Below are 288,358 nucleotides of genomic sequence, written 5' to 3' on the forward strand. Positions count from 1 at the left end.
TTGCTGCAGGCTTTTTAAAAGAAATTATCAGCAGAATCTTACCAGGCTCTGAATAGCATGGGTTAGAATCTCTACAGTGTGGAAACAGGCCCTTCAGCCCAAGAACCCTCTGCAGAGTAACCCACCCAGACTCATTCCCCTACCTTATATTTACCCCTGACTAATGCACCTAACCTACACATCCCTGAACGCAATGGGCAATTTAGCATGGCCAATTCACCTAACCTGCGCATCGTTGGATTGTGGGAGGAAACTGGAGCACCCGGAGGAAACCAATGCATTCACAGGGAGAATGTGCAAACTCCACACAGACAGTAGCCCGAGGCAGGAATCGAACCCGAGTCCCCGGATTGTGGTGCGATGATTGGTAGAATCAGGTGAGATGTTTGTTGAGGCCCGTCTTGACATCGAGATCATCTCACCATACCTTGTTCACTTCTCTCAAGCAACCTCGTAAGATTCTCACTAGCCAGTCGTGAGTTCCCAATTAAAATCCTAACTGCTTATTAAACGAGTTGCAATCTTATAAAATAGACTTGCCATACAAACTAGCCATTGGGAAAATTCAGCATGGAAACTGGAGCAGGTTCTAGTGAGTTTGACTTGCCCAGGAGATGCATGTTGTCCATGGACAAACTGGATGGCAGAGCTCTATCCACTAGTACCAGCTGCACATTCCATCAGCACCCACTCATTGTTAAGGCAATGATGTCTGCATTCACTCACTGACATTACTTGGACAAATAAAACTAAAAGAACTATGGATGCTGGAAATCAGAAACAAAAGCAGAAGAACAAAGAAAATTTACAGCCCAGGAACAGGCCCTTCGGCCCTCCAAGCCTGAGCTGATCCAAATGTGGAGAAATTGCTGGAAAAGCTCAAAAGCATCTCAGAAATCCACATAATATTTTAGAACATAGATTGCTGGACTGCTGTGAGATTATCTAAAGTCTGGTATCTGTAGCCATGATGGGAGCAATCTGAGTCTGCATTGCACTAAGCTGGGTTTTCATGGCAAGATCCCATACAATTGATCTCAGGACCTCAGTATGATCTTTCACTGCAGTTTACAGATATGGAGTGGCTTCTGCCTGTGCTGCAATGGAAGCCAAGAAATAAGTCATCTAATTCCCTGGGCAGAATCCTCCAGGTCTGGAAGGGGGCAAGGAAACTTAATTATGGATTGGAGTAAACAAGAATCCCTTCCTATTCCTGGTTCTGCCCAAATATTGTTCAGGGTGGGAAAACACAAGCTCCATCTTCATTCTGCCAAATGAGGCCCTGACCGATTAAAGACAATTTAAGGGGAGTCATTCCACCAGTGCTTCAGTTCATTGTATGAGAGATGAGAGAAAGAGTCAACTTGCCTGCTGAGATGGGGAATGCTCCCTCAAACTGTATAAATCTGCACACAATTGAGGGAATGGACATAAGGGAAAGGGATCAACCATTGAGGACCTATTTATTGGCTTGCAAACCCCTCAGCGTTCATTCTAAATTGCTCCATTATCTGTACTCTCTGCTGCCAAACTCATCTGTAGGGAGTAACCACATGAACTATCTTTTCCCACTAACTTTGTTTTGGCCAAGTCATGTCTGTGAATTCTCTAAGATACTGGGTACTATCTGTATCTGAACAAATGACTTTGAGTGTCTGATCAAGGAAAAAACACTTCCTTATGGGGTCTGGTTTTGTTTTTGACATTTTTGCTGAGGCTGCAACATCAGACAGCAGTTCTTGAGCAACTGAAAGTGGAAACGCAGAGAGAAACCTTGTGGTGTGGAAGGAAGGTGAAATGGAAACCAAGGTATCTCTGGCCATACCATGTGAACCGTGCACTTCATGCCAGAAAGCCAGACACGAGTGAGATGGGATTTTAACAGGGCCTTGGTGCCAGGAGGTATCATCGTCCTCAATGGTCTCAGTGATGCTGCATGGAATATCCTCAGACAGTCACCCCCGTGAGGCAGAGGACCATCTGCTCTTGTGGACTCAGTTAGATACTGGCAGGCCTATCTCAAACCAACTCTCTGCTGCCCTTCTGGTCGTGTGCTATCATGTCAATGTTATGCCACTTGAATATGTTGACCTGCATTCAACATCCACCATCACTTCTGACAGGAATTAGTAGCAGGCTGCAAGGTGCAATCGAGTCAATTCCAAGTCAGAATTTTCTGTCCATCTGACATTTGAAAGCAGATGGTATTGCTGAGAAAAACTACCCTCACTGATTTTGCACCAATGCTATTTCAGAGTTTGCAAGTTTGTAACATACTCTTGGTGAACCTACACTGGTGCACTCTGTTGGGAACAGGATTGAAGACAGAATTCCTGGTTAAAAGGCAAGTACCTAATCACTGGAGTGTATGACTCATCAGTAACAGATTTGGCCTGCAGAAAACCTGATGAAAATATAGAAACCAAGAGGTAGATTTATGTTTCTGCAAAACAGATTAATTAATTTTTGCATTTTTTTCTGAAACCAACAATTATAACAACAGAAACTCAGAGTTACTCTGACCAGTAAATAAGAACAACAGAACCAGGAGCAGCATTAGGTAATGAGCCTGCTCTACTGTTTAATATTAAAAAGGTGAGTTCAGCTCTTTACTTTCTCTTAGGCTGTTTGGAACTCAGGTTTCTTTGTCGAAGTGCTTATTTATGCATGCAAGGCAAATGTACACTTCAGAAAATAGTGTAAAGCTCGAAGTTTACAGCAAGAACAAAGGCTTTCCAGGTAACAAGCTTCCAATCACAGGCTACACATTTACTTGCCCCTATCTCCACCCAATCATGTTGCACAGCTCACATTCCAAATTAGTACACCTGACCATATCATCCAATCACATTGAAATGAATACATGTGACTATATTATCCAATCATATTCAAACTAATATATGTGACTATATTATCCAATCATATTCAAACTAATATATGTGACTATATTATCCAATCATATTCAAACTAATATATGTGACTATATTGTCAAATCAATTCATACCATGTTCATATCTCAAAATGTTAACAGGTACTTTTTAATTGCCAGTAGACCTACACTGTTTTCCCCCTACAGTCCCTCCTGTTGCCTGTATCGTCTACTTTCCATTTCAATGAAATCATGACTGATCTCATCTCAGCCTCAATTTCACTTTCCTGTCCACTCCCCATAGCCTTTGGCCTATTGCTAGTTAAAAATCTGATGATCTCCTCCTTAAATTTACTCAGTGTCTGGCATCCACTGCTCCCTGAGGTAGTGACATTGACAGACTTACAAGCCTTTGAAAGATGTAATGCCTCCTCATTTCTGTTTCAAATGTGCTGTCCCTTGGCCTAAAACTGTGGCCATTGGCTCTAGATTGCTCCACAAGGGGAAATACCTGATCTACTTTGATATTCAGGTGAACAAAGTTCAAACAAAGGTGTATTTTGCATTCTCTGCTTTTTTTGTGCCTGTTGCCCTGATTTCCTCTTGGCACTTGTTCTGGTGCGGCCCTGCCCCACACCTCAAATGAGAGTGCAATATGGATGCTCTACACTAGGCTATTACCATTGCGGCAATTAGTTTTATAGCTCTCTCAGCACAAATGCTACAAGATTGTTGAGTATTCCCAGCATATTTTGTTTTTATTTCAGATTTGCATTATCTACAGTACTCTTTGCTGTATGATTTGATGTTCACTCTAATGTAATATGGCATGATAGCTGATGATCTTCAACTATCATGATATAATTCTTAGCTCCTGTAAGATGCAAATGAGATGTGGGTTACATAGAACTGAAGAAACCAAGTAAGTTTTATTATAGCACCTGGCATCTGCATATGTACACTTCAATCACGAGCACTTTAGTGTCTGATTTCAGGCGGAGCAATTTGGATGTACTGTAGCGCGCTTCCCTCAGCATGTTATGCTCCAAGAGCATTCATCGCCACATGGAACTATGGTGGCAGCTTGTGTAAATTTAAGACTGAGAGAGATAGATTTTTGATCAGTAGGAGAATCAAGGGTGATGGAAAATAGATGTGAGGAACTTCGGATAAGCTATGATCTTACTAAATGGTGGGCCACGCTCAAGAGACTAAATAATCTATTCCTGCTCTAATTCTTATGGTCTTATTAGGTTACATGCCATTATACAATGATGACAATATGAGCATGTACTTTAAAGGTATATTGTCGAAGAGTGTGGTGCTGGAAAAGCACAACTGTTCAGGCATCCGAGGACCAGGTGAATTGACGTTTTGGGCATAAGCCCTTCATTCGGGCTTCTCCTGCTTCTCGGATGCTGCCTGACCGGCTGTGCTTTTCCAGCACCACACTCTTCGACTCTGATCTCCAACATCTACAATTTTCACTTGCTCCTTTAAAGGTATACTGTACATTTCCTGCAGTCACAAACAGCACCCTCTTCCAGGGATGCAGTTGTAGTCTATTTGTCTTGCTGGAATGTAGCTAAATTCAGAGACTCAACTGAGAAGGGGTCCGTCAAATTACTATCCTCCCCCTTGTGGTTCTCTTCTCTTGATTTTTCCACAGCCTGTGATAAAGAGAAGCAAATTATTCAAATATTTTCCTTGACTTAGCTCTGTAACTGAGCGCAATACAAGTGAAAAGTCATGCTTGGTTTTCTTAACTCATGGTGTTGTCCTCAGTCTAAATTAGATTAATCCATGACCATTTTTCAATTGATGTATCAGGATGAATTTCAGAATATTAAATGAATCTTGTGAACTTCAACAATCAATTATAGTCACAGGCCCACAGGTTAAGAACAGTCCGTTCTCTCAGAGCAAGGCAATTATAGTTTGGTCCTTCCACATTTTTTTATAGATTTATTTCTGTACCATTATTGTAATGCCATACTGCTAAAGATAAAATAAAATGATTAATCAGACTGCTCTGCACAACAATGCCAGAACTCAGTTTGAGTGTTCTACAGCTTAGAATAGCAACATGCTGGTGCCTGGCAAACCAAAATAAAGTGAATCAATTTCTTTGGTCCTGAATTTAGACACATTACCTCATTTTATCCTTTGAAAGCTGCAAAACTTTGCTGTCATCTAAAATTAGGCAATACAAACACTATCAAGATATGCGGGCCAATGCTGCCTGAAATACGTTCTAATAACGATAAATGAGGAAGCCTGGTTGATGTAATCGTCAGTTTAAACTTGTACTCCCTTGCTCCAGATGATATTGGTGCATGTGTTTAACTTCAGGTACATTTTGAAAAGTGATTATTTTACATGCAAAAGAGATTTTTTCATGGCATACCTGGTGGGCTAGGAACTGGTCTAGACACAATTTCAAATTGATCAGATGAATTAAGTGTGAATCAGGAACCTGAGTGCAAGGTTCACTAAAACAGGGCCTTCCAAAGGTACAAACAAGAGCAGGAGAAGGTCATTCAGACCTCGAGCCTGCTCTGTCATTCAATAGGATTATGGCTGATCTGGTTTGAACCTCAAGTCCACATTCTTGCAAAATGCATGAGAGCCTCTCAAACCCTTTCTAATCAGGCATCTATCTATCTCATCCTCAAAAATATTCACGGACTGTGCTTCCACCAGCCTTTCAGGAAGAGAGTTCCAAAAATTCATGAACCACTGAAAGAAAAATATTCACCTCATTTCTGTTTTAAATCAGTAATTCCTAATTTTTCAACTGCCTCCTAGTTCTTGATCCTCTTGTAAGAGCAAACAACCTCCCCAGACATATCAAGAACACTTATGATCTTATATATTTCAGACATATGCTATCATGAACCCCTATGATCTTATATATTTCAATTAAGTCACCTCTTTCTCTTCTAAAATGGTGTGGATTCTCTTCAGTTCAAAACTTGCTCATTCCAGCTGTTAGCCTAGTAAACCTTCTCTGAATTATTTCAAATACATCTGCATTCTTCTTTAAACAGAATTTTGTGCATGGTAAGCTAGGTGTGGTCTCATCAGTTCCCTCTATAACTGAAGATTAACCTCACTATTTTTGCAATAAAAACAAAAATTGTGCTAGAGAAACTCAGCAGGTCTGGTAGCATCTTTGGAGAATGAAATAGTTACTATTAGCTTTCCTAATTACTTACTGTACATCATACTAACCTTTTATGATTCAGGTACTAGGTCACCCAAATCCCTCTGCAATTCAGAGCTCTGCAATATCTCACCACTTAGATATGATAATGCTTTTTCCTTCTGACCAAAATGGACTATTTCACATTTTCACACATAACATGCCATTTATCGTATCTTTGCCAACTTGCCTAACCTATCTATGTCATTCTTTGGCATCTTTATGTCTTCTTTACAACTTACTTTCTTATTTATCCTTGTGTCATCAGCAAATTTGGCAACCATACTTTCTGGATAAAAGCACATTACTGTGGATGCTGGAATCTGAAAGCTTTGACAAAGGGTCAGTTAGTCTCGAAACTTCAGCTCTTTTCTCTCCTTACAGATGCTGCCAGACCTGCTGAGATTTTCCAGCATTTTCTCTTTTGGAACAATACTTTCTGCACCTTTATCCAAGTTATTCGTATTAGTTGTAAACAGTTGTCCTTGAACCGATTCCTGTGGCACACAACTCATTATCTCTTGAATCTGTAAAAACCCCACTAATTTATGCTTATTCTCTCTTTCCTGTTAGCCATCCAATGGTGCATCCATGCCAATATGCTACCTCCTATACAATGAGCTTTATCTTATGTAATAACCTTTGATGTGACACCTTATCAGGCTTCTGTCAACCGAGGTACAGTACATCCACTGGTTTTCCTTTATTCATGGTTAGAGACAAAAAAAACTGCAGATGCTGGAATCCGAGGTAGACAAGTATGAGCCTGAAAGAACACAACAAGCCAGGCAGCATCAGGAGGTGGAGAAGTCAACAGAACTGGCAGAAGGGTTACACCTGAAACATTGACTTCTCCACCTCCTGATGCTGCCTGGCTTGTCGTGTTCTTCCAGCCTCCTGCTTGTCTACCTTTCCTTTATCCATTGCATGGGACTGTAATAGATTGATTTAACATGATTACTTTTTCATAAAACTTATCGAAGTTGCCTTCATTAATTTTAGCTTCTTTCATTTTCTCTGACAAATTTTAATCTAACTGACCTGTCGTCTTCTGCTTCCTGTCTCCTTCTCTTAGTGAATAAAGCAATTACATTTACTACCTTCCAATCTAAAGATACCTTCTCCACATCAAAGGAGTTTCTTAAGTCTAAAATCAATGCATTATTTATCTCACCAGCTGTTTCTTCATGACCCTGGGTTGAAGCCCACCAGAACCCATGCGCTTGCCAACCCACTGCTCCAACAATTTACTCAATACTACTTTTCTGGTGATTGTGATTTTCCTGAGTTCCTCTCTCCCTTCTATTTCCTGGTTTCTGCAACAGTAACACTCCATGAATGAATAAAAAAATTACAGGCTAGTTTTAAGTAGTACTAACCAATCTTCCCCTGCTCTTGATGAGACCAGCTGAATAATACCACAGGTCGCACTGGCTGACATGCATTAATCCTGAATTGTGACCTGTGTCTGTTTACAGGATCTGTCTATCTTAGCTCCCATAATATTTATTTTCATTTTGTTCGCTGCATTTTTTCTTTCTCTTTTGTTCTCAGTTTTGCTGAGGGGGTACATTCAGAAAGATTTAAAGTTTAAACAATTGGTGGAAATTCTCTCGCCTGTGCTTATATCTCCTTCACAAATGAGTCAGTCCCTTTGCAGTAAAGTAAACTGTACAGTGTTTACGTTATAGGCCCTGGTTAACAAAAACAAGCAGTGGCACCCAGTCTTGCTAAAGCAGCCTGTGAACTTTAATCTTGGAGCTGAGACCGCAGTTAGTTCGGAAACATTAAAATCAGACCTCAACTCATTGTGGCATGGCCTCAAATCAATTCAAATGAAACATTCTCAAGAACTGAGGAGTTAAATCCTAATATCTCCATGTCAAACAATCTTGTTTAAACACTAGATGACAAGTTCTGATGGATTCTGTTAGTTCCTGATAAATAGTTCTCATGAAATCACCCCCATGTGAATTCACCAGAGTGTGAACCTGACCAGCTCTAATTTGTTTTATCTGCTCCAGAGTTAAACTGGGTGATTAATTACTGTAACATTCAAAGGATCATTTATATAGTTTGTTTTAGAGAAGTTACTGTTCATTTCTACTGCATTTGGATTAGTGTAAATGAAAGGCCAGAGCAGTATGATTAGAAAGTTCGACTTTGAGCCTTTGTAACCAACAAAAAATGGGAAATATTGATCACCAGACTAGGAGAACATATCACTAGTTCAAAATCTTTCAAAAAAGACACAGGCCAAAAAAATGAATGGCTGTAATTCTGTGAAGATCCAGGTAAGAAGCACACAGTCATTGTGAGACAGAGAGGTGCTATGGTCCAAACTGGCAGAGCATTAGGCATTTAGACGCCAGGCCTGAAAGAGGTATTAGGGCTCATGAATATTCACATCAGCTATCTAGCACACCTGTTTGGAAGTCTTTTCTGTAATACTACATTGGCCTAAACATAGCTGGCTTAAATCCAGTTCAACATTTTGTAATGACTGTTATAATGGTAGGCCTCATCTGGAGAATTGTGTGCTGTCCAGATCACCACATTACAGGAAGGATGTGATTGCACTCAAAAGGTGCAGAAGAGATTCGCCAGAATGTTGTCTGGGGCTGAAGCAGTTTAGCTATGAACCAAATAGGCTGCTGTTATTTTCCTTCGAGCAGAAAGGGTTTAGAGGGAGATCTGACTGAGGTGCACAAGTTCTGAGGGACATATGATAAGGAGGTATCGGTGTTGGACTGGGGTGGACAAAGTTAAAAATCACACAACTCCGGAGGGGGGCTCCAAGATGGCGACAATCTCGGAAGGTCGGGTTGCAGAGCTCTGCAACGCAGCACAAGTGGGGCAAACTTTTAATCTGCCCAACCTGGACAACCCCAATATCCTGGGACTCTGGAAAAGTCATGGAGTCCCAGGAAACCGTTGAACATCAACTTACCTGCGTTTTCGCCGAAGAAGGGAGGAGGTGCGTCCGAAGCCAGGCCCATGGCCAGCCTGCAGGATCCTCAGAATCGATTTCTTATCAGGCCCTGATGAAGGAGCTCACACGGTCACACGAGATGTTGGGGAAGCAGATAGAGGAGAAGCTGGCCCTGATCTCTATCATGCTGCAGAAGCATGAACCGCAGCTGGGAGACCTGGGGAAAAGGATGGATGAGTTGGAACACAGAGTCTCAGTGGTGGAATCTTATACTGACTCCTCCAAGAAGAGAATCCAGACTCTGGAGATGCAGGTCCACAATTTGCTTGACCAGGTGGATGACCTTGAGAATAGGGGCAGGAGAAAAGATATTCGGATTGTCGGTCTGCCGGAGGGTAAGGAGGGTGAGCGGCTGGAGGAATTTACTGAGGACTGGTTGCCTAAATTCCTTAACTTGGAGGCTGGGATGAGAAGCTTGAAGATTAAGAGGGCTCACCAGGTCATGGCACAGAGGTCAGGTCTGGGTCAATGTCCTCCTCCTATCTTGGTGGGGTTTCATCATTATAGTGATAAGAATTATGGAAACTTCCAGAATCCAGGGGAAGGATATGAAGGCTGTAGTTTACGAGAGCTCTAAGATCATGTTCTTCCAGGACTTCTCAGCGGCGGTGATCCAGAAAAGAAAATCCTTTGATGGCGTCAAGAGAAGACTGAGGAAGCTCGGGATCCAATACTCTCTGAGGTGTCCAGCGGTGCTTTGGATCACCTCAGATGGATCTGGACATCTCTTTGACACATCAGAGAAGGCAAAAGGCTTTGTGGACAAATTCATCTCATCTGAAAAATTTAGTATGAATAAGTGGTAATATTGCTTGGGTATATCTTTGTTTTTTTCTTTAAAAAACAAAGAAAGTCCAGTTGGGGCTTTCCTTTCCTGTTTTTTGTTAGTAATAATCTGGTCTAAATTATGCTCGGAGGTAGTTGAGATGTGTACTTTCAATTTCAAAATTAATTTACACCAAAGGATGGGTGGGGTACGTACACTTTTTTTCAAAGTTTCTTTATTCACATTGTTATTTCATGGTGTATTTTCTTTCTTTTCTGCTTGTGTTTGCATGCAGCTCTAGCTAGGAGGCAGCAAAATGGTTGGGATGGCTAGATGCCGACTTGTGGGCAGTTTATACTCTTCAGGTATTTAAATGCCCTGGCTGCAGTGTTGGCAGCGGGAAGGGAAGTTGGTTTTGGGATGGGTAGTTGCCCCCTTTGGACAGGAGGTGAGTTACGTATTCGCATCGTTGGCGCTTTATATGTTGGTTCGGTTTTTGTTGTATATAATCTTGAAAGCTCTGTAGGTTTGTTAACTGTAGTGGGTTTAGTTTCTGTTCAATGGATCTTGCAACACGAAGGCTCGACAATTTGTGGTTCGAGTGGAATCTAAACATTACTGCAGAAGGTTATGGCTAATGACATGATTAAATGGTGTACCTGGAACATCAATGGTTGTCACTCACCAATTAAGAGGAAGAGGTACTTTCGAGTCTTTGAAATGAAAAGATGTTTATTACTTTGTTACAGGAGACACACTTGGATGTTTGGGAGCATTTGAAACTACGGCAGAATGGCTTTGATCGGGTTTACTTTTCATCTTTTAATACCAGAAGTAGGGGAGTAGCTATATTGGTGAGGATGAATCTCCCATTTAAGTTACCAGAGTGTGTTAAAGAAACACACAGGAGGTTTATAATTCTGATAAACAGGGAAGAATATGATGTTTTAAATGTTTATTGCACTCCAGCCCGTCCCTCAAATTTCTGGTAGATGCATTCTCTAAATTGATCAGTCTCGAGTCCCGGCATATCATTACAGGGGAAGATTTTAATTGTCTTATGAATCCCACAGTAGACAGGTTGCCCAAAGGCCTCCCGATACCCTCTGTACAAACTAAACAATTAGTGGATCTGTGTGTGGAGTTGGGTTGGTGGATATCTGCAGGCGTCTCCACCCTACAGGCAGGGATTTTACGGTTTTTTACCAATCCAAACAGATCTCACACCAGGATTGATTTTTTTCTGACCCGTATGGCAACTCTGGACTTGGTGGTATCTTGTACAATTGGTAATATTACCATCTCCAATCACGCTCCAGTTGGTTAAAATTAAGGACATTACAGTGGATCCGAGACACTGGCAAATGGTTCCCTTTATCCTTAAGGATAATAAGTTTGTAGAGTACTTCTCTAAGGAATTTAGGGCATTCCTCAACATTAACTCAGGCTTGGTTAGTAGCCCGTCCGTCCTTTGGGAAACTGCCAAAGCCTATGCTGGGGGGTTAGTTATTTCCTACTCTGCCAATAGGTATGGATAATAAAGAACATGAAAGCATGGGAAGGGTTAAAGCACAAAGACCACTGGCAATCTGTGGTCTGTGGAAGGCAGGATGGGATAAGAATAGTGGAATGCTCTTACACCAAGCGGCAGAGTAAGGTTAAGGCTGAAAGGTCACTATAGCGAGATGAGATAACACAAGTAATAAAGCAAGTTTCTCTGTTAAGTGTTATTATGACAGGATTGGGACCATAAATATTTGGGAAATGACATTAAAATATCTAATTAATAGTTAGTAGAGTCAGTTTGAGACAGGAGACTATTATAATAGAGGGAATAGCTAAATATCTATCATGACAGGTTAGTCTGGAATGGAAGATCACTGTAGCAGTGTTAGCAATATATATCTAACTGTGACATTAGAATAACATTAAGTAGAATGTACAATTAAAGAGATAATGGGAACTAACATCACTGACTTATTGTGTAGCTAGAGTGAGGTACTTTGATTAATATAGTTGGACATGCTGATAAGCTAGCAGAAACATGATAAAAAAAAATAAAAATCCATGGACCCTGAGGTTCGGGGGCATCCGAGAATCTGCTTTCTCAGTGTCACAGTTTTTTGTTTGCAAATAAAAGACCTACTTCGTGAAGAACTCTCTGCGTCTCCTGGTGATTCTTTATATTTTCTCCACAACATAGGAAGTGGCAGAGGGTGAGCAGCAGTGTCTCTTCGAAGGACGGTTGAAGGCAGCGAGAAGGCTTACTTTAACAGGGCCTTGTTGGCAAAGCTACGGAGGAATACGGTGCTGCAGTCTGCATTGAATTCCGTGCTCATGCAGACTGCAAAGAAGGAGCATACATTCACAAAACAAAGGTTATATGAGCACAGTGACAAGCCAGCCAAGTAGCTAGCATATCTCGCCAGGAAAAGGAATGCCCCTCAAGCCATTACATCGATAGGGAAGGGTCTAGGAACCTAAAATGTGACTCCAAAAAGATTACTGTGACGTTCCAGAGATTTTACTCTGAATTATACCAGTCTGAGGGTTGTGAGGAGAGGCAGGCCAAGATGGAGTCCTCTTTCAAGGATCTGGTGCTCCTCGGTGTGACTTCCGAACAAGAGTCTTTTCCGAATGCCCCCTTATCAGAACAAGAGGTGCAAGAGGCTGTGAAGCAGCTTCAGAGTGGAAAGGCGCCCGGTCCTGACGGAATTCCCAGTGAATTTATAAGCATATTATCAGGCCCGATGCTCAACATATTCAATGACTCATACAGTCATGATCGTCTCCCGCCATCTCTGAGAGGGGCCAATATTTCACTTATTCTTAAGAAAGGGAAGGTCCCGGAGGACTGTGCTTTGTACAGGCCCATCTCGCTCTTAAATATGGACTTTAAAATCCTCTCTAAGACTCTCGCATTAAGGCTGGAGACTGTGTTACCTTTTATTATTAAAGAGGACCAGACGGGCTTCATAAAGGGCCGCACACCCTCCAATAATGTTAGGAGGCTGCTTAATTAATTCAGGCATGTCAACAAAATGCAGGGATTGATGATTTCTCTAGATGCAGAGAAGGCATTTGACCGAGTTGAATGGCCATACCTCTTTTATACTCCGGAGCGGTTTGGCTTGTGCGAAGTCTTTATCAGATGGGTAAAGGTTCTCTGCAGTGACCCTCTCACTGCGGTCATCACCAATGGGGTATGATCAATTGTAGTATTTTTAGGGGCAGCCAGCAGGGCTGTCCCCTTTCACCATTGCCTTTTACGTTGGTGATTGAACAATTGGCGGAGGCCATTCGTAGGAATCCTAATATATTAGCTCCAGAAGTGGGGTCAAAATTACATAAGATTTTGTTGTATGCAGACGAAGTCCTTACTTTTTTGTCAAATCCAGCAGCTTCAGTGCCTCGCCTGATACAATGCATCAATGCATTTGGTGCTTTTTCAGGGTACAAGATTAATTTTGCAAAATAAGAGGCTGCCTATGGGTGGACTTACAACGGTGCTAGCAGTTGAAGGTGAATATCAATTCCCACTTAAGAGGACACAAGGGGTCTTTGTGTATTTGGGCATATTCATTACTCCAGTTCTTGATCGGTTGTTCAAAGCTAATTTTGTTCAATTATTTGATAAAATCAAACAAGATCTTCAAAGATGGGAGGTGCTTCTGATTTCCTGGTTAGGTCGGGTAGCGCTTATTGAGATGAATATTCTCCCCAGTTTGTTGTACCCCATACGGACGCTCCCCCTGATTTTGATGAGCAAACATTCAGTAGACTGAACGGCTGGTGCAGCTCTTTTATTTGGCATCGTAAGTAGCCCCTTTTTAAATTAGCTAAACTGCAATTGCCTCACATATTGGGGGGAGTGGATCTCCCAGACATTCGCAAACTATCAACTAAACTCGCTTTTATCTTACGTGAGTGATTAGGCTTGTGGGGACCATCTTTCAATATGGTTAGATATCGAAACCTCTCAGATCAAGTGCCCCCTTACCAGTTTGCTGTTTTTGAACAAAATGAGGACAGTTAGGGAATATTGCCATATAACCCAATAGTTATCAATACTGTTAAAGCATGGAGGGCAATTCGGCAGAGGAAGGCAGGATTCAAACATTGAGCAGCTAGGGGGGTATCTTGCATGGGTGATTTATTTGAGGAAGGCATCCCCTCAGATGAGTTTGATCGACTCTGCAGAGTGTAGGAGAGAGAGCTAGGCATTGAGGTCTCCTCAGAGGCATGGGAAGATATTTGGGAAAACACAAGAAAGATATCAATTTGCAACAATACCCATGCTTTACAGTTAAAGATTCTCCACAGGGTCCACTTGGCTCCAGGTTGTTTGTCAAAATTTAAACCAGGGGTATCTTCAACGTGCCCCAGGTGTAAAGTTGGTAGAGGCATTCTTACACATTGTCTCTGGTCCTGTGGTAGGCTTCTAACATACTGGAGTTCTGTGGTGGGTGCAATGGAGGGGTTTTTGAGTGTCAGGGTGGAAAAGGACCAGATCTCCTTCTGGGCCTGCCCAGTGTGTTCCCTGTGGATGCACATAAGAAAAAACTTTGCAATATCTCTTTCTGAGTAAGAAAGAATATCTTGTTAGGTTGGGTATCCGAAAACCCCTGGGCCTGTTGGGTTGGAGTAAGATTGTTACAGACCATCTCCCCTTGGATTTTCTTACAAGTATGGTACACCACAAGACTGAGACTTCCTAGAAGTCACAGCAGCCCTTTTTGGATTACCTGGGCACAGATTTGTTTGCCACATTAATAAGTTCTTTTATATAGCCGCAACGGTTGTATTTTACGAGTCCAATACCCAGGGAAGGGGAGCTACGAACATATGAGGGTTTTGTTTGGCTGAGCTGAGTTATTATTATTTATTAGTTTTTGTTGGTTATTATTTTTTCAGTTAAGTAGTTGGTTGGGTTTTTTAATAAATATTTTTCTATATATGTTTATAAATTTGTACATGAGGGCAGTTTAGGTTTTTAAAACTTTTTTTGGTGTTCTTTCTTTGTGTTGTTTTGAATTGTATTGTTATGTATTTGTTGCAATATTACAAAAACCTATTTTTCAATAAAAATATATTTTAAACAAATCACACAACACCAGGGTATAGTCCAACAAGCTTATTTGGAAATATTAGCTTTCAGGGTGTTGCTCCTTTGTCAGGCAACTAGTCAGGTGACTAGCTACCTGATGAAGGAGCAACATTCCAAAAGCTAGTACTACCAAATAAACCTGTTGGACTATAACCTGGTGTTGTGTGATTTTTAACTGAGGGACATAGACAGGGTAGTTAAGGAGAAACCTCTTCCCTTAGTAAAGGGGTCAATAACAAGGGGGCACCATTTTAAGGTAAGGAGCAGCAGATTTAAAGAGAATTTGAGGATGTTTACTTTATTTAGAAGCTTGTAGATAACTGTAACTTGCTGTCTAAAGACATTAAGACATTTAAGAACTATTTAGATGAGCATTTGAAACACCATTGTACACAATGCTATATGCTGAAAATGTGTTGCTGGAAAAGTGCAGCAGGTCAGGCAGCATCCAAGGAGTCGGAGAATCGACATTTCAGGCATGAGCCCTTTTTCAGGAATGCTATACAATGCTATATGTCAAGTGCTAGAACATGGAATTAGAATAGATAACTGTTTTGCAGCTCTCTGATTGCATATTTTTATTGAATGTGAAATGGGAAAATGGAAATTTGGATAAAGAATATTTATTAATTTATTTTAAACAATGCAAAGTAAGCATGACACTGTGTGGCATTTACTTATCAGTTACACAAGATCATGCAACTTTTGGAGAAACTGGAATTACACTTTTGGGAGACTAGCTGACGCAAGGCGCCTTTGAGTTGAAAAAGAATACCGCCCAGCAAAAGTTTTTGGATTTATTTTAAGTTGCAGTTCACTACAGCCCTGCTCATTCAAGTGAATAGATTGTTGTTGAATGGATGTTGGCACAGATACAATGCGATAAAGAGCCTCTTTCTGTGCTATAGCAGTTTTATGATTCTCACTATGACAGCCCTGCAGCAGTCTCATTCAGATCCCATCCCACTCTTTCCCACTAAAAGTGAAAAAAGCAGCACTAATATTCTGAAAGGATATACCTCTAATTCAAGCAAAGACCTAGGTCTAACTGACAGACTAGCAAATTGGGGATTGGCAGTGGTTGACTACAATATGATCTAATTTGCCAGAAACTAAAGGACTTGTGTAAAAATCACATCATACCACTCTTCTGATTTGGAAACTTCAGCATGGCATTTATTCCTTGTGTTGTAATGTTGATGCAGGCAGCTGCCTGTCTTCCAGTTTAGATTAGATTAGATCACATTACAGTGTGGAAACAGGCCCTTCGGCCCAACAAGTCCACACCAACCCGCCGAAGCACAACGCACCCATACCCCTATATTTACCCCTTACCTAACACTACGGGAAATTTAGCATGGCCAATTCACCTAACCTGCACATCTTTGGACTGTGGGAGGAAACCGGAGCACCTGGAGGAAACCCACGCAGACACGGGGAGAACGTGCAAACTCCACACAGTCAGTCGCCTGAGGTGGGAATTGAACCCGGATCTCAGGCGCTGTGAGGCAGCAGTGCTAACTGCTGTGCCACCGTGCCGCCCACACTGTCTTCTCTGTCCTTTTTATGAATGAATATGCATGTGTGTTGGGATTTAAAGGGGGTATAGTTTAAATTTGCATATTAATAATTAACTATCTATTTTGCCATTTTGTGAAAGGATCAGCTTGTTACAATAATTTTATTTTTGTTTTCTTGTTCATTGGTGAACCTGGTGTGAGTTCATTTTGTCAGAGAGCAAACAACATCTGATTCAAGCAAGGAGTTTCAGGTGTTTGATTGCTAATTGCCACTATCAGGTAGCTACATCTTTAACTAGAGTATTTGAACTTGCTTAAAGACTATCAATTCCAGGACTAAATCTAATTTTTACCTGAAAATTGAACTTGAGAAAAGATCTACCAGTTAAATTCCCGTATTGAATCAAATTCCTCGATATACTCACTCCAGCTTCGTCTCGCTCAGGCAAAGTTTACCTCACATTTACCATGCTCATTACTGACTCATAGCCTGCTCAAGATGAGACTTGGCAAGTGTGCTATATCTCTCCACTGTATCTGTGCAAGGTATCCTCTTGGACACAAGTAGTCAGTTTTGTTATTAGATAGTCTTATTACACTGATAACTGTCCATTCCTGAAAGTGCAAAAGCTGTAGCACCAAGGACTGCCAGAACATGTGAGCATCATGGCTGCTTTGCAGATACTATAGCTGAAAATGTGTTGCTGGAAAAGCGCACATCCAAGGCAGCATCCAAGGAGCAGGAGAATCGACGTTTCGGACATGAACCCTCCGTGACTCCCTCGTCAGGTCCACACGCCCCACCAACCCAACCTCCCTCCTGGCACCTTCCCCTGCAACCGCAAGAAATGCAAAACTTGCTCCCACATCTCCCCCCTTACTTCCCTCCAAGGCCCCAAGGGATACTTCCATATCTGCCACAAATTCACCTGCACCTCCACACACATCATTTACTGCATCCGCTGCACCCGATGTGGCCTCCTCTATATTGGGGAGACAGGCCGCCTACTTGCAGAACATTTCAGAGAACACCTCTGGGACACCCGGACCAACCAACCCAACCGCCCCGTGGCTCAACACTTCAACTCCCCCTACCACTCCACCAAGGACATAAAGGTCCTTGGACTCCTCCATCGCCAGACCATAGCAACACGACGGCTGGAGGAAGAGCACCACATCTTCCACCTAGGAACCCTCCAACTACAAGGGATGAACTCAGACTTCTCCAGTTTCCTCATTTCCCCTCCCCCCACCTTGTCTCAGTCCCACCCCTTGAACTCAGCACCACCTTCCTAACCTGCAATCTTCTTCCTGACCTCTCCGCCCCCACCCCTACTCCGGCCTATCACCCTCACCTTATCACCCTCAACTTAACCTCCTTCTACCTATCGCATTTCCAACGCCCCTCCCCCAAGTCCCTCCTCCCTACCTTTTATCTTAGCCTGCTTGGCACACTTTCCTCATTCCTGAAGAAGGGCTCATGCTCGAAACGTCGATTCTCCTGCTCCTTGGATGCTGCTGACCTGCTGTGCTTTTCCAGCAACACATTTTCAGCTCTGATCTCCAGCATCTGCAGTCCTCACTTTCTCCTTGCAGGTACTATACACATACCTGAAGGATCTTTCTCAATGATCTCAAACCAGATGGATTTTAATAGAATATAAATCTCTCCTATCACTGACAGCTACTAGCTGCTCTGTTGGAACCTTGATCACCACGTGTATAGTCAATGACATCCTGAATATGGGGAGCCAGTGACTACAGTTTGAAGCCAATTGACATCTCCATTTGACTGTCACAATCGATGACGTATTGCATACAGTTGCTGATCCTCTTCAATGTAGCATTCTCTACCTTCATGCTGCACTGAATGGTCTGCAGATTGGCAGATACCACATGTGTCTGAAAGAGCCTGAGGTGTAGAAATTGAGAGCCACAGTGACCTACGACACCACTGGCCACTTGGTGTCCACTATTTCCAATTCTCTTGCAACATCGTGCTGAGGTCAGTGGCTACCTCACTGGACAGGTGCAGCCTCTTGATTGGCACTTGGGGGAAGTTCAGCCTCCTGAAGTACATTGTTTCTGGGGAAAGATATTTCTGTACACATGTCAGTATTGGGATGCCTTTTTCTGCCTTTCTTTGGTGTGCTGACCCTGAGGCAGACCATCAAGCTGGTCATACAGTTGACAGATGATTCCCCACCAACCCCACCCAACCTCAGTCTGTGTCAGTATTTTTCTTCTGCTGAGATGTATCTCCTGAAGGAGCCAAAAGGCCTGGATGAATTGATCACATAGCAGGTGTCCCCTCTGTTTCCTAAATTTACTATCAGGGTGCCCTTCATCCCATAAACCAGCTGCTGAGAGTTCCTCTTCCAGCCTCTTCCTTTTCTGTCCCTATGTGATTTTGGTTACATGCCCCCCATTTCTGACTCCTTCTATGCCTTACTGTCAACATTTAGCATTGTCCTTTGCAAACCACTCATCCTGACACTCCTGATGGCTTCATTGGAGACCCAGCAAGTTTCCTCTATTTCCTCAGCATTTCCTGCTCATTTCACTGGATACATCTCATGTAAATGATAGCACAATGTTTTCCTTATTCATTCATGGGATGAGGGCATTGGTGGGTAGGTCAGCATTTATTGCCTTTTCCTAATTTGACCAGAGAGCTATTAAGAGTCAACCACATTGCTGTGGGTCTAGAGTGTCATGTAGGCCAGACCAGGTAAGGATGGCAGTTTCCTCCCCTAAAGGACATTAGTTAACCAGATGGGGTTTCCAACAAGCGGCAATAGATTCATGGTCATCATGAGACTCTTAATTCCAGATTTTTAAAAATTGAATTTAAATTTCACCATCTGCTGTGGCAGGATTTGAACCCAGATTATTTTCTAGGTCTCTAGATTAACAGTCCAGCAGTAATACCACGAGACCATCACTACCCCATGGATTGAATATAGTATTTTTAGTGTATGGAATTTAATGGTAATGGAGCTTTAGTGAAGCACAGTGAATCATGAAAAAAAGGTAAAAGGTTAATATTAAAGATGGCTTATCTGAGTGCACATAACATTTGTAACTAGGTAGATAAGTTAATAGCACAAACAGAGATAAATGGGTCTGATATAATAGCCAGTACTGATTTGTCCTCATGGAGGGAAGGTTGAAGAACAAGTGGGCACCCGAGGTAAGGGTAAGAGAGAAAAGAACCAATGGCTTTGTGAAGAAAAGCTTTCTCATGCAGTGAGTGATTCGGAACTGGAATGCTCTGCATGGGGAAAAGGCAAGATTACCAACAATTAGGGCCAAAACTGTATTTAAGTATTAATTTTAGAAATCAGCACACAAAGTTAGCAACTTTTTCATTCTTTGACTAAAATTAATTCATGTTTAACTTCATTGTGCTCGCCATTATCTTCTATTAATCATTAGAGTTTATTATAATAATAAAATATATTTTTTATATCATGAGAATACATTTTCAAGAGCTTTGATTTCCCTTTTATTTTGATGAAGCAGTGGAGGCTTCAGCAAATTATAATATGTTTAATTCTTTTTCTTTTATCTTATTAGTGAATATCACCATAAAAATTCGTCAGGGTGGTATCCTAAGGCCATCCCTCTTCAGTTGCTTAGCAGATCAGGCAGCAATTGTTAAGAGAAGCAAAGTTAACTTTTCATCAGTACAATCTTCCTTTTATAGCATCTCCCAAACTTATGACCTCTACCACCTGTATGAACAAGAGCAGCAGATGCCTGGGAATGCTACCATTGCAAGCCTCTCCAAACCTCATGTCATCTTGATGTGAAACTATATCAATCTTTCTTCATTGTGGCTGGGTCAAAATCCTGGAACTTCCTCCCTAACAGCACCATGAGTCTACTGTTAGAACCTTTGTGGGCGGCACGGTGGCACAGTGGTTAGCACTACTGCCTCACAGCGCCAGAGACCTGGGTTCAATTCCCGCCTCAGGCGACTGACTGTGTGGAGTTTGCACGTTTCCCCGTGTCTGCGTGGGTTTCCTCCGGGTGCTCCGGTTTCCTCCCACATCACAAAGATGTGCAGGGTCAGGTGAATTGGCCATACTAAATTGCCTGTAGTGTTAGGTAAGGGGTAAATGTAGGGGTATGGGTGGGTTTCGCTTCGGCGGGTCGGTGTGGACTTGTTGGGCCGAAGGGCCTGTTTCCACACTGTAATCTAATCTTCACTTATTTATCATTATTTTTATTCTATTCTTTATCATTTTTTGTTTGAAGCTGGGAACTGTGAGCTAAAGATAACTCCTGAATGGTAACGGCCTGTGTTAAAAGGAAACAGATGAAATAAGCTTTTGTTTATTCATGGTACTCCAGGCATGGAAATTAATTGCAAATTGGTTCCTGATCAATGTTTTAATGATGCTTATTCAACTTGGAAGAGCTTTATGTTTAAACAGATAACACAAGTTGACTATTAACGAAGTGCTCTGGCAGAGACTTTATGCTCAAGCAGATGGCAGATGATGAATTATAAGTGGGACCGTATGAAGGAGATGGTGAGTCTGTCAGGGAACGGTCAGAGTTTAAACTGGGGTTTAGACTCTGTTTCCTCGGGAAAAGGAATCTGGCTGTTGATGTTACAGCATGAAGATTCGAAAGTTTCCTGCCTAACCTCCCATGAGTAGCTCTTGGAAGCTCAGTGAATAGAAATCTAAGTTATGCGTATCACTACCTTTATCTGATTGAACTATAAAGTTGATCTGGATCGATATCTTCAAAAAATTAACAAGAAACCATCATCTATGACTGTGAAACAACACGTCATGAAAATCAGTTCAGTAATCTAGCAAGTTTGTTTTTTTAAATTTAATTTCTCCTTTAACTATGTTTGTTTATCTGTCTGTCTTTGAACAAGGCTGAAAACAAAAGCTTTCTGGGTTTGTAGCATAGACCAATTAAGTTAACTTTGTTGTTTAATGTTACTGTAATAAAGTTACTAAATTGTTAATAAATTGCTTTTTTTGTTTAAGATAGCATCTTGTGTCTGGACTTGATTATTCACAGAGTCTGGGATTGCAATTTCAAAAGTCTTGTTAGGAACCATTAGGGTCAATTTTGAGGGCCATTGAAGATTTTAATTTTACTGTGTCATGAATACAGAGGTAGGAAGGCTGATTTTGTTCAGCTGTCTGTCTCTGAATCTTAATACGACTGACAACACATGGATTATAAGGGTTCAAGAAGGAAAGGCAATGAATATTTACCCAGCCAGCGATACTCGCACCCAAAGGCAAATATATATATATCAATATCAATGCTTATAATTTGCAAACTGTGATATTTTGCTGTCCCTTGTGTAAATGTTTCAGTGTATTTTAAAATATCTTGTAGTTCACCATTTAAAATTCATGAACAATCATTTCCAAGTTTTAAAACATAAGAACACTTCATTAAATTAAAATTTATTGTGGGAATTCTTACCAAGTTGCTTAGAAACAAGTCTTTCTTCTAAAAAAAATTACAAATAATTGCAAAGCTGTTTCCATGACTGTACTGATGATTGTAAAAGTTATTCAAATTGCAATGACCTACAGAGCATCGTAATTGATATTTAAACACAGACTAATGTGTTTAAGTATAGAACATATCTATACTCGCAGTTTTCTGCTAATTTCAATGTGCATTCATTCAACATGACCTTTCATTACTGAGGTGAACTACGGAATTCAGCTACAATGTGGTAGCAGAGATAATTCCTTATTTGTGGCAGCAGATACAAGAAGGGAAAATGAATTATGCAACATCTATTACTTATGAGATAGACTCTTAAGTTAAAAGAACGTGTCCTGAAAATGCTTGCTAAACTTACAATGAAGAAATATCAGCAGGGCAGGATTTTGTCAGATTGGAGAGTTGAGCTGCTAACCCTTCTAGAACTTACAGAGTCAGCCTCATACCAAACTGAATGGCAAACCAGTAACACAGTACCAGTGTAACACAGGATTAAATCTATGGGGAGGAAATCCTTTTGCTGAAGTTTATAAAAACTGACAAGGATTGTAACAGTTTTACAACTGCGTAAAGAGCAGCTTAATCAAAATGATTTTCTTCTAAATAGAATGAACCATTTTACTGAAGTATCTTTCTTGTTTGAGCACAGATGGAATTGAGTGGCTTTATGTAGACATGATTGCAAAGTGACCAAGGTTGGGAACAACATACTTCAGAGATAAACAAAATAGAAATGGAAAGTAGACCTGATAGTAAAAGTAAAAAGAAGAACTCTTATCTCAGAGTATTGGTAACTGGAGTCAGTTTGGATAGAGAGGACATCAAAAAAAAATAAATGGGGGCAAAGTTATTTTGGAATGGGTACTGTGTAGGTAGCAAGGGGTAGTTAATAATCTTATAGAAGGAATCTTTAGTGAGGTGGGATCATAATATAATTAGAATTTTACAGTGAGTTTGCATATGATTTAGTTAATTATGAAACAAGTGCTTAAATATAAACACGTTGAAGTTGAGGTGTAAATTGACTAAAGCAGATTGGAAAAAGTGTAAGCTGTGTGTAAACTCTTGGAGAAAGTTCCACTTAGGACAACACAATAAAGGAGACAGAAGAAATAAATTGGTGGGAAGAGCTCTGCTGAAGCAAGTAGGAAGATCTCAATTCTAAATAATCTAGAGTCATCTCAGGTTGACCAGTTGAGTGGTAGTGGTAGGATTAAAATTAGGCTATTTTGTTTAAATGTGTCAATAAAGGTTTTGAATTTTGTGTCAATTGTAATTCTGTGTCTCTAAACTTAATAAAAGAAGTAGTATCATTGACAGTCACTGCAGTATAACAGTTAGGAATAGTGCTGAGGTTGACAGGCACAGACAGAGCTGTTTTGTTCCTTGAAGATGTAGGTTATCATGAATATGGTGATATATCTTTAATGCTTATGTGCACATTATGTGGATTGATGTTGTCCATCCTTCATGCTGCTTTTCTTCCTTAGCTTTCCTTGGTACGTCTCCTTTGTGATGAAATCATTATGAAAGGACCAGTCCATTGGGAAATCTAAACATCTCTTTGGTGTCCTTCACCATGGATGAAGATCATAATTATATTAATCACCAGAGTCTCCTACATTGGCAGTTTTAAGTGCAGCTCAATACTTCTCAAGGCAGGTAAGTAGATAGACCTGCAAAATGGGTGGTTTTATTCATGTTTAAATGGATCACTTTCATTTAACACACAGTCTCATGAGAAGGCTAGCTGTTTATTAGTTAAATTGATATCAGGGCTTAAGAGGGCATAACTGATGAATATTCTGATGTCTTGCACTGTGTAACTGATTAGGATGTGCATAGCAAAGTAGTAGCTGCAGAAAATGGCCACTTTCATCCTGGTGCAAAGAGAAATGTGTGCAAAGTTGATGTTAAAATGCCTTGTTGAGAAACCTGCCCTTCAAAACATCGTTGCCTTAACTTTACTCTCATAATCTTAACAAAATCAGCACTCAGGTTTTAAGTTCTGGATTTCATTCCTTTTTCCCCTTATTCTCCTGAGGAATTAATGCTGGGGTACAATCCAGTTGGATTGACAAGCTTCCAGTGCCTGCCCCAAAGGGCACATCTCAAAATACTACATTATGAGCATTTTTCAGCCTTGGAAAAAGTGTCATAGCTGAACTGTTTTCTCAACTGGTGCCTACATACAAATAATTTCTCAGTAATAATTTCACAAAATGACTGTAAAGAGGGAGAATTCTGGCTGAGTATTTCTTTTTCTTTAGCTTAGCAACACAAAAGCTAAGGGTAGCTACTATTCACCAACTAAATTGCAGTCAGTTGATTTCACAGAGGTTATGAATCAAATCTTCAATCTTCCTAGTCTGCTTTACTCTGACTATGTCAGGCAATGTGCTTATACCTGGTAACTGGGAAAATGATCTAACATTCACTCAGAGAAAATCTAACAAGCTGGCATTGTGATATTTTATATATTTTTTAACCTTTTTAAAGGTTAGCTGAGTTTTCAACTGTTCTTCATTGCAAATCGTTTTCCTAATTCCTGTTGCACTGATTAGAATTTACAAATAGAGATGTTTATAATGAAAAGAATCATGCCTTGGCAAGAAAACAATGCAGATAAGAATAGTTACATAACTGTCTTGTGTTTAATTTCCTGGCCTCGGGCTTTGTGTATACGGAAGGCTATTCAGCTTTTTACAGAAGTTAATTCTGTTTGTTACTCATAAACTATTTGCTTATATCCACAACCAAGTATAGAGAAAAATATCTGGATCTTTGGAGATTCTGAAGTGTGAACAATATTGTCTGGTAGTTCTCACACTCAATATTATTAAACTTCTGTATCAAAACCTGCTGAAAAAAATCGCAACATAATTTAAAACAAAATCCAATTTAAACGTGGTTGACCTGAAGAAAGAATAGTCGACATTTCGGGCAAAAGCCTTTCATCAGGAATTCTTGACTCTAATCTCCAACATCTGCAGTCCTCACTTTCGGCCTGAAGAAAGAATACGCTGTTTTGCATGCTGAGAATAAGCACAGTTTCACATTTTAAGGTGCATCAAACTTCCATCTCCTAAATGTACCAAGATTGAAAACAACATCTTCCAAATGGAGTTAGTCAGTTATTCCTACCTTCACTTGTCACCATCGAGGCAGAGACTTGATTATTAAAAAAAGACTTAATATCTTGAGTTAGCTTCCAGTGATTAAAATCAGGGCCAATCGCTCATGTATAAATTGATTTTAAAAATGGAGAATGATAGGGGCCTGAATTTCCTTGTTCCACATTGAAACAATGTAGGTTCTGCTAAATAACTCACAAAATCTTCTGACTTGCTATGTACAAGTAGCAATGTAATGCATAAAGGTATTGCATTGCTTCCTAGTTTAATATTTGATATAATCCAGTTGGTTCTTTCGACAGAAGGAAATTATTCATATGTTTATAATATTTTTGAAGAATTGCATGCATGTACAGAATCCATCATAACAGTTGTTTAAATCAAATTTAACTTAACAAAATACCTTTCATGGTCTTTAATTCCTATTGAGCACAATGCATAAAATAGATTACAGCACAGATGCTCAAATGTTTCACATCAATATTATTTTATTCATTAATAACTATTTAAGGACATAATGATTGAGAGCTCCCCTGTTAATGATACCCTTCACCCATTTTCCCAAAAATCTATACAAAATAAGGTCAACACTCAAAGATCAATTACGATTGAAGTTCAACATCTGAATACACGATTTGGAATTCATGTCTTTCAGGCCAATGGAGTTCTCTGACCAATACATAAAAATATGCTGTGACAAAGACCATCACTATAAGTTCATGCTACCACAACTAGCTGACAGAATACCACTATCCCAATGAAAATACTCCAAAAAGCTTGGACCAACCTAAAGATTCCATCTGAAGGTACGAATACAAAGTGGATTCAAGGCAATTCATTTATCATCCATCATTGACTCAACTGCAGATATAGGCAAACCTAATAAGCAAAGTGGGTGGTTTGCTCTCATACATACACTTAGAAATTGCCCAGCCTTTAATTCGGTATGCAAGGCATGTGGCACTAGAAGCACCAATGCAAAAAGCAAAAACCAAAAGAGAATTCATGACCTGAAAGCTTACAAGTACAGAGTCCAACCCAACAAGAGCTGCTATCGAACAGTGTCAAGAGAAGTCCACAAAATGTCTAGGCAAACTATACACCCAGATAATGAGACCATGACCATGACTACACAGAGTGAGCTGACATTTAGCAAAGTGAACATCAAAGCACCTTTGTGGTTTGACTGGCACCTGCTGTAGGGACAGTATGCAGCAGTAAAGTGATCTCCTGTCTGTGAGGTTTTCTTAAAGAGAGCTATCACTAGAAAGTCAATTTCATTTCTTTTCCTGTTTAAACTTCACAGCAGGTAGATGCATCCATATTAAGCTCTCCCAGATTAGAACTGTCTTACTTTAACATGGCATCTGCTAGTTGTAGCAAGGTGTGACAATATCCAATCATAATGGTAGGATAGGAGTAGGATTCCTATACCATACTAGAATCACAAACACATGGTATGGCTTGATAGTTATTTGACTTCCACACTAATTCATTTGTTACATGTGAAAAATTGAGGCTATATATTAACACCATTGTCATCTTAATACCAACAGAATACTTTGCCACCATCCAGATTTTACACCATAGATAACTGACACACAAAACTGGATTTGGTGAAAATGTGAAATTCCTTGTAGTTTATACACGAGTGAAATAGCAAACAATGATTCAATCACCTACTATCAAACCCACCACGTGCAATGATTTGGGAGATTTTATCAAGTGTTACTACAAAAACACAGGTTGGTCATCCCAGATATTTTGTGTTGAAGGCACAGTGACCACAGGCTTACTGGCATACAAGAAAATATGCTTGCTCACCATTCATAGAATAGCCAAGACAAAATAAAGACCATAGTTCATAAGGAGCACCACTGGAAATCCTGTGCTCACAATACGATGAAATCACATAACTCAGCAAAGCAGGTTGCCAGCCAACAGGCTCAGTGGCACAATTGAAACCAAGAACGTATGCCCACGCAAGCTTATACATTTCATTGCATTATGGAATCAATGCAAAATTGCTGTCCAGCAGACAACTGTGCACAATATTCCCCAGTCACCACATACTTCAAGAGGATGTAATGCATTACTCAATAAGGAGAAAATGACACATGGGTAATGAATTAGTTAACCTGAACATTGGATAGAAATAACACCCACAGTTGACACATGGAATTCAAAAGAAATCATCAACAGATGCCCAGAATTGTGTTAAGAGCACGACAGTGCAATGAAACAGATGTCAAATAATAACAACCACAGCCAGAAACATTGAGTAATCCTATTGTGAACAGATCTGTGACTCAGACAGGTGGTGGTGAGCTGACTTTCCAAACAATGCAGTACATTTGGTGCAGGTACATCCAAAGACCCTTAGAGAGGGAGTTCCAGCCTGGTGCATAAACAGTGAGCAGGGTGAGAAAATGGCATTGTACATATGAAGAAGTGTCAATCGTAGAAGCTATTTGCCATGTGACTGCTAGTGCTTGTCTGGTGCATAGTGGTCTTTCAAAGATGGTGTGGTGCTGGTCTTTCGGCAGAGTGGCAAGTTGTTCTGGGAATGGTTAATTGGGGCCAACATCAGATGTGATGGATGCCATTGCAGCAGGCAGGGAATTAGTGAGGCAAGTTTCGTAAGATACAAGAAACCTTGTTGGGCCTCACAACTGAAATTTCTCAAAAAACCTAAATTAAACTTGGATTTAGACAGTAAAACATAAGGTTCAGCCTATGCATCAAACTTGTATTTCACCTTGGTTAGACCACATATAGAGTACAGTGAATAGTTCTGATCCAGCCAGACCTCCTCAAATCATTTCCAGAAAGTAGACTGGACCCTAACTTTGCTAGTTGTTTTAAGCAGGTGTAGTGCTGATATTCCAGGAGGGATGCAATTGGCCCAACCATTTAGTTTTAAACAAAACAGAATTTATTTACAAGATTACTGAATGAAACACAAACTAAAGAGAACAGAATACAGAAAAATTTAAGCTATCTGAAAACCCAACATATTATCTTAAATTAATGATGTTGTTCCAAATACTTGCAACAATCCCCATAAATACGTCTTTGGGTCTTACAGGAGAGATGTCAGAGAGGGAGAGGATCAGCATAGGCCTGCTTTTTTAGATCCAGCAGCTTCACAACTGACTGCCCACTAAAAAGAAACCAAATCCAAACCAGAGAAAAGCTGAGCTGGGAGAACTGGCCACTCCCCTTTCATTGGGGTACAAGTGTGCTTTTTAACTTGAAAGCCTTTTGTTAGTATCTGTTAGTTATAATCAAACTGGCCCTAAAACCTAGACCTCTCAGAGTCTCTGTGGTTATGACCGCTCTGAAAAAGAAATCAAGGACAACATAACTTTGTTAAAGGAGCAGCGTCACCATATCTTCATATCCTAAAAAACATATAGAAGGAGCAGAGAAGTTACAAAATAGAATTACCAAAATAGCAGAACTGAATCTATAAGGAAACATTTAACAGATTGGGACAGATTCTTCTGGAGAAGAGAAACCTGATAAGAGATCATTAAGATTATGAAAGGTTTAATAAAGTAGGCAAAAATGAAATGTTTCTTCATGGGGAATCCAAAGGTAGGATTAAAAGTACAAGATAGTGACTAAAATTGTAACAGGCAATTCAGGATAGTTAAAGGTGAAACCCATTGTTTCAAGGAGTGGTGATAGTGGAAGTTAAATATATTAGTGAGAAAAGAGCAAAAGCTTATCTCAAAAGGATCAGAGGGTAGAAAGTATTTCATAAGCAGCATAAACACTAGCAAGAACATGTTGGATTGAATGATCTGTTTCTACGTTATACATATTGTGATGTTATAATTTTAACATTTTAAATTGTATCACTTGTAGTTCTGCAATTAGTAGCCACAATATGGTGGCTCAGTGATTAACACTGCTGCCTCACAGTGCCAGGGACCCAGGTTCGATTCCCGTCTTGGGCGACTGTGTGGAGTTTGCACATTCTTCCCATGTCTGTGCAGGTTTCCTCCGGATGCTCCAGTTTCTTCCCAAAGTCCAAAGATGTGCGGGTCAGGTGAATTGGCCATGTTAAATTGTCCATAGTATTAGGTGCATTAGTCAGAGGGAAATGGGTCTGGGTGGGTTACTCTTCGGAGGGTTGGTGTGAGCTTGTTGGGCTAAATGGCCTGTTTCTGCACTGTAGAAAATCTAATCTAAATGTGATAGACTCCAACACACTTAGTTAGCATGTTGAGTTCAGAAATATTATTAATTGAATGAGTTTTTTGAGGATGTGACCAAAAATATGGATGAGGACAGAGTGTTAGTTGTTGTTTACATCATCTTTGGTAAAGCCTTTGACAAGGTTCTGCCAAGAAGACAGGTTAGTAAAGTTAGATCACTTGGGATTTAGGGAGAGTTTGCCAATTGGATACAAAATTGGCTCTTCCTACTGAGGAGACAGAGGGTAGTGGTGGAGGGTATTTTCTCAGACTGGAGGCCTGCAACCAGTGGTGTTGGGTCCACTTTTGTTTGTCATTTATACTTGGATAAGAATTTGGGAGGCATGATTAGTAAGTTTCAGGATGACACCAAAATTGCTGGTTTTGTGAGCAATGAAGAAGCTTACTGAAGATTACAAAGGGATCTTAAACAATTAGGTCAATGGGCTGAGGAGTTGTAGATGGAGCTTCATTTGGATAAATGCGAGGTATTGCATTTTGGTAAAACAAACAAGGGGCAGGACTTTACAATTAAAGGCAGGACCCTGGGGAGGGTTTTAGAACAGAGACCTAGGGCTTCAGGTATATAGTTCTTTGAATGTTGCTTCACAGGTAGACAGGGGGATTAAGAAGCCATTTTACATGCTTGCCTTCATTGCTCAGACCATTAAGTATAAGGGTTGATATGTCATGTTGAGGTTGTACAGGATGTTGGTGAGTCCCTTTTTGGAGTACTGTGCACAGTTCTGGTCGGTCTGCGACAGGAAGGATATTGTTAAATTGTAGAGATTGCAGAAAAGGTTTACAAGGTTGTTGCTGGGACTGGAAGGTTTGACTGGAAGGAGAGGATGGATAGTTGGGACTTTTTTTCACTGGAGTGTAGGAGGTTGAGGGGTGACCTTAGGAGGAGCAATAGATTAGGTGAATAGCAAAGGCCTTTTCCCTAGGTTAGAGAAATTCAAAACTAGAAAGCATCAATTTAAGGTGAGAGGAAGAAAATGTAAAAGTAACCTAAGGGCCAACGTCTTCACACAGAAGGTGGTTCACATGTGGAATGAACTATGTGAGGAACTGTACCTGTGTGGATTCAGTACAGTTACAACATTTAAAAGATATTTGGACAGGCTAATGAATGCAACAAGTTTAAAAGAGTATGGGCCAAACACAGATAAGTGGGACTAGTTTAGTTGGGAAATTTGCTTGGCATGGACAAGTTGGACCAAAGGGTCTGTTTTTGTGCTGTTTGACTCCAAGACTCAATGACTGTTGAAGAGGTGTTTTAGCACATTAGGTATTGCCCCTGTCTCTAGGCCAGTAATTCTGGGTTCAAATCTTTTTGTTTGCCATGGATAGAAAATTCCTGATACAGTTCAAACAGTTGGTCATCATTCTTCCAATAGTTCCCTGAAGGGAAAAGAAAGTGTAGATGCAAAATAATTGTGCACCATTTACGTCTCCATCTCACAGTTTTACTACAGATGTAAAAATTTACAATACAACTCTGCAGAATGTTTAATTGGAGCTTTAGTCCCAATTGTCTTTCCTGCTAGGTCTATCTGGTTTTCTTTTGAGCTATAAAATTTTGACCCTCTACATTTATAACAAGTTACATTAAAACATTATTAACTGCATAATTTTTATTTCTAGATATATATGAATGACAATATTTAAATACATAGACACAACTGGCACTGATTTTCATTGAATGGCTCCCATTGTTCTATATAATTCCAAGATATGTGGAATGAATCCCAGTGATTCATTTGCAGATTGTTTCTGAATAGCACCCCAGTTTGAGCTTTTAACATAACATGTGACACATACACATCAACACTCAGTCATTTCAAATTGCACTCGCCTTGTACTAGCTTCATGGAAGTAACTTTCCAAGTTCATGCTGCTAGCAGAGAATCTTAGTTATAGAGTTATGGAGTCATACAGCTTGGTAACAGATCCTTTGGTCCTGCCAGTCCATGCCAAACATATTTCTAAACTAAACGAGTCCTACCTGCCTACCTTGGCCCATACCCCTCCAAACATTTCTTATTCATGCACTTATCTAACGTCTTTTAAATGGTGTAACTGTATCAACATCCACCACTTCCTCTGAAAGTTCATTCCATACTCAGTTACCAGCATTCAGCTCATAATCATCTAATATCTGTCACAAGTGAGTAAGATCCCTTGATGAATATTACCCCTTTATATACCAGTTATTTTTGGTACATTATCTTTGTTGTCCAGAGGAGGTCTTCGTGACCTCCCAGTAGTCTGCTGGGATATCTTATTGAATTTAAGGTGGGTGATCAGACAGTTCCAACAAAAATGCTGATACATTTCTTGAAGTACTTTCATATTTAGCTCTTCTTGGGAATTGGTCATCACTAGCATTGTGGGCCACTCAAACAAATGGATTCAGTGCAAGAATCTTTAGCCCCTCATGCCTGATCCACCAATCAACGGAACCATGACCTATCTGAATGTGGCCTCAGGTCTACATTCCCATCTACTACCAAAAATTGTTAAGAACCTATCTGTTTCTGCCGTAAAAATATTCAGTGACACGGCTTCCATCACCTTCTAGGGAAGAAATTCCAAAGACTCAAACACTCGGATAAAGAAAAAGAAAATCTCATCTCCATCTTAAATACAAGACTCATATCATTAAACTAACCTTTTGACCTAAATCTTTCTCACAGAGGAAAACATTCTTTCAGTGTCAACGCAGTCAAGCTCCTCACCATCTTACATGATTCACTCAAATCATCTCTCATTCGTCTAAACTCCAGTGGATCCAAACCCAGTCTGTCCTTATAAGATAACATCATCATATTGGGCATCAACCAAGTGAACTTTCTCTGTATTGTCTTGGATGGTGTTAAGCTTCTTGATTGTTATTGGAGGACTATTACTTCATACCCCTGGCTTGTACCTTGCAAATTAGTGGATAGAATGTGGGGAGTCAGGTAGTGAGTTACTCGCCAACAGAATTCTTGGTTTCTTACCCACTTTTGTAGCCACAGTTTGTGTGTACCTGTTCCAGTTCGTTTTCTGGTCAATATTAACTTCCAGTATGTTGCTAGGAGGAATTCAGTGATGGAATGTGACCGTAAATCAGTGGGTGATGGTAGATTCTCTCATATTGGAAATGGTCATTGTCTGGGCACTGGTGTATATTAGTTGCCAATTGTCAGCCCTGAATATTATGCAGATCTTGCAGCATTTCAACATAGAATCATGGAGTCATAGAGCTGTACCATGTAGAAACAGACGCTTCAGTCCAACTCGTCCATGTCAACCAGATATCCTAAATCAATATAGACCCATTTGCCAGCATTTGGCCCATATCCATCTAACTCCTTCATTACTCATTACCCAACCAGATGTCTTTTAAATGTTGTAATTGTACTAGTCTCCACCACTTCCTTCGGCAGTTCATTCCATGCACGCACCACATCCTGCATGAAAACATTACCCCTTGGTTCCTTTTCATATCTTTTCCCACTCACCTTAAACCTATGCCCTCTAGTTTTGGATTCCCCTACCCTGAGAAAAAGACCTTGGCTGTTCAGCATATCTATGCATTTCATGATTTTATAAACCTCTATAAGGTAACCTCTCAACCTCTGACATTCCATGGATAATAGCCTCACCCTATTGAGCCTCTCCCGAGAGCTCAAGCCCTCCAACCCTCGCAACACCCTTGTAAATTTTTTTTACAGATGAACTGCTTCAGTAGCTGAGATGTTGTAAATGGTACTGACCATAATGAAAATATCATCAAACATCTCCACTTCTAATCTTATGGTAGTGAGAAGGTCATTGGTGAAGCAAACTGAAAATGGTTGGGCCTAGGACATTGTATTGAGAAATTCCTGCAATGATGACCTGGGTCTGAAACAATTGACCTCCAACAACTACCATCTTCATTTGTGCTGGGTATGACTTCAACCAATGGAGAGCTTTCACTTTGATTGCCATTGACTCCAATTTTGCAAGTGCTCATTCATGTCACATTCAATCAAATAATATCAAGGACAGTCATTTTTATCTCACCTCTTAAGTCTTCAATCTCATCATTCCAGCAATATGCTGCTTTGGTATCCTGCAATTCCGCACTTTGTCACATCACAACACATTTGCCATTTTTTTGCCTACTTACTTAAACCACCTATGTTCCTATCTGCCTTGCAAGCAGTCAAGGCTTAGAAGTCAATGGGAAGGGAACTCCAGAAGCAGAAGGCAATGGAGATGTCAGAAAGTAAACCATCCTTTAAGGCTGTTGATGATGTGAGCTGAGATAGCAGTTGTATTGGGGAGAGATCAATAACTTAAAATAATAATGGTTGAATGCACAGAAATTTGCCAAAAGGAAAGTAGTTACTTGTACCAGCTGAGCAAGAGGCTTTAGAAGATAGAGATGATATTCCACCGAAGTTTGAATGTCTAGAAGGATATTGTTGAGGAGAAAATGAATATTTCTTGCTCACATTTCTACTGAGCTCATTCCAATAGTTCTTATTTAACGTGGTGAAGAATTGAACATTTCAAATAGAATGTTATGCTTCAGTTATATAGGGCATTGATGAAACCAAGTTGTGAATACTGTGTGTAGTTTTGGTCTCCTTAAGTTAAGAAAGCATTGGAGCCAGGTCAGAGGAGGTTTGCTGCATTGATATCTGGAATGAGCAAGCTTTCTCCTCAGAACCACTTGGACAGGTTGGCTTTGTTTCCCTCGGAGTTTAGAAGAGTGAAGAGAGAATTGGTTGAAGTGTGTAAGATCCTTAATGGTCTTGGCATGATGAACATGGAAAGGAAGTTTTCCTTTTGTAGGTCAGTCCAGAACTAAAGGGGACACTGTTTTAAAATTACGGTTATCTTTCAGGTCAGAGATGAGATTCTTTTTCACTCAGGGTTAGGTGACTTTTGGAACTCTCTGTTTCAGAAGACAGTGGAGGCGGAATCGTTGGATATTTTTAAGACAGAAGTGGATAGATTTGTGTTAAGCCTGGGAATCAAGATGTGTCAAGATACTTGGGAATGTGAAATTTGGAACACAAACAGATCCGCCATGATTTTATTAAATAGCAGAGCAGGTTCAAGTGAACGAATGCTCTACTACATTTCCTATTTCATATGTTTGTCTGTTTATCTGTCCTTGTCTTTCTTTAGTGTGAAAAGCATTTTTTGTTAAAATTGCATAGGCAGCCTCTTGTGAATATATTCAAAGACTGTTCACCATGGTAAATAAAAGGAAAATGAATTTTATAGTTCATCAAAACACAATTCACTCAGGGTGTGACTTTCCAAGTATTACCATCAGGTGGAATCATAACAACAATCCTTAGCTAGACATGAATGGTATGGCTTTTCCTTAGAGTCTTTATTTCTGGATTATACCTTTTTGTTTATTCTGAAACCATAGAATCCCACAGTATGGACACAAACCACTCAGACCATTAAGTCCACACCAACCCTCCAAAGAGCATCCCATCCAGAATGACCCTCTCGCCCTATCCATATAGTCCTGCATTTTCAGTGGTTAATCCACCTGGCCTGCACATCTTTCGACTGTGGGAGGAAACTGGAGCACTCGGAGAAAACCCACACAGACACAGGGAGAATTTGCAAACTTCACACAAACAGTCACTCAACGATGGAATCGAACCTTGATCCCTCTCATTCTGAAACAGCAGTGCTAATCACTGAGCCAAAATGCCACCCTTCCATTCCACAATGTCCCCATAAATGTGCCACTGCATCTCTACTGCTCTGTCCCTTATCTAATTTCCCACTTCATTTTCAGCAGCTCCATCATCATGCCTTCATAATTGTCTTTATTTGTATTCAGTCCCCTCTCCCTCAAACAGGATGTGAAATTCAATCATGTTATCAAGCTTACAGTGCAATGCTACTCAAGGGTACCTCCATTGTGAAGTTTCATTGCACAATTATATGTTTACTATAACCTGTTATCTGGCTAGCTCTAGACCTGCTGCCCTGGGAAATTGTCTCAAAAATGCCCTATGAACTCCTCATGCATTCAGATGCAGATCCTTTAGTTCTGTCTTTTTACTATTTATGTCACATCTAGCCTTATCTACTGGTGTATTCTTAGTTTGCACACTCTGCCCCTTATTTACAACCTCTGATTATCATTTCCCTTATTGTTAACTTACTCTCTTGCTGTGACGTCATTAATCCCTTAGCCCCTACTACTTAATTTAAAGCGATCTTAATTGCTCTAGTTGTGCAGTTCACTAGTTCTCTGTTTCCAGTGTCGTTCAGGAGAAAACTTTCCTAATGGTACAGCTTCCACTTTCCCTAACAATGGGGCAAGGCCACATAAATCAAAATTCATTTGTCCCACAACAATCTCTGAGCTCAGCATTTAACTCTCTGATTTTTTTTACCCTGTGCCAGTTATTATTATTTCTTAGAGCCAAGCACTATTCCAGAGATTGTAACATAGAACGCACAACATAGAACAATACAGCACAGAACAGGCCCTTCGGCCCACGATGTTGTGCCGAACATTTGTCCTAGCTTAAGCACCCATCCATGTACCTATCCAATTGCCACTTAAAGGTCACCAATGATTCTGACTCCACCACTCCCACAGGCAGCGCATCCAATGCCCCCACCACTCTCTGGGTAAAGAACCCACCCCTAACCTTTGAGATTCTGCTTGTAATGTAGCCCCTTTGCTGCTTATTCTCTCTCAGCAAATCTTGTTCACTAGTTTTACAATGTTCCTAACTTATGGATGATTGACTCCTGCTCCCACAGCAAACTCCTCTCTAGCCCAGAGCAGAAGTCCCAAATCCTGACACCAGACAACCAAAGCAACTTTCAAGACTCTCATTCTGATTACACAGGAAAGATGATGATGGGCATCTGATGATTCTTTTGTTTTAATTGTGAGAAAGTACAACTGAATAGTTTGCTGCTTCATTTCAAAAGGTAACTGGACGTCAACATGATTGGAGGATTGAAGTCACGTATGGGGCAAACCAGACAAAGGCAACAATAACTATTTCCTTGCCTAAAGAACAATTACTTCCAGATTATTTTAAATTGAACTCGAATTTGTGAACTGCCATGTGGCAATTTGAACTGACATTGCCTGGATTGTAGTCATAAATCACTGTGCTTGTTAATCTAGGAAACTAAAATATTGAAACAGTGATTACATTTCAGAAGGACTTCATTAACTTTAGAACAATGTAGGCAATCCCATCGTGAAAGGTGCTGGTTAAATGCAAAGTCCCATTTTTTTTTCTTTTCAGCCAATAATTTGAAAACAGTAAAGTTGCCTGATGAACTCAGAATGTGAGGCTAGACGAGGCAATACAATCTAACAACTGTTCAATCTTCATTGCTTCTAAATGGAACTGTTTGTCACAATAATCATTCAAACAGCTGACTTCCTATTCATTCTTTTATAAGAATTAAAGAATGACAGGAACTCATGGGTGTTTCTTAGAATTTCACTAAAAGTGATTCACCAAAGAAATTGCCAGCAAATCACGTTTGGACTGAAACTTGGAGCTCTATCTTGTTCACTCCCCTGTGGCTAGTTTGGTTGTTGGGGGAGGGGGAGTTTAGTTAACAACTGATATCAACATGACCATCCTCTCACTACCCTAAATAAATACATTGCAACAGGCCCACAGACAACCTTGCCACACTTACCAATTAAGGGCCTCATTCCACCAGCACTGGTATTAACCCAGCAAGAACATGGGATTCACAATGCAGGGAGTATGACAAGCCAAAGGAACCCAATTTCAAAGGTACTCAATGCCTGCATAAGAGATTCAGCTTTGGGAAGAAAATTGCCCTTTGACAGGTGACCCCCTACCCTTGGTGTTGACCATCTCTCCTCATCCATAGTGAACCCTTCCCACCAACTCCGTCATGCCATCATTCACTTGTACCCCTAATTCTCTCCTCAATCCAAAGCCTCAGGTAGGTATAGTACCAGCAGCACTCATCACTTCCCCAGAGGTGCTGTTTAGTACTGAAGAGCTGCTGACATTTAATGGTCAGGTATTTACTGGCTGGCAGAATTTCTGCCTTAGAGTCCTCCACATACATGTAAGGTTTCTGAATGCCACAATATAGTAGATCATCCTGAAAACAGGCAACATTGGAGTTTGGTCTGCATTCATGCTTGTAGCCAAGATCTCCATTGTATTCACAAGATTCCACCTGAAAAAGCTCCATAAAGGCCAATATCCTGACACCAAATCACCTTTTATTTGCATGTGCATAGAACATGACACTGAACCAGCTAGCACAGAGCTGGCTGCTAGAGTGAATTGAACACCTGACGTTCTTCTTTATATCTGTCAGCTAGGACTCCCTGAGTGGACCAGGTTAACAGCCCCACTCAGGAAACTCATATTCCATAAAATTCACCTGGCTGATATCATTGCAATCATTACAACATCTTTCGTTATTTTGGCAGACTTTACAACAGTGCAATTCACAATCAAATTTTCTTAAATGTTGGCTATTCTGATACATTATGTTGTAGTAGTTAACATGCAAAGAATATTCAGAAATTGAAAAAAGACCATAGGAAACAAGACCTGAAATCATTAATTGCCGATCACATCCACTCTATATTATCATGTTGAGCATGAAGTTATAATTGCACTGATCGAATACTGTAAAGACAATACTACTCAGGTCTTAACCTCCTTTTAGCCTTGGTCCAACGTAGTCAAAAGAGCTGATCCCAAACTGTGAGGTAAAAGTGACTGTCTTTGATATCTCACTAGTATCCTTATAAACAGATGAGGAAGAAGACCACTTCAACTGGGACATCACAGAAACAGAAACACACACATGGCATTTCAACTGGAACTCTATCAACAAACACATTGTCATGGATTCCATTTACCATTTTGACTGGGACAACACATTTATCTGAGGACAAGCCAAACGGAAACATGTACGAGAATTCCTAGAAGCATGGCATTCCAACCGCAATGCTATCAACAAACACATTGACATGGATCCCATTTACCATGCCCTGAGGAAATGAACAGGAAATGACATCACCACAGGAAATGGCATCACACACTCAAGGAAACCTGAACACATAAATAGAAAGCGCCATACCACCAGTGCTTCATCTGGAGGCTCACTGATGACGTTACCTAATATGCTGACAAAACGTCTGAAAATGAACCTTCCAGCTCAGCGAGCAAACCTACATCCAGAATCTCAACCTGAGCTACAAATCTTCTCAAAACTCACTAATGTTGAAATCATATCATACTTAAAGAAAATATATTAAATTCTGCAAGACAGAGGTAAGTGAGAAGATTGGACAGAATATGGAAATAGCACAAAATGACCAAAAAATTATTGGGAGGGTGAAACTAAAGCAGGAAAGAACATTGACCAGAAGCAAAGAAGGCATAGTAAGACGTTCTATAGAAATGAGCATTGGTCCCATAAATAGTGAGACTAGAGAATTAATAATGGAAAGTTAGCAGATGACAGATGAGTTGAATAGGTTATTTTGCATCAAATTGCCCATAGTGTTAGGTGCTTTTGTAAATGTAAGGTAGGGGAGTGGGTCTGAATGGGTTACTATTTGGAGGGTCGGTGTAGACTTGTTGGGCCGAAGGGCCTGTTTCCATACAGTAGGGAATCTAATCTAATCTTTACTAGAGAGGATACAAGTGGTATTCTAAAAGCAGCTTTAAATCAGAAAATGGAAGGGAGTGAATCTCAGCAAAACCTGTGAGTTGATAATTGCCCAGATCTTGATGGACTACACTGTATAGTCTTAGAAGAAGTGGCTAATGAGAGAGTTGATGCATTGTTTTTAATTTTCCAAACTTCCCGGGAAGGTTCTATTATGAACAAACAAAGAACAAGAACAAATAACAATACAGCACAGGATCAGGCCTCCAAGCCTGTGTCTACACATTTTGCCCTTCCATATTAAAACTGCCTTCACTTATAGGATAATATCCCTCTATTTGCTTCTTGTTCATGTATTCATCCAGGTGCTTCTTGAATGTGTAAAAAAACAGAGTGGTGAGTGCCATTAGAATGGAAGAAAGCAAATCCTTTATTCAAAATGGAGAAACATACAAAGCAAGAGGACTACAGATTAGTTTAATGTGTGTCGCAGGGAAAATGTTTGAAGCTATTTTTAAAGAACATTTCAGAATGCACTTAGATAATTTCAATTCAATCCCTTTTGCGAACGGCAAATCATGCTTTAACCAATCTATTCAAGTACTCTGAGGAAGTAACATGTGCTTTGAACAAAGTAGAACTGATGGATGTACTGTGCATAAATTTACAGAAGGCATTTGATAACATGCCATATCAAAGGATGTTGAAGTAAATAAGTATGGGGTTGACATATAGACATGATTAAAAGATAATCTAACTAATAGGAAACAGAAAGTAGGCATAATGGGTCCTTCTCAGATTGGCAAGATGTGATGAGTAGCATGCCACAAGGCTTAGTGTTGAGACATCAACTTTGCTTAATTTATATAAAGTGGATGAAGGCACAGTTGCCAAATTTGCTTATAACACAATGAAAGGTTGGAAAATAAATTGTGTAGTGGAAATAAAAAGGCTACAAAACAATTTAAATTAAAACTATGAATAGCAGATGCTGTACAACTGAAACTTACAAAAATATAAATTCTATTCAGACGCATAACAGGTGACATATTTGAAACCTAAGGGATAGAATGTGTACAGAATGTTTCTTCTTATGGGAGAATTTGGAACATGAAATCACTGTTTAAAAATAAGAGCGTGCCCATTTCAAACACAGAGGAGGCAAAAGATTCCCCAATTGTTATTTGGAATGCTAAATGACAATAGGATGGAGGAGCAGAAGTAAGCCACTCCGGTCATCAGGTCTGCTTCACCATTTAACGAGATTACCGTTGATCTGATAATCCTCAATCCCTATAACATTTTGATTCCACAACTAACTAAAAATCTGTCTGTACCACCCTTGAATATATCTAATAACCCAGCCTCTACAGTCATCTGGTAAAGAATTTCACAAGCTTCTGACAGACAAATTCCTCACCTCTGTCTTAAATGTGCAACTTCTTATTCTAAGATGATGCCCTCTGGTTCAAAATTCTCCCACAAAGGAAAATAACTTCTCAGCTTCTATGTTGTCAAGAACACTGAGCATCTTATATGGTTCATTAAGGTTGATTCTCATCCTTCTAAATTCCAATGAGTACAGGAGCAACCTGTTCAACCCACGCTTCATAAAATAATCTCTTCATGACTGGGATCAACTTAGTAAACCTTCTCTGGACTGTATCCAATACCAATATATCTTTCCTTAGACTAGGAGACCAAACTGTTCACAGTATTCTAGGTGTAGTCTAAATAGTGCCTTGTACAGTGAGCAAGAGTTTCCTGTTTTTATATTCCATTTCCTTTGAAATGAAGGCAAAAAATACATTTGCCTTACCCGCTATCTTCTGAACTTGCAATGCTAGCTTATTGTAATTTATGCACAGGACTTTGCTTGTTTTTAAATGTTCTGCTCTTATATCCTTTATAATAGACTCTCATATTTTCCCAATGTCAGGCATTAAGCTCACTGACCTCTGTTACCTGTGTTTTGTCTCCTTTCCTTTTTAAATTAAGGTGCTACATTGACAGTTTTTCAGAAACTGTGACTTTAACACGATGTAAGGATTCTTGGAAGATTGCTACCATTATATCCACTATCTTTTTTCTCATCCTAGGATGTTTCCCATCATTGCCAGGAATATTTGATTCTGAGCTCCGTTAGTTTCCCTAGTACTTTTTGTCCAGTAATAGTTTTGCACTAATTTTTTTCTCCTCCTTTTGCCCCTTGATTATTTAGTAATTTTGAAATCCTGTTAGTGTCTCCTATCATGAAGCTTGTGTAAAGTATGTATTAAACTCTTCTGCCCAAAATGCAATTCTAATAATATGAAGCTATAAAGTTTGACAACCAAGAAATAAGGAATTATAGTCAGTTTGTGCATTATATCGCATCACAACCAGAACTGAAATATTCCTGGCAAGAAGGCAATGTGGGCACATGGCATGCCAACATTCTTTGTATAACCATCATTCTTCACTACAGAAATGATTAGACCTTATAGGAATGTTGGCAAGTGCTAGCAAAAAAGATGTAGAGAAGGTTAGAAACATCTCTTCAAAATAATTCAATTGGTATGAAGTTCTGTTTCATTGCAGCATAATCCAATTGTTTTACTTTGTAATCTTTAGAATTTGGATTCATTATATATCATTAAAATGTAGCTTTTGAAAAAAAAAATTAATCATCCTTCCCGTCTCTTCCTATTGTAGTGCTGTTACTAAAGTTGGTACTCCTCTGAACATTCCTCTTTTGTTATAACTAAATTCCAGTTATATATTGAAACCCTCTTCTTGCTCCTGCCAGGCCCAATACTCTCCCGACCTCACTATTCTTTACCTGGATCTGAAAATTATGGACCTCTTTCCTTGAAGGTCTTCGACCTTCATATACTTTTCTCTAGATCTTCTTTTAAATTGAGAAACTAAGAACAAAGTCAAGGTTCCTAGTGTATGGCACACCAGCAAGGTTAAATAGAATAAAAGTTCAGACAAGGTAAAGGATGATGGATTGAATGGGGAAATGGAGGGAGTTTGCAAAGGAGCAAAGGGCAAAATGTGAAAGATGGGGATTAACCAGGGGAGAGGGGTGACATCTGGAGAAGAGGTTTCAAACAGCTGTATGAGACTGCAGGGGAGAGGCCAATGGGGTTGATTAGGGCTCATTTGGGAGTAGGTGGCTTTCATGAGGGATGGATTCCAACCAGAAGTGGGATAGAACTGGGCGGAGTGGATTCAAATTGATGAAGGAGAATAATCTAAGGAAATTATGTGTGGAATAAGAAGGCGATTGATCAAAGGAGAGGGGATCAATTAGTGTGTTGAGGATACTCATTCAATGGCAGACTGGTGGTCTAATAGTGAAGTCAATTAGTGGAGGTTGGGGAGATTGGGAGGAGGAGTATGGGGGCCTGAGAGGCGTAAAGGGCACAAAACCCTTATAATTAGAATAAATTATCAACAGTTTCTTCAAATAGGTTGATTTTAAGGTATATCTTAAAGGCGAAAAGCGAGGTACAGAGGTGGCGAGGTAAGAAATTTGAGAGCTTAGGCTACTGGACAAATAGTCCTCAATGAAGTAACTATTAAAATCAGAAATGCTAAGAAGGCCAGAATTGCAGGAACAATGATATCTCAGTATGTTGTATGGCTGCAAGAGCTTCCTGAGATAGGAAAGGCCAAGGCTTAGAAGAGTGTTAAAGCAAAGATGAGAAATTTGGATCTGGGGTGTTCTTTATCTGGAAATAAGTGTTGAATAACAAGCACAGTGGTGAAGGGTGAACAGGTTTGTCACAGGTTAGGATGTATGCAACAGTGTTATAGATGTTCTTGGATAGTATATGAAGGGTGGAATATAGACCTGAAGCGCATTACATTAATCAAGTTTGGAAGTAACAATGATTTTGACAGGGTTTCAGCAGAGCTGAGGCAGGGAAGAACATAGAACAGTACAGCACAGTCTAGCTCTTCGGTCTACAATGTTGTGCCAAGCACTTATCTTCATTTACAATCCACCTAACTTACACACTCCTCAATTTACTTCTATGTGTTTGTCCAACATCGCTTAAATGTCCCTAATGTCTCTGACTCTACTACCACTGCTGGCAGTGCATTCCATGCACCCACCATTCTCTGTGTAAAGAACCTCCCTCTGATATCTTCCCCATACCTTCCTCCAATTACCTTAAAATTGTGACCCCTTGTGACAGCCATTTCTGCCCTGGGGAAAACTCTTTGACTACCTACTCTATCTCATATGCATCTCATTACCTTGTTCATCCTTATCAAGTCATCTCTCTTCCTTCTTCTGTCCCGTGTGAAAAGCCTTAGTTTACTAGGTCTTCATAAGACATGCCCTCCAATCCAGGCAGCATCCTGGTAAATCTCCTTTACATCCTCTCTAAAGCATCTACATTCTTCCTATAATGAGTCGACTAAAACTGGACACAATATTCCAAGTGTGGTCTAACCAGGCTTTTCTAGAGCTGCAGCAAAACCTTGCAGCTCTTAAACTCAATCTACACACGTGGACCCCAAGATCCCACTGTTCCTCCACACTGCCAAGAATCCTATCTTTAATCCTGTATTCAGCATTCCAATTCGACCTTCCAAAATCAATCACTTTGCATTTATCCAGGTTGAACTCCAAGAAGATGGGCAATTTTCCAGAGAATTTTTAAAAATTCACTCATTGACTGGGCCAGCCTTTCTTGCCCATCCTCAGTTGCCCAGAGGTACTTAAGAGTCAACCAAATTTCTGGATTTGCATATAGTCCAGATCAGGTAAAGCAGATTTCCTTCCCCAAAGGGTATTAGTGAACCAGATGGGCTTTTTCCCCCCAAACAACAATGGTCGTATGGTCATCATTAGACGTTATCATTTTTAATATATCGGGTTCAAATTCTACAATGCTGCGATTCAAACCCAGGTCCCCAGAATCTCTGAATTTATAGTCTCATGATAATGCCAGTAAGTCAGTGATTCCCTAGAAATAGTGTGCCTCCTTGGAAATATTGATTTTAGTAGTGACATGGAAATGTGATTGAAAGCTTATACCAGGGTCAAATATGATTTGTGAACAATCTGGTTCAGCTTCAGACTGTTGTCAGGGAAAGGAATGAATTCAGTGGCTGGGCAGCAGAGTTTCTGGCAGAGATTGAAAGCAATTGCACTAGTCTGCCCAATATTTAGTTGAAGAAAAGTTCTCCTCATCCTCTACTGGATGAGACAAATAGCTTCACTATTTAGAAGCACTGGAGAGATTGAGAGAGATAGCAATGAGGTAAATCTGGGTAATGTTAACAGATAAGTACTTGGGGGATACCAAAGATAACTGTATTGGAGCAGGAAGAGAAACCCATTCATAGTGATTCTCTGGCTAAGATTAAATATGTAAGTGAGAAGATTTGTAGTTCGGGTGCTCGTTGTTGTGGTTCTGTTCACCGAGCTGGGAATTTGTGTTGCAGACGTTTCGTCTCCTGTCTAGGTGACATCCTCAGTGCTTGGGAGCTTCCTGTGAAGCGCTTCTGTGATGTTTTCTCCGGCATTTATAGTGGCCTGTCTCTGCCGCTTCCGGTTGTCAGTTCCAGCTGTCCGCTGCAGTGGCCGGTATATTGGGTCCAGGTCGATGTGCTTATTGGTTGAATCTGTGGCTGAGTGCCATGCCTCTAGGAATTCCCTGGCTGTTCTGTTTGGCTTGTCCTATAATAGTAGTGTTGTCCCAGTCAAACTCATGTTGCTTGTCATCTGCATGTGTGGCTACTAAGGATAGCTGGTCGTGTCGTTTCATGGCTAGTTGGTGTTCATGGATACGGATCATTAGCTGTCTTCCTGTTAGTCCTATGTAGTATTTTGTGCAGTCCTTGCATGGGATTTTGTACACTACGTTGGTTTTGCTCATGCTGGGTATCGGGTCCTTTGTCCTGGTGAGTTGTTGTCTGAGAGTGACTGTTGGTTTGTGTGCTGTTATGAGTCCTAGTGGTCGTAGTAGTCTGGCTGTCAGTTCAGAAACATTTTTGATTTATGGTAATATGGCTAGCCCTTTGGGTTGTGGCATGTCCTCATTCCGTTGTCTTTCCCTTAGGCATCTGTTGATGAAATTGCGGGGTTATCCGTTTTTGGCTAATACATTGTATATGTGTTCCTCTTCCTCTTTTTGCATTTCTGGTGTACTGCAGTGTGTTGTGGCCCTTTTGAACAGTGGTCTTTTTGCAACTTCTTTTGTATGTGTTGGGGTGGTTGCTTTCATAGTTCAGTACTTGGTCTGTGTGTGTGTCTTTCCTGTATACCTTTGTGGTGAATTCTCTGTTCGGTGTTCTCTGTACCATCACGTCTAAGAATGGGAGTTGGTTGGCCTTTTCTTCCTCTCTAGTGAATCGGATTCCTGTGAGTGTGGCGTTGATGATCTGGTGTGTGTTCTCTATTTCTGTGTTTTTAATTATTACAAAGGTGTCATCCACATATCTGACCCAGAGTTTGGGTTGAATTTGCGGTAAGACTGTTTGTTCTAATCTTTACATTACCGCTTCTGCTATGAGTCCAGAGATGGGTGAGCCCATGGTTGTGCCGTTGATTTGTTCATATATTTGGTTGTTGAATGTTAAGTGTGTTGTGAGGCACAGGTCCAGTAGAACACCAACTAGCCACGAAACGACATGACCAGCTATCCTTAGTAGCCACACAAGCAGATGACAAGCAACATGAGTTCGACTGGGACAACACTACTATTATAGGACAAGCCAAACAGAGAACAGCCAGGGAATTCCTAGAGGCATGGCACTCATCCACAGATTCTATCAACAAACACATCGATCTGGACCCAATATACCGGCCACTGCAGCGGACAGCTGGAACTGACAACCGGAAGTGGCAGATACAAACCACTATAAATGCCGTGGGCGGCACGGTGGCACAGTGGTTAGCACTGCTGCCTCACAGCACCTGAGACCTGGGTTCAATTCCCGCCTCAGGCGACTCTCTGTGTGGAGTTTGCACATTCTCCCCGTGTCTGCGTGGGTTTCCTCCGGGTGCTCCGGTTTCCTCCCACAATCCAAAAATGTGCAGGTTAGGTGAATTGGCCATGCTAAATTGCCCGTAGTGTTAGGTGAAGGGGTAAATGTAGGTGAATGGGTCTGGGTGGGTTACGCTTCGGCGGGTCGGTGTGGACTTGTTGGGCCGAAGGGCCTGTTCCACACTGTAATTAATCTAATCTAATCTAAACATCACAGAAGCGCTTCACAGGAGGCTCCCAAGCACTGAGGATGTCACCTAGACAGGGGACGAAACGTCTGCAACACAAATTTCCAGCTTGGCGAACTGAACCACAACATTAAATATGCAAGAATGAAACCAGACAAGTGTGCTCCCATCCATTTGGACACTGGCATTGAGCCACTGGAGGGAGTTGGTATGATTACTTGGGTCATAACTGTAGACAGGTTGACAAGGATAACGAGGGATAGTTCACAGGCATGCACATCTCCCTTATGACTTTGGTAAGAGCCATTATGTTGCTGTGGTAGGCAGTCAATCTGATTGATGGGAATCAAATTTGGAGTTATGAAAATGATGGTCACAAATGTGAGAGGTGACAATATGTTCCAAGGAAAATGGAAGTCACTGGTAAGGTCACAATTGTTGCTTATTCTTAATTGGTTGGTTGATTCTGGATTAGTGGTGCTGGAAGAGCACAGCAGTTCAGGCAGCATCCGAGGAGCAGTAAAATCGACGTTTCGGGCAAAAGCCTTTCATCAGGGTTGATGATGAGCTGCCTGCTTGAACCACCACATGTTCTGAAGGTATTGCAACAGTGATGTTCAATAGGGAGTGATAAAGGAGCAGTGATATGTCTAAGACATAAAGTTGCGTAACTTAGATGGGAACTTAGAAGTGTTTATGTTCACAGGAACTTGCTATCCTCGTCCAAGGTGATAGGGGTCATGTGTATGAGAGGTGAAAAAAACTGCAACAAATTCCTGCAGTGCAACGAACAGCACTATTGAATTAATGGTTAAGGTGATGGATTGGGCAATGATCAGGTGAATTGATCAGATAAATGAAAAGTAAGTTCTTATTTGTGCCTTGTAGAAGGTGGATAGTCTTTGAGAGTTAAGTGATTTATTCACCACAAAACACAAACCCAGAAGGACATGTGGCCACGGATGTTATGTGGTTGTTTCAGTTATATGGGTGTTCATGACTGCAATGTTAAAGAATGCTAAAGGGACATGGTGAGATTCTCTCTTATTGGAGATGGTCATTACCTAGCACTTGTGTGGTCTGAATGTTAGTTGGCTGAATCAATTATCCAGGTTTTGCTGCAAATGGGTGGGCACTGTTTCATTAGCTGAGGAATTATGAATATTTACAGGTAATGCACGATGCCCTCTGTCTGAACTTCATGTCCACAAAGAGTGTGTTGGGGCCATTCATATCAATAGCTTTGTTCTGACACAGTTGCTCACCAAACACTGAAGAGCCAATTACTTTGGTATGAATGTATAGTTACGTATAAGCCAAATTTGCTACAGCCCTTGTGGGATTTGAACGTGTTTCCAAGCATTGTTAGTTTAGATTTCTAGTCCAATAACATGATCACATTGCTATTAGCTCCAGATGGCTACAATCCCTTTATTTTTAAATTGACTGTTCAAGTCAACATCTACTTCCCAATCATATTCTAATTGAGTAGCTAAAGAGTTTCCACTTGTGTTGTTCAAACAACAATTTAAAGACAATTTTGCAGCTTTACCTTGGAATATTTAAAAGGTGACAGTAATCAATACCAATATTCTTCTCTGAGCAGCATTATTCTTTTGAGGGTGAATCTTGAAGAGAAAAAAGTTGTGAAAATGCAACTTCATGTTTAGAAGTGAACATTTCCTCCCTACAGACAACAGCAATTACTGACTAATAAAAGATTTACCAGCTAGTGATGAGATTTAAGTTTTAAAACATACCAATTCTGTCAGACTCAACATTATTTACACACCTCTGTAATTTTGATTTGAAAGTTCTGATGTGCTGATTGTCCTTGAACTTCTATTGCACAAGCTTTGATGAGTTGCAGTAAAATCTCTTTTGGGTGCTTCAGTACACAAGGAGAAAGGGAGCGAATGTTTAAACTGATGGATAGGATACCACTTAAACAGGCAGCTTTGCCTTGGAAGTGTTTGGCAGTGTATTGAAAATTACAATGTGCATTTAGTCCTCTTAACACATATACTTGAGCCGGCAGATGGAGTAAAGAGGAAGAATAAAGGAAATCCTTAATTTTATAACTCCACATGCAGCTTCTGCTTCTTTCTGAATTAGATTCCTTACAGTGTGGAAACAGGCCCTTCAGCCCAACTAGTCCCCACTGACCCTCCGAAGAGCAACCCACCCAGACACATTCCCCTCTTCCACCTAACACTATGAGCAATTTTAGCATGGCCAATTCACCTAACAAGCACATTTTTTTGTGCTTGTGGGAGGAAACCAGAGCACCCGGAGAAAACCCACGCAGACATGGGGAGTATGTGCAAACTCCACACAGACAGTTGCCTGAGGTGGGAATTGAACCCAAGTCTCTGGTGCTGTGAGGCTGCAGTGCTTACCATTGTGCCACCATGCCACCCATTAATCTTCCTATTTTATTTGTCCCAAGTGATTCACAGTGAGAGAAATAGGAAATATTGCTTTCAGGTATGAACGGTTTGGAAGATCTTTCTGATGACAGCATTTTGGTTGGATATTTAGGAGGAAACATGTTGAGGATAAAGCCTGGTGTTAACATACAAGAGGTACTCCAGTGCAAGTTTTAGCAAATAGAAAGTCTGCACTGTGGACACACCCACTAACATTGCAATGAAAATAGCATATAGACATGAAAAAATGATTTATAAAGAAGATTTTCTTTCAAAGAAATGTGATGTCAGACCCTTGATCAACAACCATTCCTGCATTACTGATTAAGATGGCATTGTCAATGACCAATCTACCATATTTTGATGTGCATTTGATGTAAGCATCAATATTCCTAGATTTGGTAGTTACAATAAAGAAGCACTATACTTCTCCAATATGGAGGTGGAGAATTGGAAGATAAGTTTGATGCAGCTAAGCTTATGCAAGATGAAATAAACCAGCAAAAACAAATGCTCCAAAAATCTATTTCATGCCCAATAAAAACAACAGATGAAACAATTTTTTTTCTGATTGTTGAGACAACCATTAATGTTCTCATTATTTTGGTTTGAACTGTAAATTAAAGTTAAGAATTGAATCTGGGAAAGCAGCTTGTTTTAAAACAGAAGGAAAAAAGTCAGATCTTTGTTGTTGGAAACTGGCCTGGAAACTACCACAACTTAATTACTGATCTAAGAACATTGTAGATGAACCAGCAACAAGCTGTTGGTATGCTCAAGGCTGGCACTGATTGGATGTCGAATTGGTCAATTAAGGGAGGATCGTAGCTAATGAGCCAATGACAGAGAATGTTGATTGAAAAGATAAAAGAGAGAACCAGTTCTGACTGGTCTTTGTGGGACAGACAGGAGAAGATATTAGAGTCTGTCTTTCTTTTGTTTTGCTCTCTCTAGTTTATCTCCAGTTATCAAATTGTTGGGAATGTTCTGAGAAACTAATCCTAGCCTGTAAGAAAGAAGTAAATATTTCTCCATGTCTGATGAAACTGTCTGAATTACCAGTGACTTTGCAATTCAAATAAGATACACAGTTCTATTTGTCTGTGAACAATCCGTTATTCAAGGGTGAGGCTATCAAAACAGAACAGTAAGGAAAATTTACAAAATATGTAAATCTTCCTTACTCATCTCTTCTGACACCATCACCTTGATAACTTGTTATGCTCGCTTTACTATAATTAGTTTGTACACTTTTGGATTATGTGTTACCTTAGTTAGACCCCTGTCATGTGACTCTTACACCTATTATGTTATTCCAGCCATTTGGTTTGTCTTTAGCACCATCTTATTTTTAATATTCTGTAATTATCTCTCTGCCTCAATTAATCGGCTCATAGGTCAACCCTTCGCTTGCTATTCAGCTGTTGACACTTTACTCACACTGTTTGACGCTTTTGATCACTTGTAAAGACTTGTTATTTAGCCTGTTGACACTCCAATTACACCATTTGTATTATCTTTTGACATTCTTAATTGTCTGGAATTATCTTACAATGATCTCTCCACCCACAAATTCTGTGCCTGTGCATTTCCTTCCACTTCATCCAATGGAGCAGCGCCCTAACATCTTGCGATTTCAAATAAACCTGTTAGAACTATAAACTGATTTCGTGTGACTTCTGACTTTGTCCATCCCAGTCCAACACCAGTACCTCTACACATTTTGGGTCATTCTGCCTAAATCTGGTTGGCGTTCTGGGGACAAAGTTCAGCCTCTGTTGGCTTTGTTTCTGTTCCCTTCTATGTTCTCTTCAATAACAGCTTGTTCTGTTCATTGCTTTCTCTTCAAACAGCAATTACAAACTAGGGTGTAGGTTTGCTCACTGAGCTGCAGGTTCGATATCCAGACGTTTCATCATCTGGCTAGGTAACATCATCAGTGGCAACCTCCAAGTGAAGCGAAGCTGTTGTCTCCTGCTTTCTAGAAAGGTCTTTGGGCAGCTATCCACTGAATGACTAATTGTTCAGGGAATAAGGGGTAAGGTGGAGTGGAAACTGAGACACACCATAGGAGCATGGTAGGTGATTAATGAAGTAAGTTTGATAAAATAGGGTGAGAAAACTTGCTGGGCCTAATGGTGAAAATCCCTTAGAAAAAGACTTGACTTAATTCAGACTTCGATGAAAATGTAAAGTTCAGGCCAACATTTATTCTGCATGAGAGTTTATTGCTGACTGGTTGGCATGTGAAATCTGATTAATGTAGACTGGGATGGAGAATGCACCATTTAGATGATGACTTGGAAGATAACTGACAAATTTTGTTTAAATTTTAAACCAAGAAGTTTGATTCTGATTGATCAAGATATTGTCATGAGTAATGAACCATAAAATGGTTGTCATCAGTTTTGTTGAATTGAAACAGAGGTGTACTGTGTACATGTTCTCTCAGTCCGTGAAGAACGGGGTCTATGTAAAATATGTAGCTTCCAGTATATCACACCGTGGGAATAACTGACAATCCTAAATGTGTTCAAAAAGAATGGTGCTGGAAAAGCACAGCCAGTCAGGCAGCATCTGAGGAGCAGCAGAGTTGATGTTTCGAGCATAAGCTCTTCATCACATTCCTGATGAAGGGCTTATGCTTGAAACAACGACTCTCCTGCTCCTTAGATGCTGCCTGACCGGCTGTGCTTTTCCAGTGCCACACTTTTTGACTCTGATCTCCAGCACTTGTAGTCCTCACTCCAACCCCTCTACACCTCCACCGCCATGACCAGGGCCTTCATTTTTTTCCTCTCCGTTTTTTCCTCTCCAGATGTCCCCAACAGTACCCTTCCACCGACACTCTCATTTGTTTGGCCGAACTGGTCCTCACCCTTAACAATTTCTCCTTTGAATCCTCCCACTTCGTCCAGACCAAAGGGGTAGCCATGGGCACACGTATGGGCCCCAGCTATGCCTGTCTCTTTGTTGGCTACGTAGACCAGTTGATCTTCCGTAATTACACTGGCACCACTCCCCACCTCTTCCTCCGCTACATTGATGACTGCATTGGCACCACCTCGTGCTCCCGCAAGAAGGTTGAGCAATTCATCAACTTCACCAACACATTCCACCCTGACCTTAAATTTACCTGGACCATCTCTGACACCTCCCTCCCCTTCCTGGACCTCTCCATCTCCATTAATGACGACCGACTTGACACTGACATTTTTTACAAACCCACCGACTCCCACAGCTACCTGGATTACACCTCTTCCCACTCTACCTCTTGCAAAAATGCCATCCCGTATTCCCAATTCCTCCGCCTCTGCCGGACCTGCTCCCAGGAGGACGAGTTCCACCACAGAACACACCAGATGGACCCCTTCTTTAGAGACCGCAATTTCCCTTCCCACATGGTTAAAGATGCCCTCCAATGCATCTCGTCTACATCCCGCACCTCCGCCCTCAGACCCCACCCCTCCAACCGTAACAAGGACAGAACGCCCCTGGTGCTCACCTTCCACCCTACCAACCTTCGCATAAACCAAATCATCCGCCAACATTTCCGCCACCTCCAAACAGACCCCACCACCAGGAATATATTTCCCTCCCCACCCCTTTCCGCCTTCCTCAAAGACCGTTCCCTCCGTGACTACCTGGTCAGGTCCACGCCCCCTCTACAACCCACAATCCCATCCTGGCACTTTCCCCTGCCGCCACAGGAACTGTAAAACCTGCGCTCATACCTCCTCTCTCACCTCTATCCAAGGCCCTAAAGGAGCCTTCCACATCCATCAAAGTGTTACTTGCACATCCACTAATATCATTTATTGTATCCGTTGCTCCCGATGTGGTCTCCTCTACATTGGGGAGACTGGGCGCCTCCTAACAGAGCGCTTTAGGGAACATCTCCGGGACACCCGCACCAATCAACCGCACCGCCCCGTGGCCCAACATTTCAACTCCCCCTCCCACTCTGCCGAGGACATGGAGGTCCTGGGCCTCCTTCACCGCCGCTCCCTCACCACCAGATGCCTGGAGGAAGAACGCCCTCATCTTCCACCTCAGAACACTTCAACCCCAGGGCATCAATGTGGACTTCAACAGTTTCCTCATTTCCCCTTCCCCCACCTCACCCTAGTTCCAAACTTCCAGCTCAGCACTGTCCCCATGACTTGTCCGGACTTGTCCTACCTGCCTATCTCCTTTTCCACCTATCCACTCCACCCTCTCCTCCCTGATCTATCACCTTCATATCCTCCCCCACTCACCCATTGTACTCTATGCTACTTTCTCCCCACCCCCACCCTCCTCTAGCTTATTTCTCCACACTTCAGGCTCACTGCCTTTCTTCCTGATGAAGAGCTTTTGCCCGAAACATTGATTTCGAAGCTCCTCGGATGCTGCCTGAACTGCTGTGCTCTTCCAGCATCACTGATCCAGAATCTCACTTTCTCCTAGTTGATGAATTCTAAATTTGTTGTCAGCATAAATCTTTGTGCAGTTGGGATTATTAAATAAATGCTGTCCAACACAGATTCACATCTAATGCTGAATTTTGGCATGAATAGGCATGATTGGTACCTTGATTGTTCTAAAAAGACAAAGAGGCATGCTGTTTGATACACCCATCAGTCTTTGGGAAGCCCCAGGCTAACATGCTTAGCATCACGCCAACACAAAAATTCATATGGGTCTAAGGTTGTCACTTCTGGTCTTGAAAAATGCCCACTGACGAAAAGGTATCTCAAAACGTTGAGAAACAGGTGACACTCACTGTATCTCGCTGCACAAGAGGTATTCACCACCAACAGGGTGCAGCTATTGAGGCAATAAGATGTTCTGCTTATCATACCAAAGAAAAATGTAGGCCTGATCAGTGCAAGACAAAATGCCTCTTTTTCAACAAAACCCAAGTTCTGTACTACCTGAAGACCAAACGACATATTATTTGGTGAAAGCCAAAAATAAATATGCCAAAATACTGTGTATAAATTACTTTAATTTTTCGTGGAGCATATAGTTTAAATGTGAAAAGACATGTAACATGTTATAATCAAATCCTGAAATCCAAAATGTCAATGTAAGTTCTTAAATATAACCTATACATTCATTATACACTTGTATTAGTTCAAAATAATAATATTTTATCATATCGTTGGTCAGTGCCTATCCCGAAGTAAGTTTATCCATATGTATTCGGACCTCCATTTGCTGTCCCTGCAGACAAAGGTTTTGTGTACAATGTTCATGGTTCGTATTAATGCGTCATATCAGTTGACAGCAAATGTTTCTCTGCAGATTGACAAGGGCCAAATCAGTTTGTGGCCTCTGAGTTGGAATTGTCCTGCTACCATGCTGCATAATCTAAAAGTTGGCAAAGTCTTGCCCAGTGACAGAATACATTATTTATGTCACATTACAAAATACCATCCTTTTAAAATATCTGGTGAATCACATGAAGTTTGTGGGCTGTTTGAAATGATAAATAAAGATTTATGATCTTCAATATCCTCAAATAGGCTTCTTCTAATGTCCAATCCAAAAGTTTCTCCCATTGTGATGAGACCTTTATTGGTCAGACCATTGAGTATCAGAGTTGGGAGATCATGTTGCCGCTGTACAGAACGTTGGTTAGGCCACTTTTGGAATATTGTATGTAATTCTGGCCTCCTTCCTATCGGAAGGATGTTATGAAACTTGAAAGGATTCAGCAAAGATTTTGCCAGTGTTGGAGGATTTGAGCTATAGACAGAGGCTGAATAGGCTGCGCCAGTTTTCCCTGGAGCGTCGGAGGCTGAGGGGTGACCTTATAGAGGTTCATAAAATCATGAGGGGCATGCACAGGGAAAACAGACAAGGTATTTTCCTGGGGTGGGGGAGTCCAGAACTAGAGGGCATAGGTTTAGGGTGACAGGGGAAAGATATAAAAGAGACCTAAGAGGCAACTTTTTCACGAAGAGGGTGGTGCCTGTATGAATGAGCTGCCAGAGGAAGTGGTGGAGGCTAGTAAATTTAAAAGGCATCTGGGTGGGTGAATAAATAGGAAGGGTTTAGAAGGATATGGTCAAAGTGCTGGCAAATGGGAGTAGATTAGGTTCGGGTATCTGGGCGGCATGGCCAAGTTGGACCGAAGGGTCTGTTTCCATGCTGTATATCTCTATGATTCTATAGCATTCTTTCATAATGGCTGGTACCTCTGTTGTTTGGGTCTAGTGGTGTATTGACTTGCAATCATTGCTGTATTGTTATTTTCGGTAGGAACTTAATTACTCATTAATAAATTGTGATACTATTGCTTCATACATTCATTCCCAAATGTCTATCATTTCTCAATTTTTCAACCACAGTAATATATACATTTACTTTGAAAGAATTGTATAATTTGCATGTATTATTGAGGTTTATTTGCATGTTAGAAAGAAGTCCAATTTAAATTAATGTGTATTTTTGTTTTGTCTTTGAGCTGAAGCCAGAATTGGGGTTTACAACATATTTTTCAAACTGTAACTTCCATGAATTGTTAGTACACTTTATTGACATAGGATGGAATTTTTAATTAAAATTCAGTGAATTGATAATGGTTTCCTGGTGCTTTAATTATGTTGATTTTGTTCTGTGTTTAATAGCAAAATAATATGTTAAATTTGGGAAATCTCAAATGTGATCCTATAATTCTTACCTTAAGCAGTAAAGGATTAAATTGCTCAAATATGCTACCAAGTCCAGGAGGGCATACTTGAGAGTATTTCCAATATCTGTGATGGAGAAAAGTAGACTAATCTTTTAAGAATGTAAGAACTAGGAGAAGGTGTAGGTAATTCAGCCCCTCAAGCCTAAACCACCATTTGATGTAATCATGGCTGATTTCATAGAACATAGAACATAGAAGAATACAGCGCAGTACAGGCCCTTCGGCCCTCGATGTTGCGCCGATCCAAGCCCACCTAACCTACACTAGCCCACTATCCTCCATATGCCTATCTAATGCCCGCTTAAATGCCCATAAAGAGGGTGAGTCCACCACTGCTACTGGCAGGGCATTCCATGAACTCACGACTCGCTGAGTAAAGAAACTACCCCTAACATCTGCCCTATACCTATCCCCCCTTAATTTAAAGCTATGCCCCCTTGTAATAGCTGACTCCATACGTGGAAAAAGGTTCTCACGGTCAACCCTATCTAAACCCCTAATCATCTCGTACACCTCTATCAAGTCATCCCAAACCTTCTTTTCTCCAATGAAAACAACCTCAAGTGCCTCAGCCTTTCCTCATACGATCTTCCTACCATACCAGGCAACATCCTGGTAAACCTCCTCTGCACCCGTTCCAGTGCCTCCACATCCTTCCTATAGTATGGTGACCAAAACTGCACACAATACTCCAGATGCGGCCGCACCAGAGTCTTATACAACTGCAACATGATCTCAGGACTCCGGAACTCAATTCCTCTACCAATAAAAGCCAGTACGCCATTTGCCTTCTTCACCGCACTATCTACCTGGGTGGCAACTTTCAAAGATCTGTGTACATGGACACCAAGATCCCTCTGCTCATCCACACTACCAAGTATCCGACCATTAGCCCAGTACCCCATCTTTTTGTTACTCTTACCAAAGTGAATCACTTCACACTTAGCTACATTGAACTCCATTTGCCACCTTTCTGCCCAGTTCTGCAGCTTATCTATATCCCGCTGTAACCTGCCACATCCTTCCTCACTGTCAACAACTCCTCCGACTTTCGTATCATCCGCAAACTTGCTCACCCAACCTTCTAGCCCCTCCTCCAGGTCATTTATAAAAATGACAAACAGCAATGGTCCCAAAACAGATCCTTGCGGAACACCGCTAGTAACGGCACTCCAAGATGAACCTTTACCATCAACTACTACCCTCTGTCTTCTTCCAGCCAGCCAACTCCTAATCCAAACCTCCAACTCATCCTCAATGCCATACCTCCATGGGGAACCTTATCAAACGCCTTACTAAAATCCATATACACCACATCTACCGCTTTCCCCTCGTCCACCTCCTTAGTCACCTTCTCAAAGAATTCAATAAGGTTTGTGAGGCACGACCTGCCCTTCACAAAACCATGCTGACTATCCTTGATCACATTATTCCTATCCAGATGTTCATAAATCCTATCCCTTACAATTCTCTCTAAGACTTTGCCCACAACAGAAGTGAGACTCACCGGCCTATAATTACTAGGGTTATCCCTACTCCCCTTCTTGAACAAGGGAACCACATTTGCTAGCCTCCAGTCTTCTGGCACTACTCCTGTAGACAACGAGGACATAAAAATCAAGGCCAATGTCTCTGCAATCTCCTCCCTTGCTTCCCAGAGAATCCTAGGATAAATGCCATCAGGCCCAGGGGACTTATCTATTTTCACCCTTTCCAGAATTTCCAACACCTCTTCCCTACATACCTCAAAGCCATTCATTCTACTTAATTGTGACTCAGTATTCACATCGGCAACAATGTCCTGTTCCTGAGTGAATACTGACAAAATGTATTCATTCAGTGTCTCCCCAATCTCTTCAGCCTCCACACGCAACTTCCCACTACTATCCTTGACTGGACCTATTCCTACCCTAGTCATTCTTTTATTCCTGACATACCTATAGAAAGCCTTAGGGGTTTCCCTAATCCTACCAACTAAGGATCTTTCATGTCCCCTCCTTGCTGCTCTTAGCTCTCTCTTCAGGTCCTTCCTGGCTACCTTAAAACTCTCAATCGCCCCAATTGAACCTTCACGCCTCATCTTTACATAGGCCGCCCTCTTCCATTTAACAAGGGATTCCAATTCCTTATTAAACCACGGCTCCCTCACACGACCCTTTCCTCCCTGCCTGACAGGTACATACTTATCAAGGATACTCAATAGTTGCTCCTTGAACAAACTCCACATATCAATTACGCCCTTGCCTTGAAGCCTACTTTTCCAAGCCACGCATCCTAAGTCATGCCTCACCGCATCATAATTTCCCTGCCCCCAGCTATAACTCTTGCCCTGCAGTGCACACTTATCCCTCTCCATCACTAGAGTAAAAGTCACCGAATTGTGGTCACTGTCCCCAAAGTGCTCACCTACTTCTAATTCTAACACCTGGCCCCTGGTTCGTTACCCAGAACCAAATCCAGTATGGCCTCACCTCTTGTTGGCCTATCTACATATTGTGTCAAGAAACCCTCCTGCACACATTGGACAAACACCGACCCATCTAACGAACTAGAGCTATAGCTTTCCCAATCAATATCAGGAAAGTTAAAGTCCCCCATAACAACCACCCTATTACTTTCACTCTTCTCCTGAATCATCCTCGCAATCCTTTCTTGTATGTTTCTAGGACTATTAGGAGGCCTGTAAAAAACTCCTAACAGGGTGACCTCACCTTTCCTATTCCTAACCTCAGCCCAAACTACCTCAGATGGCGAGTCTTCATCCATCGTCCTTTCCACAGCTGTAATACGATCTTTGACAAGCAATGCCACACCTCCCCCTCTTTTACCCCCACCTCTGACCCTACTAAAACATTTAACCCCTGGAACCTGCAACAGCCAATCCTGTCCCTGTTCTACCCATGTCTCCGTAATAGCCACAACATCGAAGTCCCAGGTACCAACCCACACTGCAAGTTCACCTACCTTATTTCGTATACTTTCATCTCAGCCTCAACTCCACTTTCCTGCCTACTGCCCATTACCCTTAAATCCATGACTAATTTAAAAAATCTGTCTAACTCCTCCTTAGATTTACCCAAAAGAAACAAACATCAGTTTGAGTTAAACATGCTGGGAACATGCTGCAGGTGGTTGATAAAAAGATTTACGATTATACAGTGCCTATTGCATACAATTTATTGTTCTCTCCTCGGATACTGACTGATCTACTGTGTTGCTAGCATTTCCTGCTCTTATTTCAGTTAGGCAACATTTGTATGTTCTTGATTCTTTACCTATATCCAAATTCTAAATCTAACAGTAGCGCAAGAGCTCAGGTCTGCTTGTCTACCATAGATGACTAATGAGGAGTATCTGTGCATTCTTTAAAGGAGGTGTAATCTCAGAGCCCCCTGCAAGCAATCACTAGTCACATACCTCTCTGGTAAACTAACTGATTGAGACGTTGTTGTGGAAAAAGCCAATTAATTCAGGCCTGAACATCACATCACCTCGTCAGGCAAGAAAACCCAACTTCATAAAGATTAAGCATACTTTGATAAATTTATTTCTTCAGTATTTAGTGTTTGAAAACACTTTCCTAGAGTTACTTTCCTCCTTAGGCAGTTTTGCTGGTAAATAATTTATGAGTTGCTTCAACTCATGTTGTCTCTTAAACATCAGTCATACCATTTGATGACTGTAAGTACTTCTGTCATATAAAGTTTGTGTTTGATGAAATTAATAGAGAAAATTCGTAACAGCAAGAAAGCACCAAGATTGAGGCATGAACCTATATTGTAACTGATACTTGATATCAATTGTTATAATTGATAACTGATATTAATCAATAGTGCAGACAATTACTCATTCATCGGGAGCACCTTGAATCCATGTGCATTAATATAAGTAAGAAAAATCATTGCTCTCCTTTCAATCACATCAATCAGTTTCTCAATTCCTCTGCGGCCTCCTTGACTTTCCCAATAAAGTTTGTCAAGGAACAAAGACTGAAGAAGCCTTTCTCGAAGATGTCCATTCTTTAGGACGGATACAGCAGATTCTGGAAATCTATGGAAAAAAACAAAATCTATTTTATATACTGTTCATTATTGTTTTATTTAGTTAAATAATCAAAATATAAGCAGTATTATGTATCCATTGCAGGATGAGCTAAGCTGGCTGGAAGTCACCTATATGAAGTGAAATTCCATGATCACATTTTCATTTTGTCTCAAAAGTATTGGACTAGCCTGAAATATTTTTCAAAGTATAGCTGTGATTGTTTGAGTAAATAAACCACCCGAAAATTTATCAAAGCTACACCTCATAGATAGGAATGAGGTAAATGATTAGGATTCTGTAATTGATAACGTGGGCGGCACGGTGGCTCAGTGATCAGCACTGCTGCCTCACAGCACTAGCTATCCAGGTTCAATTCCCACCTCAGGCAACTATCTGTGTGGAGTTTGCACATTCTCCCCGTGTCTGTGTGGGTTTCCTCCGGGTGCTCCAGTTTCCTCCCATAATCCAAAGATCTGCAGGCCAGGTGAATTGGCTGTGCAAAATTAGTGTTAGGTGCATTAGTCAGGGGTAAATATAGGGTAGGGGAATGGGTAGGTTACTCTTCAGAGGGTCGATGTGGACTTGTTGGGCCAAAGAGTCTTTGTCCATACAGTAGGGAATCTAATCTGATCTGATCTAATTTCTCAAGTATTAAACAGCCTGAGTATTCTTGAATATGTAGGTAATTCCCATATATCTCTCCTCAACCTCCACTCTGACCTTAGAGTCTGATACCTGTACATATGTCTGTACTTTAGAACTTCCACAGGGTCCAACATGCATACCACATCCAATGACCCAAGGATTTGGGCCAGTGTTGGTCTGTTTTTCAGTAAATATGAGTCTCGATTATGGGCTCAAATCTTGGAATAGGAATCTGAACCCTCAATTTCCTGAGTACTAGTAGCTGACCCAAAGTAACTTGTACTCAAAATATGATGAAGATAGTACCAAACATTACGCAGGAGTACATATACTTATATAGCTTCCAATTTTCAGCAAAACCACGGTTTTATTATTAATGTTGATGGAATTAATGTTCATGTTACATTGAGCTCCAGCCAATCTATTGATGTCATACACAACCTGTGGGTGAATATAGTGAGTTCTACACTTGTCATAGTAGGGAGCTGATGAATTTGTCATACTTTTGAGAATCCTAGTAATTATGCCTGACCAGTAATATAACTGTTCTTGTTGCTGTCATACCATGAACCATATTGAAAAGTGCTTTTTTGTAAGGACACCTCTACAATTGATCATGAGGTAGGTTCTAGGCAAAGTATAGTCAAAGGAGGATTGGTGGCAGTGAATACTTCCAACAATCCTTTCTCTGAACCATATACTGGCAGAGGTGGCAGATACCATGAGGGGCCAGTAGCAGCAATCAGGGTTTCGCAAAAGCTAAATTGTGGTTATATTGTGCACTTGGTTTCAGTTAAGGATTGAGAATGGCTTCTCTTATTTTGCTTCTATTTATCAATGTATTTCATGCATTCTCCATAAATCTGTCCTTGTAGTAAACTCAGTACATGCCTTGAAAATCCTTCCAAAATATTTAGTAAAATATTTAACATCGCATATTTTAATTGTCTCTAAAAACATCGGTAACATTTTAGTTTTAGAGCTTTCATGGACATTGGACATCTGATCATGAAATGGCCCAACTTTAGAAAAGAAAACATAATTTAGCTTTTCCAAAAGAGATACCATCGCAATCTGAGAAACTATTTCCAGTGTTTTTTGTTTTCAGTTGCTGGCTTCCTACATATTCAGGATGTGCCTTTGCTGCTCAGAAGACCAGATGTTTGGTCACCTTTAACCTAGATTACGTGACATCAGACACAGGAAGTATTTTAAAACACACTAAAATCTGGATGCTACAGCACCCATTTTTTTGAGGATAGAGGGGGAGACAGTAGAGACAGGTGAATCAGTATGGCTTTCCACACACAAGAATGCTTTATTTGAAACTATTCTTCTAGGCTTCACAGTGAACATACAGACCAGTACTTGGCACTTCATAATCAGACTGACTGTTGGCCCAGTGCAGTGTCCTCACCTGGCTATCTTTATCCTCTAAGGACAAAGAACAGGAAGTGTACAATGTGTCGTACATCTGGACCCTCCACAGCAGCCAGCATTGACCCTTCCAAATCGACAATTTCAGTTGCTGATCTCAGCAACCAGCCCACTCAGCTTAGTTCCTAAGAAGTAACACTCATTTTCCCATTCCACCTCCTCCAGCTTCAATCCCAAGTTTCACTGATGAGTCACCAACCACTATTTTGCTCCCAGCATATTCACCCCCTCTTTATTCCACAACGTGTCATGAATTATCACTTAGTTGTTTGGTATGTATGAGATCTTGGCTTTTGGATTATTATTCAAAGACTTCCCTACATACAACATACTCGGCATATTCTGAACATTCACCAGGTATATAGACTTCCGTGAAGGCAATATAGCTCTCAGCACCAAGTCGATTTTGCCCTCTCCCTACTCTTCAAACCATTCTGAGACTACTATTATTGATATGAAAAGCTTTGCTTGCTTCTTACATTTCTGTTATGATCTACCTTGTTCTATCAATCATCATCGGCAGTCCCTCAGAGACAAGGATGCCTCTCTTCCACTCTCAGGATGAGTCTCTAGGTGGCTGTACAGACCAATACAGCTACTGCAGGCTTTGTTACCCTTGGGGCAGGTGATGGTCATGGGAAGGGATGAGTGGGATATTGGTGTAGCAGCACGCTCCTTTCACTGTTTTCGCCTGGCTTCCATTTTTTTCCCGATGGCAAGTCTCAAGGTGCTCAATGCCTTCCCGATGTTATGATTTGGAGATGCCGGTGTTGGACTGGGGTGTACAAAGTTAAAAATCACACACTCTCACATACACACCGACACAGGTACACACAGACGCGTACACAGACACACCGACACACCCTTATAGACACACACACTCCCACACTCACACATGCACCCCCTCACAGACTTAAGACACTCTGCACTCACTACACACACAGACACACACACACAGACACACACATACTCTCACACTCACAACCCCCACCCCAGACAGACACACACACACACAGACAGACAGACAAAGACCCACATGCACACATATATTTTGTGTGGTGAATTTGTACTTGCAGAGTTACATTGCACTTTGCTCAAAAACTGCATACATTCATGTAGAACTCTGAGCTCAAAAACTGCATGAAATTATGTAAAACTCTGTTATCTCACTTTTTAGATTAGAATGAATCTAATCATCAGGTCATAGACAGAGAACACAGGGGGCTAACACCTTCAACATATTGTCTAGCTATCACCATTGTTAACAGCTAACCCGAGAATGCAACTTTAAAAAAAAGGATTTTGTGATTTACACATGAAAGAAGTGAAACTATCACCGTATTCTAACAGATGAAAGGCTTAACAGACAATCAATTCTTCAATGTATAATTTCAGTTACATCACACTGCAAATTTTTGCTATAAATTCTGTGTTACGATCGAGCCCTCCACAATCACCTGATGAAGGAGCGTCGCTCCGAAAGCTAGTGCTTCCAATTAAACCTGTTGGACTATAATCTGGTGTTGTGTGATTTTTAACTTTGTACTTCCTGATGTTACTCCTCCAGTTTGGACAGTCTTGAACCAGTGATTCCCAGGTGTTTGTGAGAATGTCGTGCTTTGCCAGTGAGGCCTTCCTGAATGTTCAGCTGTGTCTTTGCTGCTCAGAAAACAGATGGTTGGTCATCTTTAACCTGATTACGCATCATGAGATCACTACAAGAGAAGTTTCACTGGAAATATTTTAAAACATATTAAAATCCAGATGCAACAGCACCCATTTTACAGGGTAGAGAGGGAGACAGTAGAGATAGGGGATTCAGTGTGGCTTTCCACACCTAAAATCACTGAAGTGCTTCTTCTTACACTTGGGGCTCACCTGCCATTTCAAAGCTGCGAGTAGAGCATTTCCATCCTTATTCTTCTTCCCTCGGAAAGATGTCCCATATGAACATATGATATTGGAGCAAAAGTAAACCTTGCAATCCTCTCATGTCTGCTCCACTGTTCAATAAGCTCATAGCTGATCTGTCTGTGTTTCAAATCCCAGATTTCTGTTTACCCCGATAACACTCTACCCCTCTACCTAACAAGAACAATCTATCCCCGCCTAAAACTATTTGATGATTCCATCTCTACTACCTTCAGAGGAAGAAAATTATAAATTCACACAACCTCAAGGAAAAATATATTCTCATCTCTGTCCTCAAATGGCAACCTCTGATTTTAGAACAGTGCCCTCGAGTTCTGGACTGACTCACAAGAGACAATATCCTTTCCGTGTCCACCTTGACAATGCCATTTTGGATCTTATACATTTCAATCAATTATACATCACCCCTCACTCTTCCAAACTCCGATGGAAATTAGGAGGAGAAAGTGAGGGCTGCAGATGCTGGAGATCAGAGCTGAAAATGTGTTGCTGGAAAAGCGCAGCAGATCAGGCAGCATCCAAGGAACAGGAGAATCGACGTTTCGGGAATAAGCCTGAAGAAGGGCTTATGCCCGAAACGTCGATTCTCCTGTTCCTTGGATGCTGACTGACCTGCTGCGCTTTTCCAGCAACACATTTTCAGCTCCGATGGAAATGAGCCCAACTTGTCCAAAATACCCACAAAAGACAACCCACTCATTCTGGGTATCAACTTATTAAACCTCCTCTGAAATGCCTTCAATGCATTTATAAACTTCCTAAAATAGGGACACTAAACTTGCACAAAGTGGTCTTACAAATGTCCTGTCCAACTGAAGCATGATATGTTTATTTTAATGTTAAATTTATCTTGTATTAAAAATTAGAATCCCCTTTTAGCCTTCCTGACCATGCACTGTACCTGCACAGATATTAACTTTTTGTGATGCATATATCAGAACATCCATCTTCAAAAAAGAAGACAGAAGGGTCATATGCAAAACTACAGAAGGGTCCTGTGTTCACCTCAGGGAATGTCATTGCAAAAATCTTCCTTACTAACCCCCTCCCAGTGGATAAAGAGCTCTTCCCAAAGTCTCATGAAGATTCCATCCATCAGCAGGCATGATCTTCATGGCAAGAGGAGCCCAAGAAAGGTGAACACAGTAACCTCTATATGTGGCATTCTTCAACTCTGTCAACCAGAAGGGACCTTGAAGCATCCTCTACAAATTTGGTTGCCCACAAAAGTTCATCACTAAACTCTACCTGTTGCATGGCAACATGCAAACCGTCATCTTCACCAACATATCCACTACAAACTCAGTAAGTGCAAACTGGTGTCAAGAAAGACCATATCGTTGCATCAATACCTTTCACCATTTGCTCACTGCAACCCACATCCATGAAGCTTCAAGCTGGAGTGGAGCAAACCTGCAGGACAAGCAGGAAACTGTTCGATCTCCAGTCACTGCCAGTCCAGGATCAAAGCCACTCCAGACTCTCTCATCAAACTGCAATATGCAAACATTTACATTCAGCTCTATACTGACAATGATGCATTCACAAAGGCATTTGTACCTTTGGCAATAATCCATGGACCAGCTCCTCTGCCAGCCTGTGCTCCAAATGGAGCACTGCCCCCATACTATCAAGGCCTACAAGGAGCCGCTGGACAATGTGAGTGACTTCTTATTACTTGGGAGTCTCCTTCCATGGAGAGCAGATGAGGAAAGATTAAATTCAACATCACTTCCATGTGCAACTGCAGCCTTCCATTGTCTGAGAAAATTAGTGCTCGATCACAAGACCTCAAACTAGACATCAAACTCAAGGTCTACAGGACTACAGTATTACCCATCTTTCTGCATGTGTAATCTGGAAATGTACAAGCAGACAACTTAAATCCAGAGAGAAATATACGAGCAATGCTTCTACATACGCTTGCAAATCCATTGGTAAAATCAGTGTTCTCGCTCAAAGTTACTGTCAATCAGCTGGATTGGGAACTTTTTTTTAGATTTGATTCTCTACAATGTGGAAACAGGCCCTTTGGCCCAACAAGTCCACACCGACCCTCCGAAGAGAAACTCACCCAAACTCATTCTCCTACCTTATATTTGCACCTGACTAATGCACCTAACACTGTGGCCAATTTAGCATGGCCAATCCACCTGTACATCTTTGGATTGTGGGAGGAAACCGGAGCAAACCTATGCAGACACAGGGAGAATGTGCAAACTCTACACAGACAGGTGGGAATCAAACCCATGACCCTGGTATTGTGAGGCAGCAGTGCTAACCACTGAGCCACCGTGCCACCCAATCATCATTTGCATTCAAGATCACATCATTTGTATTCCTGACACAAGTCTTTAAAAATGAACTCTCCACTCTCAGCTTTGTCATGACAAGTTGAGGCAAACAGTTGAAGCAGCGTATGAAAACTCGACCCAAGTATCAAACAGCTCCCTTCCCCCAGCCTTGGCATGCTATGTCCAATGCCCAACTTTGAACTGTTTAGTCACCTCAAAACTAAAATTCCTGGGTGAAAGAAAGTCATCCTTGATCCTAAAGGTGGGTAAGAAAACTATGCCAGCACCATCCCAGTTGTGAGGAGTGACAGCGATGGAGCTTAAAATTTCACAACACCACAGAGAACAAAAGCAGCCCTATTAAAGATTCCAACTTGGCACTTTGCGGTTCCTATGCCACAGTCACTGTCTCGGGAGTGACTCTAACCCACTTCCACCCCAGAGAGAACAAGTACTACTCAGGGTGCATATTCCCAAGTTATGGGCGACAAGCCAGGAAATTCAGGAATTAAGCTATCTGATGTGGGAATAGAAATCTGGTCCTTCCACTTAGATTTTCTTCCACCTTCACCGTCACAGATTATTTTCTCCAGATTCCCCCTTCATCCTCACTGTTACTGATTATTCCACTCAGATTCCCCCTTCACTCATTGTGTCTGATTATTCTGCTCAGTTTCCCAACCAAGGACCAAATATTTTAACGTCACATCTTATGTAATTCTTTTAAGTTAGTCAACAGGAATTTAAGGTATTCATTTCTATTGGAATTATAACAAGTTGAGCAAGTACATCAGTGAGACAGAGGTTATTCTTCAGATTTGTATTACTGCAAGGAACTGATATAATGGGTGCTGTACAGCAAGCTTACTAAATTAAAAAGACATTGAACTGGAATCTCTATTTTTTGGCATTAAAATATTTTAAGGAGCATATTGAACTATGTACAGTATATCACATATTCCTTTACTTACAGTTTATCAATTGATGTATTTCTATTCATTAACAACTTTTATGCTGAAATATTCTGTTCATTTACTCCATATGTTAAACAACATACCAACCAAATATATTATTCATTGACACATTTACATTCAGTAGAAGAGGCTGCAAGTACTGAGTTGGAATTGAAGAAGTCTAATTGCTTTAGGTGATGATACAACAATGACACAGTTATTTATCAGTGTTAAATTAGTAGTCTTGCTCAGTGTCACCAATATAGCCAGTTGGAAACATCATTGGAATTTCCAACATTTGATGTTGAATTTCCAGAAGAATATGAGAATCATTTCTCTTAATAGAAACAATTAGAACATGTAAAATAACTTGTATTTGAATACTTAACTGGATGGTGATCAAGAAGAAAGGGATGGAAAGGACTTCAATTTTGTATATTTTCGCTACTATAATAAATATTATGTTCCAACAGGCAATATGATTTTGGAAATTCCAGTTTTTGAATATATTGGGTAGTATACCAAGTTAGAATAGCATTGCTGATCCTTGTGAAAACAACCTGGATGATCAGAATCTAGCTGCCTGGACTGCGAATGAACATTGACAGTTAATGGTTCTTGCTGCATCTCCATGCTAGTTGTGGCACAACTAATCAGTAGCCTCTTCTCATTCTGCATAAAATGGTGCATCTCTTTTCCAAGTCTGTTTCTTGCATTATAGTTCTGATTATTCAACTTCTAGTCTCTTTTCAGCAATATTTAAAGAATGACAATGTTCCCTGGCGATGATAAATGAACTGGAATAAAATCCTAAGTTTTGAATTCAACCATTTGAATAAAAGTATTATTTGCTCAAAAAAACTTTCACGATTGAATTTTCTCATATTTTGGTTGTGTCATTTTCATTGAGTTTTATGATGGATTTCTCTCCATGAGGCCTAGCAAGTTTTCTCAAGCAACTGTCTCATTAACTACCATGCCTCTGTGGTGTTCTGATGGTTATCTGCTTCTTCCACTCACTGCAAGTACTCACCACTGCCAGGATATTCCGGGATTCCTGGTGCCAGGACCACTATAAATAGTCATTGCCAATATTAGGCGTTGACTGACAAAGTACACAATATTTGCCCCAGACATACAAATAAAAGGAAATTGAAGCCAAACAATTGCAAGCAGATGTCTGGAGGTCTCAGTGGATGAAGTGGTACAAAAGAGGATCATTGTCCTCTGCCAGAACCAGCAGAGGACACCATGATCAGACCATGCCAACCTGATTCAAGGTTGCCAGCTGGATCAGTGGGATCTCAACTATCCAGAGGAATGTGTAGCAATGAAGTTGAATGTCACTGGCTTTCTCTGATCTGCCAGGGTGGATGGCACTGTTTCTCTCTGCTATCTCATACTGTTTCTCTGCTACTGCATCCACCTCTTGCCAAGGCTCATTGCTCTACTCTCATTATTGCATCAATACCTTCCCTCCCTCACTCACTTACCAAATCCCCCATACTGTTAACCCTTCATGGCCTTTGTGCCTTCTGCTCACTCACCAGGACACTTTTCCATCTTCAGCTATCATTTCCCCAGCAACCTACATCTCACTGAATCCCTCCTTTTGTATCATTGCAGGTGCAAGTGGCCCACAGTGGGTCAGAAAGAGGCTGAGATGGGTGGTGGCATATCCACTGCCCATGAAGTGTGCCCTGGGGGATTGACAGGAGCTAGTGGCAAGCTGGAGTTGTCAGATACCACTCAGAAATCTCAGTGTTCGGTTTCTATCCAGCTCATAGAAAAATTGCAGCCTGCAAACGAATGAGGTGAGATTAGGTAGCAGTGAGGGTCACGTTGAGCAATATTGTAAATGTCATCTCCACATTTAGGATTTAGTTAGAAAATGCAACTTTTGCGTCTTGACAATGAGTATGGCCTCGTCTGACATCTCACCGCATCTCACCTGACAATTTCCCAAAATTCTTTACCATAGACCACATTGTTCAGGGCCTGGGAAGATTCTGCCCTCAGAATATAGCAATAGTATTGATTTAAAATAATTTAAAATGGCTCCAAAAATTATTGGTGAGGGATTTTGATGAGAAAAATTGCTTTTATCAAATGAAAATACTTTGTTTCTCTTTTCCCTATGTCAATATTAACATTTCATATTATTCACTGTGTCAAAATAAGTTCCAGAAGAGCTTCGCTGCATTTATCAATGTTGAGATTTCACTTTTGGCAATAGTTTATATGACAGGAAAACTCATATGTTCTGACATATCCAGAACAAGGGACCTATTCTCAACCAGCTCAGTACAAGGCACAATTGCATTCAGCAATCTGTGCTTGTAAGGATATGAAAGTCGGGCATTTGTCAGACCCATTTGTCTGCTATCATGTGATTCCTGTTGAAATCCAAGTGTGAGGATATTCATCAGGCAATCATGGCAGCAAGGTCTCCTATGAATCTGCTTTCCATCATCTATATAAGTGATTTGGATGTGAACATCTGAGATATAGGTAGTAAGTTTGCAGATGACACCAAAATTGGAGGTGTAGTGGACAGCGAAGAAGGTTACCTCAGAATACAACTGCACCTTGATCAGATGGGGCCAATGGGCTGTGGAGTGGCCGATGAAGTATAATTTTGATAAGTGTGAGGTGCTGTATTTTGGAAAAGCAAATCAGGGCAGGACTTATACACTTAATGCATAAAAACACTTTGGAGTCATAGTTCCTTGAAAGTGGAGTCGCAGATAGATAGAATAGTGAAGAAGGCATTTGGTATGCTTTCCTTTATTGATCAGTGTATTGAGTTATAGGAGTTGGGAGGTCATGTAGCAGCTGCGCAGGACATTGCTTAGACCACTTTTGGAATACTGTGTTCAATTCTGGTCTCCCTGCTATAGGAAGGATGTTGTGAAACTTGAAAGTGTTCAGAAAAGATTTATAAGGATGTTGCCAGGGTTGGAGGATTTGAGCTACAGGGAGAGGCTGAATAGGCTAGGGCTATTGTCCCTGAGGGGTGACCTTATAGAGATTTAAAAGAGACCTAATGGGCAACTTTTTCACACAGAGGGTGGTGCATGTATAGAATGAGCTGCCAAAGGAAGTAGTCGAGGCGAGTACAATTGCAACATTTAAAAAGCATCTAGATGGGAATATGAATAGGCAGGGTTTAGAGGGATATGTGCCATATGCTGGCAAATGGGACTAGATTAATTTAGGATATCAGGTTGGCAGGGACGAGTCGGACCGAAGGATCTGTTTCCAAGCTGTACAGCTCAATGACTCTATGAATGAAAAGCCTGTATCAATTTCAGTCAAGGTTAACACATGATGAAGAAGAACCAATGAACTCACTCCACCACTGACGCTCAGTAGCAGCACTAATGCATTATCTACGAGATGCACTGCAGAAATTAGACACCACCATGCTGATTATTCTCATCACAAATATCATACTCACTCAGTTATTCCTTCTAAAACTTTAAAATTTAAATTATCTTCATTTCTGTCAAAGTAGCCTTTATTGTCTATGAATACTAAATGCCGATGATCATCTTCTCTGGATATGATATGAACTAAATTGATGTTGTCCTGATTGTCACAGTTCACGTTCCAGCCATTTCGAACACAAGTATCCTCTTTTCTGGGTCTGAATCCACAGCAATTTCTGTCAAGGCGATTATAAACCTGAAAGAACAAAGTCTCTACAATGATATTGAAACTACAATCAATTAATTATTTAGATTTCAATATCAATTGACAAACACAGAACGAGGTACAGAATATTATAAGTCTATACATAATTAGGCCACACAGTAATCATTCCAAGTAAATAAGTTGTCTTTGATTTTGAAATTGTACTTGAGAAGAAATTTAGCTGTCTTATGATTACCTCAATACTGTGCATACTCAACAGTATTCATTCCATATTTGACAAATAAAATATCTATTAATAGTCTGAATTCTGGTGCTTCTTTCTCCAACTTATTACCTGCTTATTTGTCTACAGTTCCTATCAGTAAAAATACATTTGAAATTATTGATTTCAGACCATGAAAGTTTGATTCAGGTGCTTTTTAAAGATTTAAATAGACTTTGGGTAGTTAATTTTGCATGTGTTTCTGTTTTAATGAAAATGCCATTCATAGGATTAAGAAGTTGACCTAATCTTTCTTTAATTCATTTTGTAATACTAAATTTGAGACATTTTCGAAAACATTTAAATTAAATTTTCTGCTGAAAACTAGAATGTTATTTCTCTTACAATCAAAATTTCTTTGCAATTTACAAACATTCAATTGATGCCAAATGCACTGTCAGAGATTGGCACTCTGCTTATTTTTGACATAGAAGGAAACATTGTAGGTACTTTGATGTGCAGTACTTATTGTACCAACACTATTGGGTAGATTGTGCACATTGAAACAGGCTTTCCTGTTTATACATTAGGTCAAATTCTCCAAGGAACTGCAATCTCATGCATATTGCTATTCATCTTTTTTTTAATGAAAGAAGGGGCTTTTCTGAGAGTGGATTGTGATCGGACCTCCCTCAGAAATGTGCAGCCAGTCTGACAGTTCTTTCATGACACAGAACTGTTGGAGGAAGGCAAGTCATGTCTCCTTACCACAGCAGTCAGTTGCCATATTCTGAAATTAACAAATCCTGACACCCACTTTGACAGATATTATCAAATGATAAGGATATAAAGTAAGCGTGATATTGGGGTGCTGGGAGGGTAGAGTCCCAGATGGGTAAGGGGGCAGCGTGCCAGGTAAGCAGGTTGCCAGAGATAGCAAGCCAGATGAGTAGGGTACTGGGATAAATAGGGTGCTAGCTGGATAGAATGCTAACTGAGAAGGGATTAGGATGTCAAATGGGTAGGGGACCAGGGTGCAGGGAGGTGAGGGAAGTGATACAATGTTTTGGTAGGTTGGCAGTTAGGGATGGGGGGTGGGGCGCGTTATTTTTGGATCAGGTTTGGCAGTTAGGTTTTGGGTCAGAGTATGATGGAGTTGTCAAGTCAGGTCTGCCAAGGGAAAGGTGGTGTCAGTCGACTCCAGTGGAGAGATAGTTGAGTCTGGCAGGGGTGAAAGAGGGCTCGAGTCCCAGGAACAGTGATGCCAGTTCAGTGTCTGGGGCCTGTAAAGGATCAAAGGGAGGTTTTGTTGTGGGTATGTGAGGTAACAATAATGTCTGTTCAATAGTTGCTCAATAGTTGCACTTAATAGTCTTGTTTTTCCTGGGAAACTAATTTACTTAATTTCATTATCATCAAAGTCTCTAGTTTAATTGGACACTTTGGAAGGTTTCAGACATCAAGAACTTGCCTAGTGGAATCTTCAATTTCCTGGGCAATTCCTGTGGAGTATGGTATCACAAGGTCCTCATCTATGCTGGAGGAATTAGTCTTAAATCCAGACCATAATAAATGTATGAGTGGAACTGGTGCCAAAACCTACACTTTCAGGGTTTGGTGTGAAATGATCTTCATGTGGTTATCAGGGAGCTCAGGAACTCATTTAACCTTAGTTTGAATTTTTATACTTAAAGTAAATGTCTCAATAATATGTCTTAATATGACTGAAAATAAAATAGGAGAGGATCTTACCAATTTTTGGAAATCATAGATGGTCAGAGTGATCTCTAATAATAATTTAGAAAAATTGAAAAGAGATTTGTAGGTCTCTGTACTTGGTTAAAACCTTTGCATTTCTTGACTTCTTTTTGTTCTGATGAAAAATCAATGGCCTGAAATACTAAATCTACTTGTCCCTGCAGGGATGCGGCAATTCCTGATGAGGTGCAATAATAATTACAGTTACTGTCATCTGACCTTGGTAGTCAAGGCCATAGTCTCAAACCAGAAACTACTGCACAAGTACCACCACCAGAGGCCTGTCTTAGAACAGAATCCCGACAGTGTGGAAGCAGGTCATCGATTCATCAAGTCCACACCGAGCCTCCAAAGAGCATTCCAGTCAGACCCAACCCCTACCTTATCCCTGAAAACCTGCATTTCCCAGGGCTAATCCATCTAGCTTGCACATCATGGACACTATGGGACAAGTTAGCATGACCAATTCACCTGACCTGCACATCTTTGGACTGTGGGAGGAAATCGGAGCACCCGGAGGAAACCCACGCAGACACAGGGAGAACGCCACAGACAGTCGAACAAGGGTGGAATTGAATGTTGCTCCTTGCTGCTGTGAGGCAGAAGTGGTAATCACTGAGCCACCATACTGCTCCCCATGCCATCAATTGGCAAAAGGGGTAACTCTTAAACCAACAGTTTCCAGAAGCATTACTTAGTGCTTACATGTAAAAAAAAACATGCTCTTTTCAATGGTATAGAGGGTGTGCATCTGTTGTGGAGCTTCCAGATCTCTAACAGGTCAAAACACATCAGCTGAATGCATTTTTCAGTAGCTCATGTTGAAGAATTAAACATTATAATGGTTTTCTGAGTTTGCTAGGCATCTACATGAACTAAAATAATTGTTTTGGACACTTAGCCTTTTAATTTCAGTTGCTTTTATGTACTCTTCTTCCTGTCATTCCCATTGTCACATTTCCTATCCGGGAACATTTTTTCCACTGTTGCAACTCCTCTGTTAATCTTTCAGAACATGTATATATAAGAAACTGACTGGTATACCAGCATTGCTGGCACTGCCACAAGATTTCATTCAATGTGAGATTTACTTGGGAATTAAATAATTTCTATTCCAAAAAAAAAGTTGAAAGCTAGTTGTTTCATACATGAATTACGCAGGAAAGAACTGGGAAAGGAAATGACTAACTAACTGTTATCTATCCAAGAAATCATTGACATTTCACTCAAAAGTGCACAAAGGAGTATCACCACTCTGCTTTTCATTTAATTTAATTTCAGATTCTGTCTCCTCAGAAAATAGTTTTGTAAAAGCTCAGAGAAAAGACTTTAAAGCAAATACAAAAAGACTGTTTAGATTCTTGGCTTTGAAAAGAAAAAATGCAGAGCCCCTGAAATGTTGGAAGTGCCAGTTATTACGTCTTTTCCACAGACATTTCAGTCTGGATATCTTTGAAACAGCCATGAAACCATTGTTGCTGAAGTACAAGATGTCAAATAACTGACATTCCTCTGTTACAGGGAAATACTAGTTAGTGCAGAAAGGGGCAAGGAGTGCAGATGAATGCAAGTTAAATACAACATGTTGCATCTTGGTAACCTAAACAAGGGCAGGGCTTATACAGCTAGTGGTCGGGCCCTGGGGACTCTTGTTGAACAGAGAGACCTCAGGGCTCAGGTGCAGACTTCCTTCAAAGTGGCGTCACAGGTACACAAATGGTGAAGAAGGCATTTGGCACATTTGCCTTCGTTGGTCAGAACACTGAGTATAGGAATTGGGACATCATATTGCGGATGTACAGGACATTGGTAAGATCATACTTGGAGTACTGTGTTCATTTCTGGTCACCCTGCTACAGGAAGGATATTATTAAATTAGAGAGATGCAGAACAAATTTACAAGAATGTTGCTGGGACTGGAGGGTTTGAGTTATAAGGAGAGGCTGGATAGGTTGGGATATTTATCACTGGAGTGTAGGAGGTTGAGGTGTGACCTTATTGTGATTTATAAAATCATGAAGGGCATGGATAAGGTGAATAGTCAAGTTCTTTTCCCCACAGTAGAGCAGTTGAAAACTAGAGGGCATAATTTTAAGGTGAGAGGGGAAAGATTTAAAACTGACAATGAGGGGTAACATTTTCACACAGAGGATGGCTCATATGTGGAATGAATTGTCAGAGGAAGTGATAGATACAGGATACAGTTACATGATTTAAAAGACATTTGGACAGGTATATGAATAGGAAAGATTGAGAGGGATATGTGCCAAAGCAGGCAAATAGGATTAGTTTAGTTTGGGAAAACCAGGTCGGCATGGATGAGTTGGGCCGAATGGTCTGTTTCCATGCTGCATGACTCTAAATGGTTTATTTAAAAAATTCACTCCACAGTTTTAATCATTTTTATCCTATTTTCCATCCCCCTGTAATCACACTATGCCATCTGCCAATACAAGGTCCAGACATTTCAGTCGGTATCCATCACATTAACTTATGGGACTTTAAATCTTCTGTTTTTGTTTTTATTCTTTATAAGATTTCAAGAGGCATCTCTGGAAAGTTCAACATTTGTTGCTCATCCCGAATTGCTCTTAAACTAAATGGCTTGCTTTTCAATTTGGTTTTCATGTTCAGTTAATAGTTAATTGCATTGCTGTGGGTCTGGAGTCACACACAGACCTGAACAAGCAAGGACAGAAGATTTCTTTCCCAAATGGACACTGGTGAAGCAAATGGATTTATACAATAACCAATCATAGTTGCCACAGTCACCATTATTGAGGCAAGTTTTATATTTCAGATTTATTAATTGAATTTAAATTCCACCAGCTGCCACGGTGGGATTTGAACTCTTGTCCGCAGAACAGAACTTTGAAATAAAACTTGACATCCAGGTAATTCTCATAGACTCTATAACAATGTCTATCATATAAATATTCCCTGTAACTAGTCGCTGCAATAAAATTCTTGTTCAGTACAGGAGTCTATTTCTTGTTAGACCAGCAAGTGTCACCAGAATATTAGTCTGCATTGTAGATGCAGATAAACCAAGTCTGCACCTCACCATGGGGAAGATTTGACGGCATCATCTCCATCTGTATAAGGATTTACAGGGTGTGCTGGGTCTAGTGTGATAGAGGAAAAAACAACACTTATTGATATAGAGTTATTGATATGATGTGAAGTTTTACTTCAAGGTTCTAAGCTGTTCTGTTGACAGGTCCTTTCATAAAGAATGATACTTAAAACACTCCTCAAATTTCACCCTTTCAGACCGTGACACCTTTGGCTTCTGGATTACTCATCCAGTGATATTACATGTCTCAGGATGATTTTAACCGATCTGTTCCAGGCAGTTAAAATGAGCCAGATAACTTACCTGTCCTGAATAACCTGTCATATTTTAACCAGTTCCACGAAGCCAGGGCAATGACAAATTATTAAAGCTAGCTGGGGGCTCCTTAACATTAAGACGTTGAGATCCAATTAGGACTGAACTGCAATTGTTACAAGGAGTTCGAGTGGAAAGTGAAGTGGACCTGCTGCCAAGTTAATGCAGTGAAGCGGGAGTTCAAAGTCAGAAAAAGATCAAAGAAAACATTATTTTTATATTCTTCAGGAGGCCAAAAGAAAAAGATGTTTCCTCTAAGCCACACAGGAACACAAATGAAATCTCAGGAAATTTCAAGTCTCTTCCTGTCAGGATCTACTATGCACTGCCACTCAATCACATGGACCCACACAGGGCGCCCCAGTAACTGATAAAACCACTTAACTGGTGTGAGGAAATAGCCCCTTGGCTATGTGAATGTTACTGCTGACCCAAATGGGTAGGAAGTGAGTGGGCAGCATTTAAATGAAGCTCAGGAGTTAAAATATCCCAGTCCTCTTCATTGTTGAAATGGATGAGTTTTGAACTGATGTAATAACTCACCTCTGAAATACTGAGCTGTAGTTATAATTGAGATTTCAGTCTAAAAGACGCAAGATTAATGTACTAACTCATTGGTTCTCTAATTGTGTTGCTGAGCCAACAATTAGGTATTCAGATTTACCTGGTCTTTGATCCTTTCTCTATCGTAATACTGAGAGAGTTCACTGCTATTAAGTGGAATAATATTATGTAAATTGAACAATATATAATGGCTAACCAAATTAATCTCTCCTGATTTTACTTCAGATCTGAAATCTATATAAGTAGAAATTAGGTACAGTATGTAATGGAGGACTGAACATACATATAGTCTATTTTATGTTATCACCTGATGTCCAGACTAACCCCATGGCTTTCTCATATGGGAATGCACAAAACAGAAACTCAACCTGTAGGAAACCTAGAGCCCAACAACCTTCAATGTTTTTAATCAACCTGTTATGACACAACTTTGTGGCAGGAGGGACTTGAACTCAGATCTTCTGGCCTAGACATAAGGATAGCACCACAGCATCACAAGAGCTCTCAAGACCAAACTCTTACTTCGCCGTTTTTGTGATAGCATTTTGTATGCTAGTGATAAGGGTAATCATTCACATATAATGAAGATATATACCAAATCAGGGTGGAATGAATGGAGTTGAAAAAGTTATGCTTGTACAAAAAAAATATAGTTGGCAGACCAGAGGTAGATGAAATTGACAACAGAGAAGTGTGAAATGACAAACTTTGCTGGGAAGGAAGAACAGAACAATATAAAACAAGCAGCATAATTCTAAAGTGTTTGCAGGATCGGAGATCTGGGGACGTATGCATACAAATTTACAAAGTTGGTAGAGATGATTGAGAATGTACAAATAAGGAACAAGAATGGACCACTCGGTCCTTTCAGCCTGTTCCACCATTCGATCAGAGCTGAAGAGCGTGGTGCTGGAAAAGCACAGCCAGTCAGGCAGCATCCAAGGAGCAGCAGAATAGATGTTTCAGGTGTCAGCCCTTTGTCAGGATGAAGGACTTATGCCTGAAATGTCGATTCTCCTGCTCCTCGAATGCTGCCTGGCCGGCTGTGCTTTTCCAGCACCACTCTGGGAATACCTGATGTTGGTCACTGATGTATTTCATTCCAGCAGGCCTTCACAGTGGCTGCTCCAAAGAGTTTTTGCTGGTTCTCCTGCTGGTGACTAAGATTGTCTTTGGAAACAACACATTTTGTTACATTCAGTGAGCCAATAAGTCAATCCGCAGTCTTTTATGCCAACAGGATCAAATTTTGTATCCATCTAAGCTAATGGATTTAAGTTCTTCCTCTTCATTGTAAAGATACAAAATATTATTGGAAACACTGATCCCTATTCCTGGTGAATGTGGCATACAATGGCTAAATGTTTGCCATTTTATTCAGGGAAATTGGAAAAAAGGAATATTTAACTAAGAATTAAGTTGCATTGAGAGGGCTGCCATAAATGTGTAGAACTTTCCCCACAGGTTCCCCAATCACATTCTTTGGCAAAACACTAGAAAAATGGTCAATGCCTGTTTCTCTGAGTTTTATTTGCTTTCCAATTGAAGTTATAATGAATTGTTGTTGAAGCTCATAGGAGAACTCCTGCAGATTTTATGATTTGTTATATTTAATGCAGAGGGAAATCTTCACTCCATTGTGTTGGTCTAAAACACCCGACTCAACTCCCAGAAAAGCATCATATCCGTTTAAAAATAACTTCTTCTCTTGGAGACCAACTGGTGTTCTATCACAGTTACAACACAAGACAGGAAGAACCAACTGCAAAATCTAAAGAGCTGAAAATGTGTTGCTGGAAAAGCGCAGCAGGTCAGGCAGCATCCAGGGAACAGGAGAATCGACGTTTCGGGCATAAGCCCTTCTTCAGGATGCTGCCTGACCTGCTGCGCTTTTCCAGCAACACATTTTCAGCTCTGATCTCCAGCATCTGCAGTCCTCACTTTCTCCTGCAAAATCTAAAGACCCAAGAAACCAACCTCTTCAATTCTGTCATTAATATTCCTCATTTTATACAATAAAATGTTTACAAAATATATATTTAACAAAGTATCAACGTAACTGTAGGAAGAAGTTGATACATTGGACAAAGTATCACCAACAGGTGTGAAATATTTTTAAATTATTTTTTGTCTATTTTGGAAGAGGCCTGCATGAAATTACAAATATACAGATATACTGTCAAATTGTTCCTTACCTGCAGTAGAAAATCAAAAAGAGCTAGTTTGCACCATTCATAGTGATGAATATCAGTACAACTCCAGGCTGGTTTAGGTACTTTACCATGAACCCAACACTTCCATTTTAGTGATTGCTGATAAGACATCCAATTCAATTTGACTGTTGACTGGATATCATTACTGGCGATTGACAAGGAATCATGCCAAAGGATAACAGGACGAGGTAGACCATCTTTGAAAAAGGAAAAAGATATTAGGTGTGTCTGATCTAGTTTACCAAATATGCACCATCAATCACAGATAAAACATTATATCACCTCTGATATGGAATAACACAAAGCCTATTTGATATGAATGTGGGAGCCTTACATCTGTTGTAGGAAAAGTTTTGGAAAGGATTATAAGTCATAGGATTTATAATCATCTAGCAAGCAACAATTTGATTGCAGATAGTCAACATGGTTTCGTCAAGGGCAGGTCATGTCTCACAAACCTCATTGAGTTTTTTGAGAAGGTGACCAAGTATGTGGACGAGGGTAGGGCAGTTGATAAGGTTCCACACGGTAGGCTATTGAAGAAAATGCAGAGGACAGGGATTGAGGGTGATTTAACAGTTTGGATTAGAAACTGGCTTTCTGTAAGAAGGCAACGAGTGGTCATTGACGGAAAATGTTCAGCCTGGTTACCTGTGGTGTGCCACAAGGATCTGTTTTGGGACCACTGTTGTTTGTCATTTTTATAAATGTCTTAGACGCAGGCATTGGTGGATGGGTTAGTAAGTTTGTAGATGACACTAAAGTTGGTAGAGTAGTGGGCAGTGTGGAAGAATGTTGCAGGTTGCAGGGAGACTTGGATAAGCTGCAGAATTGGGCTGAGAGGTGGCAAATGGAGTTCAATGCAACTAAATGTGAGATGATGCACTTTGGGAAGAATAACAGGAAGGCAGAGTACTGGTTCAATGGAAAGATTCTTGATAGTGTGGATGTGCTGAGGGATCTTGGAGTCCATGTACATAGATCCCTGAAAGTCGCCACCCAGGTTGATACTGCTGTTAAGAAGGCATACGGTGTGTTAGATTTTATTGATAGAGGGATTGAGTTCCAGAGCCGCAATATCATGCTGCAACTATACAAAACGCTAGTGCGGCCACACTTGGAATATTGTGTAGAGTTCAAAGTTTATGCGAAGATTTGTAGCTCGGGTGCTTGTTGTTGTGGTTCTGTTCGCCGAGCTGGAAGTTTTTGTTGCAAACGTTTCGTCCCCTGGCTAGGCGACATCATCAGTGCTTGGGAGCCTCCTGCGAAGCGCTTCTTTGATGTTTCCTCCGGTGTTTATAGTGGTCTGTCCCTACCGCTTCCGGTTGTCAGTTTCAGCTGTCCGCTGTAGTGGTTGGTATATTGGGTCCAGGTCGATGTGTTTGTTGATGGAGTTTGTGGATGAATGCCATGCCTCTAGGAATTCCCTGGCTGTTCTCTGTCTGGCTTGCCCTATGATAGTAGTGTTGTCCCAGTCGAATTCCGAGACCACGGAACGAGGACATACCACAACCAAAAGGACTACCATACATCAGGAGCATCTCAGAACTGACAGCCAGACTACTGCGACCCCTAGGACTCATAACGGCACACAAACCAACAGCCACGCTCAGACAACAACTCACTAGAACAAAGGACCCGATACCCAACATGAGCAAAACTAATGTAGTGTACAAAATACCATGCAAGGACTGCACAAAACACTATATAGGACAAGCAGGAAGACAGCTAACAATCCGCATACATGAACATCAACTAGCCACGAAACAACACGACCAACTACCTCTAGTAGCCACACACGCAGACAACAAGCAACATGAATTCGACTGAGACAACACTACTATCATAGGGCAAGCCAGACAGAGAACAGCCAGGGAATTCCTAGAGGCATGGCATTCATCTACAAACTCCATCAACAAACACATCGACCTGGACCCAATATACCAACCACTACAGCGGACAGCTGAAACTGACAACCGGAAGCAGCAGGGACAGATCACTATAAACACCGGAGGAAACATCAAAGAAGCGCTTCGCAGGAGGCTCCCAAGCACTGATGATGTCGCCTAGCCAGGGGACGAAACGTTTGCAACAAAAACTTCCAGCTCGGCGAACAGAACCACAACATTGTGTACAGTTCTGGTCACCCCATTACAGGAAGGATGTGGAAGCATTGGAAAAGGTACAGAGAAGATTTACCAGGATGTAAGGTCTTTACCTGGAGGGAAGGTCTTATGAGGAAATACTGACATACTTGGGTCTGTTCTCATTGGAAAGAAGAAGGCTAAGAGGGGATTTGATAGAGACATACAAGATGATCAGAGGATTAGATAGGGTAGACAGTGGAAGTCTTTTTCCTCAGATAACGATGTTAGGTTATATGAGGGGGCATAGCTACAAATTGAGGGAAGATAGATTTAAGACAGATGTCAAAGGCAGGTTCTTTACTTAGAGAATGGTAAGGATGTGGAATGCCCTGCCTGCCACTGTAGTTATCTCAGCCACATTAGGGAGATTGTAAACAATCCTTGGAAAAGCACATGGAAGATGATGGGATAGTGTAGGGGACGGGCTTTGATTAGTTCACGGGTCGGCGCAACATCAAGGGCTGAAGGGCCTGTTCTGCGCTGTATTGTTCTTTGTTCTATGTTCTAAGTTTGTGAAAGTTTCATGAAGAAAGATCCTCATTTATATAGCGCCTTTGAGGCTCAAGATCCCAAAGTACCTCATGAAAAGAGAACAGAATGTAGAATAACCCAAACAGATTATCCTAACTTAATGAAGCTGTTCCAATGCTTGCAACAACCCCCATAAATACCTCTTTGCAAAAAAAGGAAAAATCCAATACAGTTTCTTACAGGAGAAATGTCAGAGAGAGGGAGGATCAGCATGGACCTGTTTGTTTGGGTCCAGCAGTTTCACAACAGAGTGCGTGCTAAAATGAAACCAATCAGAGAAAAGCTGAGCTGGGAGAACTGGCCACTCCCCTTTCATTGTACAAGTGTTTTTTAAAACTTTAAAGCATTCTCAAGTAGTAAAACCCAGGCTTTCAGAATCACTGCCTTTATAACCTCTCTGAAAAAAATGTGTGCAAACTTAGAGTAAAAGGAAGATCTTGCAGAATACAGATAAGGAGAAACATCTTCAACCAGAGAGTGTTGAATCTATGGAAATCACTGCCATAGAAGGCTTGAAGGGCTGTTTATTGAGTATATTTAAGACTGAGATAGATAGATTCTTGAGTATCAAGGAGATCAAGGGTTATGGGGAGAAAGCAGGAGAATGGGGTTAAGAAATGGGGTTAAGATTGGAGTGAAATTTGGGAAGTCACTGTTTAACCTCCTGCTAAATGAGAGAGTATACTCTTCAGGCAAGCACGTAGAATTCCTCTGGGGTGAGAGAGTCCAGAACTAGAGGGCATAGTTTTAAGGTGAGGGGGGAAGATATACAAGAGACCTAAGGGGCAACATTTTCACACAGAAGGTGGTACGTGTATGGAATGCGCTGCCAGAGCAAGTCATGGAAACAAGTACAATTGCAACATTCAAAAGGCATCTGGATGGGTATATGAATACGAAGGGTTTGGAGGGATATGGGCCGGGTGCTGGCAGGTGGGACTAGATTGGGTTGGGGTATCTGGTCGGCATGGACAAATTGGACTGAAGGGTCTGTTTCCATGCTGTACATCTCTATGATCACTTAATTATCTCTTTATTTAAGGGTATTTTTGTTATTCTGTTCTGGTTACTGTAATATTCCACATACAGGAGTGCTATGAATGGCCAGTTAATCATTGGCAGCACTAGTTGTAAGTTGAGCGTTGGCCAGGACACTCGAAGATCTCCCTTCTCTTTCAAAAGTGCCAAGGGATGTTGCACATGCATGATATCCTGTAGACTGAAAGATAATGCTTCTGACAAAGCAACATTCTCAGTGTCCTATTGAAGTATCAGCCTAGATTATATACAAAATTCTGCAACTGGAGTTGGGGCCCGATATTTCCTGGGAGATGTGCAATGTGTAAGGGAGCACAGGAACAGGATGCCACAGCCATGGACACATGGAGAAATCCTCAGTAATTGGGAGGAAGAAAACAACAGATCAAACCATTATGAGATGATTAGATTAGTTTACTTACAGTGTGGAAACAGGCCCTTCGGCCCAACAAGTCCACACCGACCTGCTGAAACGCAACCCACCCAGACCCATTCCCCTACACTTACCCCTTCACCTAACACTACGAGCAATTTAGCATGGCCAATTCACCTACCCTGCACATTTTTGGACTGTGGGAGGAAACCGAAGCACCCGGAGGAAACCCGCGCAGATACTGGGAGAATGTTCAAACGCCTGAGGTGGGAATTGAACCCGGGTCTCTGGCGCTGTGAGGTAGCAGTGCTAACCACTGTCCACTGTGCCGCCCACAATGGAAGGACACAATCAACAGAGGTGATCTTGGAATGTTCCTACTCCCCCTAACCCACAAAGGGAGCCAGAGTAAAACTTAACATCTTAAACTGGCATCTCCCACCTCTATTTCACTTCCAGGTTTCCCAGCCCTTAGAACCTTCATCAGCAATTCTAAGAGTTAAATATAAAACCCAATTCAAACTCTGTGAGTCTAATTTAAAATGATTTATGGAGTGAAGCTGAGCAAGCAGGGCACTGGCATAAAAAAATGGTAATCTGCATGTATACCAGTAGGGGAGGTGTGGATGGAGATACATTCTGAACTGATCCTCTCCTGCCTCTTGTGGGGAGTGATGAACGTCAATACCTTGAACTCATTGCTTCCTGCCTCAGACACAATAGCAGCACTCAAGAAGCACCTGAATTAATACAAGAATAGGAAGGGATAGAGGGCAATGTATCCTGTAAGTGAAGACAGTTTTGAATGGAAGAGCAAAATGTGTCAGCACAGGCTTGGCGGTCCAAAAGGGTCAATTCATGTGCTGTATTGTTCTTCATTCTAAAGGTGAAAGTGTTGTCAAATGACTGGAAATGGTAGTCAGAAGGATGTTATCTCAGGGAAATTATAATACTATGCTACAACAGCACGGATTAAACTTGCTCAGAATAACATCAATGTTGCAATAACATTGCAATGGAAATCTATTCTGTGTGAGAATATCCATGAAGGTAAAGTGCCTTTCAAAAACTACACAATAATCAGTATTAATTGGAAAAAAAAGTAAAATTGCAGGTTAGGAGTGTACAAGCAGAGAGTGAATGAGTGATCAGCAAGCAGTTCAAGTGAACCAAGCAAGCAATGCAGAAGTCCCCCAAGTCTGCCTTGCTAATTGGTTTTCCATTTTCAATGTTGATGAAGGCAATGGGAATGCAGTCACACCCAAGTCAATGGCATTGCAGAAGACTCAGTTATACAGGGGGATGGGGAGGGAGAGTAAAAGGATCAATTCTAAAACGGTTGCAAAACAAAAGAGACATAGTATGTTTGTGCACAAGTCATTGAAGTGTCAGGAAAGATAAATGGTTTGATAAAACAAATGGCAACTTGGCACAGAGCACACAAACAAGGAAGGCACATGAAAACTCTAGTCTGGCCTCATTGCGTCCAGTTCTCTGGAACACATTTTAGCAAGGACACAAAAATAATTCACAAGATTCCAGGCATGTGGAATTTCAGTACCATAAATAATTTGGGGATGTTGTGATGATGTTCCTTGAAGAGAAGAACAAGAGGAGATTTGCAAAAGGTATTCAAAAACATCAAAGGGCTAAACATAGCACCTTGGGAGAAACGGTTTCCATTGGTGAAAGGATTGAGACCAGATTAAAGGTAACTGGCAAAAGATGCGAAAGTGACGTATGGGAAACTCTCCTGCAGGGAATAGTTAGAACAGTTGGAATGCGCTGCTGAACGTGTGGTGGAGGCAGGGTCAATTGAGGCTTTCAAAAGAGATTATTATTTGAAATGGAAAAATTTGCAGGATTTTGGTGACAGGCAGGGAAGTGACACTGAATGAATTACTCTTTCAAAGGGCCAGCACAGATACAGGAGACCAAAAAGCCTTCTTATGTGCTGTAACCAGTCTATTATTCATTCGACTTGATTTAACAAATGCATGATATTTCTAAACTCTTGATTGAATAAACACAGTAAGGACGGAAGGGTAGATACAGCAGTAGATTGTGGGAGCTTGGTGATACTAGTGACCCATGGTAACCACCATCAATGGTAAGAACTTTTGGCTTAGGGTACTTTGGCTCACAGTTGAAGAGCTGAAACCTAAGCTTTGCATTAGGGAAGGGGAATGTTAACTAAACATTTTGTTTCAAAAGGCAGTCACAGCTTTTTGGGTAGTTATTTCAGATTTTGTTTGTGATATAGAACAGGATAATGTGACAGTAAATAAGGCAGGTATGGGGTATCATAAGATAGCAATGTAATGCAATGTAATTGTGGGCAGCACGGTGGCACAGTGGTTAGCACTGCTGCCTCACAGCGCCAGAGACCCGGGTTCAATTCCCAACTCAGGCGACTGACTGTGTGGAGTTTGCACGTTCTCCCCATGTCTGCGTGGGTTTCCTCCGGGTGCTCCGGTTTCCTCCCACAGTCCAAAGATGTGCAGGTCAGGTGAATTGGCCATACTAAATTGCCCGTAGTGTTAGGTAAGGGGTAAATGTAGGGGTATGGGTGGGTTGCGCTTCGGCGGGGCGGTGTGGACTTGTTGGGCCGAAGGGCCTGTTTCCACACTGTAAGTAATCTAATCTAATCATCTAATCAGCAATAGTCCTCATACTATTGATACGAATTAGCTCTTACTTGAACCTTAAGCAGCAAATAACATTAACATTGCCAATAACTGACCATCTCCAACAAGACAGAATCCAATCCTTTGAAGTTCAATGACATTATCATCACTGAATCCTTCACCAATCTCCTGTGGGTTACCATCAACTAGAAACTGAAGTGGACCAATTATATAAATATTGTGGCTAAAAACGCCAGTCAAAGTTGGGAGTTCTGTAGCATGTAACTCACCATCTGACTCTCCAAAGTCTGTTCATTACCTACAAAGCACAAGTCAAGAATGTTACAGAATACTCTCAAATTTGTCTGGAAGTGCAATTTGATCAACTCTTAAGAAGCTTGACACCATCCAGGTTCAAAGCAGCTCATTTGACTGGCACAACATCCAGCACCTTCTACATTCATTGATTCTACCATCGACACACACTAGCAGCAGTGTGTACCATCTATCAAATGCATTGCAATAACTCACCAAAGCTCCATAAACAAAAACTTCTAAACCAATCACCTCTATATTCTAAAAGCCTAAGGGCAGCAGACACATGGGAATACCACCACCTTCAAGTTCTCTTCCAAATCATTCACTATCCTGACTTGGAAAGATAATTTTGTTCCTTTACCATCCCTGTGTCAAAATCCTGAAAGTTCCTTCCTGACAATTCTGCGTGTGTGCATGTATATCACATAGGCAAAGGCAGTTCATGAAGATGTCTCCACATGACCTTCTGTTGGAGACAGGCAATAAATGCTGACCCAGTCAGTGTTACCTGCATCCCAAGAACAAGTAAAACAAAAATGTAATATATATCAGCAGTCCAGACTTGCCAGAATCTCCCAAGGAGTTCAACTTGCTGTGGTAACAGGTATTATGGTAGATAGTTATGCATTACAGAAACAGAGCCTTTGGTCCAATTCATCCATGCCAACCAGATATTCTAAACTGATCTAATCCCATTTTCCAGCATTAGGCCCATGTCCCTCTAAATGCTTCCTGTTCATGTACCCATCCAGATGTCTTTTAAATGTCTTAATTATACCTGTCCCCATCACTTCTGCTAGCAGTTCGTCCCATATAATCACCACCCTCTGCATGGGAAAGTTGCCCCTCAGGTCACTTTTAAATCCTTCCCGTTTCAACTTAAACCTAGGCCCTCTAGTTTTGGATTTCGATACCCTGGGGAAAAGATCTTCGTTATTCACTGTGTTGATGCCACTCATGATTTTATAAACGTCTAATAAGATCACCCATCAACTTCCACTGCTCCAAGGAAAATAGCTCCAGCCTATTCAGCTTCTTCCTATAGCTCAAAATCTCCATTTCCAGCAACATCCCTGTAATTTTTTTCTGAACCATTTGAGTTTAACAACATCTTTCCTATGGCTGGGAGACCAGAATTGAATGCATTAATCTAAAAGTGGCCTCACCAATGTCCTATGCAGTCACACCACGACATCAAGACTCCTATACTCAATGCACTGACCAATGAGGGCAAGTGTGCCAAATGCCATCTTCACCACCCTGTCTATCTGCAACTCCACTTCAAGGAGCTTTGCACCAGCACCCCTAGATCTCTTTGTTCAGCAACATTCCCCAGGGCTGTACCATTAACTGTATAAGTCCTTCCTTGATTTACCTGACCAAAATGTAACACCTCACATTTATCGAAATTAAACTCCATCTTGCATTCCTTGGCCCATTGGCTCATCTGATCAACATCTTGTTAAACTTTGAGATAACCTTCTTCACTGTCCACTACACCACCAAATTTTGGTCTCATCTGCAAACTTACTAACAATTCCTCCTATATTCACATCCAAATCATTTATATAAATGACAGAAAGTAATGGATCCTGCACGAATGTTCCATTTTTTTCAATAGGATGGATCTAAACAGGAATCTCACCTGCTCTGACTATCTGCCATTTGTATTTGTTCGAAAGACTTGCAGACGGATAGGCAATCTATTTGAAATGTACCTTTCTTGACCATTAGATCTTAGCGTGGGACTTGAAGAGCTTCTTGTTTAGAAGCAAGGTTGCTATATTCTATACTTCAAAACCTTCCAGCATTCAACATAAATAATTAATTTTTTATTCTAGTTTTATTCCTACTTTTGACATGCTTACCTCAAGATCTCAATATTGTGGTGAGGTGAAACTTTGGCATAATGTATAACCATAAAATGACAAAAGTACAAATCAAACCAATTAAAAAGGCATAACTGATTTAAATAACCTAAAGTATAATTCTGCACATTTTGTTGTGTGTTAAGTATTTGCTCAACAGGAAAACATTTAAATTGACTATTACAAGCTACATAACTAGTGCTGGTTTATCTTTATCATTATTAAAAATTGATTTATCAAATTCTGAAGTCTTTTTTATTGGAAGGACTTATCTGACCTGTTAGGGAGAATTTCTGTGGGGCCTCTTTAACTCCCACAATAACTAGAATGGACGACAAGGGAAATTGTATTAACAGTGATTCAGAATGAAGGTTCTCCAAAATGATAGCCAAGGTTATATTAGACTAGAAGAACTCCTGTAGACAATACATGTGCATTACACTTAATAATGAACTGAAAAGATTGGAATGACTGAAGTTTTATATTTTTATATAAAATAATTGGATTGATTGATTAATTGCCTAAACATTTTACTATTGAAATTATTCATTTAAATGGATTTGATTTGATTTGATTTATTATTGTTAAGTGTACCTTGGTACAGTAAGAAGTTTTGTTTTGCGTGCTGTACAGGCAGATCATGCCATTCAAAATGCATAGGGTAATAGAACAGAGCAAAGAATACAATGTTATGGCTGCAGAAAAGGTTCACAAAGAGCGAGACCAACATTAAATTTGACATGTGAGTGATCCATTCAGAAGTCTAAGTCTAAATAACAACGGGCAAGTATTTTTATTACTTATTTGCACAAAATAGATTGAGCATTTTGTGGTATTATCCTGATTCCCACTATTAGCATCTCCCAATTCTCCCTTAGAGTCTTAGAGTCTTAGAGACATACAGCACGGAAACAGACCCTTCAGTCCAACTCGTCCATGCCGACCAAGTTTCCTAAACCAAACAAGTCCCACTTACTTATGTTTGGCTCATATTCCTCTAAAACTTTTCCTCTTCATACATCTATCCAAATGTCTTTTGAATGTTGTAACTATCTGCATCTCCCTTGTCTCGACACGGTTTAGGACCCATCCAATATCAGTAGATATTAGCATAGTCTTTACATATACTGTCCTTAATTAACAAGTTAGTTTATTTCATGACAGCAATAAGCACAACTGCACTCCAAGCCAGGCATGATTACTCAAACCCTGAAACATTTTTCAAAAGGCAATGAATTAACAGTTAATAGCTGGCCCTGGGCTATGCAACTTAAGACATGCACTGATAGCTCTGAAAGGGCGCAGCCTGACAAAGGGAAGTCTAGTGAAACTGTTGACAGGGAAACAATGATTAGAAAAATCTACCTGTAACAAAAACATTCTACCTCCACTCTAACCAAATGTTCTGCCTTACACATTTCTTGAATTAACATTGCTTGGGATATATTGTCAAAGAAATGTTAAGATCCACAACAGAACAGTTTCACAAACTAACTTTGATGAATATTTTATATAATTTATTTACAGGGATAAGAACCTCATTTAATATAAAGAGATGTTACACTGCATTGATCTGATACAAGGTAAGTGACTCCATAGATGGATTAGAAAAAAACTAAGATGCAAGAAAATGAAGGTGCACACTGTCACCAAACCATGCATAAAATAATATGTAGAAAACCAACATGCGAACTAGAGGTTAAAATACAGCAGTATAAAAATTGTGTTCTGTAACGCTGTGATCATACAGATCAGAATGTTAATTTTTTTTCTCTCAGATCAATATTTCACAAGTTTAACAGACAAGTTTGAACCAATCTTGGCTGAATAATGATCATAATTTATACTCTTAATGGAAAATGAGCTCTCAAATGTTTTCAAAACATATTTTTTAAAACAGTTGATGTGCTAAACAGGAATTTTGTTGACAGTCCCAGAAATAGATTAGAAAGGTGCATTTTCCTAATGAAATTCTCAGTGCAGTTGTCCTAAGTACAGTAATATTTGACTCTGGCACAGAGAAAATCCACAAAGAAAAAATAAGTCTGGGGGATTTGTCACAAGTTTGCACAAGTCCACATAAGGCAGCAATTGGTTAAGAAATGAATAATTTACACCAAGAGGTAAGCCAAAGAAAAGCTAACTTTCAATGAGGTATCCAAAATACCAATTCTCAAGAAATAGAGAACAGCATAGGGAAAGAAAGTATAAAGGGCATCTCTCATGGATAAGCACATGGGGCGAAACAGCACATGGCCAAGATACAAACAGAAGAAATAGTAACAGAAGCTGCCCATTCAGCCCTGAGCCTTCTCCACCATTCAATAACAACATGGCTGATCTGATCCTGAAGTCCACTACACTTTCCTGCTGTTCCCCTATAATCCTTACCTACCTTCTGGATGAAAAATGTATCTAACACGTCCTTGAATGAATTCATCGTCTCCACTGCTTGGTGTAGTCATCAATCACGAAGATTAATGTGCGTGAGGAAATTCCTCCTCCTTTTGATCTTAAGTGCAAAGATTCTTATTCTGAAACTGTGCCCCTAGTTCTAGATTTCCCTGAGATAGGAAATATCCTCTCAGCATCTCCCCTGACAAACACTCTCAGATTCTTATATGTTTCCATCAGATAATCTCTAGTTCTTCTCAACTTACATGCATTTGGATCCAACCTGATTTTCCTTCATAATACAACCCCTTCTTTCCAAGAAATAATCCAGGCCTTCCCTAACCTATCTCAGATATAAGTATATTCATCCTTTAAAAAAGGCTATATCAAGTCATTTTGTTAAAGGAAAACCCCCAACTCCATGAGCCCTTATCTTCTTTATTAACCATTTGTCTATCATCTTACTGAATGCATTTTGGAAATCCAAGTATTCTACAACTACTGATTTCCTCTTACCTGCCCTACCAGTAACATTCAAAAAACGTTATTATAAAGTGGTAATATGCTTCTGCCTTGACTTTTCAGCTTCAATTTCTAAATTTTCCATCCCCTGAAACCTTTCCTTGTTATTTTAGACTAAAGCCCTGTCCAGAACCCTAATACTGTAATAAGATTTCCCAGGTCAGTGATCCCAATCTAGTTTAACTGGAGTCCATCCCAATGCAACAACTCCCTTTTTCCCCAGAACTGCTACAAGCACCGCACAAATTAAAAGCCCTTCTTTCAAATCACTTTTTAAGACATGCATTGAATTCCATGTTCTGCTTGACCAGGTGTTAACTGGCCCAGAGTTCAGGTGACAATGCAGACATTATTGCCTTTGAGGTTCAGCACGTTAATTTGGATACAGCTCCTTGAACTCTCTCAGCAGAATATCAATTTTCCATGTCTGCCATTGCTTCCTTCATGGACCATGACAATGGAATCTTACTCCTCCTATTTCATGTTTGTCTCTTTGCACTAAGCAAGCATCTACCTACATCCCCACTGTTCTGTTTACTGCGACTAACACATTGCTTTTCACCAGCTGACTTGAAATGGAATGGTGCTTTGGTCAATTTGTACATCCAAACTTCATTATTTGTTTTCATCCATCCAGGCGGTAAACACTTTGTATCCTTTCGTCAAAGCCAAAGACTGAGACGCCTCCATTGCTACATACTGGATCTATGCTCATTCCGAGCTTAAGTCAGTTCCTCCTGTCCCTAACCATTCATCAGCTCCAAAGTTATCTTTAACTTAAGGAATATGACTGTCTACTGTAGCAAAGTATCCAGGGTACTCGTGCCTTCCTGATGCCCTGAAACGTCTGCCTTGCACTAGCACTTAAATTCATATACCACATCATTTATTGTACAGTATGTAGGTATAACTTGGCCACTGCATACCACAAGTTCACCTTCACTGGTCAATATGTGCTTTTGGATTCCGACAATTCCACCTGCTATAAAATTGGCCTTGTTGCCAAGGCATACACGGGCCAAGTGCTGTTAAATGGGATTAGAATAGTTAGGTGCTTGTCTAACTGGTGCAGACTTGATGGACTGAAGGGCCTTTTTTGTGAGCTGTAGACCTTTATGATTCTATTGGCAATATCACCGTGCAAGCTTGATACAAAGATAAAGTGCATCAAAGCTATCTGGAAGGATAATAGTTATTCCAACTTGGACATTGCTCACTGTGAATATTCAAGAATGAACCCAAGACTACTACTTTCAAGCGTAAAAAGTTCCTAGTGTACTTTAAATTGCCCTGCAAGGGTAAGGTACCTCAAACGTTTGAGGAATAAGTGAAGATATCATTACTCACTAGCAACAGGAGCAATTGGATCCACAGAGGATTCTGTCTTTAAGCCAAAACATCTCTACCTATGACATATATGCCAGCATTTATTGCATGTTCCTAGTTTCTCTTGAGAAGGTGGTGGTGAGCCACAATGGCCTTAGGCACGGAATTCCAAGGTCTTGGCCAGTGACAGTGAAGGAACAGTGATATATTTCCAAGTCAGGATGGTGAGTGACTTGGAGGGGAACGTGCATGTGGTAGGGTTCCCAGGTCTCTGCTGTCCTTGTCCTTCTAGATGGCAAACTTCTTGGATTTGGAAGTTGTTGTCTAAGGATCTTTGGTGCAGTTGTGTAATGCGTCTTGTAGATAGTGCACAATGCTGTTACTGAGCGTTAGTGCTGGAGGGTGTGAATACTTGTGGTTGTGGTGCTAGTCAAGCATGCTGCTTTGTCCTGGATGGTGTCAAGCTTCCTTAGTGTTGTTGGGGCTCATCCATCCAAGCATCCATCCATTGCACTTCTGATTTGTGCCTTGTAGGTGGCCAACAGGTTTTGGGGAGTCAAGAGTGAGTTAGTTGCTGCAGTATTCCTGGCTTCTGACCTGCTTTTGCAGCCACTGTGTTTATGTGGCAAGTCCAGTTGAGTTTCTGATAAAGGGTAACCATAGGATGTCAATAGCACGAGATTCAGTGATGTTAAGACCATTTTGCAAGGGGTGGTGATTAGATTGGGGATGATCTCTTATTGGAGATGGTCATTGCCTGGCATTTGTATGGCATTAGTCTTAATTGCCACTTGTCAGCCCAAGTCTGAATATTGTTCAGGTCATTGATGACACAGCTGGGCCCTCGAACACTACCCTCAGGAACTCCTGCAGAGATATCCTTGTGCTGAGATGACTAACCACCTCAACTATCTTCCTTTCTGCCAGGTAAGACTCCAACCAATTTAAGAAAACTCCACTATTTTTGAGTCAATAAGTGTGGCATTGGAAAAGCACCGCCGGTCAGGCAGCATCCGAGGAGCAGAAGAGTCAACATTTTGAATATTAGGAATGGGCGGGGGTGGCTCAGAGATAACTTGGAGGGGGGTGGGGCTGGGGGAAGGTAGCTAGGAATGTGATAAGTGGATGAAGATGGGGGGGTGATGGTGATAGGTCAGAGTAGGGGGTGGAGTGGATAGTTGGGAAGAAAGTTGGACATGTCGGACAGTTCAAGAGGGTGGTGCCGAGTTGGAGGGGTGGATCTGGGAAAAAGGTGGGAGGAGGAGAGATGAGGAAGCTGGTGAAATCAATATTGATGCCATGTGGTTGGAGAGTCCCAATCCGGAAGATGAGGCATTCTTCCTCCAGTCATCCAGTGGCTAGGATTTGGCAGTGAAGGAGGCCCAGAACTTGCATGTCCTTGGCGGAGTGGGAGGGAAAGTTGAAGTGATCGGCCACAGGGCAGTGGGGTTGTTTACTGCATGTGTCCCAGCAATATTTTATGAAAGGTCCTGCAAGTAGGTGTCCTTGAGAATAACGGACACAGTAGATGAGGTGTTTGGAGGTGCAGGAAAATCTCTGCTAGATGTGGAAGGATCCTTTGGGGCCTTGGATGGAGGTGAGGGGGGAGGTGTGGGCGCAGGTGGTACACCTCTTGCAGTGGCAAAGGAAGGTGCCAGGAGTGGACCAGATACAACTCCGCCATTTCTGCCACCTACAGTCAGACCCCACCACCAGGGATATATTTCCTTCCCCAACCTTTTCAGCATTCCACAGAGCTCCTCCACTTGGTTGGAGGCGTGGACCTAACAAGGAAGTCGCGGAGGGAATGGTCTCTGCGAAACGCAAATAGGGGTATGGAGGGAAATATATCTCTGATGGTGGGGTCTGACTGTAGGTGGCAGGAATGGCAGTGGATGATGCGTTGTACCCAGAGGTTGGCGGGTTGGAAGGTGAGGACCAGGGGGTTCTGTCCTTGTTGCGGTTGGAGGGGTGCTGTTCAAGAGCGGAGGTGCGGGAAGTGGAGGAGATGCGCTGGAGCTCCACAGAATGCTGAAAGGGGTGGGGAGGGAAATATCTCTCTGCTGATGGGGTCTGTGTTTAGATAGCGGAAATGACAGAGGATGATGAGTTGTATCCGGTCCACTCCTGGCACCATCCCTTACCACCACAAAAGATATACCACCTGTGCCGACACCTCCCCCCCTCACCTCCATCCTCGGCTCCAAAGAGTCCTTCCACATCCAGCAGAGATGTTCCTGCACCTCCAAATACCTCATCTACTGTATCCATTCCTTTCGGTGTGGTCTCCTCTACAAGTCCTGGGCCTCCTCCACTGGCAAAAATCCTAGCCACCCAATGACTGGAGGAAGAACACCTCATCTTCCGTCTTGGGATCCTCCAACCACATGGAATCAATGTCAATTTCATCAGTTTCCTCATCTCCCCTCACGAGGAGAAAGTGAGGTCTGCAGATGCTGGAGATCAAAGTTGAAACTTTATTGCTGGAACAGCACAGCAGGTCAGGCAGCATCCAGGGAACAGGAGATTCGACGTTTCGGGCACAGGCCCTTCTTCAGGAATGAGCAGAGAGTGTTCAGCAGGAGCCTGACCTGCTGTGCTGTTCCAGCAATAAAGTTTCAACTTTGATCTCCAGCATCTGCAGACCTCACTTTCTCCTCGAAGATTTCAACCTACTGCGAATCCTCTTACAAGGATGCCTTCCTTGAAGAAGCTCTCTGCCTCTCTCTACAAAGATTTCAGTGAGTCCCTCTCTCACTGCACACCCCAGGTCATCTCCTCTGCACAGAAGCTCTTCAGCCACATTCTGAAGCAGACTCGTTACCACAGCCATATCTCCTTTCTCAGCACCTGTCTACGGAACCGACTGATCCCCCATGGACTCCAGATCACCTTCCGACCAACACAATTTGGACCCAACCAGGACTACCAGTACCTGCAACAAATCCGCAGCCTCCAGCAACGGACCTCCCTCCGGATCCTCCACTCCACGCTTGCAGCCATGCGCCGGTACCTACATTCCCTGCAACTCGACCTCCCCAGCTCAGGACCTCTCCGCCTCCATCCTACTCCGACCTATCACCCTCACCTTGACCTCTTTCCACCTATCACATTTCCAACGCCCCTCCTCCAAGTCCCTCCTCCCTACCTTTTATCTTCTCCTGCTGAACACTCTCTGCTCATTCCTGAAGAAGGGCCTGTGCCCGAAACGTCGAATCTCCTGTTCCCTGGATGCTGCCTGACCTGCTGTGCTGTTCCAGCAATAAAGTTTCAACTTTCATCTCCCCTCACCCCACCTTATCCCAGATCCAACCTTCCAATTCAGCACCACCCTCCTGACCTATCCTACCTGTCCACCTTCCTTCATACCTGTCCGCTCCACTCTCCTCTTTGACCTTTCACCTTCACCTCCATGTGGGAGAAAAATTTGGTCCGCTGCCCACCCAGAAATGGATGACCACATAAGAAACACAGAGTCAGGTCTGCAAAACACAGAGATCAAGCCTGCCAACACACACAGAACATAGCCATAATGCCCCACTCTTGGCCAAACAGGCTAACAGAGAAACCGCGATGGCCAAGCTACTCCCAGACCAGAGAATATCCTTCCCAAACAGCCTTCCCAGCAAAGCTCTCATCCCCGATTAGCACTGCGGTCCCAATACCTAAGGGCAGGCTCATTTCCCATTGAAACCGATACCACATAAACAAAGAGGTAGACTAAAAGGACCCGGAAGACTTCGCTCGCAGGAGGAACACAATGGACACACCTGGATGCCAGGAGAAGGGAAATTTACACATATTCGCGCAGACAGGAAATACAATGAGAATCCTCCAGAAGACCCCCTCAAGGAGACAGATTGCTGCCACCGGATGCTTGATTAATTTCCATTGAGTTTATTCTTGTTTTAATAGCTTTACAATTTTCACCATTGTACTGTAACTGTTTTACAAATATCACCTTTGTGTTGTACCCCTATAAAACCTACCAGCACCTTCCGCTCGGGGAAGAGCATTCTGGCCATCTGTGCAGAGAATCAGTTCTGTGTCAGCCTGGTCAATTTCTCTTCCATGATATTGCTTTGTTTAATAAACCGTTTGTCAATTTCATCGCGATCCTCGTTTGTGGTCTCTGATTCATTGAGCTGAATTTCTCCATCACCTCACCTTCATCCACCTATCGCATTCCTAGCTACCTTCCCCCTAGTCCCATTACCACTCCCCTCCCATTTATCTCTCAGCCCTCTTGGAACCTCCCCCAACATTCCTGATGAAGAGCTTATGATCGAAATGTTGACTCTCCTGCTCCTCGGATGCTGCCTGATCAGCTGTGCTTTTCCAGCGCCACACTTTTTGACTCTCATCTCCAGCATCTGCGGTCCTCACTTTCTCCATTATTTTTGAGGACTTGCATTTTGAAAGATTATGGAAAAAAGTTGATTTATTTCAAGTTTTATAGAGAAACCTGTATTTTTTTCAAAGGTATCAAGGAGAGGACGCATTTGACTTTTTTCTTAATCTATTGGGAAATCAAATTATTTCACCTAATTGCTTGGATTCACTTCTTTGAAACCACCTGCTGGGATTTATAGATATCTTGTTTTATGGGTGTGTATTGGTGTACCTATGCTTTGGATTATTTAAAGGCATAAACATTTATATTTCATATTACAAATAATGTGTTAAGTAATTTTTTATCTTTGTTGAGTAAGTGTTATTTTATAATAAATCAATAACTTTGCATCAATTAAAGAAATATTCTTGCTGAATCTCTTTATTTTAAGTCTAATATAAAGAAAGCATACAATTGGCTACATCAGGAACTGGGTAAAACAGTTATGTGCTGTTCTGACCTGTGAAGTAGAGAGAGAGAGAGCATTCATCCCCTGCCCAATATTAGAGCACAACACATTCTGTCTCTTTCATTTCAACTCACTTCACCTGACCAAGGAGCAGCACTTCAAAAGCTTGTGATTTCAAATAAAACTGTTGGACTATAACCTGGTGTTGTGTGACTGCTGACTGCCCACCCCAGTCTAACACTGGCAACATCATTCTCTGTCACTGACATCGTATTGTTCCTCTTGGCCATAATCCAAATAAAAGCTTCTACAAAATAAACATTCCATCCAACTTTACAAATTGAATCATTTCATTTTGCTTATAACCTTAAAATAATAAACCTTGTGCTGTCCCTTAGTGCAATGCTTCCCAAACATTATCACCCCATTTTGAAGCTTCTCAGTGAGAATTTCGAAGCTGAGAATGGGGAGCAGAAACAGATCTGTGAGAGCCTATGCCTGTTCGAGCAGACGTAAAGTTGCCATAACTCAGTCAGAAACCCACAGCAAGCCATTTCTGCCTCGACACCAAAATTTCAGCTTGTGACCCTCAACATCCACTTTGGGAAACCCTGCCTTTCTCATGCTCCTGTGTGTTGTGCTTTACTATTTGGGTGCTGTGTTTGCCACAGTGGAATAGCTTCCAGTGTATGCCAGCTGTGAGACGTGAATGTGAAATTTACAAAAATGCTATGCACATGAGGGTGCAGTGAAACACATATATTTAACGTATGCATTGAGTTGGTTGGTAGGTTTATAAATAGGCTTATGAAATTATAAATTCATGAGGGGTGTAGATAAGATGAATAGCAGGTATCTTTTCCCTAGGGTGGGGGATTTCAAGACAAGGGTGCATATTTTTAAGGTGAGAGGAGAAAACGTTTTAAAAAGACTTGAGGGGTAATCTTTTTACACAGAGTTCATGTGTAGAATGAACGTGCAGAAGAAATGGTAGGTGCAAGTACAATTACTACACTTAAATGACATTTGGATAAGTACACGAATAAGAAATGTTTGGAGGGATATGGGCCAAGCGCATATAGTCATAGAGTCATAGAGTCACAGAAATGTACAGTATGGCTATTCAGCCTCTCCCTATAGCTCAAATCCTCCAACCCTGGCAATTTCCTTGTAAATCTTTTCTGAACCCTTTCAAGTTTCACAACACCTTTGCGATAGGATGAGTGGGACTACTTTAGTTTGGGATTATGGTTGGCATGGACTCTTGGACCTTTCCATGCTGTATGACTCTCTGACTCCTGGTGAGTGCTGGCATGTGTGATCTGAACAGAAGCCAGTTGGACAGCTATTGGGATAAGGCACTGAAAGGTACATTCCTTCGGCACATGTGAGATCACTAAACTTCCAGTGTCAGTGCAACCAGATCATTGCTATCATGGCTATCTGCTTCCATTGCCAATTCACTATATCACTGCAAGAACCTCCTCACCAGCTGTGAATACAGACTTTCTCCTCCTTTCTACCACCACCAGCAATGCCACCAAAGTAGCACAACAAAACCAGTGTTTGCAGCAAATGTTCCCCTGTGACGTCTGCAATTTGAGAAGCTCTGGGCCAAATGACATCACGATACAAAGATAAAGACTCTATTGTCTTCAGTCAAAATTTGCAGCCTGCCCCCAATCGCACTTTTACTCTCAATTTCTAATCCAGTGTCTACTTCAATCTCACTGTCAGCCCAGTCTTAATCTCAAATCCACTGCACATCTTGCATTGATACAAACTAATATTTAAATTGGCAAATGGAAGATGGTTCATGTGCCTGTCTTTGAAGTTCACCCAAATGATTTAAATCACAGGTAAATTGCACTTACTGCTCTAAAACCAGTTAATCTTCAATTCACAAAGTTTGCATAGCCTGAACAGATTCTGCTTCTCACATTTCTCAAATTGCTCAAGGATAAGTATACCTCAGGGTAGGATCATAATCTGAACAGCAGTTTGATGATAAGGGCATGTTCTTACACACACCATATGAATAGAAAGCACCGGAAGTAAAATCTTAAATGAATGAGCTACAGAAAAGACCTCAATAATGTCATCATGATGTGTACTGAACTGCAATCAAGCACAGCAAGGCAATCAGAGCCACTGATCCAGCAAAAGGATATCTGTTCAATAGCACTAACTGATTCCTTAGCATTTTATATTCTTCTCACTGTCAAGTGTAACTAGGGATGAGCAATAAATGCTGGGCCAGCCGTCAATGCCCGTGTCCCACGAGATTTTTTTTAAATCCTCTGCTCCTTCTCCACAGATGCTGGTGATCCAGTATTTCCAGACTCTATTTTAGTTCCTATTTCCAGTGTCTAGTGACATTTTGTTTTAATTAATTCAGTTATACTTTTTGAAGTTCAGTAAGTGCTTCAATTTCAGTGTGTGCCAACATCTATTTACATATCATTTATAAAAGGTCAACCAGAGAGAAATGATAAGATCTGCAATCTTTAACAAAAAGGGCTACAGAATGCACATAATATACGTTATAATGTCTTAGCTGTGGCACTATTGGTAAGATTGTTGGCACTGATTAATTAGGTGTTGGGTACATTATTGTTATTTGTGAAATCTTGCTGGACACAAGTTAGCCACTGTATTTACTAAGTTAGAACAGTGATTACAGTTCATTGGCTATAAACTGCTTGGGAAACCCGTAAGGTTTTGAAAGATGTTACATAATCTTTTTAGCATTTTTGATTTCTGGTGTCATCCTCATTAATTTATTCCATCCAGTTTATTAGTTCCGATACTCAAGGGGAGGCAGGAACGGTCTGGGAGTGACTTTTTTTAAGAGTTGTTTCCTGCCAACTGCTAGCCAAATCGACAGCCTGTCTGGCAGCTGGGATGAAAATCCCATGATAACAATCTGCAGCTAAAGCCTATTGGAAACAATTTCCCAGCAAATGGAAAGTCAGTGATTGAGGCTCGGCGGGCAAAGGTCATGATTAAGACAGTGAGAATGTGGTGAGTGCACATCATTACATGGTGCAGAAGTGAGAAAGAGTGAACACCACATGGATCACAAAGACTTCTGGAAAAGTCACTTGTCTGGTAGAGTTGCCAAGTGAAAGTGAGGACTGCAGATGCTGGAGATCAGAGTGAAGATTAGAGTGGTACTGGAAAAGCACAGCAGGTCAGGCAGCATCCAAGGAGCAGAAAACTTGACGTTTCAGGGAAAAGCCCTTCATTAGGAATGAGCCTTGGGGGGTGGAGAGATAAATGGGAGGGGGGTGGGACTGAGGGGAAGGTAGCTGAGAGTGCAATAGGTGGACGGAGGTGGGGGTAAAGGTGATAGGTCAGAGAGGAGGGTGGAGCTGATAGGTGGGAAAGAAGATTGACAGATGGGACAGGTCATGAGGATGGTGCTGAGCTGGAACTGGGGTAAGGGGGGGAGTGAAGGGAAATGAGAAAACTGGTGAAGTCCACATTGATGCCCTAGGATTGAAGGGTCCTTAGACGGAAGATGAGGCATTCTTCCTCCAAGCATCAGGTGGTAACAGAGTGGAATTGGAGGTAGAGTTGCCACCTCTCTCTTCCCATTTATTCTAGTGTTTCCCAAGGGATAGTGGGGATACTGCAATGCTAAGGGCTATAATAGAGGGTATGGAGACTTATAAAAGTTCTTTGATAAAAAAAAATGACCACACAATAAGTTGAATCTCATGGAATAGAAAGGTTATGGCAGTATGGATGTCAAGTTCTGTCATGATTCATTGAATAATGGGAAGAAGTCCAAGGGTCAAAATGTTTCCATGTTGGTACTAAAATAAATGTAATGTTTACATAACAATTACTGTTAGTTTAAAGTAGATTCCACAACTAAATATGTTGTGTGAGCTGGATAAGGGGTCAAATTCAAAACGTGGACTCAAGAAGTGCGAGGGTCAGTTAGCCTCACAATATTTTTTTGGGGGGGGGGGGTCTCATGGTTTGGGTGGACACCATAGGGAAAATTTTGTAAACCTACTGGAGCTGATGAAAGCGCTGGGGCAATGGAGTCAAGCGTTGACTGGGGCCCTGGAAGGGATGGTGTGGATAGTGAAGCTACCTGGTGGGTGGGTGGGTGATGGGGGGGGGGGGGGTGCGCGGACTCAGTGGGGGTGGTCGCTGTCTTTTTAAAGACAGTTTCAAACAACGCACCTTGAATCCTTCGAACCACGGCGGGGAGACTCCTGTTGAGACCCAGAATCCGATCGAGATGGAAGGCGAAGACTTCGCTGCTGTCCGCCGGGGTCTTCAGGAGACCGCACGGCGTTCGGCCCGCTTTGCCTGTGCTCGCCCTTGGGGAGCGCTGGCGGTGCTCACCCGCCCCTTGGAAGAGGAGGGCGGTCCGGCGGCCCGGGAGGTTTCGCCTCTGGAGGCGGTCGATGCTGGAATCGGCCAGGAAGCGCATGGCGGCGATATCCCCCGGGCTGAACCACAACGGGGTACTGTCACTGTAAATCCGGATGTTGCTGCTTCTCTCCCTCCCAGCGGCTGCCCCTCGGGAAGGTGGGGACGGCTCACCCCTGGGTTTGCCCCCAGCTGGGACCACACTGTCCCTGCTCTGCAGCACAGCCGAGCGCTTCTTCCTGGTCTTTGGCCTCACGGTGCCCCTGATTTTTAGCGGCTTCCTCCTTTTCGAGCGGAGAGTGATGTACACCACTTTGGGGTTGGAGGTGAAGTTGCCCGGTCCGCTGCCTCCTGTTGGTGGAGTGCTGGCCAGCACCAGCAGCCGGCTGGGCTGCCTGGGATTTTCGCCCGCGGCTCGCTGCAGCCCCTCTCGGGGTAAGACATCCCCCTGCAGCACCACAAAGCAGGCGTACAGCAGAGCCCCCGTGGCGATCAGCAAGTTCCTCCTGCTCCTGGGGCGCCTCCCGCTCGCCACCCAGCCGCACAGGGCGAGCAGACACAACCGCAGCTTGCCAACTCTCCGGCAAGTCATCCTCGTGGTGATCCAACATGATGGAGTGAGGGGTAGGTGCCAGGCCGGCTCTCCAGAGCCCAGAGGCAGAGCATCACTCCCAAATCCTCTCCCATCCGCCCTGCACCTACCTGCCTCACACTGACCAATACCCACACACACCTCTTCTCTCTCTCTAACCACTGTCATCCAGTTGCAGGGAATGAATGGAGAAGCACTGAGAACTGCCCTCACTCAGCTGTGTGTGTGTGTGTGTGTGGGAGAGAGAGACATGCACTGGAGGCAGACAGCAATTGCACAACCCTGGCTTAAAGATAGCTGTCATCCTTCACATTGGAGGGCGGGAGCGCTGGGCGAAACTGTCAACTTGCTCTTCCATGTAACAGCTTGCTCTCTGGATTGTAGGAAAATATCGCCTCCACTCCCTTTCTGAATGAATTGGGCATCTTTCTAGAGACAAAAAAAAAACTGCAGATGCAGGAATCCAAAGTAGACAAGCAGAAGAACACAGCGAGCCAGGCAGCTTCAAGAAATGAAGAAGTCAACATTTCGGGTATTAACCCTTCTTCACGACTCGATATGGGGGTAGGGGGAGAAAAAGAAAGTGGGGCTGAGGAGAGTAGTGGAATGTTAAGGTAGTGATAGATGGACACAGATAGTGGGTATGACGTGGTTGGGCAATGGGAGGGATGAATCCGGTTGGTAGCTGGAAGGAAGAGGGTCAAGAGTGTGGTGCTGGAAAAGCACAGCAGGTCAGGCAACATCCAAAGAGCAGAAGAATCCTCACTTTCGCCTAGCTGGAAGGAAGTGGAATGGAAGGGAGGAGGATTGTTAGCTGTCTTCCTGTTTGTCCTATATAGTGTTTAGTGCAGTCCTTGCATGGTATTTTGTACACTACATTCGTCTTGCTCATGTTGGGTATCGGGTCCTTCGTTCTGGTGAGTTGTTGTCTGAGCGTGGCTGTTGGTTTGTGTGCTGTTATGAGTCCTAGGGGTCGCAGTAGTCTGGCTGTCAGTTCCGAGATGCTCCTGATGTATGGTAGTGTGGCTAGTCCTTTTGGTTGTGGTATGTCCTCGTTCCGTGGTCTTTCTCTTAGGCATCTGTTGATGAAGTTGCGCGGGTATCCGTTTTTGGCGAATACCTTGTATAGGTGTTCCTCTTCTTCTTTTTGTAGTTCTGGTGTACTGCAGTGTGTTGTGGCCCTTTTGAATAGTGTCCTGATGCAGCTTCGTTTGTGTGTATTGGGGTGGTTACTTCCATGGTTTAGGACTTGGTCTGTGTGTGTGTGGCTTTCCTGTATACCCTTGTACTGCGACCCCTAGGACTCATAACAGCACACAAACCAACAGCCACGCTCAGACAACAACTCACCAGAACGAAGGACCCGATACCCAACACTAGCAAGACGAATGTAGTGTACAAAATACCATGCAAGGACTGCACTAATCACTATATAGGACAAACAGGAAGACAGCTAGCAATCTGCATACATGAACATCAACTAGCCACGAAACGACACGACCAGCTATCCTTGGTAGCCACACACGCAGACAACAAGCAACCACTACAGCGGACAGCTGAAACTGACAACCGGAAGCGGCAGGGACAGACCACTATAAACACCGGAGGAAACATCAAAGGAGCGCTTCGCAGGAGGCTCCCAAGCACTGATGATGTCGCCTAGCCAGGGGACGAAACGTTTGCAACAAAAACTTCCAGCTCGGCGAACAGAACCACAGTCCCATTTGCTAGCACTTAGCCCAAATCCGTCTAAACCTTTCCTATTCATAGACCAATCCAGATGTTCTTTAAGTGTTGTAATTGTTCCAACCTCCACCATTTCTTCTGGCAACTCATTCCACCATGCAGCACACGTTGCTTGAAAAAGTTGCCCCTTAGGTCCCTTAGAAATCTTTCATCTCTCACCCTAAACTGACCTTATAAATCCTATACCCGATGCTCTGACCAATAAAGGAAAGCATACTAAATGCCTTCTTCACTGTCATATTTACCTGTGACTCTACTTTCAAGGAACTTTGAAACTGCACTCCAAGGTCTCTTTGTTCAGCAACACTACCCATGACCTTGCCGTTAAGTGTATAAGTCCTGCACTATTTGCCTTTCCAAAATGCAGCACCTCACATTTATCTTAATTAAACACCATCTGCCACTCCTCAGCACATTGGCACATCTGATCAAGATCCAGTCGTACTCTGAGGTAACCCTCTTCACTGTCAACTACACTTCCAATTTTGGTGTCATCTGCAAACTTATTAACTATACCTCTTATGTTCACATCCAAATTGTTTATATAAATGAGGAAAAGCAGTGGACCCAGCATTGATCATTGTGGCAAACCACTGGTCATAGGCCTCCAGTCTGAAAAGAAACTCTCCACCACCACCCTCTGTCTTCTACCTTCAAGTCAGTTCTGTATCTAAATAGTTAGTTCCCCCTGTATTCCATGAGATCTAACCTTGCTAACCAGTCCCCCATGAGGAACCTTGTTGAACACCTTACTGAAGTCCATATAGATCACATCCACCACTCTGCCCTCATTAATCCTCTTCATTACTTCTTCAAAAACCCAATCAAGTTTGTGAGACATGACTTCCCATGCACAAAGCCATGTTGACTATCGCTAATCAGTCCTTGCCTTTCCAAATACATTGTTAATCCTGTCCCTCAGGATACCCTCCAACACCTTGCCCACTACTGATGTCAGGCTGACCAGTCTATAGTTCCCTGGCTTTTCCTTATCACCTTTCTTAAATAGTAGCACCACCTTAGCCAACTTCCAATCTTCTGGCACCTCACCTGTAACTAACAATGATCCAAACATCTCAGCAAGGGGCCCAGCAATCACTTTTCTAACTTCCCACAGAGTCCCAGAGTACACCTGATGAGGTCCCGGGGATTTATCCACTTTAATGTATTTTAAGATATCCAGCACCTACTTCCCTGTAATATGGATATTTTTCAAGATGTAACCATCTATTTCCCCACATTCTGTATCTTCCATGTCCTTCTCCACAGTAAACACTGATGCTTTCTTACAAGATCTCTTACAACATACATTCAATGGTATTGCCATCGTTGAATCCTCAACTATCAACAGCTTGGGGGGGGTTACTATTGACCAGAAACTAAACTAGACCTGCCAAATCAATACTGGGGCTACAACAGCAAGTCAATGGTTGAAAAGTTTATGGTAAAACTCACATCTGTATTCATCAAAGCTCACCTATAAGGCACAAGTCAAGACTATGATGGAATATTCTACATTTACTTGGAATGAGTGCAATTCCAAAAATGCTCAAGTTGTTTAGCATCGTCCACGACAAAGTGTCACTTTATTGACACCCTCTGTCATACCTTTGATATTCAACCCCTCATCACCGACATTTCCCAACTACAAGAAGTATTGCTACATCTCACCAGGGGTCCTCCTGCAGCATCTTCTCAAACCTGTGACCTCTACCGCCGAGAAGCAAAATGACAGCAGACGAAAGGGAACGCCACCAATCCTCAAATCCCACGCCATCCTGACCGGGAAATATATCCCCACTTCTTGGGATTCGCACCCTCACAACATGAGGTGTACCTCCCTACACGGATTATAAGAGCTCACCACCACTTTCTCCAGGACAATTATTGATAGGCAATAAATGCTGGTCAGTAATGCCCAAGAAATTAAAATCAGTTCAAATTTTTAGGACAAGTTGTCTAGCTTAATATTTCGTCCTCACATTTCCTGTATAATTAAAAAAAATCTGATATAGTTTCAGTAATCCAGATGCACACATATCGGTAGCGGGTGTATGGAGATAAACTGAGGAAGGAGAGTATGAAAAATTGCTTTAAATTATTTTAAAAGAAAGAGATAAATATTGGAAAATAATTCCTAGCATGTTTTAATTTGATGGACAGAGTGGCTTCAACCTCTCGTCAAGGTTCTGTGTAATTATCTATCAAGGGCTTTTCTCTTGGTCTTCAGCCGCATTCCCGTGCGTCAGGTTAATTCATCTCCTCCGAATGTTGAACTCAGCTGTCTGTTTTCTTTCCTTCCTAAAACCATTGCATTTATACTGCTCAGAAGGACCAGGATTGTTATACAGGACAGTTTTAGAAAGATTCTGCAGCGATTGAGAAAGTCTGGATATCTGGATACATGAACAGCTGTTTGTCTCATCAGCTCCGCCCCTTCCAAGACACGTGACCCCTACAGGGTTATAAAAAAAACTCGTTTCAAGGCCCTGTTTTCTTGTGAAGAACAAACCTATTTGAGGCAATATATTTCCTACACTAAAGATACGTGCTACATTAAAGAAACGTCGTTGTGTTAATGAATTTTGCAAAATAAAGACTAAAAACAGTGAATGTCGCCTTCAGTGTTTGGAATTAAAAGCAGATCCTCCCCGGCGGGGAATTGAACCCCGGTCTCCCGCGTGACAGGCGGGGATACTAACCACTATACTACCGAGGACCTCTGTACCAGCGCCCTGCAGATACTCTTTTCAGACGTTCTATTACCTACGTCACTGCAATTCTTTTATGATTTTCTGGGAAGTCTCACATCATCTCAGACTTTCAGCATCCAAAGTATTTTGCCATTATATCACACTCGTCTTTTCACTCTACTACCAAGTATAGTCTATTGAACGTGTCTTTCTCAAATAGCTCCTTACAAAGACATTCATTCATCAGACAGACAGCACAGGTTGAGTTTAAGGCAAGAAATCAGCACCATATGGACACTATTGTGAGTTCAGCCAATCCAAACAGAAACAGGCATTTTCTACATTTTACATGCATTTTTTAATTTCACATATATTTAGCATATTGCTCCATTCAGATTGTGGCTAAACTGTATCTCGCCCATGTATACTCTTTGGCCATATCCTTTACTTAACATCCCACTTTTATAATATTCCGATTAATTTAGCCTCAACAATCTCTTGCGGTAATTAGATCCAAATTTCCATTTTCCTTTCTACCACAAACTGCTTTGTGACCACCTCTGAACGGCCTGTAATTTCACCTTTAAAGTTGTCCTGTTTCTGTGTGTATTCCCCCAACTGAAGAAATAGTTTCCCCAATCTTTTATCATTCAACACACTTCAATTAGATCACTGACTAATATTCAATACACAAGGGATTAAAAGCCTTGTGTATGCCCATAATTAAGCCATTTAGACCAGTATCATTCTGAAATATCTGCATGACCACCTCAAAATAGATATATTCTATCTGCTGTGAGGCATTTAATTAAATGTAGTCTCGATTAGAGTGGTGCTGGAAAAGCACAGCAGGTCAGGCAGCATCCGAGGAGCAAGAAAATCTATGTTTCGGGCAAAAGCCTTTCATCAGGATCCCTTCATCAGGATTAAACGTGCTCCATAGACAGTGTACAGTACAACAAGTATACGCAAGATAGAGGCTTTTGGATGTTTGAGCATTAATTTCAACATGTTAAAAGCATCAATGGAAACAGGAAAAAGGTGCTGAAGTAAAAGATCATCTCAAATGATCAGTTTGAAGAGTTGAATGGCTTACTCCTGCTCCTATTAGCTAAGTTCTAAAATACGTATGTTTTAAGACAATTACTGTGTATGTGGATGGTGCAGGAAGGTTGAACTGAGGTGGAGGATTAAATGATTAATGTCAAAAAGTCTTTCAAAGTGTCTTCCTGAGGTCTCCAGCATTACGAATAACAATCTTCAGCCAATTTGTTTCAGCAAAATAGTTACAGCACAAAAGAATGCCATTCAATTCAACAAATCTGCATTGGCCCTACTAAGGAACAATTTACATACTGCCACACCCATAGCCTGCCTCTCCCCACATCCTGGCATATTCCTTCTCTTCAGATATTTGGTATATTTTGAAATTGTAGAAAAACATATGGCATAGAAGGAGGTCATTCTGCCTGTCATCTCTGCATGACAAAGAACCATGCCACCCACCTTAATCCAATTTTCCAGCATTTGTTTTATATTCCTGGAGATTACAAGACTTCAGGTGCACATCCAGACACCTTTTAAATGAGTTAAGATTTTCTGCCTTTATTGCAGTTTCAAGCAACTTAGTCCAGATCCCTATCACTATTTGGGTGAAAACTTACTTTCTCATCTTCCTGTAATTCTTATACTACTCACTTTAAATCCATACCCTCCAATCACTAGCACTCCTGGTAAGGGAAATAGGTCCTTCCCATCCATTCTATCCACACCCCCCACAAAGTTATACATCTCAACTAAATCTCCCTTTAGTCTCCTTTCTCCAAGAAAAATAACATAGCTTATTCAATTTTTTCCTCATAGTTTAAAATTCCAGACTTGGTGACATCCTAGTAAATCTCCTTTGTGCCCTTTCAAGTGCAATTACATCCTTTCCATAATGGATTGATCATAGTGCTATAGAGTCATAGCACAGAAACAGACTATTCAGTCTAAACAGTCCATGTTGACTATAATCCCAAATTAAACTAGTCCCACTGCCTTTGCTTGGCTCATATTCATCCAAACATTTCTTCATTGTGTACTTATCCAAGGACATATGTACTTTTAAACATTGTAACTGTACCTTTATCTACCACTTCCTCTGGAAGCACTTGGCCATAGTTCATATGCTATGGTGTTTTAGTAACTCATCTAAACTCATTAAATGTCTTTGAATTTACCTGTCTCTACCATGCTTTTAGGCGGTGAACTCCAGATACCCACAATGGATGAAGAAAAAAATCCTCAAACCCCCTCTGGTTCTTTAACTCAAAAATACATTACCTGGTTATTGACCCCTCTACTTTCTCCCTATCTGCACTATTGATGCCTCTCACAAATTTGTTCAACTCAATCAAGTCTCCATCAGCCTCTCTGTTGGAAGTAAAACAACCCCAGCCTACCTCATTTCTCTTCACAGCTGAATCACTCCAGCCTAGGCAACATTCTGGTGAATCTCTTCTTCACCCTCGAGTGCAATCACGTCTTTTATGTAATGTGGTGACCAGAACTGCACATAATAGTCCAGCTGTGACCTAACTAACATTATTTCCTGCTCCATCATAACCTCCTTGCTCTTGGATTCAATGCCTTGACAAATAAATCCCATATGCCTTCATAAACATTTTATCTACCCGTCCTGCTGCCTTTAAAGATGTATGAATATGCACACTAAGATCTCTCAGGTCCTCCGTAGCTCCTCAGACCTTAACATTCAATGTGTGATCCTTTGCCTTGTTAGTCCTCCTAAAATGCATCAGCTCACACTTTTCAGAATTAAATTCTATTTGTCATTGATCATCTGATCAACCCTTCTATATTGTCTTGTAGTTGAAGGATTTCCTTCTCATTATTTATTACGTCATGAGTTTTCATCTATAACTTATTGCTCTTGCCACCTATATCCATAAATTGATAATTAATGTAAATTATAAACAGTGAGGGACCCAGCTCCAAACCCTGTATTACGGTACTGGATTCAATCCTCCAGCCATAAAAGCCCATTGACCAGCAACATTTAAAAGACATCTGGATAGGTATATGAATAGGAAGGGTTTAGAGGGACATGGGTCAAATGCTGGCAAATGAGACTAGATTGTCTTGGGATATCTGGTCAGCATAGATGAGTTGGGCTGAAAGGTCTGTTTCCATGGTGTACAGCTCTATGATTCTATGACTTGGGAGACCCAGTCCAGGATTCACTTTGAGGTAAACTTGCAGGTTGAGTCGGTAGTTAGGAAGGCAAATACACTGTTGGCATTCATCCAGTCATAGAGTCATAGAGTTGTACAGCACGGAAACAGACCTTTCGATCCAACTCATACATGCTGACCAGATATCCCAATCTAATCTAGTCCCATTTGCCAGCACTTGGCCGATATCCCTCTAAACCTTTCCTATTCATATACCCATCCAGATGCCTTTTAAATGTTGCAATTGTACCAGCCTCCATCACTTCCTCTGGCAGCTCATTCCATACACACAACACCCTCTGTGTGAAAAATTTGGCCCTTAAGGTCCCTATTATATTTTTCCCCTCTCACCCTCAACCTATGCCTTCTAGTCTGAACTCCCCCACCATAGGGAAAAGACTTTGTCTATTTACCCTATCCAAGCCCCTCACGATTTTATAAACTTCTATAAGGTCACCCCTCCAACGCTCCAGGGGAAACAACCCAAGCTTATTCAACTTCTCCCTATAGCTCAAATCCTCCAACCCTGACAACATTCTTCTCAACCTTTTCTGAACCCTTTCACGTTTCACAACATCTTTGCGATAGGTCTTGAGAAGACTAGAATATAACAGCAGGGATGGACTTCGGCTCTGGCCATACCACCTTTACAATATTGTGGCAATTTGGGCCCTATACCTCAGGAAAGATGTATTGGTCCTTTCGGGTCCAAAGGAGGTTCACGAGAATAATTCCAAGAATGAATAGTTTAACATATGATGAATGTTTGAGCACTCTGGGACTATACTCAATGGAGTTTAGAAGGATGAGGGGGATCTGATTGAAAGTTACAGAATACTGAACGGCCTGGACAGAGTGGACGTTGGAAAGATATTTCCATTGGCAAAATCCTTCCATCTTAACCCTTATCCATTAACATACGATTGTGAAGAATACAATAAGCAGTTCCTGTATACCATTCACTATTTGTAAAATTGTAATTACCTATCTTAAACAATGTACAGCAATCAGTCATGTGACCTGTATTATTCCTCTAAAATATACTGCTTTTGTGTGTGAGACAGAGATTCATCGAGGGGTGCCACCATAAGAAGGCTATGAGACTCCTTTGTTGTCACCTAGAATCTCTCGCCAGCTATCCAGAAATAAAGAATCTACTTTTGAACTGAAATTTGTGTCGTCCAGAGTCGAGAACCAAACTTCTACAGGAGAGACGAAGACCCAAGGGCACAGCTTTAGAGTAAAGGGAAGACCTTTTCAAACAGAGATAAGGAGAAACTTCTTCAGCCAGAGAGTGGTGAATCTGTGGAATTCATTACCACAGAAATCTGTGGAGGCCAACTTATTGAGTATATTTAAAACAGCGATAGATCAGTTCTTGATTGCCAAGAGATCAAAGGTTATGTGGAGAAAGTGAGAAAATGGGGTTGAAAAACCTATCAGCCATTCCTCTCATTGACCACAGGTCATGCCCTCTACCTGTCTTCCCCTATTCCCACTTCACCACCCTGCCCCAGCCAGGTCCCCCTGTACCCACCCCTAGTCCTGAAGAAGGGTTACACCTGAAATGCTGACTTCTCCACTTCCTGATACTGCCTGGCTTGCTGTATTCTTTCAGCCTCCTACCAGTCTGTGATTGAATAATAAAGCAGACTTGATGGGCTGAATGGCCTAATTTCTGCTCCTATGTCTTATGGCCTTATGGACTCTATTACTCATTGCTTCCTGCCACTGAGCCAATTTGGGTCCAATTTGCCGAATTGCCTTGGATTCCATGGACTCTTAGCTTCTAAACAGTGTGCTGTACAATACTTTGTCAAAAGTCTTACTGATGACCATTGTGTCTGATTGTAGATGTTGGACATTGTTGAGACAAGTCGCTGTGTAGTAGAAAATGAGGACTGCATATGCTAGAACACTACATTCTTGACACAAGTCTCTGTGTAGAAGTAACACAGATCGAACACTGTGTATAGAAATAATCCAATAGTACTCAAGTTTCTTAGTCAAAAAGTGTGGCGCTGGAAAAGCACAGCAGCTCAGGCAGCATCCGAGGAGGAGGAGAATTGACATTTCGGGCATAAACCCGACATTAGGAATGTGGACGGGAGGGGGAGGGGTCTGAGAGCTAAATAGGAGGGTGGGCCTGGGGTGGGGTTGGGGGAGGGAAGGCAGCTGGGAAGGTAGATGCAGGTGGGTGGTGATGGTGATTGGTCGGAGGGGAGGGTGAAGCGGATAGGTGGGAAGGAAGATAGACAGGTCGGGCAGTTCAAGATGGTGGTGCCAAGTTGGAGGGTTGGATCTGGGATGAGGTGGGGGGAGGGGAGTTGAGGAAACTGGTGAAGTCGATGTTAATGTCATTTGTTTGGAGGGTCCTAAGACAGAAAATGAGGCATTCTTCCTCCAGGCAGTGGAGGAGGCCCAGGACTTGCATGCCCTTGGCGCCGGGGGAGTTGACTGGTCAGCCACAGGGCGCCGTAAAACCTGCACACACGCCTCCCTCCTCACCTCCATCGAAGGCCCCAAAGAATCCATCCACAACTAACAGAGATTTTCCTGCACATCCAAACACCTCATCTACTGTGCTGAAAATGTTTTGCTGGAAAAGCGCAGCAGGTCAGGCAGCATCCAAGGAACAGGAGAATCGACGTTTCGGGCATAAGCCCTTCTTCAGGAATGAGGAAAGTGTGTCCAGCAGACTAAGATAAAAGGTAGGGAGGAGGGACTTGGGGGAGGGGCGTTGGAAATGCGATAGGTGGAAGGAGGTCAAGGTGAGGGTGATAGGCTGGAGTGGGGTGGGGACGGAGAGGTCAGGAAGAAGATTGCAGGTTAGGAAGGCGGTGCTGAGTTCGAGGGATTTGACTGAGACAAGGTGGGGGGAGGGGAAATGAGGAAACTGGAGAAAGCTGAGTTCATCCCTTGTAGTTGGAGGGTTCCTAGGCGGAAGATGAGGCGCTCTTCCTCCAACCGTCGTGTTGCTGTGGTCTGGCGATGGAGGAGTCCAAGGACCTGCATGTCCTTGGTGGAGTGGGAGGGGGAGTTGAAGTATTGAGCCACGGGGTGGTTGGGTTGGTTGGTCCGGTTGTCCCAGAGGTGTTCTCTGAAACGTTCCACAAGTAGGCGGCCTATCTCCCCAATACAGAGGAGGCCACATCAGGTGCAGCGGATGCAATAAATGATGTGTGTGGAGGTGCAGGTGAATTTGTGGCGGATATGGAAGTATCCCTTGGGGCCTTGGAGGGAAGTAAGGGGGGACCTCCTTCCACCTATCGCATTTCCAACGCCCCTCCCCCAAGTCCCTCCTCCCTACCTTTTATCTTAGTCTGCTGGACACACTTTCCTCATTCCTGAAGAAGGGCTTATGCCCGAAACGTTGATTCTCCTGTTCCTTGGATGCTGCCTGACCTGCTGTGCTTTTCCAGCAACACATTTTCAGCTCTGATCTCCAGCATCTGCAGTCCTCACTTTCACCTCATCTACTGTGTCCATTGCTCTCGATGTGGTCTCCACGAGATTGGAGAGATAGGATGCCAACTCGTGGAATGTTTCAGGAAACATCTCTGGAACACGCACCAAACAACCCCACCATCCTGTCACCGATCACTTTAACCCTCCCTCCCTTCAACTCTGCCAAGGACATGGGCTTCCTCCACTCCCAAATTCAAGCCACCTGACACTTTGAGGAAGAACACCTCATTTTCTGCCCTGGGACCCTTCAACCACACGGCATCAACATCAACGTCACCAGTTTCGTCAAAGAGTCGTAGAGATGTACAGCACAGAAACAGATCCTATGGTCCAACTTGTCCATGCCAACCAGATATCCTAACCTAATCTAGTCCTATTTGCCAGCACTTGGCCCATATCTCTGTAACCCTTCTTATTTGTATACCCATCCAGATGCTTTCTAATGAGGTCATTTGGTCTATTGTTTCTGTGCTAGCCTCCCAATCATCATGATAGTAAAAGAAATAGGATTTAATTTTGTTTCTATATATGGAAATGAGTTTTATAATGGAGTGTTTTGCACTCTTCTACAGCAAAATGTTCGTTCAATTCGGCTGTCGAACTAAAATGTTGCATTGGCCGGGAATCGAACCCGGGCCTCCCGCGTGGCAGGCGAGAATTCTACCACTGAACCACCAATGCACAGAGAGCGCAGACCGATTACACATAGTGAATGCTGGGAAAGGGTGAGTAACACTGATTTTTACAGAGTGTCGTTGCTGTGACGTGTAGTGAGGTCCGAGACCGGAATGGACCGTGTCTTCGCGCCGCTGAACGTCACTTTCACGCGGCTCCTCCCCCGTCACGTGAGCAGCTGGCAACTGAGCGAAGGACGAGAGTGAGTGTCAAAGAGATGTCCGGCCTCGGGTGGAGGCAGTGGCGAGGGGGAAGTAAAGAGGTAGAGGACAAGGAGCTGAGTGGGAAAGAAGGGAGAGAGAAAGAATGAGTATGAGTATGAGTGAGTGACGAGGGTTGGCACTGGACAGTAGGTGACATGTTCCACTCGGGCCCCAGGTCACGGTGAGGTCACGAGCCTTTGGTCTGGAGCAGACCTTCCCGGGAAGGCAGCTGCCTGTTTTCTAAACCATATTTGGACCCTATATTTCGGTTACAGCCTCCATCATGTATCTCCCATATCCCACGGCCCTGCATCTGCGCAGAGCGAAAGTGACTTTCTTGATTCAGTGCTACCTTTGTTTCTCTCTCCACTGATGCTGCCAGACCTGCAGAGTTTCTCGAAGTGTTTGTTTCAGGTTTCCAGTATTTTCCTTTTATCGCCATCAAAATTCATTGTGTTCACTTTATGTATTTGTACCAGAGACATGAACAAATCTTGCCACAGTAAGGAAAATCCAAGTGCCTTGATAAAGTTGTGACAAGTGTTTGTTATTGCTAATCAATATCTGCTACTGAAAATTAACTATAACAACTCTGAAGTCTCATTCACCTATTCAGAAGTAAGACTTCTAAAATGAAATTTAACATTTTCGTCTTATACATCTTTCACCCACTATAATGAATTTATTCTTCCTTACTTTTTGGACTATTTATTTCAGTCCTTCATCTGATTGTGAGGGGAATAACAGAAAGTTGCCCCATTTGTGCACATCCCAGCTGCTACATTTCCCTCCTGCTTTCAGCAGCTTGCTTCACTAAAAACTGAAAACATAAATATGAAAGAGTAAGTCTGATTAATGACAGATTTTGTTTAAAGACCTTGTTAGTGAATCTGTCACACTTAAAAATTATCTTTCTTGCTCATGTACAACTACAGTTTTACAAACAGTGCCATTTGTATCCTATCCCACATTTTTCCTACTCATATCGACAGTTTAGATGTCTTCAATTTTAGTATCTCATCTTCATATGTAAGTTTTCTCATGACCACTTCTCTCCCTAGCTTTTTGACTTTCTCTAACCCTACGATTCTGTATTGCTATGGCTTTTTCTGCAATCTTACACGGTCTTCACCTGGCCTTTAGTGGTCTCGCCTTCAGCTGTCTTGGCATCAGAGTCTGGAACTCCCTAAACGTGATCCATTTCTCCACCTCTCTCTCCTTTTAAGCCCCCTGCCCTTACAACTCGCCATCTTGATAGGCAAGTTTTCAGTTACCTGTTGTAACAAACAACATAAAAGCAAAATATTGCAAGTACTGGAAATTTGAAATAAAAACCAAGTGCTGAGAAGAAAACCTCAGGTTGGCAGAATTTGTAGAGAGAGAAAGAGTTAAAGTTTCAAATCTAACATAATTATTTGGAACTGAATACAAGTAGAAATGTTTTCAGACATCTCCTATCTCCCCCAGACCGTGACCCCACCATTGAGCATCAAGCCATTGTATCCAAGACTGTCTTTAACCTCATCTGGGGATCTCCGTGCAATAGCCTCCTCGCTCACAGGTTCCCTCAACCCTGTACAGCCCGCTTCTACCTTTTCCCCAAAGTCCACAAACAGGACTGCCTCGAGAGATCCATTGTTTCTGCCTGCTCCTCCCTCCACAGAACTTGGTTCTTCTTACCTCTAGTCTATTTTCTTCTTCCTATGTTCAGACCCTGTCCACTTACTTCTACAATTCTTCTGACACTTTATGTTGGTTTCAGAATTTCCAGTTCATGGGCTACAGTCACCTCTTGTTCACCATGGATAAGCCCCAGCAGGATGGTCTCAGGGCCCTCCACTTCCTGGAAAGCAGGTTAAACTGTCTGCATTCACCAACACCCTCCTTCATCTGGCTGAGCTCATACTCACTTTGAACAACTTCTCCTTTAACTCCTGTCACTTTCCTCAGGTCAGAGCTGTGGCAATAAATGCCTGCTATGGCCCCAGTTATGTCCGTCTCTTTGTTGGGTACATGGAACATTCCTTGTTCCAATCCTACTCAGGTCACTCCCCACAACTCTTTCTACAGTACATCAATGACATTATTGCTATTGCTTCTGGAAAAATTTCACTTCCAATTTCCACCCTGCCCTCACCTTCCCCTGGTCTGTTTCTGACTCCTCCCTTCACTCCCTCAATATCTCTATCCATTTCTAGGGATAGACTAGCTGCCCATTTGCACTATAAGCTCACCATATCCCACAGTTGCCTTGAATATACATCATTACACCCTGCTTCCTGTAAGGACTTCATTCCATTCTCCCAGTTTTCCCATCACAACTGTTCTGTAAATGCCACCTTTCACAGTGGGGCGTCTCAGAAATGTTCACTTTTTCCTCAACCGTAGATTTCCCATTATCCTGGTCAACAGGGACCCCGAGTTGTGTTCAATCTATCTCCCCCAATTCTGCCCTCACCCCTTGCCTTCCTATTCACAACAATGCTAGGGTCCCCATGGTCCTCACTTATCACCCTACCAGTCTTGGCATCCAAAGGATTGTAAGCCGCCATTTCTGTCGCTCCTATCATGTCACATATTCTCCTCTGCTCACTTGTCAACATTCCACAGGGACAGTTCCTATCGGAAAACTCTGGTTCACTCCTTTTCCATTCCCAACACCACCACAGCACCTTCCCAATCAATCACAGAAGGTGTAACTCCTGCCCATTTACTTCCTTCCCCCTCTCAACATTCAAGGCCCCTGACATAGCTTTCAGGTGAAGCAGTGATTGACCTGCATTTCATCAGAATTGAGGAAGGGTTACCCAACCTGACACATTAACTCTGATTTCTCTCCAAAGATGCAGCCTGACCTGCTGAGCTTTTCCAGCAATTTATGTTTTTGTTCAAGAGTAATTGAAGATGGGCAAAAAATGCTGAGCTCGCCATTGATGCTTGCATCCTACAAAAGAATACAGAAGGAAGCTCAGGAACTGTAAAGAGTTATGTGTTTCCCAGTACAATCGGTTCTGATATAATGCGATAGTACTGTTCTCATGTGATCTCTCATTATAAGAAAATCATGCAATAGCTATGCCATTTCAACTAATGGGGCCAAATCACGTTAGAGCCAATATAGGTAAGGAAAGTTCACGCTCTACAAATACCGACCTAAATTCTTCAATCGTGTTGAAGCCATTTCGCGGTGAAGAAACATGCGTCATAGCAGAATTGTCTTGTAGTGACCAAACTCTGAAACTGGAGTGTAATTGGTAGGTCAGTTGAATAGCGACACCAACAGGACTGTTGGGATATGTGAGAGAAAGTGATCAAGAGAATGATAATTGTGTCCATGAAAGTGATTTTAGCCTGGATCACCTCACAAATTCCATAGTACTTGACTGTAAGTCTGATGTGTCATTCCCTCTTCCTCCTGGAATATTTTGAATGATCGTGACATCATCCGTTATTATTTTTGATGTCATCCCCATGGGATTATTTTGTATTGTTATAATCATAGAATCTCTATAGTGTGGAAAGAGGCCATTCATCCATTAAGTCTGCACTGACCCTCCGAAGATCATCCAATCCAGACCAACCCCATATTTACCATGTTTATCCTCCTAACCAACACATCTTTGGACTGTGGGAGGAAACCAGAGCACCTGGTGGAAACCTAAGCAGACGTGGGTGTATGTGCAAACTACACATCTTTTCTGAATATGTAATGACTGTGGAACAGAGGAATAAGAGTATGCTATTCAGCCATTGATCCTGTTCTACCATTCAGTTAGGCCTTGGCTGATCTGAACCTCAACCTCTGATGACATCCTTTGATGCCCTTGAGTAACCAAAAAGAAAGTCTGCTTTGTAGACTCTGCAAATGTTGTTAGCTGATAGTTGAGAAGTACTAACCTTGGATAATTCAAAATGCGATTTTTGTCTGTCCGTACTGTTCACAGTCAAAGTTATTGCTTGTCAACAGTGATGATAGTTGTAAAGTACTTTAGGATGCCTGAAAGTGAAAGGTGCTCTACAAATACAAATCTTTTTAGCTCACTGGTGAGAGCAAATAACACAGTTAATTATCATCTGAAGAAGTTTTATTGTATCGTGAATGTGCAAAGTACTTTGCATTTACCCAGCACTATTCATAGATACATACAATGGCACCTTTGGCCCCTCGAATCTGCACCAACGTAACTGCCACTAAAAGTGTGTTAATCCCTATTTCCTTCTATAAAGAAATTACAAATCTAACTTCCAGTTCCAGGGCAGACTTCCAGTACAGGTTATTTACAGACTTCCTGAACTACCCGGATTGGAAGTAATCACCCTAATTCTATAATTATTTGAAACAAATTATGTCATAATTGTCAATGATTATATGTTTTCTTCCATAAAGACTTTTTACACGCACTGATTCTTTAAAATGCTTCCTTTGGTTTCAGGGAATAATTTCTGTTTTGTACAGCACATCAACCTGACCAAATGAGCAGCTGGGCATTTTGGGGAGTGCTGTATTGGTTTAGTGTCATCTTTGGAGTGCCTGCCGTCAGCTGTCATGAAGAGGCAGTTTTCCATTCAGGTAGGAGTACTGAACACAATTGGTTTCTCTGCTGTTGGGTGTGGTAATTATATTACAAATTTATGTCAATGGCAGCCCTGCTGTGAATTAAAGGCAGTGCTATAGGCTCGGGTGGCACAGAGAAAATTCAGATGAATTTATTTTCCTTCCATGATCCTGTTTGTGCTGACACAGCCTTGTTTATGTTGATGGTCTGTTCAGACCAGTTCACTGCACCCTGCCCCTAATCACCCCAGTGTCCCAGTATTGGAAAAATGATTCATGGAAAAAATAGAATGAGAAGTTTTATTCAGGTATTTATAATTATGACCTGTGAATTTGAGCCTGAGCTGAAAAACTGATTTGTGTGTCAGTCACCTAATTATGCTCGGGTTTCTTGCAGAAAATAGAGGGAATTGGAAGTTCCATCACTTTTACTTGGTTTAAATCTGAACTAAAGTATTCAAGTTGAAAGTTCAGATTGCTGCACCAACCTGTCATCAAGTGTGTCTACTTAATTGTGTTTTTAATATTTGTTAGTTTTGACTACAAAAATTAATTGAGTAATAGGTAACATCAGGTGCTTGCCAGAATAGTCTGTACATTACATCAAACCAGTATGTGTCAGAACAGTCTGTAGAAGTGACTCGGAAATTATGGGTGAGCACATTTAATTTCCTTGATGCTTCATTTCACTTCCGATAAATGGTTTTAGTTCCATTTCCTCCATGATATTGAGCTACACAGATTAGGCCAAGGCATTTAGAAGAGCAGAAGGACAGAGTGAAATAAAAAGTGAGAAATTATTTCTTGTTGAGGAATCTGGGATTATAAAGATCCAGCATCAAAAAATGAAAATTGGGCTTTTCAGGAATAAAATTGGGAATTACTTTTTCATACAAAGAGTGTTAAAAGTTTCTCTTTGGCAAATGGCATTTGGTGACATATTAAATGTTACTTTTAGATTTGAGTTTTTTTCTTAATTGACCAAGTAGTAAGGGATATGTAGAGAAACAGCTGTATAAAGTTATATCAGGGATTAGCCATGATCTTATGGAATATTGGAATCAGAGCCAAATGGCCTACTCTTGTTCCTATATTCTCAGCATGGTCCAAGTTACCATTTCTGGTCTGTTGCTAAACCCCACAGAAAAGACTGGGCCTAGATTCCAATCAGACCCGGTAGAGAGTTATACAGTAGGCTGGGCCCTTCAGTATTGGTTTTGGCCCACAGAGTGGAAGTGCTCAGTTCCAGTCTACAACCTGCACTGAAGCACATAGGAGCCTGTGTGTTCCGTGTCTGTGGTTTCCATACTCTCCCCTTTGTCTGGCCCTGGTTTATATTTGATTAAGTAATCAAAATGTCTGGTGTAACAAATTTTGAAGTTGCTGACTCTGCAAGTGGCAAATCCAGACTAAATTCTATCAAGCAGTGAATTTGAGACCAAATCTTGGGCTCTGGGGAAATAGAAGAAAGTGGAACCAAGTTGTTCCAGCTGCAACATTGGCAGCTGCCCAATAATATGGAAAATTGGATGTAGGTTTGCTCGCTGAGCTGCAAGGTTCGTTTTCAGAAAAAAATCACTAAAGAGGAGGAAAACAACAACAAACGGCCATTCCTAGATGTCACAATAGAGCGAACAGCCAATTGAGAACTTCAAACCAGCGTCAACAGGAAAACAACACATACAGACCAAATACTGAACTACAGAAGCAATCATCCCAACACCCTCAAATGAAGCTGCATTAAAAACATTATTTCAATGAACCACCACACACTGCAGCACAGAGGAACTGCAAGGAGCGAAGGAAAATCACCTATACAATGTATTCAAAAAGAACAGTATCCAACGAACACAGTCTGACGATTTCTCAGCAACAAACCCCAACAATTGGACAAAACACGTCCAGAAATCCTAGCCACTCTCCCCTACATCAAAGATATCTCAGAAATTACTGCTAGTTCTCTTGGCATCATGGTAGCCCATAAATCCACGAACATACTAAAATAACAACTATTGAACTTGAAAGACCCTATACAGACAACAAGCAAATCTAATGTAATTTACAAAATACCTTGCAAGAACTGTAACAAACACTACATTAGACAAACAGACAGAAAACTAACCACCAGAATACATGAACATTAACTAGCCACAAAAAGACATTTTCACTACTGTGCTTACATACTGATGAGGAAGGGCACACTTTGACTGGGACAACACATCCATCCTCAGACAAGCCAAACACAGACACACACAATGAATTCCTAGAAGCATAACATTCCAACTAGAACTCTATCAACATACACATTGAGTTGGATCCCATTTACCACCCCCTGAGAAAAAGAATAATAAATGACATCACCACAGGAAATGACATCATCAACCCAAGAAAACCTAAACAAATACAGAGGAACTGCAATTATCGGAATACCAATTATCCGAAAATTGGATTATCCAAAGGAGATCTCGAGGTCCCAATAGAAACATTACATCAAAGAGGTGTTTCCAACAGTGATCACATCTTTTGTTTACAGTGATTAAACAGGCACCGTCTCCAAATGACTGACTGTCCGCCCTCTCTCTCTCCCCCTACACTTTCGCTGGAGTTCTACATCGGGGTGTTCCCTAAACCCTCCTTCCCCACATAATCTCTCCAACATTGTCCTTTACAGGGCAAAGGTAGAAACCATCAAAAAGTTGCAGTAAAAAGTTGTGCGCGTGGATGTGGCTGTGTGTGTGTGTGTCTGTGTGTGATATTTGGAGACGCACCCCACAAAGGCAGCTGCAGCAGTCTTTCTGTTAGTGTCCAGTCCAGCTGCCCCGGAGAGGAGGGCATTGGAGGGCGGGGGGGTGTTGCACTGGGGCAGTGTTGAGGGCGGGGGGTGGTGTTGGACGGGTTTGGGGGTGGGGGTGTTGCATGGGGGCGGGGGGGCGGTACTGGACAGGGTTGGGGTGGGGGTGGTGTTGGACGGGGTGGGGGCGGGGCTTCACATGCTGTGTGTTTCTGCAGTCTCTTGACTTTAAAAACTCCGAGCCCCAGAGGAAAGGCATTAAATCGATTAACCGAATAATCGATTATCTGAATGAAATAGTGCCCGTCCATCTTGTTCGGATAATCGAGGTTCCCCTGTAATTAGAAAGCGGGCCATGCCACCAGTGCTTCATCTGGAGGCTCTCTGATGACGTTACCTGGTAAAGTGATGAAATGTCTGAAAACAAACCTTCCAGCTCAGCGAGCAAACCTACATCCAGAACCTCAACCTGAGCTACAAATATTCTCAAAACTCACTAGTGTGGAAAATTATACAGACTCATCCTGTACACAAAAGTCATGACAAATCCAAGCCTAGCCAATTAATACATCAGTCTGCGCTTGCTCATTGGTAAAGTGATAGAAGGGGTCATAAACAGTGCTATCAGGCAGCACTTGTTGCACATCCCTAGTTTCCTTTGTAACAACCTACTCATTGATGCTCAATTGGATTGTGCCAGTACCTCTTGGCTCCTGACCTCATTATAGTCTTGGTACAAACACTCCCACCTGCAAGTTGCCCTTCAAGCCATACACATCCTGACTTCAAACTGTATCATTGTCCTTTTGTAGCTGTTTACTCAAAAATCTGCAAGTGCCTTCCTGGCGGCATTATAAGTCACCCTGCACTATACTGCAACAGTTCAAGAAGGCAGTTCATGACCACTTTCTCAAAAGGAACGAGAGATGTGCAAGAAGTGCTAGCTCAATCAGCAATGCCTACATGTCAGGAGTGAATGAAATAAAGAGCTAGAAAGATCTTTTGAAGAACTGTGTTGCCACTGATTACCCCATTTATTGAATATTACATTACATTTATTGAATATAAAATTCCCAAAACCATTTTGTCATAACTCTAATGAAATTGATATTTATGTTTTCCCCCAAGTTTTACTATTGCTGACTTTTGAACGAAGGAAATATGCCATATATTTGTCGCTAATTCTATTATGCACACAGATTGTAAATGAAGGGAGGAGCTATCTACACTGATAGCTACTATAAATGTTATTTAATCAACCTGTGTAGAGATGTTTTTACATATCCTGGAGGGGTTAGACATGAACCTTGGCTTCCTGGCTCAGGTAGCAACACACCATTCTGCCACAACAGCCCTTTTATCCTATAAACTGACCTGAATTGAAAAGACAAAAAGACTGTAGCTAAAATGGTAGATCCTGAGGAATAGTTTCAGAATTATACAATTGAATGACGGTTAAAGGTGTTAAATGTCTCATTCTAATGGTTAAATGTAATAATCTCTTACAGGTAGTTCTCCTTTAATGTGGTGGTTGTGTTCCTGTGCAACACCGTGTTATAGAAAATCGCGCAATATAGGTAATGGGGCCTATGGGAAAAACAAGGTTGGGCAAACAGCCAAAAATATCAGTAAAAATCAAAATAAAAATAACAGTTAGCCTAACACAAACCATAGCACAGCCTAAGTAAATCTTTAAATCATATATTTTAATGAAATAATACAGTAAACATAACCCTTTAACACTAAAATCACTGACTACAGCACTGTACCTTCCATGAAGCACTTCACCAGAAAGCATGTGAGCTAACTTAACCAAGTGATGCTGATGCAGAAGTTTAGTCCTCCTTAAGATCCCCCCCTCCCGGTTTGAAATAAACTTCCTTCTAAATGTAGACTATAATTCCCAGTTTCAAGCTAAGTTTCAAGGCTCATAGAGCTGATTGCATTCCTGTTTTAGCTGAACACACTGAATTTGCATTTTACAGACAGAGTCCTGAGGCTGGGTTTTGCTGTTCAGATAGTGACCGGGATAGAATTGTGTAACAGCGAATGGGAGTTTGCTTTATTTAAAAAGTCTGCAATTCACTAATCGCATTACAGCCAAATTGTGTTTAATTAATGTGCATTACAGGAGAACTACCTGTATTTAAAATAGTTTACTACCCATTTGAAATCTTTTTCCACGTTCACATCCCTTTGACTTCAGGGCAATTTTGTACCTCTTAACCTGACTTAAACTCTTGACAGGTGACAAAAAGGAGTATAATCCAAGAGCAAGGAACCTCCTCCACTTCAATGCAGAAGCTATTTTAACTTTTACAAGTTTAAGTCTTGAAATCCTATATGCGTCTGTTGAACTTGTCTCATTCTCTAAACTACATGTAAGGAGGTCAAGTAAACGTGGTTGTGCTGTTCCAAGAACATACATCTGCCACAAACCACTGAGCATCCCATCCTACGACAAACTGTTGCTGCTTATTATAGTTAGTTTTCTCCATGTAGCAAACTGGCCAGCTACTAGGCAAGACGCTGAGGAAGAAATTGTTAAAGACGTCTTGCCTCAAAAGAGGAGGACTTTCACAGCCTTGGGTTTTCTGGATTTTAGATGCGCTATACATTTCCCAACTATTGCTAACTTGTCTTGAATATTGGGAATATAACATTCCCAAGTAAGAGAGGTAAGCTGTGTTTAGGTATAGATGGAGTGTCATGTCCAGTTCTTGGCATAGCAATTTAGGAAGAATGTCAAAACCTGAGAGTGTGGGGCAGGTTTACTTGGAAGTCCAGGGGTGTTTAGATTCAGCTACATGAAGACACTAGGGAAACTGGTTTGTTCCCCTTTACAGCAGAGATGCTTAAACTAGGAATGATTTCAGTGACATCAATAAATAAAACTGTTTCCAGTAGCTGAAGGATAAAAACCAAAAGGCACTGATATAAGTTAATTCGCAAAAGAAGCAGAGGAAATATGCAATCTGTTTGAGCAGTGAGTTATGATTTAAGAATGCATTGCTTGAAAGATGGTTGAAATCGATTAATTATTAACTTTCAAAAGTAAATTGAATAAAATGCTTCCAATTTGCAAATTCTAGCCTTGCCTACAGCCATACTTGTCTGAAAATGTCTGACCTCAGAAACTAAGCAGACTCCTGTCTGGTTTGTACTTGTGGTGTAGTGTTGATGTCCCACCTCTAGCCCAGGAGGCTTAAGCTGAAGTCCTGCCTGCTCCAGAGGTGTGTAATAACATCTCTGAAGATTGATTTTTAAATACAAAAGCTTCTAGCCTTTTATGGGAATAGTGGAAAATAATAGTGTTGAGGTAAATGGTCAGATATTATCTGTTTGAATTGTAGAGAAGACTTACTCACTACACTCCAACCAAATTGTCCATTTGGCCTGCTGCCAGGCAAAAGGTTCCTGTACAATTTACTTGAGGCTGTGCTATTACATTTGGAAGGACCTCTTTAGCTCCTCAGTGGAGTATAGATTTCAAACAGAATGAATTTGGTGTATTGTTGAGTGTCTATATCTTTCTAAAAAGGTATTCTACAGCTAACGTTTAACTATATTTTGTTAAACTGTGTTAAGAAGTATGAAAATGAAGCAAGTTTCTTCCAGCCTTTGGTAGGGTAAACAACATCTGCTGGAAAGTAGCTTAACAGTTAATTCAGTAAATTAATTTGGTCTGGTGTTCTTGCAATGTGGCTCCCAAGAATATTCGTACAGGTGTAGCTTGCAAGTGGAATACAGAATGAGTTTGGGAGAATGTTTCTTTCGCCCTTTTTTATTTACTTCACTGTCCAGTGTTTGACTCATGCTTTGGTGTACGGAATGGAGCTTGTTGGTGATTAATGGCTGAGCTATTCTGATTGTAATCGTACAATATGACATTAGTAAAATATGACAGGACAGTTTGACCAAATGAAATGTATAGTTTGCGGAAAATGGGAAGTCATGGGCACACCATGTGTCTGAGTTGAACATATGAGCAGCAAGTAACCTCTAACTTTCAGAACTTGAGCAATGGCTTGACTCAGTGCATCGGTGAAGCAGATGACTACATGAATAGCATGTTTAGGGAGATGGTCAGATCAAAAATAGATAAGAAATGGGTCATCGTCAGGCAATCCAAGAGAACCTTCCTCAAATTGGTTTTCTGCTTTGAAAATTGGTGAAGGTGATGGTTCCTGAATGGAATCAAACAGAGTCAAGTCAGTGGCACCACATTTCAGCATCTGTAAACATTATTCCAGGATGGTGTGTTGCTTCCCTGGTGCCAGGATCAAAAATGTCACAATCCCTGCAGGATATTCTTCTCTGGAAAAATGAATGTCTAGAGGCTGTGGCCCATTTCTGTACCAATGACTTGGGTAGAAAGGGAAGTGGGAGCTGGTTTGAGGTCCTGAAAGCAGATTTCAGAGAGTTAGGAAGGAGATTGAAAAGCAGGACCTCCAAAGCAGTATTCTCAGGATTTCTCATTGATCTAGTAATGTATTGCAGTCATTTCGGTAATTATTGCACGGTGGCTCAGTGGTTAGCCCTGCTGCCTTACAGGGACCTAGGTTCAATTTCAGCTTCAGATGACTGTCTGTGTGGAGTTTGCACATTCTCCCGTGTCTCCGTGGGTTTCCTCCGGATGCTACAGTTTCCTCCCACAGTCCAAAGATGTGCAGGTTAGGTGAATTGGCCATGCTAAATTGCCCGTAGTGTTCAAGGATGTGTGGGTTAGGTGCATTAGTTAGGGTTAAATGTAGAGTAATACGGTAGGGGAATGGGTTTGGGTGGGATACTCTTCAGAGGGTCAGTGTGGATTAGTTGGGCCAAAGAGCCTGTTCCAAACTCTAGGGATTCTATTCCACTCTTTTCTATAATCGGAGTTGCAGGTTCATGCTTAGAATGAATAGGACTCTGTGTCTATACCTGCAAAATCTACCAATTGGCACATATTCTACAAACATATCTCAAAGTTGTCGTTCTATTGTGTTTAAAATTTGGTCATTCAAACTTAACAAAGCTTGGTTTATTTATCAATAAATCATTTTGAATTTTTTTTATCAAACAGTTTTTATTCTCTGAAATGGAGAATACAATTTTTCCAATAGTAGATTAGGTTAGATTCCCTACTGTGTGGAAACAAGCCCTTTGGCCCAACATCGACTCTCCAAAGAGGAACCCACCCAGACCCATTTTCCTCTGAATGATGCACCTAACACTGTGGGCAATTTAACATGGCCAATTCACCTGACCTGCACATCTTTAGATTGTGAAAGGAAACAGGAGCACCCGGAGGAAACCCACGTAGACACAGGGAGAATGTGCAAACTCCACACAGTCGCCTGAAGCTGGAGTAAGGTCCCTTTTATTTAGTTGATATTTAATTTTTCCAATCTGAGGATCATCTGTCAGTAAGTTCAATGTACCATATGTAGTTACAAAACTTTGAAAGGTTGAGAGTTCTTTCAGAGCCTTTTTAAAGCAAAATCATCGTCAGAAAATTGATATTGTTCATAACAACAGGAAATATAATTGGAATGAAGCAAAGCTGTATTAGACGAGTGAAATACACCATGAGGCCTATGGGATGAATTGTGTATGTTATCATTTTGTCACCTAACTACAGTCTTCAATCTTTTATTCAAACTAGCCTGCTGGGGCTTTTCATTGACCACTGCATGGTCACCCTAAATTTAATTAGTTAGTGCTGTGTGCATAGCCATCTGTCAACATTAACTGACCAGTAATTTCGAAACTACATGCCAACTATTTACTTCTAACCAAATACCTGGAGCTTTCATCTTAAAAACACTGTGGATTTACCTGCACCACGTGGACTGCAGAACTCACCGTCACCACCTCCGGGCAGTGGAGGATGGGTAATAAATGCTGACAGAGCCAGCAAATTCCACATACTGTGGAAAGGATAAAAGATTAGTACTTTCTAAAATGTTCTCAGTTGCTACTGAAAGACTAATAAAATTGAGAGCTTATCCCTTTAAGTTAAAGAAAAACAAACTTGTTTTTCATAACCAATCCCAGAGAGAGCATTTCACAATCAATGGAGTACTTTTGAAATGTTGAGTAACTTTCTTAATGCCCATTCTGATTACTGTTTTACTGAACAATCCAAATATTCCCCTTGCCACTACATAGCCATCATTCCCCACCTCCCCAGTTCCTACATCATCCTGCCACAGTTTAAAAACTGTTTCCACGTTTTATACTTACACTTCTTCCCCATTTCTCTGAGAACACAGCCCTCACCAAATATTAAAGTCCGTCTCATTTTTGTGATGTAGGAAACATGTCAGTCAATTTTTGCATGGTAAGACTTCACAGTCAGGGTGTTAGCAGAACTCTCCAATTTTACTGCAAAAAGTGTAATGGAAATTTGAATATCCACAAACTTAATGTCTCATCTGTTAAGTGGAACAGTCCCTCAGTACTGTTCTGAATCTGTCTGATTTCCTGTATGGCATAACTTTAGGATATTAAGCTTCACCTAGTTGCAAGTCAGTGCTGACTATTGTTTGATATTCCCTGTTTCATGTTTGGAATTCCATTCAAAGTAATGTGACTCTTGAAATTACGTGTTGAATTTGTTTAATTTTTTCCCAAGATAATCCTCCTTTTTATTTAAAAAGGAAAAGGAGCAGTGCTGGTATTGTAAAATAATTTTGATGGCACATGCAGCAGGAATTGCATCTTGGGACTAATTGGACAGAGGTAACTTTGCATTTGCTATCAGACCTGAAAGTCAGTTTTGAATACTGGCACAAAGTGGTTTGAATCCAGATTCCATATTTTCTAATGTGAAAAGAATGTGATAATGCAATTTAAAGAAATAACTTCTTTTAGATGTGTGAGGTGGCTACGAAACATCAGGGTAAATCAACAATTGACCCGGCATCATGGGCAAAGCTAGATAGAGGGGTAGAGAAAGGCTCAGTGTAGACTAGCACTTTTTTAGAATGAAAGATATTTGCAATCAAACTAGCGTTATTGTTTTGATTTTTTTTAACCAACCTCTAAAGTCTGGTTGCACTTTGAAATGTGCCAGTTACAATAATCACATAGCAAACATTGGATGTCCACTTCCCATTGCCTTGCAGATTATAAAGCAAATGATGTATTGCATATGTTTCATCATCCTATAAAATTTACAATTTCTTTCAGATGATTGGAAAGCACCCAATACCACAGCTGTTCTTCCATGGGATCAATCCACAGTTATCGTGGGAAAGGATTCCAGTGCAAGACAAGCATCTGGGAAGAGTGAAAGTCATTTGGCACTTGGATTCATTGCCTGTGCTGTTGCAGTTGTGTTCTTTGGAAGTAATTTTGTTCCTGTGAAGAAATTTGATACCGGTGATGGTAACTATGCTGTTTTCATGAAAATTTTTATGAACTAAACAGGCATGCCACTACACAAATTTTGCTAAATGTTTGATCAATTAGGTGGAAAAGAAAATCTGAAAGCACAAAGCACCCACTCCTCCCAGTGGTAATATAGACATTTTGTAACTTAGTTTTAAATGTATTTTAAATAACTTATTAATTTTCCATTGCATTTGGTAATTCATAAAAGATACCTGTCTTCATCTTAGAGTCATAGAGATGTACAGCATGTCCTCTCTCTTAGCTGTTTTTGCATTTGTTTTTTTTTCCCTTTGGTGTATTACCATTGACAGGATTAAGGAAATCAAAACTAAGAGAAATGTGTTGATTCTTCCATGCTTGCTTTGTGCTTTGCAGACAAATGGAGGGGAACTTACAGGTGGTGCTGCTCCCAAGTCATACACCAGTTCCATTGTCTAACAGCTCTATGGGTGACTGTAAACCACGAGGTTAACTGCTTCAGGATGGTGGTAGTTCACCACCAACTTAAGGGCAATTAGACAACTTATAAATCTTGACCTTGCCTGTTACATTCATGTCTCCAGAATGAATAAAAATGATAAAGACCACATTTGCCATTCAAAGTTTCTATACCCGTGTGAACAGATTCAAGAACAGCTTCGACCTTGCTGTTATCAGATTTTGAATGGATCTCTTAAACGTTAATTTTGATATCTCTTTGTGCCATCTCAGCAACTGTAACATTGGATCCTGCACTCTGTTCTGTTACAGTGATGCACTTGTATAGTAAACCATGTAAGGCAATATTTTTCATTGTACCTTGGCACATATAACAGTGATAAATTAATACAAATCAAATCAATCTTCCATCCCAAAATCAGTTGTCAGCTTCTCCATATTATGCTATACCATACCATGCATTAGTTCTCATTGTTGCCATTAGACCAGTTTTTAATTCTAGATTTTATTAAATTGAAATTTCAGAATCTGCTAACATGAGATTCAGTTCCCAAGGGTTCTGAATTACTGGTCAAGTGACATTGCCACTTCGCCACAAATTTCTCTTGCAGTAGTTTTGTGGATCATCTAATATTTTATTTTGTTGTGGAGTCAATAGCACTGAAACAAACTTTTGGGTTCAACTTCTCCATGCCGACCAAAGAAAGCTGGTCCCGCTTGCCTGCAATTAACCTATATGCAGCTAAATCTTTCCTATTCATGTACTTGTCCAAATGCTTTTTATATGTTGTATCTGCACCTACTACTTCCTCTGGCAGTCCATTCCATATGTATGAAAACATTGCCACTCAGGTCCCTTCTAAATTTTTCTCCTCTCACTTTAAAAATATGCTCACTAGTTTTCACATCCCCCAACCTAGGGAAAAGACCTTTGTGTTCACCTCATCTATGACCCTCATGATTTTATAAATCTGTCTCCTACACTCCAGTGAAAAAAAACGTCCCAGCTTCCTCAGCCTTTCCTTATAACTCAGATCCTCTAATCCCAGCAACATAGAATATTACAGCGCAGCACAGGCCTTTCAGTCATCAATGTTGCGCCAACCTGTGAAATTAATCTGAGGCCCATCTAACCTACACTGTTCCATTATTATCCATATGTATGTCCAGTGCCCATTTAAATGCCCTTAATGTGAGTCTACTACTGTTGCAGACAGGTCATTCCTGCCTGTACCTTCGTATTCTCACTAACATTGCCCGTTTCCAATGTGAATACTGGCGAAAAGTATTAATTAAGCGCTTCCCCTATGTCCTCAGATTCCACACACAACTTTTTATTGCTATCTTTGATTGGCCCTAATCTTACTCTAATCGTTCTTTTAATCCTAATATACCTATATAAGGCCTTAGGTTTTTCCTTAATCCTATCCACAAACAACAACTTATGTCCTCTCCTGGCTGTTTGCCCTCTCTTTACGTCAACCTGGTAAATGTTTTCTGAACCCTCTCCAGCTTAATAATATCCTCCCTCTAACAGGGCAATCAGAACTGCACACCATACTCCAGAAGAGGCCTCACCAATGTCCTGTACAACCTCAACATGATGTCACAACCGCCATACTCAACGGTCTGTGCAATGAAGTCAAGCTGTTAAACGCCTTCTTAACCATCCTGTCTGCCTGCAACACAACTTTCAAAGAACTATATCCCTGAGCCCCTAGGTCTCTCTGTTCGACAACATTCCCCAAGACCTTACCATTAACTGTGTATTGCCCTTGTATTTTGCTAAAATGAACAATACCTTGAATTTATCCAAATTAAACTCCATCTACCACTCCTCAGCCCTTTGGCCCAATTGATCAAGATCCCTTTGTAACCTTATATAACCTTCTTCACTGTCACCTATACCATCAATTTTGGTGTCATCCACAAATTTATTGACCATGCCTCCAAAATTCTTATCCAAGTGGTTTATATAACTGAGAAATAACAGTGGACCCAACGGCGATCTCTGCGGAATACTGCTGGTCGCAGGCCTCCAATGCCAAAAACAATCCTCCGCCACCACCCTCTGTTCCCTGATGTATACCTCAGTGGATAAAGAACAGTATCCCGTTTGTCATCTTGATTATTTTATTTACCTGGAAAATTGCGATGGAGTGTTTTTTCCACAAAAAGCAGGACCACCCTATCAATCCATTTGCAAACATGAGCAAATATCAGAAAGTGTCATTAATAGTGTCATCAGGCAAAAACTAATTTTGCTCAGCATTTCTTGGTTTGGATTTTGTCAGGACCATTTAGCTTTGGATCTTAGTCCACCCCTACTCCAAGCATGGCCAAAAGAGATAAGTAGAAGATGTAACAGGAGAATAACTAATCTTGAAATCAAGGCAGCATTTGATTAAGTGTGTTGCCATTTTAAATTATTCTTTGTGTTTTTCAAATTTAGAGTACTCTTTTACACATCTGAACGTTCTTATCCCATCAGCAAATCATTCAAGTTTTTTTAAAATTTATTAACCACTACCAATAAATTACCCATGTATTCCATTTAATTAATTTGCATGCAATGCCTGTTAAGGACAATGCAGACTACCAAAGGTGAGGGAGATGTAGAGTTTACTTTGTTGAGTCCTAGACTTATGTAAGTTACTCTGGTAGTTGTGTAGTTAACTTAGTGTTGTAATACATGCCCGGGATCATATTACAGGGCTCCAGTAACAGATAATGGTAGTGCACTATGATAGGCTAGTTAAATCTCTGGTAGATGAGCTAATGGTGAAGATGATGGTGTTGTAATATAGGGAACCAGTGTGGCAGACGATGATTAGTTTAGAAAGACAAAGCAAGCCAGTATGATTGGTTATGCTAATGTATCCGATAAGCGCGGGAACAATAACTGTATAAACTGCAGTGAGACAAAGGCTTGGTGTGCAATCGGGAAGCCATTAGCTGATTGCCACCGCTTTTGCAAATTAAAGTTTAACTTCGTGAGGGATTTTCTACATCTCCTGGTAATTTTTACAGATTATTGAGTGATTCTTCCACAACAGACTCAATTATTGTCAGCTGATTCTTCAACAAACTTCCCTCCACCTTAACTCAGAAGTGGAGGTTTTCATAGGTTATTGCAGCGTTCAGTCTCATTCACAATTTTTCAGATACTGAAACAGTCAATGCCCATATGCAGCAATTTCTGGGCAAAAATCAAACTTGGGACAAGGGGATTTGCATCACCCAAGTGCCCAACAATAACTATCTACCTCAAAAGAGAAGCTGGCCATCTCCCCATGATGTTCAAATGTATTGCCATCTCTGACTACCCCAAAATCGATGTCCTGTGGTTAGTTATCCAGAAATGCAATTGGAGCAGCCATATTAATATTCTGGCTGCAAGAGCAAAGTTTGGAGATTCTGTGGTGAGTCATTCACCACCCGAGTCCCTAAAGCTTGTACAATGTATCAGAGACAAATCAGAAGTGTGATGGAATACTGAATAAGTACCTGAATGAAGGTTGCCACTACTTGAGATAAAGCACCCCACTCGATCACCAGTGCAAGCCATCTGCAAATGCATTGCAACAACCAAATCTCCTTCAAAAGCATCTTCTAAACTGATGACATCTATCACCTAGAAGACCAAGAGCAACCTATTCAAAGGAATGCGAGTGCCTACAAGTTCCCTCCCAAGTCACACACCATCCAATGTTAGCTCTCCCTTTTATACTGCTGCTTCAAAATTCTGAAACAAACTCCTTAACACTGTGTGTCCGTACACCATATAGAATCCTTTAATCTTAAATATTAATAATGTGTTTTTCTTTGTTTTTTCCTTGGTCTTTATTCACATTCACCATAATTAGTTTGCTGCTTTTTGTCTTCCATTGGAAAGCACATCCCTTGAACTCTTTACACTTTTAGAGATTTCTCAGTATTTTTCTGATTCTTTATTTGTCACATTTGCTCCCAGCTTATCTTCCTTAGTTCCACCAAAATCATAATGTGTTCCTTTCCATACTATTGCACCACACTTTGCCTAATTGTACAATATTCTGTTCACTGCTACTCAGATGATCTCCTACTTTTGCTTCTCCTATTTGTTGTAGAGTCATAGAGATGTACAGCACAGAAACAGACCCTTTGGTCCAACTTGTCCATGCCGACCAGATATCCCAACCCAATCTAGTCCCACCTGCTAGCACTTGGCCCATATCCCTCTAAACTCTTCCTATTCATATAACCATCCAGATGCCTTTTAAAGCTTGCTACTGTACTAACCTCCACCACTTCCTCTGGTAGCTCATTACATACACATACCATCCTTTGTGTGAAAACCTTGCTCCTTAAGTCTCTTTTACATCTTTCCCTTCTCACCCTATACCTAAACCCTCCAGTTCTGAATTCACCCACCCCAGGCAAACGACTTTGTCTGTTTACCCTATCCATGCCCCTCATGATTTTATAAACCTCTATAAAAGCCTCCGACACTCCAAGGAATTCATCAATGTTAGACATTGGAACATTCCAAAAGAAAATCTGCACCTCGAGCAAGGTACAGCAAAGAATTTTTAACTGTGGTATATCCAACTTTATAATTCGTATCTACCCACATTGCAAAACAGAGTAGTTAATGGAAGAGATAGGCAACAGGACCTGAAATCTTTGTGACTCCCTAAACTTTATTCCACTCTATGACACCATTGGGATGTTAAATTGTCATGACTTTTCAATAACACTGCCTGTGTAGGCAGTGGTGGCAAGAGGAACAGAAGCCTGCTGAGTGAGACTGCAGTTATTGTAACACAGTAAAAGTTCTGCAGTGGTCATTGCTGCCTACGAACCTGCAAGTGGGAGGATTCTCTGCATAACTTGACACCGTCCTGTCCCTCTTGATCCAGGAACTCCCCACCTACGTTCAGTACACCACCCACGCCCTCCACCACCTACAGGACTTTCGTTTCCCCGGCTCCCAATGCCTCACCTTCATCATGGATATCCAATCCCTGTACACTTCCATCCGTCATGACTAAGGCCTCCAAGTTTCTTCCTCTCGCATCGACCCAACCAGTACCCTTCCACTGACACACTCATTTCATTGGCTGAACTGGTTCTCACCCTCAACAATTTCTGGTTTAATTTTGTTGCACAGTCCACTAGTAATCCTTCTTAGAATTCCGATGTACTGGGTGAACAGTCCTATATATGCAGTAAAACCTTAAATACTGTTTGTCCTTTCACCATTTCTTCCTGTCTGTCAATGTCTCTTATGATTATTCTTATTATTTTCTATCTCCAGTTCCCTAGATGATTCCCTACAGGGTGGCATGGTGGCTCGTTGGTTCGCACTGCTGCCTCACAGCGCCAGGGACCCGGGTTCAATTCCAACCTCGAGTGACTGTCTGTTTGCACTTTCCCCGTGTCAGCGTGGGTTTCCTCTGGGTGCTCTGATTTCGTCCCACAGTCCAAAAATATGCAGGTCAGGTGAATTGGCCGTACTAAATTGCCCATAGTATTAGGTGCATTAGTCAGTGGGAAATTAGAATTAGAAACCCTACAGTGTGGAAACAGGCCCTTCGGCCCAACAAGTCCACACCAACCCTCCGAAGAGTAACCCACACAGACCCGTTCCCCTACCCTATATTTACCCCTGACTAATAACCTACACTATGGGCAATTGAGTCAGTTCACCTGACCTGCACATCTTTGGATTGTGCGAGGAAACCGGAGCATCCAGAGGTTGAGCTACCGTGCCGCCCTCGGTGGGTTCCCCTTTTTTATGGGCAGCACGGTGGCACAGTGGTTAGCACTGCTGCCTCACAGAGCCAGAGACCCGGGTTCAATTCCCGCCTCGGGCGACTGACTGTGTGGAGTTTGCACATTCTCCCCGTGTCTGCGTGGGTTTCCTCCGGGTGCTCCGGTTTCCTCCCACAGTCCAAAGATGTGCAGGTTAGGTGAATTGGCCATGCTAAATTGCCCGTAGTGTTAGGTAAGGGGTAGATGTAGGGGTATGGGTGGGTTGCGCTTCGGCGGGGCAGTGTGGACTTGTTGGGCCGAAGGGCCTGTTTCCACACTGGAAGTAATCTAATCTAATCTAAGTAATCTAATCTAATCATGATTAGAATCTAATCTAATCATGATTAGAATCTAATCTAATCATGTCTATTGTGTGCTCCTATTAGAGTGATGAAACCTTTTAAATGAATTTAAATGAACCTTTTAAATTAGCTTTTAAATGAATTTTCATGTCTTTCTATATCTGTTACATCTTATTTTGCCACCAGTCTGTCATCTTTAATGGATAAAGTTGCTTTGCCTCTACTTTCCTTTCCTATCTTTTCTGTAAGTGTTACGCCAGCAATTTTGTCTCTTTAGCCATCATCACCATGTCCAGGCCTTCTGTACGAATTATGTGTTGAGATCATTTTAAAATATGTTGCATATATTATGCATCATTGATTTAATCTTTTTAATGGTATTTCTCCCTCTTTGCATGATCAATTTAATCTTTTTAATGATATTTCTCCCTTGCTGTCATTAGTAGTTATTATACCCTTGTGCTCTAAGACTTTATCTGATCTCTGACCATTACAGTTTACTTTCCACAGCAATTCCTGTATTGTAAGCAATCTAAATAGTCATTGTTGCAGCTGTGCAGGGAACATGGTGAAAGCACTCTTGAAACTGTTGTCATTCTCCCATTTACAATGTAACTACCCCAGTCTGTATTTGGATAGTCAAAGTTTCCCCTTATGATTACTCATAATATGTGCACCTTTGTAATTTTCTTCTAATTCTGCATCTTTCCAATGAGTTATAGGGCTGTAGATTGTACCAAGCAATGTAGTTAACCTTTTTTTGTTCCTTGGATTTCTTAAGTCAGTGTTGGTCCTTGACACCTCTGGGACATATCACTCTCATACTCTTCCCAGCACTTGCAATTAGTACTGTCACCCTTGCCACGTTTCCTCTTTTTCTGTCTTTACGGAACAGCTTGTTTCCAGAGATATTTAGCACCCAGACCTTTCCTTCATTTAGCATATCTTTGTTATAACCACAATATTATATTTCCACATGGCAATCTGTGCCTGTAGCTCACCAACCCTATTTAGCCACATTGCGCGTTCATTCACAGGCTTATAGTAATGTATTACTTCCAATGTACAGTGTGAACCTACCTAATAACTTACTATTTTTTCTTTATTACCTTTATCCAAAGCGGAAATATTCCCTTCCATCTCACTGCCTAGCATTCTAACTCCTTACTCTTCTCTTCTACTTGCATATGCTAGTCTCCCTGTGAATGTACTTTTAACACTCTTCAACCACAATAGTGGACCTCTTTGCAAGGTGAGGTGCAACCTGTCCCTTTTGTGCTGCTGGGACTGATGAGTACTACACCTTCTGGCTTGTTCCCCTCCTCCTGCAGAATATTCTGTATCCTTTCTGTGATATCCTTTTATTCTGGCACCAAACAAAGCAATGCACCGCGTAGGACTCATTGTGACAGTTATGAAATTATCTATCTGAAATCTCCACAACAGTTCCATTTCTCAACTTTGCTGTTCTCATCTGTTCGGTCTCTTTGCCAATAGTGTTATGGTCTGCACTGAATTCCTGCAAACCACTGTCACTCCTAGCAATATCCAAAGTTTAGCATCTGTTTCAGAGTGGTGCACACCCTGGAGATTGATAAGCATCCGACCTCTTCCTGATGGTCAAGCACAAGATAATTGAAATTTCATGAAGTTCCCATATTGTGCAGGAATTACAAGCAATAAATCATGGATGCCCATCCAAGATGAAAACTATCTTTTTTAACATTCAACCCTGTTTGAAGTATTAATTTAAATGGTAACCTCTGTAGCTGTTTTGAGCTTGTAACCTTGTTAATTTGCATGCTATTTGCAGTATTGTAATTTCATTTCCCATTTATTTAAAAAAAAACTTGAGTTTTACTAGAAAGGAGAAAAACAAGCAGCAACCAGTCACCTGCCCTGTTTTCCTTTCAATTTTCTGTGGAAGTTACTGCCTCACTCATTCTCTCCACTGTTGCAGTGATCACCATGATACTCCCCCTTTCCTGTTAGCGTCTCCCATTTCTCCATTGCTCCTTTCATCTCCACAGTGCTTCCCCTCTCTCACTGTCTATACCACTGTTTTCATTCCACAGCGCTTGCACGCGCTCGCTCTCTCTGTCTCTCTTGCTGTCTCTCTCCCTCTCGCTTGCTTTCCCTCCCTTTCACTCGCTCTCCCTCCCTTTCACTCGCTCTCCCTCCCTTTCACTCGCTCTCCTTCCCTTTCACTCGCGCTCCCTCCCTTTCACTCACGCTCCCTCCCTCTCACACACACACCCTCTTGCTCATTCGCACTCTTTCTCTCACGTTCTCTATCACACACTCGTGCGCTCTCCCTCACGCTTGCTGTCCCTCCCTCGCGCGCACTCCCTCCCTCGCGCGCACTCCCTCCCTCGCGCGCTCTCCCTCCCTCGCGCGCTCTCCCTCCCTCGCGCGCTCTCCCTCCCTCGCGCGCTCTCCCTCCCTCGCGCTCTCTCCCTCCCTCGCGCTCTCTCCCTCCCTCACGCTCTCTCCCTCCCTCGCGCGCACTCCCTCCCTCGCGCGCACTCCCTCCCTCGCACTCCCTCCATCGCGCGCACTCCCTCCCTCGTGCGCTCTCCCTCGAGCTCTCCCTTCCTCGTGCGCTCTCCATCTTGTGCTCTTTCCCTCCCTCGCACGCTCTCTCCCTACCTTGCGCTCTCTCCCTACCTTGCGCTCTCTCCCTACCTTGCGCTCTCTCCCTCCCATGCGCACACTCCCTCCCTCGTGCGCTCCCCCTCCCTCGTGCGCTCCCCCTCCCTCGTGCGCTCCCCCTCCCTCGTGCGCTCCCCCTCCCTCGTGCGCTCCCCCTCCCTCGTGCGCTCCCCCTCCCTCGTGCGCTCTCCCTCCCTCGTGCGCTCTCCCTCCCTCGTGCGCTCTCCCTCCCTTGCGTGCACTCCCTCTTGTGCTCGCTCCCTCACGCTCTCTCCCTCCCTCACGCGCTTCCTCAGGCGCTCTCTCCCTCCCCCACGCAGTCTCCCTCCCCCGCGCAGTCTCCCTCCCCCGCGCAGTCTCCCTCCCCCGCGCAGTCTCCCTCCCCCGCGCAGTCTCCCTCCCTCGCGCAGTCTCCCTCCCTCGCGCAGTCTCCCTCCCTCGCGCAGTCTCCCTCCCTCGCGCAGTCTCCCTCCCTCGCGCAGTCTCCCTCCCTCGCGCAGTCTCCCTCCCTCGCGCAGTCTCCCTCCCTCGCGCAGTCTCCCTCCCTCGCGCAGTCTCCCTCCCTCGCGCAGTCTCCCTCCCTCGCGCAGTCTCCCTCCCTCGCGCAGTCTCCCTCCCTCGCGCAGTCTCCCTCCCTCGCGCAGTCTCCCTCCCTCGCGCAGTCTCCCTCCCTCGCGCAGTCTCCCTCCCTCGCGCAGTCTCCCTCCCTCGCGCAGTCTCCCTCCCTCGCGCAGTCTCCCTCCCTCGCGCAGTCTCCCTCCCTCGCGCAGTCTCCCTCCCTCGCGCAGTCTCCCTCCCTCGCGCAGTCTCCCTCCCTCGCGCAGTCTCCCTCCCTCGCGCAGTCTCCCTCCCTCGCGCAGTCTCCCTCCCTCGCGCAGTCTCCCTCCCTCGCGCAGTCTCCCTCCCTCGCGCAGTCTCCCTCCCTCGCGCAGTCTCCCTCCCTCGCGCAGTCTCCCTCCCTCGCGCAGTCTCCCTCCCTCGTGCAGTCACCCTTCCCCTCGCGCACACTCCCTCTTGTCCTCTCTCCCTCTCTCGCGCCCTCTCCCTCCCTCGCGCCCTCTCCCTCCCTCGCCCACTCTCCCTCCCTCGCCCACTCTCCCTCCCTCGCCCACTCTCCCTCACACGCGCACACTCCCTCACTCGCGCACACTCCCTCCCTCGCCCACGCTCCCTCCCTCGCCCACGCTCCCTCCCAGGCGCAGTCTCCCTCCCAGGCGCAGTCTCCCTCCCTCGTGCACTCTCCCTCCCTTGCGCTCTCTCTCTCACTCCCTCGTGCACTCTCCCTGTTGTGCTATCTCCCTCCCCTGCACTCTCTCCCTCCCTCGCACACTCACTTATGCACTCTTCCTGCCTCACGCATTTCCCTCGCGCATTCTCCCTCGCACACCCTCCCTCACACCCCCTCCCTCGCGCTCTCTCCCTCCCTCGCGCAGTCACCCTCCCTCGCGCGCTCTCCCTCTTGTCCTCTCTCCCTCCCTCGCGTCCTCACACTCCTTCGCGCTCTCTCCCTCCCTTGCGCAGTCTCCCTCCCTTGCGCACTCTCCCTCTTGTGATTTCTCGCTCTCTCGCGCACTCTCCCTCTCTAGCGCACAGTCCCTCCCTCGCACACACTCCCTCGCGCACTCCTCCTCCCTCGCATTCTTTCCATCCCTCGCGCACTCTTCCTCTTCTGCTCTCTCTCCCTCGCGCTCTCTCCCTCCCTCGCGCTCTCCCTCCCTCGCGCTCTCCCTCCCTCGCGCTCTCTCTCTCCCTCGCGCTCTTTCTCTCCCTCGCGCTCTCTCTCTCCCTCGCGCTCTCTCTCTCCCGCGCGCTCTCTCCTTCCCGCGCGCTCTCTCCCTCCCGCGCGCTCTCTCCCTCCCGCGCGCTCTCTCCCTCCCGCGCGCTCTCTCCCTCCCGCGCGCTCTCTCCCTCCCGCGCGCTCTCTCCCTCCCGCGCGCTCTCTCCCTCCCGCGCGCTCTCTCCCTCCCGCGCGCTCTCTCCCTCCCGCGCGCTCTCTCCCTCCCGCGCGCTCTCTCCCTCCCGCGCGCTCTCTCCCTCCCGCGCGCTCTCTCCCTCCCGCGCGCTCTCTCCCTCCCGCGCGCTCTCTCCCTCCCGCGCGCTCTCTCCCTCCCGCGCGCTCTCTCCCTCCCGCGCGCTCTCTCCCTCCCGCGCGCTCTCTCCCTCCCGCGCGCTCTCTCCCTCCCGCGCGCTCTCTCCCTCCCGCGCGCTCTCTCCCTCCCGCGCGCTCTCTCCCTCCCGCGCGCTCTCTCCCTCCCGCGCGCTCTCTCCCTCCCGCGCGCTCTCTCCCTCCCGCGCGCTCTCTCCCTCCCGCGCGCGCTCTCCCTCCCGCGCGCGCTCTCCCTCCCGCGCGCTCTCCCCCTCCCGCGCGCTCTCCCCCTCCCGCGCGCTCTCCCCCTCCCGCGCGCTCTCCCCCTCCCGCGCGCTCTCCCCGTCCCGCGCGCTCTCCCCCTCCCGCGCGCTCTCCCCCTCCCGCGCGCTCTCCCCCTCCCGCGCGCTCTCCCCCTCCCGCGCGCTCTCCCCCTCCCGCGCGCTCTCCCCCTCCCGCGCGCTCTCCCCCTCCCGCGCTCTCTCCCCCTCCCGCGCTCTCTCTCCCTCCCGCGCGCTCTCTCCCTCCCGCGCGCTCTCTCCCTCCCGCGCGCTCTCTCCCTCCCGCGCGCTCTCTCCCTCCCGCGCGCTCTCTCCCTCCCGCGCGCTCTCTCCCTCCCGCGCGCTCTCTCCCTCCCGCGCGCTCTCTCCCTCCCGCGCGCTCTCTCCCTCCCGCGCGCTCTCTCCCTCCCGCGCGCTCTCTCCCTCCCGCGCGCTCTCTCCCTCCCGCGCGCTCTCTCCCTCCCGCGCGCTCTCTCCCTCCCGCGCGCTCTCTCCCTCCCGCGCTCTCCTCCTCCCGCGCTCTCCTCCTCCCTCGCGCTCTCCTCCTCCCTCGCGCTCTCCTCCTCCCTCGCGCTCTCCTCCTCCCTCGTGCTCTCCTCCTCCCTCGCGCTCTCCTCCTCCCTCGCGCTCTCCTCCTCCCTCGCGCTCTCCTCCTCCCTCGCGCTCCCACCCTCCCTCGCGCTCCCACCCTCCCTCGCGCTCTCACCCTCCCTTGTGTGCACTACCTCTTGTGCTCGCTCCCTCGCGCTCTCTCCCTCCCTCACGCGCTTCCTCAGGAGCTCTCACCCTCCCCCACGCAGTCTCCCTCCCCCGCGCAGTTTCCCTCCCTCGCGCAGTCACCCTCCCTCGCGCAGTCACCCTCCCTCGCGCAGTCACCCTCCCTCGCGCAGTCTCCCTCCCTCGCGCAGTCACCCTCCCTCGCGCAGTCACCCTCCCTCGCCCAGTCACCCTCCCTCGCCCAGTCACCCTCCCTCGCCCAGTCACCCTCCCTCGCCCAGTCACCCTCCCTCGCCCAGTCACCCTCCCTCGCCCAGTCACCCTCCCTCGCGCAGTCACCCTCCCTCGCGCCGTCACCCTCCCTCGCGCCGTCACCCTCCCTCGCGCCGTCACCCTCCCTCGCGCCGTCACCCTCCCTCGCGCCGTCACCCTCCCTCGCGCCGTCACCCTCCCTCGCGCCGTCACCCTCCCTCGCGCCGTCACCCTCCCTCGCGCCGTCACCCTCCCTCGCGCCGTCACCCTCCCTCGCGCCGTCACCCTCCCTCGCGCCGTCACCCTCCCTCGCGCCGTCACCCTCCCTCGCGCCGTCACCCTCCCTCGCGCCGTCACCCTCCCTCGCGCCCTCTCCCTCCCTCGCGCCCTCTCCCTCCCTCGCGCCCTCTCCCTCCCTCGCGCCCTCTCCCTCCCTCGCGCCCTCTCCCTCCCTCGCGCCCTCTCCCTCCCTCGCGCCCTCTCCCTCCCTCGCGCCCTCTCCCTCCCGCGCTCTCTCCCTCCCTCGCGCACTCTCCCTCCCTCGCGCTCTCTCCCTCCCGCGCGCTCTCCCCCTCCCGCGCGCTCTCCCCCTCCCGCGCGCTCTCCCCCTCCCGCGCGCTCTCCCCCTCCCGCGCGCTCTCCCCCTCCCGCGCGCTCTCCCCCTCCCGCGCGCTCTCCCCCTCCCGCGCGCTCTCCCCCTCCCGCGCGCTCTCCCCCTCCCGCGCGCTCTCCCCCTCCCGCGCGCTCTCCCCCTCCCGCGCGCTCTCCCCCTCCCGCGCGCTCTCCCCCTCCCGCGCGCTCTCCCCCTCCCGCGCTCTCTCACCCTCCCGCGCGCTCTCCCCCTCCCGGGCGCTCTCCCCCTCCCGGGCGCTCTCCCCCTCCCGGGCGCTCTCCCCCTCCCGGGAGCTCTCCCCCTCCCTCGCGCCCTCCCCCTCCCTCGCGCCCTCCCCCTCCCTCGCGCCCTCTCCCTCCCTCGCGCCCTCTCCCTCCCTCGCGCCCTCTCCCTCCCTCGCGCCCTCTCCCTCCCTCGCGCCCTCACCCTCCCTCGCGCCCTCTCCCTCCCTCGCGCCCTCTCCCTCCCTCGCGCCCTCTCCCTCCCTCGCGCCCTCTCCCTCCCTCGCGCCCTCTCCCTCCCTCGCGCCCTGTCCCTCCCTCGCGCCCTCTCCCTCCCTCGCGCCCTCTCCCTCCCTCGCGCCCTCTCCCTCCCTCGCGCCCTCTCCCTCCCTCGCGCCCTCTCCCTCTTGTGCTCTCTCCCTCCCTCGCGCACTCTCCCTCCCTCGCGCACTCTCCCTCGTGCTCTCTCCCTCCCTCGCGCCCTCTCCCTCTTGTGCTCTCTCCCTCCCTCGCGCACTCTCCCTCCCTCGCGCACTCTCCCTCCCGCGCGCTCTCCCCCTCCCGCGCGCTCTCCCCCTCCCGCGCGCTCTCCCCCTCCCGCGCGCTCTCCCCCTCCCGCGCGCTCTCCCCCTCCCGGGCGCTCTCCCCCTCCCGGGCGCTCTCCCCCTCCCGGGCGCTCTCCCCCTCCCGGGCGCTCTCCCCCTCCCGGGCGCTCTCCCCCTCCCGGGCGCTCTCCCCCTCCCGGGCGCTCTCCCCCTCCCTCGCGCCCTCCCCCTCCCTCGCGCCCTCCCCCTCCCTCGCGCCCTCCCCCTCCCTCGCGCCCTCCCCCTCCCTCGCGCCCTCCCCCTCCCTCGCGCCCTCCCCCTCCCCCGCGCCCTCCCCCTCCCTCGCGCCCTCCCCCTCCCTCGCGCCCTCCCCCTCCCTCGCGCCCTCCCCCTCCCTCGCGCCCTCCCCCTCCCTCGCGCCCTCCCCCTCCCTCGTGCTCCCCCCTCCCTCGTGCTCCCCCCTCCCTCGCGCTCTCCCTTGCCCTTACGCTCTCACCCTCCCTCGCGTACACTCCCTCCCTCACGCGCTTTCTCCCTACCTCAGGCGCTCTCTCCCTCCCCCGCGCAGTCTCCCTCCCTGCACAGCCTCCCTCCCTCGCACAGTCACCCTCCCTCGCGCACTCTTCCTCTTGTCCTCTCTCTCTCCCTCCTGCTCTCTGTCCCTGAATCGTGCCCTCTCCCTCCCTCGCGCCCTCACCTTCCTTTGCGCTCTCTCCCTCCCTTGAGCACTCTCCCTCCCTCGCGCACTCACTCTCTTGTGCTCTCTCCCTCTCTCGCGCACTCTCCCTCTCTCGCGCACTCTCCCTCTCTCGCGCACTCTCCCTCTCTCGCGCACTCTCCCTCTCTCGCGCACTCTCCCTCTCTCGCGCACTCTCCCTCTCTCGCGCACTCTCCCTCTCTCGCGCACTCTCCCTCTCTCGCGCACTCTCCCTCTCTCGCGCACTCTCCCTCTCTCGCGCACTCTCCCTCGCGCACTCTCCCTCTCTCGAGCACTCTCCCTCTCTCGCGCACTCTCCCTCTCTCGCGCACTCTCCCTCTCTCGCGCACTCTCCCTCTTTCGCGCACTCTCCCCCTCTCGCGCACTCTCCCTACCGCGCGCACTCCTCCGCCCTCGCATTCTTTCCCTCCCTCGTACACTCTTCCTCTTGTGCTCTCTCCCACCCTCGCGCTCTCTCCCTCGGTGCTCTCTCCCTCCCTCGCGCTCTCTCCCTCCCTCGCGCTCTCTCCCTCCCTCGCGCTCTCTCCTTCCCTCGCGCTCTCTCCTTCCCTCGCGCTCTCTCCTTCCCTCGCGCTCTCTCCTTCCCTCGAGCTCTCTCCTTCCCTCGCGCTCTCTCCTTCCCTCGCGCTCTCTCCTTCCCTCGCGCTCTCTCCTTCCCTCGCGCTCTCTCCTTCCCTCGCGCTCTCTCCTTCCCTCGCGCTCTCTCCTTCCCTCGCGCTCTCTCCTTCCCTCGCGCTCTCTCCTTCCCTCGCGCTCTCTCCTTCCCTCGCGCTCTCTCCTTCCCTCGCGCTCTCTCCTTCCCTCGCGCTCTCTCCTTCCCTCGCGCTCTCTCCTTCCCTCGCGCTCTCTCCTTCCCTCGCGCTCTCTCCTTCCCTCGCGCTCTCTCCTTCCCTCGCGCTCTCTCCTTCCCTCGCGCTCTCTCCTTCCCTCGCGCTCTCTCCTTCCCTCGCGCATTCTCACCCTCCCTCGTGCTCTCTCCCTCCCTCGTGCTCTCTCCCTCCCTCGCGCTCTCTCCCTCCCTCGCGCTCTCTCCCTCCCTCGCGCTCTCTCCCTCCCTCCCGCTCTCACCCTCCCTCCCGCTCTCACCCTCCCTCCCGCTCTCACCCTCCCTCCCGCGCTCTCCCTCCCTCGCGCTCTCTCCCTTCCTCGCGCGCTCTCCCTCCCTCGCGTGCACTCACTCTTGTGCTAACTCCCTCGTGCTCTCTCCTTCCCTCTTGTGCTCTCTATCTCCCTCCCCCGCGCAGTCTCCCTCCCCCGCGCAGTCTCCCTCCCCCGCGCAGTCTCCCTCCCCCGCGCAGTCTCCCTCCCCCGCGCCGTCTCCCTCCCCCGCGCCGTCTCCCTCCCCCGCGCCGTCTCCCTCCCCCGCGCCGTCTCCCTCCCCCGCGCCGTCTCCCTCCCCCGCGCCGTCTCCCTCCCCCGCGCCGTCTCCCTCCCCCGCGCCGTCTCCCTCCCCCGCGCCGTCTCCCTCCCCCGCGCCGTCTCCCTCCCCCGCGCCGTCTCCCTCCCCCGCGCCGTCTCCCTCCCCCGCGCCGTCTCCCTCCCTCGCACACTGTCCCTCTTGTCCTCTCTCCCACCCCCGCTCTCCCACCCTCCCTCGTGCTCTCTCTTCCTCCCTCGCTCTTTCTCTTCCTCCCTCGCGCTTTCTCCCCCGCCCTCCAGCCCCCTCCCTCCCTCGAGCCCATCTCCCTCCCTCACGTCCTCTCCCTCACTGGCGTTCTCCCCCTCACTCGCTTTCTCCCCCTCACTCGCTTTCTCCCCCTCACTCGCTTTCTCCCCCTCACTCTCTTTCTCCGCTTCACTCGCGCTCTTCCCCTACCTCGCGCAGTCTCCCTCCCTCGCGCCCTCTCCCTCCCTCGCGCCCTCTCCCTCCCTCGCGCCCTCTCCCTCCCTCGCGCCCTCTCCCTCCCTCGAGCCCTCTCCCTCCCTCGCGCCCTCTCCCTTTCTCGCGCCCTCTCCCTTTCTCGCGCCCTCTCCCTCCCTCGCGCCCTCTCCCTCCCTCGCGCCCTCTCCCTCCCTCGCGCCCTCTCCCTCCCTCGCGCCCTCTCCCTCTCTCGCGCCCTCTCCCTCCCTCGCGCCCTCTCCCTCCCTCGCGCCCTCTCCCTCCCTCGCGCCCTCTCCCTCCCTCGCGCCCTCTCCCTCCCTCGCGCCCTCTCCCTCCCTCGCGCCCTCTCCCTCCCTCGCGCCCTCTCCCTCTCGCGCACTCTCCCTCCCTCGCGCACTCTCCCTCCCTCGCGCACTCTCCCTCCCTCGCGCTCTCCCCCTCCCGCGCGCTCTCCCCCTCCCGCGCGCTCTCCCCCTCCCGCGCGCTCTCCCCCTCCCGCGCGCTCTCCCCCTCCCGCGCGCTCTCCCCCTCCCGCGCGCTCTCCCCCTCCCGCGCGCTCTCCCCCTCCCGCGCGCTCTCCCCCTCCCGCGCGCTCTCCCCCTCCCGCGCGCTCTCCCCCTCCCGCGCGCTCTCCCCCTCCCGGGCGCTCTCCCCCTCCCGGGCGCTCTCCCCCTCCCGGGCGCTCTCCCCCTCCCTGGCGCTCTCCCCCTCCCGGGCGCTCTCCCCCTCCCGGGCGCTCTCCCCCTCCCTCGCGCCCTCCCCCTCCCTCGCGCCCTCCCCCTCCCTCGCGCCCTCCCCCTCCCTCGCGCCCTCCCCCTCCCTCGTGCTCCCCCCTCCCTCGCGCTCTCCCTTTCCCTTACGCTCTCACCCTCCCTCGCATGCACTCCCTCCCTCACGCGCTTTCTCCCTCCCTCAGGCGCTCTCTCCCTCCCCCGCGCAGTCTCCCTCCCTGCACAGCCTCCCTCCCTCGCACAGTCACCCTCCCTCGCGCACTCTTCCTCTTGTCCTCTCTCTCTCCCTCCTGCTCTCTCTCCCTGAATCGTGCCCTCTCCCTCCCTCGCGCCCTCACCTTCCTTTGCGCTCTCTGCCTCCCTTGAGCACTCTCCCTCCCTCGCGCACTCACTCTCTTGTGCTCTCTCCCTCTCTCGCGCACTCTCCCTCTCTCGCGCACTCTCCCTCTCTCGCGCACTCTCCCTCTCTCGCGCACTCTCCCTCTCTCGCGCACTCTCCCTCTCTCGCGCACTCTCCCTCTCTCGCGCACTCTCCCTCTCTCGCGCACTCTCCCTCTCTCGCGCACTCTCCCTCTCTCGCGCACTCTCCCTCTCTCGCGCACTCTCCGTCTCTCGCGCACTCTCCCTCTCTCGCGCACTCTCCCTCTCTCGCGCACTCTCCCTCTCTCGCGCACTCTCCCTCTCTCGCGCACTCTCCCTCTCTCGCGCACTCTCCCTCTCTCGCGCACTCTCCCTCTCTCGCGCACTCTCCCTCTCTCGCGCACTCTCCCTCTCTCGCGCACTCTCCCTCTCTCGCGCACTCTCCCTCTCTCGCGCACTCTCCCTCTCTCGCGCACTCTCCCTCTCTCGCGCACTCTCCCTCTCTCGCGCACTCTCCCTCTCTCGCGCACTCTCCCTCTCTCGCGCACTCTCCCTCTTTCGCGCACTCTCCCCCTCTCGCGCACTCTCCCTACCGCGCGCACTCTCCCTACCGCGCGCACTCTCCCTACCGCGCGCACTCTCCCTACCGCGCGCACTCTCCCTACCGCGCGCACTCTCCCTACCGCGCACTCTCCCTACCGCGCGCACTCTCCCTACCGCGCGCACTCTCCCTACCGCGCGCACTCTCCCTACCGCGCGCACTCTCCCTACCGCGCGCACTCTCCCTACCGCGCGCACTCTCCCTACCGCGCGCACTCTCCCTACCGCGCGCACTCTCCCTCCCACGCGCACTCTCCCTCCCACGCGCACTCCTCCGCCCTCGCATTCTTTCCCTCCCTCGTACACTCTTCCTCTTGTGCTCTCTCCCACCCTCGCGCTCTCTCCCTCGTGCTCTCTCCCTCCCTCGCGCTCTCTCCCTCCCTCGCGCTCTCTCCCTCCCTCGCGCTCTCTCCCTCCCTCGCGCTCTCTCCCTCCCTCGCGCTCTCTCCCTCCCTCGCGCTCTCTCCCTCCCTCGCGCTCTCTCCCTCCCTCGCGCTCTCTCCCTCCCTCGCGCTCTCTCCCTCCCTCGCGCTCTCTCCCTCCCTCGCGCTCTCTCCTTCCCTCGCGCTCTCTCCTTCCCTCGCGCTCTCTCCTTCCCTCGCGCTCTCTCCTTCCCTCGCGCTCTCTCCTTCCCTCGCGCTCTCTCCTTCCCTCGCGCTCTCTCCTTCCCTCGCGCTCTCTCCTTCCCTCGCGCTCTCTCCTTCCCTCGCGCTCTCTCCTTCCCTCGCGCTCTCTCCTTCCCTCGCGCTCTCTCCTTCCCTCGCGCTCTCTCCTTCCCTCGCGCTCTCTCCTTCCCTCGCGCTCTCTCCTTCCCTCGCGCTCTCTCCCGCCCTCGCGCATTCTCACCCTCCCTCGTGCTCTCTCCCTCCCTCGTGCTCTCTCCCTCCCTCGCGCTCTCTCCCTCCCTCGCGCTCTCTCCCTCCCTCGCGCTCTCTCCCTCCCTCGCGCTCTCTCCCTCCCTCGCGCTCTCTCCCTCCCTCGCGCTCTCTCCCTCCCTCCCGCTCTCACCCTCCCTCCCGCTCTCACCCTCCCTCCCGCTCTCACCCTCCCTCCCGCGCTCTCCCTCCCTCGCGCTCTCTCCCTCCCTCGCGTGCACTCACTCTTGTGCTAACTCCCTCGTGCTCTCTCCTTCCCTCTTGTGCTCTCTATCTCCCTCCCCCGCGCAGTCTCCCTCCCCCGCGCAGTCTCCCTCTCCCGCGCTGTCTCCCTCCCCCGCGCTGTCTCCCTCCCCCGCGCTGTCTCCCTCCCCCGCGCAGTCTCCCTCCCCCGCGCAGTCTCCCTCCCCCGCGCAGTCTCCCTCCCCCGCGCAGTCTCCCTCCCCCGCGCAGTCTCCCTCCCCCGCGCAGTCTCCCTCCCCCGCGCAGTCTCCCTCCCCCGCGCACTCTCCCTCCCCCGCGCACTCTCCCTCCCCCGCGCACTCTCCCTCCCCCGCGCCGTCTCCCTCCCCCGCGCCGTCTCCCTCCCCCGCGCCGTCTCCCTCCCCCGCGCCGTCTCCCTCCCCCGCGCCGTCTCCCTCCCCCGCGCCGTCTCCCTCCCCCGCGCCGTCTCCCTCCCCCGCGCCGTCTCCCTCCCCCGCGCCGTCTCCCTCCCCCGCGCCGTCTCCCTCCCCCGCGCCGTCTCCCTCCCCCGCGCCGTCTCCCTCCCCCGCGCCGTCTCCCTCCCCCGCGCCGTCTCCCTCCCCCGCGCCGTCTCCCTCCCCCGCGCCGTCTCCCTCCCCCGCGCCGTCTCCCTCCCCCGCGCCGTCTCCCTCCCCCGCGCCGTCTCCCTCCCCCGCGCCGTCTCCCTCCCCCGCGCCGTCTCCCTCCCCCGCGCCGTCTCCCTCCCCCGCGCCGTCTCCCTCCCCCGCGCCGTCTCCCTCCCCCGCGCCGTCTCCCTCCCCCGCGCCGTCTCCCTCCCCCGCGCCGTCTCCCTCCCCCGCGCCGTCTCCCTCCCCCGCGCCGTCTCCCTCCCCCGCGCCGTCTCCCTCCCCCGCGCCGTCTCCCTCCCCCGCGCCGTCTCCCTCCCCCGCGCCGTCTCCCTCCCCCGCGCCGTCTCCCTCCCCCGCGCCGTCTCCCTCCCCCGCGCCGTCTCCCTCCCCCGCGCAGTCTCCCTCCCCCGCGCAGTCACCCTCCCCCGCGCAGTCTCCCTCCCTCGCACACTGTCCCTCTTGTCCTCTCTCCCACCCCCGCTCTCCCACCCTCCCTCGTGCTCTCTCTTCCTCCCTCGCTCTTTCTCTTCCTCCCTCGCGCTTTCTCCCCCACCCTCCAGCCCCCTCCCTCCCTCGAGCCCATCTCCCTCCCTCACGTCCTCTCCCTCAGTGGCGTTCTCCCCCTCACTCGCTTTCTCCCCCTCACTCGCTTTCTCCCCCTCACTCGCTTTCTCCCCCTCACTCTCTTTCTCCGCTTCACTCGCGCTCTTCCCCTACCTCGCGCAGTCTCCCTCCCTCGCGCGCTCTCCCTCCCTCGCGCGCTCTCCCTCCCTCGCGCGCTCTCCCTCCCTCGCGCGCTCTCCCTCCCTCGCGCGCTCTCCCTCCCTCGCGCGCTCTCCCTCCCTCGCGCGCTCTCCCTCCCTCGCGCGCTCTCCCTCCCTCGCGCGCTCTCCCTCCCTCGCGCGCTCTCCCTCCCTCGCGCGCTCTCCCTCCCTCGCGCGCTCTCCCTCCCTCGCTCTCCCTCCCTCGCGCGCTCTCCCTCTCTCACGCGCTCTCTCCCTCCCTTGCGCACTCTCCCTCTTGTGCTCACTCCCTGTCTCACGCGCAGTCTCCCTCCCCCGCGCGCTCTCCCTCTCCCCCTCCCTCGCACGCTCTCTCCCTCACACACTCTTCCTCCCTCGCACACACTTGCTCCCTCGCACACTCTTCCTCCCTCGCACACTCTCTCTCCCTCGCACACTCTCTTGTGCTCTCTCCCTCCCTCGGCACTCTCCCTTTTGTGCTCTCTCCCTCCCTCGCGCTCTCTCCCTCCCTCGCACACTCTCTTGTGCACTCTCCCTCCCTCGCGCACTCTCCCTCGCGCACCCTCCCTCCCACTCCCTCCCTCCTGCAGTCTCCCTCCCTCCTGCAGTCTCCCTCCTTCGCGTAGTCTCCCTCCCTCGCGTAGTCTCCCTCCCTCGCGTAGTCTCCCTCCCTCGCGTAGTCTCCCTCCCTCGCGTAGTCTCCCTCCCTCGCGTATTCTCCCTCCCTCGCGTAGTCTCCCTCCCTCGCGTAGTCTCCCTCCCTCGCGTAGTCTCCCTCCCTCGCGTAGTCTCCCTCCCTCGCGTAGTCACTCTCCCTCGCGTAGTCACTCTCCCTCGCGCAGTCACCCTCCCTCGCGCACTCTCCCTCTTGTCCTCTCTCCCTCTCTCCCGCTCTCACTCCCTCAGTCGCGCTCTCTCCCTCTCTCGAGCGCTCTCCCTCCCTCGCGCCCTCACCCTCCTTCGCACTCTCTCCCTCCCTCGAGCACTCTCTTGTGCTCTCTCCCTCCCTCGCGCTCTCTCCCTCCCTCGCGCAGTCTCCCTTACACCCTCTTCCTCCTTCTTGCTCACCATCCCTCGCGCTCTCTCCTTCCCTCGCACACTCTCTTGTGCACTCTCCCTCCCTCGCGCACCCTCCCTCGCGCACCCTCCCTCGCGCACCCTCCCTCGCGCACCCTCCCTCGCGCACCCTCCCTCGCGCACCCTCCCTCGCGCACCCTCCCTCGCGCACCCTCCCTCGCACACCCTACCTCGCACACCCTCACTCGCATTTCCTCCTTCGCGTTCTTTCCCTCACTCGCGTTCTCTCCCCCCATTGCGTTCTCTCGCTCCCTCGCGCTCTCTCCATTCCTCGCGCTCTCTCCATTCCTCGCGCTCTCTCCATTCCTCGCGCTCTCTCCCTCCCTCGCGCTCTCTCCCTTCCTCGCGCGCTCTCCCTCCCTCGCGTGCACTCACTCTTGTGCTAACTCCCTCGCGCTCTCTCCTTCCCTCTTGTGCTCTCTACCTCCCTCACGCGCTCTCTCCCTCCCACGCGCTCTCTCCCTCCCACGCGCAGTCTCCCTCCCCCACACACTCTTCCTCCCTCGCACACACTTGCTCCCTCGCACACTCTTCCTCCCTCGCACACTCTTCCTCCCTCGCACACTCTCTCTCCCTCGCACACTCTCTTGTGCACTCTCCCTCCCTCGCGCACCCTCCCACGCGCACCCTCCCACGCGCACCCTCCCACGCGCACCCTCCCACGCGCACCCTCCCTCGCGCACCCTCCCTCGCGCACCCTCCCTCGCGCACCCTCCCTCGCACACCCTCCCTCGCGTTCTTTCCCTCCCTCGCGTTCTCTCCCTCCCTCGCGCTCTCTCCCTCCATCGCGCTCTCTCCATTCCTCGCGCAGTCTCCCTCCCTCGCGCAGTCTCCCTCCCTCGCGCAGTCTCCCTCTTGTGCTCACTCCCTGTCTCACGCGCAGTCTCCCTCCCCCGCCCACTCTCCCTCGCGCACTCTCCCTCGCGCACTCTCCCTCGCGCACTCTCCCTCGCGCACTCTCCCTCGCGCACTCTCCCTCGCGCTCCCTCCCTCGCACTTCCTCCCTCACTCGCGTTCTCTCCCCTTATTGCGTTCTCTCCCTCCCTCGCGCTCTCTCCCTCGCGCAGTCTCCCTCCCTCGCGCAGTCTCCCTCCCCCCCGCAGTCTCCCTCCCCCCGCAGTCTCCCTCCCCCCCGCAGTCTCCCTCCCCCCCGCAGTCTCCCTCCCCCCCGCAGTCTCCCTCCCCCCCGCAGTCTCCCTCCCCCCCGCAGTCTCCCTCCCCCGCGCTCTCTCCCTCCCCCGCGCTCTCTCCCTCCCCCGCGCTCTCTCCCTCCCCCGCGCTCTCTCCCTCCCCCGCGCTCTCTCCCTCCCCCGCGCTCTCTCCCTCCCCCGCGCTCTCTCCCTCCCCCGCGCTCTCTCCCTCCCCCACGCTCTCTCCCTCCCCCGCGCAGTCACCCTCCCCCGCGCAGTCACCCTCCCTCGCGCAGTCTCCCCCCCTCGCACACTGTCCCTCTTGTCCTCTCTCCCATCCCCACTCTCCCACCCTCCCTCGTGCTCTCTCTTCCTCCCTCGCTCTTTCTCTTCCTCCCTCGCGCTCTCTCCCCCTCCCTCCAGCCCCCTCCCTCCCTCGAGCCCATCTCCCTCCCTCACTGGCGTTCTCCCCCTCACTGGCGTTCTCCCCCTCACTGGCGTTCTCCCCCTCACTGGCGTTCTCCCCCTCACTGGCGTTCTCCCCCTCACTGGCTTTCTCCCCCTCACTCGCGCTCTTCCCCTCCCTCGCGCGCTCTCCCTCCCTCGCGCGCTCTCCCTCCCTCGCGCGCTCTCCCTCCCTCGCGCGCTCTCTCCCTCCCTTGCGCACTCTCCCTCTTGTGCTCACTCCCTGTCTCACGCGCAGTCTCCCTCCCCTGCGCGCTCTCCCTCTCCCCCTCCCTCGCACGCTCTCTCCCTCACACACTCTTCCTCCCTCGCACACTCTTCCTCCCTCGCACACTCTTCCTCCCTCGCGCACACTTGCTCCCTCGCACACTCTTCCTCCCTCGCACACTCTTCCTCCCTCGCACACTCTCTCTCCCTCGCACACTCTCTTGTGCTCTCTCCCTCCCTCGGCACTCTCCCTTTTGTGCTCTCTCCCTCCCTCGCGCTCTCTCCCTCCCTCGCACACTCTCTTGTGCACTCTCCCTCCCTCGCGCACCCTCCCTCGCACTCCCTCCCTCCTGCAGTCTCACTCCCTCCTGCAGTCTCCCTCCTTCGCGTAGTCTCCCTCCTTCGCGTAGTCTCCCTCCTGCGCGTAGTCTCCCTCCTTCGCGAAGTCTCCCTCCCTCGCGTAGTCTCCCTCCCTCGCGTAGTCTCCCTCCCTCGCGTAGTCTCCCTCCCTCGCGTAGTCACTCTCCCCCGCGCCGTCTCCCTCCCCCGCGCCGTCTCCCTCCCCCGCGCCGTCTCCCTCCCCCGCGCCGTCTCCCTCCCCCGCGCCGTCTCCCTCCCCCGCGCCGTCTCCCTCCCCCGCGCCGTCTCCCTCCCCCGCGCCGTCTCCCTCCCCCGCGCCGTCTCCCTCCCCCGCGCCGTCTCCCTCCCCCGCGCCGTCTCCCTCCCCCGCGCCGTCTCCCTCCCCCGCGCCGTCTCCCTCCCCCGCGCCGTCTCCCTCCCCCGCGCCGTCTCCCTCCCCCGCGCCGTCTCCCTCCCCCGCGCCGTCTCCCTCCCCCGCGCCGTCTCCCTCCCCCGCGCCGTCTCCCTCCCCCGCGCTCTCTCCCTCCTTCATACTCTCACTCCCTCAGTCGCACTCTCTCCCTCTCTCGAGCGCTCTCCCTCCCTCGCGCCCTCACCCTCCTTCGCACTCTCTCCCTCCCTCGAGCACTCTCTTGTGCTCTCTCCCTCCCTCGCGCTCTCTCCCTCCCTCGCGCAGTCTCCCTTACACCCTCTTCCTCCTTCGTGCTCTCCCTCCCTCGCGCTCTCTCCTTCCCTCGCACACTCTCTTGTGCACTCTCCCTCCCTCGCGCACCCTCCCTCGCGCACCCTCCCTCGCGCACCCTCCCTCGCGCACCCTCCCTCGCGCACCCTCCCTCGCGCACCCTCCCTCGCACACCCTCCCTCGCATTTCCTCCCTCGCGTTCTTTCCCTCACTCGCGTTCTCTCCCCCCATTGCGTTCTCTCGCTCCCTCGCGCTCCCTCCCTCCCTCGCGCTCTCTCCCTTCCTCGCGCGCTCTCCCTCCCTCGCGTGCACTCACTCTTGTGCTAACTCCCTCGCGCTCTCTCCCTCCCTCTTGTGCTCTCTACCTTCCTCACGCGCTCTCTCCCTCCCATGCGCTCTCTCCCTCCCACGCGCTCTCTCCCTCCCACGCGCAGTCTCCCTCCCTCGCATACACTTGCTCCCTCGCACACACTTGCTCCCTCGCACACTCTTCCTCCCTCGCACACTCTCTCGCCCTCGCACACTCTCTTGTGCACTCTCCCTCCCTCGCGCACCCTCCCTCGCGCACCCTCCCTCGCGCACCCTCCCTCGCGCACCCTCCCTCGCGCACCCTCCCTCGCGCACCCTCCCTCGCGCACCCTCCCACGCGCACCCTCCCACGCGCACCCTCCCTCGCGCACCCTCCCACGCGCACCCTCCCTCGCGCACCCTCCCTCGCGCACCCTCCCTCGCGTTCTTTCCCTCACTCGCGTTCTCTCCCCCCATTGCGTTCTCTCGCTCCCTCGCGCTCTCTCCCTCCATCGCGCTGTCTCCCTCCCCCGCGCTGTCTCCCTCCCCCGCGCTGTCTCCCTCCCCCGCGCTGTCTCCCTCCCCCGCGCTGTCTCCCTCCCCCGCGCTGTCTCCCTCCCCCGCGCTGTCTCCCTCCCCCGCGCTGTCTCCCTCCCCCGCGCCGTCTCCCTCCCCCGCGCCGTCTCCCTCCCCCGCGCCGTCTCCCTCACCCGCGCCGTCTCCATCCCCCGCGCCGCCTCCCTCCCCCGCGCAGCCTCCCTCCCCCGCGCCGCCTCCCTCCCCCGCGCCGCTTCCCTCCCCCGCGCAGCCTCCCTCCCCCGCGCAGCCTCCCTCCCCCGCGCAGCCTCCCTCCCCCGCGCAGCCTCCCTCCCCCGCGCCGCCTCCCTCCCCCGCGCCGCCTCCCTCCCCCGCGCCGCCTCCCTCCCCCGCGCCGCCTCCCTCCCCCGCGCCGCCTCCCTCCCCCGCGCAGTCTCCCTCCCCCGCGCCGCCTCCCTCCCCCGCGCCGCCTCCCTCCCCCGCGCAGCCTCCCTCCCCCGCGCAGCCTCCCTCCCCCGCGCAGCCTCCCTCCCCCGCGCCGCCTCCCTCCCCCGCGCCGCCTCCCTCCCCCGCGCCGCCTCCCTCCCCCGCGCCGCCTCCCTCCCCCGCGCCGCCTCCCTCCCCCGCGCCGCCTCCCTCCCCCGCGCCGCCTCCCTCCCCCGCGCCGCCTCCCTCCCTCGCGCAGTCTCCCTCCCTCGCACACTGTCCCTCTTGTCCTCTCTCCCACCCCCGCTCTCCCACCCTCTCCCACCCATTTCCTCCTTCGCGTTCTTTCCCTCACTCGCGTTCTCTCCCCCCATTGCGTTCTCTCCCTCCCTCGCGCTCCCTCCCTCCCTCGCGCTCTCTCCCTTCCTCGCGCGCTCTCCCTCCCTCGCGTGCACTCACTCTTGTGCTAACTCCCTCGCGCTCTCTCCCTCCCTCTTGTGCTCTCTACCTTCCTCACGCGCTCTCTCCCTCCCATGCGCTCTCTCCCTCCCACGCGCTCTCTCCCTCCCACGCGCAGTCTCCCTCCCTCGCATACACTTGCTCCCTCGCACACACTTGCTCCCTCGCACACTCTTCCTCCCTCGCACACTCTCTCGCCCTCGCACACTCTCTTGTGCACTCTCCCTCCCTCGCGCACCCTCCCTCGCGCACCCTCCCTCGCGCACCCTCCCTCGCGCACCCTCCCTCGCGCACCCTCCCTCGCGCACCCTCCCTCGCGCACCCTCCCTCGCGCACCCTCCCTCGCGCTCTCTCCCCCCATTGCGTTCTCTCGCTCCCTCGCGCTCTCTCCCTCCCTCGCGCTCTTTCCCTCACTCGCGTTCTCTCGCTCCCTCGCGCTCTCTCCCTCCCTCGCGCTCTCTCCTCCCTCGCGCAGTCTCCCTCCCTCGCGCAGTCTCCCTCCCTCGCGCAGTCTCCCTCCCTCGCGCAGTCTCCCTCCCTCGCGCAGTCTCCCTCCCTCGCGCGGTCTCCCTCCCTCGCGCGGTCTCCCTCCCTCGCGCGGTCTCCCTCCCTCGCGCAGTCTCCCTCCCCCGCGCTGTCTCCCTCCCCCGCGCTGTCTCCCTCGCACACACTTGCTCCCTCGCACACTCTTCCTCCCTCGCACACTCTTCCTCCCTCGCACACACTCTCGCCCTCGCACACTCTCTTGTGCACTCTCCCTCCCTCGCGCACCCTCCCTCGCGCACCCTCCCTCGCGCACCCTCCCTCGCGCACCCTCCCTCGCGCACCCTCCCTCGCGCACCCTCCCTCGCGCACCCTCCCTCGCGCACCCTCCCTCGCGCACCCTCCCTCGCGCACCCTGCCACGCGCACCCTCCCTCGCGCACCCTCCCTCGCGCACCCTCACTCGCGTTCTCTCGCTCCCTCGCGCTCTCTCCCTCCCTCGCGCTCTTTCCCTCACTCGCGTTCTCTCGCTCCCTCGCGCTCTCTCCCTCCCTCGCGCTCTCTCCTCCCTCGCGCAGTCTCCCTCCCTCGCGCAGTCTCCCTCCCTCGCGCAGTCTCCCTCCCTCGCGCAGTCTCCCTCCCTCGCGCAGTCTCCCTCCCTCGCGCAGTCTCCCTCCCTCGCGCAGTCTCCCTCCCTCGCGCAGTCTCCCTCCCTCGCGCAGTCTCCCTCCCTCGCGCAGTCTCCCTCCCTCGCGCAGTCTCCCTCCCTCGCGCAGTCTCCCTCCCTCGCGCAGTCTCCCTCCCCCGCGCCGTCTCCCTCCCCCGCGCCGTCTCCCTCCCCCGCGCCGTCTCCCTCCCCCGCGCCGTCTCCCTCCCCCGCGCCGTCTCCCTCCCCCGCGCCGTCTCCCTCCCCCGCGCCGTCTCCCTCCCCCGCGCCGTCTCCCTCCCCCGCGCCGTCTCCCTCCCCCGCGCCGTCTCCCTCCCCCGCGCCGTCTCCCTCCCCCGCGCCGTCTCCCTCCCCCGCGCCGTCTCCCTCCCCCGCGCCGTCTCCCTCCCCCGCGCCGTCTCCCTCCCCCGCGCCGTCTCCCTCCCCCGCGCCGTCTCCCTCCCCCGCGCCGTCTCCCTCCCCCGCGCCGTCTCCCTCCCCCGCGCCGTCTCCCTCCCCCGCGCCGTCTCCCTCCCCCGCGCAGACTCCCTCCCCCGCGCACTCTCCCTCCCCCGCGCACTCTCCCTCCCCCGCGCACTCTCCCTCCCCCGCGCACTCTCCCTCCCCCGCGCACTCTCCCTCCCCCGCGCACTCTCCCTCCCCCGCGCACTCTCCCTCCCCCGCGCACTCTCCCTCCCCCGCGCACTCTCCCTCCCCCGCGCAGTCTCCCTCCCCCGCGCAGTCTCCCTCCCCCGCGCAGTCTCCCTCCCCCGCGCAGTCTCCCTCCCCCGCGCAGTCTCCCTCCCCCGCGCAGTCTCCCTCCCCCGCGCAGTCTCCCTCCCCCGCGCAGTCTCCCTCCCCCGCGCAGTCTCCCTCCCCCGCGCAGTCTCCCTCCCCCGCGCAGTCTCCCTCCCCCGCGCAGTCTCCCTCCCCCGCTCACTCTCCCTACCCCGCTCACTCTCCCTCCCCCGCGCAGTCTCCCTCCCTCGCGCAGTAACCCTCCCCCCCCGCGCAGTCTCCCTCCCCCGCGCAGTCTCCCTCTCCCACGCAGTCACCCTCCCTCGCACACTGTCCCTCTTGTCCTCTCTCCCACAGCCGCTCTCCCACCCTCCCTCGGGCTCTCTCTTCCTCCCTCGCGCTCTCTCCCCCTCCCTCGCGCTCTTTCCCCCTCCCTCGAGCCCTCTCCCTCCCTCGAGCCCTCTCCCTCCCTCGAGCCCTCTCCCTCCCTCGAGCCCTCTCCCTCCCTCGAGCCCTCTCCCTCCCTCACGTCCTCTCCCTCGAGCACTCTCCCTCCCTCACGCAGTCACCCTCCCTTGCACTCTCTCGCGCACCCTCCCTCTCTCGTGCACTCTCCCTCGCTCGCGCAATCTCCCTGCCTCGCGCTCTCTCCCTCCCTCGTACACTCCCTTGTGCACTCTCCCTCCCTCGCGCACTCTCCCTCCCTCGCGCACTCTCCCTCCCTCGCGCACTCTCCCTCCCTCGCGCACTCTCCCTCGCGCACTCTCCCTCGCGCACTCTCCCTCGCGCACTCTCCCTCGCGCACTCTCCCTCGCGCACTCTCCCTCGCGCACTCTCCCTCGCGCACTCTCCCTCGCGCACTCTCCCTCGCGCACTCTCCCTCGCGCACTCTCCCTCGCGCACTCTCCCTCGCGCACTCTCCCTCGCGCACTCTCCCTCGCGCACTCTCCCTCGCGCACTCTCCCTCGCGCTCCCTCCCTCGCACTTCCTCCCTCACTTGCGTTCTCTCCCCTTATTGCGTTCTCTCCCTCCCTCGCGCTCTTTCCCTCCCTCGCGCTCTCTCCCTCCCTCGCGCTCTCTCCCTCCCTCGCGCTCTCTCCCTCCCTCGCGCTCTCTCCCTCCCTCGCGCAGTCTCCCTCCCTCGCGCAGTCTCCCTCCCTCGCGCAGTCTCCCTCCCTCGCGCAGTCTCCCTCCCTCGCGCAGTCTCCCTCCCTCGCGCAGTCTCCCTCCCTCGCGCAGTCTCCCTCCCTCGCGCAGTCTCCCTCCCTCGCGCAGTCTCCCTCCCTCGCGCAGTCTCCCTCCCTCGCGCAGTCTCCCTCCCTCGCGCAGTCTCCCTCCCTCGCGCAGTCTCCCTCCCTCGCGCAGTCTCCCTCCCTCGCGCAGTCTCCCTCCCTCGCGCAGTCTCCCTCCCTCGCGCAGTCTCCCTCCCTCGCGCAGTCTCCCTCCCTCGCGCAGTCTCCCTCCCTCGCGCAGTCTCCCTCCCTCGCGCAGTCTCCCTCCCTCGCGCAGTCTCCCTCCCTCGCGCAGTCTCCCTCCCTCGCGCAGTCTCCCTCCCTCGCGCAGTCTCCCTCCCTCGCGCAGTCTCCCTCCCTCGCGCAGTCTCCCTCCCTCGCGCACTCTCCCTCCCTCGCGCTCTCTCCCTCCCTCGCGCTCTCTCCCTCCCTCGCGCTCTCTCCCTCCCTCGCGCTCTCTCCCTCCCTCGCGCTCTCTCCCTCCCTCGCGCTCTCTCCCTCCCTCGCGCTCTCTCCCTCCCTCGCGCTCTCTCCCTCCCTCGCGCTCTCTCCCTCCCTCGCGCTCTCTCCCTCCCTCGCGCTCTCTCCCTCCCTCGCGCTCTCTCCCTCCCTCGCGCTCTCTCCCTCCCTCGCGCAGTCTCCCTCCCTCGCGCAGTCTCCCTCCCTCGCGCAGTCTCCCTCCCTCGCGCAGTCTCCCTCCCTCGCGCAGTCTCCCTCCCTCGCGCAGTCTCCCTCCCTCGCGCAGTCTCCCTCCCTCGCGCAGTCTCCCTCCCTCGCGCAGTCTCCCTCCCTCGCGCAGTCTCCCTCCCTCGCGCAGTCTCCCTCCCTCGCGCAGTCTCCCTCCCTCGCGCAGTCTCCCTCCCTCGCGCAGTCTCCCTCCCTCGCGCAGTCTCCCTCCCTCGCGCAGTCTCCCTCCCTCGCGCAGTCTCCCTCCCTCGCGCAGTCTCCCTCCCTCGCGCAGTCTCCCTCCCTCGCGCAGTCTCCCTCCCTCGCGCAGTCTCCCTCCCTCGCGCAGTCTCCCTCCCTCGCGCAGTCTCCCTCCCTCGCGCAGTCTCCCTCCCTCGCGCAGTCTCCCTCCCTCGCGCAGTCTCCCTCCCTCGCGCAGTCTCCCTCCCTCGCGCAGTCTCCCTCCCTCGCGCAGTCTCCCTCCCTCGCGCAGTCTCCCTCCCTCGCGCAGTCTCCCTCCCTCGCGCAGTCTCCCTCCCTCGCGCAGTCTCCCTCCCTCGCGCAGTCTCCCTCCCTCGCGCAGTCTCCCTCCCTCGCGCAGTCTCCCTCCCTCGCGCAGTCTCCCTCCCTCGCGCAGTCTCCCTCCCTCGCGCAGTCTCCCTCCCTCGCGCAGTCTCCCTCCCTCGCGCAGTCTCCCTCCCTCGCGCAGTCTCCCTCCCTCGCGCAGTCTCCCTCCCTCGCGCAGTCTCCCTCCCTCGCGCAGTCTCCCTCCCTCGCGCAGTCTCCCTCCCTCGCGCAGTCTCCCTCCCTCGCGCAGTCTCCCTCCCTCGCGCAGTCTCCCTCCCTCGCGCAGTCTCCCTCCCCCGCGCAGTCTCCCTCCCCCGCGCAGTCTCCCTCCCCCGCGCAGTCTCCCTCCCCCGCGCAGTCTCCCTCCCCCGCGCAGTCTCCCTCCCCCGCGCAGTCTCCCTCCCCCGCGCAGTCTCCCTCCCCCGCGCAGTCGCCCTCCCCCGCGCAGTCGCCCTCCCCCGCGCAGTCGCCCTCCCCCGCGCAGTCGCCCTCCCCCGCGCAGTCGCCCTCCCCCGCGCAGTCGCCCTCCCCCGCGCAGTCGCCCTCCCCCGCGCAGTCGCCCTCCCCCGCGCAGTCGCCCTCCCCCGCGCAGTCTCCCTCCCCCGCGCAGTCTCCCTCCCCCGCGCAGTCTCCCTCCCCCGCGCAGTCTCCCTCCCCCGCGCAGTCTCCCTCCCCCGCGCAGTCTCCCTCCCCCGCGCAGTCGCCCTCCCCCGCGCAGTCGCCCTCCCCCGCGCAGTCGCCCTCCCCCGCGCAGTCGCCCTCCCCCGCGCAGTCGCCCTCCCCCGCGCAGTCGCCCTCCCCCGCGCAGTCGCCCTCCCCCGCGCAGTCGCCCTCCCCCGCGCAGTCGCCCTCCCCCGCGCAGTCGCCCTCCCCCGCGCAGTCGCCCTCCCCCGCGCAGTCGCCCTCCCCCGCGCAGTCGCCCTCCCCCGCGCAGTCGCCCTCCCCCGCGCCGCCGCCCTCCCCCGCGCCGCCGCCCTCCCCCGCGCCGCCGCCCTCCCCCGCGCCGCCGCCCTCCCCCGCGCCGCCTCCCTCCCCCGCGCCGCCTCCCTCCCCCGCGCCGCCTCCCTCCCCCGCGCCGCCTCCCTCCCCCGCGCCGCCTCCCTCCCCCGCGCCGCCTCCCTCCCCCGCGCCGCCTCCCTCCCCCGCGCCGCCTCCCTCCCCCGCGCCGCCTCCCTCCCCCGCGCCGCCTCCCTCCCCCGCGCCGCCTCCCTCCCCCGCGCCGCCTCCCTCCCCCGCGCACACTTGCTCCCTCGCACACACTTGCTCCCTCGCACACTCTTCCTCCCTCGCACACTCTTCCTCCCTCGCACACTCTTCCTCCCTCGCACACACTCTCGCCCTCGCACACTCTCTTGTGCACTCTCCCTCCCTCGCGCACCCTCCCTCGCGCACCCTCCCTCGCGCACCCTCCCTCGCGCACCCTCCCTCGCGCACCCTCCCTCGCGCACCCTCCCTCGCGCACCCTGCCACGCGCACCCTGCCACGCGCACCCTCCCTCGCGCACCCTCCCTCGCGCACCCTCCCTCGCGCACCCTCACTCGCGTTCTCTCGCTCCCTCGCGCTCTCTCCCTCCCTCGCGCTCTTTCCCTCACTCGCGTTCTCTCGCTCCCTCGCGCTCTCTCCCTCCCTCGCGCTCTCTCCTCCCTCGCGCAGTCTCCCTCCCCCGCGCCGCCTCCCTCCCCCGCGCCGCCTCCCTCCCCCGCGCCGCCTCCCTCCCCCGCGCCGCCTCCCTCCCCCGCGCCGTCTCCCTCCCCCGCGCCGTCTCCTTCCCCCGCGCCGTCTCCTTCCCCCGCGCCGTCTCCCTCCCCCGCGCCGTCTCCCTCCCCCGCGCCGTCTCCCTCCCCCGCGCCGTCTCCCTCCCCCGCGCCGTCTCCCTCCCCCGCGCCGTCTCCCTCCCCCGCGCCGTCTCCCTCCCCCGCGCCGTCTCCCTCCCCCGCGCCGTCTCCCTCCCCCGCGCCGTCTCCCTCCCCCGCGCCGTCTCCCTCCCCCGCGCCGTCTCCCTCCCCCGCGCCGTCTCCCTCCCCCGCGCCGTCTCCCTCCCCCGCGCCGTCTCCCTCCCCCGCGCCGTCTCCCTCCCCCGCGACGTCTCCCTCCCCCGCGCCGTCTCCCTCCCCCGCGCAGTCTCCCTCCCCCGCGCAGTCTCCCTCCCCCGCGCAGTCTCCCTCCCTCGCGCAGTCTCCCTCCCTCGCGCAGTCTCCCTCCCTCGCGCAGTCTCCCTCCCTCGCGCAGTCTCCCTCCCTCGCGCAGTCTCCCTCCCTCGCGCAGTCTCCCTCCCTCGCGCAGTCTCCCTCCCTCGCGCAGTCTCCCTCCCTCGCGCAGTCTCCCTCCCTCGCGCAGTCTCCCTCCCCCGCGCAGTCTCCCTCCCCCGCGCAGTCTCCCTCCCTCGCGCAGTCTCCCTCCCTCGCGCAGTCTCCCTCCCTCGCGCAGTCTCCCTCCCTCGCGCAGTCTCCCTCCCCCGCGCAGTCTCCCTCCCCCGCGCAGTCTCCCTCCCCCGCGCAGTCTCCCTCCCCCGCGCCGTCTCCCTCCCCCGCGCCGTCTCCCTCCCCCGCGCCGTCTCCCTCCCCCGCGCCGTCTCCCTCCCCCGCGCCGTCTCCCTCCCCCGCGCCGTCTCCCTCCCCCGCGCCGTCTCCCTCCCCCGCGCCGTCTCCCTCCCCCGCGCCGTCTCCCTCCCCCGCGCCGTCTCCCTCCCCCGCGCCGTCTCCCTCCCCCGCGCCGTCTCCCTCCCCCGCGCCGTCTCCCTCCCCCGCGCCGTCTCCCTCCCCCGCGCCGTCTCCCTCCCCCGCGCCGTCTCCCTCCCCCGCGCCGTCTCCCTCCCCCGCGCCGTCTCCCTCCCCCGCGCCGTCTCCCTCCCCCGCGCCGTCTCCCTCCCCCGCGACGTCTCCCTCCCCCGCGACGTCTCCCTCCCCCGCGACGTCTCCCTCCCCCGCGACGTCTCCCTCCCCCGCGCCGTCTCCCTCCCCCGCGCCGTCTCCCTCCCCCGCGCCGTCTCCCTCCCCCGCGCCGTCTCCCTCCCCCGCGCCGTCTCCCTCCCCCGCGCCGTCTCCCTCCCCCGCGCCGTCTCCCTCCCCCGCGCCGTCTCCCTCCCCCGCGCCGTCTCCCTCCCCCGCGCCGTCTCCCTCCCCCGCGCCGTCTCCCTCCCCCGCGCCGTCTCCCTCCCCCGCGCCGTCTCCCTCCCCCGCGCCGTCTCCCTCCCCCGCGCCGTCTCCCTCCCCCGCGCCGTCTCCCTCCCCCGCGCCGTCTCCCTCCCCCGCGCCGTCTCCCTCCCCCGCGCCGTCTCCCTCCCCCGCGCCGTCTCCCTCCCCCGCGCCGTCTCCCTCCCCCGCGCCGTCTCCCTCCCCCGCGCCGTCTCCCTCCCCCGCGCCGTCTCCCTCCCCCGCGCCGTCTCCCTCCCCCGCGCCGTCTCCCTCCCCCGCGCCGTCTCCCTCCCCCGCGCCGTCTCCCTCCCCCGCGCCGTCTCCCTCCCCCGCGCCGTCTCCCTCCCCCGCGCCGTCTCCCTCCCCCGCGCCGTCTCCCTCCCCCGCGCCGTCTCCCTCCCCCGCGCCGTCTCCCTCCCCCGCGCCGTCTCCCTCCCCCGCGCCGTCTCCCTCCCCCGCGCCGTCTCCCTCCCCCGCGCCGTCTCCCTCCCCCGCGCCGTCTCCCTCCCCCGCGCCGTCTCCCTCCCCCGCGCAGTCTCCCTCCCCCGCGCAGTCTCCCTCCCCCGCGCAGTCTCCCTCCCCCGCGCAGTCTCCCTCCCCCGCGCAGTCTCCCTCCCCCGCGCAGTCTCCCTCCCCCGCGCAGTCTCCCTCCCCCGCGCAGTCTCCCTCCCCCGCGCAGTCTCCCTCCCCCGCGCAGTCTCCCTCCCCCGCGCAGTCTCCCTCCCCCGCGCAGTCTCCCTCCCCCGCGCAGTCTCCCTCCCCCGCGCAGTCTCCCTCCCCCGCGCAGTCTCCCTCCCCCGCGCAGTCTCCCTCCCCCGCGCAGTCTCCCTCCCCCGCGCAGTCTCCCTCCCCCGCGCAGTCTCCCTCCCCCGCGCAGTCTCCCTCCCCCGCGCAGTCTCCCTCCCCCGCGCAGACTCCCTGCCCCGCGCACTCTCCCTCCCCCGCGCACTCTCCCTCCCCCGCGCACTCTCCCTCCCCCGCGCACTCTCCCTCCCCCGCGCACTCTCCCTCCCCTCGCACTCTCCCTCCCCCGCGCAGTCTCCCTCCCCCGCGCAGTCTCCCTCCCCCGCGCAGTCTCCCTCCCCCGCGCAGTCTCCCTCCCCCGCGCAGTCTCCCTCCCCCGCGCAGTCTCCCTCCCCCGCGCAGTCTCCCTCCCCCGCGCAGTCTCCCTCCCCCGCGCAGTCTCCCTCCCCCGCGCAGTCTCCCTCCCCCGCGCAGTCTCCCTCCCCCGCGCAGTCTCCCTCCCCCGCGCAGTCTCCCTCCCCCGCGCAGTCTCCCTCCCCCGCGCAGTCTCCCTCCCCCGCGCAGTCTCCCTCCCCCGCGCAGTCTCCCTCCCCCGCGCAGTCTCCCTCCCCCGCGCAGTCTCCCTCCCCCGCGCAGTCTCCCTCCCCCGCGCAGTCTCCCTCCTCCGCGCAGTCTCCCTCCCCCGCGCAGTCTCCCTCCCCCGCGCAGTCACCCTCCCTCGCACACTGTCCCTCTTGTCCTCTCTCCCACAGCCGCTCTTCCACCCTCCCTCGGGCTCTCTCTTCCTCCCTCGCGCTCTCTCCCCCTCCCTCGCGCTCTTTCCCCCTCCCTCGAGCCCTCTCCCTCCCTCGAGCCCTCTCCCTCCCTCGAGCCCTCTCCCTCCCTCGAGCCCTCTCCCTCCCTCGAGCCCTCTCCCTCCCTCGAGCCCTCTCCCTCCCTCACGTCCTCTCCCTCGAGCACTCTCCCTCCCTCACGCAGTCACCCTCCCTTGCACTCTCTCGCGCACCCTCCCTCTCTCGTGCACTCTCCCTCGCTCGCGCAATCTCCCTGCCTCGCGCTCTCTCCCTCCCTCGTACACTCCCTTGTGCACTCTCCCTCCCTCGCGCACTCTCCCTCCCTCGCGCACTCTCCCTCCCTCGCGCACTCTCCCTCCCTCGCGCACTCTCCCTCGCGCACTCTCCCTCGCGCACTCTCCCTCGCGCACTCTCCCTCGCGCACTCTCCCTCGCGCACTCTCCCTCGCGCACTCTCCCTCGCGCACTCTCCCTCGCGCACTCTCCCTCGCGCACTCTCCCTCGCGCAATCTCCCTCGCGCACTCTCCCTCGCGCACTCTCCCTCGCGCTCCCTCCCTCGCGCTTCCTCCCTCACTTGCGTTCTCTCCCCTTATTGCGTTCTCTCCCTCCCTCGCGCTCTCTCCCTCCCTCGCGCTCTCTCCCTCCCTCGCGCTCTCTCCCTCCCTCGCGCTCTCTCCCTCCCTCGCGCTCTCTCCCTCCCTCGCGCAGTCTCCCTCCCTCGCGCACTCTCCCTCCCTCGCGCACTCTCCCTCTTTCGCCAACTCTCCCTCCCTTGTGCACTTTCCCTCTCACGCGCCCTCCTCCTCCCTCGCAATCTTTCCCTCCCTCGTGCACTCTTCCTCTTGTGCTCTCTCCCTCCCTCGCGCCCTCTCCCTCTTGTGCTCTCTCCCTCCCTCGCGCTCTCTCCCTCCCTCGCGCTTTCTCCCTCCCTCGCGCTTTCTCCCTCCCTCGCGCTCTCTCCCTCCCTCGCGCTCTCTCCCTCCCTCGCGCTCTCTCCCTCCCTCGCGCTCTCTACCTCCCTCGCGCTCTCTCCCTCCCTCGCGCTCTCTCCCTCCCTCGCGCACTCTCCCTCCCTCGCGCTCTCTCCCTCCCTCGCGCTCTCTCCCTCCCTCGCGCTCTCTCCCTCCCTCGCGCTCTCTCCCTCCCTCGCGCTCTCTCCCTCCCTCGCGCTCTCTCCCTCCCTCGCGCTCTCTCCCTCCCTCGCGCTCTCTCCCTCCCTCGCGCTCTCTCCCTCCCTCGCGCTCTCTCCCTCCCTCGCGCTCTCTCCCTCCCTCGCGCTCTCTCCCTCCCTCGCGCAGTCTCCCTCCCTCGCGCAGTCTCCCTCCCTCGCGCAGTCTCCCTCCCTCGCGCAGTCTCCCTCCCTCGCGCAGTCTCCCTCCCTCGCGCAGTCTCCCTCCCTCGCGCAGTCTCCCTCCCTCGCGCAGTCTCCCTCCCTCGCGCAGTCTCCCTCCCTCGCGCAGTCTCCCTCCCTCGCGCGCACTCCCTCCCTCGCGCGCTCTCCCTCCCTCGCGCGCTCTCCCTCTTTCGCCAACTCTCCCTCCCTTGTGCACTTTCCCTCTCACGCGCCCTCCTCCTCCCTCGCAATCTTTCCCTCCCTCGTGCACTCTTCCTCTTGTGCTCTCTCCCTCCCTCGCGCCCTCTCCCTCTTGTGCTCTCTCCCTCCCTCGCGCTCTCTCCCTCCCTCGCGCTTTCTCCCTCCCTCGCGCTCTCTCCCTCCCTCGCGCTCTCTCCCTCCCTCGCGCTCTCTCCCTCCCTCGCGCTCTCTCCCTCCCTCGCGCTCTCTCCCTCCCTCGCGCTCTCTCCCTCCCTCGCGCTCTCTCCCTCCCTCGCGCTCTCTCCCTCCCTCGCGCTCTCTCCCTCCCTCGCGCTTTCTCCCTCCCTCGCGCTCTCTCCCTCCCTCGCGCTCTCTCCCTCCCTCGCGCTCTCTCCCTCCCTCGCGCTCTCTCCCTCCCTCGCGCTCTCTCCCTCCCTCGCGCTCTCTCCCTCCCTCGCGCTCTCTCCCTCCCTCGCGCTCTCTCCCTCCCTCGCGCTCTCTCCCTCCCTCGCGCTCTCTCCCTCCCTCGCGCTCTCTCCCTCCCTCGCGCTCTCTCCCTCCCTCGCGCTCTCTCCCTCCCTCGCGCAGTCTCCCTCCCTCGCGCAGTCTCCCTCCCTCGCGCAGTCTCCCTCCCTCGCGCAGTCTCCCTCCCTCGCGCGCACTCCCTCGCGCGCACTCCCTCCCTCGCGCGCACTCCCTCCCTCGCGCACTCTCCCTCCCTCGCGCACTCTCCCTCCCTCGCGCACTCTCCCTCCCTCGCGCACTCTCCCTCCCTCGCGCACTCTCCCTCTCTCGCGCACTCTCCCTCTCTCGCGGACCCTCCCTCTCTCGCGGACCCTCCCTCTCTCGCGGACCCTCCCTCTCTCGCGGACCCTCCCTCTCTCGCGCACTCTCCCTCTCTCGCGCACTCTCCCTCTCTCGCGCACTCTCCCTCTCTCGCGCACTCTCCCTCTCTCGCGCGTTCTCCCTCCCTCGCGCGTTCTCCCTCCCTCGCGCTCTCTCCCTCCCTCGCGCTCTCTCCCTCCCTCGCGCAGTCTCCCTCCCTCGCGCAGTCTCCCTCCCTCGCGCAGTCTCCCTCCCTCGCGCAGTCTCCCTCCCTCGCGCAGTCTCCCTCCCTCGCGCAGTCTCCCTCCCTCGCGCAGTCTCCCTCCCTCGCGCAGTCTCCCTCCCTCGCGCAGTCTCCCTCCCTCGCGCAGTCTCCCTCCCTCGCGCAGTCTCCCTCCCTCGCGCAGTCTCCCTCCCTCGCGCAGTCTCCCTCCCTCGCGCAGTCTCCCTCCCTCGCGCAGTCTCCCTCCCTCGCGCAGTCTCCCTCCCTCGCGCAGTCTCCCTCCCTCGCGCAGTCTCCCTCCCTCGCGCAGTCTCCCTCCCTCGCGCAGTCTCCCTCCCTCGCGCAGTCTCCCTCCCTCGCGCAGTCTCCCTCCCTCGCGCAGTCTCCCTCCCTCGCGCAGTCTCCCTCCCTCGCGCAGTCTCCCTCCCTCGCGCAGTCTCCCTCCCTCGCGCAGTCTCCCTCCCTCGCGCAGTCTCCCTCCCTCGCGCAGTCTCCCTCCCTCGCGCAGTCTCCCTCCCTCGCGCAGTCTCCCTCCCTCGCGCAGTCTCCCTCCCTCGCGCAGTCTCCCTCCCTCGCGCAGTCTCCCTCCCTCGCGCAGTCTCCCTCCCTCGCGCAGTCTCCCTCCCTCGCGCAGTCTCCCTCCCTCGCGCAGTCTCCCTCCCTCGCGCAGTCTCCCTCCCTCGCGCAGTCTCCCTCCCTCGCGCAGTCTCCCTCCCTCGCGCAGTCTCCCTCCCTCGCGCAGTCTCCCTCCCTCGCGCAGTCTCCCTCCCTCGCGCAGTCTCCCTCCCTCGCGCAGTCTCCCTCCCTCGCGCAGTCTCCCTCGCGCAGTCTCCCTCGCGCGCACTCCCTCCCTCGCGCACTCTCCCTCCCTCGCGCACTCTCCCTCCCTCGCGCACTCTCCCTCCCTCGCGCACTCTCCCTCCCTCGCGCACTCTCCCTCCCTCGCGCACTCTCCCTCTTTCGCCAACTCTCCCTCCCACGCGCCCTCCTCCTCCCTCGCAATCTTTCCCTCCCTCGTGCACTCTTCCTCTTGTGCTCTCTCCCTCCCTCGCGCCCTCTCCCTCTTGTGCTCTCTCCCTCCCTCGCGCTCTCTCCCTCCCTCGCGCTCTCTCCCTCCCTCGCGCTCTCTCCCTCCCTCGCGCTCTCTCCCTCCCTCGCGCTCTCTCCCTCCCTCGCGCTCTCTCCCTCCCTCGCGCTCTCTCCCTCCCTCGCGCACTCTCCCTCCCTCGCGCTCTCTCCCTCCCTCGCGCTCTCTCCCTCCCTCGCGCTCTCTCCCTCCCTCGCGCTCTCTCCCTCCCTCGCGCTCTCTCCCTCCCTGGCGCTCTCTCCCTCCCTGGCGCTCTCTCCCTCCCTCGCGCTCTCTCCCTCCCTCGCGCTCTCTCCCTCCCTCGCGCTCTCTCCCTCCCTCGCGCTCTCTCCCTCCCTCGCGCTCTCACCCTCCCTCGCGCTCTCACCCTCCCTCGCGCTCTCACCCTCCCTCGCGCTCTCACCCTCCCTCGCGCTCTCACCCTCCCTCCCGCTCTCACCCTCCCTCCCGCTCTCACCCTCCCTCCCGCTCTCACCCTCCCTCGCGCTCTCACCCTCCCTCGCGCTCTCACCCTCCCTCGCGCTCTCACCCTTCCTCGCGCGCTCTCCCTCCCTCGCGTGCACTCACTCTTGTGCTCACTCCCTCGTGCTCTCTCCTTCCCTCTTGTGCTCTCTCCCTCCCTCACGTGCTCTCTCCCTCCCTCACGTGCTCTCTCCCTCCCTCACGTGCTCTCTCCCTCCCCCGCCCAGTCTCCCTCCGCCGCCCAGTCTCCCTCCCCCGCCCAGTCTCCCTCCCCCGCCCAGTCTCCCTCCCCCGCCCAGTCTCCCTCCCCCGCCCAGTCTCCCTCCCCCGCCCAGTCTCCCTCCCCCGCCCAGTCTCCCTCCCCCGCGCAGTCTCCCTCCCTCGCGCAGTCTCCCTCCCTCGCACACTGTCCCTCTTGTCCTCTCTCCCACCCCCGCTCTCCCACCCTCCCTCGTGCTCTCTCTTCCTCCCTCGCGCTTTCTCTTCCTCCCTCGCGCTCTCTCCCCCTCCCTCGAGCCCCCTCCCTCCCTCGAACCCATCTCCCTCCCTCACGTCCTCTCCCTCCCTCACGTCCTCTCCCTCGAGCACTCTCCCTCCTTCGCGCAGTCACCCTCCCTTGCACTCTCTCGAGCACTCTCCCTCTCTCGCGCACTCTCCCTCTCTCGCGCACTCTCCCTCTCTCGCGCACTCTCCCTCTCTCGCGCACTCTCCCTCTCTCGCGCACTCTCCCTCTCTCGCGCACTCTCCCTCCCTCGCGCGTTCTCCCTCCCTCGCGCGTTCTCCCTCCCTCGCGCACTCTCCCTCTCTCGCGCACTCTCCCTCTCTAGCGCACTCTCCCTCCCTCGCGCGTTCTCCCTCCCTCGCGCGTTCTCCCTCCCTCGCGCGTTCTCCCTCCCTCGCGCGTTCTCCCTCCCTCGCGCGTTCTCCCTCCCTCGCGCGTTCTCCCTCCCTCGCGCGTTCTCCCTCCCTCGCGCGTTCTCCCTCCCTCGCGCGTTCTCCCTCCCTCGCGCGTTCTCCCTCCCTCGCGCGTTCTCCCTCCCTCGCGCGTTCTCCCTCCCTCGCGCGCGCTCCCTCCCTCGCGCGCGCTCCCTCCCTCGCGCGCGCTCCCTCCCTCGCGCGCGCTCCCTCCCTCGCGCGCTCTCCCTCCCTCGCGCGCTCTCCCTCCCTCGCGCGCTCTCCCTCCCTCGCGCGCGCACCCTCCCTCGCGCGCGCTCCCTCCCTCGCGCGCGCTCCCTCCCTCGCGCGCGCTCCCTCCCTCGCGCGCGCTCCCTCCCTCGCGCGCTCTCCCTCCCTCGCGCGCTCTCCCTCCCTCGCGCGCTCTCCCTCCCTCGCGCGCTCTCCCTCCCTCGCGCGCTCTCCCTCCCTCGCGCGCTCTCCCTCCCTCGCGCGCTCTCCCTCCTTCGCGCGCTCTCCCTCCTTCGCGCGCTCTCCCTCCTTCGCGCGCTCTCCCTCCTTCGCGCGCTCTCCCTCCTTCGCGCGCTCTCCCTCCTTCGCGCGCTCTCCCTCCCTCGCGCGCTCTCCCTCCCTCGCGCGCTCTCCCTCCCTCGCGCGCTCTCCCTCCCTCGCGCGCTCTCCCTCCCTCGCGCGCTCTCCCTCCCTCGCGCGCTCTCCCTCCCTCGCGCGCTCTCCCTCACTCGCGCGCTCTCCCTCTCTCGCGCGCTCTCCCTCTCTCTCTTCCTCTCTGTCTCACTCCTCTCCCCTCCTCCACTCCTGCTCTCTCTGTCTCTAGTTTGTATCCCAGTCTCTCTCACTCTGTTACCACTTCTTTTTTCCCATAGTGTCCTGTCAGTCTCTCTCTCTCTCCCTCTCTCTCTGTCTGTCTGTCTTTACTACTCCTTTCATCCCCACAATGTTCCCCTACTCCTATTGATTTCTGTTTCTCCTTCTCTCGATTGCTGCAAATTAGATTAGATTAGATTACTTTAGATTAGATTACTTACAGTGTGGAAACAGGCCCTTCGGCCCAACAAGTCCACACTGCCCCGCCGAAGCACAACCCACCCATACCCCTACATTTACCCCTTACCTAACACTATGGGCAATTTAGTATGGCCAATTCACCTGACCTGCACATCTTTGGACTGTGGGAGGAAACCGGAGCACCCGGAGGAAACCCACGCAGACACGGGGAGAACGTGCAAACTCCACACAGTCAGTCGCCTGAGGCGGGAATTGAACCCAGGTCTCAGGCGCTGTGAGGCAGCAGTGCTAACCACTGTGCCACCGTGCCGCCCAAATGTGCCCACAGTCTTTCCCTTTCCTGCTAATGTCTAAAAGCCCTCTCATTATCTCCACCATTCCTTTCATTCCCACAGTGTTCATTCTGTTCCACTAGGGCTCAGTGCTTTTCTCACTCTGCTGTTCTTTTTATCTCTACGGTTCTCCCCATCTCCTGCTTGTCTCTCACTGTCCACTCTCCTTTTCACCCTATATTGATCTCACCTTAGTCTCTCAATCTGTCTTACTTTTTCTGCATTTCGTTTACCTCCACAGTGTTCTTTCTTCAGTGCTGGTCTTGCCATGTGATAAAATTAGTAAAAAAACAATTTGGACATTTCACAAGATAAAGACACTAAGCATCAGAAGGCTTTACTAGGAGGACTGATTGGAACCTGAGACAAAGAAGTGGGTCTTATACAGCTTTTTGAATGAAGAGATGGTAATGTAGTGGCAGATAGTTTTCAGGATGTACTTCTAGGTCATGTGCCTACAGCGATGGTGTAAAGAGAGGTAGATACACATAGCTGGAGAAAGGTGCAAGTGGATCAACATGGGAAAGGGGTTAGATAGTCAAGGTTTTAATAATAAAGGGCAAGACTTTTGAATATGAGAGTGGGAATTTTGAAATTTTTGGGGGCACTATGCTAATGTAGATCAAAAAGATAGGTGAAATCTAATGTTGGTTTGTTATCTGGCAGAGCTTTTCATGACAAGTGTGCAAAGTAGAACATGGGAAGAGACAGGAAACAAGTGCCATCACTGTAATAAGTATATTAATACAAATCTCATTGCATTTTGTTTTAGGGATGTTTTTCCAGTGGATTCTTTGTGCAGCAATATGGATTGTATCTCTGGTTGTGAATTTAATGTTGAAGTGCCCAGAGTTTTGGCCCCTTGCTATGATAGGTGGCTTTTTATGGGCTACTGGTAAGTGCATGATCCACATTGTATTCTACTCATTGTAAAAGCACGTGCAATTGCACTTGCTAGCTAATGCTGGTCTTTATAATTAGACCATTTTGCACTATTGAATTTGGATGTTCTATTATTAATCAATAAATGGTGCCAAAACTTCAGGTGTGCAGCCCATATATGATTATATGCAGATATTACAGTCTGAATTACTTCCGACTTTGTGAAAATAGTACCTTTCTGCCTGGGTCAAATGGAAAAAGCAGCCTTTCCACAGTTGGTGAATTAAACTTTTGGGCGGCACAGTGGCACAGTGGTTAGCACTGCTGCCTCACAGCGCCAGAGACCCGGGTTCAATTCCCGCCTCAGGTGACTGACAGTGTGGAGTTTGCACATTCTCCCCGTGTCTGCGTGGGTTTCCTCCGGGTGCTCCGGTTTCCTCCCACAGTCCAAAGATGTGCAGGTCAGGTGAATTGGCCATGCTAAATTGTCCGTAGTGTTAGGTAAGGGTAAATGTGGGGTATGAGTGGGTTGCGCTTCGGCGGGTCGGTGTGGACTTGTTGGGCCGAAGGGCCTGTTTCCACACTGTAAGTAATCTAATCTAATCTAAACTTGCCACAAAAGTGAAATCTTATCAGTTCATCGAATCAGGAATTTTACAGCTCCAAGTACACAACACAATTGTTATTTGACAAATTTGTGCTGGCTTTTACTTATTAGCCCATATTTTTCTTAATGTATTCTTTCAACAATCATTGCTAAACATTGTCCAGCAGCTTGTCTCCTTAAGTGTGCTTTGATCCTGAAAGGGTTGGAAACTACTGGTGTAGCTTTATTCGCTTGATCTATTTTTAGAGAGAAAATTTAATTCAGCACCTTCTGCTTGACCTTGTTTCTTTTTAAAACACATTCAGAGGACGAGCTACCAGTCTGCAGGAACTTGATAGATGTAAATATCTCGAGTCCACTATAACTACTACAAAACTAAAAGGAAGAGTCATTGCACACAAAGCATTAACCCTCTTTATCTCTCCACCGATATTGCCAGATGTACTGTGTTCTCCAGCACTTATTTGTTTTCACATCTTCAGCTGCAGTACTTAATTTTGATTTGCTTTAATAATTTGTTAAAATGCTTTCATGAAAAGATTTAACAAAATAGCACAGCATCCAGATAAACTCGTAAATTATTTCATTCATGATCTACGCAGGCCTGTGGAGAGATAATACTATGGTGATTTAAAGTCAGGCTTCTTAAAAGACTGGACTGCTGCAGGCATTTTTGCTTTTTAATTCATTCATATGATGTGAGCAATTACAGATGGTTACCAGACCCTTAAAAAGGTGGTTATGAGGTGCCTTTTTAAACTTCTGCTGTTCTTGGTGGTACGTCCACAGTGCTATTAAGGAGAGAGTTCCTGGGCTTTGATTCAATGAAGGAATAGTGATATATTTGCAAGGTAGATGGTATGTGACTTGAACACAAATTTTGAGGTGATGGTTTTCCCATATATCTACTGCCCTTGTCCTTCCAGACAGTGGAGCTCCTGGGTTAGAAGTAGAAGTCTGAGAAGCTTGGCTGCAATGCCTCTTGTGATGATACATATTGTTACTTTGGTTGTAGGAATTGAAGGGTGTGCAAGTGGAAAGGGGACTATTTTGTTTTAAGATTATGTCGAGCTTCTTGAGTGTTCTTGGAGCTGCATCCATCCAGGCAAATGCATGACATTACACTCCTCACTCATGTCTTGTAGGTATTGAACAGGCAGTGAGTACTGTTACATAATCCCCAGACTCTGACCTGCTCTTTTAGCCAAAATACTCACATAACTGATCTAGTTTAATTTCTGGTTGATGATAATATCCAGACATTCAGCAATAACAATGCCATTAGCTGTCAAGGGGCAATGGTTAGATTCCTTTTTGTTGGAGATGGTCATTGCTGGGTTCTTATGTGAAAAGTAACATTCATGTCACACTAAGATCAAACCTGTATGTTGTCCAGATCTTGTTGCATACGAATTGCTTCGGTGTCTGAACATTATACAATCATAAATAAATATCCCCCAGTTCTGACCACATAAAGGAGCAAAGGTCCTTGATGAACCAACTGAAGTAAATCGAAGTGAGAGAGACTAAGATGATTGACTTCCAACAACCAAGACTATCATCCTTTGTGCTAAGTATGATTCCATTAATCAGGAAGTTTTCTCCCTGATTCTGGTTTTGCTAGGACTTTTGACATACATTGCAAAATGTCACCTCTCTACTGTAGTTCACATATTTTAATCATGTTTGGATCAAGGCTGTAAATAGGTCATTATATTGTCATTTGGTGAGCCTTGGTTGACAAAACACTGCTTACAGAAGTTTATCTGATCTAAAGGGCATTGCACATAATGCTGAAAACATACAACAAGCAATGTAGGGGACACCAAATATTAGAAAACCCCCATCTACTTCCCAGCCAAGAGTTTTCATTTCTGAGTAGAAAAGCATGTAGTGACTCAATCTCATTGAAAGCACAGAACAGATTAAATAACAAAAGGCCCAAGGAACAAAACTGGCAGAAAGTTATTCTGGATTTCATAAACTCATGATGTGATCTAAACAAAAAGCAGAATTTCCTGAGTTTAGTTGTATTGAAATGAAGAAAGGGCTTCATACCATAAATGAAATAGAAATTTGGCTGAAATATAATTATTTGGCTGAAATGTATTCCACTGAACTTCCTTCAACTTTCAAAGCAATTCAATGGCAACAAAGTTAAGGAGAAATGCAAGCAAAGCAGCAGAAATTGAATTGTCTACACCATGTAAGAGAATGTACAATAATAGACAGTGAAAGCATCGACAATTAAATTGAAGCAGTTTGCCACACAGTACAGTGAACAGTTATCTCCTTCAAATTCAGGTTAGTATGTATGGACTGAAGTGATTCAGAAGGTATGGGTTTAAGCAAAATATCCGACCTCCCCAGTTTCTAAAAAATGAAGCCCAAACAACAATAAATGATATAACAGCTGGCAAGAATGCACATCCCAGAGACATGATTGAGGAAATTCCATCAATAACTAAATTACTGAAAGGAAGGAGAATGCCTAAAATCTCAAGGGGTTGAAGTAATAGGTCCACCTACCTGACACAGATCTACAGGTGGAATGAAAATCCAATTTCTTTTATATAAACTGTAGATGTTTTGCATACAATATGACACAAAATACTACAAAGAAGAGACAATGTGCGAAGATCCAAGATATTGCAAAGAAAAAAAAAATCACCTGCTATAGTAGGGATGGCACAAACAGGTATAAACAATAGATGTATGTCATCAAGAATCTCTGCAAAACAAATACATTAAAGACCTCCATTTCAAAACAGAACAGACCTTGGACTGTCAGGAAGATAGTCCAAAGCAACTGACTTCAATCGAAGAAAATACCATTCCTTCGAGACCACAGGGAGAATTGTACCAAGTCCAGATCATCTGAATTCTGAACTTGGGCTTAGGGGGTCAGGGATTTTGGAGGTGGGATTGGGGGAGCAGGATGGTAAAGAGTGGAATACATGTATAAACAAATATATGACCCTCATAAAATAAAATGAGGGAGCAAAGATTTTGGGAGTCTGTTATGGAGGATATATATGGGTCTGAAACAGTTCATTCTTGATTTTGCATATTAGACACCATTGTTATGTCATGGGGACTTTGAGCAGAGGAGAGAGGCAAAGACAGATCTGAGGCTATTGTGCTCTTAAAAGTCTCTAATAATGTAAGTCCTATTTGTGTAATCTGTTAGTAGTCTCAGTAATGCAATGGACCGCCTTTCATTTAGTCAATTATGCTTTTCTAGTTAGACCAGAAAGCTGGCTATCTTCCCCCACGCTATGTTAGTTAGGGATACACTCAACAGTGGGTAGTCAGAAGCACATACACAAATATAGAATGTGCTGATAAGAGCATAGCGTATAAAAGAGAAATAAATAGGTACACGAGGAATTATCCAATTTTCCTTTGGCTTTTAACAGTTAGTCTGATGAAGTTGGAAACAAATAGTTGTAATATTGTTTTGGATATATTAAGGCACATCATTTAACATGATTATATACAATGATCAAGTTGTAGTTTTATGGCATGAAAAACTCATCAGGTCTGGCTGCATCTGTGGAGAGAGAAGAACAGTGATAACATTTTGAGCCCAGTATGACTTCACTGGACATGAAACATTACCTGTTTTTCTGTGTCCACAAATGGTGAGTTTGTTTCAGATTTACAGTATGAGAAGTATTTGCTTTTGTTGGGTCTCTTTATTAGGTCTTGTGGCTAAACTAATTAAAGGATATGGGGAAAAAGTGGGAAGAGGGTACCAATTTGCATGATCAGCCATTATTATGTAGAATGATGGAGCAGGCTCAAAGGGCTGAATTGCCTACTCCATTTTTTTAGTTTAAAGAAATAAAAGATTTGTCTGGAGAAGAGATGATGAGCATTGTCAGAAAACAAAAATGAAAGTAAAACTGATACCTATAAAGAGAAACAGTGGGGACAGAGTACAGTCTGAAATTCTTCAACTCAACAATGTGTTGTCTCGATGGCTTTAAGTGTGTAATCAAAAGACAAGGTGCTGTGCCTATCCTTCAAATATCATTAAGCTTTATTGTCCTTGGCTTCCTATAGTGTTCCAGAGTGATCGGTATGAGGTGGGGAATTGAAATAAGCCTCTTGAAGATCTGAGTCACACTTGTGGACTGTAAAGGGCATTCTGCAAAGTGGGAAAGCAGTCTGCACTTGATCTCTCCAAGGTAGAATAAACTGCAACGTGAACACTGACAACAATATACTAAATTGAAAAAGTAGAGTAAATCTGTGTCATCTGGAAGGAGTGTTCGACAGTGAGGAAGGAGGTGGTCAAACGCAGGTGTTGCCCTGAGCCTGCATTGTTAAGGTGCCAAGGGAAGGAGTGTTAGTTGTGATTAAGGAGATTTCTAGGCTCTTAGGGAGGGAGCATTCCCTGCACAATGCTGAAAAAGGAAGAGGAGTGAAGATGTGTTTGGTGACATTGTGCATGGTTAGCCAAAATGACATTGATAATCTGTTGAATATGGAGTCTAGAGAGATGAAAGCTGATGACATTCTGAGGCAAGAACTAATCATTTTGGTTTCTTCTTTATTTTGCTTTCAGGAAATATTACTGTTGTTCCAATTGTAAAAACCATTGGCTTAGGCCTTGGTGTTCTAATCTGGGCTGCATTTAATCTCCTGATGGGATGGGCAAGTTCAAGGTAAGTCTTGATAGCTAACTGCGCACAGCTGATGTTACCATTACTGGTCACTTTGATTTAAAGACTAGAACTCTAGCTGAACCATTTTTATTATGAGAGGATAGATGTATTCCAATAATGCAGGCCGCCTACTCTGGTGGTCATGCTGTAGCTTTTAATAATGCTGTTTGTTGCTTCAATCGGAGTAGAAAAAACTTGCATGAAGTATCTGATTGTAATTTGTATTTTATGCAATGAATAGTCATAATTATCATTTAAGGGAAAGTATTGAGAAAACATTTGGTAATATCTATGATTGATTAGTACATGAAAATGATTTTCTAAGGGTGTTGTTACAATCTAGTTGGGGACCATTAACCTTTTTGTTTGAAGTAGACAAAGTTTGAAATCCCAGGGATTTGCTAAAAAAGTAAAGATTTCATAGTTTGCATAAACAATACATTTACTATGCCAGGTTAGAAAAGTCAAATGAACTATATTGTATACACAACTTAGTCTTACACCCAGAATTAACACAAAGTGGGTTGACAGACTACCTGTGGTCAGTGGAGAAAGTGAGGTCTGCAGATGCTGGAGATCAAAGTTGAAACTTTATTGCTGGAACAGCACAGCAGGTCAGGCAGCATCCAGGGAACAGGAGATTCGACGTTTCAGGCACAGGCCCTTCAGGCCCCCGGACGACCCATCGTCTCAGCCTGCTCCTGCCCAACCGAACTCATCTCGGCATACCTCGACACGGTCCTGTCCCCATTAGTCCAAGAACTCCCCACCTACGTTCGTGACACCACCCACGCCCTCCACCTCCTCCAGGATTTCCGCTTCCCCGGTCCCCAACGCCTGATCTTCACCATGGACATCCAGTCCCTGTACACCTCCATCCCCCATCACGAAGGACTCAAAGCACTCCGCTTCTTCCTTTCCCGCCGTACCACCCAGTACCCTTCCACCGACACCCTCCTTCGACTGACCGAACTGGTCCTCACCCTGAACAACTTTTCTTTCCAATCCTCCCACTTTCTCCAAACAAAAGGAGTAGCCATGGGCACCCGCATGGGCCCCAGCTATGCCTGCCTCTTCGTAGGGTATGTGGAACAATCCATCTTCCGCAACTACACTGGCCCCACCCCCCATCTTTTTCTTCGCTACATTGATGACTGTATCGGCGCTACCTCGTGCTCCCACGAGGAGGTTGAACAGTTCATCCACTACACCAACACCTTCCACCCCGACCTCAAATTCACCTGGACAGTCTCGGACTCCTCCCTCCCCTTCCTAGACCTTTCTGTTTCTATCTCAGGCGACCGAATCAACACGGACATCTACTACAAACCTACCGACTCCCACAGCTACCTGGACTACACCTCCTCCCATCCTGCCCCCTGTAAAAACGCCATCCCATTCTCCCAATTCCTTCGTCTCCGCCGCATCTGCTCCCAGGAGGACCAGTTCAAAATACGTACAACACAGATGGCCTCCTTCTTCAAGGACCGCAATTTCCCCCCCGACGTGGTCGACGGTGCCCTCCACCGCATCTCCTCCACTTCCCGCTCCTCCGCCCTTGAGCCCCGCCCCTCCAACCGCCACCAGGACAGAACCCCACTGGTCCTCACCTACCACCCCACCAATCTCCATGTACAGCGCATCATCCGCCGTCACTTCCGCCACCTCCAAACAGACCCCAGCACCAAGGATATATTTCCCTCCCCTCCCCTATCAGCTTTCCGTAGAGACCACTCCCTCCGCGACTCCCTTGTCAGATCCACACCCCCCACCGACCCAACCACCACTCCCGGCACCTTCCCTTGCAACCGCAGGAGGTGCAACACTTGCGCCCACACCTCCCCCCTCACTTCTCTCCAAGGCCCCAAGGGAAACTTCCATATCCGCCACAGATTCACCTGCACCTCCACCCACATCATCTACTGCATCCGCTGCAGCCGGTGTGGCCTTCTCTATATTGGGGAGACAGGCCGCCTACTTGCGGAGCGATTCAGGGAGCACCTCCGGGCCACCCGGACGAACCAACCCAACCAACCTGTGGCACAGCATTTCAACTCCCCCTCCCACTCCACCGAGGATATGCAGGTCATTGGACTCATCCACCGCCAAACCACAACAACCCGACGGTCGGAGGAGGAGCGTCTTATCTTCCGACTGGGAACCCTCCAACCGCAGGGGATGAACTTGGACTTCACCAGTTTCTTCATCCCCCCTCCCCCCACCTTGTCTCAGCCGGATCCTTCCAGCCCGGCACCGCCTTCCTGACCTGCAGTCTTCTTCTTGACCTCTCCGCCTCCACCCTACTCCGACCTATCACCCTCACCTTGACCTCTTTCCACCTATCACATTTCCAACTCCCCTCCTCCAAGTCCCTCCTCCCTTTTATCTTCTCCTGCTGAACACTCTCTGCTCATTCCTGAAGAAGGGCCTGTGCCCGAAACGTCGAATCTCCTGTTCCCTGGATGCTGCCTGACCTGCTGTGCTGTTCCAGCAATAAAGTTTCAACTACCTGTGGTCAGTACCCCACAGAGAACATAAAACATCACATGCAATCAAGATTGATCCCATTGATTTCACAGCAACCTACCCAGACATTAGTGAGATTGCATTATGAAATCTTATTTAGAAGCTCTTGTCTCCTTCACAGGGATACGAAAACTTAACGTTCAAAGATCTACCCTCTTGAGTTTACTTAAACCTCGTAGTGCCCCAATGACTGCTCATGTTCTGCTAGTTCCATCTCTTTTCCCAAGACTGAGTTTCCCCAGGATTCCAAGGACTGCTTGCGTGCATGTAATTACAGGCACAATATCATTCTTTTTTCCAAAACAAAATACATTAAGTTGCTGATGCCTCTGAATTTCTGTCTTGGCTCTCCTAAGCATATACTGTAACATGCATGCAAACACACACACCAAGTAGGATCGCAAATGGACTCCCACTTTGCACTCTCTCAGGTCCTTTGATCATTTTCTTGTGCCAGTCTCCACCACACAGATGGATTAGTATTAGAATGGCCGAATCATATTTACATCACCATACCGTCCGGACTTGTGCATCGAAAATGATGGACAGGTTTTGAGAATCAGGAGATGAGTTAGCTACAAGATTCATAGCCTCTGACCCCTCTTGTAGACACAATATTGATATAGAGTCATAGAGATGTACAGCACAGAAACAGTCCCTTTGGTTCAACTCGTCCATGCCGACCAAGTTACCCAACCCAATATAGTCACACTTGCCAGCACCCAGCCCATATCCTTCCAAACCCTTCCTATTCATATACCCATCCAGATGCCTTTTAAATGTTGCAATTGTACTAGACTCAGCCACTTCCTCTGGCAGCTCATTCCATACACGTACCACCGTCTGCGTCAAAACGTTGCCCTTTAGGTCTCTTTTATATCTTTCCTATCTCACCCTATGCCCTCTAGTTCTGGACTCCCACACCCCAGGGAAAAGACTTTGTCTATTTACCTTTTCCATGCCCTAAAGATTTTATAAACCTCTATAAGGTCATCCCTCAGCCTGCAACGCTCCAGGAAAAACAGCCTATTCAACCTCTTCCTATAGCTCAAATCCTCCAACCCTGGCAACATCCTTGTAAATCCTTTCTTAACCTTTTGAAGTTTACAACGTCCTTCCAATAGGAAGGAGACCAGAATTGTACGCAATATTCCAAAAGTGGCCTAACCAATGTCCTGTATGCCCGCAACATGACCTCCCAACGCCTGTACTCAATACTCTGACCAATAAAGGAAAGCATACCAAATGCCTTCTCCATTATCCTATCTACCTGCAACTCTACTTTAAAGAAGCTGTGAACCTGCACTCCAAGGTCTCTTTGTTCAGCAACATTTCCTAGGACCTTACCATTCAGTGTATAAGTCCCGCTAAGATTTGCTTTCCCAAAATGCAGCACCTCGCATTTATCTAAATTAAACTCCATCTGCCACTCCTCAACCCATTGGTTCATCTGATCAAGATCCCATTGTAATCTGAGGTAACCCTCTTCACTGTCCACTCCACCTTCAATTTTGGTGTCATCAGCAAACTTACTAACTATACCCCTTATGCTCACATTCAAATCATTTATATAAATAATGAAAAGTAGTGGACCCAGCACCGATCCTTGTGGCATTCCACTGGTTACAGGCCTCCATTCTGAAAAGCAACCCTCCACCATCACCCTCTGTCTTCTACCTTTGAGCCACTTCTGTATCCAAATGGCTAGTTCTTCCTTTATTCCATGAAATCTAACCTTGCTAACCAGTCTCCCATGGGGAATCTTGTCACATGTCTTACTGAAATCAATACAGTCAACCACTCTGTCCTCATCTATCCTCTTTGTTTCTTCTTCAAAGCACTCAATCAAGTTTATGAGACATGATTTCCCACGCACAAAGCCACGTTGACTGTCCATAATCAGTCCTTGCCTTTCCAAATGCATGTACATCCTGTTCCTCAGGGTTCCCTCCATCAAATTGCCCACCACCAACGTCAGGCTCACCGGTTGATTAATCTGCTTTAGTTTCTAGTCAATGGTAAATTCCAGGATGTTGTTAGTGGGAGATTTGGTAATAGCAATGCCATTGACTATCAAGGGGTAATAATAGGTTCTGTCTTGTTGGAGATTGTCATTGTTGGCACTTGTTGTCATCAGTGAACATCCTGATTTCTGAGCCTATGATGGAGGGAAGGTCATTAATAAAGCAGCAGGTGATGGTTGGACCTAGGACACTACCCTGAGGAACTCCTGCTGAAATATTCTGGAGCTGAGATGAAAGACTACCAAGCACAACCACCTTTTGTCATGCTAGGTATGACTTCAACAGAATTCAGCTTTGAGGAACATGGCATTCCAACCAGAACTCAATCAACAAACATATTGGTTTTGACCCCATCTACCACCCTCTGAGAAAAAGAACAGGAAATCACATCACCACAGGAACTGACATCACCAACCCAAAGAAACCTAAACACATAAATAGAAAGTGGTTCACTAACACCAGTGCTTCACCAGAGGTTCACTGATGATGTTGCCTAGTATGGTGACGAAACATCTGAAAATGAACCTTCCAGCTTCAGTGATTCCTGAAGAAGGGCTTATGCCCGAAACGTCGATACTCCTGTTCCTTGGATGCTACCTGACCAGCACCACATTTTTAAGCTCTGATCTCTAGCAACTGTAATCCTCACTTTCTCCTAGCTCAGTAAGCAAACTTACATCCACAACAATCTCTCCCTCAAAGTTAGCAAAACGGAGGAGGTGGTCATCAACTTCAGGAAGCAGAGTGGAGGACATCTGTATTAGTGGTGCTAAAGTGGAGGTGGTTGAGAGCTTCAAGTTTCTAGGAGTAAATATTACCAAAGGTCTATCCCGTTCTATCCACGTCAACACTACTGTCAAGAAAGCACACCAACACCACTATTTCCTCAGAAGGTTAACGAAATTCGGCTTGTCCACAATGGCTGTTAGCAATTTTTATAGATGCACCATAGAAAGCATCCTATCTGGATGTGTCACAGCTTGGTATGGCAATTGTTCTGCCCAAGAGCACAATAAATTGGAGTTGTGAATGTAGCCCAGTCCAACATGAAAACCAGCCTTCCTTCTATTGACTCCATCTACACTTCTTGTTGCCTCAGAAAAGCAGCTAACATAATCAAAACTCCTACCACCCAGCTATACTATTTTCCATCAGGCAGAAGATACAAACATTTAAAAACACAGACCAACAAATATAAGAACAGCTATTCCCTGCTCTTATCAGATTTATGAATGGACCTCTTGTAAATTAGGGTTGATCTTTCTATGTAGTTCTTTGCTGACGTAACACTATATTCTGCATACTGTTCCATTACCCTGATGTACTTATGTAAGGTATAATTTGTCTGGTTAGCACACAAGACAATACTTTCCACTGTATCTTGGTACATGTGACAATAAGAAATCAAATCTGCTTCTGTTCGTATTTCTAATGGTCTTAATGATAAGATCATAGCTGATCGGCTTGTCTTTTGAGGAAGAAAAGGTCCTTATCTATGTGCTCAAAGGTGGCCCCTAATGTTTAAACAATTCTCCCAGTTCTGGAATAATGACAATAGGAATCATCCTTTTAATATCCACCTCATCAAGACAGTTCAGAATTTAATATACTTAATCAAGTTGATCATCACTCTGCCAAACTCCAATTGTTGAGTTTCTCAAGCAATTTCTGTTATTGTTTGTTTCAGATCTCTGAAATCTGCAGTTCATTGTTTTATGCAAGATCCCTTTTAGGTTTGGATGCTCAGTAATTATTGGGGGAGTTGCAGAAAGTGAGGAAGATTGTCAAAGGATACAGCTGGATATAGCTAGAATGCAGATTTGGGCAGAGAAATGGCAGATGGTGTTTAATCCAAACAAATGGAAAATTAACAAAGCAGGTCACTAGACTCACATTATTAACTCTGTTTTCTTTTCACAGATACTGCCCAACCTGTTCAGTTTCTCCAGCAATTTCTGTTCTTGTTTGTTTTAGATCTTCAGTATCCGCTGTTCATTGTTTTATATGAAAGCCATTTTAGTTTGAATGCTTAGTCAATATCGGCAGAGTTGCAGTAATGAGGAGGATTGTCAAAAGATACAGTGGGATATAGCTTGCAGATTTGGGCAGAGAAATGGCAGATGGAGTTTAATTGGGACAAATGCAAAGTGCTGCAATTTGGAAGATCAAATTCAGGTGTGAATTATTCAATGAAAGACCAAATTTTTGGGAACATTGACGTACAAAGAGATCTGGACAGAGGTCCACAGATCCCTGAAAGTAGCAACATAATTGGATAAGGTGGTCAAGAAGGCATACAGCCTTCATTGGCTGAGGCATCAAATTTAAAAGTTGGCAAGTTACGTTACAGCTGTACAAAATTTTAGTTAGGCCACATTTAGAATATTCTGTGCAGTTCTGGTCACCAAACTACCAGAAGTACATGGATACATTGGAGAGGGTGCCGAGAAGGTTTACCAGGATATTGCCAGGTTTGGAGGGTTTTAGTTATGACAAGAACTTGGATTGTTTTTGCTGGGAAGACAGAGGCTGAGAGCTGAGATGTCTACAAAATTGAGGAGCAATTGAAAACTCATTGCAGGTGTAGTAATGTTGAGGCGACAAACCATTGGCCGTGGCATCTCTGGGATCCAGAGTTAAGGAGCACAATCATCCAGGGTCATAATTCTGATTTGCTGTTCAGTGAACCCAGATGTTTACACATGTCAAATGTGGATATGGTTCTGGACCAAGGTTAACAATGAAGAATAATCTTTCAGTGAGATGCTGAAACATACTAGTGCCTGTAGCATTCTTCCTGATAATTTCTGTAGAAGCAAAAGAAAATCGGAAATTAGAGGATTGAATGTCTGCTTGTATAAGATGGCAACTGTTTCTCCTATCACTTTTGCTTATAAATAAAATTCATGGTACCTCCATAAATCGGGATATCCTTTTATTTATTTTCAGTTGGCCTGGCTCTTCAACCATTCCTGGCTCTTTGCCAGAAATCCACCTAGTGAATATATTTATTATTCTTCTCCAAATTGTCTTTCATCCTAATAGTATGGTTGTTATTTGTGTTAATATTTTGTGACTAGATTCTCCTCATAACCAAAATTCCACGTTTCTGGAGCCAGTTTTACGAATCTCCTTCGCATTTTCTCTAGGGCCTCCACATTCTTCCAAAAGTGCAGTGGCAAAACTGGATGCAGTACTCCAACTGAAGCCAAACTAGTTTCTTATATACATTCAACATAACCTCCTTACTCTTGGACTCTATGTATTCTTAGCTTAATGATGTTGACAATGAATTTCTTTCTTCTGCTGAATTCTGCACCTCATTGTAATGATCCTCTATTTTTATCGGCAATGGTTCTGTTGCAGCTCCTGTTTCTTGGATACAATAGCATACTGATCTTGATACTAATCCTTATAATATCAACTGATTCTGCTTGTGGCAAATGTTTCTTTGCTTGTTCATCCCAGTTACTTTTTTTCCTTCTATTTGAAAACATTATCGTGTTCATCCTGTCTCTACCTGCTTCCAGCAGTTGTTTCTAGTATTGTCTTGTGTTTGAACATACAATGCTAAATTATCAGACAGTTTCTCATTCCTCCTGTGATTGGTGGTTGAATTTCTCTATCCCAATACATACGCATTTGTTAATTGTTGTTATCACCATAGCACTGTTGACTTTGAGTCAAGAATAAAAGCAGGCATAATTCTTACAGATATTATTAATTATCTGAGAACTGTTTCTCTTATGGTGATACAAAGGCTACAGAAGACTCTGGGTTGTAGTTGTTGAGCCAGTTGTTGAGTACAGGGTAGTCATCTCTTGTTCTTCAGAACTCCCTTAGCAATCTTTCCTTATAAACTCAGCTAAAACAACACTTGTATTACCTCTTCTATGACCATTGCTCTTAGTTTTATAATGAATTCCAATAACTCAGTATTCCACAAAGCCGCTATAGTAATTACACCTTCTCAAATTTTAGACAAGAAATGTTGGCTTTGCCTGTGTCACACACATCCCATTAGTGAACAAAACTAAAGCTGCCCTAATTGGTACAGAAAAATTGAACAAATAGATGTATTTGTTAGAAGTTTCAAGCTATCATCTATGAAGACAATTATAGTCATTTACTGACAACGCCTGCATAAATGTCATTCCATGAAACTGACTTAACTATAAAATGGAATCTTGAGCATGGATTCTTTCATAAAATCTTTTCTTTAGCATCTAGATAGGAGGTAACAAGAGGAAGAAGTCTCTAGCAGGAGTGATTTATGGGCCCTCCAGTGGTAGCCTCAGTGTGGGACAGATTATAAATAAAAAAATGAGAGCTTTAAAGGATTTGAAAATAGCATATGCAAATTTAGTCTTCATGTTGATTGGATGAAGTATGTTGGGCAAAGGAAACCTAGAATAATAATTGATAGTCTATTTTGAACAGTTTCTTAGAACAACATATTCTGGAATCACCTTTTTATTTTAGCCTTGATAATATGTAATGAAATAGGATTCATGAATAATCCTCTTGGAAAGAGTGGTCACAACATGATGAAATTTCATATTCAGTTGGTGACAGTGGACTGTACATTAAAAGGCAAGATGATAGATATGAAGTGTGACAGACACTTGACATATTTCATAGCTCTCATCAAAGATATTTTCCATTGTAAAAAGAAAGGACAATACAAGGAGGATGTGGTATTGTTGGGAAATTCAGATAGTAGCACAATTAAAGGATGAACACACTGCAGCAAAGACTAATTGTGAGCCTGAATGTTGAGAAAATTTGAAAAGAAAACAAAGATGATGGAAATGAAGAGGCAGAAATCAGAATATGGCAGTAAGCTAGCAAGAAATATAAAAATAGTAAGATATTCCACAAATAGATAAAAAGGAAGCAAGTAATCAAAGTAGATATTGGTTCCTGAGAGAATGAGACTTTGAAAAATTATTTTTTAAATTGTCTATACAGTAGAAGAGATACAGTGCATCCCAAGAATGGCAGAAAATCAAGCTGCAAAAGGGAGGGAAGAACTAACAATAGAGATAAAGTGCTAGAAAAACGATGGGCTAAAGGCTGGCAAGATCCCTGGACCTGACAGCACGCTTCCTAGTCCCTTAAGAGAGCTGGTTGCAGAATTCCTTACTTCTGGAAAGGTTCAAGCAGATTAGAAGATTGCAAATCTAAACCCCTCTTTTCTCAAAAGGAGGGAGACAGAAACAAAGGAACTATTGACCAGGGTTAATTTAATATCAGTCACCAGAAATATACTGAAATCCATGATTAAGGAAAATCATAATACAGTCAAACCGAATCAACATGGTCTTGTGAAAGAGAAATCATGTTTGCCATTCCTGTGTTTGACACTGCAATCCAGTTTAACATTAATTGTAAGATTCTGACTCTGGTCGAATATGAAACCACTTCAGGTACAAGTATGATTAGATGATGTTCATAAATTTATTGAATATACATAAATTTATTGAATAGTCATAACGAGTACAACAAAACTAGTACTTAAGGCAGTGGACTCAATCGACCGGCAGTAGAATATGGTCCTTGGTTGGCTGGGGTGCTGGCTCCTGTCTTCTTCATACACATGGTACTACTGAGTAGCAGGCCTTTTTGTGTTAACCCTTTACCACAACCTGCGTAATGGTATGGCGCAGGCAGTGCATAATTAAGTTTTGATTGGTGAGGGGAACATAAGTAGTGCATGATCACCTGATGTCCATTCTCCCAAGGTAAGAACCAAGATTAGCTCATTGACTGCAGTTTTGCTTATTTAGTGTGAATTTGTAATTAAATCACCACTTGTCTTACTGCATCTGTGTGTATTTGATCAGATCAGTTACTTCTAAATGACTATCTGTTTTCTTGCGGCTGCATGATGAGTTTTATTGAGGTGGTTGGATTGGCTATTTTACTTTTAAACAGAGATTGCGTACTTGAAACTTTAACAACCCATATCTATTTAATATTTAATGATATCTAAACCATATCTACTTAAAAGGCTATCCAAAGTGTGTGTAAAATATGTGGATAGCAATCATCGGTATTTACAAGATGGACTGATAAAATATTCTGACGCGTATCGTTGTTTTGTCATGAATGATAAAAGTTTAAAGGGATTGGACAGTTCCAAAACTAATCACTCACTGACATAAGTTAAATCTTGCATAAAAAGAATATTTAGATACTTTGATTCTGTATTATAACGAAACAAAACCCCCTAACTCTTACACCTGCAAACACTTGCTATACCTTTCTTATCCTATTTTTCTTCCTGTCTGTCGTCATATGTTTGAGTTTTTTTGTTGGTTTCTTCCATTTACATAAGTTTAGTCCAACCCAGTTTTGTTTAGCCCTACATGTGACATTCCAGATGCATATTCTTTCTGACAACTTCCTTCATCCCTTTACAGTCTCCAACTTGATGGGTGATGGAATGCTTCATTTTATTAATTATTTTGAAAAATAATAAGGAATTTCCATTGGAGCACTATGGGGTAATGATGCAAAGCTCAGTTTTGATTGTGTTGTGATTCATTTAATTAAAGTTTTGAACATGCAGATCAATGGAAAATGATTATAATACTCAGCAGCTCGAGCAGCATTTGTGAAGTGAAAAAAATAATGTTTCAGGTTAAAAACAGTTCATCAGAATTGTATTACATCATTTATTTCAGATTTGGTTGGTTTGGCATCGACCCTGAAGAAGTGGCAAAACCTTGGTTAAACTATCTTGGAGCAGCTCTATCTTTCTTAAGGTAAACCTGTCCAGCCAAGTTGAATTAAGAATAGTTGATACAGTTGCTTTTCGTCAACTGCATTTATAACATGAATTGATCTGGAAACATATATTGATTTATATTTAAGCTAATTTTATGTAATAGCAATTTTTTTAGCATTTTTTAAGTGTTATCATTTTAGTCAATCAATAATTCATACTCCAGACCTAACAAAATAATGATGAAAGGAATTTGTGGGGTAACAAAAATTTCAGTTCATCTGAAATCTTAACTGTTCTAATGAAATACAATGTATTTAGTCTAAAGCTTCATTGAACTTATAGTCTGACATTTAATATGTTGATTTTGATATTTTTCGTTTTAGTGCCATCATATTTTTCTTTGTCAAGAGTGATGTAAATACTAGAAATCATTCTGAATCATCACTTCCATTACTAATTGATAGTGTAAGTAGCACCTCCCTGTGGAGTTTTGGAAAGTTTCTTTCACTGGAGCAAACTCTTCTGCCTAAAAGTTGAATAAATTCCTTGTTTTGTATTGCCTTTAGATTTTGACTATGCTGTGAATTTTGTATTCAAATAATATTCCATAATGATGGATCACATAAAACTTGAACAGTAAGGTGCTTTTTGTTTTCTTCTATTTCTGCCTCCATTGGTCACTTTGTTATTACTTCAAATCTGAAAATTATGGCTGCTGTATTTAAATGTATAATCTAGGCTGAAAAAGTATTGAAGGAGTGTTGTTGTTTAGATTGTCTATTTCAGTTAAGATTTTTACTGAGACCTTAACGACTTGCTCGGATAGAATGGAGAGACCCACATGGGACACTTCAAATACAAATAGAAAGTTCTTCTGATGGTCTGACCAACACTCTTCTTGCAATAAATCAGTATTTTTCACTTACTTTTTATAAAACTTGCTGTTTGCAAGTCATCTCATACTTTTGGAAAATATCTATCATAATTGCACAACAAATGTAAAAACTAAAAATGCTAGAAATATTCAATAGGTCAGTGATGAGAGAAAGAAAGCAATCGGTAATTCACGTCTCCATAGCTATTGCCTGACTTGTTTGATGATTTTAGATTTTCAAAATCTGCAGTATTTCACTTCTGTTTGCTTCAAAATTCGATTAACTCTGAAATGCTTATAGGATGTCCTACAAATGTGAAAAGTGCAATTTACATACAAGTTATTTTTATTGTGGAAAAATAGTTTTGTGCTTGTCAAGGTAGATGAAGAGGACTTATTCTGAGGAGCAAGACTTTTCTTTACCCTATTTGGCATGATACAGAGTAAGAATTACCCACAATGCATTTTACCATGGCCAGTGCTGAATTCAGGTGTGTTCAAGGTCTGGGCCTAGCTTTGGGGGGAAATAATGAAGGAAGTAGGGACCCGACTTCAGATTTGAGGGAATGTATTGCAGATTTCACACCTGTTGGCAATTGGCCCTTCTCACTGCAGTCTGATGGGATGAAATTTCATTGGGACAGTTTATAAAATTATGCAGTTACTTTTCTGGGGTATATGGGGTATATTTCAACTTTTGACTGAACAGTAGGAATCACAGAAAATTTGTGGCAAAGGTTTGGGGTTTTGAGTGGGGGCATGGTAATTTCTGCAATTCCAACAGTAGCTCTTTGAAATGCCCATGACTGCACCATCTATTTGCAAACACAGTGAAGAAACCTGGGCATATAAGTCTAATTCTCTCGACCTTCCTCCCCGCTTTGGAGATACCTGGGTACTATAAATGAGTTGGAAATTATATCCTTTCTATCGTTTTAGAATTAATGGTCATAGGAGAAGCAATTGATCCCATAAACTTTGTGAAGTTGCATCACTAACTGCATGATAAATCTAAAATCTTTTGTTATGCAGTTTAAACATGTAAAATATATCAAAATTCCAAAATACACTCGTACTGTTTGATCAGCAATACATGGGGCAATTATATAATTAAGATCTGTTAAAGTCACAATAGAACTATATTTCCCCTGGGGTTTTAATATTTTATAGTTTGTCAATTTTAGAATTGATCATAAGACATTTAACAACAGCTGCCAACATTGCTGCATTTACCTTGGTTGAATCTATGTTGAGATGAATAACATTTATTATGCAGAGAAAGAAGGTAAAATAATGGATAAATTTAAGGATAGGTAATGTTTGAATAAACAACTGCAACATCTATGAAAAGAGACAGAGATAACTGGTGGAATCTAATGTCTAAGATGAGTTGCAAATGGTGATCCTGCCACCTACCTGCCATTGCCCTGATTAAGTCAATGGTGAGAAGATCAATATGAGGGTACTCAATGCCTGATTAAGGAAGCCTGCATTAGGAAAGTGCTAGCCCATTAACAGCCAGTCACTTGCCATTGTTGCTGACTGACTCAACGCTGTGATTCACCCCTCCTGCCATCACTCACCCAAGTCTGCATCCATGAACAATCTTAAGCCTCATGTGAGTTAGTACCAACAGCAACCATTGCCTCCACAGAGCAAGGAAAGCTACCAGCCTCTGATTGTCAACTCATATCAGTTGGCACTTCTGCCCTTGTGGTCAGGGAAAGCCAACCACTGCCCAGTCAAGTTCCTGATTGATGGTTGATGCCTCCATGGCTGTCATTAAACATCTTCTGATATTTTTATTTAAAGATCTTTTATCAGAATGGTTCATCAGCTTTAAATGTTAGGTCTGTTTCCTCTTCACTGATGGTGCTGGACTTGCTGAGTATCTCTAGCATTTTCTGTTTTTATTCAACAAAACATTGGTAACATAAGTAATTACATTTCTCCCTACAGTTTCAGTGACATTTTACCGAATACAGCAAACAACGTTCCCCCTAAACTGTACAAGCAGAGCCGCACAATCTGCTGTCCACACTAGACCATTATTCTGATGAAGAAACACATCTGCACAGCCTTGTGTTGTCATCATTACCACAAGCTACCTTTAATTTGGTGATTCATTAAGAAATCCACTCAAATGCTGAAACAATTGTTTAAACTTTATTGCACGTAGCAACCAAAATAGAACCTCTCAAGTAGGCAAGTTAAGCCTCACAACCCTACTTAGCCAATTAACAGTAGAGTTTAATTGTGAATCCAACCAACAGAATCTGTCTCTAGATATATCATCCAGGGTTAGATTTTTGTGCAGTGTTGTTCTCCAGAGTTCAGCTGATGATGATTCCAGCAGTTTAATTCTTATAGGATTTTCTTCTTGTTAAGCTTGTGGTGTGACATTATTCATGACACTTGTGAAGTCACTAACTCTGCAACTGATTTTCTTATCGGGGTAGCTTCTCTGTTCTTTGTTTCATTCATGTTAGCTGTCTGTTCAAAATAAAGTCTACCCTGCCATTAACTCCTTAAATTCTTCTCTAGGCAATCTTATTTGCCCATTTATCACAAGGCAACTAGTTACCAAGCAGTTGTTACCTCCTCTCTCTTAGGAAACAGCTTGTTTGTGAGGCTTTGATTCTGTTTTTCCCAAGTGATTGTTAATTGCTTTCAATTCCTTTATTACGGTTTGCCTTTCCTTTTATCTCAGGAAACAGCTTATTCCTGGACAAGTTATTGCTGATTCTTTCAGTCCTTGAACAGTTTTTCAAGTTCTGAAGTTTACATTGTGTGACGATGCTGCTCCTTTAACAACGTTATGGTGTCCTTGGAATTTTTTTCAGAGAGGTCGTAATAGACACAAACTCCGAAAAGTCTAAGTTGAAGGACTTCAGGGCCAGTTTGATCATAGCTAATAATTACTGCCTCAGACAACAGGCTTTCAGGTTTTTGGAAAAAAAACACTTGTAAAAGTGGCCAGTTCTCCCAGCTTAGCTTTTCTCTGGTTTGGTTTTTAGCAGTAGTTTTTTAAAGCTGCTGGATCCAAGAGAAGCACATCCAAGCCTCCTCTCTCTCTCTCTCTCTGATGTCCCTTCAATAAGACCTTGTGTTTGATTTTTCCTTTTGTACCAAGGAGTGTTTATGGGGATTGTTGTAAGTATTGGGAACAGCACCATTAAGTTGGGATAATCTGTTGGCTTTTCGGATAAATTCGGTTATTCTGTTCACTTTTGTTTGTGTTTCATTTGGTAATCTTGTAAATAAATTCTGTACTGTTTAAAACTAAGTGGTTTGATCAGCAGCTCCTCTCTTGGAATATCCACTTTAGACCTGTTTAAAACAACTAGCAAAGTTAGGGTCTGAGCTACTTTCTTGAAACGTTTTGAGGGGGTCTAGCCTGGTCCGTAACACATTGTCACACTTCGGACCACAGGACAATAAGTAAATGGCATGTTGTAAGTCAATATTAAAGGGAATATTCATTGGGAATCTGAACACCATCCGTGTTATGTGAGACAATTTGAGTTCTGTCCCTTGACATTCTTTCCCCTCTAAAAGTATTAGTTTTTTTAAAATCTCAACACAAACAACTGGCATCCACTGCTAATGGACAAGGACCAAACGAATGGGGGCAATGGGAAAGAAAACGAGAGAGACAGTCATTGAGGACAAATCAAGTCTTCAAAAGCAGGCTTGATTTATTAAGATTTAACTTTGGCAGATCATTCCATTAGAAAAATGATTAAATAAAGATGTAGAGAGTAAATGTGTTTGTACATTTAATGATTTAAGTAAGTGTCAAATTAATTCTGGGGGACAAAAACAGAATTTTAGTCATGATACGTAGCATCGATTGTGGTTCTATCCTGATTAGCATTTTCTGTTGCTTTTGAGCTAATTGTTTAATTAGTGCAAAGTTCTTTGAAATCAGTTTTCAAAATGCAATTCATCATTGTTAGATTTTGAATTGTGTTAGTTTTTTGTAGCTTTCCAAATATAATATTCCTTTATTAGGTAGACTGTTATTGCATTAATATTGACATGCTTTGTTGCGGAGTGTTTTTGATGCATTTAGAGATTATTTGAATGATGTAGATTTTATGTGCAAGTTGCAATCTGGATGGAATTATAGTGGTGTGTTCTTGTTCATTATTATTTTGTGTTCTTATTCTTTTGGAATGAAAACAATATTGGGAAAGTTTCTTTTTTGAATCTTTAAAAATCTGTTTAGTTATGAATCTCATGCAATCCAAACTCCATGCCATGAATTTTATTACATCATAATATCCTACAAGCAAGAATTGCTAAAGATGCACAAGTTTCTTTAAAAAAAGTTTCTGGCTTTACTTTGATTTATGGATCTTTGAATTTTCTGAGACTATTTATTCCCCTTAAAGATGTAAGCTGTTATAACTGGAAGTTTGATACTGTTTTGGAAGTGCCTAACAGCATTTATTTTTAAATATAGAATATAAATACTAGTGAAGAAATTATCTTGACAGATGAATCCTGGGTAGACAAGCTTAGTCCACTAAAGAAAAGACTTGTGTAAGTAGTGTGCATTTCATTGAAAATGATGTAAAGGTCTTTTAACCAATGATGAATGTTTGTGGTCTTTGAGATCAAAAAAGCTTTGTGTTATTGGCGTTCAGGCTGTGCATCAATGCTGAGTATAATCCTGTGCTGAAGCACACTTGCCTCAATGAGAGCATGAACTTGTTCAAACTGCACACCTCACTGTGGCCCCAAATTTTATTCAGAGCAGAGGCCTCCCCAAAATAGAGCTTGGAGTGTTTACGTAACACTCCAGATGTACACTTTCAGTTTCAAAGGGAGACCTTGCCAAAAGAAAATGCACCTCTTGGTAATAATCTTTTCAAAATAAAATAGTTCCATCATTCATCAAAACATTTCACTTAATTTAACCTTCAAACAGCCAAGTCCTCAAACCAGACCTCGTGTTCACTAGGCATTTGTTTGTTAAAGATAATCTCCTGAAGTGTAACTTTGCATGAGTGCAACATGAACAATACACTGGACAGGCACTAAATACTGAATTGCATAAACCTTGTCTGGTCATGTGAACTCAGTTAATTTGCAAGTGAATTAAAAGTGGTATAAAGCTACACTGGCCTCTGAACGTACAATCTTTAATGACAATTGATTCAAACGGCATCCAAAATGATATAAGTAATAACGAGACAGTTATGTTATTTATTCATTTATTTCTTGCTTAGGTAGCCTTCAACATTTTGTGCAGTCTGCTGGTGGGTCTTGGAGTGCTCAGATGTTCCTTTTGTGTGTGGCTGTGATAAAGTTTGACCCCCCGATTGTTTTTTTGAGTTTAGTTGCATTATTTGCTCCAAAAGCAATTTGAATGCCTCACTCTTAAGAAATTTGATGTCCAATGAACTGTCTCTACTTGTACGATAGTGTAATGTAACAGTAGGGCCCTCTTGCAATCTTAGATATTCATGTTTCTTTGTATGTGCACCAATCATTATAAAGGCAGACCAAAACAAATGGTGGGGTAAATTAAGAAAAATATTCGAGTCAGTTATTGAGGATGTAATAGCGGCATATTTGGAAAGCTGTAATCTGATCAAGCAGAATCAGTATGATTTCATGAAAGAGAAATTGTGTCTGACTAATTTATTAGAGTTTTTAAAGAAATTCTCAACCAGAGTGAATAGAGAGGAAGCCATACATGTGTTGTATTTGGACTTTCAGAAGGCAATCGACCAAGAACCTCACAAAAGATAATACGACAAGAGCCTATGGTGCTGGAAATGTGTTGCTGGAAAAGCGCAGCAGGTCAGGCAGCATCCAGGGAACAGGAGAATCGACGTTTCGGGCATAAGCCCTTCTTCAGGAATTCCTGAAGAAGGGCTTATGCCCGAAACGTCGATTCTCCTGTTCCCTGGATGCTGCCTGACCTGCTGCGCTTTTCCAGCAACACATTTCCAGCTCTGATCTCCAGCATCTGCAGACCTCACTTTCTCCTCAAAGAGCCTATGGTGTTAGAGGCAGTATATTGGCATGAATAGAGAATTGGCTAATGGGTAGGAAACAGCGAGTGGGGATAAGGGTTTCTTTTTCAATTTGCAACCTGTAATCAGCTGGGGTTCCACAGGGATCAGCACTGGTAATGCAACTGTTTACAATCTATATTAATGACTTGTTCGAAGGAAGTGAATGTACCATAGTCAAATCTGCAGACAATGCAAAAACAGACAAGTTGCAAAGAGAATACAAACAATTTACAGAGAGAAATTGTTTAACTAAGTGGGCAAAAGGTTGGCAAATGGAATATAACGTGGGATAAAGTGAAGTTGTTTATTTAAGAAGGGAGCACAAAAGACCAGTATTATTTAAATGGAGAAAAGCTGAACATAAAGAGACTTAGATGTTCTTGTACATGAATCACAAAGCTCACACACAGATCCAGCAGGTAAACAGTGTCGAGAGGGTGTTGCTGGAAAAGCACAGCAAGTCAGGCAGCAACCGAGGAGCAGAAGAATTGACGTTTCGGGCATAAGCTCTTCCTGATGAAGGGCTTATATCCGAAGCTTCGATTCTACTGCTCCTCAGATGCTGCCTGACCTGCTGTGCTTTTCCAGCAACACACTTTCAACTCTGATCTCCAGTACCTGCAGTCCTCACTTTCTCCGCGGTAGACAACCAGGAAGGCTTACGGAAGATGGGTTCTTATTTCAAGTCAGTTGAAGTATAAGAGTAAGGGAGTCTTACTGAAACTGTACAAGGTGCTGGTAAGGTCTTATCTGGAGTACTGAGAGAAGTTTTGGTCACCTTATTGAAGGAGAGATATTATTTTATTGGAGGCAGTTCAGAGAAGGTTTACTAGTAACATCCCCATCATGGAGTGATCCTCTTATGAACAGAGGCTTAAACAGGTTGGGACCCTACTTACTGAAGTTGAGAAAAATGCAAGTTGGTCTCATGGAAACATATGGGATTCTTAAGTGGCTTAACAAAGTAAATGCTGATGGGATAGTCTCAGAATAAAGCATTGCCAATTTAAGATGCAGATGAGGAGGTATTTCGTCTCTTGCAAGATTGTGTCCTTGCCGCAGAGAGCTGGGGAGCAGAGTCCTTGTGTATATTTACAACTGATATTGATTCTTGATCAGTGGGGGAATCAAGGGTTATGGGGAATAGGCAGGCAAATAGATGTGAAGAATGTTGGATCAACCATGATCCTATTGAATGATGGATCAGGCTGAATGGCCTACTCCTGTTCCTGTTTCTTATGATCATAATGCATGCGAGAATGAAAGAATCGCATTTGAGGTAATTATGTTACACTGCTAAAAGAAGATTGCTTCTGACAGAAGCACAACTATTTTCTGATACAATTTGAGGAAACCAACAATCCTCCGAGGAAACAAACAATCAACAGCAACTCTGACACCAGAATATCCCCTGCAAAGGCCTCTGTAAAGAACATCACCATAATGTTACATTGAGCCTGGTGCAATGGTAGTGAGCTAGCCACCCAATCTATGTTAAGTGCCCCATGCCAAAAAAACACCCAGTGGCAGAATATGCCATCTAGCCAGCGCTATGACTAAAACAGAAGTTGCCAGGACCTGATGGCTTAAATCCAAGGGCTTTAAAGGAATAACAGGGGAGGCAATGTTTGAAATATTCCAGAACTCAACTGGATTCTGGGAAGGTTCCAGCAGATTGGAATTTGCTTTTTTGACATCTTGTGTAAGAGGGAAGAAAACAGAAAGTAAGAATCTATAGCCAAGTTAAGCTGACACCTGTCAATAGGAAAAATGTCAAGGGTCCATTTTTAATGAAGAAACAGCAGGACATTTAGAAATGCTTAACACAGTCCACTAGAGTCGATGTGGTTTTGTGAAAGGGAAATCATGCTTGACAAATTTGCTTTGAGGGTCATTTGAGGATATAACAAACAGAGTTGATAAGGAAGAATTTGAGAAGGCGTACCACATAAAAGATTACACGAAATAAGAGCTTGAGGTATTGAAGGGAATGTATTAATATGGATTGAGGATTAGTTAACAGGATTTAATATTTAATTATTATTTTTTAAAGTAGAAAATGTTTGGAATGCTTGGGTCAAATCAGGAAAAATGGGAAGAAAAATATAGCTGGAGATCTTTTGACTGAACATAACTTTACATTTAATGTCTTGCAAAACATCCAATATTTATTCCCAATGGGAAACTTCAGTCGTCAAGTACATTGTACAGATCTGAGAATTTGCAGGTATTGAGGAATTTTGTAACCATTGTATCCAACTATCCATTGTGTGCTCAAGATGGCCGAGGCTCCTTATCAGAGATGTCAATTCAAAATGATTTCCCCCATCGAAACAAGATTCTAATAAAGGAACTCGGTCCCAAATATTGGAACAAACTTAACAAAATGTGGAACATGTAATATGTTGTATTCTTCTTGAACTGATTCTTGTTCCCTTCTTCTCACTTACTTTAGAGGCTCGTTCCTTGCAGTGACGGCAGGGTTATTGTATGGTTCTAGCTTTGTGCCTGTAATTTATATCAAGAACCAAGCTCTGAAGAACGAAACAGAATATAAAAATGCAAGCCAGTTCGGTAAGAATATTTGTAGATGCTTTTTCCTGTCAATTCTCTGCTGAGGCAATGGCAGAAGAGCAGAGCAATTCTCACATAAGTTTGGCACTGCTACTTTTAATACAGGCATTAATGATAGGGGACTTCCAGTTTACACAACGGTTAAACTAAATATGCACCATATCTTCAGAAGAAAGTACATGAGGGTTATTTTAAGGTCTTAAAAGAAATTGAGTCCAGATGAAGGGCTCTTGCCCAAAACGTCAATTCTCCTGCTCGTCAGATGCTGCCTGACCTGCTGTGCTTTTCCAGCACCACACTCTCAACTCTGATCTCCAGCATCTGCAGTCCTGACTTTCACCTTTATAGCAGTCAATCCGTACAATACTTTTGACCTTTCTTTGCAAGGTCATCTGATCTCCTTTGCTTGGTCTAAAATGGTAAGGATGTTAGGCTGAAAACTCCAAGAAGGCGAAAGTGAAGACTGCAGATGCTGGAGATCAGAGTCGAGAATGTGGTGCTGGAAAAGCCTAGCCGGTCAGGCAGCATCCGAAGAGCAGGAGAATTGAAGTTTTGGCTAAAAGCCCTTCATCAGGACTCAATTTCTTTTAAAACCTTAAAATAGCCATTTTCCAGCACCACACTCTCAACTGAAATCTCCCAAGTGCCATTCTGTATTGTTTCCTCAAATAAATTTACATCTGCACTTTATCTAAATATCACCCGGAGAGCATGTACATTTTACTCAAATATAATCCTCCTTAAAAGCTTATGAACATTGAGAGATAGAAATAAAAAAGAATGTTGTGGTTCTGTTCGCCGAGCTGGGAATTTGTGTTGCAGACGTTTCGTCCCCTGTCTAGGTGACATCCTCAGTGCTTGGGAGCCTCCTGTGAAGCGCTTCTGTGATCTTTCCTCCGGCATTTGTAGTGGTTTGAATCTGCCACTTCCGGTTGTCAGTTCCAGCTGTCCACTGCAGTGGTCAGTATATTGGGTCCAGGTCGATGTGCTTATTGATTGAATCTGTGGATAAGTGCCATGCCTCTAGGAATTCCCTGGCTGTTCTCTGTTTGGCTTGTCCTATAATAGTAGTGTTGTCCCAGTCGAATTCATGTTGCTTGTCATCTGCGTGTGTGGCTACTAAGGATAGCTGGTCGTTTCGTTTCGTGGCTAGTTGGTGTTCATGGATGCGGATCGTTAGCTGTCTTCCTGTTTGTCCTATATAGTGATTAGTGCAGTCCTTGCATGGGATTTTGTACACTATATTGGTTTTGCTCATGCTGGGTATCGGGTTCTTCGTTCTGGTGAGTTGTTGTCTGAGAGTGGCGGTTGGTTTGTGTGCTGTTATGAGTCCTAGTGGTCGCAGTAGTCTGGCTGTCAGTTCGGAAATGCTCTTGATGTATGGTAACGTGGCTAGTCCTTTGGGTTGCGGCATGTCCTCATTCCGTTGTCTTTCCCTTAGGCATCTGTTGATGAAATTGCGCGGGTATCCGTTTTTGGCAAATACATTGTATAGGTGTTCTTCTTCCTCTTTTTGCAGTTCTGGTGTACTGCAGTGTGTTGTGGCCCTTTTGAATAATGTCTTGATGCAATTTCTTTTGTGTGTGTTGGGGTGGTTGCTTTCGTAGTTTAGGACTTGGTCTGTGTGTGTGTCTTTCCTGTGTACCTTTGTGGTGAATTCTCCGTTCGGTGTTCTCTGTACCATCACGTCTAGGAATGGGAATTGGTTGGCCTTTTCTTCCTCTCTAGTGAATCGGATTCCTGTGAGTGTGGCGTTGATGATCCGGTGTGTGTTCTCTATTTCTGTGTTTTTAATGATTACAAAGGTGTTATCCACATATCTGACCCAGAGTTTGGGTTGAATTTGCGGTAAGACTGTTTGTTCTAATCTTTGCATTACCGCTTCTGCTATGAGTCCAGAGATGGGTGAGCCCATGGGTAGTCCAAGTCTGATCTAACCAGTGCTTTCTATAGCTGAGAAATTACCTTCTGCCCACTTTTATGGAAGGGTCAGTTAGCTCAGTTGGCTGGATGCTGGTTTGCGATACAGAGTGACACCAAAGCATAGATTGAGGTTACCATGAAGGTTGCATTTTCATAACATCACCCCTTCCCTGAGTTGTGATGATACATGTTTAGCTACAACCAGTCAATTTCTCCAATGAAAGATCATTCCATGATCCTCTGGGATTACGGTGACCCTTGGCTCAGTTAGCTGAGTTAGTTAGATACCTGGTTTCCAATACAGACCGATGCCAGCAGCAAGAGTTCAATTCTGGACTAGCTGAGTTTACCCCGTGGACTCTCCTTTTCAACCTCTTCCCATCACCTGACCCTGAAGTTAAACAACTCGTCTTTATCTACTGAGGTTGTAACCTTGGGACTTTGGCACCCTAACCTGTTCTGTTCCACCCGATATTATCAGAAATCCAATTAGCCTTTTTGATTATCATCTTTATCAGTTCATGATATTTTCATGATCTAAACAGATCTCCATATGTTTTTGGATCTTGACTGCATCTAAGTTTTTTTTCACTTAGAAAATACTTGGTTTGTCCTTGTTTTAGATCTTTACATTTATGTATATTGATATCTATTTGCCACTGAGCTGACTCCTATCTCGACATCTTAAGTCACTAATAAACAGAGAATTGTTGAGCCCCCAACAAAGATGGCAGATTTTCTTCACTTTCTAAACCCCCTAATCAAGATAATAATTTGTCTTGAATTCCATGAATTTTAACTTTATTGAACAGTCTCTTATCGATTTTGCCAAATAACGTTTGGAAGATCGCACAAATAAAAGATTGTTTTTATTTTCTGTGTTACTTTAGTCACCTCTTCACAAACTCAATTGAATTCATTAATGGCCCACACTTTACAAATCAATTTATAAGCCAGCTCTGATTATATTTTTCCACTGTGAATCACTGTATCCTTACTTCTAGGTTTCATTAATTTCGAGACAATAAGTGTGGCGCTTGAAAAGGCACAGCTGGTCAGGCAGCATTTGAGTTGACATTTCAGGCCTAATCCTTCATCAGGATTTCATTCATTTCCCCTGACACTGTATTGGTAGGCTAACTGGTCTGTAGTTTTTGGGTTTCCTCTCCCTTTCCTTAATAGTGGGATGAGAAAGTGAGGGCTGCAGATGCTGGAGATCAGAGCTGAAAATGTGTTGCTGGAAAAGCGCAGCAGGTCAGGCAGCATCCAAGGAACAGGAGAATCGACGTTTCGGGCACAAGCCCTTCTTCAAGAATGAGGAAAGTGTGTCCAGCAGGCTAAGATAAAAGGTAGGGAGGAGGGACTTGGGGGAGGAGCGTTGGAAATGCGATGGGTGGAGGGAGGTCAAGGTGAGGGTGATAGGCCGGAGTGGGGTGGGGGCAGAGAGGTCAGGAAGAAGATTGCAGGTTAGGAAGGCGGTGCTGAGTTCGAGGGATTTGACTGGGACAAGGTGGGGGGAGGGGAAATGAGGAAACTGGAGAAATCTGAGTTCATCCCTTGTGATTGGAGGGTTCCCAGGCAGAAGATGAGGCGCTCTTCCTCCAACTGGCGATGGAGGAGTCCAAGGACCTGCATGTCCTTGGTGGAGTGGGAGGGGGAGTTAAAGTGTTGGGCTACGGGGTGGTTGAGTTGGTTGGTCCGGGTGTCCCAGAGGTGTTCTCTGAAACGTTCCGCAAGTAGGCGGCCTGTCTCCCCAATATAGAGGAGGCCACATCGGGTGCAGCGGATGCAATAGATGATGTGTATGGAGGTGCAGGTGAATTTGTGGCAGATATGGAAGTATCCCTTGGGGCCTTGGAGGGAAGTAAGGGGGAAGGTGTGGGCGCAAGTTTTGCATTTCTTGCAGGGGAAGGTGCCGGGAGTGGAGGTTGGGTTGGTGGGGGGTGTGGACCTGACGAGGGAGTCATGGAGGGAGTGGTCTTTTCGGAACGCTGATAGGGGAGGGGAGGGAAATATATCCCTGGTGGTGGGGTCCGTTTGGAGGTGGCGGAAATGACGGCGGATGATATGTTGTACATGGAGGTTGGTGGGGTGGTAGGTGAGGACCAGTGGGGTTCTGTCCTGGTGGCGGTTGGAGGGGCGGGGCTCAAGGGCGGAGAAGTGGGAAGTGGAAGAGATGCGGTGGAGGGCATCGTCGACTACGTCTGGCGGGAAATTGCGGTCCTTGAAGAAGGAGGCCATCTGGGTTGTACGGTTTTATTGAATTCTTCGAGGAGGTGACCAAGCATGTGGATGAGGGAAGAGCAGTGGATGTAGTGTACATGGATTTCAGTAAGGCATTTGATAAGGTTCCCCATGGTAGGCTTATGCGGAAAGTCAGGAGGCATGGGATAGAGGGAAATTTGGCCAATTGGATAGAAAACTGGCTAACCGGTCGAAGGCAGAGAGTGGTGGTAGATGGTAAATACTCAGCCTGGAGCCCAGTTACAAGTGGAGTTCCGCAGGGATCAGTTCTGGGTCCTCTGCTGTTTGTAATTTTTACTAATGACTTAGATGAGGGAGTCGAAGGGTGGGTCAGTAAATTTGCAGATGATACGAAGATAGGTGGAGTTGTGGACAGTGAGGAGGGCTGTTGTCGGCTGCAGAGGGACTTAGATATGATGCAGAGCTGGGCTGAGGAGTGGCAGATGGAGTTCAACCCTGCCAAGTGTGAGGTTGTCCATTTTGGAAGAACAAATAAGAATGCGGAATACAGGGTTAATGGTAGGGTTCTTAGTCAGGTGGAGGAACAGAGGGATCTTGGGGTCTATGTACATAGATCTTTGAAGGTTGCCACTCAGGTGGATAGAGTTTGTAAGAAGGCCTATGGAGTATTATCGTTCATTAGCAGAGGGATTGAATTCAAGAGTCGTGAAGTGATGTTGCAGCTGTACAGGACTTTGGTTAGGCCACAGTTGGAGTACTGTGTGCAGTTCTGGTCGCCTCACTATAGGAAAGATGTGGAAGCTTTGGAGAGGGTGCAGAGAAGATTTACCAGGATGTTGCCTGGAATGGAGAGGAAGTCGTACGAGGATAGGTTGAGAGTTCTCGGCCTTTTCTCGTTGGAACGGCGAAGGATGAGGGGTGACTTGATAGAGGTTTATAAGATGATCAGAGGAATAGATAGAGTAGACAGTCAGAAACTTTTTCCCCAGGTACAACAGAGTGTTACAAGGGGACATAAATTTAAGGTGAAGGGTGGAAGGTATAGGGGAGATGTCAGGGGTGGGTTCTTTACCCAGAGAGTGGTGGGGGCATGGAATGCGCTGCCCGTGGGAGTGGTGGAGTCGGAATCATTGGCGACCTTTAAGCGGCATTTGGACAGGTACATGGATGGGTACTTAATCTAGGTTAGAAGTTCGGCACAACATCGTGGGCCGAAGGGCCTGTTCTGTGCTATATTGTTCTATGTTCTATGTTTTGGAACTGGTCCTCCTGAGAGCAGATGCGGCGGAGACGAAGGAATTGGGAATATGGGATGACGTTTTTACAGGGGGCAGGGTGGGAGGAGGTGTAGTCTAGGTAGCTGTGGGAGTCGGTCGGTCGGTTTATAGTAAATGTCCGTGTCGATTTGGTCACCCGAGAGAGAAATGGAAAGGTCTAGGAAGGGGAGGGAGGAGTCTGAGAATCTCCAGGTGAATTTGAGGTCGGGGTGGAAGGTGTTGGTAAAGTGGATGAACTGTTCAACCTCCTCGTGGGAGCATGAGGCAGCGCCGATACAGTCATCGATGCAGTGGAGGAAAAGGTGGGGGGTGGTGCCAGTGTAGCTGCGGAAGATGGACTGTTCCACATATACTATGAAGAGGCAGGCATAGCTGGGGCCCATGCGGGGGCCCATGGCTACTCCTTTGGTTTGGAGGAAGTGGGAAGATTGGAAAGAGAAGTTGATAGTGGGATGACATGTTTGGTTGGATAGATGGGAGGGCAGAGCTGAAAATGTGTTGCTGGAAAAGCGCAGCAGGTCAGGCAGCATCCAGGGAACAGGAGAATCGACGTTTTGGGCATAAGCCCTTCTTCAGGAATGTAGTGGGAGGAAGAGAGCTTCTTCAAGGAAGGCATCCTTGTAAGAGGATTCGCAGTAGGTTGAAATCTTTGAGGAGAAAGTGAGGTCTGCAGATGCTGGAGATCAGAGCTGAAAATGTGTTGCTGGAAAAGCGCAGCAGGTCAGGCAGCATCCAGGGAACAGGAGAATCGACGTTTCGGGCATAAACCCTTCTTCAGGAATGGGAGGGCAGCTTGTTCAAGTCTCTGCATTATTGCTTCCGCTACAAGACCTGATATTGGTGATCCCATGGGTGTTTTGTTGACCTGTTTGTAGATTTTGTTATTCATTGTATATAATTAGAAATATGCACCACAAATTAAGTGGTTCATTCAGTAGCTTTCTGTGGAAATGTGCCAACATAACGCGAACACAACAAAGTTACAAACTAGTTTTTGCCATTGCAATTTGACCCTGGTAAAGTAATGATAAAAAACAAAGAATTAACACCTTTTCAATGATGGCAATGGTGAAAAAGACAAACATTGCACCAGAATTAGGCCATTCAACCCATCGAGGCTGCTCTGCCATTCGCTCATGGCTGATCTGCTTCTCTAACCCATTCTCCTGCCTTTACCCCATAACCCTTAATCTCTGTCTTAAATATAGTTAATGACTTGGCCTCCACAGCCCTCTCTGTCATTGAGTACAGCTGAAGAAATTCCTCCTCATCTCCATTCCAACGGATTTAATTGGTCGCAATTTTGTCTTTGAAAGCCCTTTTCAGTTGGAGATGGTGCTTGTCCTGGTTCCAATTTCCACAGTGTTCCTTTCACCTCAAACGAACAATTCAGTTATGTATTCAAAAGCTGTTTTTGAATTCTTATGACCAGTTGGTTTGCCTGGAGTCTGCCAATAGTATCTATATGCATTCTTAGGGGGACCTGGTAAGTCTCACATCATTGGGTATACTGGTTCCATGACAATACTAGTTCCCCTTTCAAGTTTGACAAGGATCCCCTACCAAAAGAAGTTACTGCCCTTGATTCCACACCGCAGCTTAAAAGGTACTAAAGGTATCTCTTGGGAATTGAAAGAACTGCACCTCCACAGTTTACCATTGAGTTTTATCGGTCTCTCTTCTGAATCATGACAGGAGACTGGTGGACACCCCCAAGAAATTTCAATCGGTCTTTAAATAATTCTCTCCCTTTTGATTAAAGTTCCTTTTTTGAATCAAATTCTAGAGGTCAATTAAATGGCCCAATAGATTTTCTGGTTTCTTTTCCTGCTGCAAGTGAAATTCAAACCTCATTTCATTAAAGGGTCACTTGCTTTTCAGTCTAAAGACCAGTATTAATCAAATTTACTTTAAATCAGTGCATTTATGACAGACAATCAAATGTGACCAATATTATGACTTAACGGAATATCTGAACAGACTTGAGGGTAATTGTAAAAATTTGCTTTACTCTCAGATCTAGACTATGTTTTTGCACACTTTAGTGGCATATTTCTCACAAGTACAGTCTACTTTCTGACCTATTGTGCAATAATGAAGAACAGACCAAAGGTTTACCCAAAAGCAGTGCTGCCAGGTAAGAAGTAGAATGTCATTGTACACGGTCTTTTATTTTTCCATTTGTCAGTATTTTAACAAAATCTTTAATAAACTTTTTGTTGCACAATGAAACAATTAGCTAAGGAGGTGAAATTATCAACACTAACATACTTATTTATCAGGTATTCAAGAAGTTGGTCAAAGAGGTCAGTTTTAAGTAGTGTCTTAAAGAAATTGGCAAAGCACCCGGTAAAGACAGGATATAAACAGGTTAAACAAGTGGATAAAACTTTCCAGATGGAATACAATGTGGCAAAATGTGAGGTATTGCACTTTGCCAGGAAGAATAGAGGAACTGAATAAATGGAGGAAGACTGCAGAAAAATACATAACGGAAGGATTTGGGACTCCTCACCCATGAATCACAAAACGCTGTCTTCCATCTTCAGCAAATATTCGGGAAGGCAAATGGAATGTTGGTCTGTAAGGAAATGAAGTAGCAAATTATGGTGGTTTGCTAAAACCATAGAAAGACACTAGATAGACCTCAGATGGAATACTGTCAACAGTTTTGAGCCCATTACCTATCCAAAGATTTTTTAGCATTGGAGGCAGCTCAGAGAAGGTTCCCTAGTTTTTTTATTCACGTCTGTTGTAACTAAGCCATGAATCTGAGTTATATTGATAAGTTATATGGTAAAGGAAGTACTTGTGGTGCAGTGGTGGCATCCCTACCCTGACCGAGAGGCCTGAATTGAAGTCCCACCTGCCCTGAATAAAATCTCTGAACAGGATGATTAGATAAATAGATATGAGGTATTTTAATGCTGATGCTACTAGTGCTACCCAAACTTTTTAAACAAATTAATAGACATGAGATAGTATTCAATGTTTATTTAATATTTTTCATATAAGATGGCCATTCCTGGCAAGAGCAGCCCTGATTTCCCTTCAGTAGATGGTGGTGTGCTGCTGCCTTGAACAACAGCAATTAACTGGTTTAGCTACACCCACAATGCTGTTAGGAATGAATTCCAACTTTTTGATGCAGTGTCATTGAGGAAATGGCAATAAAGTTCCAAGTTAGCAATGTGTGTAGCTTGGAGACGTACTTATACAGGGTGGAATTACCATGGATTTGCAGTCTTTGTGCTTCTAAGTGGTAACAGTTGTGGTTTTGAAAAGTGTTCTCAAAGCAACTTGCAGTTACTACAGTGCATCTTGTAAATGGTACATACTTCTGTGACTGTGTCAATGGTGGAGGTAGGGGTGAATGTTTAAGTTGGTGGAAGCAATTTTAATCAAACAAGCTACTTTGCTTTGGATAGTGTTGATCTTCTTGAGCTCATCCAGGTGGTTGGAGTGTGTTCCATACTGATGTATTCCAGATCTGGTTTGTGCTTTGTTGATGACAAACAGGCTTTGGGGAGTCAGGAGATGAGTTGCTATGCAATTCCCAGTCTGAATTACTGTTGTATCCATCTATACTTAGTCCAGTTGGAATCATAGAATCCCTATAGTGTGGAAACAGGGTCTTCAGCCCAACAAGTCCATACCGACCCTCCGAAAAGTAACCCACCCAGACCCATTCCCCTACCCTATAACTCTACATTTACCGCTGACTAATGCACCTAACCTACGCACCCCTGAACACTGTGAGCAATTTAGCATGGTCAATTCCCCTAACCTGCACATCTTTGGATTGTGGAGGAAACCAGAGCACCTGGAGGAAACCCACGCAGACACTGGGAGAATGTGCAAGCTCCATGCAGACAGTCGCCTGAGGCTGGAGTCCAACTTAGGTCCCTGGCACTGTGAGACAGCAGTGCTAATCACTGAGCCACCGTGCTACCCAATGTTTCTCGTCAGTGGTAACTCCCAAATGTTTATAATGAGAGATTCAACAGTGCTATTGCCATTGAATATCAAGGGCATGGTTAGAGTTGACCTTGTTGGAGAGGGCCATTGCCTGGCAACGTGCTCTTATTTCCTGGATGTGCTTCCAGCAAACAAGATTCCATATGTCATGTGCAAAGTCTCCATAGACCCCAGATTACATACAATTCATGCTACCAAGATAAGCTAAATAGACATTAAAGATGCTTAACATGTGACATTCCCATTATCTTAAGCCTTATTAAACATTGGTAACATTAACGTATCACTCCATGAATAACATATTTTGTCACAATTATATAGAATATAAAGCAGAGCAACAGGCTATTTGATCTCACCAGGCCATGTGTGTTATGATTGAGCCTCCTCTTTTCGCATGCAAATTTATAATTGCAGCTTTTGGATAACTACTTGCTCATACTTTTCTAGTTGTCCCTAAAATGCAGCTATACAATTTGCTTCAACTTCGTGGTTGTAACTCCCATATTCTCGCAAGCTAAAAACAAAGTACTATGGATGCTGGAAATCTGAAACAAATACAAAGTGCTGGAGCAGCTCAGTAGGTCTGATAACTGCAGAAAGAGAAAACAGTAAATTTAGAAGATGTCTTCAAACAGCGCTCATTTTGGACTCAATGTTAACTCTGTTTCTCTCTCCACCGATTCTGCCAGACCTATTGAGTTTCTGCAGCAGTTTTATTCCACATTCTCTTTGGGTAAAGAAATGACCTCTGATTGGTTTGTGAACTTCTTGATGATCATTAAGAACGGTGGCATGGTGGCTCAGTGGTTAGCACGGCTGCCTCACAGTGCCAGGGACCCAGGTTTGATTCCCCCCTCTAGTGACTGTGTGAATTAGATAAGATTCCCTACAGTATGGAAACAGGCCCTTAGGCCCAACAAGTCCACACCAACCCTCCAAACAGTAACCCATCCAGACTTATTTCCCTACCCCATATTTACCCCTGACACTGCACCTATTAGTATGGGCAATTTAGCATGACCAATTCATCTTTCCTGCATATCTTTAGATTGTGGAAGAAACTGGAGCACCCAGAGGAAACCCATGCAGACACTGGAAGAATGTGCAAACTCCACACAGACAGTCGCCTGATGTGGGAATTGAACCCGTGTCCTTGGCGCTGTGAGGCAGCCGTGCTAACCGCTAAGCCACCGTGCCATCAATCTTGATAATCATCAAAAAATTCACAAGTGAATCAGAGGTCATTTCTTTAGCCAAAGAGAATGTGGAATAAAAGTGCTGGAGAAACTCAACAGGTCTAGCAGAATCTGGGGAAAGAGAATCAGAGTTTGCACATTTTCCCCATATCTGCGTGAATTTCCTCTGGGTGCTCCAGTTTCCTCCCACAATCCAAAGATGTGCAGGTCAGGTGAATTAAACCTTTGTCTTGTTAAGAGTCTCTTGCTTGTTACATCAGAGCAATAAACTGCAACTTTGATATTTAGTCAAATATATTCCTCAATACTTCTTTTTGAGGATAGATTCCTCAATACTTCTTTTTATTAACACATACCTGTGACCTTATTCCCAGAATTTAAAATGACTCCAGCATCTACTGGATAGTAGTAGGAGTCCCAGTCCACATTGGAATAAGTCATTCAGTCACAACCCGAGATATTTTGTTGAATATTGAGCTGATAACTGAAGAGAAAGGAAATTAAATGCAAGAAATTGATTTTATTTCTGTTTGAACCTTTCTTGATTACCCACCTAAATTGTTACGTATTAAAGAACTAAACTTCGAGTGAATGTTGTGAACTGGCATTATTTATTAATTCTGTGAATGTCCCACTAAGAGCGGACTTCAATGACATTACAATACTGGTTACCAAAATATGGATAAATGTTTTGTGACAAGATGCTGAAATATGTGACATCCTGAAAGGAAAATATACAATTTTAGCCCAGGCCCACTGTCAGAACGATATATGTTATTACTGTACATGATATTTATAAAAACTTAAGTAGAAAACTAATGTACTATTTTCTTTGTCAGGCTTTGTTTCAGGTGTGATGTGGGCTATTGCAAACTGCTGCTGGTTCCTGGCCAATGACTTCCTCAGTGCAGTCGTTAGTTTTCCAATAATCACCGCTGTAAGTTGATCAGGTCCTAACCTTATGCTCTAGATTGTGGGGATGTACTCTTTTTTTTTCCCAAAGACATTGCACCTTGTTTCACTAATGTTTTTCAATCCATACAGCTTTGTGTCATCTGAGGGACAGTTTTGACATAGTATCAATTTCCCAGTTTTGTTTAAACAATTATCTTAACACACTATGCATTTATATTTAGGTGGAAGTTTTCAGAGCATTTGACAATTCAACAATTTTAATTCAAAGCACTAACAAACTACAAAGTTAACATTTTACCAAAAAAAGTACAAAAATAGCTGAAGATAGCATGAGTGATTTTGTTTTTGTTATGAGCGATTATGGTCTGGAATGCACCGTCTCAGCAAGTACTGCAGGCAATTTCAGTGATGGTTTTCAAAAGAGAATTGCAAACGCACTTCAAGAAAAGGCATTTGATAAAAGGGTAATTGAATTGGCTTTCCAAAGAGCCAATATCAACTTGAAGAATTGAATGTGCTATTACAATTCTGTGATTCTGAGGGCAAAGTTTTAGGGGATCTGGTGGCAAATTGGAAGTGGGAGGGGGATGATGGCAGATCCCTGTGTGTTTCTTCCAACAGTTAATCTTATCAGCTGTCTGCAGAGAGTATGACTGAAATGGAGTGCTCCTATTTGAAAAGGTGTTGTCCTAGCTCACAGAAGCCATAGCAGGAATATTTCTTGAGAAATTCACCTCCGTGACAGGTTCAAGTGGCAACAGAGGCAGCATGGGAGCACACTGGTTAACATTGCTGCCTCACAGCACCAGGAACCTGGGTGCCTGTGTGAAATTTGCATGTTCTCCCTGTGTCTGCATTGGTTTCCGCCGTGTCCCCCGCTTCCTCCTAGAAGGCCTAGAATTTGTGATTGCATTGAAGGTGAAACTCTCAACTGACAGCACCCTGTACGGTCTGCAAGGGTGAAAATCTGGAGGTTGCTGATAGTGGATCGCATCACCTTCACAGGGTGCATGGCCAGAGGCTTTAGAGATGAAAGAAAAACAGAATCAGTGAGATATTATAATTGCAAACAATTCTTATGGTGAAAGCTTTGAAAATGTGAAAATTAAACTGTGTTGAATGAGGTGCAAAAGAGTTTTTAATTATCTTTTGGGTCAATTTTATAAATGTAGACTTCATTTCCTCAGACTAATGTTTGAAATTTGATGCTTTTTAAAATCAAAATTGATTTTTCTTCAGTTGTTAATCCCATTTTTTGTCCCACTCATATTTCACATGACTGTCATTTCTTCTATAATATAATTGTCACTTAAAGTGTTGGTCTTCTAATCATGTTATAGCCAGCACACATTTTACAAGCTCAAGTTTTAGAAACAGTATTTCCTATTCACCAATCGTGTTACAGCCAATTCGCATTAATGGTAGACATGTTATAGCAGAACTGACTATGTAAAATAATTAAAGTAAGCTGTATTCCATGTTCTTACTGCACATCTGTAGGAATTCCCTGTAAATTCAAAATCGAATCATAACAATAGACCAGGTTATCTCAAACCAGTGAATCCTTGTGGGCATTTTTTCCTGAAATCAGCAGTACATGTCATTTCTTTACAGCTAATTGTATAATCTGAACCAAAATCTCTTAATGTTTGTAAATTTAAGTTTGACTGTTTAGCCCCCTCTCCCCACCATACAGTAAACCTCAAACTGACACCCCTGTCCCATTTCTGTCCATTGAAAAGGAGCTGGCACCTTACTACTTAGAAAGGACTAGAAAAAAAATTATGCACTCAAGTTCTTATAGTATTAGAAGTTATTTTAGTATCGAGTTAGTCTGGAAGCTTCATAACCTTAGATTCTGGTCTAACCTCAGTTATTGATTCAACCAATGTACTTGGGAGTCAGAGGGCTGTCTGAACAATCCTGACAAATGTTTATAGATGTTTACATGACAATGAATGACATCTTGAGCATTTGACATCAGAGGAATGAGTAGGCAGAATGATGTAGCACAATTCTTCAAGGCAGTTGCACCAGCTGCTTTCATACATGATTTCACAAGGTTTATGACCTCAAGTCACCTTGAATAGGATTTGCCAAACTTGAGACATTTTTTAAAAACTTATTCAAATCTGCAATATCTTAAGAGGCATGATAAGATACTCAAATGTTAGTAGTTATGATAAATAGAATAAAGACACATTCAGCAATATTTTCAATTTTTTTAAAAGAAGAGTTGTAAATTGAATGTTTTTTTTAATGTGGGATATTAATAAAAGCTTAAAATACAAGAGTCATGCCAATTAATTAGCATCAAAATGGGTTTGGGCGATCAAGGTTGAGAGCCACGCTTGAATCCTTAAATAACCACAAAAATCTCAGGCTTATGAGGAGGGTGTGAATCTTGACTTCAAGCTCTAAGAGGGCTCCAGTTTCGTTGATGAGTAGACTCATTTGCCTTTGTTTCATTAAACTAACTGGCTGTCGATCTGAATGCTGAACAGAGGCAAAGAAGTTTACATCCTGAAGCTCACCCATTTCCCAGCAAATCCTCCTGTGAAGAAGCAGGATTCCTTAATATGACAGACAAAGTTTCTGATCCAAACATAGCCAATGGAATCAAAAACTGACAACGATGGAGAATCTCAGCAGGTCCAACATCATCTGTGGAGGATTGAGAAGAGTCATACCACACTTAAAGCATTAATTCTGTTTCTCTCTACAAATGCTGCCACTTCTGATGAGTTTTGTTTGTTTCAGATTTCCATCATCTGCAGTATTTTCCTTTTATAAGAGCAATGAAATAACTGACAAAGGTTCTTGTGAATATTATGATTTATGATAAGGAGAATTTCAGAAGACTGTGGGTTTTAAGGCTCTTTGGTTGGAGAGCTGTCTAGAATGATAAGAAATTTGACTTTGGTATGGCCTAATGCTTATACTTGTATAAATATTTGAATAATTTTCAAAACAAATTTGATTAATAATATTTTGGTAACTTAGTGGTTATTAACCAATATCATGAAACTGTTTCGTTTCTGTGCATATTTTATGCATTTTGTGTATTCATATTTGTAGATATTATAAGCTAATACTTCAAGAAGATTTTAGAACAATGTAAAAATAATTTAATACTGTACATTGTAATTAAGGACCTTCATACTGAGCCCAGCTGGAGCAAAGGTACTTTTTCCAGTCCTGGACATTTATTAGAACTGAAACTGGATACAATAGTTCAATTAATTTGAATATTCATTGGAAGTTATCAAAAATGATTGTTTTGCTTTGCAGCGTCAAAACATGTGGTGCTGGAAAAGCGCAGCTTTACAGATGTGTCCACTGAAATAATTCTTTCAGCTCTGAGTTTAGTTGCCAACACTGAAAGGCAACTGATCTTTTGTTACATAACACTAAATTGCTTACTATATCTAAAGGGATTTAAATTATAATGTTGGGGAAAAGGAGTCTTGTGATTTACTAATGCCATTTTCAAGAGTTGTGTACTATTGCAAATGTAGTTTCATTTTCTTGACAAAAAGACTGCTTTGTCAATGAAAATCATATACCACTGTATAAATACGGCTTTTTTCTTCAGATACCTGGTTTCATTGCTGCTTTATGGGGAGTACTTGTATTCAAAGAAATAAAAGTAAGTGTTTATACTGTTTCTACATTTTTTATTTCTATAGTTTAACGAAATGCAGCAACTTTGTAAACTTTGGCTCAGTGATCATGGTATCGTCTGATGAAGAAAATAGCTTCTGGTTTCAAACTAATTCATAAAATGCATTTATTTAGTTAAAAATCAGACAGCACCAGGTTATTGTGCAACAGATTTATTTGAAAGTAGAAGCTTTCGGAGCACTGCTCCTTTGTCAGGTAAATGAATGATAACGGATGGTGTGGTCAGTCTTGTCACAATCTGTAGAAGAGTACATAGGGTAACTAATTTAACTTCACTATTTCAAAAAGGTATTGAGAGTTAAAGCATAAGCAATTTAATTTCAGATGACCTCAAGTTTACAGTGGATAGTATGTGGGAGAACAGCCAAGATGTATTGGAAAAGTCAGTTCTATAAATGAAGTCATGAAGGAGGATTTCAGCAGTAGATGAGCTGGGTAAAGTTGTGCAATGTTACACTACTGTAGTGTTTTCCAACTTCCCACCTTGAAACAATGAAAGAGAAAGAGATGGTGTTAGAAAATTTGGTTGTGGCTTAGAAACAGCGAGCATTAACAGTGAAGTTGAAATACTGCTAGTCAAAGTGCAGGCTATGGTAAATATCAGGCTTCCCTGAGGAGGGCGAGCAGCGTTTTGGTATGTCAAGGTAAGATCTTCCCTTTTAATCCAATAATAACTAGAGGAGTAATAATGGCAAGTTAATGAAGTGCTATGTTCCTCCTGCGAGATGTGAGAGATCAGGGAAACATCAAATGTCCTTGATGACTATGTCTGCAGGAAGTGTCTGCAGGCAGTTGGACTCACTGAGGAGCATACAGGAGGCAATGTTTTACAGAAAGGAGTTTCAGGGATGTAGTCTCACCAAAGATAGATGAGTGGATTGCCAAGATGAACAGGCAGGTAGGCAGTACAGGATCCCCTGTGGCTCTTCCCCACTCAAAGAAGCATACTGTCTGAAGGAGGAGTTAGCCTCTCGGATGAAAGCAACAGCAGGGAAGTGTAGGCAAGTGGTTGTGATTGGGGTTTGTATAGTAAGGAGCACAGATTGGCATTCCTGGGCCATGTGTGAGACTCCAGGATGGTGTGTTGCCTCCCTGGTGCCAGGAGCAAGGATGTCTCTGAATAGATGTGGGATATTCTGAAGGGAATGGCCAGAGGTCATGGTCCATATTGACATAGGGAGAAAGATAGATAAGATCCTGCAAAGGGATTTTAGGGAGTTGGGTAAAATGTTGATAAGCTACTGCAAGTGATTGTCTGGCCGCTGACTGATAAGAATAAATCCAAATGAGAGTAGTCCCATGCAACTGAGTGACAATGCACGGTGTAGTTAGTCATGTTAAAATCTGTACTCAGATCCAAGAAGAGCATGTAGGGTAACTAATTTAAATTCATTATTTCAAAAGGGTGTTAGAAATAAAACCGAGGATTACAGATCATTTGCCTGACATCGTTAGCCTGGCTAACAATGACTCAGTTGTTAGTACTGTTGCCTCACAGCGCCAGGGACCCGGGTTTGATTTCCACCTTGGGCGACTGTCTGTATGGAGTTTGCACATTCTCTCCGTGTCTGCATGGGTTTCGTCTGGGAGCTCTGGTTTCCTCCCACAATCCAAAGATGTGCAGGTTAGATGAATTGGCCATGCTAACTTCCCCATAGTGTTCAAGGATGTGTAGGTTAGCTGCATTAGTCTGGGGTAAATGTGGAGCAGAAAGTGAATGGACCTGGGTGGGTTATTCTTTAGAGGGTTGGTGTGGACTTGTTGGGCTGTTGCCACACTGTAGGGATTCTATTCTATCGGTAGTGGGACAAATGGTAGCGTCTCTTATAAAAGGATCAATAGCAGAAGATTTAAAAACAGTGACAGAATCAGACAGTCAACATGGATTTCCAAAATGGAAATCATGCTGGGCAAATCTACTGGAATTTTCTGAGGGTGTAACTCGGCGAGTTGATGAGGGGGAGCCAGTGGCTGTAGTTTACTTAGATTTTCAGAAGGTTTTGATTATGTTGAACCCAAGAGATTTGCATGTAAAATTAAAGCATCGGGGGTCGTGTACTGACATGGGAATTGGGGATCATGCACTGACATGGGAATTGGGGGTCGTGTACTGAAAAGGGAATTGGGGGTCATGCACTGACATGGGAATTGGGGGTCGTGTACTGAAAAGGGAATTGGGGGTCATGCACTGACATGGGAATTGAGGGTCGTGTACTGACATGGGATTGGAGGTCGTGTACTGACATGGGAATTGGGGGTCGTGTACTGACATGGGAATTGGGGGTCGTGTACTGACATGGGAATTGGGGGTCGTGTACTGACATGGGAATTGGGGGTTCGTGTACTGACATGGGATTGGGGGTCGTGTACTGACATGGGATTGGGGGTCGTGTACTGACATGGGATTGGGGGTCGTGTACTGACATGGGTAGACAACTGATTGTAAGGCAGGAAGCAAAGTCGGAATAATTGGGTGTTTTTCTGAATGGTAAACTGTGATTAGTGGGGTGCAGCAGAGATCAGTGCTTAGACACCATACATATTTAGATATTGAATTATCTCTAAGTTTGCAGAAGACACACATCTGGGTGGGAAGGTGAACTGTGAGGAGGATACAGTGCAATTTGAACAACTTAAGTGAGCGGGCAAATGCTTAGCAGATGAAGTATGATGTGGATAAATGTGAGGTTATCCGTTTTTGGGAGCAAAAACAGGCAGATTATTGTTGAAATGGTGATAGATTGGAGAACGTGTAATGAGACCTGGGTATCTTTGTACACCAGTCACTGAAGGTAAGCATGCAGTTGCAGCAGGCTAATAGAAAGTTGGCCTTCATAGTGAAAGGACTCGTACAGGCAGTGATGTCTTGCTGTAATTGTAGAAGGCCTTGATCAGACCTGGAATATTGTGTGTAATTTTGACTCCTTATCTGAGGAAGGATGTTCTGGTTATGGCGGGACTACAACAGAGGTTTAACAGACTGGTTCATGGGATGGTAGGACTGACGAAAATATAGAAAATGGGAACAGGAGTAGGTCATTTGGCCGTTGAGCCTGCTCCACCATTCATATGATCGAAGCTGATCCTTCAGCTCAATAGCCTGTTCTCACATTTCCCCCACTACCTTTGATCTCTTTAGTCCCAAGTGCCATATACAACTCCTTTTTGAAATTATACGCTGTTTTGGCCTATACTACTTTCTGTGGTCACAAATTCCACAGGCTCACTATTCTCTGAATGAAGAAATTTCTCCTCGTCTCAATCCTAAATATCCTTAGACTGTAATGTATGAAGAGATATTAGATCAGTGAGGACTATTCACTGGAGTTTAGCAAAATGAGGGGGACTCTCATAGAAACCCATAAAATTTGAACAAGACTAACAGGATAAACAAAGGAAAGATGTTCCCATTCACGAAGGAGACTAGATCCAGCCTAAGGATGCAGGGTAAGCCATTTGTGAATGAGATGAGAAATTTCTTCACCCACAGAGTGGTGAATCTGTGGAATTCTCTACCACAGAAAGTAGTTGAGTCCAAAACTTTGAATGTTTTCTAGAAGGAATTTGATATAGTTCTTGGAGCTAATAGGATCAAAAGGTTTGAGAAGAAAGCAGAAACAGGGAACTGAGTTGGATGATCAGCTATGATCATATTGGAATGGTGGAACAGGCTCAAAGGGCTAAGTGATCTAAACCTTCACCCATTTTCTTTGTTTGAATGAATCTTTGCCACAGTGACCTAGGATGTTATTTGTGATTTGAAAAGAGTTGTTTCATATCAGTTAGAAGTGACAGCCCGATCAGAATTCAAATATTGAAATTCCAGGAACAGATTTGGGAGGCAGCAACATGTTGAAGCCATAATGGATGCTAATTGAGAATAATTATATTGAATATTCAACCAAGTATTGGGCCTTTTCTCTCTCTAGATTTTGTTCTTATTTTAAAGTAGATGTTGATTTATTGATTCACACCTCCAAAGAAGAACTAACACCTCAAAGATGTGCTGCAAAACGGGTTCAATTCATTTGGCATGCTCAAAACATTGCTTAAAGTGTTACTTTAAAGTCAATCAATTTTGAGATAACTAGCTCATTTGGTTCAAAGAAATATTTTTGTTATTAAGATAATAAATCTGAAAAGAAGTACATTTTTCAGAACTTACTTTATAAATGTTTGCTATGATTCATGAACTGTCCAGATGTGTTATCAATTAATTGTGTGTAATGCTTGCCAAGTGGCCATTAACATCATATAATTTTGAAAGGAAAATATTTTGGTATTGTTTGTTTTAAAAGAGTTTGTTTCAAAATACGAACTGGTGGCTCTGTATGTTATACACTAACTTATTGCACCTTTGAATTTTAGGGTGTAATCTTTCAATCAAATGTCTTTGGTGATTATGTTAGTGAACACTAAGTAAATCAGTGCAGCTTTTGAATTTATAACAGCAATTACTTCAAGAAGCAAATTGCTTGGTATGGGCAAGCTAAAAATAAATAAATAAGTTGATTAGGAAATGAATTTGAAAAATAGGAGAAAAATGTAAAATACATAATACTTACTGAAACAAAACAGGAATATTGCAATTAATGCTTTCTAAAGCTCAGACTTGTTATTGTTTGAGTCATCATATTTTTGAGAAACCCGAAATGAACACTAAAGGATTCTTACACAGCAACTTTTGTGATTAACTTATTTATTAGTGACTTATATTTTTATTTAGTGCCACAATAAGTGTTTTCACCAGTAGAAGTGCAACTGGTAAGAATTGATTTTCACAATTTTCTTTCCCCACAGGGATTGCGGAACTATATTATTCTTAGCATAGCATTCTGCACTATATCAGCAGGAGCATTAACAACTGCATTTTCCAAGGTGTAGTTACAGAGAACGAACCAGAAGATGGCATCGTTGTGAAATTGGTTGCTCTTGGTGCTTTTAAATATTGAAATGGTTTGGATCAAAGTTCTGCTTTTGATGTTACCACAGTCTCAGCTACTGTGCAGAGTCTTTCAACAGCTGTTTGTACAGCTTCCTAAAGAAGTAAGCCATGAAGTTGCAGAAAATTTGATTTAAATCCTTTTTATGAGTCTATAATTGTTTCTAATTGTGAACATTTACTGACCTTCATACTGTTGTTCTCATTCAGAAATATGTAACCATTGCCAGAGGTGCTTTACTTGGAATCAGAATTACTACTGATAAGAATTTCTAATTAATAAAACATTGTAGTATAGCTTGTAAATATTTAATTCAGTTACAGACAAAACAAGGACACCAGGAAATGATTAATACTTAAGAGTCATAGAGATGTGCAGCACGGAAACAGACCCTTCGGTCCAACCTGTCCATGCCGACCAGATATCCCAACCTAATCTAGTCCCACCTGCCAGCACCTGGCCCATATCCCTCCAAACCCTTCCTATTCATATACCCATCCAGATGCCTTTTAAATGTTGCAATTGTACCAGCCTCTACCACTTCCACTGGCAGCTCATTCCTTATACGTACCACCCTCTATGTGAAAATGTGGCAGTTTATATCTCTTTTATATCTTTCCCCTCTCACCCTAAAACTATACCCTCTAGTTCTGGACTCCCCGACCCCAGGGGAGAGACTTTGTCTCTTTATCCTGTCTATGCCCCTCATGATTTTATAAACCTCTATAAGAGCACCACTCAGCCTCCAATGCTCCCAGCCTGTTCAACCTCTCCGTATAGCTCAAATCCTCCAACCCTGGCAACGTCCTTGTAAATCTTTTCTGAACCCTTTCAAGTTTCACAACATCCTTCCGATAGAAAGGAGACCAGATTTGCAAGCAATATTCCAAAAGGGGCCAGTACTTGTGAAAAATTAATTTGTTTCTTCCTTTATCCTTTGGCAGAATTCTCACTTCTGAACTTGTAGGTTCAAGTCCCACTCAGATATTTGAGCACATAAGATTAGAATGGCACTTCAAAGCAGTGTTAAAGGTGTTCAGGCACTGCCTTGGGTTCCTCTTCTGTACTGACTAACATGTAGTGATCAATAAGACCACTGTAACACATTATCTATCATTATTGCTTTGTGCACAATATGTACAAATATGTGGGTGAAGTCTCCATGGTTTTCAGACTGTAGGTCTGTAAGTTCATTCTTTTAATTAGCACAAAATAAAATTCTAAATTTCACTGTCTTTTGGTGACATTGGATAGTGCATTAACTATAACATCAGCTCAACCACTCATTGAATGCCAAATATAGCTGGACTGCATTGACCATTATTTTTTTTTTGTCACTGTCTTCAGTGGAACTGGACCTTTTTCAGACTCAGACTTGTAGTTCTCCCTGAGCTAAATACCTGACCTTGTAGCCTCAATTACCTCTACCTCAAACAACACTTTGCTTGCTTCATCCATGCTGTTAATGAAGCTGTTATTCATTTACTTCTCATATCCAAAGTCAACTACAGGATGTTCTCACTTAAAGTTGTGGTTGTGTTCCTGAAAATAACAGCTTTATGTGAAATAATTTTAAAGTAAAATATTGATTGCTACTTGAATCAATGTTAAAATGGGAGTGAGGATCTATTAGGGCCTTTATTAGCAAAAAAAAACTTATTCTACTTATACCCTTAAGTTGAAATACCGCACCACTTGTATTTGAAGTGCTAAGTTCCTAAATTGGCAAATGAAATAGCTATTAAAATAAAATTTAAAGTATTAAAGAAAAATTTAACTTCCGACATGCAGTACTTAATGCAGTTGTCCCTCCAAAAGCGGAGCCTTCGCCTTGGTGCCTGGGAGTCTTTTGCTCATCGGTTCCGCAGACCTTGCTGAGGCCATCACTTGAATCATGGAGATCTGCAGCCCATCGTGCCTGCACCAGTCAAAAGCAGCCATCTAATTATTCTAATCCCATTTTCAAACACTTGGCCTGGGGCCTTGTATGCCTTGGCATCTCAAGTGCTCATGTAAATGTTTTAAGAGGTTCTGCCTCTACCACCCTGACAGGCAGTGAGTTCCAGATTTCCATCACCCTCAGAATGAAAATGTTTTTCCTCATATCTTCTCTAAATCTCTGCCCCTCATCTCAAATCTATGCCCTTAAGCAGAAAAGTTTATTCCTGTCTATGCTATCCATGCTCCTCATAATTTTATAAATCTCAGTCATGTCCCCCTCAATCGCTTATGCTCTACAAAAAACAACCCATAACTGAAAGTCTCCAGCCCAGGCAACATTCTGGTCAATCTCCTCTCCACTCCATCACATCCCTCTTATGATATGGATTCCAAAGCTGCATACAATACTTTAGCTGTGGCATAACTAACATATTATGCAGTTCCCACATAACCTTAAACTCTATGCCTCAATTAATAAAGGCTACATGCCTTCTTAATAACTGGCCTGATACATTAAGGGACTTGTGCAATGATATATAAGGCACCTCTGATCCTCGCTGCTCCCCAGGACCCTACAGTTAATCAAATATCCACTTACCCTGTTTGTTCTGACCATGTCATGCTGTTGCCTGGTGGTTTTTTGGGACTGCAACATCCTCTCTATCTGGTTGCCACAGTCTCTGTATTTCCCGCGAGCCTCTCCTTGGAGGAGGTGATTGTCTTAGCTAACTGTAGGGCCTTTTTCCTGCCCCTCCCTTCTTTGTGGAATGATAGTTAAAGTGGCAGGGCTCCTGTGGTGGATTGTGCTCATATCCAGTAGGCAGCACAGGCTACTGCTAAGCTTTGACTAGGGTGGGGATAGTGCAGTGGTTGTCCACAATTCTAAGCTGGATGGGCTTCAGAGGTTCCTGTGTATTTTTCCCTGCTGGGGTCAAAGGTCTGCCATGGGAGCCCTGCAGTTTCAACTGTTGCCTCAGTGTGGAGGGGTGCTGCTGATCTCAACCGTGAGTAGCATCCTCCCAGCTTGGTGTAGTGACTCCACAGTTACTGAGGAGGGAGGGAAGTAGGGGTTGGTGATGGTGGAGTGGCCTTTTGAGAGGAGGGGTTAAACCACCATTGCTGTTGGTTGCAATTATGGCATGGCTAGGGGAAAACAGGCTCTGACTGATGACCTGATGGGTAGGGGCCCCTGATGTCGACTTTGGATGGCAGTACAGCATTGGAAGATGTCAGATGGCTAAGCTGGAGGCTTCAAGTTAGACAGTGGGAGCAGTTGTATCCAAATAGGAGCAATCAGATTAGTTTCTATAGTAAACCATATTAAAACAAGCCTTGTGATGGTGATCAAGATTTTAAGCCTCAGTAGCTCAGTGATATGAAAGCAATACAGTATTAAGCAGGAAATTTTTAAACAAGAGCTTCTGTACTCCATTACTGTCTTGCCAAGCTTCCAGATTCCATAAACTTTATTGCCTAAATCTGATTCTGTTTCAAGTCTTTTTCATAAATCATTATGATCATTCGCTAACCTACATTGATTTCTAATTCACTATTACTTCAAATTTAAAATTCTTTATGCTTCACTATTGGTTTCCATAGGTTTTGGTTCCTTATATCCTTCCTAATCTCTACTTGTTTCACTGAGCATCAATTCTTGGTGCAATTATATTTCTGTAGAGGGCCTTTTTAATATAAAATGTGTAAAGCTTTTTTATTAATGTGATAATCATTCTAACTGACTAAATGAGGGACAATTTAGGGTGATTTTGTAGTGAGTATTTTTTAAAGAATATTTAAAATTGGTTTTAGAATAATGTCATTATTTTCTGCTTCAAAATATCATTTCTCTTGTTGTTGGCTTAAGCAAACGTACTTTATATAAATAGGAGGAATGGATTGATTGCAAATAATATCTATTTGCTGTTGGGAAAAACAGTCACATCTTCCCTCTAGATTTTGAGCTACCTGCTTAGAATGTTTTCTCAATCAACAAAGTCCCAATTAAAAATGTGACTTGAGCCCCTGCTGCTGGTAGGAGCTTCATTCCCTACCAGACCAAATCAGAAATTCATGTATTGCCCAGAGATTACTAATTATTCATTTTGTTGGTTGTAAGCAACATTCATCTATTTGATATGTGCTGTATGACAGTATATTTGAATATGTTTCATGTTTTGCTGTATGTAATGGTTAAAGGCAAACATTTTTCAAATTCTTTTACTTCAGCTGCAACCAATGTTAGCACTTCGATTGAGCATGGTTTTGAAAATTTCACAACTTACCAATTAACTTACGACAGCGCAGATGTGATCCATTTGATGGGTCGTGTTGACCTGAACCGTTTCGAAGCATTCAGACATAGGAGTTGCCTGAAACTATAAAGTAGGATTAAGTCCATCATTAAAAGTCTAGATTCTGTAATGGAAGTTAGCCAGATAGAGCTTATGATTGTGATCTATTGTGGTGCATTACAGTTACTAAATTTGTGAAGTAAAGATTAAAAAATTAAAGTAAGATGCAAGAAGTGCATAGCACGACAAGTGGTAGAAGAGATGAATTCTTCCAGAGTTCAAATGAAGTGTTTTCTACGTTCCAGTTTTGACTTTTTATTGCCAACAAAAAGTGAAATGGTAGTGTTTGTATAATTGAGTGTTCACAGAAAAAGTCTATATTACTACAGAATGTTGAAATGATCCAATTTGCATTCCTTTTCTAATAAAAACTTACTTGTTCCACACCAAAAGGGTATTGTAATTATCTTTGTTTTCTTGTTTTTACAGTATGTTTATATTCCTTCATCAACTATTTTGTAATCCTTTGCTGATTGGTAAACACTCCCAGTTTTCAGGCCCACTACTTCTATCTGCAACTTGACAAAACTCCACTTTTAATTTCATACTGGCTATAGCTTCCCTAGTAAGTCTTAAATGCACCCTTCTTGCTGTGGTTTTGTTTATAGTGGAATATATTTTGGCTGAAAATTTTGAATTTATTGCACATTTTCATGATTTATTTAATGACAAACTTTTACTCAATTTGCCAATGAGCTTTAGTCAATTGTATTGTTCAAGCTGATTTTTGTTTCAGACTGGAGTATTTCATTTAATGTGGAATTCAATTGAATTATGATCATATTTTCCTCACAGACCCTTTACTAAACATTACTGATAAAATGTGCCTTGTTGCACAATACTAGATCTGAATAACTTCACAGATAAACAGAAATGTTACGGCCCAGAAGGAAGCCATTCCACCCATCATACCTGCACCAGTTCAAATACCTAGTGCCAATCCCCTGTGTTTTCCTCATACGCTTGCACATTATTTTTTATCCAGATAACCATCTAATGCCCCCTTGAAAGCCTGAATTGAACCTGCCTCCATTAAACTTCCAGGCAGTGCATTCTGTAACAACTTCACTTGAAATTTTTTCCTCAATTTATGCTTGCTTCTTTTGCAGATCACTATAAATCTATGCCTTCTGTTTCTTCTTCCTTTTATGAATGGAAACCATTTCCCTCCATAAACTCTATTCATTATATTCATGATTTTGAAAACCTCTGTTAGCGCGGATGAAATGATATCAGTCCGAGCCCAGAGTGCGGTTCAACAATCGGTAACGTTTATTGCTACAGTAACGCCAGCGGAGACCAACCGAGGTCCGAATCTCGGCTGCTCTGCTGTTCCCGCGCGCAGCTACATATTATATACTTTTAGTTGTCAGGATGTGTGGAATTTGAGGATGAATGGGATGATAGTTCCCCATCATCACTGGAGTAGGTGCAAATAGAATGTTTCCTGCCATCCCAGGTGAGTTGCAGGGCACGCACAATAGGGTGTTAATTGGTTTATGTAAAACAGGTCCAGGTATTATCTGCTTGTCTCTCTCTGTGAGGGCAGGAGCTAGCACCCCCCATTGTTCCCTTGGGGTGTTGGGGTGTATTGGTCTGATATCAGTCTCTTGATATGATTAGGAGATGGGTTTCCATATTAATTAATTCCGGAGTTTTGGTCTATGAGTCATGGGTAGTGTTGGTATAGTGTGGATTTTATCTGTCCTCTGTCTCCTATCTCCCAGTCATGTGGGCGGACCGGCAGCTGCTGAGTTCTGTGGGTTTAAAGCTGCGACTGCTGTTTAAAACACAAAATGAATTCTTATAGTTTCCTGATGTAGGCATAGTCCCGTGGCAAAAGCAGGGCGGCTCTGATGCCCGCTTGCACCTCTATCAATCTTCACTTGGCCTTCCTCTCTCCAAGCAGAACAGCCTCCATTTCTTCAATCTATCCTCATGACTCATTGGGTGGCACAGTGGTTAGCACTGCTGCCTCACAGCGCCAGAGACCTGGGTTCAATTCCCGCCTCAGGCGACTGTGTGGAGTTTGCACATTCTCCCCGTGTCTGCGTGGGTTTCCTCCGGGTGCTCCGGTTTCCTCCCACAGTCCAAAAATGTGCAGGTTAGGTGAATTGGCCACGCTAAATTGCCCGTAGTGTTAGGTGCAGCGATAAATGTAGGGGAATGGGTCTGGGTGGGTGCGCTTCGGCGGGTCGGTGTGGACTTGTTGGCCTGTTTCCATACTGTAAGTAATCTAATCAAATCTATGACTGGAACCAATCTTGTAAACACCTTCTGCACTCTGTCCAAGTTGTTCATATCTTTCCTATCATGTGCTTCAAACATCTCTACACAATATTCTAACAAGTGTATTATACAAATTTAAAAGTCACACAACATCTGGTTATAGTCCAACAAGATTTTTAACTTTGTCCACCCAAGTCCAACACAGGCATTTCCACATCATTACACAAATTTAATACACCCTCTTAGAATCCCTATTTTAAAAATAGTTTTTCAATGTTCTTCCTACTAAGATACACCACCTTGCATTACTCTGCACTGAAACCCATTTACTAACGCCTTTGTGCAAACTTTCAATTTTTTTCCTCGCTGAAAATACGAGGAAATTAATGAGGCTAATCAGGGCCCTGGACCTGATGTGCTGCATTCTCGGATGTTACAACAATTATCCACAGAGATGGTGGATGTACTGGAAGTAATCTTCCAAGAATGTTTAAATTTTGGCAAAGTCCCATACAACTGGAAAACTACAAATGTAACAGTGTTATTAGAAAGGGAAGGAGACAAATACGGACTAGTTACTTAACATTTGTTAGTGGGAAAATGTTTGAGTATTATAAAGGATTTAGAAATACATAATATAATTAAGCAGGGGCAGCATGGCTACCATAAGCGCAAGTCACACCTGAGAAATCTATGACAGTCATTTGGAGAAATGCCAAGCAGACAGACAAAAGAGAACCAGTAGATGTTATATTTGTAATTTGCAAAAAGTGTTTGATAACATATTCGGCTACTTAGTAAGAAAAGAGCCCATGGTGTTGGGAGCAATATATGAGCATGGTTTGAAGATGTGGTAACAATAGAAGATAGCTGGAATAAGGAGCATTTTCAAGATCACAATTTTTAGTGGAATGCCTCAGGAATCCGTGCTGGGTCACATTTGTTTACGATATGCAGAAGTGATTTGCCTGAGGGAAGTGAATGTACTATAGCCAAGTTTGCAGATGACTGAGTCTACAGAAGATACAAATAGGTCACGTGAGTAGGCAAAAACTTTGCAGATAGAATGTAATGTAGGAAAATGTATGGTTGTGCACTTTGCAGACTCCAGAAAGCTGCAGCAATTCTGGTCTCCTTCCTATCTGAAGGAAGTTGTGAAACTTGAAATGGTTCAGAAAAGATTTACAAGGGTGTTGTCAGGGTTGGAGGATTTGAGCTATCGGGAGAGGCTGAACAGGTTGGGGCTGTTTTCCCTGGATGTCGGAGGCTGAAGGGTGACCTTACAGATGTTTATAAAATCATGCTCGCGTAAATAGACAAAGTCTTTTCTCTGGGGTGAGGGAGTCCAGAACTAGAGGGCATTTAGGGTGAGAGGGGAAAGATATAAAAGAGGCCTAAGGGGCAACTTTTTCTCACAGAGGGTGGTATGAGTTTGGAATGAGCTGCCAGAGGAAGTGGTGGAGGTTGGTACAATTGCAACATTTAAAAGGCATCTGGATGGGTATATGAATAGGAAGGGTTTAGAGGGATATGGGCTAAGTGCTGGCAGATGGGACTAGATTGGGTTGGGATATCTGGTTGGCATGGATGGGTTGGACCGAAGGGTCTGTTTCCATGCTGTACATCTCTATGACTCGGCCTCCACAGCCCTTCGTGGCAATGAATTCCACAGATTCATCTGCCTCTGTCTGAAGGTATTACACCTCATCTCAATCTAAAGGGTTACCTCTTCACTCTGAGGCTGTGCCATTGGGTCCTAATCTCTTCTGCTCGTGGACAGGTGTTAACTGGTGGGGTACTTGGACACTCACATAAGCAGTATTAGAATACTCAATACCCATAAGCTGCTGAGAATCCATCTTCAATATTTATCCATTAAACCCAAAGCCATAACACCCAGGGAAATATTTATTTCCTACATGCCATTGATATTAAATTGGTAAAACACAAAGGCCCCCTAGAATAAGACCACTATATCATTGAACCAGAGGCTTACATCTATCTACACGGCATAAGTCAAGAGTGTGTTGGAATATTCCCCATTTGACTCGATGCGCGCAACACCACTGATACTCAAAAAGCTTAACAATATCCAGGACAAAGTCTCCCATTTTATTAACACCACATCCACAAATATCCACTCCCTCTTTCACCAATGGTCAACAGCAGAAAGTGTGCACTATCTACAGGATACACTACAGAAATTCACCAACAATGCTAAGACAGCACCCTCTAAACCTACAATCATCACTATTTTGAAGGACAGAGGGCAAGAGGTACATTGGAAAGTGCAGTCTGGGTACTATGGGATTACATTACAGTGCGGAAACAGGCCCTTCGGCCCAACAAGTCCACACCGACCCGCCGAAGCGCAACCCACCCATACCACTATACCTAACACTATGGGCAATTTAGCATAGCCAATTCACCTAACCTGCACATCTTTGGACTGTGGGAGGAAACCGGAGCACCCGGAGGAAACCCACGCAGACACGGGGAGAACGTGCAAACTCCACACAGTCAGTCGCCTGAGGCGGGAATTGAACCCGGGTCTCTGGCGCTGTGAGGCAGCAGTGCTAACCACTGTGCCACCGTGCCGCCCATACACAGGCACACACACATCCAAACTCACACACGCACCCATACACACACACACACACACACACACACACATCTCCTTAACCCTATTTGCCAAAGCTATCTCATGTCCCCTTTTTGCCCTCCTGATTTCCCACTTAAAGTATACTCCTTTATACTCTTCTAAGGATTCACTCAATCTCTCCTATCTATGCCTGACATAAGCTTCCTTCTTTTTCTTAACCAAAACTTCAATTTCTCTCATCATCCAGCATTCCCTATTCTACCAGCCTTGCCTTTCACCCAAACATGAATAAACTTTCTCTGGACTCTCGTTATCTCACTTTCATGCTTTTTTTAACCCATGACCTTTAATTTCCTAAAAGTTTGAAAACTTTTCTCACCCTTCAGTATAAGTGACAACTCAGCCTCTACAACCTTCCATGATAAAGAATTCCAGATTCACTGCAATTTGAGGGAATAAATTTCTCCTCATATCTATCCTAACTATGTGACAAATTACCCTGATATTATGCCCTCTGGTTCTAGACTCTCCTACAAGGGGAAACAACCTCTCAGTTTCTAGCCTGTCAAGTTCCCAAAGAATCGTGTATATTTCAATAAGGATGCCTCTTCTCTTCTCACATCCAACAAGTATAACCCCAACTTACTCAAACTCTCCTAAGAAAATCCCTCCATATCCAGAATCAACCTAATGATCATTCTCTGGATTGTCTCAAAATGCAATGCATCTTCTCTTTGATGGAGTCAAAATTTATTCTCAATATTCTAGATGTGGTCTAACCTGCTCATATTATCGATTCAGTAAGACATCATTATTTTTATATTCCATTCATTTTAATGAAAGGTCAATACTCCATTTGCTTTCCCTATAAATCTGCCAAACTTGTATGCTAGATTATTGAGATTTATGCACAATGTACCCCAAATCCCTCTGTGCTGCAGCTGCCACCATGCCACCCACCAATTTATTGAAACATTAAGTGGCAGCTACATTGTGAGACACAAAGAGAGATGAAGCAGTAACTGTTGTGTACAGGAGCAAAGCTGATACTCTTTGAAGAACAGGAATAGAATTTTACAGTTTGCCTCCACCACGCAGGATGCTTGTCGGAGCTGGTTATAAGTTTGAAAAGAAGAGGACAAGACTTATGGAAGTTTTGGAAAAATAAGGAACTAGGAGTTACTGAGGTGGTTGTCAACTCTGGAATACTCAGGCTGGGTAGAACGGGTTTGGAAGGAAAGTTGAAATCTGGAAGTCATTTGGAACGTGCTCTTATAATGCTACATATCTGCCAGAAGTGAGCAGCACTGCAAAAGAGGTGATCATAAGTATCTCAGTTATGTTAATTAATTAATATAATGGTACCTTTTCTTTAGTCTGGTGTATTTGTTGACTGTGGAAGAGTATGAAATATTTCTGTCCCTCCTGGCTTTGCATTTGCAAATTGATGTTCTTCACGCAAGTCAGTTTCAGTCTTTTTCCAAATAATTGACTTTGATGGTTGTTCTAATTTGTTCAGTTTGACAGAGCTGAACTTGGTTCATGTCATAAATAATTGCTGATGTTGATTCATCTGCCTCTTTTGATATTCCCTTCCATATAGAATAATCTGATTTTACACAATTTGAATTAAGATCCTTGCGGATTAAACTACTACTCAAGCTTTGTATCCATCACACTCTTCCATGGTTGCAATGGCTGACACATCAGAAAGAATCATAAAATATGTATTTTGTTAGAAAGCTTTCACTACACCTTGAGATGATTCACTGCACAGAGGACATTTGGTTCTGATCTCCGTAGTTCATACAGTTTAGCAGAATCAGACTTGGCAGATTTAGTGCAATCTGATTGGATTGTAACCTGAAAGTCATGTTTCTTTAATCTGTCGTTCTATCAGTTATTTTCTTTTGGTGTGCAAAACATTTGCTTGTGCGGTGATGCTCTGATATTCTTCATGTTTTTACTGTCTGATTTGTTTAAAGTAATAGAGAACATAAGTGGTCAGAAAAGTTACAGTGATGAAATGCTATTTGATTAATTGATTGTGTTTTCTCTGTGGGTAAATTACAATGTTTTCTATCTTAGACTCTGTTGACAGCTCATTTTAACTTTCAGGGAAATGTTCTGCACAGATTCTCAATGATTTCCAAATAAATTCCTAAAGTAAATCAACCAAAAGTCCTGAATATTTAACTAACCCGAAAATTCTGCATTATTGGTCAGTTGACTTCTTTGACATCACACTTTCACCACAGTGAACTCTATCATATCTGATGTCTTTCCCCATAGATTGTCAATTCCTTATTCAAATATATATGCATACTTATAAAATGATAAATAATATTAATTGCCATCTAACATTGATTTGAAAAGTCAGTGGCACTGATGATTGACATTGTTTCTCCAAACCTATCAGCGTGAAAATTCATGAAACTTTACAAGACAGAAACAGTCCATTAAGCCCATCAAGTCTGTCACGTTTTCATCCCTATAAAAAAAGTAAAATCAAGATCTGCTTGCTCCCAGTAAGTTTTCTAACAATTACAGTTAATTAACCATCCCAGCGTTCTCATATGACATAGATGTATATTCCACAGGATTGAAGTGCTTTGCCATATGTCAAACTGATTTCTGGCAAGCTTCGCTACTTGTCTAATAAGTAAACGTAATTACTTGATTACATTTAAATTATAGATATATTATTTCAATATTTACTTATAAAATATCTTTCATCATTGTGATGTAATGGCTTCCTATTTCCAGTTATTGCAGTGGGACTTCTTGAATTTCTTGGGAGATCAAAGGTCTTGAGGGAAGGTTGAAGTCCTGGGAGAGAGAACTAGAGGGCTGTAGATTAGAGGGGAGGTATAGGAAACAGGAGAGACATTGGAGGTGGGAAGAGGCAGGTCAAGGAGATGCCATTGGCTTTATGGGGAAAGTCAAGAGACCTGGCACTGATTGGTTGTGTAAGATTTCCTGAGGAGAGTTGCTGGATACAGCTGGGAAAGTGCAAAGGTTGGAATTGCAGCTCTTGCCTGAGTTTGGGTGTAAATCTGGTTGTACTTGGTTAAACTTTAAACCTTAAATAACAATAAGGCATTGCATCGGATACTTTCTGGAACGTATATCTCATCAACATCTGTGGCTCAGTGGTTAGCACTGCTACCTCACAGCACCAGGGTCCCAGGTTCAACTCCAGCCTTGGGCAACTGTCTGTGTGGAGTTTGCGCATTCTCCCTGTGTCTGTGTGGGTTTCCTCTCACAGTCCAAAGATGTGCAGGTCAGGTGAATTGGCCATGTTAAATTACCCATAATGTTAGGTGCATTGGTCAGAGGGAAATGGGTCTGGGTGGGTTACTCTTCGGAGGGTCGGTGTGGACTTGTTGGGCCGAAGGGCCTGTTTCCACACTGTGGGGAATCTAATCTAATCTAATAAAAAAATTACCCTCATCAACCCTTTCTGTTAGCACTTCAAAAAACTCAGCATGTTAGTTAAATATGATTTCCTTTTTGGGAATCCATGCTGATTCTTCCCAGTTACCCCTCACTTTTGCCATGTGATTACTAATTCTATCCCAACTAATTGTTTCTAGAGGCTTCCTCACCAGAGTTAAACTCTCTGTCTGTAATTGCTGGACTTACCCATACAACCTTTTTTAAACGAGAGCAGAAAGTTTGTAAGTTTCCAGTTTTCTGGCACCAGCCCTGAGTCTAAAGAAGAATGAAAAACTATGGGCAGTGCCCCTGTAACATCCTTCAAAATCCTTGGATGCATCACATCCTGTCTTCGAGCCTTGTTAACTTTAAGTACCAATAATCTAACATTACTTCCTGCACAATTCTGAACTCCTTTAGCGACCGGGTTTCCTCCTCTGTCACCATGGTATGCATGTCATCTTTCTCCTTACAAAAGACAGATACGAAGTATTCATTTAAGATCTCAGTCATGCCCTATATCCATGTGTAAATACCCTTTTTGGTTCCTTATCAGCCCTACTCCTTCCTCCTTTTACCACACTTTTGCTATTTATATGGCCATGGAAGAAATTGGCATGGGAGGGAGAGAATCCCGTTGGGGTGATCTATATGTTTCCAAAAACATAGACAGTACAAAGAGGAGGCTCTGCATAGTCAGAATCAGGAGCTATGCACCAAATTATGATGCAGAACTTCAGGGATCTCTGAGTTATCAACTGAGCCACATATCATAGCGATTACAGAGGCGTGACTCAGGGATGGACAGGACTAACAGCACAATGTTCCAAGGTTTAGAAGCTATAGGAAGGATAGAGAGGGCGGTGCAAGAGAGGACGGGCAGTGCGGTTTTTGATAAAGGATAATGTTATGGCTGTACTTCGAATAGAATAGAATAGAATCCCTACACTGGAAACAAGCCCTTCGGCCCAACAAGTCCACACCGACCCTCCAAACTGAGGGAATCATGATTTGGAGATGCTGGTGTTGGGCTGGGTGTATAAAGTTAAAAATCACACTACACCAGGTTATAGTCCAACAGGTTTAATTGGAAGCACGAGCTTTCAGAGTGCTGCTGCTTCATCAGGTGGTAATGGAGTACACAATTGTTAAGACACAGAATTTATAGCAAAAGTTTACAGTGTGATGTAACTGAAATTATTCACTGAAAAATACCTTGATTTTTTGTTGAGACTCTCATCTGTTGGAGTGACCCTGGTAGTTTCACTCCTTTCATATGTAAATCACAAAACTTTTTTTAAAATGTAAACTTTTGCGATAAATTCTGTGTCTTACAATTGTGTCCTCCACAACCACTGATGACGGAGTGGCGCTCTGAAAGCTAGTGCTTCCTATTAAACCTGTTAGACTATAACCTGGTGTTGTGCGATTTTAAACTTAGGGAGGATATTCCTGGAAATATGTCTAGGGAAGTTATTTCGGTGAAACTGAGAAATAAGAAAGGGATGATCATGTTATTGGGATTGTAGTATAGAGCCCACAGTAGACAGCAGGAAATTGAGAAACAAATTTGTAAGGAGATCTCAGTCATCATTAAAAATAATAGTGATTACAGCAGGGGATTTTAACTTTTCGAATATAAACTAGGACAGCCTTAGGGTTAAGGACTTGGAAGGAGAGGAATAGTGTGTACAAGAAAATTTTCGGACTCAGTACTGGAGAAGATGCAAAAGGCCCTGCTGACTCTCCAACACTCGCTGGATATCGCTGCATTTGTACTTTCTTTCACTCCCTATCTGTCTGTCTCTCTCTCTCTCCATTCCTGCTCCTCAAACCATACCTCCCCACCAACTCTGTGCATATTCCAATGTTCGCTTTCCCTCAGAGCAGTGGGAGTTGATCTGGGATGGGTTTCTTTCTCAAGTTGGTGGAGAGTGATGTATTATAACCCTTGAAACAATTAAACTGTTAGCCCTGGGAGGAAATTCAAGGCTCTCACTTTATTTATCTCACTGATGGAAGCAAATAAAACTACCGCACTTCCAGATAGAAGCAAATAAAGCACACACAGACAGCAAACTGCTCCAATATATACACCAGCGGAATAAATCAAGGCCAGCTGGTAATACAGGGGATGGAATTGCAATAACCAACAGGAGTTCACTTCATAAAAAGAAGTCTGCAGATCACAAATCACAGTACAACCAGATCACATTGATGAAATGCGCGTTATAGGAGAAATACCTGCATTCTTGGGAAATCAGGCAGGGCAGGTGACTGAGGTGTTGGTGGGGAGAGCACTTTGGGGCCAGTGACCATAATTCTTTTTTCTTTGTGACTGAAAAGGAAAGACCAGACCAAAATGTTAAAGTTCTGAATTGGAACAAAGCCAATTTTAACACTATTAAACAAACTTTCAAAAGTTGGCTGGGTGCGAATGTTTGCAAGTAAAGAGAGAGCTGGAAAATGTGAAGCCTTCAAGAATGTCCAGAGACAGTATGTTCCTGTTAGGGTGAAGGGCAAGACTGGAGGGTGTAGGGAATGCTGAATACTAGAGAAATTGTGGTTTTGGTCCAGGAAAGAAAGAAGCATATGTCAGGTAGCGACAGCAGAGATCGAGTGAATCCTTAGAAGAGTATAAAGACAGTAGGTGTATGCTTAAGAAGGAAATCAGGAGGGCGAAAAGGAGACATGAGATAGCTTTGGCAAATAGGGTTAAGGAGAATCCAAAAGGCTTTTACAAATACATTAAGGACAAAAGGGTAACTAGGGAGAGAATAGGGCCCCTCAAAGATCAGCAAGGCGGCCGACGTGTGGAGCTGCAGAAAATGGGGGAGATACTAAACGAGTATTTTGCATCAATGTTTTTTGTGGAGAAGGATATGGAAGATGGAGAACATGAGGAAATAATATTGACATCTTGAAAAGTGTTCATATTCCAGTGGACATCTTAAAACGCATTAAAATGGATAAATCCCCAGAACCTGATCAGGTGTACCCTAGAATTCTGTGGGAAGCTAGGGAAGTGATTGCTGGGCCTCTTGCTGAGATATTTGGATCATTGATAACCACAGGTGAGGTGCCGGAGGACTGGAGGTTGGCTAACGTGGTGCCACTCTTTAAGAAAGGTGGTAGGGACAGAACTGTAGACCAGTGAGCCTGACATTGGTGGTGGATAAATTGTTGGAGGGAATCCTGAGGGACAGAACTTACACGTATTTGGAAAGGCAAGGACTCATTAGGGACCGTCAACATGGCTCTGTGCATGGGCACTCGTATCACACTGATTTGACTGAGTTTTTTGAAGAAGCAACAATGAGAATTGATGAGGGCAGAGTGTTGGATGTGATCTATATGGACTTTAGTAAGGTGTCCGACAAGGTAGACTGGATAGCAAAGTTAGATCACATGGAATATAGGGAGAACTATCCAATTGGAAACAGAACTGTTCGAAGGTAGACGATAAAGGGTGGTGGTGGAGGGTTGCTTTTTAGAATGGTGGCCTGTGACCAATGATGTGTCACGTGGATTGGCGCTGGGTCCACTGCTTTTTGTCATTTGTATAAATGATTTAGATATGAACTTGGGAGGTCTGATTAGTTAGTTTGCAGATGACAGCAAAATTGGAGGTAAACTGGACAATGAAGGAGGCTACCTACGAGTACAACTGGACCCTGATCAGGTGAGCCAATGGGCTGAGGAGTGGCAGATGGAGTTTCGATAGATGTGAGGTGCTGCATTTTGGAAAGGCGGATCAAGGCAGGACTTATACACATAATGGTAAAGTCCTAGGGAGTGTTGCTGAACAAAGAGAGCTTGGAGTGCAGGTTCATGGTACCTTGAAAGTGGAGTCCCAGGAAGACAGGATAGTGAAGAAGGCATTTGGTATGCTTGCCTTTGTTGGTCAGTGCATTGTGGAGAGAAGTTGGGAGGTCATGTTGCAGCTGTACAGTGCACTGGTTAGGCCACTTTTGGATTGCTGTGATCAATTCTGGTCTCCCTGCTATAGGAAATATGTTATAAAACTTGAAAGGGTTCAGAAAAGATTCACAAGGATGTTGCCAGGGTTGGAGGGTTTGAGCGACCGGGAGAGGCTGAATCTGCTGGGCCTGTTTTCCCTGGAGTGTCGGAGGCTGAGGGGTGACCTCTATGGAGGTTTGTTAAATCATGTGGGGCATGGATAGGGTGAATAGATAAAATCTTTTCCCTGGGTGGAGGAGTTCAGAACGAGAGGGCATAGTTTTACGGTGAGAGGAGAAAGATTTAAAAGACATCTGGATGGATATATGAATAGGAAGGGTTTAGAGGGATATGGGCCAAATACTGGCAAATGGGACTAGATTAATTTAGGATATCTGGTCAGCATGGATCAGTTGGACCAAAGGGTCTGTTTCCATGCTGCACAGCTTTGAGTCTGAGAGAGAAAAAGTCTTTATTCTTCATATTACTGCAAGTTCCTGATGATACTTCATGCCTCTTGATGTCTCTTTTCAGACATAAAAAGCAACAGTTCACTGCTGTGCGTTAACTGCTCACAGAAAGATGGTTTTAGTGTATAAAAACCTGGCCCCTAATGGGGACAATCCACTTTTCCATAGTTTTGATGAGAGATTGTCAGAGTTTCCCTGTTTCCATTTGGGAAAGATTTGGAGGGTTGTGGTGTTGGGAGATATTCAATCTTCTTTGCGTGACAACTTTTCAATTTCAGACTTCAAATTTTTGTGGTCGAGAAGTCTTATCCCCAGTCATACTTGAAGAGCTCGTTACAGATTCCAGATGATGAATTATAATATCCAAGTTATCATCCCCTTGATTGCCTTTTTGGAGTGTGGCAGTCACAGACATTAGATACTCCTTTGTAATTTCTTGAGAGTTTCAGATCAAGTGAATTAGGTAACCATTGAATGTGTTCCAGTTTATTTTGAATTGTTTTTCTTTCAATCGCAAAGCTTTTAAAGTAGCGAATGTGATTCTAAAGATTAATAGTTTGTATTTTCTATCATTGTGATCATCTGCAGAATGCACTGCTGCGAATCAGCAAGACTCCTTCGGCAATACCAACTCACCAATCTCTCCCACCAAGAAGGACAAGGGCATGTTTCTCTCTGAGCTACATATTATTTTGCCTTGGAGCTATATTGCCACTCATTTTCTGCAACTGTATCAAACCACCTGGATCCTCCTGTCTAATAGAATTGTGAATTTGCCTCCACCACATGGACTGCAGCAGTCCAAGAAGGCAATACATCACCTTTCTCTAGTCCAGGACCATTAAGGAAGGGCAATAAATGCTGGTCTTGCCATTTATGAATAATTTTCATGTAAATAGAAAATTAATACATTATGTGTGGTTTTCTTTTCCAGTGCTTTCATATATTAACATTTTAATTTATACAACAGTTAATATTGTCTTTCATGCACCCTTTCAAAGTATGCTCAAGCAAGTCAGAAATCACCTTAGGCTTCCACTCAATTCAAAATTACTGAATAAGAAAATGACACTGCTGCATTTTGATTCCAACCACTACCTCCTTTCACTTTATAATTCCTCAATGTTTAGGAATATTTAGTTCTGCCCAATTTTGAGTCAGATCTTCATTACTTGTGAAAACCATCGACCATATCTTGGCACTCGCACAGAGCTTCACAAAGTCAGGAAGGCAATATTATATCCAGAGTGAGACACAGCCTGAGTGAGTATATAGTTCAGGGGTTTTGAAGCCTGAAGATCCTAACACCATAAGCTATAGATCACAATTAGGCCATTCAGCCCATCAAGTCTGCTCCACCATTCAATCATGGTTAACATGTTTCTCAACCCCATTCTCCTGCCTTCTTCTCATAAGCCATCCCATTACTAATCAAGAGCTTATCTGTCTCTGTCTAGGAATCCCAAGTGTATTTGCACTTCAGAATTACCAAGACTTGCCCCATTACTTGCCTCATTACACATTACCAAATCCAGAATGCCTGCTCCCTAGTGGGCTATACCACAAGGTGATCCATGAGTGGGAAGTAATTGAAAGTTTCAGAACACTGAATAGCCTGGAAAGAGTGAACGTGGGGAAGATGTTTCCATTGGCAGAGAGATGAGGACCCGAGGGCACAGCCTTAGAGTGAATGGAAGACCCTTTAGAAAGAAATAAGAAGAAACTTCTTTAGCCAGAGAATGGGAAATCTGTGGGATTCATTGCCACAGAAGGCTGTGGAGGCCAGATCATTGAGTATGTTTGTAACAGAGATGGATAAGTTCTTGACTGCCAAGGAGACCAAAGATTACGGGGAAAAAGTGGGAAAATGGGGTTGAAAAACGTATCAACCATGATCGAATGGCAGAGCAGAGTCAATGGGCCAAATGGCCTAATTTCTGCTCCTATGTCATTACGGTATTAAGGATCTCATAGATTCTTCCTATGGCCAGAGGCCTGATCCATACCTCCTGGGCACTCAGCAAGAGCTGTCAGCCTGATGGATGATCTGGGGTGTTGGGAGGAGTGATCACCCTATGTCCAGATGAAGCTCCCAAGTATTGATTCCCCAGCCACCCTACACTCACTCCCTTTGACTTGTCATCTTTGCCTCGCACCTCCTTCAACATCCCTTCCGGGCCTGACAGCCTGACACTCTAGTGAGTCCCTCAACTATCCTTGTAGTCTGGGTTCCAACATTAAACGCCTTGACCACAGACAACTACAATCCCAGCCGTGGCCATCCCCCTGGTTACATTGCTGAAACAAGATGGCTGTGGCCATTTCATTGGTGAGAGGCTCTCTGAGGTAGGAATTCTGTTTGAAAGAGGATAAAAACACCACTTCAGGCGGATTGAATTCACGAGGCTGATCAATGATTTTAGGGTGAGCCCTGATTTACGTCAGAGGAAAGGGACCCTGTCATCAGCCCCACATTTACAAGCAATAATCACTTGACATGCAAGTAAACCTAAAAATTGGTCAATCAATAAGTTACAAGAAAGTTTTTTTCCCAAATGTTACATCAGCCTCCTCTTCACTGAGGACAACACTCCTGTCCAGTCTGTGAGTGTGATTCTGAGCCTCTGGTCTCCTGTCATTTCAATTCATTGCCCCACTCTGACTCTGAGCTCTCTGTCCTCAGCATCCTACACTGTTCCAATAAACCCTTCCTTAGACACTTGACAACCTTTCAGATTCAATATTAAGTTTAACAATTTCACATTATGACTAAGCTGGCCTCCTTTCACTTTTTGGGTAATGGCTTATGATAATAATTCTGCTTTTCTCATTTCCACCTTCTCCACAACCTTCTTTCATTCTTTTGCTTGTTCCATAATTTTACATTTTTTTTTGTATAAACTCTCCAATCTGCCACATCTCTTCCCTTTTGCTCCATCATCTCTACGCACCTCTGCTTAAAAATCTGTTGCATCTCTCATTCTTTCCAAATTGGTTGAAAGGTCATTGACCTGAAATAGTGGGCTAATCTTTTGCCTTCATTGTTCTAATGGGGCATTTCTATGGGGCATGCAACTGACCTAGTTTCCACTGGATAGTGAATGTCCTCCTTAGGTGAGAATGTTCCAGGCGGCTATGCCATTAGAGTTTCTCATAATTCCTAAAGTCCCCACCTCATTTCCAACTTCATGGAGCCAGGAAAATTTACCCCATTAACTTTTGCTCTCTTCCTACTGATACATGACCTGCTACATATTTCCAGCATTTTGTTCCTGTTACAATGACTGTCCCGTGTTCAAACTAAGGGGAGGCAACCAATTTATTGAGCTTTCAGTCTCTAAGCTTATTAAGTAATAATTTTCATTGACATAAAATCATAGAAGAGATCCACCCCAACTTACCTTTTTTTTGAAGAAAGTTGATGTTAAAACAGTTGTGAAACCATTTAAATTCATTTGCGGTGGAGCCTCGATTGTCCAAACGAGTTGGGTGGGGAGTGATTTGTTTGAAGGATTGATCGTTCAGCTGGTCGGGAGCAAGCGGTAATGAGTGCTGGTTGTTCGAGCATTTCCCAATTATCTGGCAATGCACACCATAATGTCGGTTAACCAAGAGTTGCCAGTTATCGAACATCTCTCGGTTATCCGTGCTGTAATGCCGTTTAACTGATAACCGAAAGCTGGGTTGCCTGATGCCGATTTTGCAGGGCCTTGAGATCTTGTTCAGATAGTCCGGGATTCAGATGGTTGTTGATCGGCCAGTCGAGGTTCTACTGTAAATTCTTTTTGAGTGAACGAGGCTGAGAGAAGGAAAGCATACAGCCAAGCTCCAACACAATGGCCCCTCACCGAAGGCATCGGGCGCGCCCACTACTGCGACTGCAGATGCAGCTGCCGATCCTTCACGAGCCGCGAATAAGGTATCTGCACAGCAGAACATTGATGAAGAACCTATAGCAATCCGAGGGATCATTAAGGAGTTGATGGAAGACAGTCGTATTGGGGCTGGAGCTGACTTTGTTCATCCTACAAAAGCGTGAGGAGTTGGAAGGGCTCGTGAAGTAAGTTGATGAGGTTGAGCGGCGGACTGCAGGATCGGAGACTGAGGTAGAGTCCTCAGCAGGGTGGATCCAGGCCCTTGATAAACAGGTCCAGGTCTTGACTGAACAGATCGATGATCTGGAAAATCAAGGTAGGAGGAAAAATATCCAGGTCGTTGGGCTGACTGGCTGTCACAGTTTCTTGGCTGGGACACTGAGGTGGACCGTGCGAAGGTTGACAGAGCTCACTGGGCTGCGGTGCGCAGGTCTGGTCTGGATCGGTGCCCCCACCCAGTCCTGGTGCAATTTCAAAGCTACAGGGACAAGCAGAGTGTCCTGGAATTTTCTAGAAGGATGGGGAAGGATCCACAGGCCCTGACTTATCGGAGAACTAAGATAATGTTTTTCCAGGACTTTTCTGTGGTGATGATCCGTAAAAGGATTTGAATGGATCTATGGACATTGACAATAATGTTTGTTTTTTTTCTCTTTCTATGTTTTTTTGTAATGTTACCCTTTTGTTAAAGTAGCTGCTGTTGGTGTGTTCAATCTCTGATTAGGATTGGTGTTGATATATAGTTGGGGGTGGGTGGAATGCTCACTATTTTGTTTATTCCCTTCTATTGCTTGGGTCTGAGGTGCGGCTCGAACTGGACGGGGGAAGGAAATGGAGATATATGTGGGAGGTGTAAGCGCCCTCTATGGGCAGGGGGTAGAGTCCCCCATTAAGTGCCTTTTGGGTTCTGTAGTTAGTTTAGTTTTCTGGTTTTTCGTAAACAGACCCCTCGAGTCGTCGTTTGTATGAGCTCAGCGTCCTGTAGATCGAATTCTTCCTCTCGGCAGGACAAAGGTGGTTGTAAAGAATCATTGCTAACAGTATTTTTGTGCTTTTCCAGCACCACTCTAATCCAGACTCGGGTTTCCAGCATCTGCAGTCTTCATTTTTACCTTGTTGATTTTAACCCTACTGCGAATCCTCTTGCAAGGATGCCTGCCTTGAAGAAGTTCTCCTCTCTCTACAAGAATCTCAGTGAGTCTCTCTCTCTCTCTCTCTCTCACTGCAACCCCCAGGTCATCTCCTCTGCCCTGAAGCTCTTCAACCATGTCCTGAAACAAACTCGCCTCATTTCCCCTCCCCCCACCTCACCCCAGCTCCAATCTTCCAGCTCAGCACCGCCCTCATGACCTGTCCTACCAGCCTATCTTCCTTTCCACCAATCCACTCCACCCTCCTCTCTGACCTATCACCTTCATCCCCACCCCCATTCACCCATTGTACTCTTTGCTACCCTCCCCCACCCTCCTCTCTGACATATCACCTTCATCCCCACCCCCACTCACCTATTGTACTCTATGCTACTATCTCCCCACCCCCCTCTCATTTATCTCTCCACTCTGCAGGCTCCCTGCGTCTATTCCTGATGAAGGGCTTTTGCTCAAAATGTCGATTTTCCTGCTCCTCCGATGCTGCCTGATCTGCTGTGCTTTTCCAGAACCACTCTAATCTAGACTCTGGTTTCCAACAGGGTTGTTAAGAAGGCACACAGTGTTTTGGCCTTTATTAACAGAGGGATTGAGTCCGGAACCAGGAGGTTATGCTGCAGCTGTACAAAGCTCTGGTACGGCCACACTTGGAGTATTGTGTACAGTTCTGGTCACCGCATTATAAGAAGCTTTGGAAAGGGTGCAGAGGAGATTTACTCGGATGTTGCCTGGTATGGAAGGAATGTCTTACGAAGAAAGACTGAGGGCCTTGAGGCTGTTCTCGTTAGAGAGAAGAAGGTTGAGAGGTGACTGAATAGAGACATACAAGATAATCAGAGGGTTAGATCGGGTGGACAGGGAGAGCCTTTTTCCAAGTATGGGGACGGCAAACACGAGGGGACACAACTTTAAAGTGAGGGGAGATAGGTATAAGACAGATGTCAGAGGTAGTTTCTTTACTCAGAGAGTAGCAAGGGTATGGAATGCTTTGCCAGCAACAGTAGTAGATTCATCAAGTTTCAGTGCGTTTAAGTCGTCATTGAACAGGCAAATGGACGTACATGGGATAGTGTAGGTGGGATGGGCTTCAGATTAGTGTGACAGGGCGGCGCAACATCGAGGGCCGAAGGGCCTGTACTGCGCTGTAATGTTCTATGTTCTATCTGCAGTCATTGTTTTTACCTAGTGTTCTTAAATGGTGCACCTGGAATATTAGAGGGATCCATTTGCCAGTTAAAAGGAAAAAAGGAGAGGATGGATGTTGCCCTGTTGCAGGAAACTCTCCTTAATGCCATGGAACACAAAGTTACAGCAGGTCAGGTTTGATTGGGTGTTTTTCTTGTCCTTTAACACTAAGAGCAGGGGGGTTGGCCGTACTCATCCGGATGAATTTTCTTTTTAATTTAATAGATTGTGTTAAAGATGAATATGGCCTTAAAGCCCTAATACATGGCGAGGAATCTGGTATTTAGAATGTCTGTTATCCACTGGCCCAAACCCTTAAATGTTTGACTGATGTACTATCTAAGCTGATGGCCTTTGAGTTGTGGCATCTTATTATATGGGGGAGGGGTGGGGTGGGGGGGGGGGAGTTTAGTTGCCTTATGGATTCTGTGCTGGGTAGAATGCCCAAAATCTCCCAAAGCTTTCTCCATAATTTAAACAGTTGGGTGATCTACGTGCAGAACTGGGGTAGGTAGACGTTTGGAGATGTCTCCACCCTACGGCAGGGACTTTATGGTCTTTTCCAAACCTCATCAGTGCCATATGTGCATTGATTTTTTCCTAATTCCTGCAGCTCTTCTAGATTCAGTGGTATCCTGTTCAATTGGGAATGTTGCCATTTCTGACCACACAGCAGTATATTTAGTGGTCAGGATTAAGGGTAATGCAATGAGCTCACGGTACTGGTGACTGGATTCTTTCATCCTCAAGGACAGCAAGTTTGTTGAGTATATTTCTAGGGAATTTGAAGCATTTTTGGCCACCAACTCAGGCACAGTTAGTAATCCGTCCATTCTTTGGGAGACTGCTAAGGCCTATGGTAGAGGGATAATTATCTCATACTCAACCAGAAGCAACGGAAGGGAGAGCAGCAGCGTCTGCTTGAGGCACAGGTGAAGGCAACTGAGACGGCATATTACAGTAGACCGTCAGTGACTAAGTTACAGCGGATCACTGCCCTTTGTTCAGCCTTGAAGGAACTTTCCTTTGTGAAGCAAATGTTGTTTGAGAATGCTAATAGGCCGGCTAAATATTTGGCATATCTAATTAGGAAGAAGAATGTCTCCCAATCTATTGCTTCTATTAGGGAAGGGAATGGGATTCTTACTTGTAATGCTAAAAAGATCAATGTGGTGTTTGGAGGTTCTATTCTGAACTGAATCAGACTGAATGTTGTGAGGATAGACTGGATAAAATGGAGTCTTTTTTATCGGAACTTGAATGTTCCTGGGGTGTTTGGTGAGCAGGCGTCTCTCCTTAGTGCTCCATTAACAGCACAAGAGATAGAGGAGGCAGTGAGGCAACTTCAGAGTGGAAAGGCGCCTGGCCCTGATGGTCTTCCCAGTGAGTTTTATATAGATTTTGTAAACATACTGTCAGGGCCAATGCTAGACATGCATAAATATTCAGATAGTAGTGATTGCCTCCTGCCATCCTTGAGAGAGGCTAATATCTCTCTTACCCTCAAGAAAGGGAAGGTCCCGGAGGACTGTGATTTCTATAGGCCTATCTCGCTCTTACATTCTGATTTTAAAATTTTGTCTAAGACTTTGGCATTGAGGTTGGAAGGGGCATTGCCCTCTATTGTTAAAGACGATCAGGCGGGCTTGAAAAGAGTCATAGATCCTCTAATAATGTTAGATGGTTACTTAACGTGATTCAAGTGTGCCAGCAGCAATCAGTTCAAGGATTGGTGATCTCTTTGGATGCATTTGTTCGGGTGGAATGGCCATATCTTTTTACTCAGCAGTTTGGCCTGGGTGAAGTGTTTACTAGATGGGTAAGGGTCTTTTACAATGATCCTCTGGCAGCGATTCTCACCAGTGGTATAAGGTTTGACCATTTTAACTAAGGTAGGGGCAGTGAGCAAGGCTGTCTCCTTTCACCTTTGCTTTTCACATTGGTGATTGAGCTGTTGACGGAGGCCATTCATGGTGACCCTAGTATAGCTGCCTTAAAAGTGGGGGTCGAAGGTGCATAAGATTACACTATATGTGGATGATGTTCTTATTTTTTCTCTCTAACCCGGCAGTCTCGGTGCCCTGTTTGATACATGTATTAATTTATTTGGTTCTTTCTCCAGTTACAAGATCAATTTTTCAAAGTCGGAGGCTGTGCCTATGGGGGTCTTAGGGGAATACCTGGCGTGGAAGGTGGGCTCCCCTTTAAGTGGGCACAGGGAGGTTTTCTTCACTTGGGCCTCTCTGTTACCCCGAGATTTGATCAGTTATTCAAGGCTAATTTTGTTCATTTGTTTGACAAGATTAAACAAGACCTTCAAAGTTGTTGGGGGCCCTTCCAATATCATTCACTCTTATCAAAATGAATGTTCTTCCTTGCTTATTGTACCCTTTGCAGATGCTCCCTTTCCTCTTTCTGAGGCAAACATTTCAGAAATTGAATGGCTGGTTTAATTCTTTTATTTGGTGTAATAAGCTGCTCCTTGTTATGCTTGCAAAACTGCAACTACCCCAGGGATTGGGGGGAGTGGACCTCCTGGATGTTAGACGATATCAGCTGAGCTCCTTCCTATCTTTTGTAAGTGACTGGGCCTATGGCGATTCTGCGTCAATATGGTTGGACATTGAAGCCTCCCAGATGAAGTGTCCTCTTATCAACCTGTTGTTTGTAGACAAAATGAGGACATTTGTGGAAGATTGCTGTAATCCAATAGTTACTAACACTGTCAAAGCATTGAGGGCAATGAGGCAGATGGAGGGTAATATGTCTAAAATATAATTTCTTACTCCCATAATTGGCATTCCGTGTTTCCGGCCAGGACAATGGATCCTGGGTTTAAACTTTGGGCAGATAAGGGAGTGTCTGTTTGGGTGATCTGTTTGAGGGTGAAACGTTGATGTTATTTGATCAAATAACTCAGAAATATGGATTGTCGAGTAGGGACCTCGTCTATTTCCTTCAGGTTAGAGATTTTATCCGAAAGGAGACCAAGTCTTTGACTGAGTGTTATAGATTTGATATGGAAAAGTGGGTGCTTCAGGCTAAGAGCACTCTTTCAGTGAGTAATCTCTATCATTTGTTGGGCCTTGGTTCCTCCGGTGACGTCGAGCACTTTAGGGGTCTGGGAGAGAGAGTTAGGAGTTGAGATCACTTCAGAAACATGGGAGGACGTTTGTGAGAACACAAAGAGGATTTAGATATATAATAGGACCCATGCTATGCAGTTAAAGGTTTTTCATAGGGCTCATCTGGCCCCAGATCGTCTTGCAAAATTTAAGCAGGGAGCACCTAAATACGGGTACCCTCACTCATTGTTTGCGATCCTGCCCCAGGCTCCGGGAGTATTGGTACGCTGTGGCAGGAGTCATAGAGAGGGTTTTGGGGAATGAAGTCAAGGTGGACCTGGTTTCTTTGCTGCTGGGTCTGCTGAATTTACATGGATGTACATGGGAAAGAGCTTTTTAACATTGTCACTTTCTGTGCGAGGAAGAATATTCTGATGTGTTGGGTGTCTGTGAACCCTCTGGGTCTGTCAGGGTTGCGGAAGTTAATTATAGAACACATTCCTTTAGACATTCTTACAACTATGGTGCACCAGAAAACTGACAACTTTTGCAAGACATGGCAGCCCTTTTTGAATTACTTGGAAGCAAATCTGTCCGCCATTTTGATTAGGGCTTTTGTCTAGCCATGATGGTTTGGTCTGATAAACCTAAGGCCATGAGAGGAAGAATTTCAAACAAATGTGGGTTTAATAATTGATGCTCTCGAAGGTTGAGAGATATGGTTTTGTTGCGTTGAGCGGTGTTATTTATTTACTTATGGATTTGTAATATGTGTAGTTTTGATTTCTTTTGTAGAGTGGTATCACAGTTGGTTTATTGTTTGTTGTTTGTGATGTTATGATTCTATATTTTCAGGTTTCTGTAAAGTTCTAATTTTGTAAAAAAAGTTTTCAATAAAAATATTTTTAAAAAACAGAATCATAGAATCAATACAGCACAGATACAGGTCATTTGGCCCATTGAGTCGACACTGACCCTCCGAACAGCATCTGACCCAGGCCCACCCTATAATCCTGCATTTCCCATGGCTAAACCACCTAGCCTGCATATTTGTGGACCCAACAAGCAGTTTAGCATAGCCAGTCCACCTAGCCCCCACATCTTTGGACTGCAGGAGGAAACCGGAACACTGGGAGGAATCCCGCGCTGACGCAGCAGGAATGTCTGTGTGGAGTTTGCATAATCACCCGAAGAATCAAACCTGGGTCCCTAACGCTAACCACTGAGTCACCACGCCACCAAGAAAATGTTATACTTTGAAGTTTTTCATTGCATGTTCCTGGATTGATCAATTTACCTATTTCAGCAAATGTTTATGCATGACTAAAGATGTAAACAATGCCTAAACTGTAAAGATGCATCCAGCTGTGGTCAGCACACTTTAAGAAGGGCCCTTAAGAGGCTGCAGAGAAGATTAATCAGAATTGTTTCCGGGATGAGAAATTTTCACAAGATTTGATTGGAGAAGATAGGGTTTGTTCTCCCTGGAGCGAAGACTCTAAGGTGAGACTCGATAGAGTTATACAAAGTAATGATTGATTTAAATAAAGCTCACAATGAAAACCTGTTTCCATTAACTTATGGTACAAGGATTTGCAGACACAGATTTAAAGTATTGAGCATGAGATGCAGGGGATGTCAGCAAGAATGTTCTTACATAGCAAGCAGGAATGATCTACAATGTGGTGGAGGCACAGATATTCAATGGTTTCAACATGTAATTGGATGGGCACTTGAAAGAAATAAATTTGCAGAGCTACAGGGATAGAACAGGGGAATGGGATTAACTGTGTTGCTGCACAGGAAGCAAACAAGCCTTCAGATAAATACAACTAGACAAATATTGATGAACAAATAAAGTTCAAGATTGGTATGATAAAGAGATCCCCAGAGATTTAACATTAAAGAATCAAAATACAAAACATTTGTTGCTGATTGAAAAATATGCCACACACATTATATTAGAATGATCGCTTGGCCCCAGCTGCCAAGGCAGGCAGAGAGAGATAAAAATGATTGCTCTTGAATTGATGTAAAATTTGGTCGAATCTCCTGTTGTACTTTTGGTGGGAGATCCATGAAACCCCCATAGAAATGGTACCCATGAATAACAAGTGCCATTAATGCTACTTTTTTTGTGAGGATATCTGGCTGAACTTAGAACAGGACACTCAAAGGTAGAGTGAAATGAGTCAAATTTGTTAAAAGGGAAGCTCTGATTTTTGCTAAGACACAGAGATTAGAAAGATCTGAAAGTTAGTTAAAAATTATCTTGTTTTAAATTAGATATTGACTCAGATGCCCTACTGATCAAATACCACAGTATGTTCTTTAATTTGTAGAGTTATTTGAAGTTCAATTGTAACAATTAAATTATGTGATTGTAGTCATAACAACTGTTCAGCAAATTCACATTCCTGTGCAATAAATGTCTTAATGATTGATAGCTGGCATTCAGTTGGTTCACTTATAGAGAGATTGAATCACACAAGTAGAAACAGAAATATCCAGTTCAGAGCAAAAGTACTTACATCATCTCCAGTGAATGTGTTATAATATTGTTAGAAACGCGGTTGGAGTCAATTCCCATGAATTATAAACTCAAAGTTGAAAGCCATTAGGCTTTCGGAACTCTTACATCAATAATAATAGCTTTCGGAGTGCTGCTCCTTCATCAGGTAGCTGTGGATCAGGATCATAAGACATAGAATTTATAGCCAAAGATTACAGTGTCATGCAACCGAAATAATATATTGAACAAACTGTTAAGTTTTTCATCTTTTAAATTAGATTACCCACAATGTGGAAACAGGCCCTTTGGCCCAATAGGTCCACACCAACCCTTCAAAGAGTAACCCACCAGACCCATTCCCCTACCCTGACTAATGCACCTAACCTGCACATTCCTGGATTGTGGGAGGAATCCCACACAGACATAGAGAGAACGTGCAAACTCCACACAGACTGTCACCCAAGGCAGGGATTGAACCCAGGGTTCTGGCACTGTGAGGCAACAGTGCCATCCACAGAATAGGTTGCAGGTTTTGATTCATTAATATGTAAATCCCAGAACTTATTTTTTATTAGATTCCCTACAGTGTGGAAACAGGCCCTTTGGCCCAACCAGTCCACACTGACCCTCCAAAGAGTAATCCACCCAGACCCCTTTCCCTCTGATTAATGTATCTAACACAATGGACAATTTAACATGGCCAATTCACCTAACCTGCACATCATTGGACTGTAGGAGGAAACCAGAGCATCCCGGAGGAAACCCACACAGACACGAGGAGAATGTGCAAACTCCACACAGTTAGTCACCTGAGACTGGAATTGAACCTGAGACCCTGGTGCTATGAGGCAGAAGTGCTAACTACTGTGCCATCGTGCCACTCCATATTTTGAGTCACATTCTCAAGATAACTTAAGATTTTATTGAAAAAGGTGACATCTCACCCCAAAATTCACCCCATACACTTATATGTATGTATGCTTGCATGAGAGAGAGTGTGAGTGCATGTGGGAGAGTGTGTGTTTGTATGTGTGCAGGCTTGGTAAAGTGTGTGTGTGAGTATGTTGGTGTATAAGCTTGTGAGAGGGTGTGTGCGTGGGTGTTAGTGTGGGGAGTCTATGTGTGGTGTGTATGAGAGACAGCATGTGTATGAGAGAGCATCTGCGTGAGTGTATGGGTATGTAAGCGTGTGCGTGTGTGTATGTGTAAAGAGAGTGTATAGTGTAATGGGGGTCACCTGTAGTGTGACATGAACCAAAGGTCCCAGTTGAGGCCATTCCCCATGGGTACCTTTGCCTGGTCAGTCTGTGTTGTTGCACATCCCGAAGTCCGCCTTGGAGGATGGTCACCTGAAGATCCAAGGTTGAATGTCCTGGACCACTGAGGTGTTCCCCAACTGAGAGGGAACATCCCTATTTGTTGCACAGTGTCCACTCATCCGGTCTTGTTGCATCTGCTTGGTCTTGCCCATGTACCAGGCCTCAGGGTATCCTTGCCTGCAGCAAAATAAACCTGTTGGACTATAACCTGGTGTTGTGTGATTTTTAATGTTATCCACCTCATTCCAATACTGGCATCTCCACATCATAACAATAATAATAACAAGGCAGCTGATGACCAAGTATATATATGATCACTATACTATTAATCCAGGGACCCAGAAAATGTTGCAAGGATGGCAGATGGTGAAAATTGAATTCAATTATATTCTGAAAATAAGTCTAATGATGACCATGAAACAATTACTGATTGTTGCTGGAAACCACCATCTAAATCAGCAATGCCCCTTTGGGAAGGAAATCTGCAATCCTTACCTGGTCCAGCCTATATGTTCAGAAGTCACACAACGCTGGGTTATGGTGCAACCACTCCAAAAGCTTGTGATTTCAAATAAACCTGTTGGACTATAAATAGGTGTTGTGTGACCTCTGACCCTGTCCAACCCAGTCCAACACTAGCACCTCCATTTTTTGGATTAGTGGTGCTGGAAGAGCACAACAGTTCAGGCAGCATCCAAGGAGCTTCGAAATCGACGTTTCGGGCAAAAGCCCTTCATCAGGAATAAATTTTTTGGCCTACATGTGACTCCAGACCAACAGCAATATTGTAGACTCTTAACTGTCTTCTGTGTCATTAGGAATGGGCCATAAATGCTGATCCAACTAACATACATAAATGAATTTTAAAAAACAAATGTGTGTTAGTCTAACATAACAGTTATATTCCTAATGTGACAATATTAGATATTTGCAATTTGATTCTTATTACCAAAGCAAAATTCTATAGATGGTAGAATTCTGAAATAAAAATAGAAAATTCTGAAAGTATGCAACAAATACAGCAAAACTAGTGGGACAGAGAATGAATTTTTCAGGTTGTGACCTTTTTGATAGCCTTCCCTGAACAAAACAGTGTGGTCTGAAAATTATGGCCAGACCTGTTCAGAGGGAAATTATGAAACCCTGCTGTTTACAAAGGGTGGTAGATGTTTGGAATTCTATATTGAAGAGAACAATTGATGTGGGATCAATTGTAAATTTTAAATCTATTTGGATAGATTTTTGCAGTAAGAGATAGGGGAGAAACTAGATAAATCTAGTGTGTGTAGAAGTATCACTTAATTTCACTCCTGAGAGGTTTACCTATAATTTTAAGATTATTTTTACACCAAGCTTATCCTAAGCCTAGTCCAAGACTCCACAATTAACAGAAATAGACTTTCCCAATCTACCCTATCAATCCCTATTAATTAATGAGTTTTGAGAAGATTTGTAGCTCAGGTTAAGGTTCTGGATATACATTTGCTCGCTGAGCTGGAAGGTTTGTTTTCAGATGTTTTGTCACCAAACTAGTTAACATCATCAGTAAGCCTCTGGTGAAGCACTGGTGCTATGACCCACTTTCTATTTATGTGTCTAGATTTCTTTGGGTTGGTGATGTCATTTCCTGTGGTTTCCTGTGCTTTCTACAGGAAATAGTATCAGCACAGGAAATGACATCACCAGCCCAAAGAAATCTAAACATAAATAGAAAGCGGGTCATAACACCATTGCTTCACTGGAGGCTCAATGATGATTTACCTAGTATGGTGACAAGACATCTGAAACTGAACCTTCCAGCTCAGCAAGCAAACATACATCAATGCTTATTAATATTAGTCCAGACATAGTAGGGAGAAAGCGAACCCCAATTGTGTCACCTCCTCTCTATAATCAATACAGTTTAATTTTGATAGTGTTGAAGTGTCTTCATATGTCACTTGTTCATGCATAGTCAGTTTTATAATGTCATCACCAACAGCAGAGTTTCATGGATTTTTAAGCATGATGTGGAGGAGCCTGTGTTGGACTGGGGTGGACAAAGTTAAAAATCACACAATACCAGGTTATAGTCCAACAGGTTTATTTGGAAGCACTAGTTTTCAGAGTGCTGCTCCTTCATCAGGTAACTGTGGAGCAGGATCATACGACACAGAATTTATAGCAAAAGATCACAGTGTCATGCAACTTAAATGATATATTGCTGTTAAGCTTTTTAAGCAAGCAAAGTTATTTATTCGCATAACATTTCTCCAAAAAATGTTTTGGTACTACAAGGACAATACATTTAAAAAAGAGTTTCCCTTCAACAAAATATAAAGACCAAATAGAATAGTTAATATTTCATGTAATTCTTAGAATCCATTAGGAATGAAGAGTTTTTCCACCCTGCAATTGAAATTCAGGTGAGTCCAGACAGCTGAAAACAGGATATCTGGGGAGAATCAACAGAACAGGAGATGTGCAGTGGGTAAATAGTCTTAATAAATTCTTGTGAATGAAAGACCAGTTTCTTTTTCAATATGAGTTTGGATTCTTTTGGAATAGGTTTCAAAATGGCTTTAAACTTTAAATGGTATGACTTGATAAAAGGCTGGATTTTACAGCTTGATTTCAGTCATAGTGTTCAGTCCTGATGAAGGGTTTGAGCCCAAAACGTTGATGTTTCTACTCCTTGGATGCTGTCTGACCCTGCTGTGCTCTTCCAGCTTTGCATCTATTGACTCTTGCTTCCAGCATCTGCGGTCCTTACTGTCTCCACATTCCTTTTGATACTACTTCTGAATGCTACATGCTGGTCTGCTTATAATAAGCTTATAATAAAAGACTTACAGAAATCAAAGAAATTTTCTCATGGTTGTTGATACACAATGAAAAGCAATCGATAGTTTATTCAAGTTAACATCTCATGGTCAGACACCATCAACATATACTGGGGCATGTTCATTGTAATCCATTTTCAGAAGCATCCAGGAGTTTGGCTTGTTTGCAGTTCCAACAGTCAGGTAATCTGTGGCAGCCATCTTAAAGATCAGTCGTGTCCTTTTTTTTAAAACAAGCATACACATTTGTAAAACAATGTAATCTCCTCATGCCTGCTTGGAATGACAATCCTTCACCACTTGTGGAAAAATGAAGTTCTATTTCATGTTTTTCATTGTTTATTTATGAGATTAAAAGTAAAAATATACAGTAGATACTCTTTCTTCCAATCACACTGTGATTTTCATACACTCCATTGGCTGATGCAATAGTTTATTGTTTACCTATTCTATCCTAATATTTCACAGTTACTTTACCTGGTGAATATTTTCATCTAACTGCTTCTGAGTATTTAAAACAATTTGTGCTGATTTCAGCCTGAAAACCTAACTGGCTTCTGGTCTGCATTTCTTACCTGAGGTAAAACAACACCTTGGAAAGTGTCTAGCTGCTGGAGACTGAAGAGTGTCAGCACGGTGGCTCAGTGGTTAGCATTGCTGCCTCATAGCGCCAGAGACCCAGGTTCAATTCCCACCTCAGGCTGTCTGTGTGGAGTTGCACGTTCTCCTCATGTTTGTGTGGGTTTCCTCCGGGTGCTCCTGTTTACTCCCACAGACCAAAAATGTGCAGGTTAGGTGAATTGGCCATGCTAAATTGCCCATAGTGTTAGGTGTAGGGGAATGGGTCTGGGTGGGTTGCTCTTCGGAGGGTTGGTGTGGACTTGTTGGGCCAAAGGGCCTGTTTACATGCTGTAAGTAATCTAATCCACAGGTTTCTGCTATTAAAGTATCAGCAGTCAAAATTTAAAATGTTTTGCGCTTTAGAGGCTTATATACCTTGAACAGGTCTCACCAAAAACACAAATAGCCAAGATAAACTGGACTTCAACAAGCCTGTTGCATATTTTATTCTTCTTTATCAGTAATATATCCATGATGACTTTTCTGAATGGTCACCATTTAAAGAAATGAAACTAGACCACATGACAGAAGTGAGAATGGCAAACACAACCCTGCAGACTCCTCATTACCAATATCTGGGAGCTTGTGCCAAAATGAGAAGAGCTGTCCCACAGTTGAATCAAGTGATAGCCTGATGATGTCTTATTCATGTAATCATACTTTCAGACATTGTCCCAGAAATCCACATCACCAACCCTGGGGGCATTCTGTCCAATTAGAAAGATGGTTTATGTAGCCACAGTGGTATACAGTTGAGAAAGAGTTGCTTGGGAGTGCTCACTCTGGATCCATGATCATGATAGGTTAACTATGGCCAGGAAATCTCTAACTGATTGCCACTTACCACCAAGACCTCTCTTCCCAACGGATGACTCCATCCTGTCCATGTTGAACAGCACTTGGAAGAAGCAGATCACAGAATGTACTTTGGGTGGGGAACCAAGCCACACATCATCCTGACCTGCAAATACATCACCTACAGTATCACTGGGTCAAAATCCTAGAACTTCCTCTCTAACAGCACTGCGTTTTTTTAAGATTCTCTACAGTGTGGAAACAGGCCCTTTGGCCCAACAAGTCCACACTGACCCTCTGAAGAGTAACCCACCGAGACCTATTTCCCTCTGACTAATGGACCAAACATTATTAGTCAGAGGCAAACGGGTCTGGGTAGGTTACTCTTCGGAAGGTCAGTGTGGACTTGTTGGGCTGAAGGGCCTGGTTCCACACTGTAGGGAATCTAAAAAAAAAACGCAGTGCTGTTAAAGAGGGAGTTCTAGGATTTTGACCCAGTGATACTGTTGTATTACAGTTTGCAGTGAATTTGACTGAATACATCATATAATTTTGTCTGGAGGGTTGCAACACTTGAAGGAATAAAGTATTGAGTCTCTACAGATGGACAAGCATGGTCAGTTAACCTGTAGTTTTAATATAACAATTGAACCACTGAAATGATGAAGGTAATCTTCAAGTCTACCCAAGGTAGTTTATGCAGGGGATAGAGTGTAGAGCTCGACTACAAACAGGAAACAGTGTCACCATAGTCCAAACCTGATTTGCGCAATAACATTTCCTACCATTTTTCTATACCTGATAGACCTGTGTGCATTTGAGAATTTGTGAACATTTAGTTATAAAATCACTGAAATTATGCCTGAGACACAAATAAGAAGGAATTGTGGAATACGTAGAAAGATTTGGTTATGACATTCCCCCACTTCCAAAACATCTAATTGAGCTGTGAGAAGAGATTGATAAATCACAGAACATATTTTATCACTTGGAACAAGTGAATCATGAGATTAAATAATTATCTTGGTTGGACATTGCATTTTTTTATTCACTCATTGGACATGGGCTTCATTGACTGGCGATCATCTATTGCCCTATCCTAATTGCCCTTCACAGTGTTCATTATTCATTGAACATAGAAGAGAATGGCATAGGAACAGGCCATCTGCTTGCACATGGCCTGTATCCTTCCATTTCCTGCCTGTTCATGTGTATGTCTAAATGCCTCTTAAATGTCACTATCGTATCTGCTTCTACCACCTCCCCTCTAAGTGAAATCCCGACACCTACCTTGCATATCTCCTTTAAATGTTTACCATCTCACTTTAAACCTATACCCCCTGGAACTTGAATGGTCGCGTTGAACTGCCTTCTTAAACTGCTGCAGACCATGTGCTCAATAGGTAGAACCACAACACTGTTAAATAAAGAATCCAGGATTTTTATTCAGCAACACTGGGTCCACTAATTCCACAGAGGCTGGACAGGAGGAAGATGCCAGCCAGAGAAGGAGGAAGCAGTAATCCCAAACCATTAGCGCAGGGTTCTGAGTGACTCAGTCAGTCATCAGTACTCTCAACCACATTCACCAGCCCAAATATATTAAGCCAACTGGATTTTGATGGTCTAGTTGAGAAATAATATTGGGTGAATCATTACCTACATGCAGCTGGAAGATTGAATATTGAAGGTGAACTATGATGCAACTGTGATGGACTATGATGAGACTGAAGTGATAAGGTCATGTCATCAAGCATTCAGATGATGAATTTGAGGATGCTTCATGATAATCCAAATATTTTCAGTGCAATTGAATTGCATTACAAAAACTTTCTGAAGGTCTGTGACAGTTGGTCGGGATGTCATTACATGATGGTGTAATGGATTGAAGGGCAATAGAGAGTAGGCAATAAAATCTAGTTGAGGCTGAGGTGAGTTCAGTCATCATTATATTAAATGGTAGAGCAGGCTGGAAGGACTGAATTTTCTCCTAGTGTTCCCAGTGCTTATGTTCTTATGTAGTTTTATTATAACAAAATCCAGAATTGATGTTGCATATCCTACTTAGTTTTGCCTCTCTCAGCTCATCTCCCTCTCGGATGCTTTCCCTGAACATTCTGCAAAGGATGACATTGATTTGTAACGACATCCCTACCAACTATTCACAGTGGCCTCGAAAACATCCTGTACAATTGCAACATGACGTCCCGACCCCAATACTCAATGGTCTGAGCAAGAAGGGAAGTGTGTGAAACATCATCTTAAACATCCTGTCAATTTTTACAAAACTTTCAAGAAACTATGCACCTGAACCCCTAGGTCTCTCTGTTTGGTAACAATCCCCAGGGTCCCACAATTAACTGGATAAGTCCTGCTCTTGCTCATCTTATCAAAATGCGACACTTCACATTTATCTAAATTAAATTCAATCTGCCGCTCCTCAGCCCATTGGACCGATTGATTAAGATTCCTTTCTGAATAAGATTCCATTTTCACTGTCCACTATCCCATCAATTTTGGTGTCATCTGCAAAATAACTAACCTGCTGAACTCTCATCCAAATCATTTGTATAAATGACAAACAACCAGACCCAGTGGAACATTGCTGGTTACAGGCCTCCAGTCCAGAAAAACCACCCTCCACTCCAGGTGCACATATAAAGTCAATAGTGTGTTTGCAATGTGTCAAGCCTCATGTCAGACTGTGGCAGGTCCATACTTGCAATATATTTGCATGACTCTTGTTTTGACAACTTGGTTGTCTTGCTGCTGGCTGCTGTCACTCAACATCACCACACACTCATCATCATTGCAGTGTTCGTCTTCATTCTCAGCATGATTGATTTGTGTGCCATACATTGATGTGTGGTCTGTTCCACCACAATGGATGTAGTTTGAATCTCATCAATTGTGACTATACTGAAATCTGTGCATACTGGTAGACTTGCCTCTGCTGGTATCGGCCAGCGAGAAGACATCAGGAAGCCAAGATGACCTTATGTGTGATTCTGCCAATGTAAGGAATTGGTGATTTGTTATGTGCTTTGGGACTGTATCTTGTAGGGTGTACGATAGAGCTCTGCTTGTTGTGTTATATGTCTTGCGGGATGCACTACGGCATAAGATGAAACTAGCTCTTGTATCAGTTATAGCTTTTAGTGTGTTATCATGCCTAATCTTGTTCCTGATTCATATATTCGTATGAAAGCTGTGTCAGTGTTCCTCAACCTTACAGTGAGTTTCACTGAATCATTGTAGCTTCACTAGAACAATGACTATGGTCAGAAAGGTCAGAGTGGGACCTAGTGAAAAGTTACAATGAAAGTGAAAATAAAAATTAGGAACATTGGCAGCAGCCTGTGTTCTAGCAGTGGATAGACTATGCATCTTCAAAGTCCAAGAAACGTTCTTCAAAGAAAAGTAGTTATAAGCAACAACATACAGTAGTTCAACACACATTGCAGGTGGAGGTTTGTGCTCAGAATGGATAGTCTGAATTCAAGAAGAGTTAAAACGAAGCTCATACTAGAGAAAGAATTTCTGGGGTATTGACACTGTGATGCGTAGTTGAGATTAAATTTTCTCAGATTTGAGTAAAAAACAACAGATGCTTGTCTTATCTTACCTTATGTTCTAAGTTATCACTCAGGAAGTAAGAAATACCTTGGGCTCGTTCTGGCAGATTTGAATGTTTGCATAAAGAACAATGTAAAGAATTTCTGTGAAATATTCTGTTTTGTGCATTAAAGTACAAAACTTACAAAAATAACATTGATTATACAGATCTTTTCGCTCTTTATTACATTAAGAGGCTTCAATGCAAAATCTTATCATCCTTTTAGACATTTATTGGAAGCTCAAATTTATTATTAAAGGCTATAGGGAGATTGTAACAAACCATATTTTTTAAATATAATGTAAATTTACCTTGAGCAGTCGCTCAATCATTTTGACTTGAGCTTCACATTCAAGTAAAATGTAATAACCAGTGGATTAAATTTTATCAGAAAAAGAGACTCCAATGTATTTTTATTCATATTGTTAATCAGCAGTGGACTACATAAGCTTGTATGGTATTAATAATTATGAAGCTCAAAGATCAAGAAATATACTGGAGAACTTTTACTTGTGCTTAATAACATCAAGTGCATATCTGTGCTAAAGGAGTTTTGAATAGGCATTGAAGGAAATACATCACTGACTCTGATGCTGAAGGGGGGGAGGGGAGGGAATTGGATAGTATAGTTGGGTGGGGGAACCCAGAAAAACCTGGGTACACAGATGACCTGCTATAATTAGCTTCAGGATTTCACTATCAAATCTTCTTCCATTTCTCATTGGCAGCTGACCAGATTGACAAGTTAGTCAGCTGTCAGTTGGTTATTGTTAGCTGGAGATTGCTGCCAGGGGACCTGAAAGTCAGGAGAGGCTAGCACTTGCATTAATTTGCTTAGTTCAGTTGGCTAGTCAGGGTTGCAATTTCCGAACCTGACAGTTGGCAGGGGAAAGATTGGGGATACAGATTATTTTTTGTTAGAGATTGATCAGCAATGTCAGTGGCAAGTTGAGGCTGCAATTACAAAATGGAAGTCTGATTAAAAAGCAACAAAAGCTATAACAATTGGCATTTAAATAATTTCATTGCAACATGGCAATAAGGTTTCCACCATCTCCAGAACAGGATACATTCCCTCCATGTAATATATATGCTGTTGGTGTTGCAACTGAGGATCAGGAGACTCTGTGATTGTTGGAAAGGATTAGAGTGGTGCTAGAAAAGCACAGCAGGTCAGGCAGCATCCAAGGAGCAGGAAAATCAGACTACCTGGTCAGGTCCACGCCCCCCAACAACCCACCCTCCCTTCCTGACATCCTCCCCTGCCACCGCAGAAACTGCAAAACCTGCACCCACACTTCCTCCCTCACCACCATCCAAGGCCCCAAAGGAGCCTTCCACATCCACCAATGTTTCACCTGCACATCCACCAATATCATTTATTGTATCTGTTGCTCCCGATGCGGTCTCCTCTACATTGGGGAGACTGGACGCCTCCTAGCAGAGCGCTTTAGGGAACATCTCCCGGACACCCGCACCAATCAACCACACCGCCCCGTGGCCCAACATTTCAACTCCCCCTCCCACTCTGCCGTAGACATGCATGTCCTGGGCCTCCTCCACTGCCGCTCCCTCACCACCTGACGCCTGGACGAAGAACGCTTAATCTTCCGCCTCGAAACACTTCAACCCCAGGGCATCAATATGGACTTCAACAGTTTCCTCATTTCCCCTTCCCCCACCTCACCCTAGTTCCAGCCTTCCAGCTCAGCACCATCCCCATGACCTGTCCTACCTGCCTATCTTCCTTTCCACCTATCGACTCCACCCTCCTCTCTGACCAATCACCTCCATCCCCTCCCCCACTCACCCATTGTACTCTTTGTTACCTTCCCCCACCCTCCTTTCTGACCTATCACCTCCATCGCCACCCCCATTCACTTATTGTACTATATGCTACTTTCTTCCCACCCCCACCCCTCTCTCATTTATCTCTCCACTCTGCAGGAACCCTGCCTCTATTTCTGATAAAGGCCTTTTGCCCAAAATGTCAATTTTCCTGCTCTTTGGATATTGCCTGACCTGCTGTGCTTTTCCAGCACCACTCTGGTCTAGACTCTGGTTTCCAGCAGTTGCAGTCCTAGTTTTTACCCAGTTGTTGGAGAGGAGGCAAGGGTAAAGGTAGAAGTGTGGGAGATGGGTTGAAAATGGCTAAGGGCCCTGTTAACCACATTGATGCGGAATCCTTGGTTGAGGAAAAAGGTGGACATTTTTTGAGGCCTCTGCAACTGAAGGTGGCTTCATTGGAACTGATGTGTCTGAGACTGAGAATCTGGGTGAATGGAATGAAGTCTTCACAGGAAGCAAGGTGTGAGGATGGATAGTCAAGGTAACTGTGGGAGTCAGTAAGTTTGTAGTGGACATCGGTAGCCAGTCTATGCTCAGACTTGGAAGCAGAGATGAAGTGCAGTGGGTCATGTTTCTGCTTTTGGATCAGGGACTCTGGATTTGAGTTCATCTCTAGAGTTGATATTTTGATAGTGGTAAAAATGTACAATAATATTTCAGCTTCTGTCATCTGATTTCTGCACCTGAGAACTTCCATTTTTTCTAAATTGACAAATACCTGGAAGCTTCACATTCTCTCTCTCTATCTCTCTCACTCTTTTTTTTGTCACGTTGGTTCTTCCTCATCATATTGGAAGATAACATCCAGAGAAAAGCAAATTGGGAAGAATGTCATTCACTGAAATGTAAGGATGTTTATATATTTCTATACTATAGACTGTACAAGTCAACCATTAAACAACTGTGATCTCAAGAACAATACTTTTTAAAATTTATTATCAGTACCTGTGTGTATGTTCTTGATGCCATTTTTAATTATCTTTTTCTTCGGGATAGTTGTCATAAAATTCTTCCTTCTTTCACTCAAGCAACCTAAAAATTGGCTCCTTCATTTTAATCTAGTTAATTACATCTTAATTGAATTGTATTAGTTGCATTCTAAAAACAAAGGGGTTTGCAGGGTTAGGGAGGTAGCTTTGGGGATTTGTAGGCAACAGTTATAGAGAGTGACTGGTTGGAACGAGGACACTTTGGGGAGGGAGAGATGAGGGATGGTGAGAGGAAATTGCAGAGAGGTGAGGGAGCTATGACTGGTGATTTGAGAGGTGGAGTGTTGTGGGGAGAGGCAGCTGATAGGAGGCACTACTTCTGCCAGAGGATGCAATTGCAGTGGCTGAATGTCCTTCAGATACCTGCACAGCAATGTTTCAGGAGGCTCAGGTTATCATATCAGGTGCTGACAGATACCTGCAGGTCTCTGGAAAAAGGCCTGCTGCATCTGATAGTTACGAAATATTAATGGCTATCAAATTCACCATTTCCCTCAATGTCATTGTCTCGAGGCCCTTCCAGAGCTTTGCTGAAGATGTTCTAATGGTGATCTAAAAATTATATTTGGCTTGTACAAGGGCAAGTAACTGGAGAAAACTTGGCTCCCAATCAGAATGGGCAGACTGTCTGACCATTCCCAGGAGCAGGGCATCAGATGGAAATCCAGGAACATATGGATCTACCAAGAGCTTCCACTCTGCAATGTGTCACTGGTGTACAAGCACAAACAGCTCCTTCTGCAAGTGTGTGTCAGATTCCTGAGGTAGTGCCATGGTATTTTTGTCCTGACATGTTTGGATGTGCAGGCAGACTTGATGGGTACTTACTATGAGACAAGGGATGCCCATTTCAAATTGACTGATGGGACTTGTCAAAAATATGACCCATCAAGTCCAATAGCGCTGCAGTCATGCTATTTGGCCACAAGATCTGTCAACAAAGAAGCTGCTTGTGTATTGATGATGCTTTTCAGGTGCCCTTGAACATTTGGAGGTATTCTTCATTACAGAACAGTCAATGAGTGTGGTGTAATGTCTTCTGCTGCCCAATGGATTTGGACGTGAGTGACAAACAAAATGGATAGCTCAGATCCTCCATTGTCAATTTTGAGATGAAGAACTTCATCTAGAAAGGCAGCAACTAAATTATAAGACTTCATCAGAAATATATGGAAGCAAAATTGAGGCATCAGAGAGAGTGCACAAACCTTCAAACACTATAAACCCCACATGTGGCACAGTCTGTAGATCACACATTGATTTACCTCAGAACCCATTGAAATGAGTGGAAAAGAAGTCATCCTTAACCCAAGAAGAAGACAAGAAGAAGAAGAAGAGTTTATGGTTATTCATCAGTCTAAACTCAGCCAGATTGATGGCACTTTGGGCAAATGCATCCAAAATAATTATTTCCATATTAGCAATCTGATTATGATGTTGGGCAGACTGAATCACAGATTGCTCAAGTTTCATTCAAAGGCATTTTCTTGGCAGTCCTCAATGCACTGAAAGCACAGAATGTCCAGATAGTGCAACATATCCGTAACGTAAAATGTACTTCTCTAGTTGGATAGAAAATGCTACCAAGGATCAAAAGGCACAAATTCAGAAATGGATTGGTTGTTGGTCAACAGATGCTAATGACAAGAGTTTTAAAAATATACTGAAGGCTTATGTTTTAATAGAGAAGTCAAAGGAGACAGGAGAGGGGATATGTTGGTAATGTCACTGAACTAATAATACAGAGACCCAGACTAATATGAGTTCAAATGTTATCATGGCAGCAGGTGGTATTAAAATCCAAAAAACAAATCTGAAGTTGAAATAGCATAGTATGGAATGCTCACATCCTGTAAATCAATAAAAAATAATGAAATTATTGTAAAAAGTCAGCTTCATAGGGAGGTGAGGGTCTAATGATATTATTGCTAGAGTGTTAATCCAGAGATCCTGGTAATGTTCAGGGGACCTGGGTTTGAACCCCATCTTGGCAAATGATGGAATTTGAATTCAATAAAAATCTGGAGTTAAGAACCTACTCAATGTTTGTGCGGAGATTTGTAGCTCGAGTGCTCGTTGCTGTGGTTCTGTTCGCCGAGCTGGAAGTTTTTGTTGCAAATGTTTCGTCCCCTGCAAACGTTTCGAACCTACTCACAACCATGAAACCACTGTGAATTGTTGGGAGGAGATAACCCCATCTGGTCCACTGATGTTATTTAGGGAAGGCAATCTGTCGTCCTTACCTAGTCTGGCCTACATATGATTCCAAATCCACAGCAATGTGGTTGACTTTTATCTGCCCTCTGGGCAATTAGGGATGAGCCTATTCAGTCATGCTCACATCCTGTGAATGAATATTTTTAAAAATCACTGATTCACTATTGTCTCCTTAAAGAAGGAAATCCGTTGTCCTTATCTCATCTGGCCTATAGGTGACTCCAAATGACAACAAAGCAATTGGTTTTTAACTGTCTTCAGAAATTGCCTGGTAAGCCATTCAGTTGTATCAAAATATAGATAAACTGCAGCAGTTCCAGGAGTTTATGCATCATAATCTTTTCGAAGGCAATTGGTGATGGGCAAATAATGCTATCTTTCAAGCACTTTCATACCATGTGAATGAATAAAAGAAAAAACAGATGGATTTCAAAATTCCCTCACCATTACATACATTTTTCTTTGTATAATTTGATTGACTAATGAGAACATAAATGCAATACCTCACACCTTAATAGTCCAACTCTCTCAGGAACTTCCATAATTTTTCATTATCAGTTCCAGATGAAAAATTTAATATAACTTGGTGAGAGAAATGCAATTCTGGAAAACTAATTAAACAGTGACAAAGGAGAAAACCATTACAGACACAAAAGATATAGTCAGAGAGAAAGAAAAAATAAATCATTAGATAAGAATTGATTTTGATTCTAGGTACTTAGTTTTCTAAATCAACAGCTTTTTCTGTCCAAACTGTATTTATTTACTGCGTTTTTATACAGATATTACAGTTATACATTCCCTGAAAAACTGAACAGGAGGAGAGAAAGAGGAAAACAATACGGAATTAGAATTGATATCACATTTCATGAAGTAGGAAAAGCAAAAGGAGAGCACGATAAGGATAACAATTTATGTTGCACCTCAGACTAGGTTATACCCTGTCAATCAGTCATCACAAGTAGAACATCTTCACCCAGGACCTAAGCTTGCACTTAAAGTCAAGGACTTTAGACAATTAACTGATGCAACATTTATGCCTTACACTATTACAATAATGACTATTAATGACTACCTACTTCAGTACCTACTCACTAATTAGAATAATTTACATATATTTAATTTTGATAGACTCCCAGAAACTTTGACAAACTGAAACTTGACATTTATAATCTTCAGTGCTTATTCCAACCCTTAATGCTATTTTATAATAGTCATAGAATTGTACAACACAGAAACAGACCCTTCAGTCCAACTCATCCATGCCGATCAGATATCCCAACCCAATCTAGTCCCATTTGCCAGCTCTTTCTTAAAACTAAGCACTTCAGCTTCTGTCAGTTTGCTTCCCGCAGTTCATATTCACACGATGTCATTAATATTATGAACATTAGTCTTAAATCATACTTGTGAACACGAAAATTGGTTACCTTCTCAGTCACATATAACTGAGTACAATAAGGTGGAAATTTTCTTTTGTTTTAATTCATTCTTGGCATCACTGACAAAGGCAACATTTATTACCTAACCATAAAGCTTTTCAGAGGATGCTGATGATGAGCCTTTTGAACTGCTGATGTCTATGTAGTGTCAGTACATACACAGGAAGGGGACACAAAATCTCTTACCCAGTGATTCTGAAGGAACAATGAATAAATAATCCAGAATTGCCAATGCGTGGACATTCTTTGAGGAATAAAATCTCAGTCCTCTCATGGCCTATGGAGAGAAAAAGAGTGTGGAAAGTTGCATGGGGCCAATTAGAGACCAAAAATGCAATTTACAACTGGAGGCAAAAGGCTTCACTGAGGAGTTACTTTGCATCTGCTTTTACGGAGGAAAAGGACTGTACAGGAAGTCCCCAGGTTATGAACAAGTTCCATTTTTTCCGCTGTTTGTGAGCTGAATTTGTGTGTAAGTTGGAACAGATACGGGCAAATTAGACTGCCCGATCGTTAGGATGAAACATTGTAGATAAATCGGGTTTTTAAAATTAATTTTTAAAAATGAGAAGACAGAGGTCAGTTCGTGTAAGTCAGGCACTCATAACCCAGGGACATTCTGTATACAGGATGAAAAAAGAGGTGCTCTCTTCTGCAGCCACAAAAGAGGCTCCAAGTTGGTATGTTGTCTCCCTGGTACCAGAATCAGGGATAACACAAAATGGCTGCAGGGCTTTCTGAAAGGGGAACTTAAACAGACAGACATTGTGGTACATATTGGTACTAACACATGGGATGAGGTCCTGTGGGCAGAGTTTAGAGAACTAGAAAGTAGCTTAAAAAACATGACCCAAAAGATAGTAACATAATAAAGATAGCAAAAAAAGTACAGGGCATCGGAAAGGCCACATTTCGAGTACTGCGTACAATTCTGGTCACCCTGTTAAAGGAAGGATGCTATTAAACTGGAAAGGGTGCAAAAGGTGATTTACAAAGATGTTACAGAGACTGGAGGGTTTGAGTTATTCAGAGTGGCTGGATGGGCTGAGGCTTTTTTCCCTGGAACATGGGAGGCTGAGGGATGACTTAAAGAGGTTTATAAAATCATTAAGGGCATGGGTAGGGTAAACAGACAAGGTCTTTGCCCAGGGTAGGAGAGTCCAAAATTAGAGGGCATAGGTTTAAGGTGAGGGGACAGATTTAAAAGGGACCTGAGGGGTAACATTTTCACACACAGGGTGGTGCATATATGGAATGACCTGCCAGAGGACGTAGTAGAAGCGAGTACAATTACAACATTTAAAAGGTATTTGGACAGGTATATAGATAGGAAAGGTTTAGAAGGATACAGGCCAAACACAGGCAATTGGGACTAGTTCAGTTTAGGAAAATTGGTCGGCATAGATGAGTTGAGCAAAAAGGTTTGTTTCCATGCCATATGACTCAATGATTCTAATCCTTGGATTACTTCCAGTGTAATGGCTAGATGGATGGTGCAGGAGCAAGGGTTTTAGATTTCTGGAAGATTGGGACAGTGTTTAGGTATGGTGAGACCTGTACAAGACACCTGAACTGGAATGGTACCAGCATCCTTGGTGCCTTGGGAAGGATTTAAACTATTTGGGCAAGGTGTGTGGGATCCTGAGGTAAGGTTCAGCAGGGATGATGATGGCTAACATGATAAGAGACAGCAGGTGTGTCTGGAAAGTATAGAAATTATAGGCCAGTTAAGGCAGAAGGAAGTTTGGTACGGTTGAATAATATTTGTTTGAAAGCAAGGCGTCTGACGAACAAGGCAGATGAGTTAAGGGTACAAGTAAAACATGGGAGTAAGATGTCTTTGCTGTCACTCAAACAGTTGAGACAAGTGTTATGGACCAGATCAATCCCCCATCAAATATCTCGCAGAGATAGCCTGGACCCTATCTTTTCTTATTTAAAACCAAGTGTAAGATGCCGGGTTCCAGATATAATTTGATTGGTTACACGATTTGGCTGTAAGCAAAAGACGCTTTATTCTTACTCTACAGTTAAAATATAAACAAAAGAAAGAAGAACTGAAATAACTTTAACTCTATTGGAAAACTTAACAGAATAATGGATCTTTAAACTACTAATCAGCAACGATTCCAATATAGTAACATCCTATTAACACACCCGCGGCAAAGGCAAAGTCAGATGTGATTCTGGCAGCAGAAAGAGAACACCAGCTTTTAACTGTAACAGAGAGAAAGATGTAGCAGCTTTAATAACCAGCTTTAAAACTCCAGTAACTACTGAAAGCTAAACTAAAACCCTGGTTCTGAGGGCACCCTACTCCACAGATTCATGCTGCTTCTTCTGTTCCAACATTTTTTAAAACTCCCAACCTCCTCACAAGCTGTTTACTTTATTAGGTTGGAGGAGACAACTCTGTACCTGTGGTGTAAAACCTTTCTTCATAGAAAAACCAGGGCTAAGTACAACTCTTAAAATCTCAGTATTGTCACAGAGGGGCAGGACTGGCAGCTGAAAATTCCAGGCTGTAGGGTCTTCCAGTGAGACAGAGAAGGAGGTAAAAAAGGAGGGGGTATTGCACTATTGATCAGGAAATCAGTCCACCAGTAAGGAGGGATGACATTGTAGAAAGCTCCACAATGAAGACATAAGGGTTGACAAGCTAGAAAGAGCAATCACATTGCTGGAATACACTGTAGGCCCTTTAACAGTCAGAGAGAAATAACAGAGCAAGTATGTCGGCAGATTTCAGAGAAGTACATAAGCAATAGGGTAATGATAGTGGGGGATTTCAACTACCCAATAGTGTGAAAGGTTTAGAGGGAGCACTATTCTTAACATGCATCCAAGAGAGCTTTTTAAGCCAGTATGTGAAAGGTCCTACAAGAGAGGAGGGGTGGTTCTGGACTTAATTTTAGGTAACAAAGGTGGACAAGTGGTTAAAGTATCAGCGGGAGAGCATTTTACAGCCAACGATCATAATTGTTATGGAAAAGAAAATGTGAGACCTGAAATCAATGTTCAAAACTGGGGAATGACCAATTTTAATAAGATCAGATATGATATGGAATGGACTGGGTGCAGACATGTTTAAGCAAATCTGTATCAGAGCAATGGTGTACATTCATTAAGGAAATAGGGAGAGTACAGGGCCAACATGTGCCAAAAAGCGATGGGAACAATAAATTCAGTGAACTACAGATATCAAGGATTATACAGGGTTGGATAAAGGTAAAAAGAGAGGCACATGACAAATACCAATATTCAAAACTGCAGTAGCCCTAGAGGAATATAGAATGTGCAAAGGAAAATTATTAAAAGAAGTTAGGAGACAAAAAGAAAACATGAAAGGATAGTGGCAGGTACAATAAAGGTGAATCCTAACTTATTTAACAAACATATTAAGTGTAAAAGGATAACTAGAGAAATTTGGGTCAAAATTAATGTGAGTTAATTAAGGAAAGCTTCAAAGGAAAATCATGTTTAACTAACTTACTGGAGTTTTTGAGATGTGAACAAAGAGGGTTTATCAAGGACATGTTATTGATGTGGTGTACATGGACTTCTCGAAGGCATTAGATAGGGTGCCTTACAATAGATTTGAGAACAAAGTCAGAGCTCATGGCACAACATTGATAGAAGCTGCATGGAGAGAACTGGCCACCTGACGGAAAACTGAGAATAATAGTTAGTGGGTGTTTTTCAAGCTGTGGCAGGGTTCAGAGTGCAATTCTCCAAGAAACAGTGTTGGGACCCTTGTTTTTCCTGATATGTATTAATGATTTAGACCTTGATGCAAAGAGCAAATTATTTGAAACTTGGAAGCATTTTAAACTATGAGGAGGAGAGGATAGTGTAGACCTTCAAAAGGACATTGACCAGTTGGTGAAATGGGTGTACAATGGACTTCTTGAAGGCAAGTGAAGTACAATGCTGAAGTTATAAAGTAATATGTTTTTGTAAGAAGGACACGGAAAAACTAGTTAAAAGATAAAGACTAAATGGGGTGCAGGAGTAGACGGAGCTGGGTGTAGTTCTTCATAAGTCACTAATGGTGGCAGGACAGGTGGAGAGAACAATTAACAAAGCATACCATATTCTGGGTTTTATTAACAGCACCATAGAATACAAAAGCAAGGAAGCTATGTTGAACTTGTATAGGACAGTAGTTGGGCCTCAGCTGGGTGACTGCATCCAATTCTGAGTGTTGGACTTTAAGGAAGGCATTTCAGAGAAAGCAAAAGAGATTTATAACACTGGCTCCAGTTTTGAGAAATTTCAGTTCTGAAACAAATAATGAAAATAGACTGTTCTCCTTAGACAGGAATAGGCTGAAAGAAGATCAGATCCGCATATTCAAAGTCATGAAAGATCTGAAGAGAATAAATGGGTAGAAAGTGTTCCTAACTGTGAAAAGTTCAAGAATAAGAGGGCAAAACTTTAAAGTCATTCATAAATGAAGCAAAAACAAAATAGGGAAAATTCTTTCCACACAGTAAACGACTAGGGTCTGGAATGCTCCATCTGAGTGCAGTGGAGGCGGGTTCAAAAGGGAATAGCTATTTGAAAAGGAATAAGGTGTAGGGTTATGATGAGAAGATAGGAGAATAGCAATAGGTGAGTTGCTCGTGCAGAGAGCTGATGCAGATACATTGGGCTGAATAGCCTCCTTCTGTGCTGAAAGGTTTCTGTGATTCAGTCAGAAAAATTGTCCATCCATCATGAACGAGAGAAATTAAGATTAAGATTAAGTTAAAAGGACATTTTGACATTGTAGGATTAGATTAGACTTAGATTTAGATTTAGATTAGATTAGATTTGACCACAAGATTTGGTTCTTTAGCCCTATGTTTTTGTTGCACTTTTGGCTCTATAGGAAACATGCACACAGAACTCACCAGGTAATTCATATCAGCAAGGAGAACGTTACTGTGCAGAGAATTCTAGCTGGAGTAATTAGATCATGATATCAATGAGTCTGTAATGCTGCCACCGCCATTTAGAAGCTCAATCCTCCAGCTAACATTATCTATTGACACAGAAGACTGAACATGCATTCAGCAGCAGTGTGGGCCCCACTATAAAAGAATCATCAGTGATTTCTGGCTAAGATTCTGTTTAATTTCTATTGGATCATGCATCCATATCATCTGGGTCCACACACAAATTGCCTCTGTGGTCCTTAAAGAATCTTACTCTTTCTCTAGTTATTCTTCTTCTGTTCATATATTGTTGAAAAACCTCTTTGCTTTTCCTTTATTCCAGCAATGAGTGCTTTTGCATGAACTCTTTTTGTTTTCCTAGTTTCCTTTTTAGGTTGTTGTTATTCTATGGACTCCGCCATATTGAACCCCGGTTTCTGCTTTAAGCCTGTCTTTTTCTTTTAACCTTAACCTTCATGTCCCTTGATTTCAGAGTTCTCTGATCTTGGTCCCATCGTTATCTTTATGGGAACATAGTTGCTCTGGTGTATAGTTATTTCCTCTTTGAATGCTTCACATCAGTCTAACACAGTTTTAACTGGAGATCACTGCTCCCAGTCCATTTCAGTTAAATTTTATCCTACCTTAGTAAAATTAGTCTTTCTCCAGTTTAGAACTTTTATTTCCAGACCATCTTTTTCTTTTTCCATAACTATCTAACTGAGTTAAGATCACTATCTCCAAAATGCTTCCCTACTGAAAGGCCTTCCACCTGCCCTGTCCACATTTCCAATTATTAGGTCTAGAACTTTTAGATTAGATTAGATTACTTACAGTGTGGAAACAGACCCTTCGGCCCAACAAGTCCACACCAACCCTCCAAGAGCAACCCACCCAGACCCATTCCCCTACACCTAACAGTAGGGGCAATTTAGCATGGCCAATTCACCTAACCTGGACATCTTTTGGAGTGTGGGAGGAAACCGGAGCCCCCGGAGGAAACCCACGCAGAATGTTCAAACTCCACACAGACAGCCGCCCAAGGTGGCAATTGAACCTGGGTCTCTGGCGCTGTGCAGTGCTAACCACTGTGCCACCGTGCCGCCCAAACTCCCCCTCTCTTGTTTGGTTTACTACGTACTGGCTAAAAAACTTCTGCTGGATGCAATTTAAGAATATTGGTCCTGACTTACCTTGCACATTAAAACCGACCCAGTTAATATTGTGTCTTTAAAATCCCCTAATATTACTGCTTGATTATACTTTCATTTCAGAGAAGTGAAATGGTAGCACATATCTGGATCACTTTGCAGACGCTACATGTAAATTCAGAGAAGTACTGTCGGAGAAATTCAGCTCCATGAATCAGAGACCACAAACGAGGATCGCAATGAAATTGACAAGCGGCTTATTAAACAAAGCGATATCGCAGAAGAGAAATTGACCAGGCTGACACAGAACCGATTCTCTCCACAGATGGCCAGAATGCTCTTCCCTGAGCGGAAGGTGCTGGTAGGTTTTATAGGGGTACAACACAAAGGTGATATTTGTAAAGCAGTTACAGTACTTGGTGAAAATTGTAAACCAATTAAAACAAGAATAAACTCAATGGAAATTAATTAAATGTCCGGGGCTGGGAGCTTACTGTGAAGGTTGTTTAGGAAATGTATTCTCTGATCTGTGAGTTGCTTGGCCATGTCTGGTTTCTTTGTTAGCCTATTTGGCCAAGACTGAGGCATTGTGGGTGTGTTCTGTGTGTGTTGGCAGGCTTGATCTCTGTGTTTTGCAGACCTGCCTCTGTTTTTTATGTGGTCATGCTGTGGGTGAGCAGCATAGCAGATCTTCCTCCTACAGACTGCAACCTCAAAGTGTTTGGCTCTCCACTTTCATACTGGTGTGCAACCAGATCACTACATCATAGCCAGCTAAGTCCAATACACTGACAGTAGCTATGACACCTTTATTCTGCAGTGGAACATTTTAGTATTAGAATTTCAGACTACCCTCTTGCAAAAGGATACTGAGAAGCAAGAATTATCTGCTGACTGCCATTTCATCTGTCAGTGCCCTACTCACAGAAATCAAATGGAGGTGCTGGTGTTGGACTGGGGTGTACATAGTTAAAAATCACATTACACCAGGTTATAGTCCTACAGGTTTATTTGGAAGCACTAGCTTTCAGAGCGCTGCTCCTTCATCAGGTGGTTGTGGAGTATGGAAGGCTCTGAAGGAAATGAAGGCACTGTGCAAAATATTGTCGGCGGTGTGAAGCTATTGAGCAGAACATTGGGATGTTTAAGCACCACGTCCATTGTCTGGACTATTCTGCAAGAGCCTTGCATTGATCTCCAACGCAGTTTGTTGCCATGATGCGTAGTCTCCTAGAACTGACCACAGCATTTTAAAAGTGGCCTCATCAATGTCCTGTATAGCCACAACATGACATCCCAATTCCTAATGCAATGCACTGACCAATAAAGACAAACATGGCAAACACCTTCACCACCCTGTCTACCTGTGACTCCTTTTCATGGACCTATGCACTTGCACCCTTCGATCTCTTTGTTTGACAGCACTCCCCAGGGCCCAACCATTAATTATGTAAGTCCTGCCCTGATTTGCCTTACAACATTTCATACTTATCTAATTTAAACTCCCTCTGTCACTGCTTGGAACATTGGTCCATCTGATCAACTGGAGTAACCACTGAAGTAATGCTGTGTAGGAATCTGAGGAGAGACAATAATGGATTACATGAAGAAGAATTATTCATTTTTGTTTCTACAATTCAATGTGCTTGTGACTGTGTAATTCAATGTACTTGTGTGACAGTGTATAAGATGAACTGCTGAAATTCATTAAGGTTCCAAAGAAAGCGTCATGTCCACTTCCATCTAGAAGGACAAAGGCAGCAGGTAGAGGGGTGAACCACCACCTGCAAGTTCACCTCTAAGCCACTCATCATCCTGACTTGGAAATTTAGCACTGTTCCTTCAGTATTGCAGAGTCAAAATTCTGGAATTCCTTCCGAAGTGGCATTATGGCTCTTCCTAAGCTAAATGGTTTTTGAAGGCAGCTCCCCATCCTCTTCTCAAGGACAACTAGGGTTGTGCAATAAATACTCACCCAATCAATGAAGCCCATATCCCATTAATAAATAAAAAAAATCTATTTCCTATGAATGAGAAACCAGGAATAAGGGGCTAGAACATTAACATGGAAGTTAAGAAGTTTTTCGGAAAATATTTCTTCACACAATGGGTGGAAAAGCTTTAGAATTCTTTCCTCTAAGAAGCTGTTGAGACAGGCTAAGTCTGATAAAATTTTGTTCATCAAAGTTATTAGCATTATGGCAGCTAAGTAAGCATTAAGATCAGCTGTGGTCAAATAAACTGGCAGAAGAGGTTTAAGGAGTTGAATAACATGCTTCTAATATTTCATTGGTGCAGAATCATAGAATGGTTACAGCACCTATTATTGGCCATTTTGCCTATTATGCCTCTCTGCAAGATCAACTCAGCAAGTTGCACCTCTTTCGCTTGCAACCCTGCCATTTCTTTCCCCTTCAGATTTTATTATATTTTGAAAGCCAGAATTGAATCAGCCTTCACCACACTCTCTCAAAGTTCATTTCTTCCCTTTTTATTTATTATGCTGCCTCTGGTGCTATTGCCAATCATTTTAAAGCCTTGTCCTTTGGTTTTCCAAGCTTACATAATGCAAAGTTTCTTAATGTCGACTCCTGAAGATTTCAGACACCTTCATTAAATATCCTCATAGTCTCCTCCTCTCTGAGGAGAACAGTCCTACATTCTCTCATCTCTCCACACAACTGAAGTCTCATGTCTCCAAAGGCCTGTCAATCTTGTCTGTACTGCCTCTAATGCTTTCACATCCTTCCTGAAGTGGTATCCAAACTTGGACAGAAGTGGTTGTTGTGGTTAAATCATTGATTTTGAACTCTAAATCATAATTTTAAAAGCCTCGGATCCTATAGTAACTGTTGACTCAATCAGCAGTGCCACCTTCAATGATTTCAAAACATATACCTTCACATCCTGCAGGTCCTGCATTCTTTATTTTATATTTACTTTCCTTGGTTTTCCTGACAAAACTTAGCACTTCACACCTTTCTGCTATCTATGCCTTCTGAATTGAGAAATTCAAGAATATTTTCTCAGAATGAAATGATATACAGGAATCACTTAGTTTTCAAAATTTAATGGAATTGTCTAATAGCTTGTCAATGGCTTTGTACATCATAACGTTTTCAGAATTTAATAACATTTCCTTTCCTGTGAAAGAAATTCATAATGGCATTGCATAACGTGTAATGATTTGACTGAATGTGCAAACTGTTAATTTGTTATTTCTGTCACCATTTTCTGACTAATCTTTCAGAGTTGGTTGGGCCACAACTGGCAATGTGACGTGTTTAATAAAATTGCTCTTTTATGGTGAATCTATTATAATAAATGTTGTAATGAATCCCAGCATGAGAAAAAGTATGTCAAACCAAAATTAATCTGAAGCCAGTTTGAACCAGAAACTGGAATATTTGTGCATTAATGAATAAGATTGCTTTATTCACATTCAAATCAACTTTGTATCAAAATGATAGTTCCAAGAAATATAAAGCACTATGCAGTCATCTTGACTAGGCAATTAAGAAATTGGCATGCCTTTAGATAAACTATTGTTGACCTTGACTAGAAATTGGAGATCAAATGCAGATTAGTTGTATGTTTTGAAGATTATGAGCTTGCACACTCCTATTGTTTTAATCCTTCCTGCTTTGATGCTGTCCTTAGTCTTCTGCAGTCTTTCAATGAAGGTCAAAAATAATCTCATCTTTCGATTAGGCACTTTACACCCTTCCAGATTTAACATTAAGATCAACAATCACATGTTTTAACCTCTATACTCATTTCGTTTCCCTTTTCTTTGCAGGCTTTGATTTTAAGCTCGTTATATATTTTTTTTAGTTCCTGCTTTCATATAGTAGCTATTCTTAATTTTAGCATTCACATTTCTTCTAAACTTTAGAAGACCAAAGCTTTCTGAATTCATCTCAGGTTGTGAGAGAAGACTTGGGGAACAAGAAACCCTGTCAGAGGAAGGACTAAATTGAATAAAAATGTTCGTGTACATAAATGTTACAGATTAGAACCATAACTCTGAAGTGGGTGCTCCTTCTCCAACATATCTCAGTGATCCAGGACCCAAACCGAAGCTAAATTGTTCAGAAAGATCTGTAACAACTAAAGGTCAGGCCCTCAGTGGACATACTAGCTAAGCTATGTACACAAAGTCTGGATTAAAATTAGTCAATGAAGATAGTTTCAAGGAACACTTGGCACATTCTGACAGGCATATTTAAAATGCTGATTATTGATCATATATGGAGCATGACTGACATATGTATGTAATTACCACTGACAAAGTTGCATAAACCAGACTGGAAACTGTAGATTAACCAAACTATCTAGTCGATGAGAGATCAGATTTTATTTCACTGTTTGGTAAGAGGAATTAATCTCAGACCAAACTTTCAAGGTAAGTACATTCTCCCCATCGTTCCATATTTTAGGTACTCCCCTGAAAGTGTGAGATCTTGTATCAGGCTTTCAATTTTGAGACAGTTTAGTGATATATCATGTAAGATTCCCAAAGATAAAACAAAATTGGTCAAAAATGTTTGTTGTTCACCTTTTGAAAAGATGAGTAGGCTATATATTAAATCCCATATATTATCCCCTGATACTTTAGCTAATAATTATCTACTGATCACAATATTGAAAACTTCAATTAATCCATGGCGTTTTAGGGGAATAGAGGTTTAGAATTTTCTTGCCCTTTCTAGCTGCTTCTCTCTCATTAGTTCCATTCGACATCTTTTCACCCCAGGCAATTTGCTTATCCCGCACTGCTCTCAATCCAGCTCTGTTCTTTCTAGTCAAGTTCTACCTGCCTTCACACATGCCGCACCTGGAATGTTTGCTACTCTTTCTCAAAACAAGTGCACACTTTTGGGGGGAGTACATTAGACATGAAAGGATGGAAAGGATATACCATATCATGAAAGTTTAATATCAGATCTGCTCTCCAGCCAATTGAATCCTTTTGTCATTTTAAGTACACTGGTTAGATTACCTCGCAATTATACACATTCAAGGGAATATAAACCAGGTCTTTGAAATTTATAATTTACTCCTTTAAGACCTGTTGTAAGTCTGGTAAACCAGTTTGGCTTTCCTGATGACCAGATGAAAACATGTTTCTCCACAAGGGGGCCTCACAATGGCTCTATATAATAATTTCTCCCCTTTGTAATGCAAATGAGTGAAAGGCTCATATTTTATTTGTTCAAGAAAGGATCAAGACAAAAGATGGAAAATTATAGGCCAATTAGCCTAACCTGGGTTGTGGATAAAATTCTAGAATCCATCATTAAGGATGAGGTTTCTAAATTCTTGGAAGAGCAGGGTCGGATTAGAACAAGTCACCATGGATTTAGTAAGGGGAGGTTGTGCCTGACAAACCTGTTGGAGTTCTTTGAAGAGGTGACAAGTAGGTTAGACTGGGGAAACCCAGTGGACGTGGTCTACCTAGACTTACAAAAGGCCTTTGATAAGGTGCCACACGGGAGGCTGCTGAGCAAGGTGAGGGCCCATGGTGTTCGAGGTGAGCTACTGGTATGGATTGAGGATTGGCTGTCTGATAGAAGGCAGAGAGTTGGGATAAAAGGTTCTTTTTCGGAATGGTAGCCGGTGACAAGCGGTGGGCCGCAGCTGTTCACGTTATATATTAATGATCTGGATGAAGGGACTGGGGGCATTCTAGCGAAGTTTGCCAATGATACAAAGTTAGGTGGACAGGCAGGTAGTACTGAGGAAGTGGGGAGGCTGCAGAAGGATCTAGACAGTTTGGAAGAGTGGTCCAGGAAATGGCTGATGGAATTTAATGTGAGCAAATATGAGGTCTTGCACTTTGGAAAAAAGAAAACAAACATGGACTACTTTCTAAATGGTGAGAAAATTCATAAAGCCAAAGTACAGAGGGATCTGGGAGTGCTAGTTGAGGATTCTCTAAAGGTAAACATGCAGGTTGAGTCCGTGATTAAGAAAGCAAATGCAATGTTGTCAATTATCTCAAGAGGGTTGGAATATAAGAGCTCCGTTGTGCTACATGGTGGCACAGTGGTTAGCACTGCTGCCTCACAGCGCCAGAGACCCGGGTTCAATTCCCGCCTCAGGTAACTGACTGTGTGGAGTTTGCACGTTCTCCCCGTGTCTGCGTGGGTTTCCTCCCACAGTCCAAAGATGTGCAGGTCAGGTGAATTGGCCATGCTAAATTGCCCGTAGTGTTAGATAAGGGGTAAATGTATGGGTGGGTTGCGCTTCGGCGGGGCGGTGTGGACTTGTTGGGCCGAAGGGCCTGTTTCCACACTGTATGTAATCTAATCTAATCTAATCTAATCTACTGAGACTTTATAAAGCTCTGGTTAGGCCCCATTTGGAGTACTGTGTCCAGTTTTGGTCCCCACACCTCAGGAAGGACATACTGGCAGTGGAGCGTGTCCAGCGGAGATTCACACAGATGATCCCTGGAATGGTAGGTCTAACATATGAGGAACGGCTGAGGATCCTGGGATTGTATTCATTGGAGTTTAGAAGATTAAGGGGAGATCTAATAAAAACTTACAAAATAATGCATGGCTTGGAGAGGGTGGACGCTAGGAAATTGTTTCCGTTAGGTGAGGAGACTAGGACCCGTGGACACAGCCTTAGAATTAGAGGGGGTAAATTCAGAACAGAAATGCGGAGACATTTCTTCAGCCAGAGAGTGGTGGGCCTGTGGAATTCATTGCCGCAGAGTGCAGTGGAGGCTGGGACGCTAAATGTCTTCAAGGCAGAAATTGATAAATTCTTGATGTCACAAGGAATTAAGGGCTACGGGGAGAATGCGGGTAAGTGGAGTTGAAATGCCCATCAGCCATGATTGAATGGAAGAGTGGACTCGATGGGCCAAATGGCCTTACTTCCGCTCCTATGTCTTATGGTCTTATGGTCTTATTTGCATATTTAACTTCTTAAATGTTTTTGTTCTGCTGGCAAAGTCAGCATTTGTTACCCATCTCTAGTTGTCCTTGAGAAGATGATGGTGAGCTGACTTTTCGAACTGTTGCAGTCTATCTTTGCAGCTATCTACCAGGTGATTTGTATATTTGGAGATCCAAATCTTTTGGTTTCCCCCTTTTCTAGTTTTGCATGAACAAGTAGACAATCCGATTTCTCTTTTCTTGATTTCATAGTAGATTCCCTCACATTTTTCCACATTAAACTCCATTTGTTCCAGCAGTTTCATCTATCAATATCATATTGCTTTTTTGCTCCCATCCACGCTACACATTATGTTAGAAAATGCTGAAAATACTCATCAGGTAAGGCAGCACTTGTGGAGGAAGAAACAAAGTTAACCTGAAGCAATTGGTCTCCTTCCTATCGGAAAGATGTTGTGAAACTTGAAAGGGTTCAGAAAAGATTTACAAGGATGTTGCCAGGGTTGGAGGATCTGAGCTACAGGGAGAGGCTGAACAGGCTGGGGCTGTTTTCCCTGGACCATCGGAGGCTGAGGTGTGACCTTATAGGGGTTTACAAAATTATGAGGGGCATGGATAGGGTAAATAGACAAAGTCTTTTCCCTGGGTTCGGGGAGTCCAGAACTAGAGGGCATGGGTTTAAGGTGAGAGGGGAAAGATATAAAAGAGACCTAAGGGGCAACTTTTTCATGTAGAGGGTCTGGTACAATTGCAACATTTAAGAGGCATTTGGATGGGTATATGAATAGGAAGGGTTTGGAGGAATATTGGCCGGATGCTAGCAGGTGGGATTAGATTGGGTTGGGATATCTGGTCAACATGGACAGGTTGGACCGAAGGGTCTGTTTCCATGCTTGCTGTATATCTCTATGACTCTAATTGTGAAAGATTCACTGGGTTTCTCTCTCCACAGATATGCTGCCTAATCTGCTGCATTTTTTTGGAGTCATAGAGTCATAGAGATGTGTACAGCATGGAAACAGACCCTTCATTCCAACCTGTCCACACCGACCACATATCCCAACGCAATCTAATCCCACCTGCCAGCACCCGGCCCATATCCCTCCAAACCCATCCAAATGCCTCTTAAATGTTGCAATTGAACCAGCCTCCACCACATCCTCTGGCAGCTCATTCCATACATATATCACCCTCTGCGTGAAAAAGTTGCCCCTTAGGTCTCTTTTATATCTTTCCCCTCTCACCCTAAACCTATGCCCTCTAGTGCTGGACACTCCAATCCCAGGGAAAAGACTTTGCCTATTTATCCGATCCATGCCCCTCATAATTTTGTAAACCTCTATAAGGTCACCCCTATTGACTATCCCTAATCAGTCCTTGCCTTTCCAAATACATATACATCCTGTCCCTCAGGATTCCCTCCAACAACTTGCCCACCACTAAGGTCAGGCTCACCAGTCTATATTTCCCTAGCTTATCTTTATTGCCCTTCTTAAACAGTGGCACCACGTTTGCCAACCTCCAGTCTTCCGGCACTCACCTGTGACTATCGATGATACAAATATCTCAGCAAGAGGCCCAGCAATCAGTTCTCCAGCTTCCCACAGAGTTCTCAGGTACACCTGATCAGGTCCTGGGGATTTATCCACCTTTAACCATTTAGTAACAGAAGTTTTTTAAAAAGTTAGAAACCAGGAAATCAACAAAGAAGATTTGGTACTTCTTAAAGTTATCACCTTTATTCCCCACACTTCCCCTTAGAAGTACTTTGAGGGCAACATGAAGTCACTGGGAAAAGGGGGAGAAGGTGAAGCCAATCCGCTCGGATCTCCACAGAGAAGTGCACTGACTGCCAGAGTAGCTTTTTCTGAGTTTTTGTTGTGGGAATCTCAGTTTCTGGTCTGTGGACTCAATTCGGCACGTCTTTCTTCTAAGGGGGGGAATGGCTTGGACTGAGACTCAGCGTGATCCACTGCGGGGGTTCCCCCCTTCCATAAGCGCAACTTCATTGAGAGAATGTGACTTATCTTTTTTCTTTCACAGTCTCATCCGGTGATGGAATAACGTTCTTCACTCCAGTTTCCGCCAAGGTGAAGATGTTTTAATAATCTTCTTGTGTGTGCACCAGATGCTGTGGGCTTCACTGAGCTTGAAGAATCTTGGACCAATGCTTATGTTTTTTTTCTGTACCATCATGGTTGATTAAGAGGCTGTGGACATGATATATTTTTGTCCAACTCTGGTGTAGATCTTTTGCGGCCATCTCCTCTTTGATTTCCATTTCACGGATCATCACCGGGTGAACTGAGGGGGGGTCTCAAATGTTCCCCGTTTTTTTCTCCCACATTAAAATGAGAAAAGTTATAGATGTGACATATTTTAAGTAAATCAGATGCAGGGAAAGGGGCAGGGAAAAAGAACAAAATGGAAGGTCTGTGACTGACTGAAATGCAAATTAAACAAGGGATGATGGAGCAAAGTACAAGGACAAGTTTATAAAAAACAAAAGATACCACAGAGATGGACAAACAGGTTTATCCAGTATAAAGGAGACAGTTAGGGACAGGAAACTGTCAATGTGATGGAGGGCATTGGATATCTTGTCAAACTTATACATACATGAAGTCATTGTCTTTCGACTCCATTGTGAGTAGGGGAGCACCTTGCCTCTTCATGAAATAAGTGCAATATTCAATCTTTTGATTCTGTTCTAGTCTTTCTCATCTCTTTTGCTATTACGTTGAGGACTGAATCAGTGTAATTTCCTGCTTTTGCTGTGATTTGTAAAATTTCATCTTTCCAGGATCTGAATTATTAACACTGTTTCTCTCCACACAGGCTGTCTCAACTGCTCAGCATTTTCAATAATTTTTGTTTTATTTCAGGTTGCAGTTTCCACTGCTTTTATGTTAATGTACTAAATGATACAGTAACAAAGGCATCTATTTTTACCTGTTTTTTAGTGAAGGAACATTCTGTCATTCACTGGAAGTAATGTGGCATTTAGAATTTTTTCTTTAGTCATTACTATTGCAAATTAATCATTTCATAATGATTTTGAAACATAAATAGAACATAGAACATAGAACAGTACAGCACAGAACAGGCCCTTCAGCCCACGATGTTGTGCCGACCACTTAAATGGCTGGAAAATTCTGACTACACTCCACAATAGAGGGATTTTACAGCCAACCGCTGAAAGAGTTTTGTGCAGGTATACTTTTAATTAACATATTATTGTTGGGACAAAGTTCTCTGTAATGCTGACTAATTTTTCCCACATATTCTTTAATCATGATCATAAGCATAGATTGGACCCTTCACAGAGTTCTATATCACAGTAACAATTACAAGAATTCTTCAGTGTCATTGCTGATCAAATACAGCCCACGCTTTCTCTGTGGATTGCCACCTTGTCGTAGTGGAGAAGCTGAGATCTCGTGAGCGATGCTGTCTGGAGTTATGTTCCTAGTAGGGTTACCCAGGGCGATAAGGTCGAGGGGGAGGACTCAGACTAAATACAATCCAGCAAGACCTCAAAGGTGGAACAGACAGACCAAGTTACTTTGAACTCAATGACTGTGAAGGCAGATAATGGCTGCAACAAATCCATCAGCTCCAATCGCCGTGGTCTCCATGCTTTTGGAATCAGCCAGTTGATCTGTAAAGCGTCATGTGTTTCTTGGAGTGTAACATCAAGTACACGTTAAGCAAATACACGCACGGGTGTCTTCACTCTGTGGGCTACTTCTTCAAGTCCTTCAGCTATTGGGGGACAGCGACAGGAGCAGGCAGTGTGATGGCTGGAAGCTCCTGGTTAAGAACCAGCATGAAAGCAGTGAATACTTGGTTCAGTTGCTCAACTTTTGGGCAGAAGCAGGAAAGCTTTTCAGTAGCAGTATTCATGTCCGAATAGCCCTATTCAGGATCCATTCTGCTCACTGTGAACTGGGAGGGTGCTAGAAAAGGTGCCCTACAAATAGTCTGCTTCAATCCATCCTGGATGGAAAGCTGTGTCCAGAGGGATCACCATTATGTGGTTTAAAAACATCAAGAAGTGAAACTATGAAATTTTGAATATACAAACACTGATGGATAACCCACACTCAGGCCGGCCAGAGAGGCGAACTGCCTTTGTTGCCTGAGAACTCCAAAAATTCAACTTTGACATCGTTGCTCTGAGTGAGAGCTGCAGACATGGAGAAGGGCAACTAAAGGAAGTGCAAGGACAATATACCTTTCTCTGGAAAGGACTTGATCCTGAACAATGAAGATCCATGGAGTAGGTTTTGCCATCCGAAACATCCTGCTACGGAAGCTGGCAGAGCAGCCACTGGGAATCAATGAACGTTTCATTACTCTGTGAATCCAGCTCATCAAGAACCAACATGCCACCATCATTAGCGCCTGTGCTCCAACTCTGGATGCTGACGACAAAGTAAACGAGAATTTCTACACCCACCTTGACGACATCCTTTCCTCTGTTCCCAACAAAAACAAGATTCTCTTGGGTGACTTCAATGCCAGAGTCAGGAAAGATCATAGGCTCTGGACTGGAATAATAGGCAAGGAAGGAGTTATCAAGGCCAATGCCAATGGAACATTCCTCCTCACCAAATGTGCTGAACACAACCTGGTGATTACAAACATTCTATTTCACCAGAAAAACAGGTATAAAGTCTCCTGGCAGCATCCACGCTGCAAACATTGGCACCTCATTGACTACATCATCGTACGATGTCAAGACCAACAAGATATATTGATAACAAGAGCTGTTACTGGTGCCGATGAGTACTGGGCAGACCATCAACCCATCTCATCCACCACGAGAATGAAGATCCTACCCAAAAGGAAACAGCAGAACCAGAACACTATCAAGAAATTCAATGGTAACATCCTCCAAGACATTAACCATGTACAGATGTTCCAACAAAATCTTAAAGAACAACTGCATCAACAATTCCCACCATCTGTAAAAGAATACTGGAATCAGTTCAAGAACGCTGTTATCACCTCCTACAAAGAAACAATTGAGTTCAAGATGAAATAAACATCAGCATTGGTTCGATGATAATGACAAATACTCCAACAACTTATTGACGAAAAGAGAAAAGCTTTCATCACCTTACAAAATAACCAACAATCAGCTACCAAAAGGAAATGCTATCAGGAATGCAAGGCAGCAGTCCAGAAGATCAGCCAAAACCTGAAAAACCAATGATGGAGGAAGAACATTCAGAGAATCCAACAACTAGCAGATGCCAATAACATTCAAAGCTTCTTCAATGTAACTAAAGCTTTTTTTGGCTGATCCACTCATGGTCAAGCCCCTCTCAAAGGCAAAGATGGGACAGCCATCCTGAGGAGCAATGCTGACATCAATTTTAGATGAAGGGAGCACTTTGAAGATCTTCTAAACCAAACCATCCCATTTGACAGGAATGCGATCAACAACATTCCAAAACAGCCCATTGATGGCTCCCTAAGCAAAGTGCCAACACTTGAAGAAGTCAAGGAAGCCATCAAAACCTTGAAAAACAACAAGGCCACTGGACTTAATGGGATACCAGCTGAGGTTTACAAAACTGGAGGTAACCTGCTTCATTACCAACTGCATCAACTTCCCATCAAGATCATTATAAATGAAGACATATTAGTAGACTTTAGAGACTCAGCAATTGTTACCATCTACAAAACGAAAGGCAATCGAGCTGAATGTGGAAATTAGCGTGGAACTTCCCTGTTAGCAACAGCAGGAGAGACCCTCACCCACATCATGAACAAGCCTTTAGTTGAGAAGATCTTTCCAGAAACACAAACCGGTTTTAGATAATCACATGGAACAATTGACATGATCTTCAATATGCGACAACTACAAGAAAAACGTCGTGAACAACTTCAACCTTTGTATATGGCATTCTTCAACCTCACCAAAGCCTTTGACTCAGTATCAAGGGAATTCCCATGGGCTGTCCTATCCACCTATGGATGCCCTGAAGAGTACATTCAAATCCTGAAACTCCTCCAAAATGGCATGCTTGCCTCAGTTATGGTCAGCAACAGTACCTGGGAGCCTTTTCAAGTTACATCAGGAGTAAAACAGATACGTGATTGTCCCAGCTTTGTTCACCATCTGTACTGTGACAATCATCACATCTGACCTACACCCAGGAATTGAAATTGTCTACAGCACAGATGGCAGACTTTTCAATCTTGCCCATCTGAAATCTAAAAACAAGACATCTATGAGTTCTCTCATCGAGTTCCAATATGCAGATGAGAACAGTGTTGCAGCTCTCTCAGAAAACCAACTACAACAGATTCTGACTGCCTTCAACTGTGCATACACGAAACCTGGACTCAATTCCAAGCAGATTCAGATCATCTATCAACCATCACCAACTGAGACAAATTGGATAGAACCATCAATTCAACCTGGCAAAACAACCCTGGAAAACATGATCCACTTTCCATATCTTGGGAGTCACCTCTCCTCCAATGTTGACCTTAATGATGAGATCCAACATCATCTTAAATGCACTGGAACAGCTCTTGGACATCTCCAAGCAAGGGTCTTTCATGATTGTGACATCCGGACAGACACCAAAATGTTTGTGTACAAAGCAGTGATGATCCCAATGCACCTGTATGTATCAGAAACTTGGACAACATACCGACGATATCTGAAGGCACTTGAAAGGTTCTGTCAACAATACCTTTGAAGCTGGGATGCTGGGATGCTGGGAAGCTAGAAGAACCAACGTCAGCGTGCTGAATGAAGTAAAAACGACAAGCACTGATGCCCACGTCATCAAGAACCAACTAAGATGGAGCGGTCATGTTGTTCGGATGAAAGACGAACATCTGCTGAAACAAACCTTCTACTCCCAGCTTAAAGAAGGCAAACGTAAAAGAGGCAGACAACAGAAGAGATTCAAAGATGTTTTAAAAGCCAACATGAAGAAATACAACATCAACATTAACAGTTGGGAAACCAATGGCAAGGACAGGAAACACTGGCAAACCATCATCTGAGAAGGAACAGCAACTTTCGAAGCCAACAGATGTGCAGAACTAGAAGAAAAGAGAAAACGAAAAGCGAGGGAGCAGCAACCAAAGCCCGATCTGGAACCACTTGTCTGAATACAGAAGAACTTTCAAAGCCAATATTGGACTCATAGGCTACCTGATAGCCCATAAACAGATCAACAGAATGAAGACCATCATCCTCGACCTCAAGGGATAGCCAAAATGACGACAGCCCGCGCTGAACTTCATTTGAATTTAAAATATACATACTCAGAACTAAATGAAAATAAACATGTATTTTCAAAATATATTCCCATCTTTTGAAAAGTCGAGTGATTGCATACTTAAAATGGTACAATTTGCATCAAGATAGCAAATCAATGAACCCATTTGAGAAAAGGGAGCAAGACGTACCTGAGGAGAAGGAATGTTTGTGTCCTTGATTTTTTTTCAAAGGGACCATAAATCAGCCCATGCTCTGAAACGGCTGAATTGGTGCAGAGATGAATGGTTTATTGGGGCCCTTTTTGTTTACCCCTAAACAGATGATACCTCAGGCCAAAGGCTTTCATGTGTTAGAAATAACTTGTATAATAAGGGGAGTGGCCAGTCCTGGCAGCTGAGGTTTCTTTTAGTGCAGTTCAGCAGTTGTGAGTGTAAAGAAAGGCTGGGTACTCTCTCTCCTTCTGCCCTTCTGATTTCAAACTACGAGTTGCCTGTACCATGTTTTACTGTTTGTGCTCAGGGATGTGTGTGTTTTCAGAACAGCATCATTAAGTCGGGTTTAGATAGGAAAACTTATCGGGTATTCTATTTTCTGTTCTTTGTGTTTCATTCCATAATTTTGTAAATGATTTTTTGTTTGTTTAAAACTTAGCAGTCGACACAGCTAATTTACATTGGGAATATCCACTATATACCTAGCTAAATAAATAGCAATGTTACGGTCTGGGCTACCTGCTTAAAGAGGTTTTGAGGGGTCTGGCCTAGTCCATAACACTTTATACTCCTCATGTTTGATTTCAGTTTTCTAAACCTTGCATTTGTTTTCCCTTTTAGATTAAACTTTTGATATCTCTTGTCCGCCGAGGACCCCGAATCTTGCCATCCTTATCTTTCATCCTTTTGGTCATGAACACTGATCAACCAACTTTTAAAAAATACTCCCACATGTCAGATATAGATTTACTCTCAAATAACAGCCTCCAATCTAATTTTATTCAGTTCCTGCCTTATCTTCATTCATAGTTGCTGTAAATCTTACAAAATTATGATCACTGACCCCCAAAAACTCCCCCACATAAACTTCAATCACCTGGCCAGACTCATTCCCCAATATAAGGTCTAGTACAGTCCCCTTCCCTAGTTGGACTATCTCCATGTTGTTTCAGGAAACCCTCTTGGATGTAACAAATTCAGTCCCATCTAAGCCCCTGTCACTAAGGGAGTCCCAGTCAATACTGGGGAAGTTAACATCACCCAATACAACAATCCTGTTGTTTTTACATCTTTCTATGATCTGCTTATATATGTGTTCCTCTATCTCTTGCTGGTTGTTGAAAGGCCTATAGTATAACCCCATCATACTAACTACACCTTTCTTATTTATGAGTTCGAACACATAGTCTCGTTGGATGAGTCCTCCAAGATTAGATTAGATTTTTTTTTGGATTAGATTAGATTACATTACAGTGTGGAAACAGGCCCTTCGGCCCAACAAGTCCACACCGACCCACCGAAGCGAAACCCACCCATACCCCTACATTTACCCCTTACCTATCACCATGGGCAATTTAGTATGGCCAATTCACCTGGCCCTGCACATCTTTGTGACTGTAGGAGGAAACCGGAGCACCCGGAGGAAACCCACGCAGGCACGGGGAGAACGTGCAAACTCCACACAGTCAGTCGCCTGAGGCGGGAATTGAACCCGGGTCTCTGGCACTGTGAGGCAGCGGTGCTAACCACTGTGCCACCATGCCGCCCTCTCTCTGTGCGGTTGTAACATTTTTCTTAATCAATAATGCAACTCCCCAGTCTCTTTTACATCTCTCTTTATCACACCTGAAACATCTAAACTCTGGAATGTTGAGCTGCCAGTCATAGAGATGTACAGCATGGAAACAGACCCTTTGGTCCAACTTGTCCATGCCAACCAGATATCCCAACCCCTTCTAGTCCCACCTGCCAGCACCCAGCCCATATCCCTTCAAACCCTTCCTATTCATACAGCCATCCAGATGCCTTTTAAATGTTGCAATTGTACTTCCTCTGGCAGCCCATTCCACACATGCACCACCCTCTGCGTGAAAGTCCTGCCCTTCTCTCAACCAAGTTTCTGTAATTATTACAACATCATACTTCCATGTACTAATCCAGGCTCTAAGCTCATCTGCCTTACCTGTTACACTTATTGCGTTAAAATAAATACACTTCAGATTGCTGTATTCATTAACCTGGCCCTGCCTTTTCTTCCCGTTCAACTTGACTTAATGTCAGCCTCTTTCTTAATCACTCCATATGCTGACCTACTGTTCTGGTTCCCACACTAGTTTAAACCCTCCCAAGTGTCACTAGGAAACTTCCCTGCAAGGACATTGATGGCCCTACAGCTTAGGTGCAACCTGTCCTTCTTATACAGTCACTCCTACCCCAGAGGTGATCCCAATGATCCCGATATCTGAAGCCCTCCCTCCTATATAAGCTCTTTAGCCATTTATTCAATTGTATTGTTTGTGAACTGACCAGCATGTGACACAGGAAGTAATGCCAGGATTAAAACCCAGAGGTCCTGCTTCACAATTTCCTACTTAAATCTCTATGTTCTCTTTACAGGACCTCATCCCTCTTTCTGTTTATGTTATTTGTACCAATATGGACTATGACCTCCGATTGATCACCGTTCCTTTACAGAATATCCTGTGCCCGCTCAAGCACACATATATGGATAATAATATTACATATTGGATGATTCTGGCCTATATTTTTAATAAAGAACATGTGATAGATTTTATAGCATTAATCACCTGTCAATTTCTAATGGACAACAGGAACAATACTAAATGTTCTGATTTATATTATATTATAAGGCCAGTCATTAAAACTTGTTAATTTATAAATCAACAGGAATTGTACATGTGGTCCAATTTTCATATTTTCAAACAATGCTATGGAATGTCTTAGAAGGAAATATAAGGAAACATTCTTGAATTATTCTATCTTGAATGTGTCAAAAATACAGCCCGTAGCAAGAAGAGTCAGTTTAGCTGTATTTTACGAGTCTCTGGGCATAGCAGAGAGTTCCAAAGGTCTACCTTTGTGTTCCTTGTGAGCTTGCTCAACATGTAATGTGGCAAACAAAATCAGGAGAGAATTATCTTTATTTTGTTTGCAACACAACACAACACTAATCCAATAACTAATTGGATGTAAAATGCTTCAGAAAGTCCTCAGGTAATAACAGGATACGACATACGTAAGTATTTTTTCTCACACTTTGTGGCAAGAGATACAGGTCACAGAATCCGGATTAGGAGATTCAGTATTCACTCTGATCACAGTATCAGGATTAGGAGTTTCAGTATTCACTCTGATCACAGTATCAGGATTAGGAGTTTCTGTATTCACTCTGATCACAGTACCAGGATTAGGAGTTTCAGTATTCACTCTGATCACAGTATCAGGATTAGGAGTTTCAGTATTCACTCTGATCACAGTACCAGGATTAGGAGTTTCAGTATTCACTCTGATCGCAGTACCAGGATTAGGAGTTTCAGTATTCACTCTGATCACAGTATCTGGATTAGGAGTTTCAGTATTCACTCTGATCACAGTGTCAGGATTAGGAGTTTCAGTATTCACTCTGATCACAGTATCTGGATTAGGAGATTTCAGTATTCACTCTGATCACAGTACCAGGATTAGGAGTTTCAGTATTCACTCTGATCACAGTGTCAGGATTAGGAGTTTCAGTATTCACTCTGATCACAGTACCAGGATTAGGAGTTTCAGTATTCACTCTGGTCACAGTATCTGGATTAGGAGTTTCAGTATTCACTCTGATCACAGTGTCAAGATTAGGAGTTTCAGTATTCACTCTGATCACAGTATCTGGATTCGGAGTTTCAGTATTCACTCTGGTCACAATACCAGGATGAGGAGTTTCAGTATTCACTCTGATCACAGTACCAGGATTAGGAGTTTCAGTATTCACTCTGATCACAGGACCAGGATTTGGAGTTTCAGTATTCAGTCTGGACACAGTATCTGGATTAGGAGTTTCAGTATTCACTCTGATCACAGTACCAGGATTAGGAGTTTCAGTATTCACTCTGATCACAGTATCATGATTAGGAGTTTCAGTATTCACTCTGATCACAGTACCAGGATTAGGAGTTTCAGTATTCACTCTGATCACAGTACCAGGATTAGGAGTTTCAGTATTCACTCTGATCACAGTGTCAGGATTAGGAGTTTCAGTATTTACTCTGGTCACAGTATCTGGATTAGGAGTTTCAGTATTCACTCTGCTCACAAAATTCGGATTAGGAGTTTCAGTATTCACTCTGATCACAGTACCAGGGTTAGAAGTTTCAGTATTCACTCTGATCACAGTGACAGGGTTGAAAAGTTTCAGAATTCAATCTGCTCACAGTACAAGGATTAGGAGTTTCAGTATTCACTCTGATCACAGTACCAGGATTAGGAGTTTCAGTATTCACTCTGGTCACAGTATCTGGATTAGGAGTTTCAGTATTCACTCTGATCACAGTACCAGGGTTAGGAGTTTCAGTATTCACTCTGATCACAGGACCAGGATTAGGAGTTTCAGTATTCACTCTGGTCACAGTACCAGGATTAGGAGTTTCAGTATTCACTCTGATCACAGTACCAGAATTAGGAGTTTCAGTATTCACTCTGGTCACAGTACCAGGATTAGGAGTTTCAGTATTCTCTCTGATCACAGTACCAGGATTAGGAGTTTCAGTATTCACTCTGATCACAGTATCAGGATTAGGAGTTTCAGTATTCACTCTGATCACAGTACCAGGATTAGGAGTTTCAGTATTCACTCTGATCACAGTGTCAGGATTAGGAGTTTCAGTATTCACTCTGATCACAGTATCTGGATTAGGAGTTTCAGTATTCACTCTGATCACAGTATCAGGATTAGGAGTTTCAGTATTCACTCTGATCACAGTGCCAGGATTAGGAGTTTCAGTATTCACTCTGATCACAGTACCAGGATTAGGAGTTTCAGTATTCACTCTGATCACAGTACCAGTATTAGGAGTTTCTGTATTCACTCTGATCACAGTACCAGGATTAGGAGTTTCAGTATTCACTCTGATCACAGTATCAGGATTAGGAGTTTCAGTATTCACTCTGATCACAGTACCAGGATTAGGAGTTTCAGTATTCACTCTGATCGCAGTACCAGGATTAGGAGTTTCAGTATTCACTCTGATCACAGTATCTGCATAAGGAGTTTCAGTATTCACTCTGATCACAGTGTCAGGATTAGGAGTTTCAGTATTCACTCTGATCACAGTATCTGGATTAGGAGTTTCAGTATTCACTCTGATCACAGTACCAGGATTAGGAGTTTCAGTATTCACTCTGATCACAGTGTCAGGATAAGGAGTTTCAGTATTCACTCTGATCACAGTACCAGGATTAGGAGTTTCAGTATTCACTCTGGTCACAGTATCTGGATTAGGAGTTTCAGTATTCACTCTGATCACAGTGTCAAGATTAGGAGTTTCAGTATTCACTCTGATCACAGTATCTGGATTCGGAGTTTCAGTATTCACTCTGGTCACAATACCAGGATTAGGAGTTTCAGTATTCACTCTGATCACAGTACCAGGATTAGGAGTTTCAGTATTCACTCTGATCACAGTATCATGATTAGGAGTTTCAGTATTCACTCTGATCACAGTGTCAGGATTAGGAGTTTCAGTATTTACTCTGGTCACAGTATCTGGATTAGGAGTTTCAGTATTCACTCTGCTCACAGAATTCGGATTAGGAGTTTCAGTATTCACTCTGATCACAGTACCAGGGTTAGAAGTTTCAGTATTCACTCTGATCACAGTGACAGGGTTGAAAAGTTTCAGAATTCAATCTGCTCACAGTACAAGGATTAGGAGTTTCAGTATTCACTCTGATCACAGTACCAGGATTAGGAGTTTCAGTATTCACTCTGGTCACAGTATCTGGATTAGGAGTTTCAGTATTCACTCTGATCACAGTACCAGGGTTAGGAGTTTCAGTATTCACTCTGATCACAGGACCAGGATTAGGAGTTTCAGTATTCACTCTGGTCACAGTACCAGGATTAGGAGTTTCAGTATTCACTCTGATCACAGTACCAGAATTAGGAGTTTCAGTATTCACTCTGGTCACAGTACCAGGATTAGGAGTTTCAGTATTCACTCTGATCACAGTACCAGGATTAGGAGTTTCAGTATTCACTCTGATCACAGTATCAGGATTAGGAGTTTCAGTATTCACTCTGATCACAGTACCAGGATTAGGAGTTTCAGTATTCACTCTGATCACAGTATCAGGATGACGATTTTCAGTATTCACTCTGATCACAGTACCAGGATTAGGAGTTTCAGTATTCACTCTGATCACAGTATCAGGATTAGGAGTTTCAGTATTCACTCTGATCACAGTACCAGGATTAGGAGTTTCAGTATTCACTCTGATCACAGTACCAGGATTAGGAGTTTCAGTATTCACTCTGATCACAGTACCAGGATTAGGAGTTTCTGTATTCACTCTGATCACAGTACCAGGATTAGGAGTTTCAGTATTCACTCTGATCACAGCATCAGGATTAGGAGTTTCAGTATTCACTCTGATCACAGTACCAGGATTAGGAGTTTCAGTATTCACTCTGATCGCAGTACCAGGATTAGGAGTTTCAGTATTCACTCTGATCACAGTATCTGGATAAGGAGTTTCAGTATTCACTCTGATCACAGTGTCAGGATTAGGAGTTTCAGTATTCACTCTGATCACAGTATCTGGATTAGGAGTTTCAGTATTCACTCTGATCACAGTACCAGGATTAGGAGTTTCAGTATTCACTCTGATCACAGTGTCAGGATAAGGAGTTTCAGTATTCACTCTGATCACAGTACCAGGATTAGGAGTTTCAGTATTCACTCTGGTCACAGTATCTGGATTAGGAGTTTCAGTATTCACTCTGATCACAGTGTCAAGATTAGGAGTTTCAGTATTCACTCTGATC

At 44.8% G+C, this 288,358-nt stretch overlaps 2 protein-coding genes and 2 non-coding genes across 6 annotated transcripts; 1 reads left to right on the forward strand and 3 right to left on the reverse strand.

Annotated features, from left to right (window-relative positions):
- Positions 1-53,539: 53,539 nt before the first annotated feature.
- gask1b (golgi associated kinase 1B) lies at positions 53,540-101,526 on the reverse strand. The gene is made up of 4 exons (XM_043674001.2): positions 100,488-101,526; positions 78,324-78,538; positions 70,017-70,243; positions 53,540-59,301 (listed from the first exon to the last, which is right to left on the reverse strand). Exons 1-4 carry the CDS (start codon positions 101,437-101,439, stop codon positions 59,094-59,096), a joined length of 1,602 nt encoding a protein of 533 aa, XP_043529936.1. The 5' UTR covers positions 101,440-101,526; the 3' UTR covers positions 53,540-59,093.
- Positions 101,527-105,664: 4,138 nt separating this feature from the next.
- Positions 105,665-105,736, reverse strand: trnad-guc (transfer RNA aspartic acid (anticodon GUC)). Its single transcript has one exon. It is a non-coding gene; the product is annotated as a tRNA-Asp (tRNA).
- Positions 105,737-113,021: 7,285 nt separating this feature from the next.
- On the reverse strand, positions 113,022-113,092 carry trnag-gcc (transfer RNA glycine (anticodon GCC)). The gene has a single exon. It is a non-coding gene; the product is annotated as a tRNA-Gly (tRNA).
- Positions 113,093-113,156: 64 nt separating this feature from the next.
- tmem144b (transmembrane protein 144b) lies at positions 113,157-221,340 on the forward strand. Of its 3 annotated transcripts, none has more exons than XM_087980142.1 (13): positions 113,157-113,288; positions 117,723-117,859; positions 127,809-128,006; positions 170,366-170,488; positions 175,656-175,755; positions 186,995-187,075; positions 187,422-187,503; positions 192,381-192,460; positions 196,400-196,518; positions 203,941-204,060; positions 207,937-208,034; positions 211,608-211,661; positions 216,497-221,340. In XM_087980142.1, exons 2-13 carry the CDS (start codon positions 117,763-117,765, stop codon positions 216,578-216,580), a joined length of 1,236 nt encoding a protein of 411 aa, XP_087836268.1. In that variant the 5' UTR covers positions 113,157-113,288; positions 117,723-117,762; the 3' UTR covers positions 216,581-221,340. The 3 variants fall into 3 exon arrangements, with proteins under 3 accessions (XP_087836268.1, XP_043529939.2, XP_087836269.1); XM_043674004.2 differs by having other exon boundaries at positions 113,244-113,348; XM_087980143.1 differs by lacking the exon at positions 203,941-204,060 and having other exon boundaries at positions 113,244-113,348.
- Positions 221,341-288,358: the final 67,018 nt, after the last annotated feature.

This window comes from Chiloscyllium plagiosum, unplaced genomic scaffold (assembly GCF_037043375.1).
Source record: "Chiloscyllium plagiosum isolate Xiang-an unplaced genomic scaffold, Cpla_swu_hap1 HiC_scaffold_36, whole genome shotgun sequence".
Lineage (NCBI taxonomy): Eukaryota > Metazoa > Chordata > Chondrichthyes > Orectolobiformes > Hemiscylliidae > Chiloscyllium > Chiloscyllium plagiosum.

Excerpts from the sequence above, each read along its gene's own strand:
- gask1b (XM_043674001.2), bottom strand. The coding sequence starts at position 101,439 with ATGACAGTGGTTAGAGAGAGAGAAGAGGTGTGTGTGGGTATTGGTCAG. Across the intron at positions 78,539-100,487 it reads CGTGGTTCGAAGGATTCAAG|ATGGTCTACCTCGTCCTGTT; the intron begins GTGCGTTGTTTG and ends CCTTTTTCAAAG. Across the intron at positions 59,302-70,016 it reads GTTTTAGAAGGAATAACTGA|ATTTCCAGAATCTGCTGTAT; the intron begins GTGAGTATGATA and ends TTTTTTCCATAG.
- tmem144b (XM_087980142.1), top strand. The coding sequence starts at position 117,763 with ATGAGCAGCTGGGCATTTTGGGGAGTGCTGTATTGGTTTAGTGTCATC. Across the intron at positions 196,519-203,940 it reads TAAAAATGCAAGCCAGTTCG|ATCTAGACTATGTTTTTGCA; the intron begins GTAAGAATATTT and ends CTTTACTCTCAG. Across the intron at positions 204,061-207,936 it reads CCCAAAAGCAGTGCTGCCAG|GCTTTGTTTCAGGTGTGATG; the intron begins GTAAGAAGTAGA and ends TTTCTTTGTCAG.